The sequence below is a fragment of the Sceloporus occidentalis genome, unplaced genomic scaffold, assembly GCF_023333645.1.
Source record: "Sceloporus occidentalis isolate IW3139 unplaced genomic scaffold, rSceOcc1.0.p SCAF_7, whole genome shotgun sequence".
NCBI classification, from domain to species: domain Eukaryota; kingdom Metazoa; phylum Chordata; class Lepidosauria; order Squamata; family Phrynosomatidae; genus Sceloporus; species Sceloporus occidentalis.
In genome coordinates, this window is record NW_028316987.1 from 29,435,736 (window position 1) to 29,724,093 (window position 288,358).

Here is a 288,358-nt window from a genome sequence, read left to right on the forward strand (position 1 = left end):
GTATTACCACACCAGAGCATACTTTGAGAGGTCAACGATTCGAATCGGCTCCCTTGCACATGCTCAGTGGGACTCTGGCCGCTGTCCTCCTTCCCTGCCCCCTCCTTAGCTGTCATCCTTCATCGAGGTGAAGGAGGAGGCAGGGAATGATGGGATCGGTGGCAGGTTGAAGGAGAGGAGCTGATTGGGGTCTAGGAACAGTCAGGGGATGATGGGATAGGTCGCTAGGGGTCCCTGGGCCCAGGATCGGGATGCAGGAGAAGGCAGGGGATGATGGGATAGGTCGCTGGGGGTCGCTGGGGCCAGGATCAGGATGCAGGAGAAGGCAGGGGATGATGGGATATGTTGCTGGGGGTCCTTGGGGCCAGGATCAGGATGCAGGAGAAGGCAGGGGATGATGGGATAGGTCGCTGGGGGACCCTGGGGCCAGGATCAAGATGCAGGAGAAGGCAGGGGATGATGGGATTGGTGGACGGAAGGGAGCAGATGGGGGTCTAGGAGAAGGCAAGGATGATGGGATTGGTGGGAGGCTGAAGGAGGGGAGCAGATCGGGGTCTAGGAGGATGGAGGGGATGATGGGATCGGCTGGTTGGAAGAGAGGAGGAGATGACATGAAGGAGGAGGAAGGGAATGACAGAGCAGGACGCAGGGGCCAAGGGGGGGTGGCATCGGAGTGCTTTTCCACATCAGACCAAACCGCAGTGCAATCGAAGGCAGCCTGGAAGCGAATTCTCTCGAGTCACTTTTTCCCCGTTTTTACCAAAATGAGGGGCGACTTCAGAAACACTGCTGAAGCAATTCATAAGGGGCTCCCATAGAAATCAATGGCGTCTGATAAAACAGCCAGTTTATGACATGAAACCGCATCACTGGAAGTGCAATCACTTCGGAAGTGAGCTGGAACTGAGCCACAACACCACCAAAAAGCTCCATGTGATATACTCCACAGTTTTGAATCTGGATAGAGCTACATAGAGTCAGTCAGAGTGTTCAGAGTTTATAGCTGGAGTTAGCCCAATTGGAAACAGGCCTAGGGGCCGTGGAAGTTCCATGTTGTCGATATTCACATGATTTGATGCAGTTTGTATGTTTTAGTTTTGTATCTGTACAGAAACAAAAATAAAAACACAGTATTACATTTAAAACATCATTAAAGTCCAGTCTCTTCTGACAGGCTTATCCAGGTGATTTTTAAATTGTGAATTTTAAATGATGCTGCTTTAAAGATGTCTAATAATTGTATGTAACTTTTCATTTGTTTTCTGTTGTGCAACCCATATGGCACAGGGCCTTTTCTCCTCTATATTAACTAATCCAGTTCTGTTCCATTTTTCTTTGCAAATCATGGGTCCCTCAGGAAAACGTGGGTATGATTTAACTTGTGCTCTTCACTCTGATCTAGTATTTAAATATACTGTGATCCACCTTAAGATATTATTCATGGCCTTGTTACATGTTGGTCCTATTTTAAATAATAGAAGCAACACTGTAGCAATTGTCATAGGATGAACTGAATGAAATACATCTAAGAATTATTGTGAAAATGTAATATTTCCAGATACATAGATGAATCGCACAAGGACGTTTACTAAATATTACTAAATCTTGTATAATCTTACTTAATGTGGACCAAGAGGATATTTTCACTTAGAAATGGCATGGGGATATGTATGTGTTTATGTATGGCCTGTTACAGACAGCCAAAATAAAGCTGCTTCGAGTCACAGTGGAGGTATGGTGTTTCAATGATGCATGTGTCCTAAGAGTCCAAAAGCCACACCAAAGCCACACTGAAGGGCTGGAGCATGGCTTTGGCTGACTTCTGGACTCTTAGGACGCATGCATCATTGAAACACCATTACCTCCACTGTGACTCGAAGCAGCTTTATTTTGGCTGTCTGTAACAGGCCTATATATGTGAAAATTCAGTAAGGAGGAATAAGAAAACAACTCATGGGAACATAATCATCTGCTTTCATTCATCACTTATGTGCCACTCATTTTGCACCTGAGAATGGACATCACAAAATTAGCTTTGAAAGCTGCCTTCTTGGGGTCAGCCTGCAATTTGTAAGAACACCTTTATATTGATAAGCATTCTTTTCACAACAGCCAATATGATGTGTTTGGTTAGAAGGTTGGATTATTTGAGAATTTCCAAATTAAAATCTCTACTCAGATATGAAGGCCACTGAGCCAGTATTATTATTATTATTATTATTATTATTATTATTAACCTTTAATTATGAAGCGCTGTAAATTTACACAGCTCTGTACACACAATCTTTTTAGTTAGACGGTTCCCTGCCCTCGGGCTTACAATCTAAAAAGACATGACACAGAAGGAGAAGGGAGTGGTGGAGGGAAAGGGTAAGAGGTCCAGCAGTTCCTCTCTACCTCCAAGGCCTGGACCAAGGGAGATGGACTGGAGGGAGGGCTTGGCTTCATAATGGATGGTTAATCTTCTTCCAGGGAAAATACATACTGTCTTGGCCCACCGCCGTATTTCATCTGAACTCACCTCAACAGGTCTGTTGTGAGAGTACATGGCTGTGGGCAGGAGAGAAAAAGAAGAATTATGTATGCTACTCTGAGCTTTTTAGAAGAAGACAGAAATGAAATGTAATAAATAAATGCAACTTAATAATATAGTCATTGTATAATTTCAGACGTTTTCTCTCAATATTTTGACAGCTCCCATTGATTTAAAAATATCATATAATGGCTGGATAATTTGTGAATCACTCCAAATTCAGTGACTAGCCACATACAGCTGTCATGGGGAAAATTACAGAGATAATTTCCAAACATCATATTTACACCATGGGGCTAGTCTCCACAGCCTGCAACCCATAGAACTAGTTATTGTTAATTATCAGGTGCTTCTTTCTTCTACTACTCATTTTCTAGTTTTGACATACAAATGAGATTTTACAGATGTACATGAATGAAGCATTTTCCACATCAAATCACACCTTCTGGTAGCTCATGCACTTAATGAAGTGGGGTCTGGTCTAGAGAAAATTGACTGCAAATATATAACAATACATATTTAAAGCTCAAGTATGTGTGTAAGTGAATCATCAAGACTATTTACAATTTGGCAGTGTTTCTCAAAGTGAAAAACAAACAAACTTTAAACCATAAGGTCACAGCTGGAATTATCTCCCCTAAATCAAAGAAATTTACACTAGAGCTCAAACCCCTGTGCTACATTGATGTTCTTGTAAGTTAACATCCTCCCCAAGTAAATACCAAAACAATCCTGTTACCCACTCCATTAGCTGTCACAGCACTTATCTGTGTGGAAGATTTGGAATGAAACAATGGCTCTGATATTTTAACATCTATGAACAGCAGAATTTCAGTGCAGTCCTATGGGTAGTTAGACCATCTTTACTAGTTTAGTCCACCTGATGCATATTTTCAGGAATGGAGACCAATTATGCTTAATAAGGGCTTGGTCCTAGATAGAATAGGATGAGTGACTCCTGTGTTATCCCAAGATTCAGCCCTCAGTCACCCCTCTGTGAGCCTTGATAACAAACTAATATCAAAAAGAGAAGTTGCCAGCAGGTAGCCATCAGAGGTCTCCCCAGTGCAGAAAACCAGCCATATCATATTGGGACATCTGGGTGGCTCTGCATGAGAGAAGCCAAAGGCACTCAGCTGAGATTGCTCAAGATTGAAATCAGCATAATCCCTTCACTAAGGTGGTGAACTGGACTTGGAGATTGTTTGCATACAGAAGACAAAGACTTTCCTTCTGGGAATAAAGCTTTTTTTTTGTCTGAGGACATTCACACCAATTGTCCAGATGTTATTGTATATTGCACCCCATTCTTCTCCCCAGGATAGTTGGTTAACCCTTTCAACTTCTGAAATACTACCCTCAGGACATGATCCTTGCTATTAATCTATGTGCCTAGACACTGGCAAATCTGTCTGCTTTGAAGCTGGACAGAATCTCTGTTTGATTTCAGCTGGACACCTCAGTAGCCGGCCACTCCCCATATTGCAGGTGGCTACCGAGCAATCCTAATTCCAGTAATCCCACAATTGGAGCTATGCATCAGACTAGAAGATCTTACATACTTTGCAACTCACTATTCTCATTAGTTCTTTTGTGTGTTTGTGTGAAAAGAGTGTGCTTGTGTGTGTAAACACCCCCTTTTTAAAATAAACAAAATTACTTTGAAAAACCACCTCTGGAATTCTCTATGTCTGGAACCATTATACAAAGGTTGAGACCCAGGCAAAATCAATATCACCATTGAGTACAATTTGTGGATGCCATATCAGGACCTCTGCAATTTAGGTAACACCAGACTTGACAACAAGACATGTGAAAGGGATCTAGGAGTCTTAGTAGACCACAAGCTGACCATAAGAGTCTTTTTAGCATTATGAGTCTACAATCTGTTTTCTGTCTTCCAGAAGGAAGGATGGGAAGAAGCAATTGCAGCTGCCAACTGTCTCCTGAAACTGGTTGCTTTCTGAATGTGCACACAGCATCTGGCTTTAGGAGGCAGCTAGCAGCCTACCCTGCTCCTGAAATGCAAGGCTGCTGTGTGCACATTCACACAGCAGCTCTGCACAAGCAATTGCTGCTACTCTCAAAGCCAGCAGCTGTGTGAATGTGTACTCAGCAGCTGGCTTTGGGAAGATGTTAATGGCCACAATCACTGGGAGGGGGGAGGAGCAAGAGGGATATAGGAGCAGAATTGTGCCTCAGCCCATAACTGCCTGAGAAGCAAGACTGCAGTGGAAGGGACCTAACCTATTGCACAAAGGCAGTAATGGGATAGCAGTGAGATTGAGAGCCTATTGATGGGTTTTACCTCTCACTGAAAAGGTGCACTACAGTAACAAATGGAATACAAGGCAGCAGCAGCAGCAGGATGGACACAACATCATGAGATAAATACTGGCCAAGGACACGTTTATCCTGTTAAAAATCCACTTTTTAGCCTCATATAATAAAGTCCACATTGTCTTGACTCTCACTAGTAACAGTCCACAGTATCATGGGGTACACTCCTTGTCTTTGCTTGAAATTCAAGTGGAGGAACGGACTAAGAAGGCACTCATATTGAGATTTTATTTGTGGAAGGTGAATGTTTCTGCTTTTGGGCTTCTTGTGCCCACAACTTTGACTCTGGACCGGTACACACAGCTCTAAAGGGGTGGCTTGATGTCTCCCCTTTGAGCGCCGGATCAGTGCTGTAGCAACCGCATGCTGTGGCTCAATCTGGCATTTTTCTGGCCCAAAAAGAAGTGGCAAAATGCCATTCCTTTTTGGAGCGGGAAAAAGCTGTCCTTTCAGCCAGCTTTGCTCCTGAGGCATCTGAACACCATGCCGCTGAAGCGCTGCAATGCTGCCTGCCATCTGGTTGGGCAGGCAGCATGGCATCAGCTTGGGGATGGTATCAGGGTGTGCATCATCTAAACACCATGCTCCCATGATGCCCCTAAGTAAGCGCTTACTTGTTCCGGTCCTCTGTCTTTCAACCAGGGGCTGTGTCTCTTTAGGACAGAAGTGGGCTACTACTGGGTTTAGGGGGCTGCACTGGCTTTCCTGGGGATCTTGAAGAGCCAACCCCCCTTGTGCATACTATGAGAAAGATGTGATTTTTACCCCCAATGCCCCAACATCTCTCAGAGGGCATGGGGGCAATTTCCCCCCATTTTTGGGCCAGGGGGGGAGTGTTTCAGGTCCAGGAGTTCCAAGTCAAAAAGTGCTTTTTAGTATAAACATCTATTAATTATTCCTGTATTGACCTATTTGTTTATGTTAACTATACTTCACAAAAAAGATTTAAAAAGTAATGTATTATTAATGTGTCACCAAAACATCACTACTTAAATAATGAATAGCAAATAATGCAGATATGTCATCAATAAAATGAGGTGGGTCGATTTATTTTAAAAGGGGGGAAAGCCCAAACTGCTTCAAGGTGCACACAATCAGTCATCATAATTTCTCTTTTATACTTGATATTTTGAAACTTATGCAGCCATTGTATTGTAGATTAAATTAATCAGTTAGAGTCTAAGTATGCCGGTTGTTTCATGTTCTTGATCGTGTGCATCCCATCACTAAGGATATTTAATGAGAAGTCATTTTATGTAAATATGCTTGGAATTGTAGTCTTGGCTATAATTTAGTTCCGTGGTATAGATACTTTGATGGTGGTGCTGTGGCTCAAATATTGGTTTTTGATTGGAGAAATTGAATTAATTGAATTAATTTAGCCATGATGCCAATTGGTCAAGCTAATGTACTATGCAGTGTGAGTGAGAAAATAGAATGATATATGAATGCTACTCTTAGCTACTTAGATTAAGACCTAGTTACAAAAATGATACATAATAATTTGTCCCAAAATCTCTGAAGGTGATGAGAGGACCACACAAGTGTATGATGCTTTGAATAAATGACTTAGTCATTCATTCATGCATAAAAATGATCACAGAAACCCATAACAACAAGTATCTTATTTACATAATTAGCCACTGATTCATTCACTCCATTGAATTAGTCTTCTGTACTTGCTGGGCTTGATTCTGAGCTCTCAAGAGAAACTGGGAGTAATGCCAGATCAATCAATAGAGTTACAAATGTGCAAAGAGCCAGGAGTGAGGCCTTGTTTCCAAACACTGAGATATGAAAAATAAATAACTAAAATATCATGGAGCTATTTTCAAAAATTAAGTGGGTTTTAAGTGCAGTGTAGGCACTGTTTGACACACAGGGAGCGCATGGTGGATTTCACTTCTAGCATGAGGTATGTTAGGAGAGAGCAACAATTTTCAAATGTGAATTCATTCAGAAGGAAATATACTGCTAACTCATAATTAGCATGATAGCTTGCAACTATCCCTTTGCAGTATGCATCTGGACAGAATAAATGTCCTCCAAAAACATTTCTGCTTCAGCTGAATTCAAACAGCAACTCAGGGATAGTGGATGGGTAGTCTTCCATATACTGGACTCTAATGCAACTTCACAATTAGCTATGCTGGCTAGAGCTAATGCAAGTTGTAATGCAACATCTGAAGACCAGGGTTTCCTGCTCCTGAGGTAATCCTATGCAAACATTGCTCAGAATAATCTCTCTTGAACCTAGTGGGATGTACCTCTCAGTAAATATTAATAGGAATGGATTCAATAGAAATATTATTTGAACCACGGAGCTACTATAGGAATGCAATCATCACTGCCTGTAGAAATGATATTTCCTTGTCTAAAGCCAAATTCAAGGAAACCTAGTTTCACTAGTTTGCAGTAGAAACTATGGCATTTCTCCCTCTAGGCCATTTTTGCAATTTGAAACAAGACACTTCTTTAAAAAAAAGATGACAAATGAATGTTTAATCATGTACATGCAGCACTTAAAAAAAAACCCAGCCTAAACACATGTGGGAAGGAACAGGATTGGTGAGTGAATTTGTCAGTTGTACTGCAAGAGCAGAAGGGTTCCATGAAAGAACCTGTTAAGGTTGTGGTAGTTAACATTTTTGCAGAATGTGCCACCATATTATTTTCCTAACATTGCTTTTACTACAGAACACTTTTATGTAATCCTGCTTTTAAATATTTACACACTTGCAGAAAATTATTACTGATTTCAAAAAGCAACATTTTTTTGGGTAAAAGCAACAGTAATTCCCAAAAGGCAGGCTAAGACTTCCTTATTTTGTGACTGTCATTAAGAGGTTGGCAGCTGAAGTCAACCTAATAGCAATGTATTAACAGTTAGCAATTGGCAACTGAACAGAATATTAAGAATGTCTAATACTCAAAGTGCTGAACTACTGCTAACTCCATTGTATTCAAATGGGTTTATACAGAGAATATATAACATATCACCATTTTAAGCAACAATGCCCCAACTACATTTTAATAAGATAAACAGACTAGTTTTTGTGCTAAAGAATACATGGACTACAAATCTAACAACAAAAAATGTTCAAAGCCCAATGGAGTAGCATCACAGTCTCCCAATATACTCCATTCCTGACCTCAAGGCCATCCTTGAGCAAAAGAACATCAAAGACAGAGAGTCTGATGGGGAACAACTGAACAAGAATTCTTCAAGAGGATCAACTCTGTCTTAAGTGGTGTAAACACAGAAGGCAGCTTTATCTCACTAATCAGCTCATCTCTGTTGGGATGTTTATATTACCCCACAACTTCTGCTTCTTTAGTGAATATTGTTTAGGCTATTTTCAAAGTCCATATTTTTTATAGTTCTAATCCCATACCTAAAAGAGATAATTTTACAGATAATCCCTTATATTAACTTTGGACAGACTGCTGATCACTGTGTGTTCATTTGCTAATATATGCATATGCCTTGCAGTGTCTATTTGTCAAGAGACCTCTGTTAATTATAACCTGTGGCTGCATCTCTCTTCCCTAAAAGTTAGTACTTGGACAGGAGACTGCCAACAAATACCAGGACTGTAGACTGTATTTCAGAGGAAGGAACAGACAAAAGACCTGAGTATTCCTTGCATTAAAAAAAAAATCCCATGAAGTTCATGGGATTGCTAGAACTTGCCAGGCGACTTGAAAGAACATAGACATACTTGTTTGATGCATGCATTGATAAAATATGCTTAAGCCTATGGAAGCTCATGCCAAACAAATCTTTTAAGATGTCTCTAGATTCTTTGTTGCTTTTGCTGTGACAGAATAACATACTTTTTTTTTGCCACTTAGGTGTTTATCACACTGAGGTTTTTGGGGATTTTTGGAGCTCAGATCCGGTGTGACTGCAGCTCCAGAATGTGAATTCACGTCATAACATGAATGTGTTATCAGATGAGCTTCCTTTCTATGGGCGCTCTTTCCATGGCGCTTCTGCAGTGATTCCAAAGTGACTCCTCATTTTGGTAAAATCGGAAAAAAAAACGAATTCACAGAATTCGCTTTCAAACTCACTTCAATTTCACTTTGAATTGGTCTGGTGTGGAAGATCACTCTGATGTCGCCCCCTCCCTTGGCCCCTATGTCCTGCTCCTTCATCCCCCTCCTCCTCCTTCATGCCATCTTGTCCTCTCTGCCACCCTGCTACCCATCCCATCATCCGCTGCCTGCTCCTGCATCCAAATCCTGGCCCCAGTGACCCCCTGCGACCTATCCCATCATCCCCTGACTGCTCCTTCAGTCCGATCCTGGCTCCAGTGACCCCCTGTGACCTATCCCACCATCCCCTGACTGCCCCTGCATCCTCATCCTGGCTCCAGAGACCCCCTGCGACCTATCCCATCATCCTCTGACTGCTCCTTCAGTCCAATCCTGGTTTGTGACCCCCTGCGACCTATCCCATCACCCCCTGCCTGTCCCTGCATCCGAATCCTGGCTCTAGTGACCCCCTGCGACCTATCCCATCATCCCGACTGCTCCTTCAGTCCAATCCTGGCTCCAGTGACCTCCTGCAACCTATCCCATCATCCGCTGATTGCACTTGCATCTGAATCCTGGCTCCAGTGACCCAGGTGTGATAAAACATTCACGTTACGACGTGAATTCGCATAGCTGAACCCCAGATCTGACCTGCAAAAAGCCCCATGTGATATACTCCTTAGCCTAGTGTCATAGACAACATTCGATTAACAGTCTACAGGTACTGTATTTAGCATAGCAGCACTCCCTGCTACTGTTCCTCCTTTAACAAAAAACGCAATTGAATTTGAGACAGCCTGCTCATGCTTGGGAGGCAAGATGATTACATTCTGCAAGGTAATGTTTAGGTTTACATGCTGTGTGTGTATTTGTGCCTCCAATGTGCTTATCAACTGAACAGTTTACCCTCTCCCTTCTCATCCTCATCTAAGTGCAATGGGATTGTAGCAGGCTGGATGTACAAATCTTGCATGTGGGGGCCATCAACAACCAGCCTTAAGTATACAAGTGCTATATTTCCTCTTTTCTACAGTTCTGCATCTGTTGAAGAAACTGTGGGAAATGTGTCACTATCAAGGTATCTGTGGAATGTTTGCTTATTACTACCTATCAACAGCCGGTTATACAACCCCCAGCCCCATGTATACATTCTGTGCAGTTACATATTTTTGTATGCAGTTGTTTGTAAGCATCTGCCAGATGTAAAACACTGTTTTGCATATTTTAGCTTGTGTTGAGTCTATTTAGGTGTGTGGTATATACTTCGATATTAAGGAAATTGTGAGTATATTTATACATTATTTTATGATCTTGGGTTTATAATAAAGCAGGTGTCTATGGACTTATTATTGAGGCTATTTCATACCTTAACCTGTGAAGCGCATAAACTGTTTATTTGGCATTCATATTTATATATTATTATCTTAATATCATACTTTGGCATCACAGTGGCAAAAATTCGTCACAAAATGCTTCAGTTTCTGGAGACAAATGTCTGATTTGTTGATGGTTTCAGGGTAATCTTTGTAAAATCATTAGATCAACTTTAACTTTGTTCTATGAAAAAGTTCTCCTATTTTCCATTTTCCCTCCTTTCCTTTCTTAAATGAGAGGGCTAAACACACAGTTAGGACCACAATCCTACGTACTTTCTTGTGTGAAAGTTTAGTTGGCCTAGCACATATACTCTTCCATTAGAATCAATTACCATACTTCAGTTTATCTAAATACCTTTCCATGGTGGTAGGAGTGTATGTTTCTATGATGCAAGGCAAGAGGCTATGATGCTGGTAGTAGTGCTGCTAGTAGGATCTCCTATATCAGACAGGTTTTTGCTGAGAAGCCAGAGTAAATGTGCCAAATCACTACTGGCCAGCAGCAGTGTGTATGTGGGGGTGACACTGGTGGAGGGTTTTTTGGGCTGTGCCAAAACCCAGCTTACAGTCGGAGCTTCCAGACCCATGTGGAGGACGAGCTCTTCACACAACCAGCACACACAATGGATCAATAACAGCAACACTGTCCACATATTCCCCTCTCCCATCCTGGCCCCAGTTCCATTAAAATGGAGTATGCGCCAGAGGCACTGTGCAAACTTGAAAGTGATAGTGCAGGAGTTGGAATTGCCAGGTGGGAAGAGGGCAGCAGCAAGGAGGAGGAAATGGTAAACAGTCCAAAATGAAACTTGTATACATGGACATCACCTGATGGCCAATGCAGAAATCAGATAAGACTACATAATTAATAATAATATTAATATTTATTTGTACCCCACCTCTCTGTGCAACACAACCGGGGCGGCTTACATGTTAAAAATACAATCAATCCCAACAACCCGCCCCTCTAAAATACAATTAAACAATTAATAGATTAAAACATACTTTAAAATAACAGATAAATCACACAATGGTTATAGCAGAAGTCAAGGAATAATAGACTGAGCTATTTTTGGTGGTTGGTTATCTATTCGGGAAAGGCCTGCCGGAAGAGATCTGTCTTAACAGCTTTTATAAAGCTGTTCAAGGTGGTAATGTGATGGATCTCATCCAGCAGGCCATTCCATAATCTGGGAGCGGCTGCCGAAAAGGTCCCCTGGGCGATTTCAGACAATCTAGTTTTTATAGGTTGCAACAAATCCCTCCCAGAGGACCTGAGTGCGTGGGGTGGATTGTATGGAATGGAGACAGTCCCAAAGATAAGTTGGACCCAAGCCATTTAGGCCTTAAAGGTGATAATCAACACCTTGTACTGTGCCCAGAAACTAATGGGCAGCCAATGGAGCGATCTTAGGATCGGTGTTATATGGTCTCTTCTAGTTTTTCCTGAGACCAGCCTGGCTGCCATGTTCTGTACTAATGGCGGCCAGGCTGGTCTCAGGAACAACTAGAAGAGACCATATAACTGGAAAGAAAAGATGGAGAAGCTCCATTTTCTCTGCAAAAACAACAGCAGGAACAGACTGTGACACAGACCATAAACTACTAAGAGCAAAAGTTAGAGTAAAGCTAAATAAATAAATAATAATAAATAATAAAACTTTTATTTCTATCCCGCTTACAATATTAAAATACACCCGATATACAAAATATCTACCCCACTGTGTCAAACGATAACCTGAAGAACATCCCCGTAGAATATAAAATTAATATTAAAATGGTTTGCATTATTAACCCTACAAAGAATGAGCCAGAGGTGGAGCCTTGAGAGGCAGGCCCAGTACCAACGGTCCTTCCCAGCAGCTACAGAGGAGCCAGGCAGAGTCTTCATAGCCAAGCCCCGGACCATCTTCCCTTGAGGGAGAGCTTTGGGTGCAATTGTAAAGTCAAGCCCCAGACCATCTTCCCCTGAGCGCCGTGGTTCAGATTGTATTCCTCCAAGAGGGACTGAAATCAACGGCCACTTCTCTCCAGAGACGCCTCCCTGTCCAGCAACATCTTACTATATTAGATCCCTAGTCCCTTGTGGTAACAGAGGGAGAGAAGGGGACAACATCTGGGAAAAGACAGAGGCCCACAAGTTCTGTCTGGAGGCTGCAGGGAGGAAGAGGCTTGTGTTCTCGCTGCCTGGACCTCTACTTCCCTCACTGGACTGAGCCCTTGCAGGACTAGGCCTTGACTCAGCAGGCACTGTTTCATCCAGCACAGCTACCTTGCCTGCCTGAGGTATAAGGCTGGGACTTCTTCAGGAGACTCACCAAACGACATCCAGCTTTATTATAGGGTTGCCATAATTGTCCACTAAAACCAGGGACAAAATGTGGAACAAAATCTAGACCAAACTGTAGGGCAACTGCAGGACAAAACTCAGCCCAAAATGTAGGACATTTAAGAAAAATGGAGGACATAAATGTCCTACATTTTGGGATGAGTTTTGTCCTGCAGTTGTCCTACAGTTTGGGCTAGAATTTGTCCTACATTTTGTCCCTGGTTTTAGTAGACAATTATGGCAACCCTCCCCCCTATTCTTGTCAATTTAATAGGAAGGATGTATTTTCCTCAGAAAGAAGGGGATATACAGTCATGGAGAACCCATTGGAGTCATTCAAGGCAGATATGGAGGGAGGAGACAATTAAAACACCAAGGAAGAGTGGAGCTCAACAGGGTACTTGTGGTCCCCAAGCTGTCTCCCCATCCAAATAATATGAATAGCCTTGGTAACAGTCTCCCTGGGTTGAAGCTTCTGTTGCTGAATGCCAGATCAGTGAATGGTAAAACAGCTGCCATTCAGGACCTGATCCAACCAAAACCTGGTTGGATGAGACTGGAGGAGTTAATCTCTCTCAACTCTGCCCACCAGGTTTCTCTGTGCAGCAGCAGGCGAGGCCTGGGGGGCGGGGAGGTGGAGTAGCAGTAGTCTATCGTGATTCCATACCCCTGACCAGATGCCCCCTCACACAATCTACAGATTTTGAGTGTGTTTATTTGAAGGCGGGTGGCCAGAACAGAATAGGGATTCTGTTGGTGTACCGTCCACGCCACTGCACAACATTCTCCCTTCCTGAGCTAAGCGGGATGGTCTCGGGGTTGGTGTTGGAGTCTCCACGCCTATTAGTACTGGGGGACTTCAACATCCATGCTGAGACTGCCCTTTCAGGAGTGGCTCAGGACTTCATGGCCTCCATGACAACCATGGGTCTCTCCCAAGTGGTATCTGAGCCTACTCATGCTGCTGGACACACTCTGGACCTTGTTTTCTGTACTGGGTGGGATGATGATGATCTTGGTGTAAAAGAACTCTCCACAGTTCCATTGTCATGGACAGATCATTATCTGGTCAGATTTAGATTCACTGGGACTCAACCTCTGCAGGGGTGGGGGACCGATTAGGATGGTCCACCCCAGGAGGCTGATGGATCCAGATGGATCCCTGAGGGCTCTTGGGGAGTTTCCTGTCACCTTGGCAGGCGATTCTGTTAAAGCCCTGGCCAACCTTTGGAATGGGGAAGTGGCCAGGGCGGTGGACACAATCGCTCTTGAGCGTCCCCTCTCACGGAATGGAGCCAAACCAGCCCCCTGGTTCTCCAGGGAGTTGATGGTGATGAAGCGAATGAGGCGGAAACTAGAGTGACGTTGGCGGAAGACTCGGAGTGAATGTGAGTGAACATGGGCTAGAGCCTATTTGAAAACCTACTCTGTGGCAATGCAGGCAGCAAAGAAATCATTTTTTGCTGCCAGCATTGCATGTGCAAGGAGCCAGCCAGCAAAGCTGTTCTGAGTGGTCAGGGGCCTTTTACACACTCACCTTCAGGTAGAGGATACAGACCACTCGGAGGCTCGCTGTGAAGAATTTGCACGGCATTTTGCAGATAAAGTCACTCAGATACGCTCCGACTTGGATGCTACAGTTGATACAGTGTCAGTGGATGTAACCTCGGCTCCTATCAGTCCAGTGTTAATGGATACTTTTCAACTTGTGCAGCCTGATGATGTACAGGATCCTTGGAGAGGTAAAAGCCACCACATGTATCTTGGACCCTTGTCCTTCTTGGCTTGTTAACAGGCCAGAGGAGGACTGGCTGAATGGGTAAAGGAGGTAATCAATGCCTCCTTACAAGGCAGATTTCCATCCTGACTAAAGAAGGCTGTTGTGAGGCCTGTTAAAAAAAAGTCATCCTTGGATCCCACAATAATGAAAAACTATCAGCCAGTGTCTAACCTACCATTTCTGGGTAAGGTTTTGGAACGTGTGATGGCTTCCCAACTCCAGGGATTTCTGGATGAAATGGATTATCTAGATCCATTTCAATCTGGTTTCAGACCTGGCTATGAAACAGACAGCCTTGATTGCCTTGGTGGATGACCTATGCAGGGAACTGGACAGGGGGAATGTGTCCCTGTTGGTTCTCCTGGACCTCTAAGCAGCTTCTGATACATCGATCATGGTATCCTTCTAGACCGCCTCTCTGGGATGGGGCTTGGAGGTACTGTTCTAGTGGCTCCGTTCCTTCCTGGAGGGGCAAACTCAGAAGGTGGTACTGGGGGACTCCTGTTCGATCCCCCTGGCCATTGACCTGTGGGGTCCCTCAAGGTTCTGTGTTGTCCCCTATGCTGTTTAACATATACATGAAACTGCTGTGACCAGGAGTGCTTTCGCACATTTAAAACTTGTGCATCAGCTGCGCCCGTTCCTTGAGAAGCCAGATTTGGCCACGTTAGTACATGCCTTGGTTACATCCCGTTTGGACTACTGTAATGGGCTCTACATGGAGCTGCCTTTGAAAAGTGTTCGGAAAATTCGGCTGGTTCAAAGAGCTGCTGCCAGGTTATTAACAGGGGCAGATTACAGAAACCATACAACTCCCCTGTTGAAACAGCTTCATTGGCTGCCAGTTTGTTTCCGGGCACAATTCAAGGTCCTGGTTATTACCTACAAAGCCCTACATGGCTCAGGTCCACACTATTTGGCAGAACATTTCTCCTGGTATGTACCGGCCCGGACTCTTAAGATCTTCTGGGGAAGTCCTTCTCTTTGTCCCAACATCATCACAAACACGGTTGGTGGGACATGTGAGAGGGCCTTCTCAGTGGCTGCCCCTAGACTCTAGGACTCCCTGCCCAGGGTGATCAGAACGGCTCCCTCCTTGATGGCCTTCCGCCGGCAGGTGAAGACCTACCTGTTCATTTAGGGATTTACTATAAGGACAGGCTGGGATGTTCAATGTTGGACCAGTTTAAAAAGTCTTTTCGATGTAATTTTTATTTTATTGTACTATTTTTTTTTAAATATTGTGAAGCCGCTCTGAGTCTCAGTCCTGGGAAAAGAGCGGGATACAAACAAACAAACAAACAAATAAATAAAATTGTCCAGGAGCAAGAAAAACTCTGGACTAAAGTCATGGACATTGTGAGGGGAGAATGTAAAAAGATATTTTCTGCAGTCAAAAAAGAGAAACACCTCACTGGATAACAGTTGAAACTCTTCAAGCAGTTATGGCTAATCAAGAAGCAATGGGAGAGAGAAACTGTCAGAATCTTGAATGCAACTGTTCAACAACGTGTGCAGAGGGACAAAGAGAAGAAACATAATAATCAATGCAGAGAAAAAGAAGATGACAACAAAGAAGGTGGAGCAAGAGAGCTCTTCCACATGATCTAAGAAATCAAAGGAAAATTTAAACCAAGAGTGGGGATGGACTAGTCAATAGGGGAACACACTGCATGATCAAGAAAACATAAAAAGATGATTGAAGAAAGACACTGAAAAAAAAATATATAAAAGAATTGAAAGGATGAAATTAATTCATGGACTAACCATTTTAAAATGAACCCACAATTTTAGAAAGTGAAGTGGAAGCTGCATTCAAAGCATTTGGGAGAATAAATCACCAAGTACTGATGGCATGCCAACAGAGTTGTTTCTCACAACAGGGGCAAAATCCACTGAAATCCTAATTAAAACCTGTCAACAAATATAAAACTCAAAAGAATGGTCCATAGTTGGGAAAAGCTCAATAGACACCAAGGACTGCCACAAAGTTTCTCAGAATTCTACAGCAATGACTTTTACCACATAAGGGAGCAAGAAATGGCAAATGTTCAAGCTGGGTTCAGAAAAGTTGGGCCTCACCACACAAAACCTGGTCTATGAGAGAACTTTCATAACAAGATAAATGGTTGGAATATGAAGATCTTTTAAGATATGACAAGGGTCAGATTTCTTTAACTCCGAAGAAGAACTGGGATTACAAGGTATAAATATCAATCCATTTTTAAATAGACAATACAAAGAAAGATTTAAAGTGGATATGGAGGTAGCTGGCTTTGAGAATTCAAACTCAGTTTGGGTAATGTTTGTGTTCGAACGATAAGCTGATATCTAAAATGTATAAGATGTTACTGAAAAAGGACACCAAGGAGGAACAGGTAGATTAAATGGGCACAAAATGTAGATCAAAATATGCATTTAGATTTGGAAAAAAGGATTGAAATTTACTTTGAGTTATGGTCTTAAATGATTTTTAAATAAAATGATGTACCATTGGTATTTTCCCCCAGAAAAGATTTCTAAGGTCCAGAACATACTGCAGCAATAATCCAGTTTGAGATGGCTTTAACTGTCCTGGCTCAGTGCTGGGGAATCCTGGGAATTGTAGTTTATTATGACTTTCTAACAGAGAAAGCTAAATGTCTCACAAAACTAGTTCTCAGAATTTTCTAGCACTGAGCCGACAGTTAAAGCGGTCTCAAACTGGATTATTTCTGAAGTGTGTTTTGGGCCTAAGATATATAAAGATTCCTTGAATTTGTGTTGGAAATGTCATAAAAGAAGAAGGAACTTTTCAAGTGGTGGACTAGTGACCCAAATCCATAATTTGATGGAAGACGTTTTGAAAATTAAACTTCAGTTGGATCCTGAATTATTCTTATTAGGAATTTTAGACGATCATTTAGAGAAGATCCATGGAAGAATATATTTCAAGTGCGGCTAGAATGATCTATTCACAAAGATTGAAATAGTTGACCATCCCTTTATGAGACTGGCTGTTAAAATTATATGATTTAGTGGAAATGGACAAGCTGACTATTGCCCAAAACAGATGGGCCTAAAACAACAGCTTCAAGCCAATCTGGGGGCGTTGCATTCAGATGATACACATCCTCAGATTGGGCTGGAGTTGTGCTGCTAAGGCAGCCAAACGCAGCGGCCAAAGGAGCTCCTTCTTGGCAGGTGGCGGTGCAGACTGGCGCATGTGGCTGCCATCATGGCCCCAGCAGTCAGGGCAGGAGGCTGAGAAAACGGATGCGGATGGAATATATGAAATACAAAGCAGTCTTTGTTATGGTTTTAAGTTTTTAGAAGAGTTTTAAAAAGTAGGAGACTTGTTTTGAAATATTTTATATGGCGAGGGCTTTTATCTGGAGCATGACAGCATGTCTGAAAGATTATGATGACCATCATGTTAGGAAATGCTGAGTGAGCATTTGGGGATCAGTGGGATCACCCCAATGTCCCCTGAGTGGTGAGTCTCAGCTGGCAGACAAAGGGGGCGCTTGCTCAGTTGTCACAAGGGATGACACCGGCCTCAGAGACACCACTGGACCTGTGGAAACCCTGGACTGACCAAAACAGGGATGTAGCCAAGGGGGGGGGGGTTCTTGGGGTCCAGACCCCCTCTTCCATTAGAAAAATGAATGGTGCATGCTGCTGCGCCGCGCCCAAGCCCCATTATAATGGTGGCACTTAGTCTGGACCCCCCTTCCTAAAATCCTGGCTACCTCCCTGCCCAAAAGAGAAAGGAATGGGTCCTAGCCTCAACCCTTCCTAGAAGCCTAGATGACAAAACTGAGGCTGTCCTATTCTGGAGAGATCATGAGAAGACGTGACTCAAGGCTGGATTTCAGGTAGATAGATAGATACTCCATCAAGGAGGCTATGGCCCTGAGTTTGCAAGACCTATCTCCAGAGGTCAATGTGAGGGCAGTCATCAAGTGTCAGCTCTATAGTTCCTTGTGGGTTTTGGGGGCTCTGTGGCCTCCTTCTAGAAGAGGTTCCGCCAGCCTCGGTGGCCATGGGCTTCTTCACAGAAGGCTCCGCTCCACTCCCAGAGTTCCATAGGCTTCAGCCAGACAACAAGCGAAAGCGATGCCAAACCGGATTATTTCTGCAGTGTAGATGCAGCCTAGGTATTCCTTTGTCTGGCGCTTTGATTCGATATATCGTTAGCAGCGCTGCTCTTCCTATAATCACAAATGGTGAGGAGGGGCGGCCAAGGTGGGTCCTAGCAGCGCCGGGGCACCCAGAGCCCCTGCGAATGGCGAGGCCACCCTACAGCGGGGGCGGGGGCTGGGGGGGAGCTCCTTCTCAGGGCTGGAGGCCAGGAAGCGGCGCTCCTCCGCGTTAAGCAACGGGCGCCTCTGGCTGCTGGCGCGCGCGCGCGCGCAAAGGCGGCACGCAGCTGTTGGTGACCGTTAACGGCCGCCCGCTTTGAAAGTGAGCGTAGCCGCGCGGCCCTCCCCCTCCGAGGGGCCCAAGGGAGCCTCTCCCGGAGCAGCGAGACAATGAGGAGGAAGGCGTTTAAAAGGCGCCGCCGCGAGAGGAAGCCCCTCCGCCCCTCAGCGCCGCGGCGCCAGAACAAAGAACTTCCTTCCCCTCCTGGCTTTCCCGCCCCACGCGTGGGGGCGCCCCTCGGACCCCTGGCCACGCCCCCCGACGACGCCCATTGGCCGGAATGAGGACCCGGGGGGCGGGGACAAGGCGGCTCGTCCAATCCGGACGAAGGCAGGTTCTCTCCAATGAGAGCGGTGGCCATTGGGCCGCCGCCGGGTTTGGCGCTCTGTTGTCCGGAGCCGAAGAGGAGCCAGGAAGAGAAAGGAAGGAAGGAAGGGAGCCAAGTGGGGAAGAAGCCGTGCGGCGGTGCCGCCACCGAGGTGAGCGCCCAGGGGCCGGGAGCGGAAGGGCAGAAGGGACGCAGGCACGCCCGCCTGAGTCCCTTTGTGGCGCTGCGGGCGGGGGATGGGGCGCCTGCGAGGGAGAGAGAGAGAGAGAGAGAGAGAGAGAGAGGGAGGGGAGGGGAGGGGGCGGGGCTTCCTCGGAGGGGCGGGGCTTGGGAGCTGGAGGGAAGAAGGGTCACCGGGGCAGAGAGCGAGCGAGCGAGCGAGGGAGGCACCTTTGTCTTCTCTGCGGATCATGCTCTGAGAGGCAGGGAAGAGGAACAAGTTCCTAGCCTTCAACCAGGTTGATAATTAAGAGAGGCTCAGCTTCAAGGGCTGTAGGCGCCCCTAAGAGTGTCTCCAGACGCCTAGGGAGGAGGACGTTCTATGGACGACCCTTTCTTTGAACCGATGCTCCCGCTCTCAACTCCCAGGATTCCATAGCCTTCAGCCAGGGCAGTTAAAGCGGCGCCAAACCGGGTTATTTCCCCACTGTGGATGCAGCCATGGTATTTTGATTCCCAAACTCTGTTCTTCCAGGTATTTTTGGACTACATTTCCCAGAAGCCTCAGCCATCTTGACCAGTGGTCAGGGATTCTGGGACCCCCAAAGGCCAAAACACCTGGAAGGCCAGAGTTTGGGGCTCAGTGTTGTACACAGACCCTCTGCTGTGGAAGGATGCTTAAAACCCAGGTGCTCAGGAGCGGAAGGTTAATAGTGCTGGAAATGAATTAAGAGCAAAGGTTGTTATTCCAGGTCATGTCAACAACTCTGAATGGCTCCAGATTTTAAGTTTCTGGCCCAAATAAAAGGAAGCACTGCATAAACATTTTGAGAACAATGAAACAAAACGTAGATCACGCTTTGAATGATGGGCACCGTGAGGGATAGACACGTATCTTAGGTGTAATACTGGAACATCCAATGAATATACAGGGGTGTCAATGTTTAACTCAAGGTAACCAATGGAAGGTGATTTCTAGTTTTCTTTGTTCAACATCCTGTAAAAACTTGGTTCATTTTAGAACCGTGGTCCCAGTAATTTGGATGGATTTCCTACTGGGAACAGCTGCACCTAAGAATAAAAATGTTTCCTTTCCAGTCGAGCTCCTGGTCTCCCTGCTGATTTCTGGTTAAAATTCTGGTTTTAATAATCTATAATCAATAATCTATAACAACAGAGTCATTGCATTGCAGGGGTGGGGTGGGGTGGGGGGGTTGGAATCCCACCTCAGAAGAAAAGGGGAGAAGAGGTTGTATTGTTGGAGATGGGATGGTTGCTGTGCAATACTAACAAAACAGTCTTCAGGGATTCACCTCCAGGATGTGAAGAAAGCGGGGATGCTTCACCTATTACTGGGAACTGTTGCTAGGAAGATAGAACACAAAGGCCCCATACAGACTGCCAAAATAAAGCTGCTTCAGGTCACTTTGGAGGTATGCTGTTTAAAGGATGCATGTATCCTACGAGTCTGGAAGCTGCACCAAAGCTGCGCTCCAATCCTTAGGACTGGATCGTGGCTTTGGCATGGCTTCCAGACTCTGAAGATGCATGCATCATTTAAAGAGCATACCTCCAAAGTGACCTGAAGCAGCTTTATTTTGGCCTGTCTGTGTGGGGCCAAATTTCCTTTGTAGGTAACAAGGAGGGGGGGGGGCAGGGATGTTTTTAGATGAGAGCAATTTAAACCTTCTGAATCTGTCCTATGTTTCTAGTTGCGCAGGGTGTGATGCGAGATGAACTGTGAATTAGAACGCTTTGATTTTCTTCACAAGCAAAACTAGCATCTTAGTTCTTGTTGTGAAAAGCCAGGAAAATAACACCTACAATTGTATACACACAAGTAATTTCAATAGAACTCAGTGAAGGCTCACTTCAAAACTAACTTGTGTAATGTGCCCCAAATGACTTGTGAGGTAATATTGGTGGCAAACATTAATAGAAAATGTTCTGAGTATTTTTCAGCTCATTCACAAACCTTGAAGCATGAATTTAAGTCCAGCTCCCATTGGCCTGAGGTTTGGATCTAAATAGGCTTGAACTGAAATACTTAACTTTTGTTGTCATATTGATGTCTAACTAGCAGTTACAGGTTGCCGTAAATGCTGTTATACAGTCCGTCCTCGCCTTACGCGGGGAATCCGTTCCGGATCCCGCCGCGTAAGGCGAATTCCGCCTATGCTCAAGCCCCATTGGAAACAATGGGGCTTGTGTGTGGCGGCACGGGAGCGCGTGGGTTGCAACGGGCGCACGCGCCCATTCCGCCTCACGCGCGCCCCGCGGCTCGAGCGCGTATGCTCAAGGCCGTGTATGGCGCGCCCGCGTATGGCGCGGGCGCGCTGTACTTGATTTCCACTACATTTTTATCAGTGGACATATTTTTAGATAATATGTACCGTCAGTTATCGCAAACTACAGTTATTGCACTGTACTTTCCTGTCCTTTTGTCCCAAGCTAGGTGCGGGATGTAAATTTTAATACACTGATGTTATCCCACCCCTCCATGCCCAGGCAGGAGGCATCCTGTACCCGATCCAGACTTCTCCCACACTTTTTGAAAGAACATTCTTTGCAAGGTGGGGGAGAAGTCTGGATCGGGTAAAGGATTCAATCCACACATTAAAGTTTGCATCCCGTGCCAAGGTCGGGACGGAAGGATGGGAAAGGGCAGTGTAGTAATCTCCTTAGTAAAGACATATCTTGTTCTCTGAAAAAGAAAGATTATGGGTTTTATGCATATTGATTCAACAAGCGTAATCACTTATTGCATTATTTGATGTAATGTTTATAGTAATTTTATATTTAGTCCTGTAACTGTGTGTGCTTTGTGTTAATGAATTGGCGAAATGCAGCTCTGGGCGTGGGGAGAAGGTAGCTCATCCAATCCGGATGCAAACATTACTACTTTGCAAAAAGATTCCAAAGCTTCCATTGTAGTACAGCCACTTTGCAACCCCTTCTATACTATCTATTGACCCAGTCTTTACCCGTGCTCTTTTATTAGGCTTTATTTTAAATGAGATATTTTATTTGTTTTAAAGATGTACATTACCATGCAAGATTCTAGAGTCAATCATTAAAGAGAAAGTCTGCAAGCATTTAGAAAGGAATGCCATAATCACAAAAAGTCAACATGGGTTTCTCAAAAATAATTAATGCCAGACTAAACTGATCTTTTTTAAAAAAATAAAATTACCAGATAGGTAGGTGAAGGGAATGCTGTGGATGTAGCATGTCTTGATTTCAGTAGGCCTTCGATAAGGTCCCCCGTGATATTCTGGCAAACAAGCTAGTAAAAGGTGGGCTAGACAATGCTACTGTTAGGTGCATGTGTAATTAGTTAACCAGCGAAACCCAAAGAATACTCAGTAATAGTCCCTCTTCATCCTGGAGGGAAGGGACCAGTGGGGTGCCACAGGATCTGTCCAGGACCCAGTGTTATTCAACATCTTGATCAGTGACTTGGATGATGGAATACAGGGCATGCTTATCAAATTTTTAGATGCCGCCAAATTAGGAGAGGTAGCATGGCAGGGGGTTAGACTTGCTGGTCCTTGAGGTTTCTTTCAGCTCTGATTCTATGATTCAGAGTTACTATCTTCAGTAACAAAATAAAATTAGACTAAAATTGGTGTTTCTAAAACAGTTCTCAAAGATTCTTGCACACCCACAATTTAACAGGACAGGACCCCCATGAATGTGGGAAAACTGCAAATAACAAAAGCACTATGTTTATTATTATTATTATTATTTACATTTATTTATAGAGCGCTGTAAAGTTTGTACTTAGCTTTACATAGTAAGGGTCAAATAAAATTAAAAATGAATAGAATCATAGAGTTGGAAGAGACCGCAAGGGCCATCCAGTCCACAACCCCTGCCATGCAGGAAATCTCCATCAAAGCATCCCTGACAGATGCCATTCAGCCCCTGTTTAAAAACCTCTAAGGAAGGAGATTCCACTACACTCGGAGGAAGGAGTATGTTCCACTGTCGAACAGCCCCTTACTGTCAGGAAGTTCCTCCTAATGCTGAGGTGGAATCTCTTTTCCTGTAGCTTGCATCCATTGCTCTGGGTCCTAGTCTCTGGAGCACAGAAACAAGCTAGCTCCCTCCTCAATATGGCATCCCTTCAAGTATTTAAACAGGGCTATCATATCACGTCTTAACCTTCTCTTCTCCAGGCTAAACATCCCAAACTCCCTAAGTCATTCCTTATATTATAGGGCATGGTTTCCAGACCCTTCACCATTTTAGTCGCCCTCCTTTGGACACACTCCAGTTTCTCAACATCCTTTTTGAATTGTGGTGCCCAGAACTGGACACAGTATTCCAGGTGGGGCCTGACCAAAGCAGAATAGAGTGGTACTATTACTTCCCTTGATCTAGACACTATACTTCTATTGAAGCAGCCTAAAATCGCATTGGCCTTGTTATCTGCCACATCGCACTGTTGACTCATGTTCACCTTGTGGTCTACTTGGACTCCTAGATCCCTTTCACACATAATCTCGTTCAGCCAGATGTCACCCATCCTATATCTGTGCATTTCATTTTTCCTCCCTAACTGCATTACTTTACATTAAAAACCTGCCACGTGGTGTACAATCTAAAACAACAACATTACATGATTAAAATATCTCAAAAATAATACTAACTAGTATACAAAAAAGTCAAAGTAATTGATCTCCACCAATGAGAGGCGCCCACAGCGTTTGTTCTCCACCTTCAACACTTTGCTTAAAGCTCCCTTTCCTCCTGTCTCTTAATCATTCTCTCCTAATGACTTTGCTAACTATTTCATCTCTAAGATTACCACTATTCGCTCTGAGATAGTCCCTCCCGATTCTTCTTCTGCTCATAATCTTCTATCACCCTCGCCTAACAAATTTTCTGCGTTTCCTCCTGCTTCTTTGGATGAACTCTCTACACTTCTGAACTCTTGCAAACCTGCAACTTGTTCTCTTGACCCAATTCCTACTCGTCTTCTAATCTCTATAGCTCCTTCTTTTCTGCCCTCTCTTCTCCATATCTTCAATCTCTCTCTCTCTACAGGCTCCTTCCCTTCGGACTTCAAACATGCTCTCATTTCCCCAATTCTGGAAAAACCTTCTCTTGACCCCCCCTCTTTGTCTAGCTATCGTCTGATTTCTCTTCTTCCCTTTCTTTCTAAGGTTTTGGAACGGGTTGTTTATTCTTGCTGTCTTGAGTTTCTTGAAGCCAACTCCATCCTCGATCCCTTTCAGTCTGGTTTCCGCCCAAGGCATTCTACAGAGACAGCTCTCACTAAGATCTCCAATGACCTTTTACTGGCCAAGGCTGATGGCCTTTACTCTGTTCTCATCCTTCTTGATCTGTCTGCAGCCTTTGACACCGTTGATCACTGTCTTCTAGCTGATATACTCTCTGACCTTGGGTTCTCAGACTCTGTTCTCGACTGGTTTAGATCTTATTTGTCAGATCTTTTGCAGTGGTTGAAGGTGGTCAGACTTCATCTTCTGTTCCCTTATCTGTCGGAGTTCCCCAGGGCTCTGTTCTGGGTCCCCTTCTGTTTTCTCTCTGCACACTGTCCTTAGGTAAACTCATTAGCTCTTTTGGTTTTTCCTACCATCTGTATGCCGATGACACCCAGTTGTATCTTTCCACCCCTGACCTTTCTCCAAGGCTTGAACAGCAAGTCTCGTCTTGTCTCACAGCTGTCTCGCAGTGGATGCGCCATCGGCGTTTGAAGCTCAACATGTCCAAGACGGAGCTTCTTGTCTTTCCTCCTAAGCCCACCCTTCAACACTCCTTTTCTGTCTCTGTGGACAACTTTTCTATTCAACCAGTCCAGCAAGTCCACAGTCTTGGTTTTATCTTTGACTCTTCTCTGTCGTGTATCCCTCAGATCCAGACCACAGCCAAGGCTTGTAGATTCTTTTTATACAACATTGCCAAAATCCGACCATATCTCTCCGCCTCTACTGCCAGGATTCTGGTCCATGCCCTAGTGGTCTCACGACTTGATTATTGTAACATCCTCCTGGCTGGGCTTCCTCTTTCTCACCTCCGTCCTTTAATTTCTGTCCATCATTCAGCTGCACGCATTATCACATCCGCCCACCGCTCTGACCATATCTCTCCTGTCTTAGCATCCCTTCACTGGCTCCCCCTCCCTTTCTGCATTCAGTATAAGCTCCTGCTGTCCACGTTTAAAGCCCTCCATGGACTGGCCCCTCCTTACTTATCAGACGTTCTTTCTCCTCACCTTCCCACCAGGGCCCTCTGTTCTGGTAGTCAAGGTCTGCTGTCCCAGCCCAGGATTTCCTCTGCCCCATCTCGGATTCGCCCCTTTTCACTTGCTGCCCCTCACTCCTGGAACCTTCTTCCCCCGCGAGCAAGAGCCATCACTTCTTTAACCAGCTTCAAAACGGAGTTGAAGACCATCCTATTCAGGGAAGCGTTCCCAGGCATTGCATAATTGTCACTTGCTATTTGATGTTCTTTTGTTGCCTGTTTTATTGAATCATTTCCTGTATTCCCATGTACTTTATATGTATTATGCTACTAGAGAGGTTCCTTCCCCACCCCCACTCCCTTCTCCTTTTGTGTTGTGTCTTGTTAGATTGTAGGCCTGAGGGCAGGGAACCGTTCAATTAAAAAGATTGTATGTACAGCGCTGTGTAAATTTACAGCGCTTTATAAATAAAGGTTAATAATAATAATAATAATAATAATAGTAAGCAGCAGACTAACAACCAGTAATTTGGAATGCCTCCCTAAACAAGTGTGTCTTCAATTCAGCCTTAAAATTAGCCAAAGAAGTAATAGTTCTTAAGTGTGTGGGGAGGAGATTCCAGGCATGAGAAGCAGTACAGGAGAAGGGGCAGATTCAAGTAGGTGAGGAGGAGCCCCTTGGCTAGGTCAGGAGACCAGTGTCATAAGATCTCAATGCGTGTGGAGGGCAGTAAGGAGAGATGAGCGCTAACAAATAAGAGGGAACCAAGCCATGAAGGACTTTAAAGGTCAGGATAAGAATTTTATATCAGATTCTGAAAGGAATGGGGAGCCAATGGAGGGTTAACAAGAAGGGGATAACATGATCAAAGCGGCAGGCAGAAAAGATTATCCTGGCTGCCAAGTGAAGAGTTGCAATAATCCAGGCATGATAACACCAATGGTTTTTACCTGAGAGAAGCACTTCTCTAGGAATCTTTAGGTCCTCCAGTCCAACTCAGTGGTCAACATCTGCCAGACGTTGACCATAGAATTTGCTCTAGAGGAGTGTTCTGTCTAGGAATCTCTAGGTCCTTCAGTGTGACTTTTGGTTGAAGTTGATCATAGAGTTGCATTGGAGGACCTAGGTATTCTTAGAGAGAACATATTAATAAAATCTGAATAATCAAAGCTGCAAAAGTCAAAGCCGCAAATGTGGAGGGTCGAGTGTGTATGAATATGGTGCACATCTGGCATTATGTAAGTGTTTATGATTGAAAAAGAAAAAATAGTTTCCCCATAAAGAAGTAGTTACTACAAGAGAAGATTGTCTGCAGTGTATTTGTTATTGCAAAAAACAATACCCCAAAACAGTTCACAAGTTGTGTTTGACCATTAGAATAAGTACTTTCATTATAGGACATCCTACAGGTTGCATCTCCCTTATCCAAAATGCTTGGGACCAGAAGTGTTTCGGGTTTGGGGATATTTGTCAGCCACCCACTTCTGCCTTGCAAACAAACAACCAGGAGCAGTGGCACTGTCTCAAAGGTGGATGTGGGTGGCTGGAGGGCTCTCTGCCAGTGTCTACAGTAATCTGGTCCCTTATGTAAAATAAAATGGTATGGTATTTGCTGGTTGTAGAGAGACACAACACTGCAGACAGCTGCAGCTGGAGAGAGACATGAAGAGGTTCCAAAAACCTGTTTTTTGAAAAAATGCATGAAAAGATAGAGTGAAATTTTTGATGACTGTGGTGGGAGTGGCAGCAAGGGAATGTGGGGGAAAGCAGGCTAGGAGGCGGCAAGTGGCATCAGAAGATGGGTTCACCTGCTCCTGCCTACAAGGTAGTAGTGCTCCTGGTTGTTCATTTAGGCAGCTGGCAAATATTCAGAACTAAGATCCCATATATGAAATGAAATGGTGGAGTATTTGTGGGATACAGAGAGATATAGCTGGAGAGAGCAACTTGGATTTTGTGCTGGCCATCAGTGTATAGGCCAAAGATTGTTCTTCCTGTTACTGTCCACCAGCTTCTGGTGCCACCTGCCTCCCCCCAGCCTGTCTCCTACTGCCTTCTCTTGCTGCCACTGCCCCATTCATCAAAACGTTTACTCTACATTTCATACATTTTTTAAAAAGTAGTTTTTTGAAATCTCATATCTCTAGTCATATATTTCTCCTCCCCATCTTCCGCTTCCCTCTTTACTCTCACTGTCTCCCTTGGATGTTTCTACTGCCCCCAGGGCAGGCATACTACCCAATTTGGGAATTACTAATTAAGTGGATCTATAATGGTCGAATATTTTTGTTGTTCCTATTTATTTTTATTTTCATTACAATCAGGATGGCTGTGTGTGTTAAGAGTCCTACTGGTGTATTCCTTGTATATCTTTTCCCTTCATTCTTATTTTTTTCTCTTTCTCCTCTCCCCCCATTCTTCTGGTTTCTTTATTTTTTATTGCAAATTCAATTCTGTTACAAATAATTAAAATTAATCTAAAAAAACCAAAAGTATAGGTCATCATTGTGTTTTAAACTGTAGAGAAAGCGGAGTTTTGCATGCTGGTGTTCATGAATGAATTAGTAATAGTATTTCTGTAAACAGTTGTTCTCTTGCTTTTCTTTTCTTCCAGCCTACTGTTTACTCATCCTCTTTCCAAGTCCTGAAACACTACATTGCCTTCACCACAAAAGTTTTTGGAGCATTATTGATAATTATTCTTCTGGCTTTGTAAAAGAGGCTTGCACAACTTATGATCCTCCAGGCAGAGTTCAGCGCACAAGCCATGTTTGTGGCCTATTAGGTGCTAAATGTTCATGCTTTATTTTGATAGAGGACTCATAATAATAATAATAATAATAATAATTGTATTTCTATTTCCCGCCTCTCCCTGCGGATCGAGACAGGAGTACAGCAGTCAGCAAATTTCAACAGTAAAAATATATCAAATACATCAAGGTTTATTGAGACCCTAAAGATTTGAGGATTGCTGTCTTTACCATATCTACTACAATTTTGGCTTGGGGGTCACAAGCTGAGTATTTCTTTTGTAAAGTTAAGAATGGGCAGCTGCCATAATTGAGGGGACATGCAAGTCCGTCAAGTTTGATTATCAATATTCTTGTATTTCTAGTGGACTTGGGTTCATGTTAGCTTGGTAGCTTTTTTTCTCTGCATGAAAATTTGTATACATTTATCAAACATCCATTTGAATATTTTGAAATGCTTTGTGAGTGTGTGTATGTGAATCACATCACAAAATCAAGCAGGTTCAAATTTTCAGCTGCCGAAAACATTTCCATATAATTTTAGGTGGCATGGATTGATTATGTTAACCACCTTTACTTACACTCTATGACTGAGAGAGTTTGACAACATTAGTTTATTTTGTTGCAGTGGAAAGACTCATGCATGGTGGCATCTTTTGATGTTAGATCCATAGTGCTTACAGTGTTCATTATGCAAGTTTGTAAATGAATTCCAGAATGCAGCTTTCAGTTAAATATTTCATACCTTGTTGGTGTAATATTAATGGAAATTCCTTTTTCTCAGTCATAAAAAAACTATGTTTTGGGGTTACTGAAAACAAATGTAGATGGGGTATGTGTGTATATGTCTTCAAGTCACCTGTTGACTTATGATGACCCAATGAATTTTATAGGGTTTTCTCAGTCACGGAGTTCCTTCCTCTGAATTATAGCCAATAACACGTGGTATTTTGGGTGGTTTCCCTTCCAAGTACTAACGAGAGCTGACCCTGCTTAGCTTCCAAGATCACAACTATGAACCACCAAAAAAATCTTAATATGTGAAGACTACTGATCAATAGCAGATAGGTTTACAACATACAGAGTACAGTGCGCCCGCGCCATATGCGGGCGCGCCATACGTGGACTTGAACGTACGCGCTCAAGCCATGGTGCGCGCGCAGGGCGGAAGGGGCGGCGCGTCCCATTCAATTGAATGGGCGCGTGCGCCCGTTGAGCCCCCCGCGCACCCGCGCATGAGCCCCATTGTTTCCAATGGGGCTCGAGCATAGGTGGAATTCGCCTTACGCGGAGGGATCCGGAACGGATCCCCCGCGTAAGGCGAGGATGCACTGTAGAAATTACAGGTGTAAAAAAGAACAGAAAAACATTATGATAAATCGGTTAAGTGAATTTAATGAATTCTTCAAGAAATATATCATTAAAAGTTCATAGCCTAGTTTTTAATTCTCAGTGTTCTGAAGTAATTGTAGTGAAATAATTATACTGAAATTCACCAAAAGTCCTTTTCTTTATCAACAGCAGTGGTGTAAGTCTATGGCCTAAATGGATGGGCAGTATACCATGTGCCAACTTTGTGATATCCTGCCCTGGCTTCTGTCGGGTCAGTAGAATAGACCACCCTGGGAACTTACTGGCTCTGTTTCATCTTTATGACTCCCTCAGCTACCTTGAAATGAAAATAATAAGCCTAAAGGTGTGAAAAGCTGTTTTCATTACAACAAACATGAATAATACAGAAGTAAATCCTACTGAAGGTTACACTCTATGACTGAGAGAGTTTGACAACATTAATTAGTTTAATGTTATAGCCTACACACACATACTGTACAGTCAAGTACAGATAGGATGCCTACACCAAGATAACAGCATGCTCACAGCATTTGGAATAACATAACAACCCGCAACAAGGAGCTGTATAAATATACTACTTAACTGATGATGATAACCACCTGTCACAGCAGGGGAAAGGACAATAGGAAAGGAATGCTTGTAAGAAAAGTAAAAGGTAGCATAAAGATGACTCATACTTTCACCTTAAGGAAAACAGACGTAATCCTGTTTTTCATTCAAAGCCCATGGGGTAATATTATGAAGCTTATATAGTCAATAACATGTATGTTTTGCCAACAATATTGAAACATCCTGAAATTGTTTAGAAATATTTGCATCACTAGAAATTTAAATGAATCGTATTTGCAACTGGCCTGATAAAAGTGTTCATGTAGAGATTGATCATAATATTTTCCTGCTCTTTTTTATACATGTCGTTTTCCCAGTAGATAAGACCCCCACATCCTATAGTTTGGGTTATGCTCCGCCCACTCACTCCAATAGGCAGGAAGGGTCTGGGCCTTGCTCATGAGGGATCGGGATCTCGTCCCCCCTTGATGATTGACATGAGCCTTGGCAATGATGTTGTCCATCCTTATCAGGACAGGCTTGTGGAGAACCAGCTCTTTGAAGGACAGCAGGGCTTGGCGAATCGCCCTGAGCTCCAGCCAGTCTAGAGAGAAGGAGGACGAGGCTTCCCACTCTGACTCCAAAAAATCATACCACTCCCTGCCAAGTGGGCCAGATACGCCAGGGAGTCCAACAAGCATAAGCGACCTGGTCAGGTCAACCTACTGTCTAAACTCCAAGGCAGATTGGCTAAGTCGAACCAACCCAGCAACATCAGGGACAGCCTGAAGGAAGAGGCCCCTCCCTCCTCAACTGTCACCTCGGCCTCAGAGGGAGTCATCAGGCAGACCCAGCAACATCAGGGACAGCCTGAAGGAAGAGGCCCCTCCCTCCTCAACTGTCATCTTGGCCTCAGAGGGAGTCATCAGGCAGACCCAGCAACATCAGGGACTGCCTGAAGGAAGAGGCCCCTCCCTCCTCAACTGTCATCTTGGCCTCAGAGGGAGTCATCAGGCAGACCCAGCAACATCAGGGACTGCCTGAAGGAAGAGGCCCCTCCCTCCTCAACTGTCATCTCGGCCTCAGAGGGAGCCATCAGGCAGACCAGCAACATCTTGGACTGCCTGAAGGACGAGACTTCTCCCTCCTTTAACTGTATTTTGTATTGTATTACGATTTTACTGTACACCGCTATGATCATCGCGGAATAGCGGTCTATAAATAAAACATATTATTATTATTATTATTATTAATCACGGAGAATGGAGTCTTCACCCAGAGGTGTTTCAACTGATCATGACAACATTCGGTCTCCCAATAGTAGACTTGTTTGCCTCCCTGATAAATGCCAAGACTCCCAGATTCTTCTCGAGGTTCCAGACCGAGGGGTCAGAAGACCTCGACACTCTCAACTGTCATTGGCTGCTGGGCCTTCTCTACGCCTTTCCTCCAGTTCTGCTGCTGACAAGGCTGCTGTCAAAGATTCAGAGAACCAGGTCAGAAGTGATCCTAGTGGCCCCAGCATGGCCAAGACGTCCTTGGTTCTCAGAAATCATCCTATCATCTCAGAGTCTGCCTCTTCCGATCAGACCGGATCTGCTGTCCCAAGACCAGATTCACCACCCAGACCCAGCCTGGCTTCAACTTCACGCTTGGAGATTGAGCGTCGCATGCTAACCGGTTATGGCTACTCTACAGAAGTGATTGATTCCATCCAGGCGTTCAGGCAGCCGTCGACTGTCAAGATTTACAAATACATGTCCAGGGCTTTTCATAGATGGTGTAAACGGAAGAAGAGGGACTTCGTTCGGGTCATGGTCCCCACCCTCCTACAATTTCTCCAAGACGGTTTTGACCAGGGCCTCCGCCCTAACACAGTCAAGAGACAAGTGGTGGCAATCATGTCTATCCTGCCACACGAAGAGGCTGCCAAGATGTCCAGTCATCCCCACATTCGCAGGCTATTCAAGGGAGTTTCCAACAGGGCGCCTCCAACAAGACACCGATTCCCGTCTTGGGACCTTCATAAGATCTTGAAGGCGCTGACGATACATCTGTTCGAGCCACTGAGAGAGGCATCTCTCAAATTCCTGACTTTCAAAACTCTGATTTTAACAGCGGTGACGTCAGCTTGATGCGTCTCAAAGATCAGCACCCTGTCGGTCAGAAAAGAGCTCTGTCTCATCAGACCAGACTCTGTCCTGCTTCGGCCGGATCTGACCTTCATTCTGAAAGTGAATTTGGTTTTCCATACGTCTCAGGACATTGTTTTGCCATCCTTCTGCCCTTGTCCAGTCAAAGATTTAGAAAAGATATGACACACCCTAGATGTGCACAGAGCTATCAAAATCTACCTCAAGAGAACAGCGGCCTTCAGGAAATCCGAAGCCCTGTTCGTCTAATTTCAACCGAGATCCAAGGGTAAAAAGGTCTCAGTCTCTACCCTTGCCAGATGGATCAGAGAGCGCATTGCCTCATGTTATAGGCCCCTAGGCCTCAGCCCCCCCGAGGGCATCACTGCCCACTCCACTAGGAGCGTGGCTACCTCCGCAGCGCTGTCTACCAATGCACCTCTGGCAGAGATATGTAGGGTGGCCACGTGGAAGTCACCCTCTACCTTAGTCAAGCACTATAAGCTGGACACTTTTCAGTCAGCTGAGGCGGCTTTTGGCTGTAGGGTGTTACAACAGATTGTCGCTGACTTGCCCTCCATGCCAGCAGGCCCTCCCTAGTTGGGGGTGGCTTTTGTAAAACTCAATGTTAAGGAGGCTCGGCTCCTTCTCTGCTGAAAAATGGAATGTTGGTACTTGCCTGATATACGTCCCTTTCCAGCAGAGAAGGTCCGAGCATCCTCCCCACCCTGTTCTCCTGCTGGCGTTAGCGGACAATAATTTTGTCTAAAAATTTGAGACTCTGTTTATGTTTAATAGACCACAGTTTAACGGGTGTTCCTGTCATCCTGTAAAAACATAGAAACAAATAGGTTAATGATAGTTGATTCTGGTGGGGCCCTAGCAGTTTGGCTGGTCATTGACTGGGGTTCCTCGGGGTCGCTCTGCCTATAGAGGTGGGGTCAGCCCCCTGGTTTTTGTGCTTTGTCTCTCCCTGCCTACCAGGTGCCAGTGGGCGGGGCTACCCAATGTTAAGGATGCTCGGACCTTCTCTGTTGGAAAGGGATGTAGATCAGGTAAGTACCAACGTTCCATTTTTTTTATTCCACAGTAGAATACAGGGTACTTTACCTAAAGACTTGAAAAGGATAATTGCTTGCCTAACAGACTAAAATATTAAAGATAGAATTAGATTCTTCTAGAGAACTTATAACTTTTCAAATCTAGAGTTTAATTACAGCCCAAATTCTTTAAATATGTTTAGTTTAGAATGAAATTTTTCACTCTTACCTTATGTGCTGCGAACCCATTCAGACTGCACTCCTAACCAAATCTTTAATCCAGTAAGAGAGAGAGTTAGAAGATTGAATATGTTTGATAAAAACATTTAAATGGAACATACAAAGGATCTGAAGTTGGGAGAAAAGGTTATTAGAGTGTTAACACCTAACAGGTGATATGGGTTATGGTTATAATATGCTAAACTTATAAGAAAAGTATGGTAAGTTGTTATAACAGGTAGAATTGATACTAGACATATGTCTAAAAAGGAAACATAGAAAAATCCCATAGACACTTAAGTTGGTAATGGTTATTGATAAAACAAGTATATAAAATATATTATATGTATAACCTGGTGTTTATATGATGTCATAGATAATATTGATAAATGGGTAATTATAATTTATAACTGGGAATTCATTGACCAACATAACCGGTTGGTTATGTGTGTCAATCAATCTATTAAAGGGGGAAGGTGTGTGGTGCACAGAACACCCAGCTGACCAATCAGAAGGCAGCTGAAGACCAGCCAATAGGATGTGGGCTGGGACTTTTGAAAATTTCGGGCTAATAGAGGAGAGAGTCCATTAGGAGACAGTTGGGTGACAGTTGGGATTTGACAGTTGAGGGAACAGTTGAGTCCAAGAGAGGACTGGATTCCATGAGTTCCTGAGGGAATAGTCAGTTGGGGCTTGGAATCCTGAGAGTGTGGGTTCCAGGGATAGAGAAGGACGGTTAGGGGTAGAGTCAGAGTGGTAAAGGGCTCCCTACCGTTTCACTTCCAGGACTCTAGGAAAGGGAGTGGCTGGAGTGTTATATCCTGTGGGATAGTGTTAGCTTTGGTGACTGTTAGGTCTAATTTTAAAAGAGGAACTTAATAGAAGGATTGAGTGACTCTTAGTTATAAGAAACTGGTGATTTAGCTAAAGATTTATAAAACCAACGATAACTGTAACAAAGTAGAAAGTAACAATTACATAAGATATTATATTAAAACCAACACTGTTAAACCTTCTTGTAAATAAAGTTTATTTGTTTGATTCAAGGAGGACACGCCTGGACTTGAGTTAATACCACGCTACTCATATTACAAAACACGGGTGGCAGCAGAGGGATAAAAAATAGTCCCAAGCACCTGCCACAATAGAAAGGTTGTGCGTCACATAAATTGGTGGCAGCGTTAGAATGAAGGTTGACTAGATGGGGCCTTTACATAATTGGGTGGCACAATAGAAAGGCTGTTCGTTAACACCCATTCAGACTACACGCCTAACCAAATTTATCGAGAGGAAAGCTTTCTTAGGTTTCAACTTTGAGGTTGCTTTATTAACACACTTTTGCTATGTGTGCATGGACTTGGAAGTAAGCACTATTGATTGAAATGGTACAGTAAATTGGCAGCCTCAACACTGTAACTTAATTGGAAAATAAGTTTCCTCAAATTTATAAGTAAATGTGGTTAAGATCAGGCTATAAAAGTGATTGAATGGCAGGTTGCCTAAGTAAACTTTTAGGGAAGCTGAATCCAAATATTGGACTGTTCCATATAAAATTATTTACAATTGAAAAATTAATAATTACATGTGTGAAAAGTTAACATTTTTATAAAACACAATTTAACTTCATTTTATATTCTGAAACTTTTATTTGGTATATGAAGGTAAAAGAGATTTGTTGCTGTTAACTGACCTTGGGTCCACCCAACTCATGACAACTCTGTGGATGAGACATCTCCAAACCTCCACTGCTGTTTAGGTCCTGAAGATCCAGGCCTGTAACCTCCCTGATTGAGTCAAGTCATCTGGTGTGCAGTCTTCCTCTCTTTCAACCACTCTCTATCTTTACTAGTATTGTCTTTTCTAATGGGTTGTGCCTTCTCATGATGCGGTCAAAGTAGTACAGTCCCAGTTTGGTCATCTCGGCCTCCAGGGAGAGGTCAGGTTTGATTTGTTCTGGGACCAATTTGGTTGCCCTTTTGGCTGTCCACAGTATCTTCAGCACTCTTCTCTCACACCACATCTCAAATTAATTCATTTTCCTCCAATCTGCCTTCTTTATTGTCCAGCTTTCATAGATGTGCATGGTGATGGGGAATAAATGTAATGGCTTGGACTATTCTAACTTTAGTGCTCAGTTGTATATTTTTACTCTTTATGATCTTGTCTAGTTCTTTCATAGAGAGGTAGTGGTTTGTAAAAGATGGCCTTTGGAAGAAACAACTGGATTTTATAGCATAACTACCATATTTTAAAGAGTTAACGTTTGGCTGTGAATAGCTGTAGCATTTTCCAGAGAGACAAGCTGTATTAGGCTGTTACAGAAAAAGCAATAATCTATGACACTATAAGAACTAACAAATTTATTACAATCTGTTACCCATTTTATCAGATGCAGCCTAGCATACCTTCTGTGTTTTAACACTTAGGATTGTCATTTAGCAGTACTCCTTTCTTCATTAGAATTTATTTTCAAGCAAGTATGCGATATAAAAGTAGCTGGGTAAAAATATGGAAGAAATGTTTTCAGTAGTTAATGTACTAACCACCTTTGCTCTTGTATGAATAGATTTTAAAGTAATGCAAATGTAAAAGTGGTTTTCAATGAAACGTAGTCTGCATCCACACTTCAGAAATAATCCAGTTTGGCACCATTTTAACTGCCATGGCTCAGGGCTATGGAATTCTGGGAACTATAGTTTATTGTGGCACCAGAGCACTCTGACAGAGAAGTTTAAAGGTGTAAAAATTAAAAAAATGTGAGTATAAAGTAAAAGCCTATGCCAATGATTTGATTGTAAATTTAGAGAACCCCATAGATAGTGCAGGAAATCTAATGACTACATTGGAAGATTTTGGAAGGATTAGCGGTTGCAAAATCAATCTGAAAAAATCTGCAATCATCACAAAAAATATGAATTCACAGAAAAAATCTAACTGATATAAAAGTACAAATGAGATACAGAAACAAGTGAGATACTTGGGGATAGTAATATCGGGTAAATCAAACGAATTATTTGAGAACAATTATACTAAGAGTTGGTGGGAAAAATCAAAGAAGATTTCTTAAATTGGTGTAAATTACACCTCTCTCTCTTATAATAAATAATAATAAATAATAAAATATTTATTTATATCCAGCCTCTTCCATTTTGGGGATCGAGGCAGGTAACAACAAAGTTTGTACAATACACAACAATAAAAACAACAAGCCCCACAAGACTGGGAATCCGGGTGGCTTACAACAGAGGGGATAATAGACAGTTATAAATTTGTTTTATCCAATTGGTATAATTCAACCCTAAATTTAATTTGTCTAAAATTTTATACAGAAGTTGCCAATTAACCGCATCGAAAGCTTTTTCAAAATCAATTAATACCAATCCAAGTTTGTTGTTAATATGACTTTCATAATATTCTAATATAGTCAATATATACCTAACATGTCCTTCATTTGCCTTTTGGGGATGAGACCTCTTTGGTCTTCTCCAATCCAATCTTTCAGATAATTTTGTATTCTGTTCACCAAAACTGTTGTGAATATTTTGTAATCTTGATTTAGGAGGGAGATGGATCTGAAATTTGTCGGGTCTTCCCTATCTTTACTGCTTTTGGCGATAACTGCTATATTCACGTCTTTCCATGATTCCGATATTCCATTTTTCAGTATATCATTCATTGTTTTCTGTAAGGGTGTGATCAATTCTTCTTGAAATGTTTTATAAAATAAAGCCGTAAATCCATCTGGTCCTGGAGATTTGCGTACTGTAGCATTGCATTTATTATTTCTGTTTTTGTAATCATATTGTTCAAATTTACAAACTGCTCTTCGGTTACTTTTGCTTCTTGGAGATCCTCTATATATTGTTCAATTTTGTCTGTTTCAATTTCCTGTTCTTCATACAATTTTGTGTAAAAATTCTGAAAACATTCCTTGATTTTTTCTTGTTGTGGATGGATTACTCCTTCCTCTCTAATCCTGTTTATTGTGCATCTTTCTTCTTCTTTTCTGAGTTTCATAAATAGCCATTTCCCTTGTTTGTTTGCGGATTCCAAGTTATTTAATTTGGCCTTTATCTCCAGTTTCTTGAATTAATACTGAGTCTAATTGTTTTTGTAATAATTGAATTTTCTTTTTTATTTCTTTATTACCCAAATCAAGTTTTAATTTCTCCTCTTCCTCTTTCAATAATACATTAATTTTAGTGATCTTTTCTGTTTGTTTTCTCCTCCCTACTATTTTGTTGAATAAAAACACCTCTAAATACTGCTTTTGCTGCATCCCAAACTATCTCCATACTTACCCTCTTATCCATATTTTCTTTGAAAAAATCTTTAATCATTTTTTTGTTCTTTTAACAACTTCTGGTTCTGATAATAAATATTCAGGTAATCTCCAATCTGTTCTTTGAATTTTCTTTTTCAAATTTAACTTTATCACTAGCATTCTGAGTGGATTTGCAATTGGCTCTGAATGTAGGTCTGCAAATGGCTCATGACTGGTTATATCAAGGGCAGTTCCTGCAGAAAGGAGCTCATTTGTTGAAGCAGCTGAAATAGAGAAGCCTTGTAATCAACTATGTCTTGATAGGTAACATGATAGTGTCCAGAAGAATCTCTAAGCCAGGGGTTCTTTCTCGTGGTTTCTGTGACTCGCTCATATGGGTTTTCTCTGCCTGCGCAGAGTTTGTTCAGAAACTATAGAGCTACAGAAAGCAAGAGTACGTTGTGTCCTCGGAATAATACTACTGATCAACTTTATATTTTGAGTCCAAAATTCCAAAATCTGAAATACTCCAAATATCAAAACTATTTTTATGGGTGGCTGGGATAGTGACACCTTTACCTTTTCATAGTTCAGTGCACACAAACTTTGTTTCATGTACAAAATTATTAAAAATACTGTCTAAAATTACATCCAGGATATGTCTACAAGATGTATATGGAATTTTGTGTTTAGACTTGGTTCCCATCTCCAAGTTATCTTATTATGTACACATATACCAATATAAGTATTCCAAAACCCAGAAAAATCTGAAATCGAAAGCACTTCTAGCCTCAAGCATTTTGGATAGAGGAGATGCAGCCTGCAATTTGTTTTGGATGTTCCAGGGCCAGCCATATAACACCAGTCCTAAAAGATCTCCATTGGCTGCCTATTCGCTTCCGGGCCAAATACAAGGTGTTGGTTATCACCTATAAAGCCCTAAATGGCTTGGGCCCAGGGTACTTGGAGGACCGCTTCTCCCCATACAATCCGCCCCGCACTCTCAGGTCGGGTGAAAGACATCTTTTAAGAGTTCCAGACGCTCGATATGTATCAGCTCAGAGGGCTTTCTCTATTTCAGCCCCAGCTCTGGAACTCCCTCCCCAATGAGCTCCGTACTTCTACCTCCCTCGATGCTTTCAAGAAGAACTTGAAGACTTTTTTGTTCCGCCAGGCTTTCCCCCCGTGAGCCTTGTGGTCATTCTCTTCCCCGTGGCAATGTTTTTGTGTATTCCATTCTACACAGCCACTTGTATAGGGTGTTGTTAGTTTTTACTGTTCTTAATTATTAACTTTGTATTATTTCATGCTAATGTTTCAATTGTCTTACTCTTTGATGTACACCGCTGTGATCGCTGGAATAGCGGTATAGAAATAAAATTTTATTATTATTATTATTATTATTATTATACTGCTTGTAAGTTTTGCAACCCACATCTACAACTTTTTTGTGGCTTGTTTATAGGATTTTATTCCTACACTTGGTATGTCACTAAAAAGGCAGTCTCTTTGTGCTTGTAATAGTCCTTTCCCGTTTTCATTTTCATTATTGTACAATATAAATCCTTGTCTTTACCGTTCTTTATTTTATCAGGACTTTAACTTGTGTTTAAAAATTGCATTGCATCCATGTTCACCTGTCATGAAAGGCTATTTATAATTTGGATTCTTATTTTAAATCTGTGTGCATCTATCATAGGAGTTGAAATGGGTAATTTATGGTCATTTACCTCTTCCCCGCTATCAAAAATGATCATATAAATTTAATAGGAATGTTGAGGGATGAACGCTTAATAAGTTATTATCCTCAATATGCTTTGGATTCTTGCATATAGAGAGTTTTTGACAATATATTGCTATAATATATTGTTTATACAAATTTCTCATCCCATTTCTCAGGACAGTATTGTCAGAGCTCCCTCATTCACGTTTTTAAATTTCAGAGGGTCCTGTTTAAAGAATTTTTTTTGTTTTGTTTAGTTGACTGTTAAGATAGCTCCAAGTGCAGAATATTTGGGGCATTAAGTGTGCCATTTCAGTTTATCCATTTGATCCATCAAAAAGCATATAACAGCAGCAATTTGGGATAGTACCTGTGGCAACATGGCTATTATAGTTCTAACCAGACATTGCTGTGCAACTTTGTATGTTGTCTTTTCCTTAAAGACAAGTGCTACTAGATCTGAAATGTATCCAGTAACATAAGACAAGCAGAGGCCAAAGTTTAAGATGCAGTATTAAAGTCAGAATGGATCTATATGATTTTGTTTGTAAAGTGTCTTGCAAATTCTTTACAGCAGGTGGTGTAGTAGTTTGCATTCTGTTCTTGGTGGCCAGAGTGTAATAGGCCCTTGATCAAGATAGCTTTTCTGGACAACTCTGTACAGAGAGTGAGAAGTGACTGAGAAGAAAGATTTCTTTGTTGGCATCCTGTGTTTGATCAGATTTTCATACCAGCTTTGTCCTACTAATTAAGAATTCAAAGACATAGCCATGTTAGTCTGGAGAATCATTATGCAGAGGATTCTTGTATCACTTTTGAGACTGACTGAAAGAGAGAACTTGGTAGCATGAGCTTTTGTAGACCACTCCATGCATCTGAACAAGTAAACCCTACTAAAGCTCATGCTACCAACTTTTCTATTTCAGTTAGTCTCAAAAGTGATACAAGAATCTTTTGCATAATGATTCTCCAGACTAACATGGCTATATCTGTGAATGACACAGTGGTGTCACCTGGTGCGGGGAGGCAGTGCTTCCTCATGCACGCTTCACTCACCTGCGCCAACCCTGTGCCTGCTCCCTCTGTGCCATCCCAGATGGTGCAGCACGGGGTAGGAGTGATCACTGCGCCATGCCAATGTCATTTCACAAGGACTGTCCTGTCTTCCACAACTTTTCTACACAATGTGCCACTACAGCCCGCCTTATCCACGGATTCGAGCATCCATGGCTTGAATTTTTTTTTAAAAAAAGTATAAATTCCAATAGCAAAAAACTGGAACGTCGATTCCAAGTCAAAACACAACCTGGCTTTCACACCCTTCCTGGGAACGAAGCTGTCTGGGGAGTCACTTGATGAGGTCCTTGTCAAAGATAGGGATAAAAAGAAGTCCCTGCCGGGGGGTCGCAGAAGTGACAATAAGATGAAATCTAGGGCTCTATTCTGGCCTCCAGGCGCGCGGCTACCAGCTGGATTTACGAGGCCACGTTTAAGTCCCTCAAGAGATGGTGTAGGCTGAAGCGCATCAACTGCCTCAGGTTTTCAGTGGGTGACCTGCTATAGCTTCTACAAAATGGCATAAAGAAGGGCCTCAGGCCCAACACGGTGAGGAGCCAGGTGTCTGCCATCACGTCAATCTTGCCCCATAAGAGAGCGATCAGGATAGCATCTCATTCTCTAATTAAGAGACTGTTGAGGGGAGTTTACAACAGGGCCCAGCCCACCAGACATCATTTTTCCAACTTGAGACTTATATATGGTCCTAAAGGGTTTGACAGTTGGACGATTCGAACCCCTTCGAGAGGCTTCCCTCAAACACCTTATCTAAAGGTCATCTTCCTCACGGCCATTGCTTGGAGCCCTGTCGATGTGTAAAGACTTATGCATTTTTAGGCCGGACTTGGTGTGCCTCCACCCGGACCCCACCTTTGTGCCAAAGGTCAGTTCAGCTTTTCATGTGTCCCAGGACATTCTCCTACCTTCCTTCTGTCCAAACCCCAAGAAGGACTTGGAAAAAATCTGGCACACGTTGGATGTGCGCAGACCTACATCAAGAGAACTGCAGCCTTCAGATCATCCGAGGCCTTGTTTATCTCCTTTCGCCCGGGTTCCTTGGGGCGTAAGGTGTCAGTTTCTACTCTGAACAAGTGAATTGGGACATGTATTGAGGAGGCCTACCGGACTCTAAACCTCCCTCCCCCTGAGGGGGTTATGGCACACTCAACCAGGAGTGCGTGAACCTCAGCGGCCTTGATCACGAGTGCCTCTCTGTCAGAAATTTGCAGGGTGGCCACATGGAAGTCGCCGTCTACCTTCATAAGGCACTACAAGCTAGACCTATTTCAATCCACCGAGGCGGCATTTGGAAGGAAGGTCCTCCAGCAGGTTGTGTCGGGGACCTCAGCTTCATAGCAGCACCTTCCCTCCCTGATTGAGAGGGCTTTTGTAAATCCCAGTGTACAGGATGTTACGGCCCTGTCTGCTGGGAAAACGAACGTTGGTACTTATCCGTGATACGTTCATTTCCAGCAGACAAGGATCCTAACACCCTTCCCGTAGGTTCCTTCCTTGCGGCCTCCGACTGTACCTGTAGGCAGACCTGCCTTGTCTTGACTGTTGGTTTGAATTAGGTGAGTTTTTGTTTGATGAGTTCTGATGACAATCCTAAACGGTTTTAGCTTATGTTAATAAGTTTCAGTTCCTTGGTTTTACCTTACTACTCGCTTGGCTTGTCATTGACTGAGGCCCAAGGGGCTAGCTCCTCCCTGTATAAGGGCCGGTTCTTTGTTTCTTAGTCCCTGCCTACAGGAGCAAATTGGGAGGAGCTAACCCCAGTATACAGGATGTTAGGACCCTTGTTTGCTGGAAATTAACATATCATGGATAAGTACCAACGTTCATTTTCATGTTAGAGATAGCATTTTCCTTTTCCATCATATTTAATAGGACTTGAGCATCCACGGATTTTGTTATCCTCGGGGGCGGGGGGCTGGAACCAAACCCCAGTGGATAACAAGGGCCCACTGTACATGCAAAGGAGCTACCTAGTTACAATCTTGTACATTGATCCACTACTACAGGTGGGATGTGGGAGCTCATACTGCAGCAAGCTTTGGCTAGGCTGTTTTGTCTTCTGTCTTTCCATGATTTATCAGACACTATCTTAAGTTGACAGTCACACATTTATGTGAATCACAGATACTACAAAGAAGAACAAGTTGCTTACCTGTAACTCATTCTTGGAGTGGTAATCTGTTAACTCACCCTTCATTCTGCTTTGAGCGGTTTACTTTGCTGACGTAGTCATTTCCTTTCCTTTGTACAATGCATTGTACAGGAACTGAGACAGAGAATGGAAATGCAGATGCATGCACAATTTAGGGTGGGTGGGAGTATGGCTATTGCCAGAATTGATCTCCTGTAGTTATAGGAGTTATCTGAGTTACTCTGTGCAGGTGCACATCAGATTCATGTGTCTGAGGTCTTGGATGATCACCCAAAGAACAGTTACAGTTAAGCAACCTGTTCTTTCATTGCCACCAGCTAGCAAATAATCCTCAGGAATGGTTGTATCTACTATCCTCATTCTAGAGGTCAGCTTCAGCACAGTTCCCTGCCAAAGTGACAAGAAACTCCCAAGAGCCATCAGGAAACTATTCTGATCCATCACTCTCCTATGGCAAAATACCTCAACTTGGTCCCTGCCCCCATCCATCTCTGCTAAAATTCCCAAACTCCAGTGAGCGTAAACCAGACCAGTTTGTAATCTGTCTATATCAATAGAACTGTTGAAAGTTCATCCACACCTGGATTGCTGTCTTTTCATTGAGCATAGAAAACTAGGTTTAGCGTGTGTCCTGCAGCATGTGTGGGGTGGGAAACCACCTGGAACAGTCCCATGGTTGTCATAGAGAATGTGAAAGCTTGAGCTGCTCCTGACTAATGATGTGAAGGCTTGGAAACCCCCCCACACACACATTTTTGTGGAAAAATCCAACAAATTAGTTGTTTTAAAATGATTAATAATAATATTTAAGACAAGGTATAGATGTATTTATCGCCTCCAAATGATTTTTTTAAAAAGATGAAAGGGGAAGACATGTCTGTGCACAGTATCAGATCATAACAATTGCTGGTCTTAATTTCATTTTCTCTTTTATCTTTATATAAATGAATGTGTTTAACTAAAGTTTATGGAGGGTTTGAATTTTATTTTTTGCATTTTTGCCTTCTTTAATGACTAGCAAAACCAGAGAGGCTAGTTATAGTTCAGGTGTTCCTTATAGTTGAGGACCTTTAGCTCCGTTTGTAGCATAAAATAAATTTGTAAAAAATGTTAATTTCCAATTATATTCTGAATGCAGTGTACTTTTAATATCTCAAACATGGCATTTTTCTGCCAAAGATGTATATAATGAATGACAAGAAAGTAACAAGATGATTTTCAATCTAAAAAGGGGGAGGGGGGGTTGACATTGCATTTGTCCAATTCTTTTGAAAATCTTTCTGAAAAAAAATTCTTTCTGAAAGTTTTCGAAAAAACCGAGGGGGGGGGGGCAATTTCCCCTCCATCGCTTTCCAAAATGTTTATGGCTTTACTCCTGATACAGCAACCTCAGTATGGATTTCAATGTCTTCTACCTCAATAAGCCTAGGGGACTCCAGTACCACTGTTAAGAACAGCTCAGGAAGGAAGACAGTTTGGCAGTTAGGTGGTGGTACAACAGCAGGTTGTCTTCCCTGTTCCAGGCACCCAGTGTTAATATACACACACTTAACTCCCCTCCTCCATCTGAGACAGAACATCTGACAAAGGAAGTTGGATTTCCAGTGCTCCATTACATTCTCACCTCCCTTCCTCCCAGGTCTCATCTGCTGCTGTACAAAGCTGGGAAAGATTACCCCGCCCTCAGGTGCAGTAATCCTATTCTCTATGTTACAAGCCAGGTAAGTACAATCAAGTACTGTATTAAATGTTGGGTTTTCCTTTCCTTGGCCTGATACTCACTAGCATCATTTTAAACCTGGGGGCCTGTCACCATAACTGACCAGGCTATATAAACTGAGGGTTTGTGTAGAGATAACCAACACCATATGGCTCTTCTGTCTCTCATGGTGATACAGCTGTCTCCCTACTTGTTATCTCCCTCTGACTATTACAGTTTCATTGGCTGCTTCCCAGCTTGAAACACATCCTTATTGTCAGCAGATAAAGTCCATAAAAGATAATGCTTTGGAAAATGGAAGGATGTCTAGCCAGACTCCCCACCCTCCTGTCCCAAGCAAGGAGACTGGACCTTGCACCAGGATCTCCCACAGGGGTAACCCTAGCAGCAGCAGACCAACACTAGAAGCTGCCCAAAAGTCAAGGAGAAGGACATTTGGAACATGTTGATTTGACTGACTCACAGAGAATTAAGATTATGAAGCATGAAGATACTTGAGGCAAGGGTCTTTGGGGAGAGGGAGGCAGCAGCAGACAGTTAAGTATATTTCTAGATTATGTTACCACTTAGATTTTATAGAAAGTGGCCAGACTTTGTATGTATTCTTGCTTTGCACATTATCTTTCTTAAGAAGGTCTGTGGTGTTATCAAGTGCAACTGTTTAGGACTTTAAACCTGCTGTTAGTGTATAGTAGCTGTAGTTCTTTATTTCTGTATCATTTCCCAACAGGGTCATAACCTCCTGTATTCTGGGTTAGCTCCTCCCAATTTGCTCCTGTAGGCAGGAACAATAGAACAAAGACTGGCCCCCTATATAGGGTGGAGCTAGTCCCTCTGGGCCTCAGTCTTGTTCCTGCCTACGCTCCTAGCAAGACATGTCTCTTTGTGCCAGCGAAGTTTTTCCTTTCACCGAAGCGGTTTGAGAGTTTTCTTGGCCTTCCCTTCTTCTTCTCTCTCCTGCCTTCCCCCCCTTCCTTGGTGGTGGCTATGGCAGAGGACCCTAAGAGCACAGGTGAAGGGTCATCCTTAGCTCAGGCTTCCCTAGCTCAGGGTCTGCCGGATCAACAGAGGGAGCGGCTTCAGAGGGAGACCCAGAAGGATGTGTTTGCTGTTTCTCTGCAACTTCTTCACTACAGCCACTCCAGTCCTTTTATTCTCTTCATTTTCTCTTGCTGCCTTGGAAGCATGAAGAAAGACTTAATATGGCAAGGGCTCCCAGGATTGGAAAAAGGTCTTGGCTTTGCCATGACTCTTCCTTTCCTCCAAAGCTGCCCCCTTTCATCATGGGAGCACAGAAGATTTCTGTAAACAGCTTTGCAGCACATGGGAGCCGTGGGAACAGATGGTGAGGGGTGTCCCCTCCATGTTTCTGTTTCTCCACATCACCTCTGCCCAGCCCGTTTAGGGCCAGGGATCAGTGAGGAAACTGGCCAGAAGTTGTGGAAACTTCCCTTCTCAGCATCTCTGCCCAGCCTGTTTAGGGCCGGGGTTCAGAGGACAGGCCAGCCAAAAGCCATGGCAAAGAGTTTCTCTGCAGCACCTCTGCCCAGCCTGAAGCAGGGCCAAGGTCAGATAGGCAAGTCAACCAGAAGACACAGGATCAGGGGTGAGTACCAGGAGCCCTTTCTCTCCAGCCACCAAGGAACCTTTGCCAGATCTAATGCCCTTGACTGGGTTTTTTCATGGCAACATCTGGTCCAAACAACACCATTGTCTATTGCCTTCAGAGGCTGGTAAAATCGACTTCCTAGTGCCTATGCCTTGTGTTCTGCTAGCATATGTGCTCAGATTTAATATACCCTATTGCTCCATATAGGGACTTACACTAACCATATATGCCCACAGCTTGTGTGTGTGTGTGTGTGTGTGTGTGTGTGTGTATCTATATCTATAGATATATATATTAAAAAAACCAAACTGTGATTTTACTATTTTATATAAGAGACTTCATTTTACTATGCCATTATATTTTATGTGACTTGAGCTTCCATGGATTTGGTATCCATGCAAAGTCCTGAAACCAACTCCAGTGCATATCGAGGGCCCACTGTACTATATAAAATTTAGGTTTGTTTTTCTTTGACAGATCTTTTTTGTGGAGAAAATTCTCTCAAAATTAGATACCAGAGGGTTATCCTTGCCAAGCCCTCTGTTACCGTTTCATGATTCCTTAATCAACAGTTCATTCAGCCAGGAGACCCCTCAGCCTTCCTATAAGTCAGTGATGGTGAACCTTTTACAGACCGAGTGCCCAAACTGCAACCCAGACCCCACTTATTTATTGCAAAGTTCCACATCCCTCTTGCTTTCTAGTAAGAAACTCTGGCAAACTCTGTGCTAGGGCGACAGCATGTGTGCCCACAGAGAGGGCTCTGAGTGCCACCTCTGGCATGTCTGCCATAGGTTCGCCATCACTGATAGGTTGATGATAGTCTGCTACATGGAGTTGGGCAATTTTTTAAGCCTCTAGACAAGTTCATCCTCAGATGAAATCACATTTAATTCTGACAACAGACCCTGTTAACACAGAGTGCATCCACGCTTCTGCATGGACTCACCAATGTCTGTGAGATAAAGGTTAATCCAGTGTCTCCCTCGCCTAATCATGGAATTAGTCTTATTTTACACAGGTGCACAGATGTTCCAGTGAAGAACTGCACATTGTTCTGTAATATTAGTTGGTGGTCAGGCATTAACATTCCTCTTTCAGCGTGGTAAGTCTTCATTGTTACAAGTAAAATCGCTTTAATATCACCTTCATTGCTATAACCAATGGGTGGAAGCTGGCATAGGTCCAGATTGGATCAGGTTCTAGTCTGACTGATCATATAATCCACCATAAGACAAGTTTTAGACAAGTTCACATTGACTGCTTCAGGTTCAGTGGCTGGCCTGCTACAGTTCCTGAAAGATGGCATTAAAAAGGGACTCAGACCCAACACGGTTAGGAGGCAGGTGTCTGCCATCACATCGGTTCTGCTTCATAAGAGAGCGGCTAGAATGGCGGCCCATCCTCACGTTAAGAGACTGTTGAAGGGAGTTTCCAACAGGGCCCAGCCCATCAGACATCGTTATCCAACTTGGGACTTGTACACGGTCTTAAAGGCACTGACGGTTGGGCCGTTCGAGCCCCTTTGGGAGGCCTCCCTAAGACACCTCTCCTTCAAGGTCATCTTCCTTATGGCCATTACCTCCGCCAGATGGGTGTCAGAGCTGGGGCCCTGTCGATACGTAAAGACTTGTGTATTTTTAGGCCAGACTCAGTGTGCCTTCATCCAGACCCTACCTGCATGCCTAAGGTCAACTCAGCCTTTCATGTATCACAGGACATTCTCCTGCCTTCATTCTGCCCCAATCCTAAGAAGGACTTGGAAAAGACCTGGCACACATTGGATGTGCGCAGAGCCCTCAAAATCTACATCAAGAGGACTTCAAGCTTCAGGTCATCCGAGGCGTTGTTCATTTCGTTTCAACTGGGCTCTTTGGGGCGCAAGGTATCGGTCTCGACTCTGAGTAGGTGGATCGGTCTCGACTCTGAGTAGGTGGTATTAATGAGAGCTACCGAGCTCTTGATCTCACTCCACCTGAGGGGGTTATGGCACACTCAACCAGGAGTGCATTGACCTCTGCGGCCCTGACCACTAGCTCCTCCCTGTCACAGATTTGCAGGGCGGCCACTGGAAGTCGCCTTTGACCTTCATAAGACATTACAAACTGGATGTATCTCAGTCCGCTGAGGCGTCATTTGGAAGGAGGGTCCTCCAACAGATTGTGTCGGGGGCCACAGTCTCCTAGCAGCACTTCCCTCTCAGTTCGAGAGGGCTTTTGTAAATCTCAGAATACAGGAGGATATGACCCTGTCTGCTAGGAAAAAGAATGTTGGTTCTTACCCGTGATACGTTTATTTCCAGCAGACGAGGGTCCTAACGTCCTGCCCACCTGGGTGCTGCCTGTGGCCTCCGACTGCCTGTTGGTGGACCTGCCTTGTTCTTCTTATTGCTGGCTTGGTTTTTCTGAGTTCTTGTTTGTTCTTTGACTAGTTTTTCTGAGGTGTTCTAGTTAACCCTTAGCTGATGTTAATAAAGTTCAGTTCCTTGATTTTACCTTACTACTCGCTTGGCTGGTTATTGACTGAGGCCCAGGGGGGCAAGCTCCTCCCTATATAGGGGGCTGGTCTTTGTTCTATTGTCCCTGCCTACAGGAGCAATTTGGGAGGAGCTAACCCAGAATACAGGATGTTAGGACCCTTGTCTGCTGGAAATGAACATATCACGGGTAAGTACCAACGTTCGTTTTTGTCTGGAAACCACAAAATGATATCCTAAGTGGTAGAAAAGAGAGAGACTAAAGAGAAGGACCCCGTTTTATGTTTACTGTCTAGTGATGAGTAGATGTTACCTTTCTAGTTTTTAACTCTTCCAAGATCATTTATTCTATCTTCCAAATATTTTTCAGTACAGGTTTGCTTTATTTACTTTCAGAACTGGTGAGTGTCCAGTTAGCTCTATTTTGCAGTGTTTGTTAACGCCCTGGTGGAGCGGAGCTTCCTCTTCATTTATTTGTTGTGACATTGTATTCTTTAAAAATAGGTAATGTGTGGTAACAAATCAGTTTGTTGAAAGTTTATACAGGGCTTTTATTTTTATAAACCTGCAGTGATAGTTACAGGTTTTTTTTTTATAAAAAGCCATCACACCAATTTTGACTCATGACAACCCTATGAATGAGACACCTTTAAGTCGCCCTGTCACCAACAACCCTGCTCAGGTCTTGCAAACTGAGGGCTGTGGCTTCCTTGACTGAGTCTATCCATCTGCAGTGCAGTCTTCCACTTTTCCTGCTGCCTTCCACCTGGCCAAGGATTATTGTCTTTTCTAGTGAGCCCTGGTTTTTCATGATAGAAGCATAGTATTCAAACTGAGGAAAGTAATTTGTTGTCTGTTGTTAACTGTTATTGTATCTTCTAATCTTGTGCTTTTTCATGACGTGGCCAAATTATGACAGCCTCAAATTGATCATCTTGGCTTCCAAGGAGATTTCAGGCTTGATCTGCTCAAGGACCCATTTGTTTGTCTTTTCAGCTGTCCGTGGTGTTCTCAACACTCTTCTCCAGCACCACATCTCAAATGATTAGGGTATTCTAACTTGTTTTCTTCATTGTCTAACATTCACATCTGTACATGGTGATGGGGAATACAGTGACTTGTATGATGCTAAATTTAGTGTTCGGTTGTATATCTTTACTCTTTAGGTTCTTGTCTAGTTCTTTCATAGCTGCCCTTCCCATTCATACTATATTCTGCATTGATCAGGTCTCATCTGGAATACTATTTTTAATCCTGAGCATCTCATTTTGAGAAGGATATAGACAAGTTGGGCCGAGTTCAGAGAAGGGCAACATGAATGATAAGAGCTCTGGAGAATAAAACATATGGGGAGATGTTGAAGGTGCTGGGCATGTTCACGTTGGGGAAGAGAAGATTGAGAGGTGACAAGATTGCACTCTTTAAGGGTTGCCAGAAAGAAGAGGGTGCAAGCCTAGTCTGATTTTCTTCTGACATTTTTTGGGTTTGCTCTGTTAGCCAACATATGTTTGCAATATGATCCTTCATGCTGTACCAAGCAAAATGAAAATTAGGTACATGTTTCCTCATTTTACATTATCCCATCTGATATTTGAAGATAAGCAGAGTCAGCCCTGGTTAGTACTTGGAAGGGAGACAGCCAATGAATACATAATGCTGTAGGCTGTATTTTAGAGGAAGGGATTGGCAAACCACCTCTGAGTATTCATTGCCTAGTAGAACTGTGAAATTAATGAGGGTTGCAACAAGTCAAACAGCACATACTAGAATGTATATTTGGGACAGCCTTTGGATTTTTGCTGCTTTTCTTTCTTAATGGGATGTATTTAAAAGCCCTAACCATATCCATGACATTTAGCTCAGCTGGTGACAACATTTGTCCTGCTCTGTAGGCACAAATGGGACTTTTAATTTGTTTTCTAGGAATAGAATGACTGGATACATAATGGCAGAGGGAGTGTCTTTCTAAACTATTCTGTCATTTGAAATTCCAAAGTGGGAAAATGGGACTGTAATCATAGGGTAGATGCAGGCATGCATAGAACTAGATACAGTTCAGATTCCAACTACAAGGGGGTACTGAAAAGTTTTCGGCCCAACCCACTTCCCCAAAATCTGACTGAAATTTTGTCACTGTAGTTTGAGAGTACTCTTTTGTGTTGCAAATTGCCAATTTGCAGGATTGTTACTGTAGTTTCTGGACTTTTTTAGATTATTGATAGAATCATTTCAATGAAAAGTTTGGAATTTTCAAGTGTTGAACTCAGCTGTCATGAAATTCTTGTTCTTGCAGGGGAAAAGTCCAAAGGAAATCCATGAGTGTATGATGCAAACATTGAGAGAGATGTGCTTGTCATATTCAGCTGTGAAGAAGTAGTGTGCTGCCTTTCAGTGCAATTTTGAGACCGAAGGTGCAGCAAAGTCTGGGAGGTCTTCAACAGTGTTAACCTGTAATGTTCATTAACTGATTTTGGCAGATTGGTGAATCTCAGATAAAACAAATTCTTAGACACTAGAGATATCAGAACACATTTATAATTTGTTAGCAGTTATGCAGAAGCTGCCAGCCAAGTGGGTGTTGAAATACTGATTGGAAACAAAATGGCATCTGAGTGGTTATCTCCATGTTAATTATGTAGCATTTTCAGTGAGTGAGTGATGGTTTTTTGGAATGACTCATCACTGTTGATGAAAGATGGTTACATCACTTTGATCCAGACACCAAACAACAGCCCTTGCAAGGGGGCACATGGGTTCTCCATGACCAAAAGATATTCAAGATTTAAAGGTCAGCAGGAAAAGGTCAAGGCCAGAGTTTTTCAGGATAAGGAAGGTATTTTGATTATTATCTTCAGGAGGGCCAAGCATTTAATGCAAAATACTACTCTAATTTGCTGTGCTAATTAAAGGAGGCATTCTAATTCTGCTCACCAGATCTTCACTGAATCTATTTCCTGTTTCCAAAGCTTAAAAAGAGTGTGAAAGGAAGGAAATTTTCAAATGATTCAGATATCAGAATTTTTTTAGAACAGTTAAAGAAGCTTGAGAAACAATGTGCTGAGTGTGTCAAACTTCTGGGACTAACATTTAAGTTTCATGGCTGTAGATAATGCCCTTCTTGGTCAGGCTGAGAACTTTTCAGCATCTCCTCACTGAGTAGACCCACTGAGTAAGTTGTTGAATAATAATTCAACACCTAATATAAACCCCAATGATTTAAATATAATTTAGACAATTAGCTTCTTTTGTGATGGTGAATATCAGTCAGATTGGACTCACTGTGTTTGATATTATATCCAGGTTCTTTTACTTCTAGGATAATCATGGGTCAAACCGGAAAGAGATCTGAGAAGGGACCAATTTGCTGGAGGAAACGTGTAAAATCAGAATATATGAGACTGAGGCAGCTCAAGAGGTTCAGACGAGCAGATGAAGTAAAGGTAACTAAAACAGCTGAACCCAATAATAAGGCATTAAGATCATTCTTATTGATTAAGAATTTCTTTTTGATTGATGTTTAAGTTAAATTTATGTTCTGGTTTTGTAATTCACCCTACAAACATACTGTTTAAAGCCAACATGATAAACTTTCACCAAAAGGCTAAGACGTGTTTTTGGCTGAATTTCAACAGTTGCTCATTTTGTTGTCTGCTTAGTTGTTTGCCATTCAGTATTGTCTTCTGTTTTGGAAAGAGAAATTTTTCTCATTGGAAAAGATTTTTTTTCATAATATTTGAGAGGTATGCATGTCCTTTGACATTTCTACCTTTTGTTTTGTTACAACCTTGAATAGAACTGAATTTAACTGGCATTATTAGTTCTTGATACACACAAAATACTCAATGTTACTGAGCACATTTGGTGAGGATACAGGACAAATCCTTGGTGGGATACCTGGCTGTACGAGATTATGTGTGAAAAGGATCTAGGAATCCAAGTAGAGCACAAGTTGAACATGAGTCAACAGTGCGATGCAGCAGCTAAAAAGGCCATTGTGATTTTAGGCTGCCTCAATAGACGTATAGTGCTATCAATAGAAGTATAGTATTCAGGGGTAGGCAACCTGCGGCCCGCGGGCCGGATGCGGCCTGGCATGGCCTTGGGACCGGCCCCAGCCCGGTCCTGCTGCCGATTGCCGCCGGAGCCTTTGGCCTATCAGGAGGAGGCGGGCAAGGAGGGTCAAGCGGCAGGCAAGGGGAGCAAGTGGCGGGCAAGGGGGGCAATTGTTTATAGAAGCCTCCAAAACATGCATTTATATTAACATTTTTTTAAAAAATCAGCAAATTTTTTAGCGTGTCCTCCACATTTTTTAAAAGTGTCCTCCATTTGAAATTTTTGTCCTACATTTGTCCCGGTTTATTTATTTAATTTCTTTTAAAACATTTATTTAATTATTTATTTATTTTTTTGCTTCGGCCCCCCAGTTGTCTGAGGGACAGCAACCCGGCCCCCGGCTCAAAAAGGTTGCCTACCCCTGGCCTAGATCAAGGGAAGTACTGTATATAGTCACGTATAAGTCGACCTCATGTATAAGTGAAGGGCAGTTTTTTGATCCAAAATCATGGATTTTGATATGACCCATGGATAAGTCGAGGGTCAAACACCAGAGGATGTTACAAAAGATTTAAAGGGGGAAACAAAGCACTGCTTTCCTCCCTATATCTCTCTTTCTGGACCTCTCGCAAGCATCGGTCTCGGCATGGAAAAGGGGAAACAAACCTTGGCGCTCACACACGCTCTTCCTCTTACCAGAAGCATTTCCAAGGCTCATAGCTTGCAAAAAAGAGGACAGACCTTTCTACCTTTCACCTCCCAGGACTCCCAAGGATCAGGGCTTGCCAAAAAGAGGACAGACTTCTCTCTCTCTCTGCCTTTCACCCCCAGGACTCCCAAGGCTCATAGCTTGCAAAAAGAGGACAGGCCTTTCTCTCTCTCTGCCTTTCACCCCCCAGGACTCCCAAGGATCAGGGCTTGCAAAAAAGAGGACAGACCTTTCTCTCTCTCTGCCTATCACCCCCCAGGACTCCCAAGGATCAGGGCCTGCAAAAAAGAGGACAAACCTTTTTCTCTCTCTGCCTTTCACTCCCCCAGGACTCCCAAGGATCAGGGCCTGCAAAAAAGAGGACAGACCTTTATCTCTCTCTGCCTTTCACCCCCAGGATTTCCAGGCAAAACGGGGTACAAGCCAGGGCATACTTTCTGTGTGTTTGTGTCCCTTTCATCAGCAGCAGCTTGTTAGGTCTGGCTGCATGGGAAGGCTGAGAGGGAAAACAAAGACACACACACACACAAGGAGGGAGAGAGGAGAGCGCGCCGGGGCTTCAAACAGGGAACCATTACAAGGCTACAGAGGAAGGTGGGCACTTCTTCTTTCAGGAAATTTATAAGCGTTAACTCATTGCCCCGTCTATAAGTCTACCCATGATTTTGGAGTCCATTTTGGGGCATAAATTTTTTGACTTATAGTTGAGTATATACAGTAATAAGTGCCACTGTATTCTGCTTTGGTCAGGCCCCACCTGGAATATTGTGTCCAGTTCTGGGCACCACAATTCAAAAAGGATGTTGAGAAACTGGAGTGTTTCCAAAGGAGGTTAACTAAAATGGTGAAGGGTCTGGAAACCATGCCCTATGAGGAACGACTTAGGGAGCTGGGGATGTTTAGCCTAGAGAAGAGAAGCTTAAGAGGTGATATGAAAGCCCTGTTTAAATATTTGAAGGGATGTCCTATTGAGAAGGGAACAAGCTTATTTTCTGCTGCTCCAAAAAACAAGAACTGGAACAATGGATGCAAGCTCCAGGAAAAGAGATTCCACCTCAGCATTAGGAGGAACGTCCTGACAGTAAGGGCTGTCTTCCTCGGAGAGTGGTGGAGTCTCCTAGGCTGGGTGGCCATCTGTCGTGTATGCTTTGATTGAGAGTTCCTGCATGGCATGGGGGGTTGGACTGGATGGCCCTTGTGGTCTCTTCCATCTCTAGGATTCTGTGATTCTATGAGAACAAGGGTGCTAACTGGAGCTCTTGTGGAAAAGAGTCCCTTAGCCTGGGAGGGGCCACTGTGAAGACTCCCTTCTGTGTCCTCCCCAAACTTGCCTGTGATTGTGGTGGGCCTTAGAGGAAGCCTCTTCCCAAAGTGCAGCTGCACACACAGTGTGTGTTAAAGTAATCCAAAGGGGATGTAACCAGCAATATGTCATTGTAGCACTGACCATGTAAAACTACAAATCCCAAGTGTGAAAGGCAAGGACACTCCCTTATTCCTGTTAGACTGGCTCTCAGTCTCACTTTAATGAAAGCCCTGCTCCTGTCATTTTCTCAGTCTTTATCTGTTACCTACCTTCATCAGATATTTTGTGTCATAGATCTAGAAACCCCAGTGCTTATGCCAGGGTCCAAATAGGTTGGTATAGTTGGTAGACTGTTTCTGAATTACATATCACACAGACAGTTTTAATGAATGTATAAGAACAAACTGTAACTTTTATTGTAGTATCAAGTTTAAGATTTCTTAATGAAGTACCAGCTAAAAATCTTTTAATTATATCAGGTGTCAGCTCACTGGCTGATTATATAACAAATATACAAAGGTACTACTTCCTCTGAATCTTATCTCAACACAATGCACAACCCCAGCCCCTCCTTTCTCAAGGTGTTGGCTCAGACCTCCCTTAAATCTCTCTCTGACATCCTTCTCTGCTAACTCTCCTTCCTCTTTGAATTGACCATTGTTTTTCTCCTCCTTGCAGTTCTTACCCTTCCCATACAATTCCACTGTGCTAGATTGGGTGCTTTGTCTGCCCAGCCACTCAGTTTATGTTTGGTTACAGCTGGCTAGGCATATGTCACACCAGGATCACATAGGATGGAGCAACAGCACTTAAAGTGGTGTCAGATTGCATTATTGCTACAGTGTAAATGCACACGTAGGCAAAAACTCACAATGATATTCTTTTATCCAGTCCTGGAGTACTATCTTTAACCTCTGAAAAAATTGTGAAAATAAACTGTTTAGCAGAGAACTAGGTCTATCATTTTTTGGATCTTTCAAATCCTGATCTTCTTTGGGGATTAAAGAAATGCTCACATAGTTCCAAGACTCAGGAATCTTTCTATGGCCCCATACAGACAGGCCAAAAAAAAAAGTACAATTCTGTGCTAGGACCCAGGCTTTGTACAAATCTTACATATCTAAAAGTTTTAATTACTTCTACAATATTGCCTTTCACTGTTGCTGTTGATTGTTGTTTCAGTATATCTGCTAACAGGACAAAGACAAGGACTTTTTGTAAATTTCAATAAAGTTGTTTCATTACGGTTACTTCAGTAAATTGGGCCCTAAGAACTATTCTTTGGATTTTTAATTTTTCTTTAGGATTTTAAATTTTTCTTTAGGAATTCACTAAATTCAATTAATTGGTTGTCCATAATGTTTTTCTGTTCCTTCTCATATATGTAGCTTCTACTTTGCATGTTGTGTACCTGGCTGCTGCTAATCAGTATCAAGTGAGACATCGAGAGCATTGGCAGCATTGACAGCTTTTTTTGAGAGGGGTTCCTTTATACAACAGCTGTAGAGCTGCTACATGGTTTCAGCCTTCATTTCTCATTATTTCTCATGGACATGAGGTCATAGGCAGAGACTGCGTTTGAGAAGGTTGTGCTTTCCTTTTGTGTTGCATGACACTCTCTCCTCCTATGGTTAGTTGCTTGCTAGTCTCCCATTTATGTGAGTTCACTCAGAGAACCACAATTACAGGTAAGCAACCTGTTCATGCCTCATGTGGACTTATTTGCAACCATGGCCAGCAAGGAATATTCTTGGTATCGTTTGAGAGCAGGAATAGGAGACAATTCCTTAAGTGATGCTTTTCTTCAGAAGTGGACTGGGTAACTAATGTACATGTTTCCTGTATTTCCCCTGTTATTGAAAGCTGTGGCAAAACTTAGCAGGAACAGGACCAATGCTATTTTAATAACACCATATTAGCCCAGGCAACCATGGTTTGTAATGCTTCTCAGTCTATCATGGAATTGTCACATCTGGCTTCATCCTTTTCTGGATCTGCTGTCACACTCCCAACGGAAAGGTTCTGCATCCAGAACCCAAGCTGTTGAAATTAATGGCATGGAAGATAATCCTGTGACCTCAGTGCTCATTGTGATTGGTGTCAGTTTTGGCACCAAACTCTGTTCAACAGTGGAACACACTCCCTTGGAGTGTGGTGGAGTCTCCTTCTTTGGAGGTTTTTTAAATAGAGGCTGGATGTGTTGAGGTATGGTGCAGCATTGAAAATGTTCAGATGTGGCAGAGAAGCTAATGGACACTCACTGCCCTTAACCAGGAATTGGTTGCAGCTGTGGCTCCAGACAGCAGGTGATTGTCCAAGGTCGCAGAGTGTGCCAGAGAGCAGCACGTAGCACTTATGTAAATATGCTGTGTCATTTGGAATGGTGGAGAGTAATCCAAGTAACACAGGAAATTGTACAAGAAGGGGTTGAACTAGATTGCCACATGGCAAAAGTGTATATAAGCTCAAATCATCTTTGTACAGTGTGAGTTTGTAGTAGGAAGAGTTTGTCTATGTAGCTTTGTTCTCGTGTGTGTGTTTGCAACAAGAATAAACAGTGCCTCTTTGGAGAAAAGCCAGCCTACGGTGCTTTAATCTAGCAGCTGTTTTTCCTGTCAAAGCTCCAGTCTTCCAGTTTGTCTATCTACTCACAAGCTTCCAAGATTACTCTGCATTTATCTCTGCATATTTTCCCAACCAGGGCTGTAGCTAGGGGAGGGCAAGAGGGGCACTGCCCCAGGGCCCCCAGCTAAAGGGGGCCCCAAGGTAGGGTTGCCTAAAAAAACATGCAGCAGCAGGGCCGTCAGCGCGCATGCGCACCATCGCAGCCGCCAGGAGGAAGCTGGAGGGAGCTGCTGCTGGCTGCTGCTCGTGGCTGGCCTGGGCTGGGGGAAAAATATGGCTGAGGCGCTGGTGCTGCCACCCTTCTGGCCTCGCTGCAGCCCGAGGAGGATGTGCCCTTGAAGGAGGAAGAAAGGAAGAGGAAAGGAAGAGGAGGAGAGGCCCTTGGGGAGAGAGGGAGGGAGGGAGATGGCGTCTCTTGAAGCCAAGCTCCAGCAACTCCTTCCATTGTTGTTGTTGTTGTTGTTGTTGTTGTGTGCCTTCAAGCCGTTTTGGACCAAGGCAACCCTATCCTGGGGTTTTCTTGGTCCTCCTCCTCTCCTTCTTCTCCTCTTTTCTTCTTCTTTTCCTTCTCCTTTCTCTTTCGCCTTCCTCCTCCTGATGCTCTCCTTCTCCTTTCTCCTCCTTTCCCCCTTTCTCCTTCTTTTCCCCCTTCTCTTCTTCTTCCTCCTCCTCCTCCTACCTCTCCTCCCAGGTGTGTGTGTGTATGTGTGTGTGTGTGCTGGATTGTGGAGGGCTTTCTGTGGCTTGCCTTGGGTGGATGCCATCGGGCCCTGGCTAGAGGAGGCTCAGAGCCCTCCCTTCTGTTGGGGCCCAGCTCTTCTCTCCCCCCCCCCACTTTACCCCAAGGTGGCTCCCTCCAACAAGACCCCTGGGGAGGCTCTTCCCAAGGGTCGGGCACCTCCTGTGTTGTCGTTTCATCATCAGGTGGTGTTAGTGGCAAGCTTTGCCATTGCCTTCCTCTGAGGCTGAGACAGTGTGACTTGGGTGTGTGCAAGAGTGTGCATGTGTGTGTATGTGCGTGCGCCTTCAAGGGGTTTTCTTGGGAGGTTTGTTCAGAGAGGGTTTACCTTTGCCTTCTTCTGAGGCTGAGAGTGTGTGACTGTCTCAAAGGTTTTCTTGGAATATTTGTTCAGAGGGGGTTTGCCTTCACCTTCCCTTAAGGCTGAGAGAGTGTGACTAGCCCAGTGGGGTTTTTTAATGCCCAAGCAAGGGATTGAACCCTGGGCCTCCTCCACCACTGCCTCCTGCTGCGCTTCCTGAGAGGATTTAACCTCAGAGGTGATCCAAAATCTCCATGTCTTTGAATTCAGTTTTATTATTATTTGAAAGAAAGAAGTTGGCAGCATGAGCTTTCCAAAAGCTTCTTTCCTCAGATGCATTTAGTCTCGTGGTGATCCAAAATCTCCATGTCTTTGAATTCAGTTTTATTATTATTTGAAAGAAAGGACTTGGTAGTATGAGCTTTCCTAAACCCTACTTCCTCAGATGCATTTAGTCTCACAGGTGATCCAAAATCTCTGTCATTTAAAAAGAGGCTTATAACCTTTCTTTTTTGTCAAGCCTTCCCCCCCAGGAATGAAGTTGAGTGTTCTTGATGTCATCGATTCTCTGCCTTACCCTGTGAATGATTGTGTTTTGTATAATTGTATTACTGGATTTTATCTATTTTTTTATCAAGATGGTCTGTAACAGTTTTAGTAGTCTGTAAACCGTTTTGATCTTTGGAAAAACGGTATACAAATAAAATTTATTATTATTATTATTATTATTATTATTATTATTATTATATAAAGCTTCTTTCAGTGCCTTTTCTGCTTCTGGAGCATCAGCAAGATTCTCAGTAGTGGTGCCTTCCTCATTAATTGCTTTATATCCTCTGCAGACCTCATTTCCCATCACTGCTTCTGTTACATAGGTGCTGGCTATTCTGAAAGACCATATACCTCTCAGTCTCTTGGAATAATGTAAAATGTTAAAGAAATCTTCTTGGATCTCAGAAGCTATCAGTCCTGCTCCAAATCCTGCTTCACTTACTCATATCATCTGTGTTGTCTGTATCACTGTAGATGACATGTCAGCCAAAGTAATTCTTCATTCATGTAGCACATGGGGTAAGCAACTTTATGAGGCAAGGGAGCCACATTAGCTCCCAGGAGACACTGAAGGACCACATCCTCCTGCCCCCTCAATATTTTTTTTTGCCCCAAATACTCCCAAATGCCATGTAAAGCGGTGTGTGTGGCATTTTCACTGTATTTCTTTGGCCCCTCCTGCCATTTTTGGACCCACAAGAAACTTTTTTCTAAAATACCAACTGAAATGAGAAGCGACCAGAAGTCACATTGATTGCCATTATATCAGCCTCCAGCACTTCCTAGTAATGATCTCTGTTCCATTCCTTTGCAAGGACCTGGGAGGTGGTCATCAGAAATTCCTGGGTTTTCATCATCATGATTTTGTAGGTATGCTGAATGTTTTCCTCATTTCCACCATACAGGATAATTGGTTCCACCAAGCCATTTCTCCCACTGCAACAAAAGACCTGTTGTCTTGTTGGAAAAATACCATTTAATGTGTACCTTCTGGGAATGAAATAAATATTGCTGTCCCTATGATTTTATGTTCTAGTTTTGTATAGTTCCTTCATAGCTGCCCTTCCAAGTCCTGATTGGATTTCTTGGCTATAGTCTCAATTCTGATTCATGGCTGAAGAGAGTATGGAAAATCTTCAACTATTTTAATGTCTTCAGCATCTAATGTTATGTAATTCATCTGTGGTCATTATTTTTGTGTTCTTGATGTTCAGTTGTAAATCGGCCTTTGCACTTTCTTCCTTGACTTTCTTCAGTAATGATTCCAAGTCTTTGCTATTTTCTAGTAGTAATAATTAATTAATAATTTGTTTTATTTATATACTGCTATTCCAAAGATCATAGCGGTGAACAGCAAGTAAGCTAATTAGCAAGTAAGTAGTATGATATCATTTACATAGCTTAAATTGCTGATGTTCCTTCCTCCAATTTTCATGGCTTCCTCTTCTGAATCTAATCCTGCTTTACATAACGATATATTCAGCATACAAGTTAAACAGATAGGATGATGGAATGCAGCCTTCCCTGATCCCCTTGCCAATTGGAAATCATTCTGTTTCTCTCTATTCCAGGCCTGCACAGCTTAGCAGTAGGTAGGGCCAAAATTAAAATAGGCTAAATGTCTTCGCACCGTAGATAGGTTTTAATTAAATATTAATTAATTATATAAATTAATATAAATTATTAATTTATTAATATTTATTAACAATATTAATTCTTTCTTCCTCTGCCTGGCCTTCTCCTTTCTTGTCCTTCTCCTCCTCTATCCGGACTTTTCCTCAGCAGAAGGCTGAGCAACAGAGGAGCCTTGAGGGGCATATAATTTGCCCCTCTTCTTCCTCTGCCACCTGGCCTTCTCAGGAAAAAGCTGAGCAGCAGAGAAGCCTTGCAGGGCGAGCATTTGCCCAGCTTCTTCCTCCACCCCCTGGCCTTCTCCTTGGGAGAAAGCCAGGCAGTGGAGAAGCCTTGCAGGGTGAGTGTTCACCTGTCTTCGTCTTCTTGCATCGCCTGGCCTTCTCCTCAAGAGAAAGCCAGGTGGTGGAGGAGCTTTGCTGTGTGAACATTTGCCCTTCCTCCTCCTCCCCTGTATGGAGAAGGAGGCCAAGTGGCGGAGGTGCCTTGAAGTCCTTCCACATACCTGCCGGCCATCCAAAATCCTTTGACGGGCTGCATGTTGTGCAGGCCTGCTCTATTCTGTCCTAATAGTTACCTCTTGTCTTGAGTACAGGTTCTGCACCAGGGACAATCATATGTTGTGGAACAACCATAAAGAGTGATCCATAGATTTTTATGACCTATACAATCAGCTAGCATAGTATAGTGGTTTGAGTGTTAGATTACAATTTTAGAGAACAGGGATTGATTCTCCACTCTGCCATGGAAATCCACTGGGTGACCTTGGACAAGTCAACACTCAGGCCTCAGAGGAAGGCAATGGCAAACCACCTCTGAACAAATCTTGCCAAGAAAATCAGATGATGGATTTGCCTTAGGGTCACCATAACTCAGGAAGGACTTGTCCAAAACATTTTCGCTTTTTTACATAGCCACCAGCAATGATAGTATGTGCCCATTTCTCTTTCACACTTCCAACATAAATTTTTACATTTTCCATCTATTTTTGCTAAAATTTGTGGTGTTAAATGCCATCTGTATTGCATTTTAAGCAAGTTCTCTCTTAAACCATAATTAGGGGTATACTTCATCCGTTTTTTCCAATTTTTCCCCCATTGTGACAAAGAAATATTCTGGCCCATATCTTTCGCCCAATCTATCATACATTTCTTTACCACCTCTTGTTCTAGATCACGCTGAAGCAATATTTTGTACAAACGGGAAATTTCGTGTATACGTTCTCTAATTATTTTCTCAATTTCCAAGTCATTTCCCCCTATTCTTTGTGTTTTTTGGTACATCAAAAATCTTTCCTTCATTTGTCTGTATAAAAAGCAACTGCACTTATATCCTTCATTAAGTAATTCTACTTCTGTTTTTAATTTCCTTTGTCCATCATCAATCTTTGTGATGTCTTCATAAGTTGGCTATTTTTTGCATGACATTTTTTCATTTTTAAAAAGTGCCTCATTGATAGAAGTCCATAGTGGTAAGTGTCTTTTACTTTCTGCCATACATTTAAAAGTGATTTTCTTATATAATGATTTTAACTTCTCAGTTAGCTTTGATTTTCTCATACAATAAATACCCATTTTGTATTTTATTGATTTTGTTGTGCTTTTGTAAAATTGTTTTAATTATTTAACTATTTATTGTAATTGAGTGTTATTATTATACAATACTGGGGGATGTAAGAGGACAGTATTATATTGTTATTGTTTGTATTATGTATGTCACTATGGAGCTGCCTTTGATATTGATGTCTCGAGGCTCGGCAGATTGAAGCCACACTAGGCTACTTAGTGTCAATTGCATCAGTAGCTCCAAACCTCAGTCTTTGGATGTAGCCAGTCCAAGCTTGGTTTATTGCTGCATTCAACCCTCTTTGAGATTCTCTAGGAAAATGACTCATAGAACCAGCCTTGGCACAGAGATTTCTGCATTGGTGGCTGGATCCATCCAATGTGTTGGTCAGCATGTCCATAGTACAAGGTCATTGGTCACTGGAGAAGAGGAGTCTTCACATCAGTATTCTAGAATTGCTAGCCATGGAGAAAGTGTTTCTCTCCTTTGAAACCTTGTTGAAAAGCAAGATGGTGCAAATACTGTCTGACAACATCACGGCCATGTATTAGCTGAACTAGCAGTGTAGTACCTGATCCTGCACCCTCCTTCACCTCATGATTAGTCTCTGGTACTGGTGTATACAGAGAAGCATCTCAGTCTTCGCCATTCACCTTCTCAGAGAAGAGAACGTCCTTGCAGATGCTCAGCCAAACACTGGATTTGAGTGGAGACTCCTTCCCAATATGCTAAAACCTGCTAAAATCTGTTGTTGGGGTGCTTCTAAACTAGACCTTTTCCCTTCTGCTCCAAATACCTAGTGCACTGAATATAGCTCAGAATACATCAAGGGAGGTCGAAAAGAGATGCAGGAGGGTCTTACTCTGTACACCTTTTCTTTATTTCTACTTCTGATCAGAGTCATTGCCAAGTTCCATCCAGACTGAACAAGCTGCATCTGATTGCCCTGTGGTAGCCCAAGCAGCTTTGGTTTGCTTCCCTCTTATATCTGTTCCTAGGAGAATATGTTTGGCTTCCACAGACAGGATCTCCTCATCCTGTACAGCTGCCATGTCAGACATCCCAATCTCGACATTCTCCATCTGTTCATGTGGACGATCCTGTCCTAGCCACTTTACCAGAGGAAGTTGGAGAGGTTACTGAGGCTGTCCATCGTCCATCAACTAGATGGTTATATGATTACAGGTGGGAAAAATTCATTGATTTCATGCACCCACTGTCCATTGATGTTGCTGACATGACTGTTTGTCATGTTTTGGACTTCCAGCTCAAGTATGTCTCTATCCTCAATTTGTTGTAACTTGGCTGCCACTTCAGTACGTTTTTAGTTACTTGGCAAGCCCTCTTGCTTTTCAAATCCTTTAGTTAAGACGTTTTTGCAGGCCTACAAGCACCTTCATCCCCTGATATCAGGCCAAACACCTAAATGGGGCCTGAAATCATTGCTTGGCCAGCTCTGCAGGAGACGTTTCAAGTTGATAGTGACCTGTGATCTCCAGCTGCTGTCATGATAGACCATTTTTCAGCTTTCCATTGTGACTGCTAATAGAACTGGTGAGCTTTGTGCCCTGTGCGTGGATGGCTTCTATCTTTGGTTTCATTGAGACAGGGTTGGCTTAAGGCCTGACAGTACCTTCTGGTTGAAGGTAGTGTCTTACTTTCATTTGAATGAGTACATTGTACTGCATGCCCTGTTTCAAAGCTTTATTTCAGATTGTGAGAGGTCATGTCACTGCCTCAATGTACAGAGGGCATTCGTCTTTTATATAGACAGAACTGTAGCCTTCCTTACCTCTTCCAGACTGTTTGTTTGCTAGCTGGCATCAAGGAAGGGACTACTTATCTTCTTACAATGCTTCTTGAAATAGGTGGCATCGACTATCCATTTGTCACATGAACTGGCTTGAAAAGAGCCTCCAGGTCAGGTTTGAGCGCATTTCACAAGGGTAGTTGCTGCCTCTCTTGCTTTCGTGGCTAGTGTTTTGATCAAGGATCTTTGCAGTGCAGCTACTTGGTCCCAACTGTATTGTTGAATTCTACCACTGTACTGTGTTGCTGGATGTTTTGAATCCATGTTTGAAGCAGTTTGATGTTGTTATTAGCTGTGCTCTTGTTTTTGTTGTTAGCAAGTGCTAGAAGAGGCATAGTTGTGAGGAAGGAGGTTATAGATACATGCAGGTAACAGGAGGCTCTAAGGTCTCTCGGCCTGGGAATGGAATGTGAACAGCTGGGAGACGTTAATGCTTGTGAGAGGTTATAATAAACCAATGCTTGTAATTCAGTTCTGGTAAAAAATGTATTTTTATAGTGTTTTGTGGGTTTTTGGGGCTATGTGGCCATGTTCTAGAAGAGTTTCTTCCTGACGTTTCACTAGCATCTGTGGCTGGCATCTTCAGATCTGAAACGTCAGGAAGAAACTCTTCTAGAATATAGCCATATAGCCCGAAAAACCCACAAAAAACTATGGATGCCGGCCATGAAAGCCTTTGACTTCAAAATGTATTTCTGTTCTGATCTGCTGCAATAAACTAGTTCATCCATGAAGACTAGTTATTGAGTTAGAGACAGGACATTATATGCATCTTCATTTTGCATCAGTGTGTTATACCATTCTGTGCTATCATACAGCTGTATTCCATTACATGGATTAGGTTTCAGGCTTTTGCTAAGGAATGAGGCCTAGGTCCACTGCCTTGTTTGTTCCCAGTAGTCCTGTAGTTTCTTCTGTTCCTTGAACAACATGAGCTACTTCTGTTCTTCTTGAGGTTTTTTTTTAAATCAGTTATAAATGCTTTTCATTTACTATTGGGACATTGTTCAGTATTATTGCACTGTTGGAATGTTTTTTGAAGGATTTGTCTCCATTTCTGCCTCAAAGCCAGCATAGAGCCTGTAATGACCCTTCTCGGCCTCTGGGACCAGGTTATAGGAAGGGTTAACTTGGGAGATAATTAAGGCTCATGATTCCTGTTAAGTAATTAGAGGTGTGAAAGTGGAGAGACCCGATTGCCTCTGACATTCACATGGTTCTGTTAACTAGCCAATGGAAGGTGAAAAAGTGGAGAGACCCGACTAGTCCTAACTCCCACTTTGATTCATTTTCCCAGTGGAAGGGGAGAGAGGGAAAAGAGAAGAGGTTTCTGTGGGGTTAGAAGGAGAGAAAGACCAGTAGGATAAACAGGGACTAACTCTCAGGTCTGAATGAAGGAAAGAATCCAAGATAAAGATTGTAGAAAATGAGGGACCATCTACCTAGATGGGTTAAGCTTTCAGTTCTTTTGAAAGGAATTGTAAGACAGGGATGGCAACCTGTGGAGTTGGAGAGTACACACACACACACATATGTGCGCGTGCGCACACACACACCTGTTAAACCTGTGTTTTCCTTTTTTCAACTAGCGAGAAAGATACTTGGAATGCTTGTGCTTTAAACCAGTAGAGTTTTCTTGGTATAACTTTAGTTACCTCTTACTATAAAATTCTCCTACTTTTTTGTTATTAAAGAGCTCACTTTTAGGAGGCCTGATTTATTTCTTAAGGGAGTGAGAAAGGGAAGCTCTGGACACTCATTTCCATGACCAGGACTACCAGGGACCCTATACTTATCATTTGGTGTTCCCAGTAGCCATAAGATAGAAGGGGGAGGGTGTTGAGTACTTACAATCTCAGGAACCTGAGGAAGATTAAATCTTTACTGAAAGGCTAGGTGGCAGCACTACTATACCACTGCACTGGGAAGAGGAGGCAAGTCTGGGTGGATTCCAGCCACATCCCAGTCCCCCAGTCAGTGGTTCTCTGAAAAAACAAACCCTTTTGGGCATTGGCTACTTGTGGTATGCACATGCTCACCTTAAAAGTGGTATTTCTAAGATGGCCAGGAAATATTGGGGGGGGGGGGGGATTCATATGGCAACAAAGGAAATTTTGGAAAAAATATTTTATATGAAACTGGAGTTATATTTGTTAAATATGACACATGCATTGGATAAGGAGGTAGAAAGAGAAAAACCCTAAAAATTGGTATTGTATATTGTGACAGTAGCTATGTTATTGTATGCACGATGTGTGTATGTGTTATATGTTGTATGTGGTATGTATATGCTGTATATGTGGCATGTTACGTGAATGATTTTAGTGGAAATTAATTCAAAAAGTGGTATTTCTGATTACAGTAACTTCAGCTTTTTAATGCAGTTAACTATATGCCTTGTATATGGACACAGCTTACTTGCAATTCTCTTGACAAAAGGTTGTCTTATGCTGTGTTGGACAAAGATAGTCCACCAATCTCCTCCTCCTGCTGCCACATATCCCAAAGAAATTCAGCATAAAAGTAACAATTCATAATTGGAAATAGCCTTTAAATAGCCAGTTTTTCCCTAGTGAAGGTTCAGGGAATGTGATTAGCCATTTTTATGCTGAATATGTTTTTTTGCAGGGACAGGGAGAGGGATTTTAAAAAAGGCTAGGTATGGCCCACCAAATTCCGTGAGAAGGTAAATATAGACTTCCACACCTGCCAAAGATACCCACTCTGTCTTGTGCTGAGGCAGCCTTTCTGACAAAGGTGATCACCGGTTTTATTACTTATTTCTATGCCGCTTTTCTCTCAGGAAGGGACCCAAGGCAGTTTACAAGATAAAAACATCTCCAACTTCACAGTAATTTCTTTTAAAAAACCAATTAAAACCATCTATTTAAAACAATATAAGTTAACATAATAGCATACAAAAGTTAAAAACCTGTAAGCCTTCCTCCAATAAGTCACCCTGTTATGATTTTTAAAAAGCTTGCCTAAATAAAAACATTTTTACTTGTTGGCGAAAGTTAAGAAGGGAGGGAATCAGCCTAGCTTCTCATAGAAGGGCGTTCCAGAGGTTGGGAGCACCCGTTGAGAAGGCTCTCATGTCCTCACCAGGCAAGCCTATGATGGTGTCGGGACCCAGAGAAAGCCTTCTCCTGCAGATCTTAGGGCTCTGGTAGGTTCATATGGGGAGATACTGTCTTTCAAATAGTCTGGACCTAAGCCGAGTAGAGCTTTATAGGTCATGACAAGCACTTGGAATTGTGCCTGAAAACAAACCGCTAGCCAGTGAAGATGGTACAACAAGAGAGTTATATGCTCCCCATAACTGACCTCAGTCTGCATTTTAGCTGCAACGTTTTGAACCTGCTGAAGTTTCTGAACAGTTTCCAAAGGCAGCCTCACGTAGAGTGCATTACAGTAGTCCAAATGGGATGTAATCAAGGCATGTTTCACTGTAGCCAGATCTGACATCTCAAGAAGCAGGCACAACTAGCACACTAGTTTTAACTGTTCAAATGCACTCTTGGCTACTGCTGAAACCTGGGCCTCCAGGCTCAGAGTAGAGTCCAGAAGAAACACTCAAGCTGCAAGCCTGAGATTTCAGGGGGAGTGTAACCGCATCCAGCACAGGCAAAGTCCCTGTTCTCTGATCTGCCTTACGACTGACCAGGAGCATCTCAGTCTTGTCTGGATTAAGTTTCAGTTTGTTTGCCCTCATCCAGTCCATTGCTGACAGCAGACAGTGGATCAGTACAAAAACAGTGTCCTTGGAATGAGATGGAAAGAAGAGATAGAGCTGAGTGTCATCCACATACTGGTGGCACAGGACTCCAGCATTCTGGATAACCTCTCTCAGTGGTTTCATATAGATGTTAAATACAGTGCATCCTCGCCTTACGCGGGGGATCCGTTCCGGATCCCTCAGCATAAGGCGAATTCCGCCTATGCTCGAGCCCCATTGGAAACAATGGGGCTCGTGCACGGGTGCGTGTGGGGCGCAATGGGCGTGCGCGCCGCGGCTTGAGCGCGTATGCTCAAGGCCGCGTATGGCGCACCCGCGTATGGTGCGGGCGCACTGTAACATGGGGGACAGAACAGAACCCAGAGGGACCCACAGGCCAATGGCCAGGGGTCGAACAGATGTCCCTCAACACCACTTTCTGAGTCTGCTCCTCCAGGAGAGACCAGAACCACTGCATAACAGTGTAACCATATCCCATCTCAGAGAGGTGGCTGAGAAGGATACCATGGTGGATGGTACTGAAAGCCACTGAGAGGTCTAGCAGGACCAACAGGGATACACTTCCCAGTCCAGTTCCCTGCGTAGGTCATCTGCCAAGGTAACCAAAGCTGTCTCCATCCCATAGCCAAGTCTGAAGCCAGATTGAAATGGAACTAGATAATCTGTCTCATCCAGAAACCCCTGGAGCTGGGAGGCCACCAGTTGCTCCAGAACCTTGCCCAAGAATGGAATATTAGAGACTGACTGATAATTATCCAGATAGTTTTCTCATAACAAGACTGTTTTGCATGATTTTTTTTTATTACTCCCACTGCACCAGTAGAAATGACCTTATGTAGCCTGCATGTGGCAAAGGACTAATCAGTTCAGCCCATCAAAGACATTTTCTTCTGTTATATGAGAGACCCTGGAAAGGTTTCCTGGTACAGTGACAGAGACTGTTGATCTGTGTTTCTATGTGTTCCAATTGCTGTGAACATTATGAGTCCATGAGCATTCCTACCATCTCTGCTTTCCTTTGGGTCCTCTACAGGATTTATGCAAGGCAATAACAGGATTCCAATCAACTGTATTCGTCAGACACTATAGACTAGATACATGAATCAGTAATGATATTTCTTTTGCAGGGGTGGTACTTGGTAGAGCACCTGTCCCACCTATGCTATGCCACACAACTCCCTATTCAGTTATATTTGTGACAAAAGGTTGCTTGCCTGCAACTATGGTTTTTCAAGTGACTGCCTGTGCATTTGTGCAATTGGTTGTCTGTTCCTGCTAGAAGTGCTTAGTTTGTTCTGCTGTGATGTTTGAAGGAATAGATTTCAAAGGTTAGACTCATTCCTTTTGTGTGCTATAGTGTTAGGGGCAGGTTTCCTGCCAAAATACTGAGCTCTAAAAGCTCCCAAAGAAGTTCTGAATAGGCACAGAACCTGTATGTCTTAATATACATTAGAAGAATTACACACAGATAAACAACTAGTTCTGATTATAATTTGAAGAGCCTCCTTACAGTGTAAAAACAGTAAAGGCATATTAGAAAATATCCTTGACTAATTATATCTAAATGCTCATGAAATCTTCAGGGGTGTGTGTGTGTGTGTGTGGTCAGATGGGCATTGTTTGATGATAGCCAAATAACTCCATAAATGTGTGTTGATTCTTATCTAAATTCTGGTTTTAAAACTTATTTTATTTTCAGAGTATGTTTAATTCTAACCGTCAGAAGATACAAGAAAGAACAGAAATCTTAAATCAAGAGTGGAAACAACGCCGGATACAACCTGTACACATCATGACTTCTGTGAGCTCATTGCGTGGGACCAGGGAGGTTGGTTAACATGATGTGCTGTAGAAATCCAGCTGCAAATAGATATTTTTTAAAAAACTTTAAGCTTCAATATTTGACCTATGCAAATTTTATTGGATGGGGTTTCCTCTCATCATAGCTCCTCAATCCAAGACTAATCCTCTTTAATGTGTACCATGGCAATTTTTATTGTGGAAATTGCAGTGACAGCCACAGACTTCTTAACTCAATAATAATAACAAGAACAAACAACATTTTTATCCACTACTTCCTCCAGCATGAACTGTGACAAAAACTATGGCAAAGTCTTATTCTTGTTATAAACCTGGCTGACTTGTTATGCAAGTTAGTAAATAGACAAATGTGTGTGTGTGCATTGAAGTGAATGGGTTGAATGGAAAGACTTCTGAAGGAGCCTTCATTTACAGTAGTGAGGAACAGATTAGTCTTTTGCAAGTGTCCTGGTTCACATAGGTGTGAGTCAGCTGACAAAGGCGGGTTACAGACCGCCATTTCGGACGTCTTCAGGACGTCCCAGTTTGAAAAAGGGGCGTCTCTTCTAGACGCCCCTACTCCTATTACGGACAGAGTCCGTAACAAATGGCGGCGGCTGTTCCACACGGCCGCCGCCATTTTGACGTAGCGGACGCTGTGCGTCCGCACATTGCACAGAAGAAGTGACGCCGTGAGTGAGTGACTAGCGCCTTGCGGTGTCTCTTCCGGGCTGCAAAAAGGATTGCGATTTTCGCAAGAAGGAGCGTGATTTTCGCGCTCCTTCTTGGCAGCGTCCGAGAACTGCGCCGTTTGGCTGCTGCGGTTCCCGGACGCTGCAACCGGCGGCGGCAGCAGACCGCCACTTCTCGGTGGTCTGTAACGCACCAAAGTCAGCATTACTAATACTTCAGAATTTCCTCATCTCAAAATATAAGTTCCTCATCTCAACTGACTGTCTGGGGTGTGGTCTTTATCTCAATGGGAAAATTGTGTTCTCTGTTTTGGACTGGTTTTCCCTGGCTGTTATCAGAGAGAGACAGAAAAGCAACTTTCTGACTTACGAACAACTGTTATTATGTTCTTCACAAAGAGCTAGGTAGTAATTCCATTTTGGGGAGGGGAATGTGGAGCATGGCAGACTTACTGGCCTCGCTTCTTAGAGTAGCAGAGCAAGTAAGTTTTGTAAGCTCCTTGGCAGGAGTTCTTGCTTGCACTATGGCATCTCTTTCCTCCCACATAAAACAAATTATCCAGGGTACTACTTAGCTAAATTGTATTATACACATTTCTATAATCTTAGTTTGCTTGTACGATTACTAGAATTCGCTATCTGATGTTATTAAGAAGTAGCTATATATACTGTGTGTGTGCTTTGGTGGCAGCCCCTCCCCAATATGCATGCCTAGGAGCAGTTCCCGCCTTATTCTTGAGTTCCCTGGCTGCTAAGGCAGCAACCGAAAGAGACTGAGTGTCCATGCTCAGGGGAACAGGGCTGGTTGTGTGGGTTCACAAATGACTCAGAGAACCACAGCTACAGGTATTTATTTATTTATTTATTTAGGTATTTATACCCCGCCCTTCAGCCCTAATGGCTCTCAGGGCAGCTTACAATTATTATTTTTAATCAGACAGTTCCCTGCCCTCAGGCTTACAATCTAAAAGACACGAAACAAAAGGAGAAGGGAATTGTGGAGGGAAAGGGGATGAGGTCCAGTGGTTCTTCTCTCCCTCTGAGGCCTGGACCAAGGTAGATGGATTGGAGGGAGGGCTCTTCCTTCTTCCAGGCTAGTCCTGATGGAGCTGGACTTGCCTGGTGAAAAGTAAGCATCCTCTTCTTGGTTTCTGTGACTCACACATATGGGAGACCAGCAAACTGATGGGTGTTGTGCTGTTGAAGAGTAAAATTGGCCTCCTGAAGGCTGCATATGCCTTAAGTCTGTAGTCACGTTTGTAGTGGTGAATTAACATGGAAGACTGGAACCATGTAGCAGCAGTGCAAATATCAGGTAATAGTATTCTTTTCAATAAAGGCTATAGAGGTGGCCACTACTCTCATAGAATGAATTCTAGTAAGTGTGGGATAGATTACAGACGGGGTTGAGATATGTGGCTTTCCCAGTAGATAAGGGACATCCTATAGTTTGAGTTATGCTCTTCGCACTTGGTGCAAATAGGCAGGAAAAAGAAAGATCTTCTGATGTCCCCATGTAGGTGGAGCTAACCCCAGAAGGCCAGTCATTTCTTTCCTACTGCTCCAATAGGACGTTCCTGTTGTTGCTCTGGTTCATTCTTGCTGCAGGCACAGCAGCTCTTTGTGTTCGGCTTTCTTTTCTTTTCTTTCTTTTCCTTTTCTTATTACTCCCCTTTAGAAAAAGCTTACTGTTTTTCTGAACTCTGTGTTTAACTTCTGAACTCCCAGTTTCCATCCCCTCTCCTTCTCCTCTCTCTCTTTCTCTAGCTCCCTTGAAGAAGATTTAATATGGCAAGGAGAGAGGTTTACAGGTCTTGCCAACAACTCTTCTTCCTCTCTGAACCTATCCCCCCACAACATGGCAGGAGCACAGGTGATGACTTCGGAGGGCTTTAAGAGCAGCTGCTCCCACAGGATTGGACAGGTGAAGGGAAACCTCTTTATGGTTGGCATGGCAGGGGGTTGGACTGGATGGTCCTTGCGGTCTCTTCCAACTCTATGATTCTATGATTTAAATAAATAAATAAATTCAGGAAACACCTAGCTCCCCCTCCCTTGCTTTTGAGGAGAGCTGTTTGTCTAGGGCTCGAGGTTAAGAAAACTTTCTGCTATGGAAGCTTTTCATCCGAAATAGAAATGGTTATGCAATTTCTAATCAGATACAAAAGAATCCACTGCTTCTGGGGAGGACCCCATATCCCTTTACCATCTTTTTGAGCTCATTTAAACATAAAGAGCAGCTTATTCTGCTAAGTGGTTATTTCCATCCCCACACATTCTGAGGAGCCTTGCAGGTGATTGGTCAAAGAGAAGAGCAGATGTACCTGTTAACTAGTCTAAATAATTACATTTTTGAATCAGAATTCCCTCAGATGGGCTTACTATTCAATGGGCTGCTGGTTTGCTGGCTTCAGTGCTCTGGGTAAATTCAGCCCTAGTTTAAGTCTCCCACTAACACACCAGTACTTGCTTTTTAGCACAATAGCTAAATCATTACCTCTATTGTTATAAGATTAACTTGTGTGTGTGTGTGCGCATGCGCGCGCGTGCGCGCATGCCCTCAAGTCATTTTTGTGACTAGGGTTTCTTGCAAAGACGGTCCAGAGGGCCTCCATTCTATTGCCTCCCTCTGGGGTTGGAAGAGTGTGACTTACTGGGGCCACCAGTGCTCTTCGCTTGCACACATGCCCAGATTTAATGTACAACCTTCATATAGGAAGCTGCTGTTTAAAACTGGGTTGTAGGTTTGTTTTTCTTTGACAGATACTTCTTGGGGGAATTTCTCCCTATTCTGTCCTCTAGCAGAAGGTTAACCCCACCAAGTCATCTATTAGTTTTTAATAACTCCTTAATAAACAGTTTGTTTTGCATGGAGTACTTTTAGTACTTTTCCAATAGGATGATAACAGCCTGTTGGCATGAAGTTTGCAGGCCCATAGCAAGGCCTTTAAGGGCCCTGGGGCAGAAAGTACATTTTTAATTTTATTGTATTCTCACTGGGGTTCCCGGGCAGTGCCCCGGTTGCCCCAGCCTAGCCACGGGCCTGGAAATTTGAGGGTCTTAAGCAGCTGAGTAAGTTTTTCCTCAGATGAAATCAAATATAAATTTAGAAACAAGCCTGTTTTAACATAGGGCGCATCCATGCATTCATACAGATTCACCAGCGTCCACTGGGATTAGAGGTTAACCCCCCCCCCCCCCATACCTAACCATGGCAATAGTCTTTTTTCTCATATGGGTATACAGATAATCTAGTAAAGAGCTGTGCACCATTCCAAGTAAAATACTAAAAAAGGTTAGATGTCAGGCATTAACATTCCTCTTCCAAAAAGGTAAGTCCTCATTGCTACAAGATGGAGCGCCTGCAGTTAGTGCAGACAACTGATAAGGCGGGAGCTGGTCTAGCTCTAGATTGGATCATGTTCCATTCTGATTCTGATCCACCAGAACTCATTTTGGGTAGGTTAAAACTGCAGAGGCTTAGCTGTAATCTCCCCATTGGGATTGCTAGCCTCTGGAGTCCCTAGACTGAAAGGAAAGGGATGAAATCAGATTGGGAGCATGAAAGAAAATACACCCATGGCCTGCTGTGCCTCCCACTCCCAGGATGCCATGAGACCCAATACTGTATAATTCTCAGTTTGGTGAGCCAGATACTCCTCTAATTCTCCATACCTGTGCTAGTTGAAGTGGCAGTCCCTAGGCTATGCCTGCCATACCCTGGTGAGTTCCCAGGACACAAGGAGAGCAATCGCCTGGGACGCACTGCTCTATAGCACATTAGATAGAATGGATGACTCCTTGAAACTGTCAGTCTTCTCCTTATTGGAATTCTTCCAGGAAAGCATTAGCTGCAGCTTTAGACCAACACAGTCATGGGCAATTTGCTGCTATCACCTCACTGTTGCCACATGTGCAGTGGGCCAGAAAGACATCCCATCCATACATGTGGAAATTCCTCAAGCAACTATTCTTGCTTGTTCCACCCAGTAGTGGGAGGTGCAGGCCCCATGAGCGCATCCCCCCAAGGCGCGGGGCAGGGAGCTGGAGGACCCGGCATCTCCAGTCTCTGACCTTTGAGGCTGGATTTCCAAGCCTCACAGGGCAGCGAGGGAAATGGCCTGGTGTCCATGCCCTGTGCAACTTTATTTTGGAGTAAAGCCGGTGGAGCAGGGACAGGGAGAGTGCTGGACCCTCTGTCTCCCTCCCTGTACGCGGCAAGGAGCTCCACCCCAAAGCCCACCACCACAAACCAGGTGACACCCCATTGCAGAATGCTGCTGGTTCCACCTACAGTAAACTATTCCCTTCCTGGGACCTACAGTGCATACAGTCTTGATGGTGCTGACTGTCCCAGCTGTGAGTGCCTACAGGAGGCCTCTCTGAAGCACCTGCCCTGGAAGGGGCCCCTCTTCACCACTGTTACCTTGACCCACAGGATGCCAGAGCCAGGGGCTCTATCAGCACACAAACACTGACTCCATGGTGATTTGGCTGGACCAACCATTCTCTCCTATTCTCTCAGTGCAGGATACGATCCTCCTGTCTTTCTCCTTCATCTTTCCAAGGAGTTGGAAACAATGTTTAAGCATGCACTGTGCCTGGAAAGCCACCCACATCTACCCAAAAAGGATAAGCAGATTTCCTTCCTCTGCCACCTTATTTGTTTCCTTTTATCCATTCCAAGGGCAAGAGGTCATTGGGCTCTACTCTCAGCAAGGTGGATGGGGTCCTGTATTACTATCTGCCATGAAATCTTCTGGTGTCACCACCAGAAACGTAGTTACTCACACCAAGGAGTGCAGCCACTTCAGCACCTTTAGCCAGCAACAATCCTCTACCAGACATCAGCAGAGTGTCCATATGGAAGTCACCATATGCATTTGTTAGGCATTACAACATTACAGCTTGACTCAGCTGAAGTTGCATTTGACAGAAAGGTCTTCTAACAGGTGGTCAAACCTAGATCTTTGAGATGACTGCTCTGCCCACTCTAATCAGGATAGCTCTGACAAATTCCAGTCTTCAGCCCTTATCTACTGGGAAAGAATCATGGAATCGTAGAGTTGGAAGAGACCACAAGGGCCATCCAGTCCAACCCTCCGCCATGCAGGGAATCTCAATCAAAGCATCCCCGACAGATGGCAATCAAGCCTCTGTTTAAAGACCTCCAGGGAAGGAGACTGCACTACACTCCAAGGGATTGTGTTCCACTGTTGGAACAGCCTTACTGTCACAAAGTTCCTCCTAATGTTGAGGTGGAAACGCTTTTGCTGTAGCTTGCATCCATTGTTCCGGTTCCTGTTCTTTGGAGCAGCAGAAAACAAGCTTGCTCCCTCCTCAATATGACATCCCTTCAATTATTTAAACAGGGCTATCATATCACCTCTTAACCTTCTCTTCTCCAGGCTAAACATACGTTGCCCTCCTTTGGACACGCTCCAGTTTCTCAATGTTCTTTTTGAATTGTGGTCTCCAGAACTGGACACAGTATTCCAGGTGGGGCCTGACCAAAGCAAAATAGAGTGGTACTATTACTTTCTTTGATCTAGACACTATACTTTTATTGATGCAGCCTAAAATTGCATTGACCTTTTTAGCTGCCACATCGCACTGTTGACTCATGTTCAGCTTGTGGTCTACTTGGACTCCCAGATCCCTTTCACACATAGTTTCATTCAGCCAGGTGTGCCCCATTCTATATGTGTGCATTTCATTTTTCCGCCTAAGTGCAGTACCTTACATTATTCCGTGTTGAAATTCAAATTGTTAGCTTTGGCCCAGCTTTCTAGTCTATTCAGGTCATTTTGAATTTTGATCATGTCCTCTGGGGTATTTGCTACACCTCCTAGTTTGGTGTCATCTGCAAATTTGATAAGTATACCCCCAATTCTGTCATCCAAGTCATTGATAAAGATGTTGAATAGCACTGGGCCCAGGACAGAACCCTGTGGGACCCCATTGGTCACTTCTCTCCAAGATGAAAAGGAGTCATTGTTGAGCACCCTTTGGGTTTGGCCAGTCAACCAATTACAAATCCATGTAACAGTTACCTTGTCTAGCCCACATTTTACTGGCTTGTTTGCAAGAATGTCATGGGGAACCTTGTCAAAGCCCTTACTGAAATCAAGATATACTATGTCCATCATATTCCCTTCATGTACCAAACTGGTAATTTTATAAAAAATGAGATTAGATTTGTCTGACATGACTTGTTTCTCTGAAACCCATGTTGACTTTTGTGATTATGGAGTTGCCTTCTAGATGTTCACAGACTCTTGTTTAATAATCTGCTCCATAATCTTTCCTGTTATTGATGTCAGACTAACTGGACGATAATGGTTGGGATCCTCTTTTCTACCCTTTTTGAAGATGGGGACAATGTTTGCCCCTCTCTCATCTGCTGGGAATTCTCCTGTTCTCCAGGAGTTCTCAAAGATTATTGCCAATGGCTCCGATATTACATTTGCCAGTTCTTTTAATACTCTTGGATGTAGTTCATCAGGTCCTGGAGACTTATATTCATTTAGATTAAACAGGTATTCCTGTACTATTTCTTTACTTATTCTGTGCTGAATTTCCCCTATTCTAGTGATGGCAAACTTTTTAGAGACCGAGTGCCCAAACCGCAACCCCAAACCCACTTAGTTATCAGAAAGTGCCACACCCCTCTAGCTTTCTAGTAATGAACTCTGGCAAACTCTGTGCTGGGTTGATGGTGCACGTATCCACAAAGAGGGCTTTGAGTGCCACCTCTGGGACGTGTGCCATAGGTTCGCCACCACTGCCTTATTCTGTCATCTGCTCCATTTTCCTCAGGTTGAGCACCCTTTGCCTTTTCTAAGAACATTGATGCAAAGAAGGTATTGAGTAATTTTGCCTTTTCTCTGTCTCCTGTTAGCATTCTGTCCTCTTCTCTATGCAGTGGCCCTACCATTTCCTTCTTTTTCCTTTTGCTGCGGACATATCCAAAAAAGCCCTTTTTATTGTTCTTAACCTCTCTAGCAAGCCTGAGTTCATTCTGCACTTTAGCTTTTCTTACTTTACCGCTACACATGCTAGCTATTTGTTTGAATTCCCCTTTGGAAAAGGTACATTGTTTCTTACCTGTGATATTATTATTATATGTGCATTTCCAGTAAATAAGGAATGAACATCCTGGCCCACCGTAAGGAGTGCTAGTGTAAGGATTGGTTATGATGTAGTTCTACCCTTTGGGGAGAAAGTTAGATTGCTTGGTTATCTCTGGCTAGTTCTGTATGTTCTGAAATGCTTATAAATTGTTTACATTTTTCTGGAGTATTAGTCTCTATGACTGTTGTAGTGACTGGCCTTCTGGGGTTAGTTCCACCCATGGTGGAAATATTGAAAGGTCTTTCTTTTTTTCTCCCTATTTTGTACCCAGCTTGTTAGAGGCAATTGGCTTACACATTGTAAACTGCTTAGGGAATACTAGTTCACTGATAAGCAGTATAGAAATGTACTTGCTATTGTTATTGCTATCTGGAGCAAATAGGGGGAGTGTAACCCAAACAACAGGATGTACATTCCTTATGTACTGGAAATGAACATATAAGTATGAACCAATGTTCTTTTGTTTCAGAAACTATTTGCTGGAATGAATACAGAACCATGCTTTATGCAGGTAGAAGTTGAAGCTGCTCCCTTTGCAGCTGGTCACACTGGGAGCAGCAATTGAGCAACTGGGTGAGCAGTGACTGAGAAGCCTGTTGCCCGCACTGTCCTTTGTTGGAGGGATGGTATGGATGAGAGGATTCTCGGTTGCTGGTCAGCCAGATGCTTGGTTGTTACTCCCAGGATGACCAGGTGCAAAGGAAGCACTTGATGGGTTGTTCTAAATTTGCAGTAGAACAGTAGACCTAATTTCAAGAAATACACATTGGGCTGGAGGTGCTGGGGTTGTCATCCAAAAGGAAGGTGGGCAGTAGCTGGAAAAAGTTTTGGGACCACTGGATTAGAAGAAAAATGTGTACAGTGCACCTGCGTTTTGCGTGGGTGCGCCATATACGGCTTTCAGCACACGCTGAAAGCCACGCTGGAAGAGCCCGTCATGCACCCCAGAAGAACTAATGTGCGCCACTGCGTGCTATGGGCATGAGCCCCATTGCTTCCTATGGGATTTCAGCATATGCTGATTTCCCCTTATGTGGATGGATCCGGAATGGATCCGCAAAGTTTTGTATTTATTTCTTGTATTTTTGATATTTGTTATCCATGACTTAGATGAAGGGGTAGACAGATTCCTTAAGTTTTCAGATGATACAAAACTCGGAGGGGTGGCTAACACATTAAAAGATAGGAATAGAATTCATAAGGACCTAGATAAACTAGAAAATTGGGCAGAAATTACTAAAATAAAATTCAACAGAGGCAGAGGCAAAATTCTACATTCAGGCTCTCAAAAGCAAATACACAAGTATGAGATGGGAATGCTGTATTGCCTAGCAACTCAAAAATTGAGGAGGGTACCTTTTGACAGAAGGTGATGTGATGCTTGTGATGTTAATAAGGCACACAGAGTTCAGGAACTCTATACAACCCTGGAAAGCCTCTAAGCTGTGCCAGGCACCATCCGTTCCAGGTGCCACTTTATCTACCATGTTTGTATTAGGCCTCATCACTCACTTATTACATTCCATTTCTTTGCCCCTCTCTCTTAAAGATGTAACAAGGAACAGACAGAGACATGTATACATTTTTAAATTCTATTTTATTGGCATAATCATTCCATACTTGTTCTTCTTACTGGTTTTTAATACTGGTTTATCATTTTTCCCATTATCATTTTCTCCCTTGGGTCAAAAGATGAGTAATTAATTAATTAATTATAAGTATCATGTGTCCCATGTTTCCCTGGTTTTGCAAATGATGTGGAAAAACTCAACATCCTCTCTTCTTCTTTGATTTCCCACTCCTATTTAAACTACCATGATCTTGTTGTTGTCAACACATATTTTACAAGATGAGGCACACAGAGGCATACACTGCATGAATGCATAAACCAGTATACCTATTAAGATTATTAGGTTTATACCAACAAAAAGTTGCCTGAATAAAGCCAGGACAGATTAATTCCATTGCTCTCCTTCAGTTGTGACATCACATCCTGGAGTTGCTTCACATTGGTCTCCACCATCTGTGAATTGTCAGACAAATTGAAGCAACACATACCTTGGAAATCCTGACACCTTCTGATGGGCCTAACTGTTCTTTCATTTCCAAATTGAGAGCAACTATTGCTTGAGAAGTATCATTTAGCAAGAACACAGACGGATTTATTTATTTATTAGAGTACTTATACCCTGCCTTTCACCCCTAAATGCTATCAGAGCGGTTTACCATTATTATTTTTAATTAGATGGTTCCCTGCTCTCAGGCTTACAATCTAAAAAGATGACACAAAAGGATAAGGGAATGGTGGTGGGGAAGGGGATCAGGTCCAGCAGTTCTTCTCTCCCTCTGAGGCCTGGACCATGGCAGATGGATTGGAGGGAGGGCTCTTCTTCTTAGTTCAGGCCAGGCCCGATGGATCTGGCAGGCCTCACTCTCCCTTTGATGATTTGGATGGCAAAGGGAGGGCTCATCCGCTCACTTTAGACCAGGCAAGATTACAGTTGGCCCTCCTTATACACAGATTTTTTATACACGCATTCAAGCATCCACGGCTTGAAAATATATTTTTTTTAAAGTATAAATTTCAAGTATCAAACCTTGATTTTTCCATTTTATATAAGGGACACCATTTTGCTATGCCACTGTATTTAATGGGACTTGAGCATACACAGATTTTGTTATTCATAGAGGTTCCTGGAACCAAACCCCAACAAGGGTCCACTTTATTTTATTAGTGGAATGTATTGTTAAATGCTGGGATGCCTGTAAACGACCTGGCGAGAGCAGCAACTTCACCCACGTTGAGTGGTCTTACATTATCATTCAAGTCTATATGTAAATCTATAGCGCTATATAAATAAAGAATAATAATAATAATAATAATAATAATAATAATAATAATAAGTCTCATCAGATATTTTGAGGCTTCTTTCACTATGGATTTTATGCATTTCAGCTGGCCCTGGCAGATAGAAAGCTAATCTACCAAGTTTACAGGGCCCTCCTATAGCATTTGCTGGTACATATGTGTATACATTCCTAGCACACAACAGAAAACTTCCTGGGGGCAAAATGACATGGCTCCCATAAAATGATGCTTTTTCTGTTGTACAACAGTTAATGGGGTGACCCTGCCCTTCCTCAGTTCAAGGTTACATTTCTATGCAACTTTGCACAATTAAAATTTTGTACACAGAGGGCACCAAGTGAGTTAGCCACTGCCTGTAACTTCTAAAACAAATGTGTTTACAGTTTTCTCTGTTACTATAGGGCCCCGAGATGCCATGCTCTGATATGCCATGGTGATGTTAAAGTTTTGGAATTGACGGGGTAGGCCAAATAAGGGTATAATGTCTTTTAACAGTACAGTCACCCCTCCTTTTTTGTGGGGGATCCCTTTCGGGGGCCCTCACAAATATGGAGTTTCACTTGTATTCAAGCCCCATTGACTTGAATATAGGCACGAGGTTGTTGTTCTTCTAGGCTGAAAGCTCAACTTTGGGAGAAAGTTCTTCAAGTCACTGACTGCGCCACTAAAAGCAAACCATGCTACTCATTTCTGGGAGACAAAGAGTTGTAAAATCCAGCAAGTAAAATTCAAACTCCATTAGCAAAACAAATATACAGTACTTCCTAACCCTAATACGCCCCTTTGGCGCATCTGTAACCCACCTTAGACAAAAGGAGAAATGTATGAAGAAAGAACCTGGAAGAGTGTACTCCTCTTGCTGCTCCAGTGGATGAAAAGGAACTAAGGAATAAGGCGGGAACCACTCCTAGACATGTTGCTTGGGGAGGAGAGTGGCTTCCACCAAATGATCAGTTCTAGTAAGTTCTGAACAATACACTAAACAGCTAGGTACTCATATATAGGAGTCATGGACCACAAAGAAAAAGTGATAATGGAAACAATGCCTGGTTAACCATTCTTACGTCTCTTGGTGTTTGGTATTTAATAAAAATGTTACCCCTTGGAAATCTATAACTTTATTTTTTAATTGTGTTTTTGCTGATGATTTCTCAAGTTTAAAAACAATTTACTACCAGTTGTATAATGTTATCTTTTCTCTCAGTGTTCGGTCACCAGTGACTTAGATTTTCCAAAGCAAGTAATCCCACTCAAGACACTAAATGCTGTTGCTTCTGTACCCATAATGTATTCCTGGTCTCCTCTTCAGCAGAATTTTATGGTAAGAGAAATGTGAACACTAAACCTAATGAACATGCTTTTCAGGACACTGTAGCTAAATAATATGATTCTGTATTTCCACTGTGTTGTAACATTGACACTATCCGCCATGTTGCTAAAGGGCAGTATTCGTTCTATATTAATATAGAATATTAGGAGCCCAGGTGGTGCAGTGGTTAAATGTCTGTAGCGCAGCCACTCACTCATAAACCACAAGGTTGTGAGTTCAATCCCAGCCAGGGGCTCAGGGTCGACTCAGCCTGGAATCCTTCCAAGGTTCCTAAAATGAGTACCCGGCTTGTTGGGGGCCATTAGCTTACACATTGTAAACCACTAAGGGAGTGCTTAAGTACACTAATAAGCAGTATAGAAATGTACTTGCTATTGTTTATTGTGGGTTTTTCGGACTATGTTCTAGAAGAGTTTCTATGGATGCCGGTCATGAAAGCCTTTGACTTTGTACTTGCTATTGCTATTAATATCTGATAAAATTAATTAACCCTGCATCATGATTAAAGTTGTCTGAAAAAATAGTAAAAATATTTTTGACATGACAATGTATATACAACAATTACTTGCTAATTAGCTTACTTGCTGTTCACCGCTATGATCTTTGGAATAGCAGTATATAAATAAAACAAATTATAAATTAATATGAAATGAAACAGTTTTCAGTATACAATTGGCTGTCTGCATTCATGGCCTTGACACTTATGGTTTTGATTATTCGCTGCTAGTGCGAGCATTCCTTCTCCTCCTCCCTCCTGGGCTTTTCCCCTTTGGAGAAAAAGCCCAGGCGCCAACTCTGACCCATTCCCAGCCAGCCAGGCAACGATCCTTTCCCAGATGGATTGCTGCCTGGGCCCAGGCAACAATCTAGTTGCGAAAGGGTTGTGGGGTGGGGGCTCCTCTCCCCTTTCCTGGCCAGATCGCTGCCTGGAGAAGCCAGTGATCCGGCTGGGAAAGGGGCGAGGAGGCAATTAAAGGGGAGGGGGTGGGGAAAAACAGAGTGTGCGCTCCTGCTCCTCTTCCCCACCCACCCCCCCTTTAACTGGCTTCTGCATGGGGGGGAGTTTTTCCACATTTGAGGAGGGTCTCTGTATCTGTAGACTTGCCACCCGCGGATTTCAGCAGAGTGAAGGAAGAGGTGGTGGCCGTGGAGGGGGGAGATAAATAGGAGGAGGAGGAGAAAGAGGTAGCACCGACAATTTGAATCCGTCCAACTCCATTGCCCCCCAGTCCCATCACTCGGCAGATGGCATTCTTGAAAAACGGAGGAGGAACAAGGAGAGCCCCCGACGGGACCAGAGTGGAGTGTTCTCAGATGGCTTCTATCGAGGGGATGGATCGGCCAGAAGGGAACCCCAGAGGTGGAGGTGGAGGTGGAGGACCAGGACTGCCCTATCCCGGCTCTTCCATCCTTCCCTTTTTCCTTCCTTCATTCCTTTGCTGCCTGGAGGGGAGGGAGGAGGGGGCTTATGGAGTTGGGGTCTTCTCACCGCTCCTGGCTCTGGCCCCAACTCCCTTCCCTCCAAGGGGAAGGGTCTCCTCCTCCTCCTCCTCCTTTTCTCCCCCCAAAAAGCACAGGCCCCCACAGCCCATGAGGTCTTCTTCACCCCACCCCAGAAGGTTTTCTTGGGGGGGATTCAAACTCAGGCCTCCGGAACCAGCTCTGGTCCAGCAGCTGGATCTATCCCAGTGGAGGTGGAGGGGACAGGAGGAGGAGGCGGCAGCCACGAGTTGGACTTTGGGGGGACGGAGTGGCAAAATCCCATTGTCCCAATGGTGGTGCGGCCCTATGGCTGTGCCACCATTAAGGAGAATGGGATTTGAGCATCTGCAGATTTTGGTATCTGCAGGGGTATCCAGAATGGATCCCCCGCGTATACCTAGGGCCCCCACTGTACTAACATTCCAGAAGCAGATCCAAAAGAGAACGGTTTCAGCTTTTGTATTAATGGAGGTGAGAGAGTTTCTGAGGTTCATCAGAACTCTTTCACCAGTAAAAAAAATTGCTAAATGGATAAGTAAATCATTTGAGGTATTTGTTTCTAAAATGTAGTTAAGGTGTGATTTTTTAGATGACTTTGTTAGTAGTAGCAATAGGGTCAAAGCACATTTTTAAGGTGCTGAGGAAAACAGCTGCATTTGGTTTGTGAAAGTCTCTCTGCTAATTGGCTTTGTAATGCCAGGACAAGATGACAGAATGTGCTCTAAAGATCTGTAAAACAAACCTTTATGTTTCTTGTACACAAACTGTGGGTATGGGTGTGTTTTTTGTTTTTTATTTGTTTTTAAAAAATATTTCTTACTTTTTTGTTAGGTAGAGGATGAGACTGTTTTACATAACATTCCCTACATGGGAGATGAAGTACTTGACCAGGATGGGACATTTATTGAAGAACTTATCAAAAACTATGATGGAAAGGTGCATGGTGATAGAGGTGAGTTATTCAGTGTATATTTGCAATCAGTATCATCACTGTTTCTGAAAACATAACATAATCATTGTATTAAATTACATGTATTTTCTCATTCTGCATGAAACAAAATGATGCTATTTTCTGACTGGCTTTTCAGATAGCTTCACTAGCAGAATACAGGGGGAAATTGCTGTGCGTTTTCTTATTAAAATTCATTTTCTTTATTTTCTTTTATTTGTTTTAAAGTGCAAAAACAGAGAAAATCCCATTGAGTTCAGTGGCACTTATTCCATGCTAAGTAGAGATAGAATTGTAATGTAAAGGTTTTATTTATAAGCGGCTTTGAATTATCTATGATAGTAAGAAGAGAAGGATTAAATAAATTCAGCTATCATTTACAAGAAACATGTCCTAATGAAGCTCTAATATGGCAGGCCAGTTCGTTTCAGGGAATGATATGTTTACTGTGTAATTATTGCATATAACAAGCCTTAATAGCAAGCAAGTGCTGTTAAGGAAAAAGTGAGTAAAATACTCTTTACTCACTCTGTCCTTAGACTATCCAGAATGTAACATGCTTTTAAAAACTGAAAACTAGACTCATAAAGGGAATAGCTAAAAAAATGACAGTTTGCTCACAATGGTTATGTTTCCTTCATTAATTTACTGAAAAGTCCAGTTTTGCCTTTTCTAGATGGTAGATTATACACAGTCTTTTTTTGGGGAACTTGCCTCTTGAATTTTGTACTGTGCTCAATTTCAGAATGTGGGTTCATCAATGATGAAATATTTGTGGAGCTTGTCAATGCTCTTGGTCAGTACAGTGATGATGATGAAGATGACGAAGATGATGACGAAGATGACGAAGATGATGAAGATGATGATGACCTTGATGAAAAGCAGAAAAATCGGGAGAGCAACCGAATAGGTATGTAAATGGAGTTCAAATCTCTTTGAAGTATGCATTGTATCCCATTTTATCCTCCTTGAGGAAGCAGCTGAGAAAGTTCCAATCAACACAGCTCTGATCTCCCCTCAGGTGAGGAATCGGGGCTAGGCTGTGTGGCAAGCATGCCCTCTGGGCACCAAAAGAAAGCAGACTACAGGGACCTCTGGAGTCTCTAGGATGTCTGAGGAGCGTGATAGGGTCTCATTGCCTGAGATGAACCATGCAGAAGTGATTACAGCTCTGTCTGGTGCAGCTTTGGCCATATGGGGTTGGGGTGGGGTGGGGATGGAACAAACCCCTGTCTCCCCATTATTGACGTTAAAAGACCTTTATCCCTAACTGTGTGGCTGGATTTCACTGATACTAGACAGGCCTGTACTGGCGGTGGGGACTGTGGGAGGAGGGAGGAGAGGTGGAAAACTCTTTTTTTAGAAGCTCTGAGTCCAAGAAGAAAGGCACAAAAAGGCCTTGAAACAAAGGAAGCTTGAGGAAGCTGTTGTGCGCTTGCCCTCTAGTGGTAAAAAAAGAGAAAGAACACACTAGGAAGTGTCATGCAAGAGGGGAAGGGAAGAGGAGGAGGAGGAGAAAGCCTTGGGGGCAGTTTCCCTCATAAAGTCTGAAAGCATAAGTCTGCTTCTACATCAGTGGAAGATGCAGGGTGCTCTATATTTCTGGAATCATCTAACAGGGAGGAAGGAGAATTGTCTTTGGAGCAGGGGGATTCCTGCTCTGAGCAGGCTTTCTCCTCAGTTATTCAAAGTTGATTAAATTTCTCTTTATTACATAAGATGTAAAAGCCAAGGCTCCTGGATGGAGCAGGAGGGAGACCCAGAATTTAGAGCTAAGGCCAAGCATGAACATTAAGTGGTTCTTTTATTTGAGGTGTTTTGCAGAGGTCATGGAAAGGGAATGGGATCATTCCCAGAGTAGCATGAATAGCCCTAGCTTTGGCTAAATGTCCGTATTCACTAACCACAATGGTGGTGGACAAATTAAGACACGCACACCCCATGCCACATTCATGCCTCATTGATGGGATTGGTTTTGGTCTCCCTTTTCCCGAGATGTAGAGATGATACTCTTGAGGAGCTGGGAGGGCAAGGGAAGGGCACATGAGGCATCAGCTCTGACCTTTAGAGCTTCCTTGGTGACCTTACTGTTTACAAGGGCCTCTGTATTCGTCTATGGACGTCATCTGGCTGGACCCCAAGGAAGAGATCAGACTATGTCAGGGATTCAATAAGTTGTCTAAGGTGGCAGGGTTTTTTTTTTTTTGCTAGTCTGAATTCTGTGCAGTTTGCAAAAGATGATTGCTGAGGTTGCTGCCAGCCATCAGCTTTGGCTTAGGAACTGGAACACAAGAATAAGTCCAAAACAAATTTGGCTGGCTGCCCTTTTAAGGGATCCATGTTATCAGGGGATGCCTGGAAGAGGTATGGTTTAGCCCAAAGACGGTTTACTCTTTTCATGGGTACAAGTCTGAATTTTGTCCAAGGTTCCTTCCCCTTTTATTCTTGTTGTTAACCAACCCTGAGTCAATCTCGACCCATAGCAATCCTGTGGATTCGACATCTCCTAGACTCACTGGCTTCCACTGCAGTGCAAACATATTCTGGTAACCCCCTTAATAGAGTCCAGCCATCTAGCATGTGGTCTTCCTGTATTTCTACTTCCTTCCACCTTTCCTAGCATTATTGCTTTTTCCAGTGAGTTGTGCCTTTTCATGGCATGTCCGACGTATGACAGCTTCAGTTTTGTCGTTTTGGCTTCTATGGAGATTTCTTGCTTGATCTGTTTGTTTGTCGTCTTGGGTGTCCACAGAATCCTCAGCACTCTTCTTCAGCACCGCATCTCAGATGAATTTATCCCCCCCCCCCCCATCTTCTTTCTTAACTGTGCAGCTCTCACTTCCATATATGGTAATATGGAGTACAATGAGTGAAGTATCATCAAGTTAACATTTATTGTACTAGCCAAAGGCCTTGACAAAACGAGCTTATCAAAAAGCGTAAAACACTTGAAACAAAAGGCACAGAGAGTATATTCTGACTTTTTTGCTCAGTTGTATGTCTTTGTATTTAAAGATCTTTTCTAGTTCTTTCATACCCACTCTCCCCATTCTTAATCTTATGATTTCCTGGCTGCAGTCCCCATTTCTATCAATGTTTGATCCCAGGTATGAGAATTATTTTACTATTTTTTTCCCTCATTGCCTAGGCTGAATTTGTGTAGATTCTCCATGGTTATTATTTTTTATTTCTTTATATTCAACAGTAAGCCCGCCTTTGCACTTTCTTCCTTGAACTTTCTTAGTAGTTGCTCCAGGTCTTTGAGGTTTTCATCTAGTACTATGGGGTTGTCTGTTTATCTTAGATTGTTGATATTCCTTCCTCCTGTTTTTACTCCTCCTTCTTCTGTGTCCAATCCTGCTTTACTTACAATATGTTTTGCATATAAGTTGAACAGGTAGGGTGATAAGATGCCGATCCCTTGGCCAATTGGGAACCATTCTGTTTCTCCGTGTTCTGTTCTGACAGTAGCCTCTTGTCTTGAGTACAGATTCCTCATCAAGACTATCAGATGTGTTGGCACACCCATGTCTTTAAAGGCATTCCATAGCCTTTCATGATCTATGCAGTCAAAGGATTTACTATAGTCTATAAAGCACATGCTGATTTTCTTTTGGAATTCCCTGGTGTGCGCCATTGTCTGTGGTATGTTTGCAGTATAGCCACTAGTGCCTCTTCCTTTCCTGAACCCCACTTGGACCTCTGGGATTTCTCTCCCCATGGTTGAAGTCTATGTTGTAGAACTTTGAGCATGATTTTGCTTGCATGTGAGATTAATGTTATGGTCCTATAGTTGTTGCAGTCTTTTGTGTCTCCTTTTTTGTGGATGGTGACGTATATTGATCATTTCCAATCTTTCGGCCATCATTTTGTTTTCCATATCTGTTGACATATGTTGGTTACCTTACCAGGACAAAATTGCTCAGAAGCATCAGGTAAATGTGAAGCTTCCCACAAAATGAGGCAGTTATATGGTTGACAGCTTTCTGAAGGAAGGTATACCGATTAGGGATCTGAGAAGATTTGGAGTCACAACTGACACCAGTTTACAGGGATGAGGGCACACTGCAATGGTCAGATGGCACAACGCCTGTGGTTGCTGGGCCAGAGGATACACAGTATCAAATGTCTGGAGCTATCGGTTGTTCTCTTGGCGATTGTCAGACTGATAGTTCAGGGCAAGCAGGTGTTGATATGGATGGACAACATGACTACCAGAGCCACAAAACAGGCAAGGAGGAACATGGTGCCTTCCACTGTTGTATGAGGCAGCTTGCCTGATGTGTTGGGGGTGGTGGTGGTGGTGGTGGTGGATGTTAACCTGTTATCTATAAAGGGAGAGTATCTGAAAGTTCAGTTAAATTCTCAGGCCATTTAGGTAAGCAGACAAAATCTGGATCAGAGTTGCTGTTGTCATGTGACTTCAAATCGTTTTGACTTATGGTAACCCTGAGGTGAACCTGTCAGAGTGTTTTCTTGGCAGGTTTCTTCAGAGGTGGGTTGCCATTTCCATTCTTTGAGGCTGAGAACATTTCACTTGTATGGGTTTGCTCAGTGGGTTTACATGGTAAAGCTAGGATTTGAACCCTAGTCTCCAGAGTTGTTGTCCAGTGCTCAGACCACTACACCAAGTTGGAGAGAGTGGGCTCTAAATTCACTAATTTTTAAATGATAATAGAGGGACTTGGTACTCCATGGGTGGATCTGTTTGCCTCCCAGGAGAATCACAAACTACCTCGGTTTGCGTTAAGGTTTTGAATGTAGGTGGCATTAGCATCTGGGGCCCTTGTGATAGATTGGTTCAAGGCATTATGTCTTTTCTCTGATGGTGTTGCTATTCAAGGTCTTTGGGAAGGAATAGAGAAGGTAGAGGTAATCCTGAGAATCACCATGGCCTTGATGACCTTGGTTTTCCGAACAGTCAGTATGCAGAGATGGGAGGGCTGGCTACTCCTTCCTCAGCCAGACTTGCTCCTCAATTCGAGCTGGTACAAGTTATACTCTTAGACACTAAGCAGGAAAGACTGAGGAGGGAAAGTTGGGATGAAGAGGTCATTTAAAGCACTTGTATGAGTCAAGGTGAAAGGCCTTTTGCAGATTGTCAGCCTAAGAGAATATGCCTGCAAAAGGCATCAGTGAGGTCGTTGGCCTTTTTTGCAGATGGCTCTAAATAGGGATCCAGCACGATTATTCTCAAGAGACATTATATGTTTTGGGTTTCATCTTGAAAAGCAGGTGAGGTATGTCTCTTGCTTTCCATTCTCATGGGCAGAGTTTTCTGAAGGGGGTGGCTCAATTCAACCTTAGTACGATCCATCGTTTTCTTTTCTGGAGCCTAAAGGTGGTGGTACAGGCACAGTTAAGGCCTCCTTTTGAGACTTTTAGATAGGTGGATTTGAAATTCTTTAACTTTAAGGTGTTGTTCTTGGCAGCTTATACTTAAGATTGCAGAATATCTGTTAAGGGCTTTGTCTGTCAGGGAAGAGTTATACATTTTCCATCAGGATTCCATGGTGCTCACTTGAACCCCTCATTTTCTTCATAATTCCATTGCTTGTAGGAGATTGTTCTGCCTTTGTTTTGTCCACATCCCAAAAGCCCCAAAGAAGAAAGAGTGGCACAGATTGAATGTGCATAGGGCTTTGAAAATTTACTTAGGAATAATTAAGGTGTTCCATAAATCTGATTGTTTATTTTCTTGTGTCTGGAAATAACAAAGGGTTACCATGTGTTGTCCTCTACTTAGTCATGCTGCATAGAGTTAGCTTATATTCACAGCTGTATACCAGTGCCAAAAGGGGATTCAGGCGCACTCCACATGTCGTGTTGTCACTTTGGATGCTCTTTCCAGGTCAGCTTCCCTACTGAAGATTTGTAGAGCAGCCACTTTGACTTCTTCAACCACTTTTGTCAGACATAAGATTAACAAGTTTGCTTCAACAGATGTGTCTTTTGGGAGACATGTCCTGCAGCAGGTGGTGGGTTCAAATTAGGTTTGGCATGCCCTAGAGTGTGGAGACCTCTTGGATAGGTCCCAGTTAGGAAGCCCTTACTACACTGGAAAATGGAACATTGGTACTTATCGTGAAGGTTCCTTTTCAGTAGTGATGGGGAAGGAATAATTCCTTCTGTAGTTGATGATTTCAGGCAGTTCTGTGCTGTGGGTAGCAGATTGTTTGTTGTCCAGAGCTTTGTCATTTCATCACTGGGGAGGTGGGATTGGCTCCCGTCCTTGGAGTGGTGGATTTTGATTGACAGGTAATTTGCCCTGCCTGTAAGGAGCTAGGGAGGAACCAGATCCAGCTTGAAGGAATCCCTCCCCATCACTGCTGAAAAGGAACCTTCATGGTAAGAACCAATGTTCTTTGTGCCTTCAGGGGGTTATTTCAATTTGAGAAGATTTTTTGGGGGGGGGTCACATTCGAGAAGTGTGTGGGACAAGGTGCACAGAACAGGGCCAATGAGAAAGCACGTAGGGCTAAAGCAAAATAGGAAGGGCCAAATGTAATTATAATTTTGGTTATTTTCATATCAGGCATACAAAGTATAGGTAACTTGCTCTTAGGCCCAAAGCAGACTACAAAAGGACTGCACCGGGACTGTGCTGATCCCAGTCGCACTGGAACCATGGTGACTGCACAGGCCTGGTTTTGATCTGGGCCGCTACCACAGTCCTGAACCGGGCCGCTGGGAGGAGCAGATTATATCTGCTCCGTTTTGGCCTGGTTCTTCTTGCTTGGCGCAATGTTGGTGCGGCTTCCGGCTGCTTTTGGGGCATGCATCATTTAAATGCCACGCTCCCAATGTGGTTCAGAGCTGACACTTTTTGCCCATATGTTTCGGGCCTTAGCTGTGCAAAGCAGAATTCAGTTCATGGAACCCTTGTTTAAAAGATAATGTTAATGGAGAGTTTACAACTGAGAGACTTATGAATTATACAAAATAACAATGTGTTTTGTGTGTTTTGGTTTTCATTTAATGAGTAGCCAGTATAAGCAGAAAATGTAACCATCTACCACTGTCTCATTATAATTTAATTATTTGAATGTCTGAAAAAATGCATTCTTTACAGAGCCCTGGTGGTGCATTGGTTAAATGCCTGTCCTGCAGCCACTCACTCACAAATCATAAGGCTGTCAGTTCAGTACCAACCAGGGGCTCAAGCTTGACTCAGGCTTGCATCCTTCAGAGGTTGCTAAAATGAGTACCCAGAATGTTGGGGGCAATTAGTTTACACTTTGTAAACTGCTTAAGGAGTGCTTAAGTGCACTGATAAGCGGTATAGAAATGTACTTGCTATTCCCTTTAGTAGCTGTACATGTTGTGACATTCTGTGTTGGTTTGAATAATTTTTTTTAAAAAAGCTGGCTATTGGCAGTATAATGTCAAGAGCAGCTCCCAACAGTCCTTAGCTATTGAACTTCCATATTTGTTATTGTGTGCTTTCAACTTGTTTCTGACTTATTGCAACCCTAAAATGATCATGGGGGTTTCTTGACAAGATTTGTTCAGAGTAGGTTTGTCATTGCCTTCTCCTGAGGCTGAGAGTGTGTGATTTGCCCAAGGTCGCCTAGTGGCTTTCATGGCTGAGTAGGGAATCAAACCCCACTTCACCACACTGGCTCTCTGAACATCCTCATCAGTCAACACATGAAAACAGATGATTATCTATCAGTTTGTTGATATTTATGTTCCATTCTGTCCAGTGAGGCCAGGAAAGGTTAACTGGTTTTTATCCATATACCCATTCCTAAAATATAAATAAACACCTGTTAACTTTTCCTGACCTCACTAGATAGAATGGGATGTAAATTTCAACAAATTGATAGGTAATTATCTGCTTTCATGTGTTGATTGATGAGCAATTATCAGTCACCAAACAACTATGAAGTCAGATTTTTCCTGATACTTACATTCATTCTGTCTACATGAAACAGTAAAATAACACAATATTTTGGAATAGTTCCAAAATTTTTGCTATAAACATCCTTACTAAGATGTCACATGTACAAAGACCTTCTCAACTTTACAGTGCTCTATAAATAAATGTTAATAATAACTTTGCTCAAAGTAGCATCTTTCCAAAATGTAAGTTCATTTTGAGAATTGTTTTGTAACTATAAGAAAAATCAAATTTTTTGACTGGATTTACTTAAGGCCTTTTTCTCAGATAACAGGTTAAAGGAAAATGTAAAGAGGCAAGGTCATACATTCCAAAACACTGCTCTTCAAGTTTCTAGGGCGATAAAAGTTAGTGCCTTACAGATTTCTGACATCAGAAGAAGTTAGTTGAGCATCTGGAAAAGATGAATAGTCTGTGGAACATTGTCCTTGACATTGTGTTTGACACATTGCCATAATCTGCCAGCAAGTGTCAAAAATCTTAAGAGATTTCTTAGAAAAAATGTCTTTGGTATCTGCGTTTGCTTTTTGATGTAGACAAAGAGAGCCACCCTCCTCGGAAATTTCCTTCTGACAAGATATTTGAAGCCATTTCCTCAATGTTTCCAGATAAGGGTACAGCAGAGGAACTGAAAGAAAAGTAAGTTGCTGTTTCTAAAATGAATGTCTGTTTTTGGAGAAACACTTTAGCAGTGTCAAAAACTGTGATACAGCCAGCCAGGTAGTGTGCTGGTAGTTTGATAAAACGTAGTCTTAAGTAGGCTTTGTTAAGTACCTGGCTGTCACAACATGACTGATAGCTGCATTTAGATAGTTAGTCCACAAGTTGTGCAGACCTGTATTATTGACATACATTTGATGTTTGAAGTATATATGTTTATTTTTGGAATTACATCCAGACATTGCAGAGATGGCTTCAGCAGGATACACAGGTAGAATAACACTGAAGAGATTAGTTAGCTTGAATATTCAAAATAGAATGGTATAATGTGAGGATGCAGTGGTGAAGGGACCTTCCCTTTGATGACTCTCAATTTGTTCCCTGTGTATCTTCTTCCATTGTTATTTTGTTACTGAGGAGAACAACTGTTGCTGCATGTAGAAATCCACAGATGATTTCTGTGTAAAGTTATTATGTAGCAATGTTTGTATAGAATTCATGTTCCAGTCACATGTCAAATTAATGATTTTTGTATATCTGTTTACTTTAGTGTGGATAGTGGACTCAGTACACACTAAAACTAATATTTTTTTCGTGTAAAAGAGCTAAAGTTTTTACTTTTCCTGCAGATACAAAGAACTTACAGAACAGCAGCTTCCAGGAGCTCTTCCTCCTGAGTGCACACCAAACATTGATGGACCAAATGCCAAATCTGTTCAGAGAGAGCAGAGTCTGCACTCATTTCATACTCTCTTCTGCAGACGATGTTTCAAATATGATTGCTTCTTACACCGTAAGTGCAAAAATAGTTTTTAACTCTAGCCAGGAGCATAGGATATTATAATCCACCAGTCAACTCTTGCAGAATTCACACACTGCTACTTTATAGTATTGTTGTCTTAAGAGTTATAAATAATGTCTCTGGGTTTCAACACCTGCCATATAAACACTTTTTCTGAGCAGACAAAAATACTAGCATTTTTAAAACACAGTATTGTATTATTTACATTTTTTCCCTTTAAAAACATGACAGCTACTCAGAGGAGACATTCCACGTCATATAAACATGTTGTATTGGATCCTGCATAGACAGAATGGTGGAATATAAATCAAATCAATTAATTAATTAATGCCCACCCATATTTTCCATCATCCCGCCTTTAGTATGAGCACAAACAATTATGCCTGCTGGAATTTTGTTAAGTTCTTTGCAATTGTTTTCCTTTGCTTCATCTTTTAGATCCTTGTTACATGCCCCTAAGCTTTACCCTCAGTTTATCCACAGATCATATCAAAATCCATAATTTTGGTCCCCAGACCTGCCTTCAGCTTATACATGTGTATCCACTGGCGTTTGGTTCCAGAACTTCCCATGGATACCAAATTCTGTGGATGTTCAAGTCCATTAAATACAATGAGTAATAAAATGGTGTCCCTTATATTTTGGGGAATATTTTCAAGCTGTGGATGTTTCAATCCATGGATAAAGAATCTGTGGATACAAAGGGCTGACTGTAGTTGAGTATACAGTCTGCCCTCTGTATCCATGGGATACTCCCTTGTGGATACCAAAATCTGCAGATGCTTAAGTCCCATTGACCCCAATGGCAGTATGGCCATATAACCGCGCCACCACTGGGGACAATTGGACTGAATTCCTCCCTCCCCTCCTTCCTTCCTTTCCCCTCTCCCCTCCTCCAAGGCTTCTGCCCTGGGCTTGGATTCAGGGGCAGAGTGTGGGAGCCCATCAGCCGGAGGGAGCCGGGGCTTGGGACTTGGTGCCTGGACGTTTCATCCTAGGTGTTCGGCCTGGGGGGGCAAGGTGCTCTGAGACCCAAGCCCCCCAGCCCCAGCATTCTTCAGCTGATGGGGCTCCAGCCTCTGCCTCTGAACCCTCTTCCAAAGCCAAACCTGGAGGGAAGGAGAGAGGGCTTCAGTCCCATTATCCCCAGTGATGGCATGGCTGTGTGCACGCATGACCATTGGGTACAGTGCCGGCTTGCTGTCTGCAGATGCTCAAATCCGCAGATGGGAAGTCCACAGATACTGAGGTCCCACTCCATACGGCAGTCAGATTATGGTAATCTGTAGTTTCTAACATTTTTAAAGATTGTTTCTTGTGCCTTAAGGAGAGAACCTTCATCTAAATCCGGGCTGGACAACAGCTGGGGCTTAGTGGATGGGACCCCCCACCCACCCATATTTTTGATCCCACCCCATTCCTCCAGCACCCCCTAGACGACATGAGAGACAATTTACCAGGAAAAGGCTTTTTTTCAATAGGAAGAGAAACATCTTGTAGGCCATTGCTTGTTGGAAAAATGCTCTCTCCAAGTGTAAATGCCAGCAAGATCAAAAACATGAGGAAAGTACTGCCAGGCACTCGAGAAAGTGTTGGATTGGGGAAAAATGAAAAAAGGGTGGCATTTGAGGCCACAGAAACAGCCTTTGTGGCTCCATACAGCCTTCAGGCCACATTTTCCCCACCCTTATTTTGAATGAAGAGTCATTAACCATTCAGTATTGTGGGTATCATTTTATAAAACTTTAGCAGATCAGGTTTGTTTTGTAAATATTACTTGGAATCAGGCTTATTTTGCTTGTAAAAATTTTTTTCCATAGCATTTCATGCAACACCTAATACTTACAAAAGGAAAAATACTGAAACTGCAATAGATAATAAACCTTGTGGACCACACTGTTATCAGCATCTGGTAAGACTTTTTTCCTTGATTTCAGAGTTCTGGCCTTAAAAAAAAGATTAAAGGAAAGGCACAGCTATAGATAAAATTTATTTTATTTAGCTGTCCCAGGAAAGAAACAAAATTTGTGATTTACTAAATGCTAATGTGTATTATACAAGATGAAGAAAAACTAAGGGCCCGAACAGACGTTGGGCAAATGTTGGAAGAGGGCAAACGTTGTCCCCATCTTCAAAAAGGGAAAAAAGACAATCCAAACAATTATCGTCCGGTTAGTCTGACATCAATACCAGGAAAGATTCTAGAGCAGATCATTAAACAGAGAGTCTGTGAACATCTAGAGGGCAATTCCATAATCACAAAAACTCAACATGGGTTTCAGAGAAACAGGTCATGCCAGACAAATCTAATCTCTTTCTTTGATAAAATTACCAGTTTGGTACATGAAGGGAATATGATGGACATAGTATATCTTGATTTCAGTAAGGGCTTTGACAAGGTTCCCCATGACATTCTTGCAAACAAGCCAGTAAAATGTGGGCTAGACAAGGTAACTGTTACATGGATTTGTAATTGGTTGACTGGCCAAACCCAAAGGGTGCTCAACAATGACTCCTTTTCATCTTGGAGAGAAGTGACCAATGGGGTCCCACAGGGCTCTGTCCTGGGCCCAGTGTTATTCAACATCTTTATCAATGACCTGGAAGACAGAATTGGGAGCATACTTATCAAATTTGCAGATGACACCAAATTAGGAGGAATAGCTAATACCCCAGAGGACAGGACCAAGATTCAAAATGACCTGAATAGACTAGAAAGCTGGGCCACAGCTAACAAAATGAAATTTAACACGGAGAAATGTAAGGTATTGCACTTAGGGCAGAAAAATAAAATGCACAAGTATAGGATGGGGGACACCTGGCTGAATGAAACTACGTGTGAAAGGAATCTAGGAGTCCAAGTAGACCACAAGTTGAACATGAGTCAACAGTGTGATGCGGCAGCTAAAAAGGCCAGTGCAATTTTAGGCTGCATCAATAAAAGTATAGTGTCTAGATCAAGAGAAGTAATAGTGCCACTGTATTCTGCTTTGGTCAGGCCCCATCTGGAATATTGTGTCCAGTTCTGGGCGCCACAATTCAAAAAGGACATTGAGAAACTGGAGCGTGTCCAAAGGAGGGCAACAAAAATGGTGAAGAGTCTGGAAACCATGTCCTATGAGGAACGACTTAGGGAGCTGGGGATGTTTAGCCTGGAGAAAAGAAGGTTAAGAGGTGATATGATAGCCCTGTTTAAATATTTGAAAGGATGTCATATTGAGGAGGGAGCAAGCTTGTTTTCTGCTGCTCCAGAGAACAGGACCCAGAACAATGGATGCAAGCTCCAGGAAAAGAGATTCCACCTCAACATTAGGAGGAACTTCCTGACAGTAAGGGCTGTTCGACAGTGGAATGCACTCCCTCGGAGGGTGATAGAGTCTCCTTCCTTGGAGGACTTTAAACAGAGGCTGGATGGCCATCTGTTGGGGATGCTTTGATTTGGATTTCCTGCATGGCAGGGGGTTGGACTGGATGGCCCTGGTGGTCTCTTCCAACTCTATGATTCTATGATTCTATGATTCTAGACAGGTCAAAATAAAGCTTCTACAGGCCACTTTGGAAGTGTGGTGTTTAAATGACACATGTGTCTTAAGAAGCCGGAAGCCACACCAAAGCCATGCTCCATTCCTAAGGCCTGAAGCACAGCTTTGGCGCAGCTTCTGGCCTTTTAAGATGTGTGTGTCATTTAAACAGCATACCTCCAAAGTGACTCAAAGCAGCTTTATTTTGGCCTGTCTGTTCAGGCCGCGATATTCTTTGCCATTCACCCAATGTACTTTTCTCTGCCACTTCTTTGGATGGTTTAGATCAATCACTAGGGATGAAAATAATTTTGGGATAGTTGATTCAGAGAAATTCCTAATTGTGACAAGATGTTTACAGCTGGCTTTGAACAGGTATCTTGGATTATTCTGTTGGAGCATTGGCTCTTTTGTCTGCTTCATTTGACTGGAAATGACTGAAACAGACTGGCACTATTGTTCCTGATCATTACATGCTGCTGTTGCTACTGCTCTTGCCAAACTAATTTTAATGAATTCTGCAAAAAATATGCATAGTGATTTTAAAATTTAAACTCAGCATATATAACTAGTTCTGATAATATGTTTTATGGATTTTATGGAAGCATTTTCCCAAGGAGCAGACTATTTTTTCAAGGAAACTAAAAATATAGTAAGTACATCTGCAAGGAAAATGTACTCTAATACACCAGAGCATTAGAGATATTGAAAAGGAGTGAAATCACAAGTGAGAAAGACTGGTTTCCATAATTTTGGCATACTATTTTCTTGGAGCAGCATTCGAGAGTCATAGAATCAGAGTTGGAAGAGACCTCAAGGGCCATATAGTCCAACCTCCTGCCATGCAGGAAATTGCAATCAAAGCATCCCTGACAGTTGACCATCCAGTCTCTGTTTAAAAGCTTCTAAAGAAGGAGACTCCACCACAATCTGAGGGAGTGTGTTCCACTGTCAAGCAGCTCTTACAGTCAGGATGTTCTCTTTTCCTGAAGTTTGAATCCATTATTTTGGGTCCTGGAGCAGCAGAAAACAAGCTTGCTTCAGCCTCAATATTACATCCCTTCAAATATTTAAACAAGGCTATCATATCACCTTTTAACCATCCCTTCTTCAGGCTAAACATACCCAACTCCTTAAGTCATGGTTTCCAGACCCTGCACACTTTGGTCACTCAAGCTTGCCAACATCCTTTTTGAATTGTGGTGCCCAGAACTGGACACAGTATTCCAGGTGAGGCCTGGCCAAAGCAGAAACAGCACCCTTGAAGTTCAGAATCATCGGATTTTATGAGTTGGAAGGGATCACAAGGGCTTTCTAATCCAAGCCAATGCATGCAGGAAAACACAACTAAAGCCTAAAAATGCCCATTCAGCCACTGGTTACAGACCTCGAAAGATGGAGTCCATCACTCTCCAAGGCAATCTATTCCATTATTGAACAGCTGTTACATTTTAAAAAGTTCTTCCTAATGTATAGGTTCTTCTTGTAATATGAATCTATTGCTTTGTGTTCTAGTCTCAGGACCAGCAGAAATCAAGTTTTCGACATCTTCTATATGATAGCCCACGAAATGACTATCATGTCACCTCTCAGTCTTACATTCTCTAAATTAAAAATACTGTCACACCCTGCTTCCAAAACATGGACATAGACTCTGACTCAGAGATTGAAACAGTGGACCTGTTGGGACCTGTTGCTGAACTAGAACAGGAGGAGAACATTTCAGAGTTGCTGATCTATAAATCCCCCGACATGCCCTCCAGGAGCTCTAGAAGATTATTCTGTCCCAAAGGCTGATTGCTACATATCTAATACTAATGAACAAAGTAATAGAGCAGTTTACAGTTCATCACTTTAGTAACTATAGTTATACTTTAGTAATTACAAGCCTTAAGTCCCAAACTGAGTTTAGCAATATCCAAAATGACATCCAGAGTCAAGAAACACAGTCCAGGACAAGCACAGAGTTTAGGAACACAACAGGGCACCATGTAGGTTAGATAGTCTCTGAAAACTTCTGGAGGGCAGGGCTGGGAACTTCATAGAATCAAAGAGTTGGAAGAGATCATAAGGGCCATCCAGTCCAACCCTCTGCTATGCAGGAAATCACAATCAAAGCATCCTTGACAGATGACCATCCAACCTCTGTTTGAAGACTTCCAAAGGAGATTCCACGACACTCCAAGAGTGTGTTCTACTGTTGAACAGCTCTTTCTGTCAAGACGTTCCTCCTAATGTTGAGGTGGAATCTCTTTTCCTGTAGCTTGCATCCACTGTTCCATGTTCTAGTTTCTGGAGCAGCAGAAAACAAGTTTGTTCCATCTTCAGTGTGACACCCCTTCAATTTATAGATCAGCAACTCAATGCAACCTCTGCTTAATTAGTTAATGCTTCCTATAAGTCAGGGGTAGGCAACCTTTTTGAGCCGGGGGTCGGGTTGCTGTCCCTCAGACAACTGAGGGGGTGGAGCTGGGGGTGGAGCTTCCACCCTCCGGGGGTGGAGCCACATGCCAGGGGCGGAGCTTCCACCAAAGCCCCACGGGGAGGAGGAGGCGTGTGCCCGCCCTCTCCTCCTCGGTCCCTTCCTTTGGCCGAACGGGCTCCAGGGGGCCCTTTCGGCCGAAGGGGAGGAAAGCCGAAGGGAAGGGCTTGGGCACCTGTCCCAGGCCCTTCTCTTCGGCCGAAAGGGAATCCAAGGGGCCCTTTCAGCTGAAGGGGAGGGAGGCCGAAGGGAAGGGCTTGGGCACCCAGCTCTTCCCTTCGGCCGAAAGGGCTCCAAGGGCCGTGGAGGAGCCCAGGAGGCGGCAGGCCGCTTCCACGGGCCGCTTCTCGGCCCGTGCGGCCTCAGGCCTCCCTCCGGAGGGAGAGGGCTGGGGCCGCAAGGGTCCAGGGTGGAGCCTGCAGAGGTGGCAGGCCGCTTCCACGGGCCCCTTCTCGGCCTGTGTGGCCCCAGGCCTCTCCCTCCGGAGGGAGTGGCCTGGGGCCACAAGGGCCCTGGGGGGAGCCTGCGGAGGCGGCAGGCCATTTCTGCAGGCCCCTTCGTGCGGCCCAGGAGGAGGTGGAAGAGGAGGCGGCGGCCTTGGTGTCGGCAGTGTCGGCAGGACCAGGCTGGGGCCGGTCCTGCTGCCTCCGCAGGCCGCATTTGGCCCACGGGCCGGGGTTTGCCAATCCCTGCTATAAGTCCTCTGAGACTTCTTCTAGCCCTCTCTTTGTTGATTTCATTTGGCAAAGGTAGGTAAGGATAAATGGTCTTCGATGAAAGGGCAGGGCTCTGCCAGTGCTGGTATTGCACTGGTTATCTCTGAGATGTGTGGCTCTGGAACCTCTTCCTCCTTTTCTAGTTCAGCAGCAGATCCCAGCAGGTCCTCTGCTTCAGTCTTTGAGTCAGAGTCCATGTCCATGCCCTGAAAACAGGCCATGACCATGTCCATGCCAACCCCCAGCTTGGAGTAGGATTCATGACAACAGTATCTTCCTATCTTGGTAGCTAGACAGCTCAAGAGGTCAAACTTACCATCCTCCCCTGCAGTAGAATCATAGAATCATAGAGTTGGAAGAAACCACAAGGGCCATCCAGTCCACCCCCTGCCATGCAGGAACTCTCAGTCAAAGCATCCCCAACAGATGGCCACCCAGCCTCTGTTTAAAGACTTCCAAGGAGGGAAGACTCCCCAAGATCGATGAAAAGATCCGGAGTCCAATACAGTGTCTGTGCACCTCCTCCATCCCTTGATGAAGGAACATCACAACATACTTCTGCCACTAGAAGCATATCATAGGCGCATTACAGGCCGCCTCTTTGGGGCAGCCTGTACCCGCCCCTTTCCCTTATGGATAGGGGCCTCAGCTGCCACAGCGGCAGCCCTGAGGCCCCAATATGCTGCTTTTCCAGGCCGCAGGAAGCGGCAAAAGGCCGCTTCCTGCAGCCTGGAAAGGGGTGTCCTTGGGGACACCCCAACAGCATCAGGGAAAAAGAGAAAGGGGCCACTTGGCCCCTTTCTCTTTTGTGTTGCTGGCGCAGCCGTGTGCCAGCAACACAAATGAAGGAAGGAGCTCCGTTTTGGAGCTCCTTCCTGCGCCGTGGAAAGGGCACCACAGGCGCCCTTCTGTGGCGCCAGGATGTCATGTCTGCGCTGCTCCGTTTGAAGGTGGCACGGTCGTGACGTCCTAATGGCGGCGCCCATGTAGAATGGGCGCCGCCATTTTGTAGACATGGACTTCCATAAGGCTCCCTTGGATGATGCTCCTATATGATCCCTCCTTGCAGGGGCCACCAAACCACAGCAGGGAGTTTCTTCCCTAAAAAATGATGTTGAGCCAAAATAAACGGGCCAAAGCACCGGCTTTGGCCTGATCTGGGGCCGTGTCATTCAGATGATGCACGCCCCTGGATCAGGCAGAAGTCATGCTGCGGCTACCTAAGGCAGCCGAAACTTGACTGCAAAGGGAGCGCAAAGAAAGTGCTCTTTGCTATCAGTCTGTTATGGACTGTATCAGTGTCCGGCCTCAGAACTGAGGCATCGATTGCTGCAGTCCCACGCTGAACAGGGAGTGATTGGGGCAGAAGTGGCCACAGACTTCTCCTTTTGCCCCATCTGCTTGACCCTGTTGTTCTTCAGGACTTTCTCTGGGTAATTGTCACCACACATGCCAGACCCGTGGGGTGTGGAGCCCAGTGCAAAGGACTCTCAGCCCAAAGGGCTTGGAGCCCACAGGAATTATCTCACAGTATCAGTTGCCTGGAGCTGTGGCTGATAAGGCTAGTCCTCCTACACTCCCCCCCCCCGCCAAAACACTCAAGGAAACCCACATTCTAGTCAAACTTTCTCAAACCAGGGGGAATCTCATTCTTGCTCACTTGTGGGTAGAGAAGAATCTCCTGTCCATCACTGTCCAATGTATCCAGGGCACATTAATGAACAGGTGGACTTTTTTAGCCATCTCAGACTTGGGAGAATGGAGCCTAGATGCAACTGTTTTTCAGCAGCTTTAAGTTCACTTCAGCAATCTCCTGGTTGACCAGTTTGTCTCAGATCCAAGAGGCACTTATTTCCTTAGTCTCTAGTTCTTTATTATTTTCTAACCTGAAAATTCCACCAGGCACTCAGATCGCTGACAAAATCTCCTTTTGAACTCTTGAGATCTGTGACCTCATGTATTCTTTTCATCAAGGTTCTTTTCCTTGTCGTTTTCAACTCAGTGAGGTGACTGTCAGCACTAGCCATTCTATCGTTGGCCCTGCTTCACTACACATTTAATGCAAATTTTGTCTCTCCTTGGTACTCCCTAGCTTCTTATCCAATATAAACTTACTGTTCCGCTGTTCACAACTTCTGCCATTACTCTGCCCATATCCTGTTCATCCACTTGTAAAACAGTGGCACAAGCTAGATATTAGAAGGGCACTCAAGATACATATCAGATGTATAAATAAATTCACTCCAGTCTGGGCCTCTTCAGCTACAGAGTTCAATAGCAGGTCCTTAAGATACAACTTTCTTACTTGCCACCTACTCACCTGATCCATGTTTCTTTGCGAGAGTAATACCCACATGTGGGTACTCCATCAGTTGATAATGGCACATTTTGGAGAACTTACCATGAAGATCCATTGTAGCCAAGGAGAAGGAGCCCTTTAGACACACCCACCATAAGGTGGTAATACTTTTATTTCTCTATTATATCTCTGAGAACTCCTTTTCCCAGCAGACAGGGTCATAACCTCCTGTATTCTGGGTTAGCTCCTCCCAATTTGCTCCTGTAGGCAGGGACAATAGAACAAAGACTGGCCCCCTATATAGGGAGGAGCTAGCCCCCCCCGGGCCCCAGTCTTGTTCCTGCCTATGCTCCTGCAGGACGTGTCTCTTTGAGCCAGTGAAGTTTTTCCTTTCGCCAAAAGCGGTTTGAGAGTTTTCTTGGCCTTCCCTTCTTCTCCTGCCTTTTCCCCCCTTCCTTGGTGGTGGCTATGGCAGAGGACCCCAAGAGCACGGGTGAAGGGTCATTCTTAGCTCAGGCTTTCCTAGCTCAGGGTCTGCTGGCTCAACAGAGGGAGCTGGCTTTAGAGGGAGACCCAGTAGGATGTGTTTGCTGTTGTTCTGCAACTTCTTCACTACAGCCACTCCAGTCCTTTTCTTCTCTTTGTTTCTCTTGCTACCTTGGAAGCATGATGAAAGACTTAATATGGCAAGGACTCCCAGGATTGGAAAAAGGTCTTGGCTTGCCAATGACTCTCCCTCTCCTCCAAAGCTGCCCCATTTCATGGTTCTTGGCTGGGGAGCATTCCTGTTCTTGGCTGGGGAGCAAATTGAAAGTGGAGCCAGGGATCCAACAGAAAAGCTCTTGTCTAAAAAACACATGATCCCTTTCCTTGCTTGGGTGGCAACAGGCGCTAAGGCATACTTGGATGGCTCTTTCTCCTTGATTGGAATGAACCTTCATAGTAAATCTGCCAATGCAGATGAGCTGTAGTGACCATGATTTCTTTAAAAACTGTTGTCCATGTGTGAAAATGAAGATATAGAAAGCAGATATGGAAAGCTGTTATTTTACATCACAATGAGTACAAGGGTTGTATATTGTGTAAATGGAAATTATTAAGAATGTCCAATGGTAGAAGACTGGCTTAATAAGTTAATGGACTTGGTTCAAATGAATAAGCTTACCTGTCTTAGACTGGGAAAAACATAGTGAAATGTGGGAACCCTTATAACACTATTTAAGTGTGAAAGGAGGTAAAGGCGAGTAAGAAAACATGGAAAACGTAGAATGCCATCAGGTTCAGGTTATATTTGTATTATTTAATACGTAAATTGAGAAAGTGCCTGTAACCTGAAGTAAGGTTGGATAGGCTGATACTATTTACAAATTAGACTTTGCTGGAATTTAGAAAGTCACTGTTTTGTCGGTATGAATGTAGTATGTGTTTGTTTGTTTGTTTGTGGGGTCTGTTTGTGTCAAACAAAATTGTTGTCCTGCAAATGTTTTTCTTCATAATTAGGAAGGAGCCAAAGAATTTGCAGCTGCTTTAACAGCTGAGCGCATAAAAACACCACCAAAACGCCCAGGGGGTCGTCGAAGAGGAAGACTCCCAAATAACACTAGCAGACCCAGCACTCCAACTATAAACGTGCTGGAATCCAAGGATACAGACAGTGACAGAGAAGCTGGAACTGAAACTGGAGGTGAAAATAATGACAAAGAAGAGGAGGAGAAGAAAGATGAGACTTCAAGCTCCTCCGGTGAGACTAATGTGGAATGTTGGTTTTTACTAAAAATAATGTACTTTGGGACTATAATTTACTAAATATTTTACTATTTACTGTGGAGGCTGGATATATTTAATATCCTTACCCAGTCATACAATTTATATGTAATGACATTTCCTATTTTAAATTTTTTTTAAAAAAATCAAGAGTCCAAACTGAGGATCTATTTGTGAAAACTCACTTGAATTTCCACAACTTTTATTTCCTGAATTATCGTGCAGTAGAGTATATGATTGGCAGGTGACAGTTATGAAGCAATCCTGACTTCTCACAAATGAACAAAATACGCATGCGCTCTGCTCAGCAGCAGCTAAATAAATACAAGTCTACACTGTTGAGGAGCAGTAGGAATAGCTAAACAAATTGTGATGCTCTTCACTCCATGCTTGGTTGTCTGGCAGCCTGCAGCTTTCCTTCTCTGGCTTGTTTCTTTTCAACAAACCAAAGAAAGAAGGCAAGTACAAAGTCGATTCTTTCTCTGGTTTGCAGAAGGCAACAAGACTGTGAAGAGAAGATAACATATTAAACCAACTATAATATGAAGTTCCAAGATTGGTTCAGCCCAGTATGGGCATCTGTGGAAGGTCTGGGGCTAGTTTTCTGCTTCTGGAACTCTAGAAGGAAAGAGCTACACAGGTTGGCTTAAATAACAAAAAAGTATCTAGAAGTTCACTTCTGATTTTGAAAAACTGGTATTAAAAAAAAGAAAAGAGTGAGGTGGGGCTGCAAACTGTCTAAAAATGAATGGTTACTTCTGGATCTTTCCAGGAGAGGCCATTCACCCTCCTGGAAAAAGGATGATCTAGAACAGGGGTGGGGAACTACGGCCCTCCAGGTTCTGACAAACTGTTATTCCCATCATGCCTCACTACCAGCTAAACTGAAGGCAGTTTTAGCCAGGCTCATGAGGACTTTGTTGTAGTTCCTGCCCTTTTGGTGACACAACATGTAGCATCACCATAAGAGCTACACCCAAGCCCCCATGAGCCTGGCTAAAACTTCCTTCAGCCTTGCTGGTGGTAGAGCATGATGGAAATGGTAGTTGGTCAGAACCTGGAAAGCTGTAGGTCCTCGCCTCTGATCTAGAGAGACTGAAGGGGCTAAGGGCTTTAAAAACACCCTTGTGGGTTACATGCAACTCTTAAGTCCACATTTTCCCTCTCCCTGGTTTGCTGCTTCTGCTGCAAGTGGGAACAACCTAAGGGTGTGCACGAGCACACTGGTAATTTATCAAAAGCTCGGGTTCTTGCAAATGCTTAGCTCGTTGTGTAGCGTGAATGCACCCGATGTTTCTATCAAATAGGCATGGGCAAGTCCAGAGGTCACAGGGGCCAAATTTTACCCAGGCTGTCTCTGTCTTCAAGTCAGCTTCCATGCTGTGTTCTGCAAAGGAAAACTAAAAGAAGAATATCTGCTTTGGGTTTTCAACTGCTTTTATATGAAAGAAGCAATAGGATTTGAGGAGTTCTTGTGTGCAGGGCAAATTTTCTTTTTTCAGGGAGATTTTTGGACTCCTTTTTCCCCCAAGAGGCCTTGAGTCTGATATCTGTCACGGGGCTGCAGTTTTCCCACCCTGCTATAGCAAGTAAGAGCTAGATTGTTGGTGCCAGCATAAACTGGCATATGTCCAGATTGGATCAGGTTCTATTCTGATTCATCATATAACCCACCATAATCCACATTTTAGACAATTAAAATCCTGGAGGTTTAACTGGCAATCCTTCTTCTCCCCATTGGGATCACTAGCTTCTGTTTTCCCTAGACTGACTAGTAAGGAAAAAAATAGGATTGGGCCATGAAACAAAGGGCACCCATGCCTGACATTCCTGCCAGTCTCAGGGTGAGCCTGGTCTCTCTCCATCTCTCTATACCAATACTAGTTGAACTGACAGTCCCTTGGCCAGATCTGCTACTCCTGTTAAACTCCCATAAAACAATATAAACAACTGCTGTTTCCTCAGACTAGATAGCCTGGGAAACACTGTTCTGTAACACATTAGTTAGCATGGAGGTGCTTCAGGACTCCCTGAAACCCTCGGTCTTCTCCTTATTGAAATTCTTCCAGAAAGACATGGGCGGGGGCCTAAGGCCACCACAGCCATAAACAAACTACACTTTTAACCTCACTGTTGTGACACAGGCAAGAGGTCAGGATGGGATAGCATCCCATCTCCATGGTCAGAGACTCCTCAGGTGACTTGTTGATGCCTTGCCCACACATCACCATTTCTGCTCTGGGATTTATACATGGTCCTGAGAATGCTGACTGTCTTAGTTCCTAAGGAAGATCTCTCTAAAGTATTTGCCTGGTTGGGGCTCCTCCTGATTGCTGCCTCTTTGACACATTGGGGGTCTGAGCCTGGGGTCCTACTATCACACTAGCAGCTAAACGTGATTAGAACTGACTCCATGGCAATTCAGCCAGACACAGATCCCACCCTTAGGGTGAGCTCTAACCTCCTCAGAGATCAGAATCAGATACCGCCAGCCTTCTCTTTCATTCTCCCAGACATTAGAAAGACTTTAAAACATACACCATGCTGGAGACCAAGCCACCCATAGAGGAGAAATAGCTTTCATTCCTCTGACACCCCACTTTGTTTCCTTTTAGCCCTGTTCCATGGGCAAGAAGGCATCAGTCTCCATGCCTAGCAGGTAGGCCAGGCCCGGCATTACTACCTGCCATGAATCTTTGAGAGGTTACCACCAGAAACCAAGTCACCTATGCCAAAGACTACAGGTGCTTGAGCACCTCCAGCCATCATAGGTCCTATGGCAAAGACCATCAGGGTGGCCACTTACAAGCCACCATACACACTTGTTAGACATCACTAGCTTGACAGCTTGACTCAGCTGAGGCTGCTGTTGACAGCAGGGTCTTGCAGCAGGTGCTCAAACCTATGTCTCTGAAGGGCCAGCACTGCCCACCCTGTTAGATAGGCTTTGGTAAATCCCAAACTACAGGATGTGGGGGTCTTATATACTGGGAAAAGGGACATTGGCTCTTACCTGTGATATGTCCATTTCCAGTAGATAAGAGCCCCACATCCTGGCCCACCCTCAAGGGTGCTGGTGTAGGGATGGTTCATATCCACATAGTTCTTCCCTATGGGGAGCAAGCTAGATTGCTCACTGACTGTCTCGGTTGCCATCCAATTCTCTATAGTTTGATATCCAAATAAATAGTTTATGTTTTTTCTGGAGCATTCGGCTGTTGTACGACTGGCCTTCTAGGGTTAGCTCCACCCACATGGGGTCACCAGAAGGTCTCTCTTACTTCTTGCCTATTGGAGTGAGTGGGAGGAGCATAACCCAAACTAAACTACAGGATGTGGGGCTCTTATCTACTGGAAACGGGCATATCATAGGTAAGAGCCAATGTCCCTTTTTAATATATTTTTCAGGTTTTCTTACTGTTTACAATTAGTTAATGGTGCCAGCATAAGCTCTTGCTGACAAGAAGTATTGCACTTCTTGTGAGCAGTCAGTTTATTGTACTCCAGAATCATGTTTGAAATCAATGTTTTCAAAATACCTTACTAGCATTTATTGGTTAGAGTTGATCATTACTTGATCATGACACCAATTATCTTGATCCATTTCAATCTGGCTTCAGGTCAGGATATGGAGTGGAGACTGCCATGGTCGCCTTGGTTGATGATCTCTGTCTGTGCATCGACGGGGGAAGTGTGACCCTGTTGGTGCTCTTGGACCTCTCAGCAGCCTTCAATACCATAGACCAGGGGTAGGCAACCTGCGGCCCGCGGGCCGGATGCGGCCCGGCGAGGCCTTGGGACCGGCCCCAGCCTGGGCCTGCCGCCGATTGCCGCCGGGGCCTTTGGGAGGCAATTGTCCATAGAAGCCTCAGAAACATGCATTTATATTAACATTTTTTTAAAAATCAGCAAGTTTTTTCACGTGTCCTCCATTTTTTTAAAAAAGGTGTCTTCCATTTGAAAATTTTGTCCTACATTTGTCCTGGTTTATTTATATATTTAATTTTTTAAAAAAATTATTTAATTATTTATTTTTTGGCTTTGGCCCCCCAGTTGTCTGAGGGACAGCAACCCGGCCCCCGGCTCAAAAAGATTGCCTACCCCTGCCATAGACCATGGTATCTTTTTGGAGCGCCTGAGGGAATTGGGAATCAGAGGCACTGCTCTGCAGTGGTTCTGGTCCTATCTCTCGGGCAGGTTCCAGATGGTGTCGCTTGGCGACAGTTGTTCGGCCAAGAGGGAGCTCAAATCGTGCGTCCCTCAAGGCATGATACTGTTGCCAATGCTATTCAATATTTACATGAAGCTGCTGGGCGAGATCATCCGGAGACATGGAGCGGGGTGTTATCACTATGCTGATGACACCCAAATTTGTTTCTCCATATCTCAGACTGCTTCAGTGACCAAGGAAGGCATCTCCTCTCTGAATGACTGCCTGAAGACAGTAATGGATTGGATGAGGGAAAATAGACTTAAATTGAATCCAAATAAAACACAGGCACTCGCTACAGACAATCCCAATCCAGGTATGGTAATAAGCTCTCCAGTTCTGGACGGGTTCACGCTTCCCCTAAAGGACTGTGTCTGTAGCTTGGGGGTGCTCCTGGACTCGTTGCTTCAGCTGTCATCCCAGGTGTATGCGACAGCCAGGAGCGCCCATTATCAGCTTCGGCTGATTCACCAGCTATGACCCTTCCTGGAATGGGAAAACCTAGAAACGGTTGTACATTCACTGGTAACCTCTCATTTCGATTTCTGCAATGCGCTCTACATGGGGCAACCCTCATGCCACGTTTGGAAGCTGCAATTGGTCCAAAATATGGCAGCCAGATTGGTGACAGGGAGTTCCAAATTTGATTCTATTACACCTATCTTAAAATCCCTACACTGGCTGCCCATTAGCTTCCGGGCACAGTATAAGGTGTTGATTATTACCTATAAAGCCCTGCATGGCTTGGGCCCAGCTTACCTGAGGGAACGCCTCCTCCCATACAATCCTTCCCGCACTCTCAGGCCTTCTGGGAAGACCCTACTGCAGTTAGAGAGAACTAGACTAAAGACGACTTCCCAGAGGACGTTCTCTGTTACCGCTCCAAAAATCTGGAATGAGATCTGCCATCTAACATCTTTGGAGGCCTTTAAGAAGGCAATAAAAATGGATCTCTTCCAACAGGCCTTCCCAAACTCATCTCCTCAGAATTTTCACTCTCCATTTTCTTAGCTGTACCTGCCGGACTTTGATCTCGATTTATTTTATTAACCATTTTATTGGGAATTATTTTTAATGGTATTTTAGGGTGGAAGGGAGATTGGGGAACTAGGATCTAATATGTCCTGTTATGCTTTTATCTACTGATAGTCATGTTTGATTTTATTGTTTTTGTTTGTTGTTACCCGCCTCAATCCAATACATTAAACTTTCCTTTGTCCAACCTCTTGTAGAAGTCTTGAAGGCTAGTTTCTCTATGTTTGGAGGTTCTAGCAGGGGAGTGCAGCTATCGTATACCATTGACCGAATAATGGTACACTCCTATCTGGGATGGTCATCCTCTTCCACTGAGCACGCAGCTTCGGGAGGGACGCACATGGAGTGGTGAGGGAGGAAGGGGACACCCGCCTAGCCAGCCAGATCAGCCGAATCAACCCTGGCGATTAATGGGGTGACAGATGTCGCAGCCAGATCACCCTCACATCCTACTTTCTCTGTGTTTATTTCGATAAACTGTTGAACACTGAAGTTCAATAACCTCTAGCTGTAAATGTGTGGGGTGTTCCTGTGGATCTAATATGTCCTGTTATGCTTTTATCTACTGATAGTCATGTTTGATTTTATAACACCTTATTTATAAATTCAACTTATTTTTAATTTGGGGCATAAATACAAGCAAACGTAACTTTTATCTTCTTTATATTTCCTTTAACAAAAATATATTTCCCCTCATTGTCTTTTTTAATCTTATCTACTTGAAAATTCATTCCATCTTTCATTAATATTGCCACCCCTCTTGTTTTGTTTGTTCCCCTTGACTCAAACTGCAAATCCCATCCACCATAGTTAAAGTGTTTGGCTCTGTTTCTTCTTGAAATATGCAGCTCGTTACCCATGTCAGATCCCTTCCCTTTGGAGATGCGTTCTTCACTTATCCCCCTCTCTCCTTAATATTATAACCTTTATTACTCCATGTTTAATGTTACTCAGGTCTATTATAACTTTCCTATTCCAGTATTACATCCATTACATTATATAGTCCTTCTTGTAACTTTCCCAAAGTACATCACATTGTGCTTCCTCAATCTTTCCTGGTTCTCAGCTGTCTGTCGCGTTTCTCTCTTCTAAAATCTTTCCTTCTGATATGTTTCGCTTGCCTGGCCAGCTTAATTCTGTCTTCTTCTTCTTCTTCCTCCTCACCACTGACAGTTCCTCCTTGACCTTCTCCTCCAAGTCCCAGCTGTTGCAGCAGTTGCTGACCCTCCTCCACGTTAGAGACTTTCAGCAATGTTCCATCTTTGAACACCAAAAGAGCTGTAGGGAAACCCCAGGTGTACTTAATTTTTGCTTCTCGGAGCCATCTTGTTATATCTCAGAGCAAGTTTCTTTGTTAATAGTCTCCGATGCCAAGTCTTGATAGATCTGAATTTTTTGTCCATTATATTCCAAATTTTGTATTGATCTGAGTTTTTTAAAAAGCATGTCCTTCATATTTTCTCTTCCAAACGCAATAATTATGTCCTTCCTTCTGCTGTTTCCTTGTGCCCCCAAACTCCAGTGGGCTCTCTCTAAATCATTTGGAGAGATTTTTAAATCATAACTTTTCCACCAAGTTGTCAATATAGTGATTAAATCACTAGATTTGGCTTGTTCTGGAAAGTTCCTTATTATTAAATGTCTCCTTCTTTGTCTGTTCTCAGCATCTATGAGTCTGTTTCGAAGTCTACAGACTTCATTTTCCAACATTACTAATTGTTCATTATTTTCAGCTTTTCCCTTTGCCTCCTCGGCTGTTTTTTGTATTCCACTTATCTGTTCTGTAAGAACTGTAATTGTGCTTTGGACACTTTGGAAAGCATCAAAAAGCTTGTCTAATTCATGATCAAGGAATTAAAGCAAAACTTTCATGGGAGGACTCACTGTTGCCGTTGTTGCTGCCTCCATTTTGTACATCAATCACTCTGCAGCTGTCTTTCCTCTCCTACTTGTCCCTTCTTACTCAGAGTTCTTGCTTGTCCATGATCGTAATTCTAATGTCCAAATTAAGTGCCTTGCACTTTTTATCAGCTTTAAGCTTTAAATGGAGCAGTAACAAATCTATTTTATAATCTCTTCGAAGGGAGAGGATACGAAGGCATCTATCCTCTTTTCCTGTGCATGCGCACCCCATTTCCTCATTCTTGGAAACGGTTTGAAGCAACCACTGAAGACTGGATCATTAAAGTTGCTGAATTAGCACAAATAGCCAAATTAACATGAAAGGATAAACTAATTAAAGACTTTTTTGAAAGATTGAAAACTGTTTATGGAGTTTTGGATCAATAAGACAATTGGCTTTGCCTTAAGGCAAGTAGTTCTTAATTAATTAAATCACAAGCTGTCTTTGCATATTTCACTGCTGTAAGCATATTATAAATTTAAATTAAATTTATGTATAATTTATATATAAATATATAAATTAAATTTAAATTAAATTTAAAATATTTTAATATATTTCATCTGTTAGCTGTGTGAAGAACTTTGATCTGGATTACTTTTAGGATCTCATGGGATCAAATCAAGAGAAATAAATTAATGTAATGTTATATAGTAAGTAGTGCCCTTTTGACAGAAAAAAAGTCTTTAAACAGTCTCTTTTTAGCAATAGGAAGTACATTTCTATACCACTTACCGATGTACTAAGCGGCTTAAAAGTGTAAGTTAATTGCCCCCAACAAGCTGGGTACTCATTTTAGCGACCTAAAATCCAGAGTTCCTGGCTGGTATTGACTTCATAACCTTGTGGTTTGTGAGTGAGTGGCTGCAGTACAGGCATTTAACCACTGTGCCACCAGGGCTCCCTATTTGCAAACTGATGGGTATTTCAACAGTCTTGGAAAATTGCTTCAATGTTCTCTTTTGATATTTTGCAGAAGCAAATTCTAGATGCCAGACACCAATCAAGATGAAACCAAATACTGAGCCTCCTGAGAATGTTGAGTGGAGTGGTGCGGAAGCATCCATGTTCAGAGTTCTTATTGGTACCTACTATGACAATTTCTGTGCAATTGCCAGATTAATTGGGACCAAAACATGTAGGCAGGTAAGAACAACTGATTCATGTTTTTAAAAATAGTGTAGCAATAATAAAAACACCTTTTTAGAAACTGCCAAGTTCTCAGTGTTCATAGAGTGTTCAAACACAGTTGTTTTATAAAATATGCCTCTTTGCATTGCCATTAACATAGCTTTGTCTCATTTAGAGACATGGACGTCTGAAGGAAAATAGTGGAAAATTGGGGAGAGAAATCTAGTTTTTTTTTCCTCATAGCCTTTTTTTCTGGAAAAATTGATAATTAAAAAAAAGGGGAAAAAAGAAAACATAGTTTGTGGAATATTTTATTTTAAAATGAATAAGAAAATGTTTGTTACGAGATGTTCTAATAATTACTCATATTTTTACTTCTCCCAAATTATTTCTAAAAGCTATGTAACAGGTGGACTTACCAGATCAATTCTTTGTCTTGGTTTGTCTTTTTTTAAATTTGTTTTTATTTGTTATAAAATTATATATAAAAAACCGCTTCAACATAGTCTACAGAAAAAGGGTTATTGTACAAGCAATAATCCTTACCAGACAAGTAAAAATTTATCACTTCCAAATGTACGCTCTATAGCTGGATCTGATTTGTTGTGTTATTTCATGTTCTTATTTTAACATCTTGGCTTTTCGGTCATCTTTCATAGTTATATACTACATCATATCTCTGTGTTAGTTACTGTAAGCATACTGGATTATATAAATAGTTAATTGTTTTAACAAAAGTTCATCTGTATCTTGTCCATGTATTTATTGTTTTCTACACTTCTTTCCTTTACTTCCACTTTTGTAAGCAAAATGTCACTAGAGGAAACCATCCCTCCTATACCTGCTTTATATCTTTATTATTTAGAAGAGCAATGAGTTTGGGAGTCCCAAACCTCCTCCTTCTTATGGATGCATCAAAATTTCCATTTAATTTGAGGTTTTTTCCTGTTCCAAACAAAATTCAAAATGTCTTTTTGCCATTCTTTTAGGGGGGAATCGCTCATCAGTATTGGAATGTTCTGGAATAAGAAATTCATTTTGGGCATCTTGGTTTGTCTTTGAATCAGAATGTTTTATGTCTGTGTGAGATGGAGAACTGGAGAAGAAAAAAAATCTATGTCTGAATGATGTGCATTGTTTCTTCTTCTGATTCTGTAATTCTGTTTTTATAAGTTTATAAGAAAAATAGATTTCAAGGCCTCCAAATTTCTGGAACTTCTACATCTCTAATCTGGGTACTAGATACTGGATTTAAAATAAAAATAAATTAATTGCATTAATAGCAGACATGTTGCTTTACATATACAGTCAGCCCTTCTTATCTACATATTTTTTTATCCATGGATTCAAGCATCCACGGCTTGAAAATATTTTAAAAATATATAAATTCTAAAAGACAAACCTTTTATATATTTTACTATGCCATTATATTTCATGGGACTGGAGTGTCCACGGCTTTTGGTATCCACAATGAATTCCGGAACCAAGCCCCAGAGGATACCAAAGGCCCACTGTATATACAGACTTAACCATACTTGAAAAAAAATCCCTATATGCTACTGGAAAATGACTGGATTTTACAAGTGATGAAGTAGTTACATGGATTTCTTTTTTCTACAGGTGTATGAGTTTAGAGTAAAGGAATCCAGTATTATTGCTCCTGTACCTGCTGAAGATGTTGATACTCCTCCAAGAAAGAAGAAAAGAAAACACAGGTAAACCAGTTGAATAGCAGTCATCTGGCATAAAATCATAGAATTGGAAGGGCCTTATAGGTCATCAAGTTCAACCCTTGCTCAGTGCAGGATCTCCCATCTAAAGCATCCCCAACAGGTAGCTCTCCTGCATCTTTGAAGATATCCAGAGAATTAGACCCTACTGCCTCTCCAGGCAGTTGGTTCCATTGCTGAACTGCTCTTACTGTCAAGAAATTCCTTTTAATGTTCATTTGTTCTTCTGTAATTTAAAACCATTAGACCTCTGAAGCAGCAGAGAACAGATCTGCCCCCTTTTCTCTGTGACAACTCTTGAGGGTTGTCAAAGAGTACAATCATGTCACTGTTCAGTCTTCTCTTCACAAAGCTGAACAAGCCCTGCTCTTTCAACTTTTCCTCCTTTGTTTTGTTCTCCGTACATATTATCATTTGTTGACAAATTGGAGTGTGTCCAGAGGAGGGCGACTAAAATGGTGAAAGGTTTGGAAACCATGCCTTATGAGGAAAGACTTAGGGAGCTGGGTATATTAGCCTGGAGAGGAAAGCGGTTAATGGGTGATATGATAGCCCTCTTTAAGTATTTGAAGGGGTGTCATATTGAGGATGGAGCAAGCTTGTTTTCTGCTGCTCCAGAGACTAGAACACAGAACACTGGATACAAGATCCAGGAACAGAGATTCCACCTCAACATTAGGAGGAACTTTCTGACAGTAAGAACTGTTCAACAGTGGAACACACTTCCTTGGAGTGTGGTAGGATCTACTTCTTTTTAGGTTTTTAAACAGAGGCCGATTGGCCATCTGTTGGGGATGCTTTGATTGTGATTTCTTGCATTGCAGGGGGTTGGACTGGTTGGTCCTTGTGGTCTCTTCCAACTCTACAGTTCTGTGATTCTATGATCTCTGTTGCTCTTCTCTGAGCCTGCTTCAGTCTGTCTAGATTCTTCTTAAAACAAGATGCCCAGAATTGAGCGCAGAATATAGTGGATCTGTTACTTCTCTGTGTGTGGAAAACAAGTATTTATCTTTTTAAAGGGAAAAAATAGCAGAAGCTGGAAATATTACATTTTGGACTACAGTTACTGGCTGTATTAACTGAATTACAGTCTAAAACATTTTCAAACTATATAGGATAAAATATAGGATAAAAGTATACTTAAAAAGGAGTGTCACAGGTAAAGGAACTAGGGAATGACTAAACAATTGTGAATTTTCGCCGTAAAAAGCATTTTGATGTTTGTTTGTTTTTTGGTATGCTTGTGGTCTGAATATAAGACTTTTTTCAGTACCTGATTATCGGGCCCTACATGGCCATAAATCTCCAGTTAAATTACAAATGTAGTTTTATGCAACCATTGCAAGTTACAGGAAGAGATCTGAACACAACTCTATTCATCCCCTTACTCCCTGGTAATTCAGAAATGGCTAGTCTGTTGGGGTTGCACTGCTGAAAATGTAGGTTTTGGGAGAGACATAACTATGACTGCCAGTGCTCTTGACGCAGGATCATTGCCACCTGTAACCAGTGTACATAAATATGCTACTGGTCCATGGCACATTGAGGGGAAAATTATCAGCCCCCACATCAGTTAAATTGAAATATCTTGTAGATAGACAGTTGATATCTTTATATGAATTTCTTCTATTCCAGCCCTTGATTCTACCACGTAAATAGAAAGTAGTGATTCATAGCAATGACACTGGAAGGAGGAAGGACACTGATTCTAATGTCAATAATTTTGTATACCCTTTTATCTTTAGAAACCATTGAAAATTATGGACAAGCATATGAATTGATAAGACTCAAAATCATTTTGATAAATGTAAAAAACATTATGGTCCTTAACTGAGATGTGCACTAAAGTGAATTGGGAATTCTACAGACATAGAATTTCTTAATATTGAATAGAGCTAGTGAATATTCAATAAAGCAAAGGGGATTACTGCTTAATACCTCAGTGGCCATCCTGTTCAAACATTTATTTTTGTCCTCACAAGCCAGGAGAAGCCAGGCATAGTCAGACAAGCATTCTAGACTTTAGGAGAGCTGATCTCAGAAAACTTAGAGAAATACTGGCGGCAATCCCATGGTCAGGAATACTAAAAGAGAAGGGAGTTCAGGATGGATGGGAGTTTCTCAAAAGGGAGATACTGAAGGCACAATTTCAAACAGTTCCATTGAGGAAGAAAAATGGGAGGTGTCTCAAGAATCCAGGATGGATGACTAAGGAACGTTCAACTGAGCTAACTTTTAAACGGATGCATAAGAAATGGAAAAATGGGGAAATCACCAAAGGGGAATTCAAACAAATAGCTAAAGCTAAAGTGCAGAATGAACTCACGCTTGCTAGAGAGGTTAAGAACAATAGAAAGGGCTTTTTTTGGATATGTCCGCAGCAAAAGGAAGAAAAAAGAAATGGTAGGGCCACTGTGTTGAGAAGATGTCAAAATTCTAACAGAAGATAGAGAAAAGGCAGAATTACTCAACACCTTCTTTGCTTCTGTGTTCTGAGAAAAGGCAAAGGGTGCTCAACCTGAGGATAATGGAGCAGAGGACAGAATAGGGGAATTTCAGCACAGAATAAGCAAAGAGATAGAACGGGAATACCTTGTTAATCTAAATGAATATAAGTCTCCAGGACCAGATGAACTACATCCAAGAGTATTAAATGAACTGGCAAATGTAATATCGGAGCCATTGGCAATAATCTTTGAGAACTCCTGGAGAGCAGGAGAAGTCTCAGTAGACTGGAGGAGGGCAAACGTTCCCATCTTCAAAAAGGGGAAGAAAGAGGATCCAAACAATTATCATCCAGTTAGTCTGACATCGATACCAGGAAAGATTCTAGAGCAGGTCATTAAAAAGAGAGTCTGTGAACATTTAGAAGGCAATTCCATAATCACAAAGAGTCAACATGGGTTTCAGAGAAACAAGTCATGCCAGACAAATCTTATCTCTTTCTTTGATAAAATTACCAGCTTGGTAGATGAAAGGAATGCTGTGGATATAGTATATCTTGATTACAGTAAGGCCTTTGACAAAGTTTCCCATGACATTCTTGCAAACAAGCTTGTAAAATATGGGCTAGACAACATAAGCCCTCCCTCCAGTCCATCTGCCTTGGTCCAGGCCTCAGAGGGAGAGAATAACCACTGGACCTCATCCCCTTTCCCACCACCATTCCCTTCTCCTTTTGTGTTGTGTCTTTTAGATTGTAAACCAGAGGACAGGGAACCGTCTAATTAAAAATAATAATAGTAAGTTGCTCTGATAGCCTTTATGGCTGAAGGGCGGGGTATAAATACCATAAATAAATAAATAAACAAATAACTGTTACATAGATTTGCAATTGTTTGACCAGCCGAACAAAGGGTGCTCAACAATGGCTCCTTTTCATCCTGGAGAGAAGTGATCAGTGGGGTCCCACAAGGCTCTGTCCTGAGCCCATTGTTATTCAACATCTTTATCAATGACTTGGATGACAGAATTGGGGGCATACTTATTAAATTTGCAGATGACACCAAATTAGGAGGAATAGTTAATACTCCAGAGGACAGGATCAAAATTCAAAATGACCTGAATAGATTAGAAAGCTGGGCCAAAGCTAACAAAATGAAATTCAACATGGAAAAATGTAAGGTACTGCACTTAGGGCGGAAAAATGAAATGCACAGATATAGGATGGGGGACACCTGGCTGAATGAGACTACACGTGAAAGGGATCTAGTAGTCCAAGTAGACCACAAGTTGAACATGAGTCAACAGTGTGATGTGGCAACTAAAAAGGCCAATGCAATTTTAGGCTGCATCAATAAAAGTACAGTGTCTAGATCAAGAGAAGTAATAGTGCCACTGTATTCTGTAGCATGTTTTATGTTAATTTTATAGTTTGGGAGGGAGGGTTAGCTCAGGGTTTTGTGAGTTTTATTGTTTTTATATTGTATCATAAACTCTGTTGTTACCCGTCTCGATCCCCAAACGGAAGAGGCGGGATATAAATATATTATTATTATTATTATTATTATTATTATTGTTATTATTATGCCTTGGTCAGGCCCCACCTGGAATATTGTGTCCAGTTCTGGGCACCACAATTCAAAAAGGACATTGAAAAACTGGAGTGTGTCCAAAGGAGGGCGATGTCATATTGAGGAAGGAACAAACTTGTTTTCTGCTGTTCCAGAGAACAGGACCTGGAACAATGGATGCAAGCTCCAGGAAAAGAGATTCCACCTCAACATTAGGAGGAACTTCCTGACAGTAAGGGCTGTTCGACAGTGGAACTCACTCCCTCAGAGAGTGGTGGAGTCTCCTTTCTTGGAGATCTTTAAGCAGAGGCTGGATGGCCATCTGTTGGGGATGCTTTGATTGAGAGTTCCTGCATGGCAGGGTGTTGGACTGGATGGCCCTTGTGGTCTCTTCCAACTCTACGATTCTATGATTCTATGGACTGAGCTCCCATGACTAGTCCCAGCTTCTGCCAACCTAGCAGTTTGAAAACATGTAAAAGTGCAAGTAGATCAATAGGTACCACTTCATTGGGAAGGTAACATTGTTCTGTGCTGTCATGCTAGCCACATGATCACAGTCATCCTTGACAACACTGGCTCCATTGGCTTACTAACGGAGATTAGCACCACTGCCTACAGTTGGACATGACTAGACAAACTTGTCAAAGGGTGATACCTTTCCTTTGTCTTCAAGTATTATATCCAAAAATGTGTCTCTTTAATAAGTAAAATAAGTATTGTGTGGAATGGCTCCATAGTGAATAAAAATAAAATAATTATGTACAAAAAGGAAATGAAAGAGGTTTTCCTGTTCATTAAAACATTTCTTGTTGGTTCATTAATTTAAGCATTTGTGCTTTGAGGGTGTTTCATTTGCTTTGGGGGGAAATACAGTCACATTCCTTAAACATTTGAAATGCTTCTGAAAATTTGTTTTATTTGGTCTAGCAAAAATTAACTTTTTGGAAATATACCCGCTACAAGATTTTGAAAGAGACTGGTGAAGTATTTGTTATCAACAGACACTTGACCTTTGAAATCCTGTCACATAACTTTAATATGATTAAATGTTGTAGGACAGGATAGTGAAAGTATTTGTTCAGGCCAGTTTCAAAGCAAAGTTAAGATTTCTAGTATAATTAATAACGTTGTTACAGGATGTTTTACAATGTACAGTGGACCTTTGGTATCCACTGGGAATGCCCATGGATACCAAAATGCATGGATGCTCAAGTCCCATTATATACAGTGGCACAGTAAAATAGTGTTCCTCATATAAAATGGCAAAATCAAGGTTTGCTTTTGGGAATTGATATATATTTTTGAATATTTCAAGCTGTGGATGCTTGAATCCCTGGATAAAGAATCCATGGATGCAGAAGGTCGACTGTAATTGTGGGAAAGTTGTTTTTTTTTTAGATTTTTGGGATTTAAAAATGATATCAAAATAGTCTCATTCAGTACAGCCTGTCAGCTTTAATGTATGTTTCGGTTTTTACAGGTTGTGGGCTGCTCATTGCAGGAAGATACAGCTAAAGAAGGGTTAGTATCTTACCTTTAGCTTTGTGACCTGAAAAAACTTGTTTTTTTTTCCAAATAATGAAGGATAATCCTGAACTACATGGGGATCAAGAATCAATAAATTATCCAGCCCAGTAAATCTTTGTGGCCAGGTGGACTCCATTATATAGAGAGATTCCTTGTCCCTCAGGACTTCCCTGCTCACTTCCATTAAAGTGACCATAACACCCATACAATGCAGCATGGGCACAGAACAGCTCCTTGAATGAACAGGGAGGTCCTGGTGATCTTGGAGACTACTTTTATGTTTATGTTGCTACTTTTAGGTTTATAGCACAGGTTGGGAGGTAGGATAAGGCAAGATAAAGTTGTGAACATACTATGTTTATGCAGCAGTGAGTAGATATTCTGTGTTACTATAACTATAGAAAAATGTAAACTGTTTGATAGAACATTGAATGTAGATCTTTAATGCTGATAGGGCATAAAGTTTCATGAGCAGGATAAAGCAGCAGAAACATTCCAGTGGGCATTCTGAATCTAGTGGATGTGGTTGTTCACTGACTGGCATTCAGTCTGCTATGTTGTCTTGTGGGCAAATGGAGAGATGCATTGTGTGGTGTAGTAGTTTGAGGGTTGGACTGAGATTCTGGAGACCAGGGTTGAAACCCATGCTCCACCATGGAAACCCACTGGCTGACCTTGAACAAATCACTTTCTCAGCCTTAGATGAAGGCAAAGGCAAACTCCCTCTGAACAAATCTTTTCAAGAAAACCCTATGATAGGTTCACTTTGGGGTCCCCATAGGTCAGAAATGACTTGAAGGCACACAACTACAATTGGAATGTCTTATGCAACCACCTAAAAACACCGTCAGCAGAACTAGCAGTTAACCCTGGCATGCTGTGCCAATCTTATTCTAGCCTATATGCTACTTTAAAAATAAAATAAAATCCAAAGCCTGATAGGTAGAGTACACAAACTATATTTATTTCTCTGTTATTCAATTTCTGTATTGCTCTTCATTTTAAAAAAAGAAAAACCTCACAAAGCAACTTGCAAAGAAAGTAAAGATACAAAACACAGCCACTTGTTAAAAAAAAAACCCTAAAAGGTAGTCAAACTTAACTGTGGAAGCAAGATCTAATACAGCGTAAAAATAACCTAGAGGTCTGTGTGAAGTAGCTAAAGAAATCAGCTAAAATGAGTTACTAAAGATGCTTGATGAACTGTGGAAGGCAGGATATTCCATAATAAAGGGCAACAAATGAGAAGGTCCTTGCTTGGGTCACTGCTTCGTGGGTGTTGCCTACAGGCAGGATAATGAGAAAAGCCTTTTTTCAAAGATCTGAAGTGCTAGCATCTACTGAGAGCTGGCACTGAGAGAGGTGCTGCAACAAGTATTTGGGACCCAAATTATTATCTGGGTAGTGAAGGGGAGCAATCCACATAACCAGGGTTATCTCCTCGTATGTAAGCTCAGCTTGCAGGAACCCATTAGATTTTCTTCTTTCCACTGTCAACTCCCTCTTTTCTCTCTCTGAGTTTTTATTTTCCCTGTCTTGTGAGCCAGAACTTTATACCTACATATGTCTTTTTAAAATAAGTGTGGCAGCATTCCTTTCCTCCCTTGGCAATGACCAAAGCCTGTCTGGATTTACCATGCTTCTGCAGCCTTTTCCCCACCATTCTATACCTGGTGGAGAGTGAGAGAATCACAGAAGCACCTGGCTTCGTTCCTGTAGCCAGGTGCAAAATGATTACTTCATTCACTTTCGGAGGCCTCTGACAGGCTGCAGTAGATGATTTGATCATTTTACATCTGGCTAGACACTTCTCCAGTCTTTCCATTGCTCTCCATCAGGCATAGGATGGCTGTGGGGGCAAGGAGAGGGCTGCAGCAGCTCTATGGTAAGTCCAGGGCTTAGTGAATGGCTACATGTATGCAGCTGTATGCAAAAATATTATGCTGTACTGAGCCATCCAAGATACCAGCCACAGCAATAACATTCAGAGACCACAGTGAAGGAAAAGTTGGTTACTGTTAACTGTTTTTGTTGGAGTGGTCATCTACATTTACACAAACCATCATCCCTTCAGCAACAGAAGATGGGTGCTTTCTTTTCATCCTGCCATGTCAGATGGTTTTTTGATCTGAACTGATGGCAGCATGAGCATGCATGTAAAGGAGAAAGATTCGCATTAGTGTCAAAATCTCAAAATGTTCCTTATTGCCTTTGTGCATGTACAAACATGAGCACTCAGGAAATCACGGATGTTGGTGATCTTTAGGCACCACACAGAGCAAGCTTTATAGCTAGAGAAGGAAATTTGTCCAATGGCCCCTTTGGCACCCTGTCAGGGACCTTCAGATGGTATCCTTAAAGAGCTAAATATTGCTGGGAAAAGTCAGGAATAGAACAATTAATGCTATTAAAATGCTCTATATTTAGTTTTTGTTGGAAGATTTTTGCATTCTCTTTCCCCCTCCTGAGATAGATAGGAAATTCTTGCATGCAACCCCCCCCCCCCAACACATTCTTGTTTTTTAAGTAAGAATGATCTTATTATGTATAGGTTTATAGATTTATTGTTAAAACTAATTTTAAAATATGATGGCTAGGTTAAGATTTGAAAGGATATATTCAGTATAATAGAACTACAGACATGCAAGTTGGAAACCATAGTTCCCCTATCTTGCCTGTTTATCCTTTTATTTTTATTTTTAGTAGATTTATATTTTAGTGTGATTTGTTTCCCCTATATGTTTGTTTTAGGTATGTAGAAATGTATTATTCTGATGTATTACTGTTAGTGTTAGCATTATGGTTATTGCTGTTTGCAATTTTAAAAATTTAAAAAAGAAAAAGAAAATATGCTACAGTGTTTGGTGGCAGGTAGTTCGGAGAGGAAAGCATTCTAATTTTTAAATTGTTCAAAGGTACAGTATCAAGTTTCCTCTTCCTAAAGTCTTCTAAATAATATTTTTTTCAGATGGGTCATCCAATCATGTTTACAATTACCAGCCATGTGATCATCCACGTCAGCCTTGTGACAGCTCGTGTCCTTGCGTCATTGCTCAGAACTTTTGTGAGAAATTTTGTCAGTGCAGTTCAGAATGTAAGTGATTTGAGAAAATGATGGGTTTTTTCTTAATTTCTATTTTGGAGAAATCAAGTACACAGGATTTAAGTTTTGTGGAAAGTTTCATATTTTCTGTGGGTTTTTTGAGCTATGTGGCCATGTTCTAGAAGAGTTTCTTCCTGACATTTCGCCAGCATCTGTGGCTGACATCTTCATTCTCTGAAGTTGCCAGCCACAGATGCTGGCGAAATGTCAGGAAGAAACTCTTCTAGAACATGGCCACATAGCCCAAAAAACCCACAAAAAACTATGGATGCCAGCCATGAAAGCCTTCAATTTCGAACTTCCTATTACTACTATTGATGTTATGTGCTCCCCTGCCAGTTGTGAATAGAGGACATATGTGGGAAGTTCTTTTTGACTGAAAACAGGAAGAAGGCATAAGAGTTTTTCTTCCCTGAGTGCTCTTTTCTTCCCTTCTCATGTCATTGTCACTTATCCATGCCAATTATTTAAAAAATAGCTGTGTAGTGTCAAACCACAAGACAACTATGACATCTAGTTAGGCCTTGTAAAGAAAGAATCACCTCTAAGATTGGAAAGCCAATGCTTATATATTCAGAGGTAAGTCATTTTGGATCCACTGTGTTAAGGAACTGCAAAAGTAAGAAAAGGCTGTGTGTGTACTTAGTATGCCTATGTTCTTAGTTGATTTTTGTCAGTATCTTTGCTAATGATATGTTGGAAGAAAATAGGCACTAACAGTATACAGTTTGCCCTCTGTTTTGGCAGGGGATCCGTTCTGGACCACCACCATCACCCCCGCAAAAACGGAGGTTCACACATATTCAAACCCCATAGGCTTGAATGGGGCGTGCTCCCATGCGCACACCCTGTGTGTGTGTGCTGGGCATGTGTGTCATTAGAAGCAGAGGAGGTTGCCCCTCCGCAGATATTCAAGATCACGGACCTCAGATCTGCTAGTTAGGAGGATTGACTCAAGGAGTTCACTCAAGGAGTTCATATTATTCTTATTATAGTGGACCTTTGTTATACACTGGGGTTTGGTTCCAAAATCTCCCGTGGATAACAAAATCCATGGATGCTCAAGCCCCATTAAATATAATGACAGCAAAATGGTGTCCCTTAAGAAAAATGGGGAAAAATGATATTTGAAATTTATTCTTTTTTTGAACATTTTCAAAAAAATCCGTGTATAAGAAGGACTGACTGTATTTTAATTATATCACATTCTTATTATTTTAATTACTCTTCTTCCAGTAAGAGGTGAAACTGAATTTTTTTAAAGCAGCATATATTTTGAAGTTGAAGAATTGAAGCATGAAAAATAAAGATAATTTAATACATTGCCTTTGTGATATATTTGCCAGCCCAGTGCTTGGAAGCTCCTTTGAACCACTGGTCTGTTATTTGAAGACATTGTTGTAAAAAAGGGGAAAAAAATCCTTATGAAATTACTAAAACCCTGTGGTTGTTTTGTTCAGTGATATGTAAATAAAGTCACAATCTGTTGAGCGGATCTGTTGTGAGAGAAGCTGAGATTTATAATTTTTAAGTTGTGTATTTCATTTTGATGTTTTTGCATAAGCAACTGGAGTTCAGCACCTCAGGTGTTTGTCTCAGGCATCAAAATAAAGGCTTGTATAGGAAACTAGCAGTTATGGCAAACTAGCAGTAAGCAGTTGTCTATTTATTTCTCAGGCCTGTTCCACTGAAAACATAAAGATGGTTCATTTTTCATATTTTGATTTTTCCCCTCCTTCTAGGCCAAAACAGGTTTCCTGGATGCCGATGCAAAGCACAATGCAACACAAAGCAGTGCCCTTGTTACTTGGCTGTACGAGAATGTGATCCAGATCTCTGTTTAACTTGTGGAGCAGCTGACCACTGGGATAGCAAAAATGTGTCTTGCAAGAATTGCAGCATTCAGCGAGGATCAAAAAAGGTGATAAATCTTTTTAAGCATAGCAAACATTCATTATCTCTGTTAGTACCCCAAAATTTAGTGAAATGTTTCTGTTTTATAGAACAGGGATGTGCTAGAGCAGGCCTGCACAACATAAGGCTCGCAGGCCACTTGTGGATCTCCAAAGGAATTTTAGGTGTCTCGTGAGGATGTCAAGGCTCCACTGCCTCCTGGCTTTCTCCCGGAAAAGAGCTGGGCTGCAGAGGAGGATGAAGAGCAAATGTGTGCCCCCACCCCCACCCCGATGAGCCTCCTCCACAGCCAGGCTTTTTACAGAGAAGGCCAGGTGGCAGAGTAGAGGAAGGGTGAATGCTTGCCCCTGAGCCTCCTCTGGAGCTGGGTTTCTCCAGTGGAGAAGGCCAGGCTGCAGAAGAGGAGGAAAAGCAAATTTGCATCTCTCAAGTCTCCTCCGCCACTGGGCTTTCTTCTGAGGAGAGGAGGATGGAATTAATATTAATATTTATGTTGTTGTTATTATTGATTAAAATAGTTTATTCATTAATTATACCTTTACTTGGAAAGTGAGCCACTAAAAACCTATCTGCAGCCTGGAGAAGTTTAGTGTATTTTAATTTTGGCCCCTACCTACTGCCAAGTTGTGCAAGTCTGTGCTAGAGTTCTCTGTGTCAAGAAAGTGGAAATCAATTTCTACTTAACATGACACTTTGCATTACACCATTTTATTTGGAAACTCCAACTCTTATGATTCTATGAATCTTTGTGGTGACAGGTCCTGTTTCCTCTCTCAAATGGAGGGTAATTTACACTTCCATTATTAACTACTTAGTTAATGCAGCAACAGGTGTACAGTGTGCCCTCCCCTTATGTGGGGATCCGTTCTGGACCCCTCTGTGTAAGGAGAAATCAGCGTATGCTGAAGCCCCATAGGAACTAATGGGGCTCGTGCCCGTCGCGTGTAGTGGCACAGAAGTGCACATGCGCCATGGGTGCGCACCCCATTACTTCTTCAAGGGCGCACAATGGGCTCTTCTGGCACAGCTTATACACTGAAAGCTGCGTTTGGCGTAAAACATGGGCATGCTGTATATGTAGTGATATTGCATGTCATTCTAAATGCAATATTTTTCAATAGATAATTTACGCAGATCATTGTAATTGGAGTGATTATTCATGTTTGTAGGACTATCATGTTACCATGTTACACTTGTGTCTAACAAGTTTAATATTTTAAAAACAGAGTTGTTAGCATTGCTTTCAAATTAGGATTGAATGAATTAGAGTTGTCATGGTTCACTGACTATATTATTCATTGGAAGATTTACAGTGTTATAGTTTCATGTAGAAAATGAAATGAGTGTCAACAACAGTAATAAACTGACATTTTATTGCATGTAAATACTTGGTAAAATGAAGTGGATTTTGAACAAACAAATATGACAAGTGGACTAGTTTTAATAAAATAAATGGTATAGTGGATGTACAGGCTGTATGTCCTTTGTTCTTTGCAAGTGGTTAGAGTAGTGTATTTCCATGAGTCCATGTCTCTTGCATGTCTTTGTGGACCTCACAATTCAATGTTGATTTTCCTTCATAACAAACATTAAAAAATGAACTAGTTTTCTCATTTAAAACTTATATACTAATACTTACTGAGGTATGTGATCTGTGTTGCTGCATTTGTAGCTGTGATTAGGAATGCCTAATTTGATACTCTGCTGAAATAGTTCTTAAATAGATTGTTGTGTGTAGATTGTGGCATGTATTTGAGAGTTGTAGGAGCTGGTACATAAATACTGTTCTGGAGAGAGTGGAGCAAATTTTTAAAGGACTGATTGTAATGTGAAAGCTTAAGTGAGGAAGATTGTTGTAGCAATTTATTTCATTTAAAATGTGTTTGCTTCAGTCAACATGGTTAAACCACAGAATTAAAGAAGAACTCTGACAGTATGGATAAGCAGTAAAGCCATGGAGCCCTTTAGGAACTTCCCTTCTCTGGTTTGTCTTCCAGTGAAGGAAACCAAGAACAAACTATGGATTCTTTTTCTGGTTTGTTGGGGTATGTAGCATTGGGTGGGTGCACTTCGGCTCTGTGGGTGATATCTGTTTATTGAGAACATGATAAATTGGCTTATGTTTTGTGACTTTGCCTGGTATTTTCTAAATATACTCTGTGTTCTTGCATGTCAGCTGTGATACACTTTATATTGCTACATGAACAGACAGTTCCTGGGAGTGCTGGGCAATATCTTGTTAGTGACATATGTATGCATAGGTGTGGCTTTTGCATATGTATATCTGTTTGTAGATGGGCTGCAGAGGGCAATTCTCTAGCCTGTGGTTCAAAACCATTCTCCACTAGCAGCTGCCAAGCTCCAGAAGATCCTGTTGCTGTGGTTTTTTTTTGGGAGGGGGGGAGTTCACACCACCAGCTAGGCTGGTTTCCAAAGGGAGGGAAAAGGAGGGTGCACTACAACTGTGAGTGTACCCTTTTTTCTACCACTTTTGAATCCCCCCCCCCATCTCCCAGTAGGTAGCAGCAGCAATAGCGTTTTCCAGGGCTTGAAAGAGGGTATAGAGCTGGGCGGACTATATTCAACATACTTGATACAGGATTTTGGTCATTACTTGCAGAGGTAAACCTGCTTTGACTCATAGAATCATAGAGTTGGAAGAGACCACAAGGGCCATCCAGTCCAACTCCTGCCATGCAGGAACTCACAATCAAAGCACCCCCGACAGATGGCCATCCAGCCTCTGTTTAAATACCTCTAAGGAAGGAGACTCCACTACACTCTGAGGAAGGAGTGTGTTCCACTGTTGAACAGCCCTTACTGTCAGGAAGTTCCTCATAATGTTGGGGTGGAATCTCTTTTCCCGTAGCTTGCATATCCATTGTTCTTCGTGGTCTCTGTGAATCATACAAATGGATTGTACTGGGCCTGCGTAGTGCTGTTCGGAAACTTCTGGAATCACTGGGCAAAGTTAACTTTGCAACTTTTAGCAACTTTTTGGCGGTAGCTCTGCCCATCCCTTATAAAGCCCCTGGTTTCCCTCTCTTTCCCCAGTTCCTTTTTTCTGCCGCGTTAGCTGCTTGAGGGAACTTTGCTTGTGCTTCTTTTGACTTATCACTGGTAATTTGACTCAGACCGTTTTTGACCATCGATTGATCTTGACCCCCTGTGTACCGTTGACTATTTCGACTGGTTTGACCTCACTCTTTGGTTTTTGACTCGGCTTCGTCGTTTCTCCACGATGTCTCCCGCGCCCTTCAAGAAATGCAATGTTTGTGGCGGAAAAGTTTCGGTGCAAGATCCTCATTCCTCCTGTCTGCTGTGCCTTAGTGAGGCTCATAACACCAAGGCTTGTCTTCTATGCAAGTCGTTGATCCCGCAGGCTCGGAAAAACCATGAGTCCCGTCTCACGACGGCCATCTATCATGGGGTCCTTAAGCCCCAGGAGGTCACCCGGTCCGTCTCAGCCCCTGCCTCTGTCTTGGCCCCTGCGACCTTATCCGCTCCGGCAACCGTGTCCGTGGCCAAGAGCCCCTCCGCTCCGCCAACCATGACCTCTTCGTTGGCTGCCCCTGCAGCCCGTGGTTCTGTTGAATTCAGTGCCACCGCCGATGTGGCCCGTGACCCAGAAGAGCCCAGTGCCACCGACATACCCTCCAAGCATCCCCCCAAGACCACTGGGACCAAGGGTTCTAGCTCCCAGCCATCCTCCTCTGGCAAGAAGAAGGATAGGGCCAAGAAGAAGGAGTCGGAATCGAGATCGACATCGGCACCGGAGGACCCTGAACCAGGCTCTAAGTCCTCCAGGAAAAGGGGCCATGACACCGAGACCGTGCCTGACGGCTCTCCCGTCCACTCCAAGAAGGCCAAATCCGTGGATGCCCCAGATCACGGCCATAAGAAGGCTCATGCTAAGTCTTCGGAGGGTTCTCATAAGTCTTCAGATGGCTCTCATAAGAAGCCCCGTTGCAACGACTCCGGCACACTTGCTTCTCCAAGGCCTTTGGCCTCGCCTCTGCCTTCCTCTCAGTCAGCGCCTCTTTCCGCCAGTTTGCCCAAGTTGACGTCGGCACCGACCTCTACTTTGGCCACCTTTCCCATTCTTGCTTCCGGAGATGACGATTCTCGGTCCTCTCGACACCAGTCTCCGACTCCCATTCCGCAGGTGACGGTCCATGAGGCTCAGGTCCATCACCAAAAGGATTCGGACCTATTTTATGATAGCGAGACAGACCGTTATTTCATTGCTGTCTCAAAGGACACTGCCTAGGACCATATGTCGTCAAGGGCTGGCACTCGACCACATTCTGCCAAGACCTTGCCACCTTCACAACCGGTCTGCAGACTGAAAGCGTCGGCCTCTGCATCTTGCCGCTGTCTCTGGTATTGATGACTCCTCGACGCCCACCGACACAACAAATTGTCGAGCTGGACCCGGTACCAACAACGCCTCGCCATTTACCGGCGCAACAGATCGTTGAACTGGACTCAGATTCGGATGGGGATGACCTGCAGGCCTACCGAGCAGACGAACCTTCTTCGGATGAGGCCTCTCCTCCAGGGTCGCCCCAGCAGTTGCACCATCCTGGCTCTTCCTCCCCCTTTGATGTTGTGCAAACGTTCAACGAGCACATCATCAAGATGGCCAACGCCCTTGACATCGAGCTATCCTACCCGGAAGAGCAAGCTAAAGACCCGGTTGAGTGGCGCATCCACAGCAAGGTCCCCACACCTCCCTCCATTCCTCTCCTGCCATCGTTGGAGGACATTGTCAAGTGCTCGTGGGAGGCCCCTGCCTCATTAGTCGGGTCCACTAAGAAGATAGAGTCTCTCTATAAGATCTCCCCGATCCACTGCTCCTGGTTGTCAACACACCCGAAGCAGAATTCAGCGATTGTGGAGGGATCACAGCAAGCTTTCACTCCGAAGATGGCCACTTCGCTGGCAGACCGGGAGGCCAAGAAAATAGACGGGCTGGCCAAGGAGGCCTACTCTGCCTCTGCCCTGGCCGTGAAGGCTTTTAATTACAACGCCTGCATGGGTGCATACGTGCAGACCCTCATGGAAAAGATCTCGCCGCTGATTCCCGAGGTACCTGATGATTGCCAACGCAAGCTCGTGGAGATTGGAGACGAGGCCCACTCCATCGGGAGTTGGCTCATCACCCTCTCCCCCAATGTGGCCGACTGCTCTTGGAGGGCAGTGGCGGCATTGGTGGCCCTTCGACTCCATGCTTGACTCCATGGTTCGGACCTGAACCCTAACGCAAGGGCTGCCATAGAGGACATGCCATTCGATGATTCCGGCTTGTTTCATGCTGAGACTGACCACCGTCTCTACAGCAAGTACCGGATGAAGGTGGCTGCCAAAAAACACGGTATGTCCTCAACCTCCCCGGCTCCGTTTAGGAAGCGACAGCAGCAGTGGCAGGGCCAGGGTCAGAGGTCCTTCCAACAGGACCATCCCTACCAGCACCAAGAGCCACAGAGGCAGTGCTACCCTTCTCAATCTTCCTCCTCCTCTAGTCAGCGTAATGCTCCTGCCCAGTACCGAAAGAATCGCCTGCAGGATACCGACCAGGGCAAGAAGAGGTCATGAAGGGTTCCTGCATGCTTTGTCCCGTCTCCCTCCTCTTTCCTGGACAGGCTTAGGCTCTTTCCCAACATCTGCCAATCACCTCCGACTCATGGGTTTTGGACATAGTCTGCAGGGGTTATGCCCTTGAGTTCAAAGAGCTCCCACCAACTGGAGCTATTGTTTCCACCACCCCCTCAGACACCCTTCTCGATGAAGTACGCACCTTGTTATCAAAGGGGGTTATCTCCCTATAGACTCCGACCAGGCCCCTAGATGTTTCTTTTCAAGATACTTTACGGTGCCCAAATCTGATGGTGGCATAAGGCCAATCTTAGACTTACGAAACCTTAATGACTTTTTGTTCTACCGTCGGTTCTGCATGGTAACCCTTGCTTCCATCCTTCCCTTATTGCACCAGGGCCTCTGGTTCGCTACCATCAACCTGAAGGACGCTTATTTCCATGTGGGAATAAGGGACAACCATCAGAGATTTCTCACCTTCACCATCGGGCACGACATGTACATTACAATGTCCTTCCCTTCAGCCTCTCCACAGCTCTGAGGGTCATCACCAAGTGCATGGCTCTGGTAGTGGCCTATCTCCACCAACACGGCTCCAGAGTCTTCCCCTACTTGAACGATTGGCTTCTCGCGGCTCCCTCTGTGGAAGAGCTCCAAGGAGATGTCAAGTTTACACTGGAACTCCTGTCCACCCTGGGGCTTGTGGTCAACCTGGAAAAGTCCCACCTCACCCCGTCCAGGCAGATCAGGTTCATAGGCACCATCCTCGACTCCGAAGATTGCGTCACCTATCTCCCTCCGGACCGTTTACTGTCCCTCTGCTCCTCTGTCAGGACTTGCTTGGCGCACAGACAGGTGAGGGTCAGAGTTGTCCAGGTAGCCCTAGGACACATGGCTTCGACAACGTTCATCACCCCGTGGGCGAGACTTCGGTCCTGACCACTCCAGTCATGGTTCCTGTCGGTCTTCGATGCTATGGAGGACCAGCCGTCCAAGTGGCTCACCATTCCAAGGCCTGTCGCCCGCTCCCTTCACTGGTGGCTCGACTCCCGCAACGTCTGCATTGGCATGCCTTTTTTGCCTCCTCAGCACGAGGTAACCCTGACCACAGATGCTTCCCTAGAGGGTTGGGGCACTCACATGCCCGGCCTTCTAGTAAAGGACAAGTAGTCCCCGAGCGAGCAGTCTCTCCACATCAGCGCCCTCGAGATGCTCACCATGGAAAAGGCCTTGAGGTCATTCGAATCCAGCCTCTGCAACAGGGTAGTCCAGCTGTTGACGGACAATACCATGGTCATGTACTACCTCAACAAGCAGGGCGGTACCAGATCCCGAACCTTGCTGGACATTACCCTCAGGATCTGGGACTGGTGCATTGAGAGACAGACCCTCCTCCAGGCAATTCACCTACCAGGAGAGGAGAACGAATTGGCCGACCAGCTCAGCAGATCTTCCACTGTCTGCCACGAGTGGAGGCTCCATCCCAAGACGGTCAGTGACCTATTCCGTCGGTGGGGAACCCCCCAGTTCGACCTCTTTGCGACCGCTCGCAACAGCCACTGTCCCCAGTTCTGCTCCCGGGCGCACAGTGAGAACTCCCTCGGAGACATGTTCGGCTTCGCTTGGTCAGGAGAGATGCTCTACGCCTTCCCTCCATTCCCATTGATCACCAAGGTGGTCTCCAAGATTACAGCGGACCGCTCAGATGCCATCCTGATCACTCCTTGATGGTCGAGACAGCCGTGGTTCCCGTCCCTGCTTCACCTCTCCAGGAGAGACCTTCTCCGCCTCGAGCTCCGTCCCGACCTCCTCACGATCCAGAACGGCCAGGTTCGACATCCGGACATCGAGAGCTTGCTATTGGTGGCTTGGAGGCTCCGTCCTTAGCCTCACTACCTCTTTTGGTATGGACAGTGATCTTGGCTGCCCACAGACCAGCTACCCAAAGGTCCTATGCTTCCAAATGGAAGAAGTTTCTTTTGTTCCTCTCTGACAGAGACCACTCTCTAGCTTAGGTGTCGACTCCTGTGGTGCTGGAGTTCTTGATGGCACTAATGGATGCGGGGCTGTGCCTCACTTCCGTGAAGTGCTACCTTTCAGCCATCTGTTCCCACTTCCAGTTTGATGGCAAACCTTCTTTTTTCAGGGACCCTCTTATGAAGAGTTTCCTGAAAGGTTGCTGCAACCTTCACCATCCGGTCTCGATACCGGCACCGGCTTGGAGCTTGGATGCTGTGCTGTCTGCCTTACAATCCAAGCCCTTTGAACCTATGGCCACAACAGACTTGAGACTATTGACTTGGAAAACTGCCTTCCTTGTGGCCATCACTTCTGCCCGCCGTGCGGGTGAACTCTGTGCCTTGCAGAGGGACCAGCCTTTCCTTAGGTTCCATAAGGACAAGGTAGTCCTCCGTACTGACATCATTTTCTTGCCTAAGGTGGTGTCTGCCTTTCACATGTGCCAAGACATTGTTTTGCCCACCCTGGCTTCGAACCCGACCACTGAGGTCGAACGCAGTCTACACATTTTGGACATTCGGAGGGCTTTGGCCTTCTACTTGGACAGAACTGCGGGTTTGAGCCATTCCGAGAGACTCTTCCAGTGCTACTCGGAACCGAAGAAAGGACTGCCTGTGACAGCGCAGAGGTTTTCTAAATGGGTGGCTGGTACCATCCACCTCTGCTATAAACTGTTAGGCAGACCCCTCCCGGCCAGGGTTCGGTCCCATGCAACTAGGGCGGTAGCAGCATCCTCTGCATTCTTGATTGGGGTCCCCTTGGAGGATGTTTGTAAAGCTGTTGTTTGGTCCCAGCCTTTGACTTTCATAAAACATTACAGGCTGGATACCAGAGCCAAACGGGATGCATCCTTTGGAAGGGCAGTGTTGGTCTCAGGGTTGCATTGATTGCACTGCATTTTCATGTGTTTTTGTTAAATGTGTACATTTCCAATGGTTTACATGTTCTGAAGGGAATGTTTTTTTGCCAGTGGCTTGTTTAAAACTTTCTGATGGATTACATAGGTCTTGCATGACCTAATGTGTTATTTATGTGCCTTATGCCTTGCACAGGTTAAGTGCTATCTTTATATGACTAACACAGGTTTCTTGGTTCAACATATTTATTGTGGAAAATAAACACACTTTGTTTGAACCTTACTCGGGTCTCATGACACTCCCTCCACCGCTGACCTAAGCTTGTCAGTCTCAACCCATTTGTATGATTCGCAGAGACCACGAAGAAGAAGGACAGGTTACTTACCTGTAACGGTATTTCTTTGAGTGGTCATCTGCAAATACATGCAAATCCATCCCATCCTCCCCTCAGTGTCCTGCTCTTAATTGACTCATTCTCATGTCGCTTACGCGGCATCAATTTCAGAACTGGGGAAAGAGCAGGATACCAGGGGCTTTATAAGGGATGGGCGGAGCTACCGCCAAAAAGTTGCTAAAAGTTGCAAAGTTAACTTTGCCCAGTGATTCCAGAAGTTTCCGAGCAGCACTGCGCGGGCACAGTACAACCCATTTGTATGTATTCACAGATGACCATTCGAAATACCGTTACAGGTAAGTAACCTGTCCTTCCGAGTCCTAGTCTCTGGAACAGCAGAAAACAAGCTTGCTCCATCCTCAATATGACATCCCTTCAAATATTTAAACAGACTCTACTTCACATGGTGTGTATTTGATTAGAGTTAGTAATTGCCAACATCCATATTTTGTTTAAAGCACTTGCTTTTTCATTCCTTTAGCATTTGCTACTAGCGCCTTCTGATGTGGCAGGCTGGGGGATTTTCATTAAGGATCCAGTGCAGAAAAATGAATTCATCTCTGAATATTGTGGTGAGGTAAGAAACAAAACTTTGCTTGCACTGAGCATTTTCAGAAAGCAATTTGTAGTAACTTCTTTAGTAAAGTAAAATAAATCTCATTTTCCTTTTCAAATAAGTCAAAGATTACACATGGTATACACTGATGAACAATGCAGAGGTACAATAAAATACATCCAACTGTATGCTAAAATCTTCACTTGTTCAGAGAATTATCATTTTATGTCATCATTTTGAAGTATTGATCTACCAAGTTTCTATCATGAACCTGAATCCTGTTAGTACTGACTAAAGTAGATCCTGGGTGTAGCAAAATAATTTTCACTGTAGTCTGTGAATGTGTAGAGATGTTGAGGCATCAATCACTATAAAAGAGGCTTCTGTGGAAAAAATATTTTAATAGCTAATGACAAAATAACTTTCAATTAATGCATTTCAATTTGAGAATATGTTTTGATAAATGTGTAAATGAAATAACTGTGAATAGAAAGTAAATGAATATTGTGCAAGGTGTCCTACTATAATAATTTGAATTGTTAATAAAATCTTATCTGTGATTTCTCTGTTAAACTGTGCATAAACTGTTCATTTCAAATCCCTTCAAATATGTTACTTTCAAGATTACTAAATTTATTTTCTTTAATGAAGCACTGAATGCTTGTATGGTGTCAGTGCATGTGTCAGTGCTGAAAAGTCTAGTTTTACCTGGCACAGTACGTAAGGTACTTAAGACAACCATGAAGGCAAGCCAACCCTGCTGAAGATGCCTTGGGACCACGGCAAACATGCCACGGTCCAGAAGGTGCCCTCAGCCATTGGCACTGAAACAAGTAATGAATCAATATGGAAAAGAATTTTTATGTCATTGGGTATGAGTGACTAAGAGGTTAGTAAAACAAAAGGAAGTAGGGGAAAAAAAAGAAGATTCTGTGATTCTGTGAAAAGGCAGAATAGAATGCAGATGCATTTTTGAAAAAGGAAAAGAAATATAAATCTGTGGATAAAAATAATAGGCCAGAGTGACTTCCTTAGTTAGGGCAAGGTTATTGAAGGCACAACAGTAGCAAACATTTGCAGTGTCACTTCAAACTGCCATTTTCGAAATGGAGGTCTCAAGACAGGAGGTGGAGCAGAAATTCATAGTAATTCAAAGCAAACAGATCTGCTTAAAGCGACTCCTACATAGAAGCTGGAGGTGATTGGCAGGCTAAATATAAACAATGAAGCAACTCAGTGTTGAAAGTGGAGCTTCCTATTGCTCCAGGGAAGTAGCCTTAATTGTTAGCACATTGAAAGGCTATGTTAGAAAACACACTGGTAGCTGGGCAGCTGTGGTCCAACAACAGACCATAACTGCAGCACACGAGCAGCAACACAAAGTTGACTAACATACTGAGCAAGGAAGTTATCTCCATTTTTAGCCAACAAAATGGGGCATAATTAAATGGTTTAGCAGCAGGTACTATAAATAGAATGTATGAAACTGATTTTAACTTAATGAATTAGTTTACAAGAATGAATTTAAAGAATACAATTCAGTGTAATGATCAACAGAATTTATGTTTCAATGATTTGTAGAACCTGGAAAAATTCAAGAGGAAATGTGATTGGAGAAAGAGTACACAACACATCAAAAGAGACAAAAACTGTAGAACATCCAGTGGAATCCACAAGACAAACTGAAAGCACATCTTGAAGCACTCAATAAATGGGTGATTTATTATAGAGAAAGCCCAATGTATTTAGGCAGATACAGTATAAGGAGTAAAGTTCCTTTGTCAAACAAATAGAATGAGATTCATTGCTCATTACTCAAGAATTTTCTGCAGTTAGACATCCCATCACCTTTGAAGAGAACACACACACACAGGCGCACACACAAAATGGCTGAAACGTGTTGGGTTCATGATGGCCTTTCTCTTTAATATACAGTAGGCTCTTCTCTGTGGGCTTGCCATCTGCAGATTTGAGCTTCCACAGACAGCAAGCCTGCTGTTTTAAATAGATGTGTATGCATGTGGCTGTGCAGTCATAGGAAAGAATAGGACTTGAGGTCCCATATTTTTTGTTATCCATGGGAATGGTGGTGGTCCAGAACTGATCCCCCGCTAATAAGAAGGGATGACTGTAGATAAATGTCCTTCAGATCACCACTGACATATATAAGTTGAAATTACTTGAGCTTTCTCTGTAATAGAGATAAATGAAATTCAGGGATAATTTGAAATCTAACTGTGGAAATTTCTGAAGCAGAGAATCTCATTCATTTGTTGGAGAAAAGGAAACCTTACCTGTGAAGAAGATCATAAAAATGTATGCAGGCTGAAACACCTTGAGCTTTAAAGCATGTGAGAAAGTAGACCAAGGGGCTAAACAGACCAGCTTGAGGTACCAGCATGAGAGTGTGGCGTTTGGACGACATACAATCCCATGCTGGCATCACTCCACCCGTCTGACTGCACAGCGGGTGGGTCACAGTGCTCCTTTGGTGCGGCGTTCATACGCTGCATACTGAAAGGAGCACTGAAAAGTGCCGCCGTGACAGCAAAGGTGCCTTTTTGCCAACTCTAAAAGGAGCTGCATTTTGCTGCCTCTTTTTGAGGTGGCAAAGTGCTGGATCGGGGTTGCGGCATGTGGTTGCTGTGGCCCTGATCCGACGCTGAAAGGGGTGGCAAGATGTCTGTTTTGCCCCCAAGTCTATGAAAGCTTATGGTACAACCTCTTCCTCACAGTTAATTTCAAAGGTGGTACAAGATCCCCATGCATACTGATACGCAAGACTAACATGCCTGTGTCTCTGAATTCTAAAGACAAGGAAAAATATCAAACAGATTATTTGAAGGAGATGGCTTCAAGAGTCTGGCCCAACACAGTCACATTTTTCATCAAAACCCAGAGCTATTGAAGCTGATGATGTGGGCACTGAAAGGCAGTACATGAGTCAACAATATTATTCAGTCAGTAATGAATACCATCCTGGCATCAAGAAGGTAATCCACACAAAGAATATACAGTATGACCTGGAAAGCATTTAAAGCTGGGATCACACTTACTCAATACAGATAGAAGAGATACAAGTTAGTCATATATTATGGTTTTTGCAGGAAAGTGTTTCTAAGGGGCTAAGGCCAAATATATTGAAAAGGTAAGTGGTGGCATTGACTGTGGTTCTGAGACCAGAAGGTACTGGTCTCATTCACATGTATAGAGATTTGTGGCAGGCAGACTCACTCTAATGACTCAGGTCTTGGATAAATCCCATGAGCATGTGAATTGCTCCTCTGTGTCATCCAGAGAATGAGGTTACAGTGAATATTCATTCTTAAGATGGCCAGAAAAGCAATCCATCCTTCCCAGATATATGGCTGAAAAGAACAGGAAGGGAGAATGTAGGAAATGGTGTATGTATAGTTGTATAGGATGTTTATTAGTAGGCAAAGCTTTGCAACTGTTGAAGAGAGAAGAGTCAATAGACATAATTGAAAAGATCTTTGACTCTTGCCTCATCAGATGGCACATGGCAAATAACCATGAGTGGGTGAATTACTGCTCTGGCCATCCAAGAATGAAATTCAATGTAAGTATCTGTGTCATACACGGCTTTCAGCATGCCAGTAGTGGCAATGGCGTGTATGCCCATGAGATGCACGCACCACGCCGCACTGCATGCATGAGCCCCATTGTTTTCAATGCTTGAGCATTCATGGTATCTCCCTTACGTGTGTGGGGGGGGATATCCGGAACGGATCCCTCGCGTAAGGGAAGGGCTCACTGTAATAGCTCCTTATTCAGTCAATAGGTTTTGCCTATATGTTGCCTCGCCATTCAAAAATAGATAGAATAAGTCTACACTGTTTGGAATCTTGTAGCACCTTTGTGACAAATGTTAATCCAGGTAGACAAAGGACAAGAAAGAAAATTGGACCGGGAAGGCATAAAAGACTATAAAAAGGAGTTTGTTTGGATACATTGTTTTTCTTTTCTTTTTTATTAAATCATTTCATATACATAATAACATACAACAAAATACACCAACATTTTAACCCCTAATAGTTTCCCTTGTCCCCTCTATTTACAAACTGTTTTATTAATTTCATTCATAAGATGACTACTTACTACTTCCTTTTCCTCCAACTCCTAGAGATCATAAAAAGTCTTGTTTTTGTAATCTTCTCGTGACCCTAAAATTATTCGACAATATTATTTTCTCTTACCTCTCATGCATTATTCTCAAATCCAAACAATTGTAATATTCATTTTTCTACCTCTGATCTAAGTTAAATCAACCTTTATCTATATAAAATAAAATATAAGTATGGGTATATTTATAATTTAATATAATCATGAATTAATATGATTCCAGTCTTGAGGAAATCTCCCTCCATTATCTCAGATAATCCTCCTTGTATCTTATATCTCTATTTTCCTTACATTCCCTTTAATCACTCTAAGAGTCTATAAACTCTCGTTGTTTATATCCAGTTGCCACATTTCTTAACAAATTCTAGATCTATCACGTCATATAATTTCATCACCCTTTGTCGCAAAGTTTGCCACTTTCCCCCATTTTCTTTCCAAATATACTAGAACCTTTTCCCAGTTTTCACTGTTGGGTCCTTGCACTTTTTTTCATGTTTCCTCTATGTCAGTTTGACAATTTTCTCCAGCCCTTTCGCTTTCCTTAATATTGTCTCCCTTCCCCACGGAACTCAGTTTAAGGCCCTCCTGATCAAGTTCTTAAGACTGTTGGCAAAAACATTTCTTCCGACTGGCGTGAGATGCAACCCGTCCGTTTGCAAGAAGTCCCTCCTCATGGAACCGCAGCCCATGATCGAAGAATCCAAATCATTCTCGGCGGCACCATCTGCGAAGCCAGTTGTTCACATCAGCTATTTTCCTCTCCCTTCCTGGACTGTGCCCTTCAACTGGCAGAAGAGACGAGATGACAACCTGTGCATCCATTCCTTCCAGCTTCCTTCCAAGCGCCTCGTAATCCCTTTTGATGTTCTGAAGGCTGTTTCTTGCAATATCATTGGTTCCCACGTGGACCAAAAGGAAGGGGTATTGGTCAGTAGGCTTGACCAGTCTTGTCAGCCTCTTTGTCACATCACGGATCTTTGCCCCAGGGAGACAACACACCTCTCGAGAAATCTTGTCAGGCCTACAAATCACTGCTTCTGTACCCCTCAGCAAGGAGTCTGCCACTACGACCACACGCCTCCTCCAAGGCTTAGCAGCGACTGTTCCCTTGGGTGGGATTCTCAGGCTTGCCTGCTCGTCCTCCTTAATAAGCCCTCCCTTCAGCCACCATCTTGGGGGGAGAGAGGCAGGCTGGCTCCAACTGCCTGCCTGAAGATGACAAGCCCTCCCTTCAGCCACCATCTTGGGGGGAGAGAGGCAGGCTGGCTCCAACTGTCTGCCTGAAGATGACAAGCCCTCCCTTCAGCCACCATCTTGGGGGGAGAGAGGCAGGCTGGCTCCAACTGCCTGCCTGAAGATGACAAGCCCTCCCTTCAGCCACCATCTTGGGGGGAGAGAGGCAGGCTGGCTCCAACTGTCTGCCTGAAGATGACAAGCCCTCCCTTCAGCCACCATCTTGGGGGGAGAGAGGCAGGCTGGCTCCAACTGTCTGCCTGAAGATGACAAGCCCTCCCTTCAGCCACCATCTTGAGGGGGAGAGAGGCCTGTTATGTTTTATTTTGACTTTGTATTGTACTTCCTGTTGTACACCACTTTGATCTAATTTGGAAAAGCGGTATATAAATAAACATTATTATTATTATTATTAATAAGGGAAAGAGCGTCGAATCGATTCTCTAGCTGCAAGCTCCCAGAACAATCCTTTCTTGGCCTACTTCTCTGTGTGACATTCCTCCAGCTGACTGCCTCCTGTGTATGTGAAGTGACTTCCTCCGCCCCAGCAACTTCCTCTGTGTGGTACTCGTCCAGGACTGTTAGTTCTGTTGTGTCAGGAAATCCTCCTGCTCCCTAATATGCTGAAGTGTAGCTACTCTGGACTCCAACTGCTGCACTTTCTCCTCCAAGAGGGCTACCAACTTGCACTTGGGGCGTGTGAAGTTCTCCACTTCTGTAGGCAAGAAGACAAACATCCCACAAGTGTTGCAGGTGACTGCCGTGGTTCCGTCAGTGTCCATACTGAAAAGTCTTAGGAAATTACTGGAACAGGACTGTGGGCTTCCTCCTAAAAAAAAGATCCTCCAGAAAACACCAACATAAAAGCCCCTGATGTTTCAACAATTTGTGGCAGGGTGCTCAATCAACTCTGCCTGTGCTGTAGATCTCCTTGGATGAAAAAAAATTATTTCCACCCCCTCTGCAACAAGCACACTCTCCCTAGAGTTTAAAAAAAATTAAACAGTCACCACTCAAAATGGCTGCCCAGCTACCTCTCTCCTCCTCCTCTCTGTAGCAGGAGGTGTAAGGAGATAATGCAGTCAGAGTGTCCTGTAGGCAAGGTTTTGAGTTTGGAGACAATGGAGTTTTTGATCATAAAGCCTACACCTGAAAGATGTTTTTCAGTTTTGGGTTTGCCAGACCAATAGAGTGTGTTGCCAGCACTGTGTTCTTTAAGGCTGCCTTCCTCATGAAGATGGATTTCACTAAGAGCAGCAATGTCTATGTTAAGTCGTGACAGTTCATCGGCTATTAGAGCAGAATGACGCTCAGGACGTCCACTATCTGCAGAATCTTGAATGGTTCTGATGTTCCAGCATGCAAGCGTTAGTCTGTTTGCACCTTTGGAGGCTGGTGTGTGCCTTTGTTTCTTTGTCTTTGTTTGACTGCATCAGAAGATGCGCGTTGGCCGCGGCTAGCCAACCGAGTAGATGGGGAAGAGCTTTCATTAGGCCACCTTTTCTAGGCCTCTTTCCATATGGAGCAAGCAGTGCTCTCCTTAAAAAAGGCTGCTTGTTCATTCAGGATGCTGCCGAACAAGACTGTCATCCCCTGGGTCAGTCTCAAGCGACCAAAGTCCTGAACCGCCTGCATGCAGGGTTGGGTCTGTGGCTTCCAGTGCATCTTTACACCTGCCATTTTGTCCCTCGCCTATCGCTACAGGGCTTTTTCGGAGGTTGGATGTATCCTTCAAGCCTGTGCAATAAATTTTTCTGGTGGAGCGCAGCATGAACAGAACTGGCCTCACCCTTTAAACCAGAAGTTCGTCTGCTGAGGCCTTGACAAGCATGGACAGTGGCAGCGGATGACCTCAGGTCATAGGTTTGATTAGAGTTTCCTTCTCTTAGATAGTTGACCTTACAGGGTTAGACGAGCACCATCTGCCCAGGTTTGGGATTAGAGTTTTCCTTCTCCTAGGATGGTTGCCATATTATTATTATTATTATTATTATTATTATTATTATTATTATTATTAACCTTTATTTATAAAGCGCTGTAAATTTACACATTTTAAATTTACATATGGCTAGAGAGCCCATCCTGTCCTTTGGCGCTCTTGGTCAGACCCTTCGGTTGTGACCTGTCTGGCATGGGAGGCTATTATACCACCGCCAGCATAGCTCACAATTTCATTAGGGTACGCAAGCCTCTCTCCCACAAGGGGGCGTCAATGGAGAGGAAGGGGATAGATAAAGAGTACATAAATGGATATGACTGATATGACAAAGAGGATATATATAGATATAACTGATGAAAAGTTGAGAAGTGGCTTTCCATATCTTTTTCTTACTGCTATTCTTTTACTATCATTCAGTCTTTCCTTTTTTCTTTTCTTTTTCTTATTGTTTATTGGGTATTATTCTTTATTTTATGTATCTGTAAAATCATAAATATATATCTTTAAGAAGACATAAAACGAAGAGTGAGACAGATGCATCCTGTGTGGTTACCACCGATACATCTCTTGAGAGGTTGGGGTGTGCACAATGCGAATATGACAGTTCAAGGTCATTCATCACTTCAAGTGTCTCGTCTGTATATCAGTGTCCTGGCAGTTATCCAGGCCTTTTGTGCCTGTGAGCAACAGTTGCAAGGGATGATAGTGCATCTTGACCCACAAGTCATGGCTCCAGCCCTGATATGCCATATTGCTGGTTTTATCACTATTGATGAGCAAGCCTTTTGAACCTCTAGCATCTGTCGATGAGTGGTTCCACACTCTTAAAGTAGTATTTTTTGTTGCGATTGCTTCTTCCAGATGGTCAGGTGAACACAACACATTTGATGTGACAAACCTTTCCTTTCCTTTCATCATAATAAGGTCATTCTTCATCCAGATGTTAACTTATTATCCAAGGTTGCCTCTCAATTCCATCTAAATCAGGACATTATACTATGGTACAGTGGACTCTTGCTTTCCGCAGGGGAAATGTTCTGGACCACCACCACCACCACATAAAGCGAATTCCGCACGTGCTCAAGCCCCATTTAGATTAATAGGGCATGCTCCTGTATGTGGTGTGGTACACACACCATGGGCACATGCACCATTCATCTAAATGGGGCTTCTGGTCCATGTGACCTCAAGTCTGTGTACGGGAAGCCCGTGTATGGGACTGTACTTATCTCCTATTTTCAACTATCATCACCATTAGAGAAGGCACTCTTTGGATGTAAGTAGGCCTTAGCCTTCTATGTACAGTATACATCTGTCCTGTAATACAAGTAGGCTGTTTATTGGTTATGCCAGTCCCAAACAGAGACATCACATGTCTTCTCAGTGACTGTCAAAGGGGGTAGTGGAGACTATATGGTGCTCCTATGAACTTACAACTTGGCCTATTCCTACCAGATGTAAAGCTCACTGTACCAGAGTTATGGCTTTTTTCTGCAGTTCCTCTGCAGGGCCTTTGTAAGGTTGCCATGTAGTCACAGCCATTCATATTTAAACAACATTAAAAAGCTTGAATGCGGTGCCAGGGCTAATGCTCAATTTGGATGTGCTGTTCTCTCCATTCTTCAGTGACCTGACCCACCATCCTTTGGTAAACTTCAATCACCCATATGTGAGGGACACATACCATAATAAAAGATAACAGGTTGCTTACTTGTAACTTTAGTCCTTTAGGTGGTCATCTGTGTCCTCACACAACCCACACTACCTCCCTCTTTTCAAGTCCCTCTATGTTTCGTGACTGACTTTGAAACTGAGGGAAACATGCATGGTAGATGGAAGGTGGGGTTTTCACCAAGCTACTCAGCTGTAGAAAATTTTTGGAATCATAGAGTTGGAAGAGACCACAAGGGCCATTCAGTCCAGCCCCCTGCCATGCAGGAAATCTCAAGCATCCCTGACAGATGGCCATCCAGCCTCTGTTTAAACACCTCTGAGGAAGGAGACTCCACTACACTCAGAGGGAGTGTGTTCCACTGTCGAACAGCCCTTACTGTCAGGAAGTTGTTCCTAATGTTGAGGTGGAATCTCTTTTCCTTCAGCTTGCATCCGTAGTTCCGGGTCCTGTTCTCTGGAGCAGCAGAAAACAAGCTAGCTCCCTCCTCAATATGACATCCCTTCAATTATTTAAACAGGGCTATCATATCACCTCTTAACCTTCTCTTCTCCAGGCTAAAAATCTCCAGCTCCCTAAGTTGTTCCTTATAGGGCATGGGTTCCAGACCCTTCATCATTTTAGTCGCCCTCCTTTGGGCATGCTCCAGTTTCTCAATATCCTTTTAAAATTTTTAATGGAGGCTCTGAGCCGGTATGAAAACCTATTTGTGTGAGGGCACAGGTGACCACTTGAAGAAGCACAGTTACAAGTAAGCAACCTGTCCTTCCATGTAGGACATCTTTTACGCGCAGGAAGTCAAAGAAGACTTCAGTCTCTGCCATCCAGGCTGACAGGTTCCCTGTAGGCTCCAGTGAATAAGGGGAAGCATGGAAAACCCTTGCTCTAATACTGTATATTCTGATTAAGGGAACAGATTATATGATTGCAATGCCGAAACTAGAAAGTTAACCTTTGAGAATGTTAACAGTTTCTTCCTCCCTCAATGGGTCTGGAACTCATAACTCGAAAAATTGTACGGGCTCCTCTCTGTAAGTCTTTGGCAGGGGGAACTATGTGTCTGCTGGCTGTAACACTGCCAATATCAATAAATTACCTTAGAGTTTCTCTTGGGTGCAATCAAGAAAGCATCTGAGTATTTCTTTATGAGAATTTATGGAATCCCTAACTGGAATGTAGAGTTGAATGCCTATCTAACTGTCCATGAGGTACAACTAAAACATCTTATTGTTAATTGGGTAGGTAGAAACCCTTTAATCAGATATCTGAAATCTTCTGTACCCCTACCAAATTGATAGGATAGTCCTACAATCTCTTCACTTAAACTGCTTCTTAAGTCTCATAAAGAACCAAGAAAAGGCTTGAAGGTTCTTTATTTTTTATCAGATAGCCTGAGGAGCACTGTACTAAAATAAACAAACCCCTGTATACCTGTCATTTATTTTAGAATTGTAGCAATCTGAAGGAGCTAATAGTTCTCCTGTTACTGCCATTGACAATGCTAGGGAGATTATTGCATTAGCTTTGCTGCTGGGATCGACTCAGGATGTAACTTTCTTGTTGTTTGCTGTCTTGAGTCCCTATATTGGGAGAAAGATGGAATATAAATGATGATGATGATGATAAGGCTGCTCTTACTGCATTTGCACATCGCCCGGCAGTATGCAACCCATATGCAACCCAGGCTTCTCTGGGCTTCTGCACCTTTTCAAGGATGGAAAAATCCCATTCTTGAAAAGCTGCAAGTGAAGCCTGGGTTGCATATGGGCTGCATAGTGGCTGGCGATGGGTGAATATGGTAAGATCCGCCTTAAGAAAGTTACTGTCTTTGCTGTCTATCTTGGCAGCAAAGCTAAAGATTGGGGGCTACAACAGAGGAAAATAATTGCTCTAAAATGGTGGGTGGCTGAGCTAACCAAGCCTACCACCCTTGTCCAACCCTTGGTGGGCTCCTTGATCACAGACCTATCCAGACACTCAAGTGCTGGCATCAGAATATCATCTCCTTTGCTACCATTTCCCAGGTTCTAGAAGCTGAGGGGGGCACTTCCCCCAAGTGACTATTTGTCGTGCAACTAGGATGGCTACATGGGTGCTCAAAGCAGCTGTTTGAGTGACTAGATGTGCTCTTACATGGCCAAGGCAGCCATCTGAGCCAGTCAACCAGCAATATTTCACACTGTGAGCGGGCCATTTAGCAGCAAGTGTCATTGCCACTGTAAATTCTGTGGTCAATTTGCTACACTAAGGGCAGCTTCTTTACACCATCTTCCCTATGAGTTCAGTTAGAGGGAACAAGGAACCAAAAAGAGAATTTTTTTTTAAAAGCTATTATGAAGAAAAGGAAGTTCATATCATAAAAGACTGAACAGAAGAATAATAAGGTAACAGACACAAAGAGCTAGCTAGAAGATGCTCTCTTCTAGGTGACATAAAGGAAACAAAGGAAGACCAGAGAAAAGAATTTTTAGAAATTTGCCTGTCAGGTTAGTGATGGACTTAATACAAACGGTGTGACTTCCTCCTTGCACCAACCAGAAGATGGCCTAGGCATGTACCAAAAAAATGCATAAATTAATCTAATTGTAAACCATGTGAGATTTTGGATTTCCCCCCCAAAAAAACTCTTTCTGTGGCATAATACTAATCACTTAGATGTTTTCTGTTTATCTGTAAAATCAGTTATTTGAACGTATATGGGGCAGACGAGAGCAGGAGTTTGTATTTGCAAGTTATCAAAGCCATCATATAAGTACGTTTTATTTTCAGATTATTTCTCAGGATGAAGCAGATAGAAGAGGAAAAGTTTATGACAAATACATGTGCAGCTTTCTGTTTAATTTGAATAATGGTATGTACTCATTCATTAATCCTTCCATATTGCATTTCCATTTAATATATAGCATGCATTAGTGCTACATGGTTTCTAGCCAAGACTTGAGTCACCATAACAGATCAGTAGGGGATTGAGTCTGTTTTGTTTTTAATTATCTGCCTTGATAGGATGGTGGTAGTGGAACAGCAGCTTTATTCTAACAGTTTTGAGCAAGAGTTGAGGAAGCCATATATAACGTTTAAGCAAACCTTGGTAGAGTTTACAGTTAATTAGCAAGCAAAACAGGATACGTTTATTGATGACTAGGGAATATCAAAATGTTTTAAAGAAAGTAGCAAGAAAAGCTTCAATAGAAATTTATGATGGTGTAGAAGGAAACATTTTATGTTGTGAAAAGAGCAGGACTTTCTTGCTAATCAACACTATCTACAAATCAAACCAGTGACTAAAGCATAAGTGTAGTAACACACTTGAAAAGCTTGTCCTGCTAAGCAAACTACTCCAGTAAATATTCTAACAGCTTTTTTTTTTTTTTAATTTAGATTTTGTGGTTGATGCAACACGGAAAGGTAACAAAATAAGATTTGCAAACCATTCAGTCAATCCCAACTGCTATGCAAAAGGTGAACATTTACACATTTTACAGCAGTTCAGCAAAATGTGTAATTCAAGCAGATTTTAAAATAAAACTCTCCTTTTTTGCAGTCATGATGGTTAATGGAGATCACAGAATAGGCATATTTGCTAAGAGAGCCATTCAGACTGGTGAAGAACTGTTTTTTGATTACAGGTAGGTTACAACATATTTACTCTTAACTTCATTTTAAAAAGACAGCGTTTCTTATTCAGATGTGTTTCATGTTTAGATTGTGAGAGTTCTAACTTGTTAATCCTACAGACAGAAATTGAATCCGATAATCTTAAGAACTGGAAGGCATCACAAAGGCCATATAGTCCAACATCCTGCCATGCAGGTATATACAACGAAAGCACTCTTGAAAGATGGTCATTGAACCTATTTAAAGACCACCAAAAACAGTCTACCACTCTCCAAGGGTTATGAGTTTAACTGTCTGCCACAGTGCAGAGTAGCATGATGGGTAGGTTATAGAATTGTGGGATGCAAGAGGAATTAAGTGTTTATTTCTGTATTGTTTTTGTGTCTAAAAGGATACACTAGGCAGTTTATTTTGAAAATCCAAATTCAAATGCTTTTGTTTGGTTTCAGATACAGTCAGGCTGATGCCCTCAAGTATGTAGGCATTGAAAGAGAAATGGAAATCCCTTGATACCAGCTACCTCTTACAAAACAGCTGCCTTATCTTCAGGAGCTTCAAGTACTGTGGGCAATTTTTTTTTGAAGACTGATTTGATGCAATTTGGAATGCAGAAATTGCAATGTACTGTAACTGTAATTTATAGTGAGAAATTTTTAACAAATTTATTGCCTTCTCACCAGCTGCAATACTTTTTGTACCATTGAAGTTTTGCAATAATGCAGTGTGGTACATTTTTGAATCTTGAATAATAAAGGATACTTGAACTTTGAATTCAGAAGGTCTACCCCTATTTTTAAACAAGGCTGGCATAAATGTTTAAAATATTTCCACAATGTGGAATTGAACATGTATTCTTTGTGAAAGCTCATTGCTTGAGTAGAGTATACAACCATGACAGATCAAAACTTTTCTTTATTAAAGAAAGCTATGGCCATTCCATCCTGCAACTGTCTCCTGAACCTGTAATGAATCTGAGGAAGTTGACTTAACTTCTTTCTTTCAGTTGGTCTCAAAGGTACTACAAGATCTGTCTACAAACTGATTCCACAAACTAGCACAGCTATATATTTCAATTAGTCTACTTGAACTGTCTTACCTCTTACAAGCAATGACTACTTAGAGTAACAGCTAGGTAGTTTTGAAGTTAATGTACCTTCCTTAGCCTGTGTGCTGTTGTGAAAGCTGGGTTCAAACCTATGTTTATGCAGGTCATCCAGTCACTGTCTCTCAGTTTAATCCTAAAGCTCTTCAACATGGCATACTCTTTCTTTTCCCAATATCCTGCTATATTGCTATAGTTGCCATATTGATTTTCCTAGAGTGTTTTTTAATGGACTGTCCACTATGAGGAAATGTGGTGCTTGGCTTGGAAATGCACTCACATGCCTGTTTAACAAAAAAATTAATGTAGCTGGTTTTTGTCAAAGAGTGTGTGTGTGTGTCCCTCAGACATGAAAATGGCTAAATCAGAATTCAATTAACTTGCTAATAGGTGTAGTGGAGAGATAATGTGTTTCGGTGATATGGATTCAATCTTATATGGAAAATATTCAACCAATGTAAGCATAATAAGCTTACATTTCCTCTAACTGCAGAGAGTAGTGATGGGCAAACCTTTAAAGATCTGCATTGTGTTTTGCTTTGAAGTCACTCTGTAATTTTGAAAGCAAAACAATACCCAGTTCATCTGGCTTTCATAATCATTATATCTTTTATTTACATTTAAGAAAGATAACTCATGGAACTTAACAATAAAACCAATGCAACTTGTACAGAAATTTTTAATTTTTTTTATTTATCACACATTAAAAAATGAAACACACTATACAAATGATTTTTCATAGCACATAACACATGGGCCCAAATCAAATTCTTTTGAAGTGCTGCCAACATGTGTAAGTGCTGCCTGGAGCAACAGCTTTTTGTTGTATAGCCAATGTATTGATTTAAATGCAGTAGCATGCAACCTCCAGTGGAGAAGGTTTCAGATTCCATTCTGTTCTTAAATTAGGTTAAATGGCATTGGTGTCCATATTTACATATTTGAAATGTATCAATCCTGAGCAGGTCTGATGTAATTCCAAGACTGGTGGACAGAAGTCCTGGTCTCAGTTGTAAAAATGGAGGTCCAGACAGCAGCAGGCCACCAAGTTCTGTTTTCACTCTTTCAATCGCATAACTATCTGACTGTCACACAGCTGTTTAAAACCGTTAAGCCAAGTAACTGTAGGTGTCCTTCTCACCATCCACACGCTCCAAGTACTCCTTCTCTATTAGAATGTCAATACATTTCTGAAAATGCAAAGAAAGATAATGGAAGAGCTGCTATGTACACTTTTTCCACAATAATTTCTGCAGATAGATAAGCATTCCAGATCTAAAACCTTAAGATAAGATCCTACATGGTTGAGCATAGCATAAGGGTTCTACATGTGGAATTTTGTTTCAGCTCCCATCACCACCCCCAAAGCTCACTGTTGTGCTGCAATAGCTCAGTGTAGTGCTTCATGTGTCCAGGATAGCAGAGAAAATGTATTCAAAGAAAAGGTGAATCACAGAGAACTGGAGAAAAAGAACAGCTGTTTTTGTGGCCATAGGACACGCACAAAAAATTTTTTGCCCCCAAAATCATGTGAGGGCATGGGGCAAATCTCCACATTATGTGCCCCACTGGGTGATGTAGGCTCAGAACAGCCCTCCCTTTTTTTTAACCAAGTGTTGTTAAGAAAGGCCTCGCGCCTTGGTCTAAAACGGCCCAGGAGGACTCCAAAATTTGGTGAAAGGCTCCCTAAAGGGTGTTTGGGGACAAAAATGTTTTGATATTTTTTTCAGTGAGAGCAGTAGAGCACAGAGCTATGGCCCCCCATGGTCTCAGTCACACCACTCCTGCTTTAAAATGTCAATGAATGTTTTATGCCAAAACTATAATGAAATTTCTTAAAACTACTCCTGGCTCTGCAGATAAACACTGCATTTACAGTAATACAGTACAGTGTTCTGTTTACTCATACTTTCTTTACAAATGTGCACTTCAGGATTTGCATAACTGAGAACAAGAGTTTGCTCTTTCCCACCATTGTTGCACTGTATTTCACACAAACCTTTATTACTGGTACTCGTGGCTTGAATCGTGAGGACAGCTGTGTAAGCACTTCTCCAAGCAATTGCTGGTGTTTAAGGACCTTTCTCATCTTCATAATCCTTACAATTGCAGCCTAAGAAGCAAAGGAAAAATTCCTGATTTTTAGGAATATAGTGACATTTTACATTACCGGTAATGGATTTTTACCACAAATACCTGACCACATGCAGAAAATGTACAGAATTGATCTTTCTTCACTGGAATATTGGTGCTTATAGTGAAACACAAACCAGCTACTTTCCCCAAACATGATGGAAACATCATTTATCCAAGCTCTGATCACAGGCAGAATAGACCTCCTCCCAAAGCAGCTTGGGAGGATGGTCAGTAAAGTAGATTAGGGGGGAATTATGATCATGGCAATAGTGTCACAATTGTGACTAAATAGTAACTGTGAATATGCAATAGTTACCTATCTAATCCTTAATTATTCCATATGCATGATCATTACTTACAACTGACACAACTGTAACCCCCCCCCCCCCCCCCAATCCACTTTACTGAGTATAAGCTCATGGGAAAAGGAAGTCCATTCTTTTAATAACTGGAGCATGGATAAATGCTGTTTCTGTCAGGTTTAGAGGAGTCAGGCAAGGAGAAGTTACTATGTTGTATACAGTAGCCTCTCCCAATTCACAGGGGATCCGTTGCAGCCCCCCCCCCCCCCCGGCAAAAATGGCAACTCGCAATATTCAAGCCCCACTGAAAATAATGGTTTGAGAGCCCAAAGCACATGCTGCCATTTTATCCCTCCCTGCTTGTCCCTCCTGTGAAGAGCAAAATCGCAGACTCCAAGTCTGTGAAAAAGGAAGGACAAGTGCACTTACCTAAGAAGTGTACTTACCTAAGAAGCTGATGCAAAATACTCGCCATTTACATTACATATAAATTCTCAACAAAATAACTCACCATTTACATGCAATCTTACAGAGATCTGAATCAGATTATAAAAACCTGGTTCCTTTAGACAGCCATGACATATAAAATATTTCAATGTTCAGTGTCTGAATTCAAGTTAAGAAATCTGGCAACAGCCTTCCCTCAAATCTATAAGGAGGGTAGGACGCCCCTTCAGACCTCTGCAGCAGAGAGCTGGTCGAAAGGTTAAAACGATAAAAAAGAGTTTATACCAGAAAGCCTGCCTCTCCCCCTACAAGTTACTAATTTGCTCCCTTAAGAAAAAGGGACATTGGCTCTTACTTGTGATATGTCCGTTTCCAGTAGATAAGAGCCCCACTTCCTGTAGTTTGGGTTACGCTCTGCCCACTCGCTCCAATAGGCAGGAAGTAAAGAGAGAGCTTCTGGTGACCCCACGTGGGTGGAGCTAACCCTAGAAGGCCAGTCGTACAACAGCCGAATGCGCCAGAAAAAAAAGTAACAATTTATTTGAATATCAAACTATAGAGAATTGGACGGCAACAGCCAGCCAGTGAGCAATCTAGCTTCTTCCCCATAGGGAAGCACTATGTGGAGATGAACCATCATTATGCCAGCACCCCTGTGGATGTGGGGCTATTACCTACGGGAAACGGACATATCACAGGTAAGAGCCAATGTCCCTTTTCCCAGGAGATAAGACCCCTACATCCTGTAGTTTGGGATTTACCAAAGCCGATTTAACAGGGTGGGCGGTGCTGGCCCTTCAGAGACAAGGTTTGACCACCCGCTGTAAGAACCTGCTGTCAACAGCAGCCTCAGCCAAGCCAAGCTGTCAAGCTAGTGATGCCTAACAAGTTTGTATGGTGGCTGCCATGTGGCCACCCTGATGGTTTTTGCTATAGGACCTATGATGGCTAGAGGTGCTCATGCACCTGAACTCTTTGGCATGGGTGACTTGGTTTATGGTAGTAACCTCTCAAGGATTCAAGGCAGGTAGTAATGTAGGGCCTGATCCACATGCTAGGTGTGGAGGCTGATGCCTTCTTGCCCATGGAATAGGAAAGAAAGCTGTTTCTCCTCTATGGGTGGCTGGTTCAGCAACATGGTGTATGTTTTATATTCTGTCCAATGACTGGGAGAATAAAGTAGAAGGCTGGGGGGATATGATTGTGAACTCTGAGGAGGCTAGAGCTCACCCTAAGGGTGGGGTCTGGGTTTGGCTGAATTGCCATGGAATCAGTTGTAATAACATTTAGCTGCTAGTGTGATAGCAGGACCCCAGGCTCAGTCCCCCAGTGTGTCAAAGGGGCAGCAATCAGGAGGGGCCCCAACCAGGCAAATACTTTAGAGAGATCTTCCTTAGGAACTAAGGCAGTCAGCATCCTCAGGACCATGTATAAATCCCAAAAGAGAAATGGGCAAGGCAATCAACACGTCACCTGAGGAGTCTCTGACGAGGGAGATGGGATGCTATTCCATCCTGACCTCTTGCCTGTGTCACAACAGTGAGGTTAAAAGTGTAGTTTGTTTATGGCTGTGGTGGCCTTAGGCCTCCGCCCATGTCTTTCTGGAAGAATTTCAATAAGGAGAAGACCGAGGGTTTCAGGGAGTCACCTCATATGAGATGATTTTTTTAAAAAGATCTTCAATGGTGATTACAGATCCACTGAGTGTCCAGATAAGGGAAGTATTTTTCTCCTTTCTTGAGTCCCCCTGATCATTAGACTTTAAACAAATCTGTATTGTTAAAGCCCTATTGTGCAGACTCCAAGCTTATGGACTAACCGTAATAAAATGAACACCAGAAAAGTTAATCAGTATCTCTTGTAAATCTGAGCCCCCAGACCTGTTGCTGTGGGGGTACTCACCTCCTTTATTTGCCCTATCAAGGGAGGCTACCTGGGCAGCAGCTTCTTCCAGGCAGTGAGGAACCTGCTCTTAAGTTAGCAGTGACTGAAGACCATTGCTAATCATGGGTAGATAGCTGCATATGGCCTGTAGTGTAGCCCTGATATTCACAGGGCATTTTGTTTTATTTATGTTTGAAACAGCCCCAACTTCAAGCAGGGGTTCAGAAGCTTAGCCCTTTCAATTTCAAGCAGGCTTTATAGTAACCTGGCTGCATTATAGAAGCTGGCTTGTTCCTCAACTCCCTTCCCACTTGCAAAGGTAGCTGGGAAGGACAGAGGGGGCTGCTATGGGACATGGCTCCTCATTTAACTGATATATGTCTGGATCCTAAGACAGGATCAACTCTGATGGAGAGGAGAGGCCAAGGACCCCAACTGCTCTCCTCAAGAGCTCCACAGTTTGGGGCAGCCTAACACAATTGGGGATGTAGGAAACTCTCTCCCCATCCTTCCCACAAGTGTCCACCCCCCCCTTTTTTTTTTTGAGGAGGGAATGCAGGATTTGTATCCATGTGCTCTCTCAGAAAATCACAGAGTTGGAAGATACCTCAAGGGCCATCCAGTCCAACCCCATTCTGCCATGCAGGAACTCTCAATCAAAGCATATCTAACAGATGGCCCTCCAGCCTCTGTTTAGAAGTGGGTGGCAGAGGCCATGCTCCCTCTGGTGAGGACATGAAGCCATTTTTGCTTTTTGTGGGATGCTCTGTGGCAGCCAAAAAAGACCATTTTAGTGTTGGAAGCTTAAGCCCCTGCTGGGCCCTGTATAGCTTCTTTTAAAGCCATGCAGCCAAGATGTCCACTGTGTATGCCAGAGGAGAAGTCATCTTCCTCTTTTCACACCATCTCATTATAAGAATCAAAAGGGAATGTGCAGGAGCCCTAGCAACACTACCATATGTTTCTCAGGCTGCAATAGGATCTCCCAAAACTGTTGGGGTCCTGGGTGCCACTGGGGACAGAGATGGGAAGGAAGGGGAGACCAAGAGCTTATCCCCCCATCTGCCCTCCTGGCAGAGTCCCAAACCTTATGCTAGGCATAGTTTTTTTTTATTATTATTATTTATTTATATACCGCTATTCCAAAGATCATAGCGGTGAACAGCAAGTAAGCTAATTAGCAAGTAAGCTAATTTGCCCCCAACAATCTAGGTACTCATTTTAGCGACCTTGGAAGGATGCAAGCCTGAGTCAAGCTTGGGCCCTTTTGCTGGTCTTGAACTCGCAACCTTGTGGTTTTGAGTGAATGGCTGCAGTACAGGCATTTAACCACTGCGCCACCAGGGCTCCATAGTGGCTGCAGTGGCCATGGCAGAGGCCTCCTGGCAATGCCTGCCCTGAGCGAGGGCATTAGATCTAGCAAAGGTTCCTTGGAGGCTAGAGAGAAAGGGCCCCTGGTACTCACCGCTTCTCCTGTGTCTTCTGGCTGGCTTGTCTCTCTGACCTTGGCCCTGCTTCAGGCTGGGCAGAGGTGCTGCAGAGAAACTCTTTGCCATGGCTTTTGGCTGGCCTGTCCTCTGAACCCCGGCCCTAAACGGGCTGGGCAGAGATGCTGAGAAGGGAAGTTTCCATAACTTCTGGCCAGTTTCCTCACTGATCCCTGGCCCTAAACAGGCTGGGCAAAGGTGATGTGGAGAAACAGAGACATGGAGGGGACACCCCTCACCATCTGTTCCCATGGCTCCCATGTGCTGCAAAGCTGTTTGCAGAAATCTCCTGTGCTCCCATGAAAGGAGGGCAGCTTTGGAGGAGAAAGAGAGTCATAGGCAAAGCCAAGACCTTTCTCCAATTCTGGGAGCCCTTGCCATATTAAGTCTTTCTTCATGCTTCCAAGGCAGCAAGAGAAACGAAAAGAAGGACTGGAGTGGCTGTAGCGAAGAAATTGCTGAGCAACAGTAAACATCCTACTGAAGTGACAGGCAGGACAAGACTGGCCTTCTAGGGTTAGCTCCACCAACATGGGGTCACCAGAAGGTCTCTCTCTTTACTTCCTGCCTATTGGAGTGAGTGGGCGGAGCATAACCCAAACTACAGGTCTTATCTACTTGGAAAATCAATGGCAGAAGACATACTTTGCACACAGGATCCATGTTCAAGTCCTGGCACATTTAGGACATTTCCAGCTCTCAGGACTTCACAATTGGCTACATAATAATGGTTCAACTAGCATTTTCATTCTTAAGTCTATGTCAACAGCCATTCCATTTTTAACATCAACCCATCTACCATTACAATGCTATGTATACAGCAGCTTAAATTGTTGATAATCCTCTGCTATTAAGAGTTGCCTGTCACATCAACAGTGAGGGCAAGGAATTTTATGGAATTTCAAGTCATAAAATTCCTTGCCACCTCCCTAATATCCACAACAAGAAGTCTGCTAATCAGTAATACACACTGCAGAGAAGTACCAAGATTCTCTATTAAAAGCAAAATTTTTACTGAATTCTGCCAGCCACACGGAAACAATAATAAGACCTTCAGCTCACGGACTGAGTTTCTATCACCTACTACAGTTACCTGGATCAGTAGTTTCCTGTCTTCCTCTATATTTTTGTGTGTAGTTTCCTGTTCCTGTTTCTGCTCAGTTTTCATTGGCACATTTATGTTCACTCGCAGTTTTTTGCTGTGAAGAAGTGAGGCAAATAATCAATTTTACTCTAAGGGGTAGGGAACTGAAGTGTGGCTGGGGTTGCATTCAGGCATCTGGAACTACTCAAGGGACCACACTATATTTTAAAAACACATTTTTAAATTTATTTAAAAAAATTAATCCAGTCATTTTTAGAGTGATTAATTTTAAAGCAGGACAGGAGTGAGGGGGAAAGGAGAGAATGGGAGTGTTTGCAACCAAGGGATGAGATTTTAAACTGGACTAGAGTGGGTGAGAGTTAGAAAAAGGAGGTGGCAATGTTTGCAAGGGACAAGATTTTAAGGTAAAGCTAGTGTGAGTAAGGGGATGGAGGCAGGAGGTAGCAGCATTTGCAAGTGAAGAATGAGGTTTTAAGCAGGGATTGGAGGGAGTGAGGGAATGGAAGGAAGGACAAGGAGCATTTGCTAGCAGGGAACCAAATTTTAAACTTGGATAGGAGGAGGTGGAAGTGTTTGCAAGGAATGGACAAGATTTTAAGCTGGGACTGGAATGAGTGGGGAGATGGAAAGGAGCAGTTGAGAGATTTTAAATCAGGACTGAAGGGAAGTGAATGAAGGTGCCTATTAGTTTTTGCAAGGGATGAGATTTTAAGGTGAGACTGGAATGGGTGAAGGGCATGGATGAGGGGGAGTGGGCAGTTGCATAGCATTTCATCGCCACAGCAAGAGAAGGCTTGTCTACACAAAGGCACAACAAGCATTTTTAGTTGTTTAAAGTATTGAAGTTTCTCCACTTTGCAAAGGGGGCTCCAGAGGGGTGTGTGTGCGTGTGTGGACTTTTGGTCTGCTGGCCCTGGACCACATCTTGCACATCTCTGCTCTAAAGGCATAAATAAAAGCTATAGAAATTCTTAAAAAGTTTTATATTGACAATAAATATTTCGGTAACTAGTGCTAGGTTTCATACTACTAACTACAAAAAGGTCATTTACAACCATAATAGTCACCTACTAACCTACAAAATTTGACTGAAAATAGAGACAACTAATACTTTGAAGGCTTATGGTTGTCAAAATTAACAATTACAAGTGATATTAATCCACCTGAAATTACCATTTATAAGAATTTAAATACATTTTTAATGCTTTATAGTCTTGTAGCCAGCTCCCATTCTGCTTACTGAGTTTTTTTTTCTTTCCATTCAGCCTAGAAAGACTACACTTTTAAACCTATCTTTTATGTCTTGGAGATAAGATATTGCATGATTATAAAATAGACCCTAAAACATGTGTCCTTTTTCCTTTCGCAGTACAATGTTAGTAAGGAAGACATGTTAAAATGTGCTTGTTGTGTTCTTTCTTGCAAAGAATGCTAAGAAAACAGATTTAAAATATGCTTTTTAAAAAGTTTGTTTTTAGAACAAAACTATTCAGTATTTTGTACACCATCATAATCTTTCATAAACCTTAAATTCTGAAACTACACAATTTACCTGAACCCACATCAAAGCAGGTCCAGCATGGCTTTGCAAATGCATGTTTCTAGCATACAGTTGGTATGGTATATTTGTGCATACAGTAAATCTGATGTACTGTATATACTCATGCATACATCTAGAAATTTTAGTCAAAAATTGACTCCAAAAACCTGGGTTGACTTATCTATGGACCAATGTAAGTACTGCACTTTAACTCTTATTTTTTTTAAAAAAGACCCACCTCATGGTGAAAAGCAGGACCATAATCTGCCCTGGAAGCACTGAGCACAAACAATTATACCTGCTGGAATTTTTAGAAGTTCTTTGACATTGTTTTCCTTAGCTTCATCCTTTAGATCCTTTGCTACATGCTCCTAAGTTTTACCCTCAACTTATCCTCGAGTTATATCAAAACCCATAATTTTGGCCCCCAAACTTGCTTTCGACTTATACATGAGGTTGATTTATAGTCGAATATATATGTTACATACTGACCTCTATACAATCTGGAGCTTTTCTATTTCTTTTCTGGAACTACTGATAATTCAGAAACCACTGGAAGAAATGGGAAGATCAGGGAGATCCTGCAGACCTCAAGCTTTCCTTCCTTTCCTCTTACAAAACTATGACATAATACTTCACATTCTAAAAATACTGCAACAAGATGTTTGTGCACAATTTATAACTTATTCACAAAATGTAACTGGCCTGCTGCAGAAACATGACTTAAGTACCAGCCCTTACTATGGTCAAAAAAGCAATTTGTGATTGCAGCTAGTGTTTGCCAAATAAATATATCTGATCTAGGTTTACTTCCAGTGAAGCGTTTATTTACTTGCAGTGGTAATAATACTGGAAAAGAACTGAGCATGCTAAACTAAACATAGATATTCTGAATGGATATTCCATGAGCAAGCTCATAATGTGAACTTGGAATTTCATCCATTAAACTGTCAATATGTCTACCCCATAATCTCAAGACTAGGAGCTCCGGAAACTAGTCATGGTTCTGAAAGTTGGTTTATAACTACTTTATTTTCCTTACTTTTTGTAACCAAGAAACAGTTTTATTAAGGTGTCTGGCTTCAACTCCACCTCATCAACATTTGCATTTTCATCCTCTAAAACCTAGGAACAAAAAAGATATCCAATGTAAGAAAAGGTTAACAAATCTTTTCTTAAGCCTGATTTGCAAATAAAGAGAGCACTTACCAGCAACTTTGACTTTAGCAAGATCTGCAGAACTTGTGCCAAAATATCCTAAAATTGGACGGCAAAAAGATAATTAATTCTTTGTGCTTTTTATAATAAGTAGTTTACATACTATGGCCTGAATTTTACTGATAGTCCAAATCAGAACAGACTCATTAAATCACTTGCTAAATAGTGAACCAAGCCTATGTAAATCCCACTGATTCAAAGGGGCTACTCTAGTTGAGACTAATAATAACATTCAGTCCTATATGCTTTGTAGCTGATGGGAAAGAAAGGAGAAATTTCATTGCACTTAGTTTAATGACTCTGGAAATGTATACAGCTATAGATACACTACACATAAGAAAAGCAAAAATTCTAAATCAAACTCAGTTTCAAGAAAAATGATGTTATACAGTATGTAATATTTTACTTTACTACTGGATAGATACCAAAAAAGTCAAAAGAGCTGACATTAAAGGCACTCGTGCACCAGCCTGAAAATCAGAGCCCTTTAATTTTGGAGATTTCATTGCATTAATAATGTCTTTCAATTGTCTATCTGGTTATAAAGGCTACAAAAATACCCTGTTTTAAAAATTAAAGCCAAGATTTTCAGAGATGCTATATTTTGCCCTCCACACAACACTATACAGGAAAAAAGACTCCAGGAGGGTAAGAGAAGCAAGACTACCTGAATTTTCTTATGGCCTATAGCAAAAAATAACACTCCTGTCTAACCAAAGCTACAGCTAACACAACAAAAGCTTACCATCTTTATCTGAGTGCTATCTGTCAGCTGCTGAACAGTGTAGGCATCTTCTGTGTTATATTGCAATAGGATTGCCATTTGAAATGTAGATGCCTTAAAAGAAAAGGGGGGACAATGATTATAGTTTAATGAAAATGTAAAGAAAAGCAAGACTTTAAAGCAATTTATCCACGTTCTACACATCCAACGCAAATAAAAGCAGAACAAAGCCTGTAAGTCTGGATGAAGACATTTTTGTTTTCTGTGTGTGTTGAAAAAAAGTCTCCTTCCTCAGAAATATCTGGGTTATGAGTCAAAGTAAAATGGTGCAACTTGCCAAACCCCAGTAGAGTGCTTTAAGGCCCCTAGGGCACACAACCAATAACTCTTCATATGAGTATCTTTTATGAAGAAGGCCAATTCTCAAATGCTTTTAACAAAAACTGATTTTCTGGATACAAGAAGACCTCCTGCAATCATGCATGTTTTTTAATGTGTATGCTCAAGGAATCCCATACACACACACAACTTGATAAACCAGGTCCAAGCAAGAACATGAAAGAAGAGCAAACAATAGATAGGGAGGGAAGAGGAAGTGGAAACTTAAACATTGTATGTACAGAATACTAGATACGATAGGCTATATTTCAGAGGAAGTAGCTGGCAAAAACCACCTCTGAACAATACACATGCAAATCACTCCTGCATTTACAGTATACAGTGGAACCTCGCCATACGCGGCCTTGAGCATACGCGCTTAAGCCGTGGCGCGTGCACGGGGCGGAGCGTCCTATTCAACTGAATGGGCGTGCGCGCCCGTTGCGCCCCCCACGCGCCACACACGAGCCCCATTGTTTACAATGGGGCTCGAGCATAGGCGGAAATCGCCATACGCGGCGGGAGCTGGAACGGATCCCCTGCGTATGGCGAGGTTCCACTGTATATACAACCAACGTTTTCCAGGCAAAGCATTCTCTGAAGATGCCAGCCACAGATGCTGGCGAAACATCAGAAAGAAACTCTGCTAGAACATGGCCACATAGCCCGAAAAACCCACAAAAAAACCACCTCTGAGTATTCCTCACCTAAGAAAACCCTATAGAATTCATGGGGTTGCTTTAAGTTGACAGGTGGCTTGAAGACACACATACACATAAACCTAAAGTGGACAAGATCTCCAGCCCTTTCAGTGATGCTTACTGGTCTTTATTCACATGCTTCCCCAATATTTCTTCAATTGTTCTGTGAGGGACAGAAACTTAAAAAGCATGAACCTGTTATGTGGAAAATATGCAGTGGGTCCTTGTTACCCGCTGGGGTTTGGTTCCAGGGCCCCCAGTGGATAACAAAATCCGTGGATGTTCAAGTCCCATTAAATACAATAGCACAGTAAAATGGTGTCCCTTATATGAAGTGGCAAAATACAAATTTGCTATTTGGAATTTATACTTTTTTAGATATTTTCAAGCCGTGGATGCTTGAATCTGTGGATAAAAAATCCGTGGATAAGGAGGGCTGACCAGAGAATAGCAATAGATGCAAGCTCCAGGAAAAGAGATTCCACCTCAACATTAGGAGGAACTTCCTGACAGTAAGGGCTGTTCGACAGTGGAACAAACTCCCTCGGAGTGTAATGGAGTCTCCTTCCTTAGAGGTCTTTAAACAGAGGCTAGATGGCCATCTGTTGGGGATGCTTTGATTTAGATTTCCTGCATGGCAGAATGGGGTTGGACTGGATGGCCCTTGCGGTCTCTTCCAACTCTATGATTCTATGAATTCCACAGACAGGACAGGTACCTTAACATTATATCTGTAAAATCTTTCTGCTGACACTAGGTGCACCTTACCTGTAACGTATATCTGTTTTTGAAGCAATTGGTTACCAGTTCTCCTTTGGATAGCTGATACAGCCAGGTCAATTTTCTTCCACTATGGCGACTAGCATAGAAAGCAGTAAATCTCTGGTAGCTGCGTTCCAGCTAAGAAATTCAGGCAGAGAAAAAAATACCATCACACATGTTAGAAATCTCACATTTGAAATCTACCAATCTGGTTGTAAAATTAATTAAAGTAAGTGCTTCCATAGGAAAAACCTATACCACCCCAACAGAAAGGATCTTCTTTGGTTTGTACGGATGAAAGAAGATGAAAAACAACTTTATCCCTGGTTATTTAGAAGGAATTCCTATTTTGTATATTCAGTAATTAATCCTATTGCGTGAAATACTTTAAGACCACTGTTGATCCTAATAGCAATTTAAAAAAAAGTATTCTATATAATAAAAACTAAAGTATTCTATAGAAACTAAATTTTCTATACAATAAAATCATAAAATAATAATGAATATAAAAATCAATTATAATTCAAGGGCACAGAAACAGCAAATACCATATACTGTATACTCAAATACTATATATACTAGACCATAAGTCTACCAGTTCCTGCTGCAGACAGGAGGAGGAGAGAGGTAGCTGAGCAGACATTTTGAGTGGTGACTGTTTAAAATTTTTTAAAACTCTAGGGAGAGTGTGCTTTTTGCAGAGGGGGTGGAGCTTCAGTGAGTCACATCTGTGACTCACTAGAGGGCGGAGCTAGCAGACTAGCTCTATATCACTCCTCCCAGAGCCAATTCTTTTTCATCCAAGGCGATCTACTGCAGAGACGGAGTTGATTGAGCTCACTGCCAGAAATTGGCGAAACATCAGGGGCTTTTATGTTGGTGTTTTCTGGAGGATCTTTTTTTTAGGAGGAAGCCCACAGTCCTGTTCCAGTAATTTCCTAAGACTTTTCAGTATGGACACTGACGGAACCATGGCAGTCACCTGCAACACTTGTGGGATGTTTGTCTTCTTGCCTACAGAAGTGGAGAACTTCACATGCCCCAAGTGCAAGTTGGTAGCACTCTTGGAGGAGAAAGTACAGCAGTTGGAGTCCAGAGTAGCTACACTTCAGCATATTAGGGAGCAGGAGGATTTCCTGGACACAACAGAACTAACAATCCTGGACGAGTACCACGCAGAGGAAGTTGCTGGAGCGGAGGAAATCACTTCACATACACAAGAGGCAGACAGCTGGAGGAATGTCACACAGAGAAGTAGGCCAAGAAGGGATTGTTCTGGGAGCTTGCAGCTAGAGAATCGATTCGAAGCTCTTTCCCTTATCAAGGAGGATGAAGAAGAGCAGCATGGACAGACTTCAGGGACAGAGCAGGGGATCCTGAGAGTCTCACCCGAGGGAAAAGTCACTGCTAAGTCTCGGAGGAGGCATGTGGTCGTAGTGGCCACAGCCTTCAGAACATCAGAAGGGATTACAAGGTGCTTAGTAGGAAGCTGAAAGGAATGGATGCACAGGTTGTCATCTCGTCTCTTCTGCCAGTTGAAGGGCACAGTCCAGGAATGGAGAGGAAAATAGCGGATGTGAACAACTGGCTCTGCAGTTGGTGTCACAGATAACCATTTGGATTCTTTGATCATGGGCTGCAGTTCCATGAGGAGGGACTTCTTGCAACGGATGGGTTGCATCTCACGCCAGTTGGAAGAAATATTTTTGCCAACAGTCTCAAGAACTTGATCAGGAGGGGTTTAAACTGAGTTTCGTGGGGGAGGGAGACAATATTATGGAAGGCGAAAGGGCTGGAGAAAATTGTCAAACTGACACAGAGGAAACCAGAAAAAAAGTGCAAGGACCCAACAGTGGGAGGCAAAAAAACTTGCACAGGCAGCAAGTAAAGGGGACCCATGGTCTTCGATGTCTCTACACTAATGCACAGAGCAAGATGAACTTGAACTCCTATTACAACAAAGCAAATATGATATAATAGGCATCACTGAAACCTGGTGGGATGAGTCTCATAACTGGAATGTGGAAATAGAGGGGTATAACTTTTTTAAGAGAAATAGGCCAAACAGGAAAGGAGGAGGAATAGCACTATATGTCAGAGATATTTTTTGGATATGTCCGCAGCAAAAGGAAGAAGAAGGAAATGGTAGGGCCACTGCGTCGAAAAGATGGCAAAATGCTAACAGGGGACAGAGAAAAGGCAGAATTACTCAACACCGTCTTTGCCTCAGTCTTCTCAGAAAAGGAAAAGGGTGCTCAACCTGAGGATAATGGAGCAGAGGACAGATTAGGGGAATTTCAGTACAGAATAAGTAAAGCGATAGTAGAGGAATACCTTGTTAATCTAAATGAATTTAAGTCTCCAGGACCAGATGAACTACATTCAAGGGTATTAAAAGAACTGTCAAATGTAATATCAGAGCCATTGGCAATAATCTTTGAAAACTCCTGGAGAACAGGAGAAATCCCAGCAGACCGGAGGAGGGCAAACGTCCCTGTCTTCAAACAGGGGGAAAAAGAGGATCCCAACAATTCTCATCCAGTTAGTCTGACATCAATACCAGGAAAGATTCTAGAGTAGATCATTAAAGAGAGATTCTGTGAACATTTAGAAGGCAATTCCATAATCACAAAAAGTCAACATGGGTTTCTGTGAGATCCAGCAACTTCCACCAGAAATCCACAACAACAACTTGCTCAAAAGAAGTGAACTTTATTGGAAGTACAGGCAGATGTGACCAGACAAACGTTTAAGCAGAATCTAACCAGGAAAATCCCAAGCACCTAATTTAAAACGCACATATCCCCCCCCCACCTTTTTTCCTGTGGGCACTACACCCCCTCTAAGCATGAGAAACAAGCTGTCTGGCCTTGAAGGCCTCTGCAGATGTCTCCTCCTTATCACAGCATTCCATTCCCAAGCAGCTAACTACCTACAAACGATCCCAACCCCCTCCCAGACTCTAAACCCAGGCAGAACTAAACCTAAGGCAATTAACAAGGAAATTGATCAGTGATTATAGAACTGTGAATATTGATTGGAAATTGGCTTTGGAGTTCTGACAGTTTCAGAGAAACAAGTTATGCCAGACAAATCTAATCTCTTTCTTTGATAAAATTACTAGCTTGGTAGATGAAGGGAATGCTGTGGATATAGTATATCTTGATTCAAGTAAGGCCTTTGACAAGGTTTCCCATGACATTCTTGCAAACAAGCTTGTAAAATGTGGACTAGACAAAGTAACTGTTACGTGGATTTGTAACTGGTTGACCGGCCGTACCCAAAGGTTGCTCAACAATGGGTCCTTTTCATCCTGGAGAGAAGTGACCAGTGGGGTCCCACAGGGCTCTGTCCTGGGGCCAGTGTTATTCAACATCTTTATCAATGACCTGAATGACAGAGTTGGGAGCATACGTATCAAATTTGCAGATGACACCAAATTAGGAGGAATAGCTAATACTCCAGAGGACAGGATTAAAATTCAAAAAGACCTGAATAGACTTGAAAGCTGGGCCAAAGCTAACAAAATGAAATTCAACACAGAGAAATGTACAGTACTGCACTTAGGGCAGAAAAATGAAATGCACAGAAATAGGATGGGGGACACCTGGCTGAATGAGACTACATGTGAAAAAGATCTGGGAGTCCAAGTAGACCACAAGTTGAACATGAGTGAACAGTGCGATGCGGCACCTAAAAAGGCCAATGCAATTTTAGGTTGCATCAATAAAAGTATAGTGTCTAGGTCAAGAGAAGTAATAGTGCCACTCTATTCTGCTTTGGTCAGGCCCCACCTGGAATATTGTGTCCAGTTCTGGGCACCACAATTCAAAAAGGACATTGAGAAATTGGAGCATGTCCAAAGGAGGGCGACTAAAACTGTGAAGGGTCTGGAAACTATGCCCTATGAGGAACGACTTAGGGAGCTGGGGATGTTTAGCCTGGAGAAAAGAAGATTAAGAGGTGATATGATAGCCCTGTTTAAATATTTGAAGGGGTGTCACATTGAGGAGGGAACAAGCTTGTTTTCTGCTGCTCCAGAGAACAGGACCCGGAACAATGGATCCAAGCTTCAGGAAAAGAATTTCCACCTCAACATTAGGAGGAACCTCCTGACAGTAAGGGCTGTTTGACAGTGGAACAAACTCCCTCAGAGTGTAGTAGAGTCTCCTTCTTTGGAGGTCTTTAAGCAGAGGCTGGATGGCCATCTGTCGGGGATGCTTTGATTTGGATTTCCTGCATGGCAGGGGGTTGGACTGGATGGCCCTTGCGGTCTCTTCCAACTCTATGATTCTATGATTCTAGGATCCCTGAAGGCACCTTTTGTTTATAATTTTCAGGGCATTATTTGGGTTATTGTTTAATTTCTGTTCTTTCGGGGGGAAAACCACATTTGAGGATTTTATTGTTTCTGACATTTTCATTCACTGCTGTTTTCAAGTACCATTTGTTGTCATGTTTTGTTTAGAATGTATTCTTAAATTCATAAATTAAAAAAAATGAATAAAATAAGATACCCAAAGTGGCTTCACAGGGTTGCTATCCTCAGTTCTTCTCCCACTTGACTTAACAACCACGCCTATCAAAGTTTTTTTCAATGCCAAAGCCAGCTGTTCAGATAATTAGCTTCATCCAAAACCACCAGGGGTTGAACTGCCATCAACACCTCAACAACCTCGCCCCACAAAGGGCTATTCATAATGGAGCAATAGTTATTACAATTTTCCTGCTCTACAGAGCACTTAAAGACACACCCTTCAAGGAAGCTTGCACACTGCACTCTTACAAAGAAGCACTGGCCATCTACTAGGGCCTACTAGATGGCTATGTGACTGTTTAATGTACTACGAGTACTTCACTGGGATTGAAGAAGCACAAAGATGTGTTTTCCATTTTGTTTTGTCAGAGTGGCAACATTACTTGCTCTAGCACAGCCTTGCCCTTTCACAGCTTGCAGCTCAACAGTAAAATAAGGATCTAACAGACCCTCTATTGTAGCAATCACAAACAAAATGACTAAATCCACTTGTTCAAGCATTTAAAGAGCAAAGCAGAGACTAAATGCTAAATCTGACAAGACTGCACTCTTTAAAGTTCAAAATGTAAATTTAAAATATAAAGTTTAAAATATAAAGGGCTGTCATAGAGAAGAAAGTGCAGATTTGTTCTCTGTTGCCTTGGAGGGGAGGGCCAGGTCAAATGGCTTTAAGTTACAGGACAGATTTTGATTGAACATTAGGAGGAGCAGTTCAGCAATGGAACTAATTACCAACAGAATTTGTGAGGTCTCTTTCTCTGGGCATCTCCAAAAAGAGGCTGGTTAGTTACCTACTAGGGATGCTTAGCTGCAGTTCTTGCATTGAGCAGGAAAGGGTTGGACTTGATGATGGTATTAATATGGTATGATACAACTCAGTGAAATACAAGTAACCAGACAACTGTACAATATTCTAATAATTGGGAAGGGGAATAGGAATATACTACAGAAACCAAATACATCTCTGCTTTTTAAAATACTTTGTCAGTAATACCTTGCCTTAACGAGACTTCACTTTTGCCACAGCCTTCCACAATGTTACAGCATCACTATAAACTGAAACATAAGTTTAAAGATTAAAGTAGCCTCACCTCTGAGGGGAGAGCAAATGCACAAGACATTTGGAAGGGCCAGGATCCAGAACTCAGAACCTGTATGCTAAAGTCCACTGGAAACAAAACAAAACAAAACAACAACAAAAGAATTATTTAGCTACATATAAGCTACAGCATAAACATGCCTGGAAAAGTTATTTTAAAAACAAAACTGCTTCTGTGCTTTGATCGAAGAAAAAAAAATCTTGGAAAAGATCAAGTAAGTATGTGTTTTGAACTCAGCACATAACAGATTGTTTTTGGAATCACAGTTGTTCTTCAATGAAACCAACTAATAATAAATGATCCAAGTGCACCATTAGTGTGTCTAATATGTATTTAGAAAGTGTGGCACCTTCCTTCACACAGCTCTCCACCTGCTAACCAAAAACACAAACTCTTGTATAATACAAAAAGCAAGCCATTCATTTCCCCCTATCAACTGTTCCACTTGTTATACAGTGTTATGTTATCTCACCTATTCAACAATTCAAGTTTGAAATAAATAGTTATATGTAGTTTACTTACAATCTAATGGCTCTGAATTGGACAAGTGCTTTTTGAACTGCTCATTCAGGTCTTTGCTTACGCCAATATCTTGAAACATTCTCTGAAGCTTTGAGGTGTATTCAAAGCCACAAGCTTGCTGTAATCAATCACAGAACATTATTGTAAGGTTGTACATTTTTCTACTGCAGGATCTAGTTTCCAAATTCTCCAACAACAGACTTGTGGTGTTACCAAAATGCTAAAACAAGCCCAACCAACTCATTACCTATGAGGTCAGTGGAACAAAAAAGCCTATTTAAAAAATACCTAAGACCAGGAGTCTTCTAGTTACTACTGTTAGTCAGAATACAGTCCAGTAAGATGTACTCATCGTTCCCTTGTGGTTTTAAAAAAATTATTACTGATATTTAATTTTTCATAGTCTGCTGCAAGTTTTTAATGAAGCATTTTTGGTTGTAATGTTTTGTATTACTCTGTGTATGAAATGAACTGAGTATTGTCTTTCAAACTAAAAAAGTAGGGCAAAATATTTTGAAATAAACAATACATTTAAATAAAATCCTGGAACAGATCTGAAATCAATTCACTGCTTGTCAAATAAATTTGATCACATTTTTGAATTAAAAACAAAAATCAGATTACACTTGCAGTCATAATGCTTAACAGCATTTTTGTTAGACTAAAAGGGATTTGTGCTTAACAGAATTGTTCCAGTAGAAGCACTGTGAAGTTAATTTTTGAACAGGAACTACCGTATATAGTCGTGTATAAGTCAACGCCATGTGTAAGTCAAGGGCAGGTTTTGGGGCCAAAATCAGAGATTTTGATATGACCCCGATACGTTGAGGGTATAATTTGGATCTCAGTACCCTTCCTTCCCCTCCGCAGCCTGGTTCTCCCTTTGGGAGAAAGCCAAGCTAGGGAGGAAACTACAGAGCTTAGTGGTCGCTCTTCCTCCTCCTCTGCAACTCAGTTGTCCCTTCGGAGAACACGGGGACTGGGGAAAAGCAGGGAGCAAGCGTTTGTTCCCAGAATTCCCCCCGATCCCAATGTCCTCCAGCTTTTGCAAGACACTGGGACCGGGGAACAGCAGGCAGCAAGCGTTTGCTCCCAGGATTCCCCCCGATCCCAGTGTCCTCCATCCTCTGCAGGACACAGGGACTGAGGAAAAGCAGGGAGCAAGCATTTGCTCCCAGGATTCCCCCCGATCCCAGTGTCCTCCAACCTCTGCAGGACACAGGGACTGAGGAAAAGCAGGGAGCAAGCGTTTGCACACTGGACTTTCCCCAGCCCAGCTGTCCCTTCGGGAAGAAGCTTGCTGGGCAATTCTATTACCATATTGCCCCATATATAAGTCAACCGGGGGGGGGGTTGGGTCACTTTCTGGGCAAATATTTCTCGACTTATAGTCGAGTATTTACGTTATATGTTTAACCTTCAGGAACTCCAAGTCATTTTCTAGAAGGAAAGCAACTGACACACTGAAAGGTTAGGATGGATGTCTCCGAAGTGACGGATCTTCTTTTAATACATAAGAAAGCCACTGAACAAAATTTTTAGGTTTTAGCTTTGTAAGTTTATCAGAGAGAATATTAGTTCAGAGGGTATACACTTTTTATGCAGGTGGGTTCCAGGTTCATTACTTGTCAGATCCAATTAAAATATATAAAGTGGCAAAGATTTCTTCTTGGTATTTGGAAAATATCAGTAAGAGTTGACATCCTGAGCTACTCAAGTCAGTCCACATAGAGCCATCTCATAGCTACAAGGCTAGAACTATGCAAGGCTAGAACTATGCTATCTCGGGCACCATTGCAACACTTTAAAGAAGTGCAAAAAAAAAAAAAATCATTTCCTTGTGTGATAGCTAATGTGCACTAATAGATCACCAGGAGCTGCTGCATGACAAAATTGTTAGAGGCTGACACACATCAGGGCAGTTAAGTTGTTTGGTGTTTAATATATTATCTTTGGTGATTCACATCCATTTATTTTATAGAAAACTGGTAAGAAAAACCATTTTAACAAGTCCTTCCTTAGGTCTGGGTGCTGATCACACACAAAAAACTGTTCTATAGTCATTGGATTCTGGTAATAAGAAACTAAAACTGTAAGAAACCCCGCACTAATTTTATTTTTACTGAACAAAGTAGACATGTTTATGGAGACATTTTTGTCAGCTCACAATATATTTATGCATTAACCAGCATTATCTCACACGCTCCTAGAAAAGATGAATAAGGAAAGAAAGGAAAAGGAAAGACAGCTCACTTTCAGTTTGGAGATCATGCTTGCTTCAGCATCATCACTAGCACTGTTCTGGTGTACAAGTCGCTTTGCCAACATTTTTGCATAGAATTTCTGGAACACATCTTTGTCTTCAATGTATTTGAAGACAACCATCTGGAAAGAGCATGTATTTTTAGTATTATTTTAAAAAACCAACTACACATATGCAATCTCAACTTTTATTGAAAAACCAGGGATCTTAGAACCATAGCACTTTTAAAATGTAAGGGACAATTGGCTACATAAATAATATGATATGTATGATAACTATTTTGTTATCTTGGAAATAACTGAATCAACCTAAAAATGATTAGAAAGAGATAATATTGTGGAAAAGGATTATCAAGTAGTTTAAAAAAGATGAGAAAAAAATCCCCAAAGTTAATCATTGATATAAGTGTTGCATATGAGTTTCAATGTTTTCTTTCACTTAGCTACATTTATTCGTTGGCTTACTATCAATGGAAAATTGCCACTCTGCTGTTCTGGGTGACTGTAACTTTTTTTGTATATAATGATGTGCCTTGTAAGAAGTCTTAGTTAAGGAGAAATGAACAAAAAAAATCTGGAAGTTAATAATCAATCATTTTGTATAGAGGTAAAGATTAATATTACTGAAACTGAAAGAAAAGACAGTACAGTCCGCCCGTGCCATACACAGGCTTCAGCTCACGCAGACGACAAGCACAGGGGAACAAAATGGCACGCATTCGTGCACTGCACATGCTGGAGCGCGCCACATTAGAATCAACAGGACTTGAGGCCCCATGTTTTTTTGCATATGGGGGGGGGGGGGGGGCTAGAATGAATCCCTCATGCATACAAAGGGACCACTGTATTAAAATAGATAAGAAGGACCAACACTGACGAAAAAAGAAACTTTTAATTGCCATTATCATTGGTGTTATTTTTTTCCTGTAATGTCACTTTTGTGGATTGTTGTTTTTTATGTTATGTCAATGTTACTGTTATGCTATATCATTTTTACTGTTATTGTGAATACTGTGGTATGTATTTTTCAATTATGCTAAATAAAACTATTAAAAAAATAAAATGTAAGAGTGTGTGTGGCTTTTCAAGTAATTTCGAATGTATAGCAATTTAGATTTATACAATTATGAGCATCTATGAACCAAAAAAAAAAAAATTGTGGCAAAATATTTCTTATTGTAGTGCACTTTCAAGTCACTTCTGACATATAGTGACCATAAGGCAAACCTGTTATGAGGTTTTCTTAGAAAAATTTGTTCAGAGGGGATTTTTCATTGCATTTCCTTGAGGCTAAGAGAATTTGACTTGTTCAAGGTCACTCAGGCCCTGTACAGGCCAACCTCAAAGGCCGGCTGGGGGTGGAGTCGCGGCGTAGTGCCTACATGATGCATGTCCCAGCTCCGTCCCCAGGGCGGTGTGACACCATGTGCCACACCACACAGTGTCACGGTGCTCCCCTGGTGTTGTCTCCACACAACACAGGACCAAAGGAGCGCTGTGAAGCCGTGGTGTTGCAGCTATGGCGCTCATTCTAAGGCACAAAAAGGAACCGCTTTCTGTGGTTCCATTTCTCACCCTGGAAAGGCCAGATCGGGGCCATGGCATGCAGTTGCCATGGCCCTGATCTGACTGTCAAAGGGGTGGCTGGAGGCCGCCCCTTCAGGACTTTGTGCACAGCCCCACAGTGGGTTTTCATGGCTGAGGAAGAACTTCAACCCTGATTCTCCAGATTTTTGCTCTGACACTGGTTCTCATGACAAAATATAAGCACCCCAATGTACAAGTTTTCCTCATTATTCTAGTTTCTATTCTAGCTTCAATTTTCACTTTCAAGCAGTCGGCAAAAATTAAAGAATTACTTGAATTCAGAAAACATTACAGCATGAATGAACCTTACCACTTGATTCAGTGTATCTTCAAGCTCAGCTTCCTCTGGATTCTTCGAGCTGCAGTCAAAAGTACATTATTGTTGTTATAACTGATCATTTTTACCATCTACGATTCACCTTCCTTTATTTTTAGTGCAACAGTAATGGCTTTATTACCTTTAGCTCAGCTTATAGGACAACCAAACACTTTCCTTTAGGCTGGGGCTGTTAAGCAGCATACAATAATTCCTTAGAAACTGAATTATTATTCGTTTCCCTGGGTAGAAGCTTGACATCCTCTGCCTTGCACTTACTTACCCCTCTCTGCTATGACACATAACTGTCTAAGCTGGGGGACAACACAGGATGGGTCCTACTGAGCTCTAATAAGGAGAGCTTGCATACATCAACTGTATTTCTTTGAGTGATCATCTCTGAAATCACATAACTGGTTATTCTTGCAACAGTGTAGCGCATGTTCAGAACGTTCTAGAATAGAAGCTAGGCAGATTTTTGACAGTAGCTCTGCTCACCCTCAGCTCTATCTCCACTCTTCCTGCTCATCTACCTCAATTCCACACCACCAAACAAAGAATTTCTAGGTTTGGATATCGAACCAGACCTCTGTGAGTCATCAGCAAGTTGGGTCAGACGGGCAGGCAGATGAAGGTCTTGTGGGCCAGATGGAGATGTGATGAAAACCACAGTTGTCTCGGTCACCATGGAGTGCTTAAGATGATGTTGCCCAGACTGTTCATAAATTCACAACTAGGCCTATAATCAATGGAAAGGGTAGAAGGTGTATAATATCTGACCACTCCAGTGGACAAGGAAAGCCTCACCATGCAATCCATTCTACGGTTTGCTGGACCAAATTTGGCAGCACTGTCCATTCAGATGGCTTGCAAAGAGGTCAACCAATACAGAGTCCCACTGTTGAAAAACCTGCTGAAGAGTGTCAGGATGGAGCATCCATTCATGGACACAAGTTTGACAATCAACTGAGTTGATCTGAAGTCGCACTGTCTTCCCTGGGAAGATGAATCACCAGGAGGGCAATTTTCCGTGTGGTGCACAAATCACAAATGCATATTGTCAGGCTAAGCAGGGTTTCAGATCTCATCCTATCTTGTTTGTTGAGCTAATACATTACTGTTGTGTTGCCAGTAATGATCTGAATGGTTCTGCCTCAAAAAAAGCATTCAAAAACCTGATAGCCTTCTCTCCAAACAGCATTTTGACTGTATTGATATGGAGAGATGACTCCTTAGCCAACCACTTGCCTTTGATAGCGAGGCAATTCGAATGTGCACCTCAACCTTCTAGTGATGCATCTGTGGTCACTGAGACATGACACTGAGGTGAGAGGAAGGGCATACCTGCACAAACATTTGCAGCACTGACCCATAACTCCAGAGACATGCGAATGTAGTGAGGCATGGTAAATCATTTGTAAGGTGTGTCCTCCAAAGGATACAAGATAGCACAGTCCACTATTTCAGGTGTTGAAACCAAAGGTGGGCCATAGGGCTGACCAAGGTAGTGGGTGCCATATGTCTGAGAAGAACTTGTATCAACTTGGCAGATGTCCATCTGGAATGTCAGCACCTGAGAATGGCTTTGATTAGTGTCTGAAACCTGTCTTCTGAAAGGTAACAAATTCAACAGTTCTAGAATGAAATCAATGTGTCTATTCAATTAATGTCTGGACTTTACTACCAACAGCTAGTCATATCTATACATGGGAAAACTAATACTCTAGTCAGAGCCAAGCAGCAAGGCATGCAGTTTGTAAAAACACGAGGAGCTGCAGACAGAATGAAAGGGAGGAAATGGAACTGGAATGCTCTTCTCCCCACAGCAAAAGATAGGAAATGCCCATGTGATAGTCGAATCCCAATGTGGAAGTATGCATCCTTGAGATCGAGTGTGGTGAACCAGTCCTCCTTCTGCAACAATGGAAGGATGGGTTACTATGCTAAAGCGCCTATGTGAAATGTAGGCATTGACCAGCCTGAGATCCAAAATGTGACAAAGTCTTCATTCTTCCTTGTGGACTATGAAATATCAAGAGAAGAATCCCTGATCGACAGATAATGCAGGGATGGATTCCACAGCCCTCTTGTCAAGCAAGACAGCAACTTGGTTGAGGACAATGTTGGAAAGGGGAGTTACATGGACTATCCCTGTTGGGAGATACTCCTTGAACTCAATGGCATACTCCCTCTGGATGATGTTGAAGACCCAGGTGTCAGTAGTGATTGCAGGCCAGGCAAATTGGAAAGGGGCCACTCTGTTTCCAAAAGTTGCTGAGGGTACGAAGATGAGGGTGAGAAAAGCCAAAGGCGCCTGTTGACCTGGTCCTGGCCTTTAAACGATGAGTGATAGTATGATTAAGAAGCCTGCCTCTTTCCTGAAGATGCTGAAGACTGGGAACGGTATTTAGATTTCCTCATAAATGATGAACTAAAGGTACACCACTGTCCAGAGGTGGATTTATGCCTTCTGTACTGAGGTTTGGAGTAGCTCTGATAGCTTGACAGCATACCGTAGTTTTTTAGCAGTAGATCTCATTTTTTGTGTAAAAGGAATGTTGGTACTTACCTGTGATACATTAATTTCCAGCAGGCAGGGTCCTAACATCATTCTCATCCTTGGGTGCTGTCTGTGGCTTTCGGACCCACCTGTGGTGATGGATGTGGTGAGTCAAACCAGATTTTTCTTGGTTCTAGCTGATGATGGTTGTTCTGTTTCAATAAATGTTGGTTGGTTTTTAACTTACTTACTTCTATTCGCTTAGTTGGCTAATGACTGGCTTCCAAGGGGGCTAGCTCCTTCCCATAAGGGTGCCGGTCTGTTGTTTGTTTGTTGTCCCTGCCTACTAGGAGCAAATCGAAGGAGCTACCCAAGTTTCAGGATGTTACAACCCTGCCTGCTGGGAAATGCCAACTTCTCATCTTTACCCTTTTTTAAAAGGCCAGATTCATTGAAGAACATGTCCTCTATAGTTGCTCTCACCAAGCCATGCCTTCGGAGAGCCAAAATCTTAGCTGCACAGTCAGCCACATGGCATGTGGAATAAATTTGTTGACTTGCCAAGGAGTACACTTCATTCTGCAGAGTGTTAGCCAGACCCAACATACCAACACATTCAGTCAAAAGTTCAGACTCCAGCATCTATCTCATTCTTGCCATCACTTCTGAAAATTTCTCACATTTGTTTTGAGAACACCCTGTAATCAGCCGGCAATGATGATTTATGCTCCGCTAGTATACAGGATGGAGATCTGTCCAACAGTTCATCAGATGAAAGCATGGAGAGAGATGTGGTGGTTCAGGCAGCAGTTTTTGCTGGAGAGAATGTTGCTAAGATGGTATCAGCAGTAGGCACAGGCTATACTGGAGATGGCTGAGGTTGTGAAGCAGCAGCCCAAGTCATGGATACCGCACAGATGTGCAACACAGGTGCAAAATGCATGACGATCAATCTCATAGCTGAAGCAAGTGACTGATGAGAATGATCGCAAACATGATGATAAGTGACTTCATAGCTACAGTTGGCCCTTCCCTTACGCAGGGGATCCATTCTGGAGGGCCCGCCCCACGTAACTGAAATACTGCGTATGCTTGAGGCCCATTGAAAATGATGAGGCTCGTGCACATGGCATGGTGCACATGCCATTGCCTCTTCCAAAGTGTGGCTTCAGCGTAAACTAAAAGTAACGTATCATACGGGTGCACTGTATAACAGTACAAGGTGCTGTCCCTAGTCCTTCTCATAATACCTCACCACATGTTCGTGATGATGATTCAGAGAGCAACAGGTTGAATGTGTCATATGACTAACGTGGTGTTGATGGTCCTGAGAACCATCCTGAACTCTCCTGTCCAACCTCAAACCATGTCTCAGTTATGATCTACCACACTACTGAGGAGTGTCCTAGAGAAGGAGGCAGAGTATCCATCCACAATCCAACACCGAGGAGTCAGAAGAATGCCAGGTGAATCACTCCAAATGGATGGGAACTTGAGCAGGAGGCGTTGTCGTGGAGTTACTAATTGTCTCCGCAGGGAATCAACAATCTCACTCTCAGAGGCTGATCTTACTTGAACCTTGAAAACATGGAGGGATTCAGCAGGAGAGGTGGGTAGAGCAGTCAATGTAGGGACATTCACAGGTTCAGACTCTGCTGGGCCTGAACCAGCATAGATTGACTTAGAAAAAGCATCTTTCTCAAATGAACACTTGAATCCTTCTTTTTTCCCCCCCCTCTCCTGAGCGATGAGGAGAGAAGGGTTCTGGGATAGAAAGTATCCTGGATTTACTGGGATGTGCCAATGGGGTAAGGTTATGAATTGCCTTCTTGGTACTGAGACCCAATACCGAGGCCTTTCACTTGGGCTATTTTGAGGAAAGCTCAGATTAAAGGTGGCACCCTGCTAGTTTAAAGGAAGTAGCCAGTTCGGAAAAAGATTTGGGTGTAGCAGAACCAGTTACAGCCAAGAAGATTTGCCCTCAGTCGGCACACCTCTTAAAAGAGGAAGATGATGACATTACTAAGCAGTTCCATTGCCAATAAAGAGTCCGAGGTTGAAGCCAAGAATGGAAGACCAAAAAACAAAACAAAACAAAACAAAACAAAACAACTACAACCCTGTAACCAGAATTGGAAAAACAAACCAAGGCATGGGAGAAAGGAAAAGCTGTGAACATGCTGGGTCAAACACTAGTGAGATTCCTTAGATGTTGCTTATGTGGCAGACAAAAAGGAACTGTAGTAAATGGGTGAGAATTGTGGAGATAGAGCTGAGGGTGGGCAGAGCTACCACCAAAAACTCTGCCTAGCTTTTCTAGAAGGTTCTACATATGTACTGCTCAGGAATACACAGTTGTTTGAGTCACAGAGACCACCAAGAAAAACCTGTGTACCAATCAGTGGTGTCACTAGGGCTGGCGTCACCTGGTGTGGTAACTTATTTACCTTCTCCCATACTTCACCATAGAGAATCCTTAGTAATATTTTTTGTACCAATGTAACTCATAAATTGTAATTCCCATACATCACTGAATAGTAATGGTAATACTTGTGATATAAACAACTAGCACAAATAAAATTGTACTTTTAAATTACAGCATCATACACGCAGGCAAAATATATTTACATGTTCATAGTTTCGTGTGCTTAAAGTAAAAAATGTGATGTTTTTTAAAGATTTTTTTTTAAATTAAAAATTAATTTTTGATTTGTTTTTTAAAAATGGGCCTCTCCTTTCTCCTCCCACTGAGCCTCACCCCACTCACACCATCTCTTCTGGATTTTAATGAGACACAGGTGAATGCCACAGCCTGTTTCTATCAAAAGGCAGATGTTTGGGGAGCAGTGGTGTCCCCAAATCCACACACCCCTTGTGATGCAACTGGTTCCAGTGTTGGATGCTGACTGTTAAATTATATCAGCAGTATCAGCATCAATTTATGTAGCAATACACAGCGCTTTGAATACACCACATCCTCCATTTGTACTGATATTTCCCTTAATTGTTATGAAGGCTGGTGGCCCTTCTGTTTTGCCATTTTTTGCATCACCAATATTTTTTAATATACTTCTGCATATTTTTAGAAGTGAAAGTCACAACACTGCCTCTGTTCTTAAAAATCTGTCACCAAACAGCAAATAATCCCATTCCATTTTCATGTTTCTTTTCTAGCTCATAAGTCAAACAGAAAATATCACTTCATGTCCCCAATATCTTTACAAGTCTACTAATCAGTATTATATAGAATCACAACTGTTTCAAAACCACACATATTTACAAGATAGCAATTTTGCCTGCTATAAAAAGATAGGAGAAGTATGGACAAGATCAAGAGTTGGAATACAGTTTAATTTTACCCTGACATGAAGATTAACCTCTAGGAAATTTAAGGATGCAAAACTACTCCCTAATGCATACCTTTTCTTAAGGAGAGAGTCACAATATCGTGCCAACAGCTCTGGGGATTTACTGGATGACTGGGCCATTTTTGTCACTGCATTGTTATTTATAAATCGACCACAAGCCTATGTAGTACACAAGAAAATGAAATTTTCAGATGTCTTCAAAATCATTAACTGTCAATGGTGACTACAGAGTTTAAATCTATTTACCTTGTCTAGTGCAGCTACAAAGCCAGCATCATTGTTGAAAGCAGACATCACCAGTGCATTGTATTTCTTGTGGACATCCAATACTGTTTGTACATACATTTTTGGATCCTATAATTTTTTTTTAAAAAAAATGACAAATTCAGTGAATTTCCTAAAATCTCCCAACTACATAGTTCAGAGTAACCTTTGCAGTGCTCAACTATAAAAAAAAGTCTTTGGAAAAACACAGCTTGACTATGTTTAAGTGTGTGTGAGTGTGATAGTATGGTTGAACACCTCATTTTTCCAACACAATGTGGTTACACTTCTTTCAGTAGAAATTGTATTACGTTACTCGCAACACAATCTTAACTTTACTAGGAGAAAAGTTGCCTAAATCCCATAGTCTCAAGTTTTCGTGTACCAAAATATCACAAAAAGAAACCATTTTCTTCATATATATGCAATGCATATTGCTTGAATAAATCTGAAGCATTAACATATTTCCTTTTTTTAAACAACCATCTGCAATTACCATACTTAAGTGAGGAATTATGACCAGATGATCCAATTTTACTCAAGTCTTTCACACAGCTAAAGGAACAGAGAAGACCTTTAAAGGAAACATACAAATGAAGAAATAATTTCTTCAATTATTTATTTCCAAGAGCATATAATTCTGAACATTTTCCCAATACCTGAAGATTATACCTATTGTTATACAGTTGGCCCTTCTTATACGCGGATTTGCCATCCGCAGATTTGAGCATCCGTGGATGTCAAACCTGGAAGTTGTCCCCAATGGCGTGCACATGCGCCGCCATTGGGGACAAATGGGACTTGAGCATACGCGGATTTTGGTATATGCGGGTGGGGGGGCGGAACGGATCCCCCGCGTATACCAAGGGCCCACTGTATAAAGGGCCTTCCATTACTATTTACACAAACACATGTAGCTTTTCAGCTTTTTGTTGTGTTACAATCTGTAACTGAAACAGGCTGAAATGGTATTGTTACCACTTAATGTGCACAAGATACTCATTGTTGTGGAGAGGCAAAATATTAAGTGGCTTTTTGTACATGCTAATATAGGCAAAGAATCTAGTTTTTCTTTTGATGTTAATCCCCAGTATCCTTTTCTTTTATTCTTGGTAAGAGTTATACCTATTGGCAAGTTCATGAGCACTCTCACCAGTTTGGTAACTGCTTAACATTATTATTAGCAACTGAAATTTCTACCTCTACACTTAAATTCTAGGCTAAACACATTCCTCCCTATCATTATGACATCTGCAGCACCTACTGTGTACACCATATTTTAATAACAAGCATGACAAGATTATATCCCTAACAGCCTGCTTAGGTCCTGCAGAATGATGACTAAGTCCATCCATCTTGCATGTGATCTTCCTCTCTTTCTACTGCCTTCCACCTCTCCTAGGCATTAACACCTTTTCTAAGTAGTTGCACTTTCTCATGATATGGCCAAAGTATGACAGCGTTAGTTTCGTCATCTTGGCTTCTAAAGAGAGTTCAGATTTAATCTGTTCAAGGACCCATTTATGTAGCTTTTTGGCTTTCCACAGTATCCTTGGCACTCTTTTCCAGCATCACATCTCAAAAGAGTTGATTTTCTTTCTGTCAGATTTCTTCACTGTCCAGCTCTCACATTCTTACATAGTGATGGTGAATATAATGGCTTGGGCAATTCTAATTTCAATTTTGTGCTCAGTTGTACATCTTTACACTTTAATCTTGTCTAGTTCTTTCATGGCTGCCCTTTCCTAGCCTTCTTCTGATTTTTGACTGTCATCTTCATTCTGATCAGTTTAATCCAAGGTATGGGAACTCATTCAGTATTTCAATTTCCTCATTGTCTAGGTTAAATTTACCTAGAACCTCCATGGTCATTATTTCTGTTTTCTTTATGTTCAGCAGTAAGCCTGCCTTTGCACTTTCTTCTTTGACCTTAATAATTATCCCAAATCTGTGATGTTTCCCGCTGGCAGCAGGATGGTGTCATCCACATATCTTAGACCAGGGGTAGGCAACCTTTTTGAGCTGGGGGCCGGGTTGCTGCCCCTCAGACAACTGGGGGGCCGAAGCCGGGGGTGGAGCTTCCACTCCCGGGGGCGGGGCCGTGTGCCGGGGCTTCCACCCCAGGGGCGGGGCTTCCACCCCCAGGGGCCAGGCCACCTCCTCTTTGCCGGCCCCTGACGGGGCCCCAGGCCCCAGCAAAGGCAACGGGCCTCCCAGGGGCCTGCTGCCGCCGTCGGAGCCCTCCTGGAGGACCCCAGCGAAGGCAACAGGCCTCCCAGGGGCCCGCTGCCACCGCCGGAGCCCTCCTGGAGGACCCCAGCGAAGGCAACGGGCCTCCCAGGGGCCCGCTGCCGCCGCCGGAGCCCTCCTGGAGGACCCCAGCGAAGGCAACGGGCCTCCCAGGGGCCCGCTGCCGCCGTCGGAGCCCTCCTGGAGGGCCCCAGCGATGGCAACGGGCCTCCCAGAGGCCCGGTGCAGCCCCTGGAGCCCCGTTCCAGTGCCCCAGCGATGGCAACGGGCCTCCCAGAGGCCCGGTGCGGCCCCTGAAGCCCTTTTTGGTCACGCGAGACTTCGCCGCCATTTTGAAGGACAAAATGGCGGCCGAAGCAGCTGAAATCGGCGGCGATTTCGGCGGCAGGAGGGACTGGCGGAAAGGCACCCGCGGACCGGATCCGGCCCGCAGGCCGGAGGTTGCCGACCCCTGTCTTAGACTGTTGATGTTCCTTCCCCTATCTTTACTCCTCCTACTTCTCAGTTCAGATCTGCTCATTGTATGATATTTTCTGCATACAAATTGATCAGGTGGGGTAATAGGATGCAGCCTTGTCTGACCCCCTTTTCTAATTGGGAGCCATTCTGTCTCCCCATATTCTGTTCTAACCATAGCCTCTTGTCCTAAGCACAGATTTTCCATCAGTACTATCAGATGGAGTGGCACTTCCATGTCTTTCAGACCACTTTACATGATCTATGCAGTCAAAGGATTTGCTGTAGTCTACCATTTGTCTTTCTTATCGTTACTGCAATGATTCTTTTTCAGTTCCTCAGCTCACTTGGAAACTAACAAAACTGAGAGTTCCTTTAGGGCCGTTCAAAACAGATGCCCTGAATCACACAAGGAGTAACATTAGATCATTTTTTGAGTATTCTGAAAATCCTGGTTTCAAATATACTTTTAAATAGGAAGTCACAGAAGATGTGAAAGCAAACTGCAAATCAAAAGGCAACATAGCATATATATACTCTTAATTCCTTGCCTCTGTATACTAGCATTAACTACTGTGGGCACAATTCTGAAATCAGCCAATTCTTGAAATTACTTTGTGGCATTCCTGATGCTCTAAGAACAGTCTACTCAATGTACTGCACCTTTTGGATATGTGATGACAGTTTTGAAGCTATTTAATAGATAACAGATTTACAATAATTTGACACAAGCCACTTTTGAAATAATACTTGCATTTAGTGCAGCCTCTCCACATTTTTCAATTGCAGCTAAACCCTGATTATGAATGTGCGTTTCCAACAGTTTTTTCAGTTCTCCAAGGCCATCTTGGATTCGAGATACAAGATTATACATGCGTCCCAAGTCTGGAAGAAAAGGAAGCAGATAGATACTTTGATCTGTATTGCCATTTAAGCTCTCATCTCCTTTGTTTATATGAGAATTGGTAAGGAAGAAAATAATACATTAGCAAATATCCATGAGCTGTGCCAAGAAAACAAAAAGACTTTAAACATTTTTGATTAAACATTAAACAACATTGTATAACCCACATAGATAAAAACATCACTGAACAAGACAAAAACTATAAAGCTACTTTTGTAATACAGAGATCTATAACACACTACAGAAATAATTCAGTTTGATACTACTTTAACTGCCTTGGTTCAAGGCTAGGACATTCTGGGAACTGTAGTTTTGTGAGACATTCAGCCTTCTCTGTCAGAGAGCTCTACTGCCACAACAAATTACAGTTCCCAGGATTCCATAGCACTGAGCTAGGGCAATTAAAGCTGTTTCAAACTGAATTATTTCTGCTTTATGTTTTGGACCAGAGTTTTAACTTGATGACTAATCAATTTTGGAATAGGTTTACTGAGGATAAGATTTTATCATAACTGCCTTGGAATCCTCATCAATTTAAGAATCTGTAAACTGAGCAAGCAGCAGAATTTCTGCAACAGAACCCTTCAGTGTGTCTGTTTTGAGACTGGGTTCCAAAAACTAACTCAGGTTCAAACCACTAAAGTTCCATTATTATAAAGCAAGATAGATAAAATCCAGTACACCCACAACTTTCAGTGGTTAAATTTGGTTTGCCTTAGGGTCACCATCAGTCCAAAATGACTTGAAAGCACACAACAACAACAACAACAACAACAACAACAACAACAACAACAACATATGTAAGAGCCAGTGTGGTTTGAGTATGGGACTATGACTGGAGATCAGGGTTGAAAGCCCTGTTCAGCCATGGAAACCTACTGGGTGATCTTGGGCAAATGACACTCTCTCAGCTTCAGAGGAAAGCAAAAGCAAACTCCCTCTGAACAAATCTTGCCAAGAAACTCCCAAAATAGGTTCACCTTAGAGTCACCAAAAGCCAGAAGCAACTTGTAGGCACACAAGTTTAGAGATACAAATGCATATATAGAGTTGTTGAGTGCCCTATAAATATAGGATGATATCAAGCAGTATTTCAGAGAGACCACTAAGAAGAACTTACAGTTTTAGAAAGTGAAGTGGAAACTGCACTCGTCACTTGGGAGAAATAAATCACCAGAAACAGGTGACATACCAATGAAGCTGCTTTAAGCAACTGAGAGAGAATCTAACTAGAATCTGTCAACTGATACAGAAACCGAACAATGGCCCAGAGATTGGAGATGCACAATATGCACTCCAATCCCCAAGAAAGAGGTTACCAGGGATTGCAATAACTGCATTAACGTTCCATGTAAGCAAAAAAGAGATGATTGAGGTGGTGACCAAGAATGAAAGAAGGTGGAGGTTGACAAATGGTGACACCAGGAAGGCTTAAAGGGGCATTGTTTCTGTGAGGAGAGATCAATCTTTTTAGCAGTGATGCGTGCCTTGCAGAGGTGGTCAAGGGACTTGGTAGTTCTTGAGTTAAAAAAACTGTCACCATCAAATGGAAGGTCCTCAACCCTTTTGTCATGTCTCTTCTGGGAGATTGGTGTATCAGATCCAAGGGTAATGTCTCAGGGCAACTGCACCAGATGCAACTTTAAAGGCGCAGTCTATAGTTTCTCTTGCAGAGTGGATCTGTTGTGTAGCAAGGACCTGAGCTTCCTGGTTGAAAGACATGGCTGCATTATGTCTTCGGGGAGATCAGAGATAAAAGCCACAATCTTGTCCCAAAGGAATTTCTGGTAAGCAAACATGCAGGCCTGCATGTTATTGACCTTGAAGCTGAAGAGTAAAATCTTCTCCCAAAGGCATCAAGACTTCTGTTCTCTTTATCCACTAGTGTGGAATGTTTTTTTCCTGACAACTTGGACTGTGACAACTCCACTACAATGGAATTAGGAACCAGGTGGTTGAACCAACAAGACGCACCTTCAGGCTGCTTTCTATACAAATTATCTAGTCTCTTAGAAGCTGAGGGTAAGGAAAAGGGCTTCTCCTGGAGTGCTTCATGACCTCCTACAAGGTCAGCGGTAGAAGAATTACTACTGGGGTCACAGTGTGAGAGCCCACCATCTGAAATACTGGACTGTTGACTGGTGGAGAGGTGGAGTTTTAACTTCAATACTAAGGGCCCCTGGACATTTTCAAGACAACATCTGAGAACATATCCTGTGTAGCAGGGACCATTTGAGTAGTGGGAGACTTAGATTTCTTCTCTTCTTGTCCTTCATCACCTGGAATCACCATGGGGATCAGAATGCCCTTCCAGGGAGTGCGGTCTTTTTCTACTGGACCTGGCCTTCTCAAGGTTGATGAGGTACTGGTTGATATGAAGCTCAGTACTGATGTCAGTTCTATAGCTGGAAGTGGAGGAAGAGTCAGTACCAAGGCTGGTGAAGGCTTCTTCAACTTCGAAATAGGGATTGAAGCCAGCCATGTAGACCTGCTTGAGACCACTGATTCAGAAACCTTCAATGACTGTTCCCAGCTATAAACTTTCAGGTGCTGAACCCTGTCTCTCCCCCTACAAATGAAACAACGCCCCACAATATGTCTGCCTCCAAAGCAGAAGAGACACTTAAAAGTGCGTGTCAGAGAGAGAGACTTGTTGACCACAAGAGAAGCAATGGTAAAAAAAGAGGGGTAGAGGCCACAGAAACAAAGAGAACAATGGACATGCTAGGAATGGGGAAAACTGACAAGGTTCTTTTTTTTTTAGCAAGATGGTGAGATTAGAAATGGGAGGAGGGGGAGGCAGTGGTAAAGAAAAAATAATGGAGCAAGTGATGGAAAACTACTCAGCACCAGAATGCTCAAAGGCGTCTAGCTCTGTCAGCATACAGAAAGAAACTGAGGAGACAGTAGCATGGCAGGCTGGAGCATGCATAGTAGATAGTGGGGGTCGGGTATTTCTGTCAAGCTACTCAGCTCTAGAATGTTCCGAAGGTGTTCTCTGTGCAGGTGCAAAAACCCATTTGTGTGAGGGACAGAGACAATGATGAAGAACTGGTCTTACATCAATCGTTTAGGGATACAATCAAGGATGAAATCAAACAATTTTATATAGACAATATCTTCCCTAATTGTTCAGAAACTCTCTTATGAGATACAGTGAAAGCAGTCATATGAGGTATCTTTATACAGTGCGCCCTTGCTTTATGTGGGAGATCCGTTCCAGACTCCTCCACGTAAAGCAAATTATGTGTATGCTCGAGCCCCATTTAAATGAATGGGGCTTGTGCACGTGGCAATGTGCCCCATTAGTCCCTATGGGATGCGCCACCTCTTCCTCCCTGCACGGCTTTCAGCGTATGCTGAAAGCTGCGTAAAGTGCACCCACGTATGATGGAGGCGCACTGTACAAGGAGGTTCAAAACAAAAACGAATAATCACAGAGAAAATCCTTGCTAAAGAAAATAATGCAACTAGCCCACTCACATAAATTGACTCAAGATTCAGCAGTATATAATCACAAATAAAAACAGAGATAGGGGAATAAAGCACTTTCAACAATAATGAATATATTTGATCTCCTGTTGTTCAAAAATCTCTGATTCTCAAATATCCCTTTTCAATCAGTTTATCATGACAATGAACTGCAAATTGAAGCCAGGAAAATCCTCTGGCCCAGACATATATTCAGAGGAATTCTATAAAATCTTTTATAATGACACTGCCCACATCTAATTAAGCTATTTAATTAAATCATAGATTAAAAACCCTTGTCCATGGCATAATTCGAGAATCATTCCAACCCCTCAAACAGGTGAAAATATGATTTCCACATTCAGACTGATAGCCTTTATCAAACAAGATGCCAAAATTTTAACATGAATACTTGCAATCAGAATCAACACCTTCATTATAAATTACATGAATTCAAATCAAGTTGGTTTCATGCTAAACTGAAGACTCCATGATGCCATTTAAAGGGCACTAAATGTGATGTTTCATTTATCCCCTTGAAAACTCCAACAGACTTTATGTCTCTAGACATTTTTTTTAAATGGCTTCAACAGTGACAAATGAAATTACCTCTTTGGAGTCCTAAGAAAATATGAACTTTGGTAAACATTTGTGAGAATTCCAGAAAATCTCTATCAAGGATCTAAGGGCTCATTGCCACTTGCAGTTTAAATCGATTCCTGATTCGCCCTTGCTTCTGTGGTTTACAACTATGACTATGACTTCCTGACTCTATGGTTTAGTACAAGTCTTACATATCTACAAGTTTTAATGGCCATCTCTTGGGGGTGCTTTGATTGTGAGTTCCTGCATGGTGGGGGGTTGGACTGGATGACCCTTGTTGTGTCTTCCAACTCTATGTTTCTATGGTATTCTATGGTATGGAAATTGTTTCCAAAAGGTCCCTTGTTCCCAGAATGAAGAATACGGTATCCAATTCTGGACACCACAATTCAAAAAAGATGTTGACAAATTGGAGAGTGTCCAGGGAAGGGCGATATACACATATCTTAGATATGTAGATGATATTACTATGGAAAACTTGCGCATTTGGAACAATTACTGAGGAAGTTCAAGGAAGAAAGTGCAAAGGCAGGCTTAAAGCTGAACCATATAAAGAAAACAAAAATAATGACCACAGAAGAAATACATAAATTCAACCTAGAGAATAAGAAAATCTAAATAGTTAAAGAGTTCCCATACTTAGGATCAAACACTGATCAGATTCGTGACTGCAGCCAAGAAATAAGAATAAGACTAGGAATGGGAATGGGAAAGGCAATTATGAAAGAACTAGACAAGATCCTAAAGAGTAAAGATATACAACTGAGCACAAAAGTTAGAACTGTCCAAGCCACTGTGTTTCTCAGTCCCATATATGCATGTGAGAGCTGGACAGTGAAAAAAGCAGATAAGAAGAAAATCAGCTCATTTGAAATGTGATGTTGGAGAAGAGTGCTGAGAATACCATGGACAGCCAAAACAAACAAACAAATGGGTTCTTGAACAGATCAAGCCTTAAATATCCCTAGAAGCCAAAATGATCAAATTGTCGTACTTTGGCCATATCATGAGAAGACATGATTCATTAGAAAAGACAATAACGCTAGGAAAGGTAGAAGGTAAATGAAAGAAAAGAAGGCTGAATGTCAGATAGATTCAATCAGGGAGGACAAAGGACTAAGTCTGCAGGACTTGAGAACAGCAGTGGAGGATAGGGGATCTTGGAGATGTCTCATCCACAGGGTTACTATGAGTCAAAGTCGACTGGAAGGCAGTTAACAAAAATAACAATAGGGACTATAGGAACGACAGAGTTTATAGGTAAAATCTTATTTTGTAAAATCCTAATAAGCGGTGAATGATGAGATAGTGGCAAGAATAATATCTTAGTGTGATTCAAAAGTTGATCCAAAAATGTATCTGAAACAAGCAAGTCATCAATATGTATATATTATGCTTAGCATCCTTAATAGTACAGGATATATGTTGTGTCAAGACATCATTCACAGATTTAGGATGCCTGGCTAGTACAATAAATTATTCAAAATCTAGGTGCATTAATATTAACATCCCAATACAAGATTCATATACAATTCAACAAATATTAAATTTAGATGCTTGCCTTACTAGCTTAATTTTTTTTAGGAATTATTGCTGCTAAAGACTCAAATCTTAAAAAGGTAAAGGTAATCCCTTGACATGAATGTCTAGTCATAACCAACTGTAGAGGGTGGTGCTCATCTCCGTTACTAACCTAGCTTTATCTGAGGACTGCTCTGGTGGTTGTGGGGCCAGCATGACTGCACCGAACGCTGTTACCTTCCCACTAAGAAGTGGTACCTATTTATCTACTTGCATTTGCATGCTTTTAAACTGCTAAGGCGGCAGAAGCTGGGACTAGTGACAGGAGCTCACCCCATCATGCGGCACTCCAGCCTTGAACTGCCAACCTTCCAACCATCAGAATTGGCGTCTTAACCACTAAGCCACCGCATCCCTACACAAATCTTACTAAAAGAAATTTTATGCCTTTTCAAAACATTGACTGAATACATTAAAAGAATAGAAATCACTAAATCTTTCATAGAATTGTAGAGTTGGAAGAGACCACAAGGGCCATCCAGTCCAATCCCCTGCCATGCAGGAACTCTCAATCAAAGCAGCCCCGACAGATGGCCATCCAGACTCTGCTTAAAGACCTCCAAAGAAGGAGACTCCACCACACTCCAAGGGAGTGTGTTCCACTGTTGAACAGCCCTTACTGTCAGGAAGTTCCTCCTAATGTTGAGGTGGAATCTCTTTTCCTGTAGCTTGCATCCATTGTTCCATGTTCTAGCTTTGGTTGTTTAGCAACAGTTAAAGCTCATGTCCTTTCAAAATTATTATTTCTATTTCAAGTTGTACAACTAAAGCCTTGTAAAAAGAAAACGCAAACCAGTAAAAACATTGTTAGAAAACTTTATTAGAGATAGTGAACAACTCAAGTTTCTAAGAACAGATATTTTCAAACTATAAAGAGAGGCTTAGCAACACCTAATATTGCTTTATAATATATGTCTTCCATCTAAAAGTTCTTCAAACTGGCTAGAATTAGTTGTATAGTTATGTGGGAAAATACAGAATGTAATTACAGGGATTTTCAGATAGGTTCATAATTATCATCCCTTTTAAATAGAAAATCTGTAACAACTATTCTAACATCATATCTTTAAAAAGTTACTGATATAGGAAATATATGGAGACAGGTTATATCTCCAATACCAACCTCTGTATAGTCGTTTGATTATATCCCGTTTTCGAAACTGGACAGAAAAGGCTTATGCACAGTAAAAGATTTTCTTGAAAGAGCTTTTACTTTAACTACTGAACACATACACTGCATTCTGACTGAAACTGAAAGAGTGTATTTGAGAACACTTCAAGCTCTTACTTTTGGAAAACTAATACAGTGGGTCCTTGTTATCCACTAGGGTTTGGTGCTAAGACCTTCAGTGGATACCAAAATCTATGGATGCTCAAATCCCATTATATACAAAGGTGTAATAAAATGCCATCTGCATATAATTTTATATATACATTTTCTTTCAAAGAGGTTGAACTGGTTTTAAAAGAAGCACAGGGCAAAATACTATTCCAGTCGCTATCTGGCATGGAAGTATCTAGATCTGTTTGCCAATCTGTTTAAATTTCTTTTAGAGTTTCATACTGATAATCAAAAAAGCATTGTATATATTTGATACGAAATCTCTTGTATTTGTTAAAGTAACATAACAGTCCTCAAAAGGCTACTGATCTTCATAGGACCCTCAATACGTAGTACAGTTGACCTTCCGTGTCCATGAATTCTGCCGCTTGAAGATATATATTTTTTAAAAAAGCAAAAAAGCAAACCCTGATCTTGTATTTTGATATAATGCATACCATTTTATTTGCTCTCAAGAGTGCTTAATTAATAAAAAATAAATCACCTCAAAATTAAAATAAAGTTTTGATTTTAGATATTAATTACTACAATTGAAAATGGATATTTAAACCAGTGCAGTTAAAATCCTAAATACTTTTAAAAGACTTTTTAAAAATCTCTTGCCCTCAATAATGAGTTTCACCCACAAATAAGATGTGCTTCTTAAGAAGAGATGTTCACTAAAAGCAAATTTAAGCAAGAGTCTACAAGTTGAGTTTGAGACAATGTACCTTCATTTTTATCAGCATCCAACAGGTTCTGAAATTCAGTGTGAAAGATCTCCAAATGTTTTTCAATAAGAACTTGCTCACATTTTCGTGCTAGCTCATCTTGTGTGCTCTCATGTAGATATACCTGAACTCTACGTTGTTCCTCCAGAAGACGAGCTTCTGCCTGCAAATAAACAAATTTCACTTTAAAGCAATGTCTAGAATGCTCACATAGGTGGGTTACAAACCGCCATTAGGGACGTCCTGAGGACGTCCCAGTTTGAAAAAGGGGCGTCTCTTCTAGACTCCCCTTACCCTATCACGGACTCAGTCCGTACAAAATGGCCTTCATACAGGCACTGCCATTTTGACGTAGCGGACGCTCTGCGTCTGCATGTGGCACACCGGAACTGACGCCGCGAGTGCTCCCTTTGGCACTCGCGGGGCCTCTTCCAGGGCCTGAGAAGGAGCGCGATTTCCGTGCTCCTTCTCTGCAGCATCCGGGAGCCGCGCCGTTTAAAGGCTGCGGTTCCGACGCTGCAAGCGGAGGCAGAGCCAGACCGCTGCTTCTCAGCGGTCTGTAACGGCCATAGTTCACAAAATAAAACCTACCACCAAACTGTGAGTCTTCTTATGCAGTTGTTTGCACAATATGCATTCTGTATGTACTGGTCTTAACGTATTAGCTATACTGAAATTGTTCATCCCAACCCTTTCAAGTCTTCAGAGAGATTTGGGGGGAAACGAAGGGATTCCTTTCAATAGCACTGTAACGTAAGAAATAGGAAGTCCTTACCTTCTCCAAACCATACTGCAAATGGGAATTCAAGAGAGATGATCTGAGCTGTTGGGCACTATTTTTCATCAGAGGGCCAGATAAACAGCTAAGCATGGAATCCCATAGATGCTGGGCAAAGTATGGTTTTAGTACGAATGTGACTAATGAATGTGAGGTTGACATATGCAGTGAGTGATCATTCTAGGAAGGCTGAAGGAGCACCTTATGTTATTTCCACTTGTCAGCTGATCGAATTAATTTTTCTTCTTTGATCAGCTAGTTTGAGGGAATAACCCACTAATTGTGGGTCGTTCCTTCAGCCAGCTTGAGAATTCCATATTTACTTTTAAATTACATTACATTACATAAAGCCATTAAATTCTTGTAATGATCTCCCTGCTTCCTAATTGGGAAGCATGAAAAAACTATTAGAACTTTCTGAGTATATTTCTTTCAGGGATTTTAATATTTCTTTACACATTGTAAAAATTCTCTGAAGGGCTGAGCAGGCTGACAAGATAAAGCAACTTGATCCTGGGTTTTCTGAAAGGAGGTGAAAGCCCCACTGTTCACACGGCCAGCTCTGAAAATGGACTGCCCATGGACTGTGTCCACAACATGCAGCCTCAAGGAACTACACTTGGGGGCTTTTCCTCACTCCCCACCATGCATGCACACCATCACACGAACACAAAGGCTATGACCACCAATTACCACCCTCCTCCTATCCAGCTGCCAACCCATTGGATGCTTGTAAGACCAGCCACAAATGCGATACACCACCCATACCCTGCATCCAAGTAACACATTGGCAAAGCACAATTCTAGAGGCCCCCCATACATGCCCCTTCACCTCATACCCCCTTTTTGGACTGTCTGGTTTGTGTATGTTGCAATTACATCCACTGTATTATTGGTGACCTGTCCTGTTTGTCATAATTTTTATTTTGTTGTATTGTTTGTTGTACTTATTATTAATTCCCTACTTGTGAAATATGTGCAATGTCATGTAGTCAGCAACTCTGAATGAGTTACATATCTATGAAATGAAATTAGGTAATTCTTTCATTTCTTGATAAGGAAGCTAAACCAAGCACTTTTATTTAAATTAGGCAAGAGAAAAACCAATTAGGCAGAAAACTGAACTGCAGAATTGTAAATGAAAAATGATCAACTGAGGTTGCCTAGAAAAAATACCCTGTTCAACCTCCACTATGCAAATTCCATCTTATAAAGTCATTTCTATATGCAGGAGCAGACAATATAAACACACATACCTTTTTCATGTATTCTGTAACCGGATTCTGTTGCAAAAATTCAGTGCTCTCTCTTGTATAGAATCTCTCTGTATCAGCAAGAAACTGAGATTCAAAGGATTCTTTATAAACTGTCAGTGTAGGTCCCTTAGCAAAAGTATCATCTTCATTCAGTCCCAGCTCAACTGAAAATATATGAACAAATTTAATGAGTTCTACTCCTCGAGACAAATTCTACTGAATAATATAGTTTTAATCGGATTGGAAATCTCCATCTTAAGTAAGATGCATAGTTACAGCAATCCATTCAAAATGATTTAATTAATTTTACCTAAGAAAGTGAACATGTGTAAGGTTTGTCTGAGTAACTACATACTTAACTGTTTTAAGTTATCATGTATCTATGGCTCAAACAATAAACACAATCTCATGACTGTACGCCATTTAAATTTTATTTCCATATCTTTTTCTTCTACAAGTTAAACATTCTTGTAGAGGATGATATAGGAAACTAGTATATGCCCTTCAAGGAAAGCCACAATACAAGTAGTAATTTTATTTCAATAAATACAGACCAATCCTATATATTCTTAAATCAGATTTAAGTCGTAGGGTCAAAGCACAAAGCCTGGAAGGAGCAAGTTGAGGCTGCTCCTGCCATAATCGGCTAGGACCGTGGCCACTGCATGGCCTGCTACTGAAGTGGGCTGCCGCCACAGTCCCAAGCCAGCCACCAGCAGGAGCACATTATATCTGCTCCTATTTGGGCCGGCTTTTCCCCACTTAGTGTGGCCTCAGAGCAGCTTCCAGCCACTTTGGGGGTGTGCATCATGTAAATGCCAAAGTGGCTGGAAGCTGCATTATTTGGTGCATGCATTTTGGGCCATAGTCAATGAACTTACTCACGAGTAGAAATCCCTAGTAATGCTTACACAGAAGCTTAATTAAAGAAAATTTTATTATTTATTATTATATTTATTAGAAAAAGACTCAGTAGGTTTCACTGCCATGAGTGTTTTCCTCAACTCACAGATTTCCATTTTTTTCTGGAAACATTTCTTGCCTAATAAACCACTGCCACATATCTATATAGGCATCCATTTAACAAGTGAACTTCATATGATATGGCAAGCCTATGAAGGTGATAACAGTCACCTCAACTGTTTAAGAAACAACATGTGACTTGCTTCTAGGTTACAAGAATGATCTTCCACATCGCTTAGGACATAACTCTCATCTTCAATTCTAATTTTTTCTCCAGTATTTATTTACTTATTGTTCAATTCTATTCCTGTATTCCTGAGGTCAATGACAAAACATAGCATTTTGAGTCTTCCAGACATTCCCAAAGAGTAGAGGATGTATAATGAAGTTATGGCACAATGATATTCATGCCTTAATATGTCACACACAAAAACTTGTTGAAATTGCAGGACACACTGAAGGAGTTTTAGCAGCAAATGAAAAAGAATTGTTGCGTTGTTAACTCTACTAAACACCACAAAACCTAACGGGAGAAAGAGCAAAACAAATGTAGTGACACAAATTTTTACTCACTTTCACTTCTGGTAGACTTAGGGAAGCCTTAGATGATTTCAGAAGGAATGGGAAAAAACTACAAATAAGGGTTATTTTGAATTCCATGACATTCACAAAAAGATGGAAAGTAGATTACACTAAAGTTTTAGGCAGGATTCATCTGAGGATATTAAGTAATGAAAATTAATTTTACCATAAGATTGCACAACTCCACTGATCAGTCTTGTATTGATTGTTTCACCATTTCTTTCCTTTTCAATCAGCTTCAGCACAGCATTTGTTACCTTTGAAAATATGGGAAAAGTGAAGACATGAACTAGCTAGCCATATCAGATTATACACCCATGCATACATTTGAGAGGCTAGGCCACACACCGAAAGCTGAAAATTATTATTCCACCAGCATGAATAAAGAGTGATTTGGCAATAAAATGGATTTGAGCCACGCAGTCTCAACACACACACACCTGAGAAAGGTATCCATAGCTGAGAAAACCAGTGTTGAGAAGTGTCTCTCCCTTAAAAAATGCAAAGGGTACCTAAAGTTCTTGAAGAATCCCCCCCCCCCCCCCGGGCCGCCATTTTTAGTCATAGGCAAACTGTTGTGAAGAGAAATATTCCTACAGATTATTTTAGTTTCAAGTTGTTTAGGACTTTAAAATTAAGCACCTGAATCCTGAATTGGCCTCAAAAGCAAAGAGACAGGGAGCGCCTTCAGATCTAATATGATTCTGCCTGACTATACAAGTTACAGTTTTAGTTGCCACAGACGGGACCTCCATAACCAGTGATTTCTCTCAAAAGTTATTTTTAACAACTAGACAAGAAATGGATATAGACTGACAAGAAACAAAACAAAAACAAAAACCTGTAGAGCAGAAGGAACAGAAGTATCAAAAGCTTAAGAAACCAAATAGAAACTTGTGTTGAATAGAAAGCAAATAAGAACTGGAGGTAAAGCCAAATAGTGCCAAATTTAGGGAAGGTTCTTTTCCATGTAATCCAGGTCATGGAGGGAGGTAATCAGTTCCTGAATAGGCTTGGGTCTGGGCTATTTGAAGGGTCATATCTCCCTGTACAAGCCCCCCAGAGTATTAAGATCATCGGGAGAGGCCCTTCTCTCTGTCTCACCACCCTCTTAGGCATGCTTGGTGGGAACAAGAGAGAGGGCCTTCTCAATGGCTGCTCCTAAGCTTTGGAACTCCCACTCTAAGGAGGCCAGGATGGCTCCATCCCTGCTGGCCTTCTGATGGCAGGCAAAGACATTTTTATGCCACTGGGTTTTCACATGACATAGATGCTGCTTTGTTTTTGTTTACAGAGTTTTAAATTTTAATAATGTAATGTTTTTAATTGTTTAATTGGTTTTTTTAAATTTTGTATTTGTAATGTTTTATATTGTTTTAACTTGGACTGTTTTAACTTTGTTAGCTGCCTGGAATCTCTGTACTGGGAGGAAGGGATATAAATAAACGGGATGATGATGATGATGATATCAGAAACCTGAACTGTGCTTGATTTTAACTGATTTCCTGAAGCAAAATAGCTTTGTAATTCACAATATAGAGCTACAAATTTCAAACAAGCTACATTCATACTTGATCATAATTTACTGAGTTTAGCTTAATGACAATCTATGATTACACAGAAGTGAAAGCTTCCACTCCTCCTGTCACAGCCTACATAAGTAAGGGGGCCACATACTGCAGCTTCTTCTCAGCATAATATATTATGGTTTACCATGAAGTCTGAAGCAGCTCAATCCTTAAACTATTTATAAATAAATGTAGCACAAGCTTTTGTAGATTGAGTCTTACTTTGTCAGATGCTTCTGAGAATGTGCACTCCTCCGCCTATGAAAGTTTATATTATAAATTTCTTTCCCTCAATTAGTCTCAAAGATGCCCTTTCAGTACTGATTCAGACTAACATAGCTATGTCTTTGACTATAAATATTTATATTTAAGAGTTATAATTATAAATAATAAAACTCTATCAACCCAACAACATGCACACACAATTTTTCTTAAAATGATTGTCAGGGTGCAGCGTCTACATGACACACACCCCAGCTCCCCCCCCAGTGGGCACCATGCTGCATGGCATCAAGGCTGTCCTCTGGCAATGCATCTGAAGGAGTGCCCTGAAACCGTGGCACAACAATGATTGTGCATTGTGCCCTTTCCAGGGTGCAAAAAAGATGCCGTTTTTTGATATTAGGTCTGCTGTTCTACTGCTAATTCAAAACAACCAATCTGAATCACTGCTCCCTTTGCACCCAGTCATCTTGGGAGCAGCAACTGAGCAATGACCAAGAAGCTTCTAGCTTGTGCCGGTGTTGCAGCAAAGGTCGGCACAGGTGAGAGTCTTTTTGGCTGCTTGCTCCCTTTGCACCCTGTCATCCTGGGAGCAGCAGCTGAGCAGCTGGCCAAGCAGCGACTGAAAAGCCTCTCACTCGTGCCAGACTTGTGGTGAAGACCAATGTGGACAAGAGGCCTCTTAGTTGCTGCTCAGTTGCTGCTCCCAGGATGACCAGGTGCAAGACAGAAGGTTTTCCTCAGAGAGAAGAGACTCTCAATCTTTCATCAGGGCAGAGACAGGCGCAACCAGTGTGTGTGTACAGAGGTCACATGCTCTGAACTAGAGAATGTTGTGTACTGGAAAGGGAGAGATTTTAAGTATAGGATGCACTCCAAGACAAAAGATTCTTTCCAATAATTGAGCACAGATACTCCTTTCCCAGAGACATCATCATAATCATCATTATTGCTATTGTTTTATTTATACCCCACTCTTTAGAATGCTCTCAGAGCAGAAGACATGTCTTCCCACACAGCTTCAAGTGTTCATTCCCCAACAAAAAAATGTTTCTTCTGCTACCTCTTCTCTCAGCCTATCTCATGAAAACAGGAGCAACAGTGCAACTCCAACCTGTTAGCCAAGTCCCAACAAAGCTCACAAAGCTTAAGCAGGATCCCAAATCTGAAAGCCCCTTTTTGCTGCTACTCCAATCTATCCCAAAATGGCGATGCTCCAAGCCACAGAGGCAATGCCCTATACTCAAGTCTTATGAGAACTTCCCAATTGCCACTATTAGCAAAAGACACCAGTGAGGGAGTAAGCTCACACGAGCAGGCAAAGAGCAGGAGATAGCACCACAGAAAATGATCAGCAAGGCTGTGTGGTGTTTTTTTGAGGACCCGGAAAAGAAGTTTCATGCAATCCTCATTCCCACCATAGTCCTAAAGGCTGCTAGTTCCCCTTGACTTTTTTGCACACCAATACTTTGACTGAAGGCCCCCCACCATCCCCTTTCCACCTCACCACCCCATAATAATAATAATAATTTATATCCCACCGCTCTACAAAATGCAAATGGAGTGGCTTATAAAGATTAAAAAACATACAACTCAAAACCCTCAATCCCCCCCTTAAAATACAATTTAACAATGTAAGAATTAAAACATACTTAAAAAGTAATACAGTAAACAACAGACCATGACTAAGGTGAGGTCGGAGTTCAGCAGTTAGATTTCTTCTAGTGGCCGGGGAACTACTCAGGAAAGGCCTTCCGGAAGAGATCCATCTTTATAGATTTTTTAAAGCTGTTTAGGGTGGTAATATGACAGATCTCGTCCGGCAGGCTGTTGCACAATCTATGTGTAATAGCTGAGAAAGTCCTCCGGGAGGTCGTGGACAGCCTTGTTTTATAAGGCTATAACAAATTCATCCCTGAGGATCTAAGTCTGTGGGGAGGATTATATGGAAGGAGGAGGTCCTGAAGATAGGCTGGACCCAAGCCATTTAATAATAATTAATAATAATTTGTTTTATTTATAAACCGCTATTCCAAAGATCATAGCGGTGGACAGCAAGTAAGCTAATTAGCAAGTAAGCTAATTTGCCCCCAACAGTCTGGGTACTCATTTTAGCAACCTCGGAAAGATGCAAGCCTGAGTCGAGCTTGGGCCCTTTTGCTGGTCTTGAACTCGCAACCTTGTGGTTTCGAGTGAATGGCTGCAGTACAGGCATTTAACCACTGCGCCACCAGGGCTTTAAAGGTAATAACCAACACCTTGTACTGGGCCTGGAAACTAATGGGCAGCCAGTGGAGTGAGTTTAAGATCGGTGTTATATGGTCTCTTCTGGATATACCAGAGATCAGTCTGGCTGCCATGTTCTGAACTAACTGAAGTTTCCAGACCAAGCACAAGGGTAGCCCCGTGTAGAATGTATTGCAGAAATCAAGGTGTGAGGTTACCACGCATGTACCACGGTCTCAAGGTCCCTGACTTCCAGGAAAGGGTGTGGCTGGCGTATCAGCCGAAGTTGATAACAGGTACTCCTGACTGTCACGTTCACTTGATTTGTCATGTGAAACGACAGATCTAGGAGTACCCTCAGACTGCAGACACAGTCCTTTGAGGAGAGTGGGACCCCTTCCAGGACTGGAGGTTGTATGGGTTGGGAGCTGATACCGTAAGTACCTCCGTTTTGTCTGGATTCAGCTTCAATTTGTTTTCCCTCATCCAATTCATTACTGCTTTAAGACACTCATTGAGAAGAGAGATGCCATCTGAAGGCAAAGCTGATGACCGAGACATGGAAAAATATATCTGGGTGTCATCATCGTACTGATAAGACCCCACCCCATGCCTCCAGATGATCTCTCCTAATGGCTTCATGTATACGTTGAGAAGCATCGAGGACAGGATGGTACCTTGTGGGACGCCACAATTAAGCTCCTTCCTTGCCGAGCAACTGTCCCCAAGCACCACCCTCTGGAATCTGCCTACTATTTCACGTTTCCTTCACTGCCCCTGGAACCTTCCACCACCCCCAGGGTGGGACAAAATCCTTGGAGAGGCATTTCAATCTGGTTTCAGTCCTGTTTATGGGATGGAGATTGCTTTAGTTGCCTTGGTGGATAATCTACACTAATAACTGGGTGGGAAAGTGCCCCTCTGTTGGTTCTGCTGGATCTCTTAAGACGTTTTCAAAACCATCAACAGTAGAATCTTTGTCAGCAGACCCATTACAATGGAATTTGGAGGCACTGTTTTACAGTAGCTTCAGTCCAGGAGCTCTCAGAAGGGGGTGTTGGAGGATTCCTGTTCAACTGCTTGGCCACTGGCCTGTGGAATCCCCCAGGGTTCTGTTCTGTTCCCCATGCTATTTAGCATACACATCAAACTACTGTGAGAGGTGTACAAGTGCCACCAATATGCTGATGACACTCAGCTGTTACTCCTTCCCCCTTAATTCCAAGGAAGTTGTCTGCATACTTAACTGGTCTCTGGCATCTATATTAAGACTGGATGAGGACAAATAAACTGAAATATAAATTAGAGAAGACATAGGTGCTCTTGGTTAGTCAAAAGCCAGATAAAGGAATAAGGATTCAGGCTTCTGTGGGTGGGATTGTATTGTTTTAAAGACACAGGTTCACAATTTGTATGTACTCTTTGGCTTGGAGGCTCATGTTTCAGAGGGCTAAGAGTACACCTCTGCTGTGCTCATTACTGGAGATATTTGATCTGACCATGATGACACATGCCATGGTTACATCCTGTTTGGATTACTGTAATGCACCCTAAATGGGTCTGCCCTTCAAAAGTGCTCAGAAACATCAGTTGTCCCAAAGGGCTGCAGTCAGATTGCTACCTGGGGCTGGCTACTGAAAGCAAATGACTACATTGTCTCATTACTGGGGAAAAGTTGGGCTATAAATGAATAATGCTGATGAAAATAATGATAGAAATGATGGAGACAAAATAAATAAATTTAGTTTAAAATGACAATCTAACATTAATACAGAGTAAGAGGTTGGAAGTGCAAACCTTATTCTATGCATATTTTTAGGCAAATAGTGACTGTTCTCTGGAAAGTTAAAACTTTCACTTACACTGTTGGACCTTCACATCCACTGATTTTTTTTGCCCATGGATTCAAGCATACACTGACTGAAAATATTCCTATATATATAATTTACAAAAAGCAGACCTTGATTTTGCCTTATGCAATTAAGAGACACAATTTTACTATGCCATTGTATATAATTAGACTTGAGCATCCATAAATTTTATTATCTATAGGGGATCCAGGAAACAAACCCCAGCAGATACCAAGGGTGCCTTGTAATATTTTAGATCATAGAATCATAGACATATAGATCATAGATATAAAAATCATAGATATAAAAATACTGTGTTTATATTTAATACTGTATATTATTTTAATTTTATTTTAATTTTTTCTGGTTGTTGATCAAATTGAAATTTTGTTCACTTTTATATATTTGCTATAAGCCCTATAATATTCATTTATGACATATGAATACAAACATTATAAAGTGATATAGCAATCAATGAATGACATACCTGCTTATTTAAAGGTCTGAACAAGCAGTCCCTCCAAGTCACAAGTGCAAGCTAGAGTTTAACAGAAGAACAAGCTATTAATATAAGAATATGAAATCTGCATTACTAAATGCAATGAACTTACAGAGATTTTTTACTCCAGGTACCATTTTCCAAATGTACTTGTCTTCTGAAAGAATCAGCAACTGCAGTGGAATCTCAGCAAACCTGAGGGAATGTTGCTAACAGGACCATAAGCCACAGTTACTGGCCTCATGTGGAGTGAGCAAAGTACTTTTGTGTTCTTGTTTGCTTTGTGTTCTTCTTGTTTAATTAGAAACTTTGGGGCGGAAGAGAACACCACAAAAGGGCGAATTGGGACCACCATGGAGCTAGTCGCTCCGGAGCTGCAGCAAACACACAACACAACCCCAATCTGCGCTGACACCAGTCCAAATAGGACTGATAAAGGGCCACCCTTGGGGGGCCTAGTGCAACCCCAAGGTGGCTTCTAGGCACTCCTAGGGTGTGTATGGCATGCAAATACCATGCCCCCCGAACATCTGGAAGCTGGTCATGTCTGGTCAGCCAGGGTGGCTTCTGGATTCCATGCCCCAAGCTGCCTGGAAGCCAGCTTTACAGGCCAGTCTGTACAGGCTGTTTATGTCACCTGCCAGGGCCATATACAGCATAATAGCTCCGAGTAGAGAGTAGTCTTTTGCAAGCTGATACATATTTATTACAAAGCCTTGCTAGTACTTTTAGAATTACAAGACAGAATGCCATGAAGCATATGAGGAATTTATTTTCAAGTACTACCAGAAATGAGTGCGCCATCCTTTTACAAAAAAATCTGACTGACCCCAAACAACAGTTCATTTTAGCAGTTTTTTCTTCCTTTTTATTGCTGGACAGAGCCTTTTAATTGTTGTTATTATTGATGAACCAGTTTCAGAAACACTTGGCAACTTAGAGCAAATGTATCAAGGTTTAATATAAAATCCTTTAACTATCATGCTTTATAGATGTACATCGCAGAGGAAGCTCCCTTTCAGGTAAGTTTGTCATCACCTACTATGCGTTTTTTGAGTCACCACATTACAGGAGACAAAATACAATAAGCCTCTTCATTCCTCAGTGCCAGGTCCTTTGTCCCATAAAATCCAAAGATTGACTGAGGAGAAAAGGAGAGGAATCCTCTACTATTTAGGGCAGAAGTGGCTAATTCAAATTTCTTTTACTTAAATTCAAATTAACATGATTCTACATTTTACTGAATACAGAATTAAAAATAGGTAGACGTGTGGGACCACATGTGGATGCAACACCAAACCATAATTTATTTAGTTAAACTATTGACTTATTTGCGTGACCAAATACAAAGAATCCCAAATTCATCTTAGTAATTCCCCATAATAAGAGTAACAGCATGCAGCACATTGTATACATTAAAATAAAGATGTTTGAGGTGGAATTAGGGTTATAAAAACCATGGTTTGAATGTGATATGTATATCTCACTTTATAATAACTATATTTTATAATTGCAACTGAATTCACTATATCAAGTATAATCAGGTCTGGATATATCCCACTGATATGCAAACAGAAATATACAGAAAGGTCTAGAAGACAAGGGATGCAAGTGATCCTCTCAAGTAAACAGCGCATATTATATTTTATAAAGACAGAGTAAAAGGTAAAGTTAGTCCCTTGACATGAATGTCTAGTCGTAACCGACTGTAGGGGGTGGTGCTCATCTCAGTTACTAAGCCAGCTTTGTCTGAAGACTGCTCTGGTGGTCATGTGTCCAGAACGACTGCACCGAATGCTGTTACCTCCTCACTTAAGCGGTACCTATTTATCTACTTGCATTTACATGCTTTCAAACTGCTAGATTCGCAGAAGCTGGGGCTAGTGATAGGAGCTCACCCCATCATGCAGCACTCAGGCCTTGAACTACCAACCTTCTGATCATCAGAACTGGCATCTTAACCACTAAGCCACCGCATCCCATTTAAACAGAGTACTGATTATAAAAAAAACTTCATGAACCGTGTCCAATTTCCATGTCTTACATTACACATGTGAGATCTTTCTTTCAAACAACTCTTTATGCATACTTACTGAATAAATTTCATATATTCCCTTTCGACCTTCATCACACTCACGGCGAACCCAGTGTCGATTGAGGTAGGCACAAATCCCATTTAGCACTTTGCTTGAAAACCTATAATCCTCCCACTGTTGAGTGTAGAATTTCAACACACTTTCATCCATCAAGTCTTCACCATCCTGAAAGAGAATGTAAAATAACAGGATTTTTTGTAGTCCCATTGCCTATGTCATTCACCTTACTCTGCACAGTAGTGACCCAAAGGATTACCATCTTGTCATAGCTTGAGAAAACGTTCATCTTTGTTTCCTGCAAAATTGCAAGATTGTAGATTAAAACGAGTTACATGTTTCTGCAATACAGATTAGAGCTAGAGAGGTAACATTTCTGGAAAATGTTAAGTCATGGGGGGGAAAACAGTTCTTTTCTTTCTTTCTTTTCTGGGGGCAAAACCCCCCATAATTTTCAGAAAAATTGGGGGGGAAATGCAACATTAGAAATTTTTACTGATTGAAATTTACATTAGGAACATAATATATAACTATGTACAATTCACTCTGGCATAAAATTATCACAATTAGTATACTAAAATGCAATGTATTCAAACAATTATTATGAACGGAATTTACTTTTATTTTTTTAAAAATATTATTTGTAACAAATGGAATAGTAATAGTAACTTTAGTTTTACTATAGTTTTTTGTGGGTTTTTCGGGCTATGTCGCATCTTCATTCTCTGAAGATGCCAGCCACAGATGCTGGTGAAACGTCAGGAAGAAACTCTTCTAGAACATGGCCACATAGCCTGAAAAACCCACAAAAAACTTTGGAGGCCAGTCATGAAAGCCTTCAACTTCACTTTGGTTTCGCTAGTTTATGTGGAGTAGGCAGAATTTTAAAAAAATATCTCAGACAAAATAATCTACATTTAGTAGCAAAGAAAATTATTTATATTTCATCTCCACAGTATCAAATAGGCATAAAGCACCCATTCCCATAAAAAGAACTGAGGGAAGGGGAAAGTGTGTGGAAGGGAGGAAGGACTAAGATTCAATTAATAATAATGAAATTAAGTTAGATTCATTTCCCGAGCTCTGGGCTTCATCCACACTGCAGAAATATTCCAGTTTGACACCACTTTAACTGTCATGACTCAATGCTAGGGAATTCTGGGAATTGTCAATTGTTGTGGCACCAGAACTCTGAGAAGGCTAAATGTTTCATAAAACTACAATTCCCAGAATTCCATAGCACTTAGCCATGGTAGTTAAATGGTGTCAAACTGCATTATTTCTGCAGTGAGGATGCAACCCTAGTTATCAGTATCAGTCTCCGTTTCTGCTTCATTATGTTTATCATCATCAGTTATCATGGCCTTCTAAAAACCTGGGTTTACCCAGACTGAAACAAGCTTCTCTACCCTTTCACATCTCAGTTTATTTCCTGATTTTGAGGCAAAAGAAATGGTCAAAATAAGGTTTCCTGCTGGCTTCAAGGAGGGGTCATTTAGATGACGCAAGCCTTGAAGCCGGCTGGAAACCGCTTCCAAGCCGCACTGTGGGAAGAAAAGCTGGACTAAAAAGGAGCTGGAATGTTCCACTTCTTCCTGGAAAGCACACCGCTTTTTCCTGCTCATCTGTTTCACCCCTCTGTGTAAGTGTTTCTAAACACAGACCAGATTCTGTCAGTGTCCCCTAAAGGAAGAAAGGCATCCTTGTCTTCCACTGGAGAGTTCAGTTTGTAACCTAGGACTTGCTTGTATTCTTCACTCAGTGCACAGAAATTAGAATAATCTGATACTGTACATAGTTTTTAGAAATGATTCGGAGAATATATTAACCCCTTGTCTTAAAGATTTTATTAATCATGCTAAAATAGAACATTCCAAAATAAATTTTCTTCCTTTTTTCAATTTTTCAGGAAAAAAAACAGAAAAATATGTGTGAATGTGTGTCCCAAATTTTTCTGATTTTTTCCAGGCCTCCACATCTCTAGTATCTTACATGTATCTTGATGTAAGAGTTACTTTCTGCCATTTCCCAACAACATTACTTATTTCAAGCATTTATGCAGTAGTTTTTCACTAAATATTTCCCTGTTCCTAGTGTTAATCTCAAGGGCAACCAGATAGTTTATCCAAGCTTAGCAACTGGTATTCTTGTTGTTTTGATTTTTGCTATGAGGAAAAAACAGTACCTATCTTATGTGAGTCAACAGTATCTTTACTGCATCTGTAACTGGAGAAACAGGCTCCAAAATTGTGGAATGACCTGCCAGAAAAGATTTTAAGGCTGATATGCTGTGTGAATTTAAAACAGCATTAAAGATCAGCCTCCTCTGGCAGGCTTATCCTGGTGAGTTTTAAATTGTGAATTTTAAATGTTCAGTTTTAGATGTGGATTGTTTTGATATGTGTACATTTTACATCTAGATGATGAAAGTTTGGAAATCATTGCTCTGCACTAACATCTCCAAGATCAAAATCAAATCAACAGTCAAAAACGCAGCTACATTGTACAGTGTGCCTTTGTAAAATGTGGGTGCACCATACGCTGCTTTCAGCATACACTGAAAGCCACGCCAGAAGAGCCCACTGCGCGCCCCGGAAGAAGTAATGGGGTGTGCATCCATGGCATGCATGCACCACTGTGCCGCCATGGGCGCGAGCCCCATTACTTCCAATGGGGCTCCAGCACACGCGAAATTCCCCTTACACAGAGGGATCCGGAATGGATCCCCACATAAGGGGAGGGTGCATTGTACTTAAGGGTGGTTTTGCTTGTTCTGTACCTTTCCAGTTTACTCACGTTACTAACTTCTTTTAGTTTAGCTGAGGAAAAGGTTTTACTTTATTTTAAAGTCTTGTGGACCCCTGAATAGAAAACTTTGGGTTTAAAAAAATCTGTTAGAACACAAGATGTGTGTTCTTGGAGTTTTTTAAAAAAGTTTTTTTTACCTGCTCATCAAAAACAGCCAAAAAGATGTCTCTCAATAATTCGGGACCCAACAGTAGTATTCTGAAGCCTTTTAGGTAATGTTTGTAACTGCTAGTTTTACAAGTTCCATACCATGGGAGCGCTTAAAACACAGCTCCTCTGTAACTCATAACCCTTTATAAAGTAACCTGGAATTTTATGTTCTTTGTTTAAAAGGTTTAACTTGACGGTATTCATTCCTATGTATCTTCTCCACTGACCTCACATCTGTCTTCTCCATTGTCCTCAAGCAGTTTTCAACAATTTGTTCTTTACTATTTGATTACATGTGAAAGGGATCTAGGAGACCTAGTAGACTACAAGTTGAACATGAGTCAACAGTGTGAGGCGGCAGCTAAAGGCCAATGCAATTCTAGGGTGCATCAATAGACATATAGGTGCGGTACAGACTGCCTCAAAGGGGTGGGTCTGTGGCACCCCTCTTCACTCCGGATTGGGGGCAGGGCAGTCTCTTCGGCAGCCCTGTGGTCCCAATCCATAGTTTTTCCAGACTACAGAGAAGCAGCAAAATGCTGCTTCTCTATGGCGCAGAAAAGGGGTGTCGTCCTTGGGGCTTCATTGGGGCAAGTTGTTTGGTTGCTGCAGGGTAGCGTGGAGACGTCACGCACATGCCATTTGGATGCGGCGCGTGTGTGAAATCATGGCGGCCCCCATGTGGATGGGAAGCTGCCATGATTACACTGCCGCTGCCACGTACTAGGGTTGCGGGGCATGCAGTTGCTTCACCCCCGCGTAACCCTAATACGTGGCCAGGCCAGGCACCATAGTGTCTAGGTCAAGGGAAGTAATAGTGCCACTCTATTCTATCTTGGTCAGGCCTCTCCTAGAATACTGTGTCCAGGTCTGGGCACCACAATTCAAAAAAGATGTTGACAAGCTGGAGCGTGTCTAGAGGAGAGTGACCCAAATGGTGAAGGGTCTGGAAGCCATGCCTTATGAGTAGCAACATATGGAGGTATGTTTGCTCTGAAGAAGAAACAGTTAAGAGGTGATATGACAGCCCTGTATTTGAAGAGGTGTCATACTGAGGATGGAGCACGCTTGTTTTCTGCTGTTCCAGAGAATAGGACCTGGAACAATGGATGCAAGCTACAGGAAAAAAGATTCCATCTCAACATTAGGAGAAACTTCCTGACCCTAAGAACTGTTTGACAGTGGAACACTCCCTCAGAGGATGTTGAAGCCTCCTTCTGTGGAGGTCTTTAAACAGAAGCTGGATGGCCATCTGTTAAGGGTGCTTTGATTTTGAGTTCATGCATGGCAGGAGGTTGGGCTGGATGGCCCTTGTGGTCTCCTCCAACTCTATGATTCTATGCTTACTTGTACAGTATTCTTTCAATCCCACCTGCTGACAAGAAAAAACAAGCTCAGATGTTTTTAGTGACTGTAATGCATTTCTCTGATTTACTTTCCCTCCCCCGTAAATATTATTTTAAAAAGCTCAGGCATTTTGCCTGTAAACCTCTTTAAATAGCATTCTTGATATTATATATCATTTTTATTGTATGTTACCTTGGGTTTTACAGGTCAGACTAAAATTCCTTAACACAATGCTATCAAGGAGATAGTAAAACTATAGTGAACATCTCAAACATGTTATTTCTCCTTTATAACTACACATATTTTAAAATGACAAATATTGCTAATTTTTCAATTTTTTGGGTAACAACTGAAATGCTTAGCTTTTTGCTTACCTTAAGGAGATTTGTCAAGTAATTCTTTAGAAATTCTTTAAGCCTCTTGTAGAGTTCCAAACCAACAAACTGAGCTCCCCCAGGTGCCTGGCCTTTTTTAGACTTAGATGTAGGTACACCAGCTCCTCGTGCTTGATTAGATTGATGCACACTAGTACAGTAGTTATAAACATGACTGTAGCATAGTTAAGGAACATAATAAAATGCAATCAAGTATGAAAATTCAAGTTTGACATAATACAGGGCTATCTTGAAGACCAAGTGTTTCGTATAGGTAAAGTGAAACTGGGGAATCACCTGGCTGCAGTTTTTAGTTGTCACAGCTAGCCAAATTAACTGGTTAATTACAAATACTACACAGCAAACTTAGTTTATTTAACATGGTAATCTTTGCTGTAACATTGCTGCAACAAAGCCAAAACTGAAGTTAAGGTGTTGTTTTTTTTAAAAAAATAACCTGATTGGTATTCACTATTTCCATCAAGAAAGCATAAAAAGATTCTTCATGTGCAGAAATAGTACCAAAATGTAAAACGTCAATCCACCAATCCATTTTAACTTTATAGATTTCCAAAGTAAAATTATAAACAGATACAAATCCAGAATTGTGGTATATTGTGTTACTTCTGTAATTCTATTAGAACATTGTTCCTATAAAGTTCTTTTAATACACAACTGATGTACTTGTGCAACTGATGTTTACAGTCTTCTGTCCATCCCAGCTAGTATTACAAGGACTGACTGAAAATGATACATAAAAAGCAGAGCGTGTAATCTGTAGTGTTGCAATGAAGATCTCTGCAACTAGGCCAAAAAGCACAAGGACAGTTCTATAAAAGCTGCCACTTTACAGTAAGCAACAGTATGTGCCAGGAAAACAGCACACACTGACCTCTGATGCAAGATTCAAAACATCCTAAATTTAGCATTGTCCCTTTACAAACTAGCCAAAACATGTGTTATCCATACCCAACTATAACTGCTGCAATCCTATTAGAAATATGAAAACCTTGGGAGCAGGTTGGGGTGGAGAGATTTAAAAAAGGATTTTTTGCATTTCCCTCAATAATATATTGTCAGTTTTTTAAAATGGAAATATTATAAATTTTGGTGAACACAAAAAAAGTAGAAACTTAATTTTGTTCTTTTGAAAGAGTGAAGTATTATTAACAGGTTTTATTCACTCATGTCATGAACATATTACGAAAATTTATATGAAAAAAGACTACAGAATTAAAAAATAATAATTTATGTGCATGTATTAGACATATTTAGTGTTGTTCTGTGCCTTCAAGTTATTTCCAACTTACGGCGATTCTAAGGCCAATGGAGACCTATACAACACTCAAAACCTATATGCATTTATGTACCTAATGGGTGCTACCAGCTGTACAAGAAAAGTATACATGTGCACTTTCACTGCATGTGATGTTATTATACTATTGAACAATTCAGTAGTTTCAATGTTGACTTAAACTCTGTATCCATATGAACTATTAGCCTCAATCTTTAAAATGGAGTCTAATGCAGCTGCTTGTGCTCAAATCTGCTTAATTAGAAAATTTGTGGTTTCTGTATTTTTGTTCTTTTCTGTTCTTTTCATATGACCAAAATCAAAATTGTTGCTGTGTGTTTTCAAGTCATTTCCTATCCCTGGTGGCCCAATCATGGGGTTTTCTTGGCAGGATTTGTTCAGAGGTTTGCCATTGCCTTCCTCTGAGACTGAGAGCAGAGTGGGGATTCCCAAACTCCATTAACAAAATGTGCAGCACTTTGTATCTCTTCCTTTAGTAAGTGTATATTCACTATTTTGATTATGCCAAACTGAGGACTCAATCCTACTGTTAGTCACATCTATACCAGACCCACTGAATCAATATATAAAAGCTGACTTGCCAAATTATTAAGGGGATCTATTCTTGCTAACCCTAACAATACAATTTAGGCATTGTGGTTTTTAATTTTTTTAATTTCACTGCCAAACAATACAATTGTATAAGCTAACGATCAATAATTCAAGAATAAAATACTGTATGTTGCTAAAACAGTTAAACTAATTTAGGTGTGAAATGAAATTAAATATTGCTTATATTTCTGGTTTCCACAAACTTTCCATTCCCCAAATATCTTTTTTTGAAAATGGTTGTAATATTTCCATGTAATCCTATAGAGAATAACTTTGAGCAACAGCTACTGAACGTACAAGACAGGACCAAACTACTGGAAAGCATATAGATTCTACAAATCTTAGAATAAAAAACTAATCACATATACAAATGATTTCTACCCCCCAAACTATGAAATCTGAATGAAGCAGTTCAGAATTCAAATATGAATATCTTTACAGTATTTTATAATTAAGTACAATACATATCCTTCTCTTCATTGTGCTCAATTATAATATCCTATCAATATTGACAAATGAAGTCAAAGAAAATTCTAAGTCAACTGCAGCCATAAAGAGATTTGGTATGAACTATACATGATCTATATGTACCTGATATAATCTTATATATATAAATATAAAAATATAAAATTTTAATTATAAGAATAAAAAATTCATCAAGCAGACATTTATCCTTTTTGCTTATGTCAGTCCATAAAGTACCACGTGAATTGGCAAAATGTAGAACCTTGTTGGTACAGGATTAATGTTCTCTCTTATGCGCAAAAAGAAAACAGAACAAAAAATGATTTAAATAGAAAAATACAAAAGCCAGAGGAAAAACAGTGGGCCCCTTCTCTAGACCTAAAGGTAGTTGGCTCTCATTATGAAGCACCCCTGTGTACAGAAATGGTAATCTAGAACTAGGGGGGAGGGATTATTATTTTCTGATAACTAACCCTTAGCCACATTAAAATATACTCCCGAGTTGTGAGATAACAACATAGACATCCAATAATTAAGGAAATTTCTAACAGAAATGAATATCCTGCCACTTCAACTTCAGTTTTAGAATATGAAAGAGGTGAGCAGGAAGTTTATGATATTGCTAGGGATTGCTAGGCTCTCTCATTTTAATTGTAGCTCAAACCACTATATCTGTAAACAAATCAGGAGTGGGAGACATCAAGGAAACTTGACAGACCTTATTCTCTCTATATATGCGTATCTTAGATCCTATGTCCTCACTGAAGGTAATATAATATAAAGATGCCCACTGATCTACTTATAAAAGAGTGCATGCTAGGATACGTATAGAGTTCCATGTATCTGGATTTTGCCATACTTTGCCTTGTATAAACTTGCTGAATTCCAGCTCTGAGGTCATCCCATATTTGGTCAAGACCAATTTGTTTAAGTCCATGTGGGTTTTGACTCCTATTTGATGACATTTTGTAGTTCCCACGAAAACTTCCAGTGCAGCAATAAGATATCTTGTTACTTCTCCATCAGAGGAAGAAATAAACCAACATTCTCACTTCTATCAGTCACTCAGATGATTATGTTCTATTCACATGAAAACTGATGTTGTTTCACAAGACACCCTGTTGGGGGAAGGAAAGAAGGGACTATATTTATTCAATTCCACTCATTGTTTCACTGTGAACTAAAGCAAACTGCTATGAAACTATAACAGATTTTATTTAGCATCCAATAGTAAACTGTCATGCAACATTTCCTAATGTGTCTTAAAAACAAGTTTCCTGACCAGTGATGGTCAGGTATTCTCACTGCACATATCACCAATTACCAGCTTCAAAGGTGGTAGATGTGTTAGTGTATTGCAGCAAAAACAAAACAAAACAGCTTTTGTGGCACATTAAAAACTACAGTAGGTAATTTACTACAGCTAAAATACACTGCATATTCTGTGTGTTTAGCAGGAAATAAAAGATTGTCAGTTACAGCAAAGTTTAAACTAATCCAAACCTTAAACAGTATAAAATCATGACAGTGATCATTTAGCTTAACAATGAAGCTATGCAAAGAGATCTTGTAGCACATTTGAGACTTTCTGATAGAAAGAAGTTGGTAGCATGGGCTTTTACTAGACTTGATTCTACTTTCTCAAATGGATGTATGGATCTGAGTATACTCAAATATACTCAAGTCTACAAAAGCTCATGCTACCAGCCTTTTTCTTTCAATGAGTCTCCAATGTACTACAAAATACCTCTGCATACTGATTTTCCAGACTAACATGTCTATGTCTTTGAACTCTGTAGTTAGTGGACCACAGAGCCCCTAAGATATAGAATCATAGACTCGTAGAGTTGGAAGAGACCACATGAGCCATCCAGTCCAACCCCCTGCCATGCAGGAAATCCAAAAGAACACAAAGCACTCAGCATCCCAAATGCCTCCTAGAGCATGTGATGGTTAACAATATCTCTTCTATAAATAACATGAAGATACTTAACACATAGTACTTAAGCAAGGTATAGGTTGTTGACAGTCATTTAAGAATAATAGTTCAAATGCAGTACTAAAACCACAATACAGGGGAATAAAAAGAAAGCTTATCAGGCACCAAAGAAGGCAGTTAAATAAATTCATGCATGTGTATGAATTTGAATAGCCTTAGTTACAACAGTATTAACTCACAATCACATATATTCAGATATAAATTGCTAAATTCCACAACTCACTTCACAAAATTTCTGGAAGAGCTACAGTTAAGAATAACAATTTGTACATTGTTTTTTGTGGGTTTTTTGGGCTATGTGGCCATGTTCTAGAAGCTTGAAAAACCAACAAAAAACTATGGATGCCGGCCAACTTCAAATTTGTACATTACTTAGTTGTAGTGAAAATTCTTTTAAAAATCATGAAAATGTAAAATTTAAACAACTTTTAAAAACATGTATAAAATTACAGACTAAATCTGTACAGCCAAGGAGTCACATGATAAATATATCTGTATATTTTTGGAGAATTTAAAATGTAGATTTGATTATTTGTCAGATATTGACCATAGAGGCATGCAGGAGAACCCAGAGATTTCCAAAAAGAACACTTTCTAGGCATTTTTAGGTCCTCTAGCATGATTCTATGGTCAACATCTGCCAGAGGACCTAGGGAATCCTAGATGATATTCCCTCAGGTTTAAAAAAAAGTGGTTAGTTATTTGCATTTTTTCTACTTTCATGAGGGTCCTGTGTCCCTAATCCCAGTGAATGTAGAGGGCCCATTGTATTTTAAAGAAATAAAGGAAGAGGCCCCTCCCTCCTCAACTGTCATCTCGGCCTCAGAGGGAGCCATCAGGCAGACCCAGCAACATCAGGGACTGCCTGAAGGAAGAGGCCCCTCCCTCCTCAACTGTCATCTCGGCCTCAGAGGGAACCATCAGGCAGACCCAGCTCCATCAAGGACTGCCTGAAGGAAGAGGCCCCTCCCTCCTTAACTGTCATCTTGGCCTCAGAGGGAGCGATCAGGCAGACCAGCAACATCAGGGACTGCCTGAAGGACGAGACTTCTCCCTCCTTCAATTGTCACCTTGTATTTGTATCCTATTCAATTTTTACTGTACACCGCTATGATCATTGCGGAATAGCGGTCTATAAATAAAACGTATTATTATTATTATTTAAAATAGAAGGGATTCAAATGACTGTGGAGGCTAATACACACAGTGGGGCCCCTGGTATCCACTGGGATTTGGTGCCAGGGCTCTCTGTGGATACCAAACTCTGAGGCTGCTCAAAGTCTCATTAAATACAATGGCAAAGTAAAATGGTGTTCCTTATATAAAATAACAAAATCAAGGTTTGCTTCTTGGAACATGTGGAACATGTGTTTGAATCTGTGGTTAAAGAATCTGTGGATAGGAAGGGCTGACTGTACAAACAGATTTCAGAGAAGAAGCTTGAAAGCTTACTTTGTAGACAAATTTGATAGCTAGTTTTAAAACCACTAGCTTGTTTTAAAACCACTAAGATTACTATCTGTTTAGCTCTTACTTGGCTCTGCCTACCGTAACTAATATGACCAAGGGGCTCAACAGACTGCCCCAAAAGGGTGGGCTGGAGCCACCTGTTTTTGCTCCTGAGGGAGCCCGCAGCAGCCAAACTGTGTGGGCTCCCTCTGCACCAAAAACAACCCGCTGAAACTGGATTTTTTTGGTGTGCGGGGGTGCTGCCATCAGTGTGCCATTAGCTCATTGTGACATATCAATGACGCAAACGTGGCACCCTGACGTACGGACGCAGCACCACGCTTGTGTCATCATGGCTGCCCCCTTGGGTACGGGAGGTCACCATCAACCTTACGGACTAGGGTTTGGGAGTGTGTGGTTGGTGTGCGTTCTCAAACCCCAGAATCGGCGTCGGTACGCCACTTCCCACCCAAGTACCTTTGATAACATCATCATCCTTCATCATCAATGTTAAGGCTTCTTTTCTTACATCTGTGTTTTTGGAAGATTTCACTCTCCCTGCCCTGCCAGTGAACTCCAAAAAAGCCACTGCCTCCCTGCTGCTCCCCTAGATTCTTGGTGCTCACCAATGCCAGAGCCACCACCGCCTCCCTGCTGCTCCCATCACCTCTCCTTGAGGGAAAGTACCAAAGAGCTGACACCACATCCACAGTTTCCCCCTTACCCCTTGGTATTCCCTTCGAGAGATAGCATCAGAGCCACGACTGCTGGCACAGCCTCCTTGCTGTTCCCCTCTTAGCACTCCATGAGGGCAAGCACAAAAGTGATACTACTGCTGCATTTCTGCTACTCCCTCTCCCTTCCCATTCTCCCATCCTCTTCCCTCTTAGTTTGGGTGTTCCAGCTCAAGGAGTAAATTACATTTCTGCCATTTTAAAAACAGAACAGGTAAATAGAACCTTCTTCTCCCCTGAGATATCATCTTGTTCCTGCCGGCCACTCAGGTAGTGACTCAGGTAAGTGAGCTTGATCGATTTCGCCTACATGAACAAGAAGATTTCTTAGGGAAAGAGGATCTGTTTATCTGCTCTGCTTTTAAGGTATCAGAAACCTAACATTTGCTCTTTGAGCTGGAGAGCCCAAACTGGGAGGGAAGGGGACAGGAGAAATACAGCAGCAGCTCTTTGGCATTTGGACTCCGAAGTACCAAGACATGATGAGGGGAGCAGCAAGGACACTGTGGGTGTAGCTCTGGCCCTTCCCCTCAAAGAAGCACCAAGAGGCAAGGGAAGCAGTGGTAATATGGCAGCAGCACCCTTGACTTATCCAAGGGTCATAACAAAATCCATAATTTTGACCCCAAAATCTATCCTTGACTTGTATGTGAGATCGACTTATACACAAGCATATACAGTAAGACATTTTGGTATTTTAGGAAGAAAATGTGAGTAAAACTCCAAGGTTCAACTGCACAGTACGTAACTATGAATTAACAAACTGATGCCTCAGAATTAGCCACTTATCTAATCTAATAGCTACTAAATCTTATAAACTAAACATTCCAGTGCAGAAGCACATCTACCTGACCTATTGTATTCACTTAACATACACACATTTTATCAAATATAGGTTGAATATCCCTTATTGGGAATTCTGAAATCCAAAATACTCCAAAATCCAAAACTTCATCTGCTACGTACTTATTGTATTTTCAGGGATGGAGAGAGATGTGGCTGCAGAGAGACATACGATTCTTTAAAACAGCAGGAGGCATGGATTCATGCTTGCATTCTTGCCATTATTCCAAAATCCAAAAAAAAAAACCCTCACAAAATACAGAACACTTCTGGTTGCAAGCATTTCAGATAAGAGATATTCAACCTGTATAAACATGTTAGGAAGCCAGACTAATTGAAGATTTCCAGATTATGACAAGCTACTTATATATAAATTGCACACCATTTGTATAAAATGTTTTTCATGCCAGAATTTTGTAATGTATGGAATGGAACCTTAATTGTTGAAAAATACTTTGTTGTTGTTAAATGCCCTTAAGTCGACCTCAACTCATGGCAACCAGACCTCTCCAAGAACTCCTGTCCTCCTCTACTCTGCTCATGGCCTCGCTCTTTCTGCTGACTTCTACCTTTCCTAGCATTATAGTCTTTCTCAATGATCATGATAGTCAGTTAAGTCATCCTGGCTTCCAGGAAGAATTCAGGCTTAATGAAGATTAGAGATCTTGGCTGTGCACCACGTTCCCCTTCTGATTGTAGAGAATCCCCACTCTTCATGGGGATATCACTTTTATTGCCCGAATCTTGTGGAATAGATCTTTTGTTCTCCTTTTTTGTTTTCAGCTTCTATTTCTCTGCATTGATTATTGTAATTTTCCTTGTCTTTGCACGCCAGTCATTGGACAGTAGCATTCATATAGTTTTCATTTTGTTCCTGTCTCTCTTTGCTTTTGCTTATCATCTTTGATTGCTTGAAGTGTTTCATCTGTCATCCAGTTTCTTCTCCTCCTTCTTGGCCAGTTATTATTTTTTTGCACACTCTGGTTGTGTCCCTGACTTCTGTTCATAGTTCTTCTGATTCCTAATCATCTAAACTTAATAGTGCAAATCTGTTTTTCACACTTTCTTTGAATTCTGTTGGAATGTTATCCAGATTATATTTTGACATGGTTACTGATTTGGTGTTCTTCATTTTTATTCTCATTTTGGATAATACAGTATTAATCCATTCCGCACCCCCCCACACATACCAAAATCCATGTATGCTCAATTCCCATTGTCCCCAATGACGGCGCGTGTGCATGCTTGCCGCCATTGGAGGCAAAAGTCCCTCTCCTCTCCTCACCTCCCCTCCCCCTCTTTCCCTCCCTTCTTCCTTCCTTCCTTCCTTCCTTCCTTCCCTCCCTCCCTGCTTACCTTTCCCGTGGGGGTAGCGGCGAGGAGGCCGAGACAGCAAGGTGGCCGGGAGGTGGTGCTGGAGGCCTTGAATGCCTCTAGGCTGGTGCTGCTGCTCCGCCTCCTTGCCACCACTGCAGAAGGGCTGGGGGGTGGTATTGGTGGCCAAGACGCCTTCCTTGATGGTGAGGATGCAGATCAGCAGTGCCAGAGGCCTTCAAGGCCTCCAGGACCGCCACCCAGCCTCCCTCGCTGCCACCAAGAGGCCTCCAGCACTGCCACCCAGCCCTTCCATGGCGGCAAGGAGGCTGGGTGGCGGTGGAGGCCAACCTTTGGTCTCCTCGCCGCCGCCACTGTGGGATAGCCTCCAGCACCACCACACAGCCTTTACATGGCGGTGGAGGTGGCTGCAACGAGGTAGAGCAGCAGCACCAGAGGCCTCCAAGGCCTCCACCATCACCTCCCGGCCTCCTTGCCACCACCACCGCAGAAGGGCCAGGTGGTGGCCTGGAGGCCTCTTGGCCTCCAACACCACCACCTGGCCTTTCCCATGGCGGCGAGGACAAGGTAAGCAGGGAGGGAAGGAACAAGGGAGGGAGGCGGGGGGGAGGAAGAAAGGAAGAAGGGAGGGAAAGAGGAGTGTGGTTATTGATTTGGGGGATTGTTGTTTGTTTTTTCTTTTGTAATATCACTGGTATGTTACGTTTGACGTGAAATAAAAAACCTGGCTGTTCATTGTGGAGCGGCCTCACCTGTCCCTTATATGTTGCCACTATTGTGTCCATCCCAAAGGCCCCTGCTGCATCCTCTGACATCAGAAGGGGGTGTCTAGCCACATGGGCGCAGCGAGGCACCTAGTTTCTGTCCTTATGAGCAGTGCAGGGTGCCTTTGGGATGAACATGACAGCAACAGAAGATCAATTGTGCAGCAGCAAGTGGCTGTATGAAGAATCAGCTGGCACCATGCCAGCCTATGGACTGACCCAGGTTTGGCCAGTGGTATCTTGCTCATCTGCTCAGGCACAAAGAGTGCCAGTGCCTCAAAAAACTACAAATCCTGGGATTCTGTAGGATGGTGCCATGGAAGTTAAAGAGGCATCAAACTGCATATTTCTCCAGTGTACATACACCCACAAAGAGAACCAGACAGGCTCTTTTATAAGTACCAGCAAGTAAGAGTGGTCAAGTAAGTAAAGGTGACCTTTATTAGTAGTGATACCTAAGCTGTAGAATTACTTTTTCTGGCATCATTTGTACCTATTATTATTTTAACAGGCAAAAAATATTTTCTTGGCTATTTTAATGCATCTCAGCTTTACAGTGTTGTTTCTCTGCAGTCCCCTCCTCACATGCCTGTACTGGATTTCAATCTTATTATTTTTGCAAGGGTTTTATTTCTTGGTATTACCTGCCCTGAGAAAGTTATTAAAGAGCACCCTATAAATGGTGTTTGTACATAAGAATCAACCAATTAAATGTTTGGAAAATTGTGTAGTTTTAATTTTTCTAACAAAATTGCTTAACAGGTTTTATTTTCAATTCTTTCCACTGAATAACCAGGGAGGATAACATTTGTTGTGACATCTTGATTCAGCTATAACAAAGACCCCTGAATACCACTCACATTTATAATACATCAAGAAACCAGCATGTGAAAATATGACTTGTTGACAGCATGTTGAATTATGTAAAAAGTGGTATTAAGAAGCAGAAAAAATGAATTTGTGCACACACCTTCAGTCCTTGTGTAATTCTTTTGACCAACTATTTGCCATGATGGACAACCACCCCATTGTTTAGCAATTTATTTCAGCCCTAAGTGCTCTGTGGCTACTTTCAGCACTCACCAAGAAAAAGAAAGTTTACACAGTTGGCTTTGCAAGAATAGCTCCAATGCTGATTTATTTTCAAGCTGCCTTGAAACCCATTTTGGGAGAAATGCAGAATATCAATCTAATAAATAATATTTCTTATTCATTTCCCCCATAGATCAAGGTAAAGAACAACAACAAATCAATAATGCACACTATCAGTTAAAACACATTAATTATAACCTGTAGCAGTGTAAAAGGACAAAAAATACATATACATTTTAAAATAATCAACATCATCTAAATTCACAATTTAAAAATCATCTGGATAAGCCTGCCGGAAGAGACTGGTCTTCAATGCTGTTTTAAATTCAGACAGCGTATTCAGCTGTCAAATCTCCTGTGTGGTAAAGTACTGGTTATGATCTATAAAGACATGTGCAGCTCAGGTCCAGGCTATTTGAAGGACCATATATATGACTACCAAGATTTCTAAAATCTTAAGGGGAAGACTTCCCTCAGGCCCGCCACCTTCCAAAACACATTTTTTGGGGGAAGTAGAGGGCTTCTCAGTAGCAACTCCCAGGTTGAGGAACTCCCTCACTGTCCAACTGCCAGCTAGTGAAAACTCTTCTATTTCAACAGGCTTTTAGGGACTGATTGCAGTGGGCTCTCAGTGGAACGCTATTATTGATTTTTATCTTCTTTTAATGACTTTTTAAAGGATTTTAATACTATACATTGTTTAACTGCATTTTCAATATAGCTTTTACATGTTTTTCCTGATGCTTCATATGTATTTTAATCTGCATTTGTTTTAAGTTTTGTATGCCACCTTGAATCGCATTACTGGGGAAAGGGTGAGATATAACTAAATAAATAACAACATTGATTATGATGACAATGATGGGCTTACAGTGTATGCTCCTGTAGATCTACCTATACCTTAACGATTTACTGTTCTAGCTTCTCTTTCCCATGTAATTTAACTAATCATAAAAAACAGAGCTCTTCAGACCTCACCAGTGCAGCTTGGGAGTTCATGTTTGCCTTGACTAACATGGGTCTATCCCAGATAGTCTCTGGGCTGACACACTGTGCAGGTCACACCCTCAATACCATCTTTTGCACGGATCAGGAATATCCGTGGGCGGAAATGATTTCTACTTCCGCTCTGTCATGGACGGATCATTTCCTGGTCAAGATTGGACTGAAGGCAACTATGCCCAATCTCCTCTGGGGTGGTGGGCCTATTAGAATGGTCCGCCCTTAAAGGCTGATGGAACCCTAAAGGTTCCAAGAAGCCCTAGAGGGTTTAATGGATGGCAACATCGGCGACTCTGTCGAAACCTTGGTCACTACTTGGAATAAAGATCTTTCCAAGGCTATCGACACAATCGCTCCCAAGCGTCCTTTCCAGCCCGCTCCGAATCGAAATTCTTGGTATACTGAAGATCTTAGAAGGATGAAGTGGGCTGGACAATGACTAGAGCATCGCTGGAGGAAGACTCGACGTTTATCTGACAAGACACATCATAGTACTTTTCTTAAAGCCTATCGAGTGGCAATAGCTGCAGCAAAGAAGTCTTTCTACTCTGCATCTATTGTGTCTGTGAAGTCTCGTCCAGCAGAGCTTTTCAAGGTGGTTAAGAAGTTGACTCAAACTCCTTCCATCTTGAATCCTCTTTTTCAATCCACGAGAGCCTGCTGTGACGCTTTTAATGACTACTTTGCAGATAAAATCTCTCAGATAAGGGCTGACTTAAGACGCTGGCATTAGCACAGAGTCAACGAGAGGTGTCTAGTGACTCCGCTAATGAGGTTATCTTGGATCAATTTCAGTCTATGAGTACTGATGACATAGACAAGCTGCTAGGTAAGGTAAAAAAAGACCACCTGCCTCCTCGAACCCTGTCCATCGTGGCTGGCCATCCAGGGAGGTGAGGCAACTCTGAAGCTGTTACAATCTATAATCAATGCCTCCTTCAGGGAAGGTTGTTTTCCATCTAGTCTAAAACCCATCCTAAAGAAACCTTCCCTTGATTCCCTGGACAAAAACAATTATAGACCAGTATCTCTACTCCCCTTTCTGGGTAAGGTGATTGAGAGGGCAGTTGCAAACCAGCTCCAAGCAGTCCTTGGATGACACCAATTATCTTGATCCATTTCAAACTGGCTTCAGGTCGGGATACAGAGTTGAGACTGCCCTGGTCACCTTGGTCGATGATCTCTGTCTGTGCATCGACAGGGGAAGTGTGGCCCTGTTGGTGCTCTTGGACCTCTCAGAGGCTTTCAATACCATAGACCGAAAGAACTAGGAATTGGAGGCACTGCTTTGCAGTGGTTCCGGTCCTATCTCTCGGGCAGCTTCCAGATGGTGTTGCTTGGCGACAGTTGTTCAGCCAAGAGGAAGCTCAGTTTGGGTGTCCCTCAAGGTGCGTTACTGTCGCCAATGCTATCCAACATTTACATGAAGCCTCTGGGTGAGATCATCTGGAGACATGGGGTGGGGTGCTATCAGTACGCTGATGACACCTAAATCTATTTCTCTATGTCTCGGACTGTTTCAGTGATCAAGGAGGGCATCTCTCCTCTGAATGACTGCCTGAAGTTGGTAATGGATTGAATAAGGGAAAATAGACTTAAGTTGAATCCAAACAAAATGGAGGTACTCATGATAGGTAACCCCAACCTGGGTATGGAGATAAGTTCACCAGTCCTAGATGGGGTCACACTTCCCCTTAAGGACTGTGTCCGCAGCTTGGGGGTGCTCCTGGATTCGTCGCTTCATCTGTCCTCTCAGACTGATGCAACAGCCAGGAGCACCTGTTATCAGCTTCGGATGATACGCCAGTTGCTCCCCTACCTGGAGCAGAGGGACCTAGAAACAGTTGTACATGCCCTGTTAACCTCTCGTCTTGATTTCTGTAATGCGCTCTACATGGGGCAACCCTTGTGACATGTCCGGAAGCTTCAATTGATACAAAACATGGCAGCCAGACTGGTCACCAGAAAATCTAGGTTTGATCGAATTACACCTATTCTAACACTGTTAGAATTACACTATTCTTACACTGGCTGCCTATTAGCTTCCAGGCTCAGTACAAGGTGTTGGTTATTACCTACAAAGCCCTACATGGCCTGGTTCCAGTTTACTTGAAGGAATGCCTCCACCCATATATTCCTTCCCGTACACTCCGTTCCTCCAGGAAAAAAAATTTACATCCAAAAAAGACCAGATTGTCTGTGACCTCCCAGAGGTTTTTTTTCTGCTACGGCTCCCAAAGCTTGGAATGACCTGCCGGAAGAGATTCGCCAATTATCCTCATTGGAGGCTTTTAAAAAAGCGACAAAAACCTTTCTATTCCAGCAGGCCTTCCCTCAGTGATAACTGCCCAGAACTGATGCCATCTGTCCTTCCTACTATATCTCCTCATCATTCATGGATTGTAGAATAATCTTGTAGTGTTGTATTGTTATTATTATTATTAACCTTTATTTATGAAGCGCTGTAAATTTACACAGCGCTGTACATACAATCTTTTAGTTAGACGATTCCCTGCCCTCGGGCTTACAATCTAAAAAGACAACACACAGAAGGAGAAGGGAGTGGTGGAGGGAAAGGGCAAGAGGTCCAGCAGTTCCTCTCTACCTCCAAGGCCTGGACCAAGGGAGATGGACTGGAGGGAGGGCGAGGCTTCATAATGAATGGTTAATCATTTTCCAGGGAAAATACATACTCTCAAGTAGGATAAAACATATACAGTACATAGCAATACAGGAAATGGTTCAATAAACAGGCACCACAAGAACATCAAATAGTAAGCGACAATTATGCAATGCCTGGGAACGCTTCTCTGAACAGGATGGTTTTCAACTCCGTTTTGAAGCTGGTTAAAGAAGTGATGGCTCTTGCTTGTGGGGGAAGAAGGTTCCAGGAGTGAGGGGCAGCGAGTGAAAAGGGGCGAATCCGGGATGGGGCAGAGGAAATCCTGGGCTGAGACAGCAGACCTTGACTACCAGAACGGAGGGCCCGAGTGGGAAGGTGAGGAGAAAGAAGGTCTGATAAGTAAGGAGGGGCCAGACCATGGAGGGCTTTAAATGCCGACAGCAGGAGCTTATACTGAATACGGAAAGGGAGGGGGAGCCAGTGAAGGGATGCCAACACAGGAGAGATGTGGTCAGAGCGGTGGGTGGAAGTGATAATGCGTGCAGCTGAATGCTGAACAGAGATTAAAGGACGGAGGTGAGAAAGAGGAAGCCCAGCCAGGAGGACGTTACAGTAATCAAGTCATGAGATCACTAGGGCATGGACCAGGATCTTGGCAGCAGAGGCGGAGAGATATGGTCGGATTTTGGCAATATTGTACAAAAAGAATCTACAAGCCTTGGCTGTGGTCTGGATCTGAGGGATACATGACAGAGAAGAGTCAAAGATAAAACCAAGACTGCGGGCTTGCTGGACTGGTTGAATAGAAATGTTGTCCACAGAGACAGAAAAGGAGTGTTGAAGGGTGGGCTTAGGAGGAAAGACAAGAAGCTCAGTCTTGGACATGTTGAGCTTCAAACGCTGATGGCACATCCACTGCGAGACAGCTGTGAGGCAGGACGAAACTTGCTGTTCAAGCCTTGGAGAAAGGTCAGGGGCAGAAAGATACAACTGGGTGTCATCGGCATACAGATGGTAGGAAAAACCAAAAGAGCTAATGAGTTTTCCTAAGGACAGTGTGTAGAGAGAAAACATAAGGGGACCCAGAACAGAGCCCTGGGGAACTCCGACAGATAAGGGAACAGGAGATGAAGTCTGACCTCCTGCAACCACTGCAAAGGATCTGCCAGACAAGTAAGATCTAAACCAGTCGAGAACAGAGTCTGAGAACCCAAGGTCAGAGAGTATATCAGCTAGAAGACAGTGATCAACGGTGTCAAAGGCTGCAGACAGATCAAGAAGGATGAGAACAGAGTAAAGGCCATTAGCCTTGGCCTGTAAAAGGTCATTCGAGATCTTGGTGAGAGCTGTCTCTGTAGAATGCCTTGGGCGGAAGCCAGACTGAAAGGGATCGAGGATGGAATTGGCTTCAAGAAATTCAAGACAGCGTGAATAGACAACCCGTTCCAAAACCTTAGCAAGAAAGGGAAGAAGAGAAATCGGACGATAGCTAGACAAAGAGGGGGGGTCAAGAGAAGGTTTTTTCAGAATTGGGGAAATGAGAGCATGTTTGAAGTCCGAAGGGAAGGAGCCTGTAGAGAGAGAAAGATTGAAGATATGGAGAAGCGAGGGCAGAAAGGAGGGAGCTATAGAGATTAGAAGACGAGTAGGAATTGGATCAAGGGAGCAAGTTGCAGGTTTGGAAGAGTTCAGAAGTGAAGAGAGTTCATCCAAAGAGGCAGGAGGAAACACAGAAAATTTGTCAGGCGAGGGTGATAGAAGATTAAGAGCAGAAGAAGAATCGGGGGGGACTATCTCAGAGCGAATAATGGAAATCTTAGAGATGAAATAATTAGCGAAGTCATTAGGAGAGAATGATGAAGAGACAGGAGGAGAGGGAGGTTTAAGCAAAGTGTTGAAGGTGGAGAACAAACGCTGTGGGCACCTCTCATTGGCGGAGATCAATGATTTGTAATAATTCTGTTTTGCCATAGAGAGGGCGCGTGAGAAGGAAGAAAGAACAAATTTGAAATGGATAAAATCAGCCCACTCTTTGGACTTTCTCCAAAGACGTTCGGCCGCTCTAGAGCAGGACCGGAGAAACTTAATGTTGGGGGTAAGCCAGGGCTGAGGTCTAGTCTTAGAGGAAGAAGTGCGTAGAGAGACAGGGGCAAAATGGTCAAGAGTTGAGGAAAGAGTGGAGTTAAATAAAGACATAGCTGAATCAGCAGAATCCCCAAGATTTAGGGAAGAGAGAGAAGAATCCAGGGTCAGACCAAGATGGTTAGAGTCAACAGATTGAAGATCACGAAAATGGCGTTTTATATATATATGTTATATATTTATAACATATATAATATATATTATATATGTTATATATTTTAATCATGTTTTATGTTAATTTTTATAGTTTGGGAGAGATGGTGGGGTCAGGGTTTTGTGGGTTTTATTGTTTTTATATTGTGTATCATAAACTCTGTTGTTACCTGCCTCGATCCCCAAACGGAAGAGGTGGGATATAAATAAATATTTTATTATTATTATTATTATTATTATTATTATATAGCTAGGACTTTTAAAAAGCAAATACACAAGGCAAGTTATGCAAATAATACCATATTACTGAAACCTAACATTTTGCAATTTAAAGGTGTAACATGCTTTTAAAACAGGTGTACACGCTACATCAAAAAACTCACAATGGAACACTTTCAGCAGAAAAGTGAAGCTAAGCTCTAAAATCTCCACTCAGATATCCAGCTTTTGAAATGTGTGTTCAATTCTATATAAAACCTCATCTGGTTGGTTACTATCCTGTCACAATTGTTTTTGTTGGAACACTTGTGGTCCAGTCAATCAGAATACATGAAATGAATATGATGAAACAAACTCACATACTGACAAGCACATTTGGCTATGTGACAACGTCAAAGTACAACAGGAGTTGGAAAAATGTATTGCTCAAAAGAAATGTGAGTGCACTTAAGACTCACCAGTTTCAAAAGCTACCAGTTTCAAAAGCTACCAAGTTAGCCATAGCAAACTTTTCATATTAATCTCAATGGGGGTGAAATACAATTAACTTGCTCAGGATCTAACCTTATGGTTATGTTCACATGGAATGAAAACTGGAAAATCTGAAGAGTTCTGGCTTACAATAAAATATCTGTATGTGGGTATATATAGTCCATCTGTGCCCTCTTTGCTTTAGAGTTTAAGATTAAAAGTCCCTTAGGATCTCTAGCATGGTAAATTATCAGGAATTGGGGAAGCTGCAATTCAACATGTAGAGGTCCTAGACTGCCTATCCATACCTCAGGCCCTATTTTGTTCCTCTGATTGAAGCCAGGAATTAGAAACCAAGCATAATCCCTAGTGAGTGATTCAAGTTTGTGAAGTAAGCAATAAAACAGGAGCCCTGGTAGGGATGACCATTTCTAATTTGTTTAGCAATTACACTAGCAAGGGAAGCAAATATATTCATTCACAATAAGCCAGAGTTCTTCCAAATTGTGGCTTATCATTCCATGTGAACATAATAGATGGGGGTTGACTTTGCTCTAAATGGGCACTGTAGAAGTGCTTCAAATACATTAAAACTTTGCTGCAGCTTTCCCCCCATGAGATTTGAAATTTTGGTCATCTGACCAAAAAAAGATGACATTTTGCAGGAGACAAGATATCTACAAGCAAGAAATAAAGTGTACATGTTAATTACATATCTATAGTAGCATCTTAAAATTCTATTAGCATTATTTATTGTGCTACACTACAACAAAGGAACCCCATAGACTCTAAGACCAAATTTTAGATATTCTGCTATAACAATTGAGTTGCCTTAATGCATTTAAAAAGATTTTAATCAACATAAAATATGGCCACAATTAATGTTAGACAATTACTATATAAATATTAGCGAGCATTTTTATAGTACTTACAAAAACTCCAGGTACTATCTCAGAAGGGCAAATATATCTTCTGTCTCCTAAAGGGGGGAATGCTACCTCTAAGATAGTGATTGAAGCAATATGTTCATATTTCATCTAATGTCACAGTATTTTTCCTACTTTATTATAATGAAATGTATGCAGATTTCATCAATTCATAGATCACATGTGATTTATCAACTCATATTTATAAGCAACAGCCCCAATTATTAAAGAACAGAGGTTGCAAACCAGAAACATGTATTTTTTCTGCCCCTCCCTCAAAGATATGTCTCTCCATTTTAGGAGCAAAGAAACCAAGAGGGAGAAAAATGTGCAACACCTGGCAGGACCAAAAGAAGTCACAGTAGGCTACATTTCATTGCTATAGACAGGAAAACAAAAGTACCTGTACCTCAAGATTTATAATATTCCTTGTACATACTTTGCCTCAAAAATTACCATCTGAAGACTGAGAACACAGGTAATAGTACCTCAAAGTTTTTGGCTACAATTTTATCGAACTAATTTGTGAAATCTCGCCCTGAAATAAATTTGGTGACTCAAACTCATGCTTTTTCATTACTCGACAGTATATTTTGAGAGTACTGAATTACATTTAAAGACTCTACCAGTTTCCCAGATCACATTAACCCCTGCTAGTATCTTCTTTTATTACATACTAAAAATTTATCCAGCTTCAACCAAACTCAAAAAAGAGAAATGCTGAGTTCATTAATCAAAGCAGTGGAAAGTTGTCAAAAGTCAGGGTTCCTCAAAATGAGATGCAAAATAAAAATCAAGAAGAGGATATTATGCAGCACTTTAAGAACGAAAGCCAATATAGCAGAAGAAGCAAGTAAATAGAAAATAGTATGAATTTCATCATAAATATATCTGCTTTTAATTGAGGACCATGTTTTGATTAATAGATTAACTTTAATGTCAAACATTAAAGTGTCAAACACTTATTAAAAACAAAATTACAGTCACATCTCTAATGATAAAACAATTTTGGACAAAAAGTATATACACAGTGAGCTTCAAGGAAGATTTGCAAGTGCCAAATAACAGCCTCTACTGGCTAAAGCATGCTGGATTCAAGGTTTTGGTTGTGGAGGTGGTACCCTGATATCAACTTTGCAACCTTTCCCACACTATCTAATTACTTAAGGAAATACATGCCATATTAACGAGTTAAATTTATTTCCTCACTGCATATTCTATTTTAGGATCATGTACTATCACAGCCAGAAGACACAGGAGCATGTAAAACACTTTAAAAGATCAGAGCACACAGCTTATCAGCCCAGCTCTCGATTAATGCAAAGACATAGCCATGTTAATCTCAAAAGTGCTACAAGTTCCTTTGCTGTCGATTCGTCTCATGGAATCACTGAATATTTAAAAAATTATTAATTACTTGCTAATTAGCTTACTTGCTGTTCACCGCTATGATCTTTGGAATAGTGGTATATAAATAAAACAAATTATTATTATTAAAAACGTATCTGATGAAGCAGAATGCAATCAATAAAAGCATATACTATCTATGTGTTGTTTGCCTTCAAGTCGTTTTCAGTTTATGGCGACCCTATCACAGGGTTTTTTCTTGGCAAGATTTCTTCATAAGGGATTTGCCATTGATTGCCATCCTCTGAGGCTGAGAGACTGTGACTTGCCCAAGGTCATCTAATAGGTTTTTCACAACCGAACAGCGATACGTACACTCATCCCTCCATATTTCACAGAATCATAGTTGGAAGAGGCCGCAAGGGCCATCCAGTCCAACCCTCTGCCATGCAGGAACTCTCAGTCAACGCATCCCCTGGCCATGACTTTTGCAGCTTCGATGATTGGTGGATGGTATTAGTACGTTCTCTCTGGGGATCTCTAGGTCCTCCGCTGCAACTCTATGGCCAACTTTAACCAAAGGTTGCTCTGAAAGACCCAGAGATCCCTGGAGGGGACACTCTGCCAGGCCTCTGCAGCTCCTCCAGAGCACTTCTATGGTCGATGTCTGGCAGATGGAGGACCCAGAGAGTCCTAGAGGTGTTCTTCTCTCAGGTAAAGGACATTTTTGTTACTTGCGGCTTTTCCATTTCCATGGGGTCCTGTGCCCAGCCCCTGCGAAGGTGGAGGACGAGGGCGAACGTGTGTCTAGTACTTAACGTGCCACAAGAGTTCATCATTTCCGGTTTAACAAACTGACCTGGCTGTATGGAAAGAGCCTGAACTGGTTCTTAAAAGTTACATTGAAATCAATTTAAATATTTGAAGGGATGTCATATTGAGGAGGGAGCAAGCTTGTTTTCTGCTGCTCCAGAGAACAGAACCTGGAACAATGGATGGAAGCTACAGGAAAAGAGATTCCACCTGAACATTAGGAGGAACTTCCTGACAGTAAGGGCTGTTCGACAGTGGAATGCACTTCCTCGGAAGGTGATAGAGTCTCCTTCCTTAGAGGTCTTTAAACAGAGGCTGGATGGCCATCTGTCGGGGATGCTTTGATTGGGATTTCCTGCATGGCAGAATGGGGTTGGACTGGATGGCCCTTAAGGTCTCTTCCAGCTCTATGATTCTATGAATCAGATTAAGAAAGCGGAGTAACGGGGTTAATCAAGGGGGGGGGCATATAAGAGACAAAACTTAGTTGATCGCACTCGGGAGATGCCAAAGTAAAACGGGCTCCGCTCTGGGCCCCACAACAAACTCCAGCTCCCAGAATTCCATAGCCCTGAGCCGCACAAAGAGTGAAAGCGGTTTCAAAGCGGATTATTTGTGCAGCGCGCGGCGGAGAGGAGAGAAGGGAGCGCTGCTGGGCTTCAGCTCGGACCTGGCTTCCTCCTCGTCCTCCTCGTCGTCCTCCTGCTGGGCCTGCGCGCGAGACTGGGGCCTACAATGGAAGGAGCCTTGGCTGGAAGCGAGGAGGGCGAGGGCAGCGGTGGCAATGGCCGCCTCCCTCCCTCGGCCCCCCTTTTCCTCCGCCTGGTCCACCGTCCGCCCACCGCGCCCTGAGCCCCTCCTGAGGCGGCCTGGCCTCGCTGCGCCACAACCAAGGCCCGGGCCTGGCGCGTCCCTCCGACCGGCCTCCCTCCCTCCCTCTCTCTCGCCTCCCTTCTGCCGCTCCCTGGGCCTTTTTCCCGGGCGAGAGGGGCCCCTCACTCACTCGCTCGCTCGCTCGCTCGCCCAGAGGCCTCCTCGGCGCCCGTCCCCGCAGAGCCAGCCCCTCGCTCAGTCAGGCCCCGGTAGCCTCGTCCCTCCGCACCCAGAAGCCCTCCCCTTCCGGATCCGCCAGGGCTCTGGGCCTCGCGAGCTTCGTCGCCGCCCCCGGCCTCCTTCGGCGGAAGAGGATGGAGCTCGGCGGCTGAGCAGGCCTCAAGGAAACAACCCCAGTTTGAGTCTGCTTTAACTGCCCTGGTTCAGTGCTAGGGAATCATGGGAACTGTAGTCTTGGAAGGCATTGGGCCTTCTCTCTCAGAGAAAGCTCTGGGGCCACAATAAACTACCGCTCCCAGGATTCCCTAGCACTGAATTAAGGCAGTTCAAGGAGTTCCCTGTGTCCCTGTTCTTGGTTGTAGTTTACTTCCGCATCACAACCCACCCGCTTCATCATCACAGTTATTGCACATTGCTTACCAGGAGATAGATATAAACACACACACACACACACATATATATATATATTATTGCTTCCTGAAGCTCCATGAAGGCAAAGAAGCACCGGCTGACTATTTAATTATAATAATATAACAGTAGTTATATATATATATATATATATATATATATATACACACACACACACACACAGAGTATGTGTATATATATATATATATAAACTACTGTTATATACACACACACACAGTATGTGTATATATATATATATACACATATATACATATATATATAAACTACTGTTATATATATACACACACACACACACACACAGAGTATGTGTATATATATATATAAACTACTGTTATATTATAATTAAATAGTCAGCCGGTGCTTCTTTGCCTTCATGGAGCTTCAGGAAGCAATGATACTAATAATAATAATAACAAATTATTCTAGCAATAAAAACATATCAAATGCATTCAATAACAACAATAGCATATTACCGATACAATAAGGTTAATAAAATACAATTAACTTTCAAAAAGCATACAGTACTAATGGAGCAATGAAATACTGTGAAAATGGTATAGACTGCAGGTAACTATTTGGCTGAAGAAGGAAAGAGAGACTTCTAGAGGCCTCACAAAATCCTCTCAGGTCCAAAACACACAGTTTGAGACCGCTTTAACTGCCCTGGCTCAGCGCTAGGGAATCTTGGGAAGTATAGTTTATTGTGGCCGCCGAGCTCTCTCTGACAGAGAAGGCCAAATGTCTCACAAGACTACAGTTCCCAGGATTCCCTAGCACTGAGCCAGGGCAGTTAAAGCAGACTCAAACTGGATTATTTCTGCAGTGTGTTTTGGACCTCCAGCCACTAAACTCCATCCTCTATATAATATATTATAATATGATATATTATAGTATTATATATTATTACTGTTACCAAATGTCCTTTTGGGAACTGGAAACGCAGGAAGCTGGGGGAAGGAAAGAGAGATGTCACACTGCAGAAATAACCCAGTTTGATGCCGCATTTAACTGCCAGGGCTCAGCGCTATGGAATTCTGGGTATTCTGGTACTTATGGCGCCAGAGCTTTAGGCATAAGGAAAGAAGGAAGAACAAGGGAAATTAAAAGCTAGGAAATGATAATTTAAACTCAGGCCTTTTGCAGATGAGTTGGTTATAACAGCAGAGGACCTCAACCGGTGGGTCGTGACCAGTGTTGCCAACAAGCCTCAAAGATATTCCCCGGAATGTTTTACCAAAATCCCAAATCCCTGTAATTCCCCAATATTTACCAGAATATTCTTGAGCAGATTATTATTATTATTATTATTATTATTTGTATTCCGGTTTTTCACAAAGGGACAGGGGTCATGGTATCAATCAATTTTGGTATCGGTATCAATGGAGGTGTCAATAGAGGGGGGAGGCAAGATAATTAAACAAAGTCTGTGAACATCTAAAAAGCATTGCCATAATCACAAAAAGTCAACATGGGTTTCAGAGAAAGACATCATGCCAGACAAACCTGATCTCTTTCTTTGATAAAATTACCAGCTTGATGAAGGGAATGCTGTGGATATAGTATATCTTGATTTCAGTAAGGCCTTTGACAAAGTTTCCCATGACATTCTTGCAAGCAAGCTTGTAAAATGTGGGTTAGACAAGGTAACTGTTACATGGATTTGTAACTGGTTAACTGGCCGAACCCAAAAGGTGCTCAACAATGGCTCCTTTTCATCCTGGAGAGAAGTGACCGGTGGGGTCCCAAAGGGCTCTGTCCTGGGCCCAGTGCTATTCAACATCTTTATCAATGACTTGGAGGAAAAAATTGGGGGTATACTTATCGAATTTGCAGATGACACCAAATTAGGAGTAGCAGCTAATACCCCAGAGAACAGGATCAAAATTCAAAATGACCTGAATAGACTAGAAAGCTGGGCCAAAGTTAACAAAATGAACTTCAACATGGAAAAATGTAAGGTACTGCACATAGGTTAAAAAAATGAAATGAACAGATATAGGATGGGTGACACCTGGCTGAACGGGACTACATGTGAAAGGGATCTAGGAGTCCAAGTAGACCACAAATTGAACATGAGTCAACAGTGCAATACGGCAGCTTAAAAAGGCCAATGCAATTTTAGGTTGCATCAATAAAAGTATAGTGTCTAGATCAAGAGAAGTAATAGTGCCACTGTATCCTGCTTTGGTCAGGCCCCACCTGGAATATTGTGTCCCGTTCTGGACACCACAATTCAAAAAGGACATTGAGAAACTGGAGAGTGTCCAAAGCAGGGTGACTAAAATGGTGAAGGACCTGGAAACCATGTCCTATGAGGAATGACTTAGGGACCTGGGTATGTTTAGCCTGGAGAAGAGAAGGTTAAGAGGTGATATGATAGCCGTTTAAATATTTAAAGGGATGTCATATTGAGGAGGGAGCAAGCTTGTTTTCTGCTGCTCCAGAGAACAGGACCCAGAACAATGGATGCAAGCTCCAGGAAAAGAGAGTCCACCTCAACATTAGCAGGAACTTCCTGACAGCAAGAGCTGTCTAACAGTGGCATATGCTGCCTGGGAGAGTGGTGGAGTCTCCTTCCTTGGAGGTCTTTAAACAGAGACTGGATGGCCATCTGTCAGGGATGCTTTGACTGAGAGTTCCTGCATGGCAGGGGGTTGGACTGGATGGACCTTGCAGTCTCTTCCAACTCTACAATTCTATGATTCAGTCAAAATTCCTGGAAAGAAATTAATTAAATTCTCCGGATTCCAGGGAATTCCCTCCAAATTGGCAACGCTGGTTGCGATCCCCTTTGTGGGTTGAACATGTTGATGCAAACGTGAGCGCACAGAGTAAGCTTGGAAGCCTTGTGTGAAGATAATCAACCGGAAAGCTGTTGGAGCATGCCAGGAAAACAGCTGCCAGATAAAAGGCACATTGACGCCTGGCTTAACTCTGAAGAGGCACTTTGTTTATTTGTTGCAAAGACACACGAAAGAACAATCACCAACACCATCCAGCAGCTACAAACCCCAACACTGTACAAAGATTATTTGAGCTTATATACACTTTTGCCATATGGCAATCTAGCTCAACCCCTTCCTGTACAATTTCCTGTGTTACCTAGATTACTGTCCACCATTCCAAATGACACAGCATGTTTACATAAGTGCTACGTGCTGCTCTCTGGCACACTCTGCGACCTTGGACAACCACCTTCTGTCTGGAGCCACAGCTGCAACCAATTCCTGGTTAGGAGCAGTGAGTGTCCATTAGCTTCTCTGCCACATCTGAACATTTTCCATGCTGCTCCATACCTCAACAGAACAACCCTTTCACAGGAGTTGGCTAGGACCATTGTCAAACTCATATTTCCGATGGTCTTAGGAAGTGAGGCAAAAATAATTTTATGGTTGGGGGTCACCTCAATATGCAGAACTGTATTAAAGGGTCGTGGCATTAGGTAGGTTGAGAAACAGTGTTCTAAATGGGATTGTTGCTGCAAAAAATAAAAGAATAGGGTACATTTTAAAGTTTTTAAACGTAACTGTGACAAACCAAGGTACTAATGATAACTATGAATGTATTAGGAGAATTATCCAAGAGAACAGGCTTCAAAATTCTTCAGAAGGTGAAATATCAGGGGGTGATTGTTTTCCCCCTCAAAAATTATTTATGTTATTTATTTACTGTATTTATACCCCACTCTTCAGCCCTAAAGGCTCTCAGAGCGGCTTACAGATAGTTATTCAGACAGTTCCCTGCCCTCAGGTTTACATTCTAAAAAGACATGACACAAAAGGAGAAGGGAATGGTGGTGGAGAAGGTGGGAGGAAATCAAATATTATTTGAAAACAATTACATAAAAAATACTCCAAGAGAAAATTCCACTTTGTCCAGAATTGTATCCCTTAAATATATCCAATGTGATAAATACCGACACTGAGAAGAACTACAGAAGACTGGTACGCTATACATTGCCAGGATATTCTGTGCAAAATACTGGAAGAAAGAGAAGATACCTTCATCAGAAGAGTGGCTAGTCAATTTAGAGGAAATGATGTACCTAGACACTTTTATGGCCTTGATGAGAGATAATGCATTAAAATAAGCAGTGAAAGATTGGAAACCAATAAAAAAAATAATTGGAGTAAGAAATGGCCAAGTCTATTATGCATTGTAGTTGGAAAGCTAACTCTTGAAGAAAGCTAACCAAAGAATAAAAGTCATGAACAATTCCATAAGAATAGAAGATACAAATGTTTACTAATGAAAGAGAAGTCACAGATAAACTCTCAACAAGAAAGTTCAATACAGTGCGCCCGCATTATACGCAGGTGCACTTTACGCGGTCTTGAGCGTACGTGCTTAAGCTGTGGTGTGCGCGCATGATGCAAGGGGCGGCGCGTCCCATTCAAATGAATGGGCATGTGCACCTGTGGTGCGCCGCTGCGCACGAGCTCCATTGTTTCCAATGGGGCTTGAGCATAGGCAGAATTCGCCTTACACAGCGGGGTCCAAAACGGATCTCCTGCATAAGGCAAGGGCGGACTGTACAAGCTGAAAGGAAGTGAACCAAAAGTAATTGCTTCACACATATATTTGGTTTTATTGATATTTATATGCAGGGGGATCCGTTACAGACAACCCCCCCACGTAAAAAAACCCCTGCGTATGCTCGAGCCCATTGAAAGTAATGGGGCACATGCATAGTGCAGCGGCACGTGCACGCCATGGGAGCATGCCCCATTAAGCTTAATGGGATGCACCACCACTTGTGCCCTGCACACTCCCGCAGGCTCCCTCGCAGCTTTCAGCGTATGCTGAAAGCCGTGTATAGTGCACCCGTGTATGGCGCGGGCACACTGTATATACATTGTTTTTCTTTTATAATGAGGCCATCCCACTTCAGAAATAATCCAGCTTGACACCACTTTAACTGCCATGCCTCAATGCTATAGAATCTTAGGAATTGTAGTTTATTGTCGTACCCGACAGAAGGTTAAATCTTTCACAAAACCACAATTCCCAGCATTCCTATTGTTATTATTATTATTTGTTTCCTACAGAAACGTTGAATTTTTTTGTAGTAAGATAAGATGGTAAGAAAGAATAGTGGAGAAGCTTGGAAATATATCTAGATCACAGAGAGTAACTAAAAGTATTTTTTTAAAAGGGGGGACTGAGATTGTCCATGTGTGTTTATGTTTGTGTAACTGTGTGTATACGTTATTTTTGGATATTGCATAAAGTAATTTTAATTTTAAAATGTATTATGCAGTTTGCTGAATATTTCCATGTTTTTCAGTGCCATTCTATGGATGTTTGTTTCAAGGTAAGTCTGCTGTATTAAATGGGGCTTCTCCAAAGACGCAGATAGGGTTGCACCCTTAGTCTGAGGGACAAACCACGCTGCAGAAATAATCCCGTCTGAGACCACTTTAACTGCCATGACTCAATGCTAGGCAATTCTGGCAACAATAGTTTTGTGAAACATTTTGTCAGAGAGCCCTGGTGCCCCAACAAACTATAGTTTCCAGAATTCCCTATCACTGAGCCAGGACAGTTAAAGCGGTCTCAAACTGGATGATTTCTGCAGTGTTTTGGCCCTTAGTATTATAGCCCCTTCTCTTCCATGTGTTCCTAGGGTTAAATGGGCCTTAAATGATTCACTGAATTATTAAAACCCTTTGATGTCAATGCATTTTAGGCTTGACTAATTTTATGAAGATTGCGTTGAAAATACAGATTTTTATGTTGGCAAGTAAATCACACCTAAAGATAGATGAATATAGCGCATTGAAGCATTTGGAATGTATATGTGTGTGAGTGAGGGCTTGTCTACACAGGTGGATGATAGCTTCACAACTATTTCCAAGGAGTATAGTTATTTCCAAGGAGGATCTGTGGTTTTTGGCCTTTAACCCAATTTTGCTCCAGAGTAAGCACAGTCAAGGAAAATCTCAGGTTTTCCAGGAAACCGCAGCGTGTGTCTGGTTATTTTGTCCATGTAGATAGTTAGATCGGGTTCAATTTGGCTGATCCAGTTGCCCACACACTAAGAGCCACACCATTCCCTTACCCTATACTGTGTGGCACAGGGAAGAGCTCCCACTGCTTCCTCACCAGCCGAGCAGCCCTATGCAAGCTCTTTGCCAGCACACTACAGCTTCTGAAGAGGTCAGAATAGGACACCCATGTGATTGATGAGGAGAGGGTAGTGACCCCATCTCCTAGAGCACATAGCTGGAGGCCTCCTAGAGCTGGATGTCAAGGCATTATGTCAAACCCCCCTTGATGACCTTCCTTATTATTCTTTAACATTAAACCAGACTTAACGTAACCATTGAAGTGGGGGGAAAGTTTAAAATGAAATCCTGACCTTTATAAAGTAGGACATACAGCCATCTTGCTAACTGTTTGGCCAGGCACATCATCAGTACTGTACATCTATACCAAACAGATGTTAGAATGCTTTTGTTCTCTGTTATTTCATTTGGCAGTTCAGGAAGAGTTTATGTTTAATGGTGTGCCATGATATAACCACTTAGAATTGTTTGGAAAACATTTTGTTTTATATAGTGTGCTACACCTGCCATCCTCGTCCTAAGCTTAGTTTTCTTCACCAGTGCTTAACCTATGAAGGAAATGATTGGCAATTCTCTGCTGACAATAAACCGTGTCCTGTTGTCATGGCAATATTAATAGATTTATTTCTATATTTATACCATTTCAATTAAGCAGATCAAAAATGTGATTTGATCATTTTATGATAAGCAGTTGCTAAAGAACCAGTACCTTTTCCTGCAAATTAAAGTCATCCAATAATTACATAATAAAGTAGGCCAATAATTACATTTCTATTTGTTGTTGTGTGCCTTCAAGTCATTTCTGACTTATGATGACTTTATCACAGGATTTTCATAGCAGAATTTGTTCAGAGGGTTGTGTTTACTCTCCTCTGAGACTGAGAGAGCATGACTTGCCCAAGGTCACCCAGTGGGTCTCCATGGCCAAGTGGGGACTTGAATACTGGTCTCCCAGGCTGTATCTACATGAGGGCTATATCCCATCTCCAAAGTGCAAGATCTTGCACTGGTTTTACCCCATTAACATCATACCCAGACATTTTAATCTGAACTCAAATTGGCCTTGAAAGCCACACATTTCTCCCACCTGAAGTCACATCAGTACAAAAGGGTATTTCTACCATCTTCATGTGTTCATTGCATTGGATTATGTTTGGTTACATGATCACAGTGGCTGTGGGGGTTTTTTCTCCTCAGCATGCATACAAATATGCGTATATCTTCATATTCATATCAACCAATAGCCTTTCTTATTTTCCTGTCAATTACTTTCTACCTGCACTCTTATTGGATGGCAGATATATGGCTACTTCCCAGGGTTGCTTCCATCCATATCCCAATTCAGGGAGCAGGACGCATATTGCAAAAATTAATTTTAAAAAATTCCTGGAAACTAGAGTGAAAAGGTTTTTTTGTTTGTTTTAAAAAAAAACATTTAAAAGCCCTTAGGTGTCTAAAATAATGGTTTCCCTTCAAATATTTGACTTTTTTCACAATCTGGAAACCCAATTTTTCATAAGAGGACTTTTCCATCTTTGTCATACTTTAAAGGTCACCCACACTGACCAAATAAAGTGGCTTCTAACCCCTTTGAAGGCTGGTTGTTTAGACGATACATAAAGCAAAACTGGGTGGGAAGTGAAGCAAAGCTGTGCTCTGGGGCTCAAAGCCAGAACAAAAAGGAGCTGTGATATTCTGATGCAAGGTGGAAAATGTGCATCATCACACTGGCATGTAAAGAGCCCAGTGCCAGTGTGGGAAGGCCAAGTTGGCATATCAAGGCAGTCTGGAGCATGCGCCCTGCGTCTCACAAGTCACTGACACTTTTCCTGCCAGATGTTCCACTCAAATAGAAAATTCTCTTTCAACTTTCACTTTCTGACCCCCCCCCCAGCTGCCATTGTCTTTGGCTTCCAGAAAACAAGTGCACATGTGCACTGTTCTGCACTTTCAGTGCCCATCACCCATGCACAGTACAATGAGTCCACGAGTCAGGAGAAAAGAGGGAGAGGGGCCTCTTGGTCCTTTCAAGAGACAGCTGACCACATAGCCATATGGGGAGAGACCACCTTGCATCAGGAACTCGGGAGATCCCATCAGAATATTGAGACGTCCAAAAAGGTTGCAGAAGCAACAAGGGCCAAGGACCATCAATGCATAGCTCATGAATGCAGGACAAAGTGAAAATCCCTCAGAGGGCAGTACCAAAGGGTAATCAACCACAATGTGTACTATGGCTGAGGCGTGGCCACCATGCCCTTTTACAAGGAGCTCCACGCCTTTAGGGTTGCCATTTCCCCGGTCCCGCTCCGCCCCTGCCCCCATTCCCGGGTGGCTGCCCAACTCTGGGCTCCCAGGGCTGCTGCCTGCCTTCTATAGAGTGCTGCCTATGCAGCTTGTCTGGAGCAGCAGCAGCTGCACGACTGAAACCAGCAGGGGCGGGGTCTGCTGCACTGCCCTGCCTCTATTGGCCAGCCCTCTGCTTCCTTATTTGGGCAACATCCAAGCAGGGAGGAATTTACACTCAGGCAAACTGCTTCCCCCTTTTTCTCTTTCCCCTCCTTCTCTTCTTCTTGTTATTCCGTTTTTTTTCTCCTCCTCCTCTTCCCCTCATCTTCCTCCTCTCCTTTTTCTTCCTTTCTTCCCCCTCCTCGTCTTCTTTTTCTCTTTCTTCCTCTCTCTAAGCCCCCCTCCTCTTCTTCTCAGGGGTCCAGGGCTTCTCAAGGCTTTGCCCCCATTAGAAAAGAAAAAAGGCTTTGGATCTGTCCCATAAATCCCTCCTAAGTTGAGACATACCTGGGAAAAAGAGGGGGTGAGGGGTTGGGGGGGGTTGGGGGGGACAAGGAAAAGGAGGAAGGGGGGAATTGCTAAGAAGGCTTGGGAGTGAGAAATGTAGTTTTCAATGGCACAAGGGACTGCCTGTGATCTTGCAAATGCTAGCTTGGAAGTGGGAAATGTTCTTGTAGAATTGGGGGGGGGGGTGTTTGGCCAGAAAGAGAAGTACATTTCAGCCTTCTGTCTAGGAATAATGCCAAAATGTCCTCCATTTTGAGCATGCCTAAGAAACATGCATTTATATTCACATTTTAAAAAAATTATCAATTTTTTCATGTGTCCTCCATTTTTAAAAAAACATGTCCTACATTTGAAAATGTGGCCCTACATTTGTCCTACATTTGTCCCGGTTTGGCGGTCCTGCCTTATGGCAACCCTACATGCCTTCCTTCATGGGGATGCTACCATATGCCCCAAGCGAGTGGCCAGCAGCAATGAAATCACCCTGGTCTCACTCAGCCAGGCATCCAGAGCCAAAGGATGGGATGCCTCCCCCTGAGGCAGAAAGCTCCCAGGAGCTATTCAATACCACCCCAAGTATCAAGCACTGAGAGCCCGGGGAAGGGATGGAGGAACAACCATGTAATTACATGGTGCCTCCCTGGGTACTTCTGCATGGCAGAGGGTTGGACTGGATGGCCCTTGCAGTCTCTTCCAACTCTATGATTCTATGATTCTGCTGACATGGAGGCCATGGTGGGCACAGGGGAGCCATGACCCCACCCCCCATTACACAGGTGACCAGGAAGACCTGCATCAGTCAAATGGGCATGGAAACATCTTCGGTAACAACTTCCCAATGAGGAAAGTGACCGCCACCTCCTTTGCACATAGGGCCCGCCATGACCCCTGCAATGGGCAACTGCAGCACTCAGCAATGACAGCCAGGGTGAAGAGGCAGCAAGTGATGTCAGCTACAAGAAGCTGTGGAAGGCAGCAGCAGCTGAGCAGAGTACACTTTCTTAAAAAAAAAAGGGGGGGGAGGGGAAGACAAGTAGTGCACAAGTATGTGTGTATGAAAGCTAGAATTCACTAGACATGCAATAGGGCATCACTGTTGCACACTTCCTGCTACCAACCTCATACTGCCATTCCAACCAGGCATGTTCAGGGGGCTACATTCACCACTCTAAATAAGTTAATTTAATCATAGAATCATAGAATCGTAGAGTTGGAAGAGACTACAAGGGCCATCCAGTCCAACCTCCTGCCATGCAGGAAATCTCAATCAAAGCATCCCCGGCAGATGGCCATCCAGCCTCTGCTTAAAGACCTCCAAGGAGGGAGACTCCACCACTCTCCGAGGGAGTGTGTTCCACTGTCGAAGAGCCCTTACTGTCAGGAAGTTCCTCCTAATGTTGAGGTAGAATCTCTTTTCCTGTAGCTTGCATCCATTGTTCCGGGTCCTGTTCTCTGGAGCAGCAGAAAACAAGCTCTTTCCCGCCTCAATATGACATCCCTTTAAATATTTAAACAGGGCTATCATATCACCTCTTAGCCTTCTCTTCTCTAGGCTAAACATCCCCAGCTCCCTATGTCATTGCTCATAGGGCATGTTTCCAGACCCTTCATCATTTTAGTCACCCTCCTTTGGAAACGCTTTAGTTTCTCAATGTCCTTTTTGAATTGTGGTGCCAGAACTGGACACAGTATTCCAGGTGGGGCCTGACCAAAGCAGTGGTACTATTACTTCTCTTGATCTAGACACTATACTTTTATTGATGCAGCCTAAAATTGCATTGGCCTTTTTAGTTGCTGCATCACACTCTTGATTCATGTTCAACTTGTGGTCTACTTGGACTCCTAGATCCCTTTCACACATAGTCTCGCTCAGATAGATGTGCATAGGATTGAACTCTGAAAGTATTATCATATTATTGAAGCTCTTTCCTTTATCAAGGAAGACAAGGAAGAGCAGCATGGAAAGACTTCAGGAACAGAGCAGGGGAGCCTGAGAGTTCCACCAGAGGGAACAGTCGTTGTTATGCCTTGGAGCAGGTGTGTTTTGGTAGTGGGGGACTCACAATTGGACTGACTTGTAACTAGAGATGCATAAAATTTCATTATGAAATTGAAAGAGTACTATTGCTAGGAAGTAGACTCCATCTAGTGGATGATTTCTGAAGTTTAATAGACTAAAATGGATTTAGTATCTACCAGGTCCTAAATACCCTAAATTTAAGGCACCAGACCCTGTCTGATTTTGGAAGCTCAGCAGGGTCAGCTCCACTGAATGCTAAGATGGGAGACTGCCAATAAATACTAGGTGCTGTAGTCTATATGTCAGAGGAAAGAACTGGCAAAGCCACCTCTTGAATATTCCTTGCCTATGAAAACCCTATGAAATTAATGGAGTCATCTTAAATTGACAGGCAATTCGAAGGCACACATATTATACACCACTGAAAGAGCACCACCACCATATGTCTTTCTGCTCACTCCTGCATGATGTTTACTACATTTCTGACAATGATTGCTAATGAAGTAAAACAGTGTCAGGGAATCTTACAATGACAACTCGTGCATGTTACAGATTTTAGTTGGGTCAATAAAGGTGTCACTGTTTTGTGGATTTTGGATTTTGTTTCATTTTCCTGCATGGCGAACATGGCTACCCCTGAATATGTTTCCTGGATTTGACAATATCGAGTTTAGTAGCAATAGGGGAACCTTTAACAAGAGGAAAGTAATGGCTTAGGACTTAACTCTTTGGGGTTTCTACTCTAATGAAGGTAAAACTCTTTCATTTGATGATTTGACAAAAATTGACGATGTTATAGGCCTGCATTTTGTCAAAATACTGTTGTTGGTGTTCTGAGTATGGAAGGATATCTACACAAGCAGGCCACTGAATCTCATTATGCTGTTAGATAAAACATTCCATTTGCAGTCCCAATTGGCTCCCTCTTTTTTGCAGCTGAAATGTGGTAACTTCACATTCAGGAAACATATCTAGGAGCAGCCGTGTTGGTCATAAAGCAAAGTACAATAACATTCAAAATTCAGTATTCTCTGTCTAATAAAGGGGTTTGTGGCCTCACAAAGGACTGAAGCATCGTGGATCTTATGGGAAGTAACATTTTGTTACTGACCCCCATCTCTGGTGTAGCCCTGGCCCCGGAAGGGCCTCTGTAGCATGGTAGCTCACATGGTGCACTCAGCCATCACAGCTGTTTGCTTGGGCCTTCCCACCCCACCCCTGCAACATCCTGTGCAGCTGTGGCCTTGCTAGGTTCTCCACAGTGCAGTAGCCCATGTAATGTGCTCCACTTCCACTGCCATCCAATTCGTCCTTCTGCCCCCTGCCAACTTCCAGCATCGCCATTCAGGTCTATTTCTCCTAGTCCCCACTGCAGAGCAGGGTTTTGTCAGTGGCTGCTTGGTTTCCCAGCACGGCAGCTCCAGGCAGCACCTCCAGATTCCATGCCCACACACTTGGGTATCTTGGATTCCTCCTCCTAGAGGCCATAGCAGTGGACCACCCCCTCCCTTCCAAGCAGCTTGGGTTTCTTGCACACCTGATCCTGCTGCAGGCCAGGTGGCCTTGGAGAGGGATCAGCTTCTGTAGCTAGTTGCCTGAAGCACTCCATCTGCTGTTTGGAATAGAACAGAGTAGAATTTTCAGATTTCCACAAAGGGAACCCTTGCCTAAATCCATTCTGCTACTACAATTGGGAAAAAATCATGGAAGATCAGATGGTCTCTTCCAACTCTATGATTCTATTATTCTAAGTTGTCATCTTGGAGCTCAGCTGGAGCTGAGTGGCCATGGTGAAATGCCTTGGTAGAATTAGGGTTGCAATAAGTCAGGACCCTCAAACCGGGACAAATGTAGGGCAAATGTAGGACAAAATTTTCAAATGTAGGGCACATTTTTTAAAATGGAGGACACGTGAAAAAAATTGATGATTTAAATTTTTTTTTCATATAAATGCATGTTTCTTAGGCATGATCAAAATGGAAGACATTTGGCATTATTCCTAGACAGATGGCAGAAATGTGCTTCCCTTTCTGGCCAAAAACCAGAAGAGGAGGAAGACTGGAAGAAGCAGAGGAGGAGGAAGAGAAGAAGAAAAGGAGGAAGAAGAGGAGGAAGAAGAGGGGAAAAGGAGGAGGAGGAAGAAGAAGAAGTAGAGAGGAAGAAAAAGGGGAGGAAGAGGGGAAGGATGAGGTGGAGAAGAAGAGGTGGAGAAGAAGAGGAGGAGGAAGAAGATGAAGAAGAAGGGGAGGAAGAGGAGGAGGAGGAGAGGAGGAAGAAGAAGAAGAATAGGAGGAAGAAGAAGAGGAGGAGGAGGAGAGTAAGAAGAAGAGGAGGAAGAAGATGAAGAAGAAGAGGAGGAGGAGAGGAGGCAGAAGAAGAGGAGGAGGAGAAAGAAGAGGAAAGGCTCTTTCCCCTCCCTGGCCTCCTCCGTGGCCGGTGGAGGAGGCTGCAAGGCAGGGGAAAGGGGCCCCGCTGAGGTGAGGCCCTTTTCCCCTCCCTGGCCTCCTCCGTGGCCGGTGGAGAAGGCTGCAAGGCAGGGGAAAGGGGCCCCGCCGAGGCGACATCCTTTTCCCCTCCCTGGCCTCCTCCCTGGCCGGCAGAGGAGGCTGCAAGGCAGGGGAAAGGGGCTCCGCCGAGGCGAGACCCTTTCCTGCTGCCTGGCCGCCTCCCTGGCCGGCGGAGGAGGCTGCAAGGCAGGGGGAAAGGGCCCTGCCGAGGCGAGACCCTTTCCTGCTACCAGGCCGCCTCCCTTGCTGGCGGAGGAGGCGACAAGGCAGCGGAAAAGGGCCTTGCTGAGGTGAGACCCTTTCCCTGCCTGGCATCCGTGGGGGGGATCCTGGGGGTGGGGCCAAACGGGGGTGGGACCGTCTGGACCCACCCCAAACCGGGAAAGTCCCGCCCCCCAGCGGGATATGGCAACCCTAGGTAGAATAGGGCTGAGGTGGAATGGTCTGCTGAAGATGTTGTTCAAGGAGAATGCAGGGCCTCCTCCTGATATGATGGTAAGCCATTTGGGTGGGAATTACTTGGGCTTACTGATAGGCAAGGCCCTCATTGTGCAGACTCTGCATGACCTTTTCATCATACAGTCTAGGTGGCCAGGTGTGGTGCTGGCATGGTTGGCAATTTTGCTGTGCCAAACCTGGCATAGCAATGGGAACCACCATGCTTGGAGAATGCATGACATGGAGAAAGATAAACAAGATAAAGTGTAAGGCCATGAATGAAAGGTTGGACCACTTCTTTTCACATGCAGGCATTGTATTTCACCGTATAGCAGGTAGCAGGACAGAATGTAAGAATTTCAGTACACCTTGGCACCCTTTCAGTGTAGAGCTCTGGAATCATCTTGCTATTCTTCTGTGACCCAGGGTTGGAGAAGGACTCTGCCCTGAGGCAGATCTGGGGGTTTTGCTCCTACTTGTAAGGTTATACGGCTTGGGGGAGTGCCTGGGTTTGCCTTATAGCAGACTACCAGCTAGGAAGCAACCCAGCCCAATCAACTGCCACTGGGGTTAGGTGTTTTGCCCAAGGAAAGGCTGGGGAGGTAATCAAGGGATGACACCTGGCCTCAGTTGAGCCTACATCAGATTTCTCTCCATCTTGTGGTCTTCCAGGATTGTAAATATTAATTCGGTTAATAAAGTGGCTCTTGTTTAACCCAGTTTCTCATATCTAGTCTCATTATTCCATAGTAAATCACCAGTTGCATAACATAGAATAAATTTAATGTCTTTAAACCAAATGCTTAAGAGTAGAGCAATCACAGATGTCTTGAATATGGTTTTATAGGTAGTAGCCATTTTGTTCCATTAAGGGGCCATGACATGAAGTACTTAGCACAACCTGAACTTGTAACCTTAAGGAAAGGGTAGAGAGGTACAATCAACTTCACCTACCAAGCAATGACATTGTTCCACATTCTAATCTAGCTTGCATGCCCACCAAATGAATAGTTTATATAAAATGAAAGTTATGTTTTCTATCAACCCAAAATGTTCTGTATGTAAACCTTATACTCTAAAGCCACAAGTGAAATCAAAATAGTCACAAACTGTATAAAGCTACTGATTTTAAAACAAGAGTTTTGTGATAGTGATAGTGGAACATCAGTGAAAGTATTTCATCATACTCATTGGATTTTGTATGTACTGTATACTGAAATCTGTTCTAATGAGTTGTAGGAGTAAATCTTCACAATCAAATAGGAATGCCAGAATTCAAAGACTGTTTGTGAATTTCCAATATCAGGCTTTAACACTTAGCAAAATCCGATGTTTACCACACAAATGTATCTCAAAACAGCTCAGATGGAACTTCAAAACAGTCTCCTCCAGACACTGACCAGCCTCACTTAGCTTTAACAACTTACAGTGAAAACTTGGTCTCTGCTGGGGTTTGGTTCCAGGATCTGAGGATGCTCAAGTCCCATTAAATACAATGGCATAGAAAAATGGTATCCCTTATATAAAATGGCAAATTCAAGGTTTCCTTTTTGAAGTTGGTATGTATTTTTAAATATTTTCAAGCTGTGGATGGTTGAATCTGTCAATAAAAACATCTGTAGATATGGAAGGCCAACTGTATTTTCTTTGCATGTTTCAGACTGCCCTTTGGATTTTACTTTCTATCATATGCTGAAATGTGTATCTGCTGGTATCTATAGAACCAGCTTTTCAGTGGGACATCAGCAGGAAGGTTTGGATATGTTATCATGATACCCCTGGCCATTTTTCTGTGTTCAAGTATAGAGTTTTATGTTTGGCAGTCTGTACTGTGGCTCCAAGCCATCTTCCCATGTGATACAGAACATTGTACATCAGCAGTATCTACTGCTAGTCCCATTGCAGCATTATATCTTGGGCAAATTCTGGGTATCCAAGTGCCAGAATCCAACCAAAAAAGGTTTCTTTGTGCCTATTTTATTGAATATTACTAAAAATGTGGCTTTCACATTATGTCAAATGTTAATCTTAATATTCCATTAAATCCTTCCCCAACGTTTCACTGCAGTAGTTCCTAAACTGTTTGCCTGGGAGAACAATTGTGGCACACCTCTCTGGGAATTCATTGAGAAACATTTAAATGTGCTTCTAATTTTAATTCAGAAAAACTAGCTTTCTTCAGGCACCAAAACTAATGGAAGAACATTGCTCTAACAAGTTGCTCCTGTACTTTTCTAATGTCACATCAAATTTCTGGTTTCCACTAAAATTCAGTAATTTTAAGAGCAGGCACTAATTAAAAAGCAAAAGTACTCAGAGAAAGGAAATTCCAAACATGCAAACTTTTTGTTATAGGCCAAAATCTGTTATTCCTAAACCCATAGCGGTAGACCCTGAAAGACTGTAACAGCTGAAGCTATTCTATAGCATCTGAATAAACTGGAGACTGCCATGCTACAACAGACTAATACAAAGGTCAATTCTAGACATCTCCATAAAGACATTTATACACTTATTTGCACTGAAGATAGCAGACTAAAGCATCTCCCGTTTCTATATGTACCTCCATCTCAGATTTTTGTTGCAAAAACACTTGGAAAATCCATCTATAGTTCTGAATGAGATGGTGGAACAAATGATCTTGGGGCTCATTCTTACTGGAAGTATAACCCGTGTTCTGCTCTGGCTCCACTCTGCTAGGTCAAGCGATTCCAAAAGGTCCCTCGTTCTCACTATGAAAAGGGCTCCCTTGTGGAATTGCTTTTTTTGGTTGGCACGCTTATCGTTCCCATTGGAGCCGGGGTAGGTGGAGCAGCCTTTCATCTGGTCCCCCCCCCCCCCCCCGGAAACCCTTCGGAAGGCTGCGGCCCTGACTGGACTGTTCACCTCTGGCAACCCCAAGGTGCCTTGTATCCTCCAAAGTCCCACTCTTCTTGCCTGCTTTTGGAGGGAGGCAAAAAACACCGCCACGAACTGCCAATGCCTGGCTGGGGCTTGGGAGCTGCTGATCTGCTGTGCCTGGTGTCTGCAGCTGGGGACCGCAGCTGCTCCGAGCCATGCCACAGGTATGGGAACTCCCTCCCTCCCCACTTTGAGTCCTCCCTCCCTTTCCACCTCTCACCGGTCTACCTGGGGGCTCATGGGAAGTGTCGGCAGGATGAGTGTGAGTGTGTGAGTGGCTACCTGGGGTCTTGGGGGTGATGGCAGAATGGGCAAGGAGGAGGAGGGAGCACAAATTACAGAAAGATTCCAACTCAATATTAGGAAAAACTTCCTGAAAGTAAGAGCTGATCGACAGTGGAATATGCTGCCTTGGAGTGTGGTAGAATCTCCATCTTGGGAGGTTTTAAAACAGAGGTTGAATGGCCATCTGTCAGGAATGCTTTGATTGTATATTTCTGCATGGCAGGTGGATGGACTTGATGGCTCTTGAGATTTCTCTATGATTTTATGTCTGGGAGCAATTTGTTTGGAAAAAGACTAAAGCAAACAGAATTCCTCAGCCAGCATGGCCAATTATCATAGTGGCTGAGGATTGCTGAGAGGTGTAGATCAAGGTGCAGTTTATTCAATAGTAATGTTTATTTATAATGCCCTTTCCCACCAAAGGGCGGAATATTAAACAAATATAATCAAAAATGCGCTCATCCCATGCACCATCTCCATGCATTGCTCCTTCCCCCATGCACTCTCTCCCTGTGCATGTCCTATCCTTTTCTTCATCAGAAAAAGAATGGGGCGGCACGGGGGAAGGGAGCATGTGCATGTCCAAGGGTATTAAAAGAACTGGCAAATGTAATATGGGAGCCATTGGCAATAATCTTTGAGAATTCCTGGAGAACAGGAGAAGTCCCAGCAGACTGGAGTAGGGCAAATGTCCCCATCTTCAAAAAGGGGGGAGGGGAGAGAATCCCAACAATTATCGTCCAGTTAGTCTGACATCAATACCAGGAAAGATTCTGGAGCAGATAATTAAACAAAGAGTCTATGAAAATCTAGAAGGCAATGCCATAATCACAAAAAGTTAACATGGGTTTTAGAGAAACAAGTCATGTCAGACAAATCTGATCTCTTTCCTTGATAAAATTACCAGCTTGGTAGATGAAGGGAATGCTGTGGATATAGCATATCTTGATTCAGTAAGTCCTTTAACAAGGTTCCCCATGAAATTCTTGCAAACAAGCTTATAAAATCTGGGCTAGACTAGGTAACTGTCACATGGCTTACACAGCTGAACCCAAAGGGTGGTCAACAAAGCTCCTGGTGCTTCTTTTCATCCTGGAGAGAACTGACCAGTGCGGTGCCACAGGGTTCTGTCCTGGATCCAGTTGTCAGAACATATACATTTATTAAATTTTGGAGGGTGTGTGGACTGACCTCAAACTGACTTCCTAGGGCAGTGATGGTGAACATTTTAGAGACCGAGTGCCCAAACTGCAACCCAAAACCCACTTATTTATCACAAAGTGCCACATCCCTCTGGCTTTCCAGTAACAAACTCTGTCAAACTCTGTGCTGGGGTGATGAGAGTGCTCTGAATGCTACCTCTGGCACTCGTGCCATAGGTTCGTCACCACTGTCTTAGGGGCACCGCCATTTCTCCAAAGCGAGGAGATCAGGTAGACAGCTTGCGAAGAAGGGGCCGGACCCCTAGAGATAATAAACTGGAAAATCCACACAGAAAGTTTGGGAGTTGCTAAATGGGAAAGCCATCACCTCCAAAACAAACACAATGTTGACTGTTTGTTTTCAGCCTCACACTTGATGGGCCAGTGATCAAATCAATGACCCACCTATATGTCTGTCTTCCCCGATTGTGTCAAGACCCAGGTCCTTACACCCTTTGTCTCGGCTTCGGCCAAACCATCTGTCATAATTTGATTTTAGCTCCGTCGGCCGTTTCCCCCCACGTTCCAGTGGCTGTGTCTCTTCCATCATCCATATCTGCAATGGACTCCTGGAGAAGCCTTCGGAAGTATAACCCATAATTCTGCCTCTCTCAACTCTTTCCCGAAATTCCCTCCTTTACCTTAATTTAGCATTGAGTGTGTGTGTGTGTGTGTCCTTTGCTTCTTTCCCTTTTAAAAAAATATTTGGACTTTAATTGGAGCAGTCGGTCTCCATGTCATCTTTTATGGGATCATTTGGCCCTCTGGCAAACACTAAGGGACAAAACCTTGTGAGGGCATTGTAGAAATTTCTTAACAGTGCTATTCAACATCTTTATCAATGACTTGGATGACAGAATTGGAGATATACAGTGGACCCTTGTTATACACTGAGGTTTGGTTCCAAGATCCCCGGTGGATAACAAAATTTGTAGAACTGTCTAACTAAAAGGTTGTATGTACAGCGCTGTGTAAATTTACAGTGCTTTATAAATAAAGGTTAATAATAATAATGATAATAATAATAATAGATGCTCAGGTCCCATTAAATATGACATAGCAAAATGGTGTCCCTTTTAAAAAATGGAAAATCAAGGTTTGATATTTGAAATTTATACTTGAACATTTTCAAACCATTGTTGCTTGAATCCATTTATAAAAAATCTGTGTATAAGAAGGGCTGACTGTACTTAACAAATTTGCACATGACACCAAATTAGGAGGAGTAGCTAATATGTCAGAAGAGAGGATCAAAATTCAAAAGGACCTTAATAGACTAGAAAGCTAACACAATAAAATGCAGGACAGAGAAATGTATGGTACTGCACTTAGGGCAGAAAAATGAAATGCATAGACAGAGACTGAATGTACACCCCTCAAATGTGACCAGGGGCAGATATCTGCAGATCCCATTTTTGAATCGTGTATGTCACTGTGATTAAGCTCCAGATGTTCTCCATAATATTGTATTGCTTTGTCCATTGTATATAATTCTGAGGGGAAAATTGTTCAGAAGGTTATTGGAAATGAATATCTCTTTGAATGAGTTATCAGTGGAATACCTATTGGAAGATCGGAACCCACATATTACCAGGTTAATGGCCAATTTTCTGGTGGAGGCAACAAGATTATGGTTTAAATTTTAATAATGATTCTGAAGTTTTATTGTAAATGCATGTTGTTGTTTTTATGCCTAATAAAAGTTGACTGGCTGACTGGCATAGATATAGGATGGGGGACACCTGGCTTAATCAGACTACGTGTGAAAGGGAATTAGGAGTCTAAGTAGACCACAAGTTGAACATGAGTCATCAGTGTGAAGCAACAGCTAAAAAGGCCAATGTGATTTTAGGTATCAATAGAAGTAGAGTGTCTAGAGCAAAGGAAGTAGTAGTGCCAGTGTATTCTGCTTTGCTCAGGCCCCACCTGGAATACTGTGCCCAATACTGTGTCTGGATACCACAACTCAAAAAAGAAGTTGAAATACTGGAGGTCCAAAGGAGGGTGACTAAAATGGTGAAAGGTCTGGAAACCATGCTCTATGAAAAATGGCTTAGGGAGCTGGGGATGTTTCGCCTGAAGAAGAGAAGGTTAAGAGGTGATATGATAGCCCTGTTTAAATATTTGAAGGGATGTCACATTGAGGAGAGAGCAAGCTTGTTTTCTGCTGCTCCAGAGCTAGGACACGGAACAATGGATGCAAGCTATAAGAAAAGATATTCCACCTAAAATTAGGAGGAACGTCCCGACAGTAAGAGCTGTTTGATAGTGGAACACACTCACTCGGAGAGTGGTGGAGTCTCCCTCCTTGGAGGCTTTAAACAGAGGCTGATTGCCATCTGTCAGGGGTGTTTTGTGTTCCTGCATAGCAGGCGGTTAGACTGGATGCAGGGACGTAGCCAAGGGGGGGGGGTTCTTGGGGTCCGGGGCCCCCCTTCCATTAGAAAAATGAATGGTGTGTGCTGCTGCGCCGCCGCGCCCAAGCCCCATTATAATGGTGGCACTTAGTCTGGACCCCCCCCCCCCCCTTTCCTAAAATCCTGGCTATGTCCCTGCTGGATGGCCCTTGATCTCTTCCAACTCTTTGATTCTGTGATTCTATGCTGCCCTGGAAGTCCCACCCCTGGCAGTCTTGACCCCTCACCGGGTGATACCTAGTGCAAGGACACCACTGTTGGTATCTTAACTTCACAGGATACCATAAAATGATCTGACATCCCTGCATCTATAATCTTATCCAGCTCAGTAGCTAGGTGCCTAAACAGGAACAGATTCAAAATTCCTCCAGCTGCCTGAGTGGGAGATGCTTCCACAATTTCCAGGTTAGAAACCTTCAAAAGGGAGAAAAAAGTCTGAGAAAATGAAGAAATATCTCTATGGATATTAAAATACCCACACAAATATGGTGTGTATTGGAACTGCAATATTGAGATATATGCACGCTTTCCTGTGAGTAAGCCACACTGAACAAAATAAATAACAAGCTCTGTGGAACACAGTGAAGCTTACTTCCAAGTTGTCATGCATATTTACATACAGTCTTTAGAAATGAACATTCCTCTGCATAATTACTCAGAAGTCATAATTACTCTGAACTTAGACTTAGTGCTAAGTAGAGGTGCAGAGGAATGGAGACTTCAATAGTCTTGGAATCTGAACAGGCTTACTTGGAGATGAAATCATACACACACATAAAAACATACACAACCATTAGGGGTTGAGTGCAGTCCTGTGCAGTGGCGTCACAAAGAGGGTGCGGGTTGTGCAGAATGCACTGGGTTACAGCGCCTGGTGAGAATGGCATGGCTGTTGGGCAAGAGAGAAAGGGAATTGTATCCCTTTGTCGCTTGCCCAGTAGCCATGCTAGACTCCAAACAGCCTTCCAGAGGCTGTAGCGCCATTCTCTCAACTGGCAGCTACTACTATGGGCAGGTACTGCCTTCTGTTTAGGCTCCAGCGTGGCCCTTTGCCCCAGTGCTGCCCAGACAAGCAGAATGGCTTTAAATAAGAAAACTCTATCTATCCCTCCTTGGAATAGCATGGGGAAGGGGAATGGGAAGGAGGGGATAGTGACACAATGTGTCTGGTGACTGCATAACTGCCCCAGGAGTGACATTTCACACCTGGGAATTTGTGTGATTGCTGGACATTCATGGATTTCCCCCGTCAGTGAAAAGGGACAAGTCAGGATCCTGTCAATGCAATGAGTATAGTTAAAGTCACTTCTTTGCTGGTGAAATTGTGGTTTAAAAGCCACCTATAAATGTCCAGAGTTCCTTCTCTTTCTCCAGTTTACAAGGATTTTGCAATATCTAAACCAACACAAAAAAACACAGCCCAAAAAAGTGAGGACTCGACTAAAAGAGAATAGTAGTCTTTAGTACACTGAACTACAGTTATTTTGGATTTCCAGTCAACCTTTCTGAGAATTGATAATAGAAATGTTTCAAAGCTGTGCATACCAAAATTGTGAGCAGATGGGTTACATGGATCCACAGCCATCATAGGCATAAAACCATTTCACAAGAAATAATTCAATTTGTAAAACACATGATAAGCAAGAGACCATAAAATTGATATATCATCAGTAAGTTGCACTATACAACTTTCCATAAGGCTTTGTTAGTGGAGGATATTCTTAATCAGCAGTTGAAATTCTTGAAAAGAAAAAAAAACCCTGACCATCAAAGAACATCACTGTGTGATCTTGTATTTACTGTAAGGGAGGGCCTTTTTTCCAAGATCAAGTGAAAGTGGTTGTTATGAAGGGATATGAATCTTCTACACAATTAACATTTAAACCAGATTCAACAGGATTCATACATGTTTAACTGCCACAGATCTCAATCAAGTAACACAAAAAGTTTCAATTGAGTGAAAGGCCCAGAAATGGACAACTAAGAATTCACATTCATAGAGCTACAATTTTGCAGGATTCTTTGGGAAAATTTTGGTGGTTCAACCAGTTTAAAACCATTTCAGATTTTGCAGTGCAGAGCAATGGCTCTGTCATAATTTGTTAAGCACAACGCCACTGCTTGGGACTGCATTCACAATACAAGAAAGCTCAAGCCACAGTATGTATTCTAAGACAGCCCTTTCACACAACCATGGCTTTCAATTGGTCCCAGATCTCCACTTTAGTGATGTGCACATATAAAGTAATCTAATGTGACTCTTATCCCTGAAGCATTTGTTATTGCCTTATCTGCCCTCTAATTGGCTTTAACAGAGATTTTGATAAAAATTGGCAAATCTGTGTATTAAAAAACAGCCATGCTTTGGGTCTGTATAGTTCTGCAGCTTTCTCTACACATAGGACTAACCAATTTCTTTGTTTCTGCCTTTCATCTTGAAAGAAAATGGCTTCACAATAATCCTTCACAAGATTTCAGTGAGAGATTAAAAAGAGAACAAAATAGTTATGTATTACATGAAATCTCATGGATCAAACATGGTTGCTAAAAAGTGTAGTAATATTTCTGCAACAGCCTATATATAAGAAACAGAAGCAAATAGACTTGTAAAATCTGTTTCTAATTCCATATTATATGTCTACATACATACAGCATATGCCATTATGTTACAGGTAGAACTGATGTGCCATGAAGTGCTCAGCAGAGTTATAAAAGAACTAAATGGAATCCTCTGATTTGAGCAAGAAAAGAAGTAAGGCTTATGTTTTAATATACCTCTCTCTGACAATGACAGAAATGATAATACATTTTTTACATTATTTATAACTACTATACTGTACACATGTGCCCACATCAGAAACATTTCAAAATGCTGGCACAGGTTGATGGTTTTTTGAAAACAGGTGAATGTGATTTTTTCTCTCCTACAGTCCAGTTTTCTTGTTCTATAGGGCAATTCTATGTTACATCAGCTTTAAGCTAGTTAATAGTTATGGCTTCCTCCAAAGAATCCTGGAAATTATACTTTGATGAGAATTCTTTGTTAGGGCTTTCCCAATATTACTTTTAATGGTGTGGCAGTTTAGCCATCTTGGTTTTTTCCACCTTCATAATTTAATAAAGTTGGAAAATCCCAATCACATGGGAGGAGCACACACCTTAAAATGCCAGATTCAGGGAGATAAACAGGTGTGTTTTCTTCCCATGTTGCCTCCAAGATCAGAGGTGATCAGGTCATGATGCAGCTATTCTCACACCACTAAAAGGTGACATCAGAGGTTCTCTGTCATAGAACAAACGTTGGCACAATTTGCTGGGATGACTGAATGACTGTTATGCCATTTTAAGTCTGTTGTGCAGTCAGATAAGCCTAAGTTTGACCCTTTTAAATCATGCATTAAGATGAGTAGCACTGAAACATTAAGTGAGCACAACCTAGCTGTTACTGTTTCCTCTCTATGAAATGATCTATGTAAGAATGTTAGAGAAGAATGGTTCCAGGCTTCAGAGATTGATTTGCTGTTCTTGGGAGAGAAATATTTACATCTTAAGAGGCTTCTAAAAATATATAGAAAAGTGGGTCCTGTTATAACAGGTAGCTTTGAACATCTCTAGCCACAGACAAAGAAGACAAGTGGTTATTGACAGGCATGAACCAATTTTGAACCTCTTAAATTAAGCTCTTGGTTAAGATGGATACAAGAAAGGGCAATTCACCGTAAATCAATATTAAAAAGTATTTTTTTGAAATGCTGTTGTGTTTCCAGTCTCAGTGTCTGTCATTTGCTCCTCCAGTTGTGCTGATCACCTTGTTTTAAAAGTAGATGTGCTCAAGAGTCCATAAGAGAGCTCTCTTTTTCTTGCTGAAAAAGTCTTCCCAGTCCCACCCCATCCCTACTTCCAAACCAGCTTCTCCCACCCCATTTTAGATAAGCCACTCTTTTTTGCTTTCATCAATGGTTTCTGTAAAATTAGGGTCATTATTCATGATGGCGGCATCAGCACTTTCAGCAGATTCAGCTCCTTTGGCTTCATTGGTGTGGTAGGTCCCCTTGTGGCGGAACATGTAGCGAATTAGAAAAACCAAAGTACAGAGAATGGTGAAGATCACAACAGCAATCACACCTGGGAGACATTGAAAGAGAAAGAGAGGTTTTAGCACATTGATCAGAGAGAGAAATCTTTCTTGTATTGATCTTGAAATTAACCAAGGACGAAGAGTTCTTTTTAAAATATTACTGCCAGAATTTAAGTAGCTAAAATGTTCACTTAAATGTTCACCAGGCTTTCTCTCTAATCATTTTTATTGTAATGGGAAAACCCTATGGCTACTGTTCTGTTTTTACATATATAAGGTAACTAGCAACTATAGTTTTTTGTGGTTTTTTTGGGCTATGTAGCCATGTTCTAGAAAAGTTCCTTCCTGACGTTTCGCCAGCATCTGTGGCTGGCATCTTCAGAGAATTTTCTCTGAAGATGCCAGCCACAGATGCTGGCAAAACATCAGGATGAAACTCTTCTAGAATATGGCCACATAGCCCCAAAAACCCACAAAAAACTATGGATGCCAGCCATGAAAGCCTTTGACTAATTAGCAACTCATATGATTGCATTTGTGCAAATAATACTGCAGAAGATTTTATTCTACTCTACAGCCTAATTAGGTTAGTGACTTTATAGAATCATAGAATAACTGAGTTGGAAGAGACCGCAAGGGCCATCCAGTCCAACCCCCTGCCATGCAGTAAATCCAAATCAAACCATCCCTGACAGATGGCCATCCAGCTTCTGTTTAAAGACCTCCAAGGAGGGAGATTCCACTACACTCCGAGGGAGTGTGTGCCACTGTCGGACAGCCCTTACTGTCAGGAAGTTCTTCCTAATGTTGAGGTGGAATCTCTTTTGCTGTAGCTTGCATCCATTGTTCCGGGTCCTGTTCTCTGGAGCAGCAGAAAACAATCTTGCTCCCTCCTCAATATGACATCCCTTCAAATATTTAAACAGGACTATCATATCACCTCTTAACCTTCTCTTCTCCAGGCTAAACATCCCCAGCTCCCTAACTCATTCCTTGTAGGGCATGGCTTCCAGACCCTTCACCATTTTAGTCGCTCTCCTTTGGGCATGCTCCAATTTCTCCACATCCTTTTTAAAATGTGGTGCCCAGAACTGGACACAATATTCCAGGTGGGGCCTGACCAGAATATAGTGGGTCTATTACTTCCCTTGATCTAGACACTATACTTTTATTGATGCAGCCTAAAGTTGCATTGGCCTTTTTTGCTGCTGCGTCACACTGTTAACTCATGTTCAACTTGTGGTCTACTTGGACTCCCAAATCCCTTTCACATGTAGTTTCATTCAGCCACGTGTTCCCCATCCTATCTATGCATTTCATTTTTCCACCCTAAGTGCAGTACCTTACATTTCTCCGTGTTGAAATTCATTTTGTTAGCTTTGGCCCAGCTTTCTACTCTATTTAGGTCATCTTGAATCTTGATCTGTCCTCAGGGGTATTAGCTACTCCCCCTAGTTTGGTGTCATCTGCAAATTTGATAAGTATGCTCCCAATTTTTTCCTCCAAGTCACTGATAAAGATGTTTAATAGCACTGGGCCCAGGACAGAGCCCTGTGGGACCCCACTGGTCACTTCTCTCCAGGATGAAAAAGAGCCATTGTTGAGCACCCTTTGGCTTCGGTCAGTCAACCAATTACAAATCCATGTAACAGTTGCCTTGTCTAGCCCACATTTTACAAGCTTGTTTGCAAGAATGTCATGGGAAATTTTGTCAAAAGCCTTACTGAAATCAAGATATACTATATCCACAGCATTCCCTTCATCTAACAAGCTGGTAATTTTATCAAAAAAAGAGATCAGGTTTGTCTGGCATGATGTCTTTCTCTGAAACCTATGTTGACTCTTTGTGATTATGGCACTGCTTTCTAGATGTTCACAGACTCTCTGTTTAATGATCTACTCTAGAATCTTTCCTGGTATTGATGTCAGACTAACTGGATTATAATTGTTGGGATCCCCTTTTTTCTCCTTTTTGAAGATGGGGACAACGTTTGCCCTCCTCCAGTCTGCTGGGATTTCTCCTGTTCTCCAGGAGTTCTCAAAGATTATTGTCAATGGCTCTGATATTATATTTGCCAGCTCTTTTAATACCCTTGAATGTAGTTCATCTGGTCCTGGAGACTTAAATTTATTTAGATTAACAAGGTATTCCTCTACTATCTCTTTACTTATTCTGTGCTGAAATTCCCCTATTCTGTCTTCTGCTCCATTATCCTCAGGTTGATCACTCTTTTCCTTTTCTGAGAACACTGAAGCAAAGAAAGTGTTGAGTAATTCTGCCTTTTCTCTGTCTTCTGTTAGCATTTTGCCATCTTCTCTACGGAGCGGCCCTACCGTTTCCTTCTGTTATTGTGTATTTGTATTTACAATGTTCAGATGTGACAATAGTTTGCTAAAGTAAAAATTGGTTACAGACTGAAGGCCAAAAGATTAGGCCCCAGACAAAGTGTTCAAGGACAGTGGACGAGACAAAATGTAAGCAAGACATGTTTTTGTTTGTACTGTGATTGGTTCCTATGTTGCATGGCAACTTGTGAGAAGAGGCTGGACTTATGTGATTACTTCGTGGGAATGTTTATTCTTATGAGAGAACAAAAACTGATGTTATGTTCTAGTTTTTTCTGTGAGTATGGACTCTGAAAGAGAAAGATGTGTTGTACAGTTATTAGCTTATTAGCTCGTTTATAGAGCAACTAATACAATAAAAGTCCTCATTGAGTGAAGCCTGCTATAGTGTTTGTTTCTTTAAGAAGCAGCTGTTTCACTAGGCATTGTTCCAGCAAGCTGAAGTCTGCGTTGGAGTTTGGCTTGATCCTGAGTTCCAGAAGAGGCTGCATCTGCATCCAGTTGGTACCAGTTTTGGAACCACGGGGCAAGAGACATCACCCAAACAAATTTTTCTAACACCTTCTTCTTCCTTTTGCTGCAGACATATCCAAAAAGCCCTTTTTATTGTTTTTAACCTCTCTAGCAAGCCTGAGTTCATTCTGCGCTTTAGCTTTTCTGACTTTACCCCTACATGTGCTTGCTATTTGTTTGCATTCCTCTGGTGATTTCCATTCTTATACATGTCCCATTTAAAACTTAGCTCAGTTGAAAGTTCCTTAGTCGTCCATCCTGGTTTCTTGAGACACCTCTCGTTTGTCTTCCTCATTGGAACTGTTTGAAATTGTGCCTTCAGTATCTCCCTTTTGAGAAAGTCCCATCCGTCTTGAACTCCCTTATCTTTTAGTATTCCTGACCGTGGGATCACGCCTTAGAGTATTTCTCTAAGTTTACCAAAATCCACTCTCCTAAAATCTAGAAGGTGTGTCTGACTATGCCTGGCTTCTCCTTTCCATTGTATAACAAACTCCAGGAGAACATGGTCATTTCCACCTAAGGATCCCACCACTTCCACTCCATTAACTAGGTCATCCCTGTTGGTTAGGATCAGATCCAAAATAGCTGGCCCCCTTGTTGCCTCTTCCACCTTTTGGACAATGAAACTGTCTTATGATGTTCTTAATTCTAATTATGTTGCTAACATGTCACTTAAGAAATAGAAAGAGCAATTAAAGTCCTGAATTTGTAATATGGGCTTTTAAAAATGGGAATACTTTCTCTCTGTTCATTGCTCTTTTTTCACATATGAGTTTATCTCATGAAGGAGACTCACATTATTGATTCTTGGCCTAAGATTATATCCACCTTAGACTTCACTAAAGAAACGTACAAAAATTATGTGGATCATAAAAGGGGCACCTGAATGGAAATTCAAAGTGAATGACTTGGTTTCCTTGTCAGGTAAAATGTTAAAATGTCTGCAATCTTCCAAGAAATCATGACCAAAATACATGGGACCTTTCCCCATAAAAAGGATTATCAATGTTGTAGCCGTTTGAGTTAGACTTGCCCAAAACTTGTCATAAGCATCCTGTGTTTCATTCTAGCCTATTGAAGTGTGCAAGCATGTCAAATGTGTGGCATCAAGTTCCTCTTGTTTCTCTGATTCCTGTTCCTATGATGTTAGATGATCAAGAGCAGCATTGCAAGGTCAAGCAAATTTCAAATTCCAGGCAGTACAAGGTCTGTCTCAAATACTCTGTGCAGTGGAAACATTTTCCTGTGGGACATTTTGAGTGGTTGTCATACATGTAATGTGCTCCTAAGTTGGTTGAAGACTTTCATAAGACGTATCCTGAGCTGGGTCCTGGCTAATGTGATTCTGTTAATAAACAATGATTCTCTATTTTTTTAAACCTTTTTTGTATGATATTATCTTCTTCATAATGCTGATGTCTCTGCTTTGCATTAGGAGGGGATATTTAGCTGTGGGGGGCAAATGTCAGAGAGGACACATACTCAGGCCTCTCTGATCTTCAAGACTGCACAGCCACTTTGGAGCCATGTTGGAGTGGGTCTGAGGATGTTTGGTGTGACTTGATTCTATGAGTCTATGAGAGGCCTGAAACAGATGTACAAAATAAAGTGTCATCCAGGCATTTTGGGGTGTGTGGCATGCAAATGATGCATGCTCCTAAACTGTACACCAAGGCCGCCTAAGGCGGCCCAAACCTCCCACAAAAGAAGTGACAAAAAGCAGCTATTTGCTGGCAGTGTGTTCAGGACCATGGTAGCAACTGGCCTTGGGACCACGGCATCTGGCCACCAATGATCAGGGCAGGAGAGGCCTCTGGCTACTCCTTTTACTCCAGCTGCATGACTTCAAATTCACTCAGTTGCTTGGGGATGTGTGGGAAAGTGTGCAGGCCTCTAGGAGTGAGTGAGAGAGATGTGGAGAATTCTTAAAATTAAGCCTCAGATCTGGCAAGGAACTTGTTGCTGTGCTGAACATAATTTTCAATAAAACTTTCCTGGATTCATGCATGAAGTCTGTTCTTTGACTGAAAACATTCTATTCCTGTCTTCAGCCCACTTACACTAAGTATTGCCATGTTTATATGTTCCAAATTTGTTATTTTACAATGCTTAATTTTCTCTGATTCATGCATCTCCCATTCCATGTTTCTATTATATGTATTGTACAGCTTTGGATTTTCCTTTCACATCTGAACATGTCACCAACCGAGGGTCCTTCTGGACTGAATTTTTAGCACTACATTAAGCACTGCAAGACTAGAAATAAAGCATGAGAAACATTAGAAAATCTCACCATACAAGCATGGTTAAATAGGATATGGTCTTTAACTTTTTCAAAAAAATTAAAAAACTAAATAAGAATAGCAAGAGGGGACATAAAAGAAGATTCATTTAAAATTATTTGGAAGCCATTTATTGTTTATATTAATCAAAGCAATACTGCACTTAGTGGCATCACTGGGTGTGTGTGTGTGTGTGTGCGGACCGCACTGGGTGACACCCCAGAAGAGGGGTGACACTCAGCTGAGCGCACCCCCTCCCTGCCCCATGCCGGTTTACACTGGAGTAAACTGGCACATGGCAGGGAGGGAGGGTGCTCTTTACACTTTCCCTCCCTCCTATGTGCCATTTTACTCTAGTAAACTGGCATACAGCAGGGAGGGAGGGTACCTTTCCTCCTTCTCACATGCCATTTTACTCCAGAGTAAACCAAGCACCCTCCCTGCCATGTGCCAATTTATTCATGAGTAAAATGGTGTGTGGAAGGGAGGGAAGGGGTGTCTCCTCTGGCTCCAGCCCTCGCAAGGTGACATCCAGTGGAGGAATGCCACTGACAAACTTCTTTTGGCTCAAGAGAGACTTTGGAAAAAATGATTTTCAAAGGTTATGATTAATATGTAAGCAACATGCAATTATTTGGAAGACAATCTATATTTAGGTGATTGGCAAGGATAAGGCTTATGACTCTATGATCTGAGAAAGGGCGTAAAGAAGGGAGGAATAGAAGGAGATTAAAAAAATCTGTATAAGAAGAACAAAATATTGTATATATGATGATTATACTTGTTAAATAAATAACATTAAAAATCAGAAAAGAAGACAAAAGATTTATATTAAACAAAGGTAAAGGAATATATTGTAATTTCTCAGTACGCAAATCTATACCAAACCTATAAAGGTGCATGCAACTTCCTTACCTCCAATAATTGCTGAATTCCTGTTAACGCCACCTCCTATCACTTGCCCATTATAAGGGATATCGGCACCTGTTGTACAAAGAAAGGCATAGGACTCTAGTTATAACATAAACTTCTCAATATTTAGTCCCTTATTTGGCATCCTTAAAAATATCAACACTTTTATTTTTAATTCATTTTATATTCATTGTAAGTACAGATATCTTCTTACTTAGCATCATGCATCAAGACTAAAGTAAACAGACAGTCCAGAGGCACAATTAAATAGCAGTTACTGGAAATTTGGAGCCATAATTTGGTAGGATACATGCTCACATATATATGTCTTTAAAGGAGTTAGGCAGTAAGTCCTCCTCACAATCTTGTTAAGTTACCTATATCTCTTTAGCAAGATATCACAGAGGTCCCAACTTCACCTATCCCAGTGGTTCCCAACCTGTGCTACGTGGAGCCCTTAGGGCTCCACGTGCACTTCCCAGGTGCTCTGTGGCTGCTCCACGAAAATGAAAGAAATAAAAATTGAATGAAATTGAAGAATAAGAAACAAAAAGAAAAAAGTCTGTAAGACATAGGGTAGGCCTCTTAGGAGCTCTGCCATAGAAACTCATTTTAAAATGGGCTCCATGAGTCAAAAAGATTGGAACCCCTGATATATGCACAAGAAATACACTGATTACTTGTAGCAATATCCTGCTTGTGACAGCAAAGGGGCTCGGTTTCTTACACTGCCACAAGTTTTTAACTCCAAAAAAGTATGCAGATATTTGAAGTAGTTGGTGTAACAGAAAATATACCATGCCACAAAGGCAAGTATTTTTGAGAAGATCTGCTTACCATATATATTCTCTTTCTCACTGTATGAACTACACCCAGTGACACATCAATAACACTGCACATATTTTTTTTTAAATCTCCTTGAGTTTTGGAAGTATTGAAAAGTATGTAGAGGGAGGAAAGAACTTCAGAAATGAATATCAAGAAGTGAGGCACATGTTTATGGGATGGAGTCTGGTTTTGAACAGAACCCATTAAATCAAGACAGTTTAAGTCTGTCGACTTTAAGTATAGCTACTTTGCATCCAATTCAATCCCAACCTTCCATCTAAAAGTGGATAATGTGAACAGCTGAGAAATATGTTAGTTAACAATAACATGGTGACAACACATGAAAATTAACATTCCTGTTTAATGAGGTATAGGATTGCTAAACCGAATAAAGGACAAGGCTCATGCATGTTTCATGCTTAACAGATTTTGAAGCAGGAAGACATAGGGGTCATTCACACTCACATTTTTGTACTGAGGAGATCTGGGAGTTTTGATGATGCGATACCGAATCAAAGTTTCTACTACATTTACCACAACTGAATCTCTCTGTGGCATTTTAATCCTATGGATGTTCATCTTACCGTAGTGTTGATTTAAAATGGAGCCTCCATTTTGAACACATTTGATCATTTTCTTTTTTTTTTTTTTAAAGAGTCAGTCAAATGATGTGCATCATCGTCATACCACTTACACAAGTATTTAAAGGTACTTTCATATAGCTAGAGAACAGAAGCCACGCAAAAGCAAAGCTGCGCATAAGCTATCAAATTTTATTTTAAAAAATGTTCCCAAGACACCCCCCCTCAGCTTTTGTGAGCTATGGGAATCTGCCATTGGTGCAGATAAGGGAACAAATTCAAATGCTGGGCAGTGCTTTAAAGGGACCACTTTCCAAAGCGTGGGAAGTTGAATCCACCGCATTTATGGAGCTGGTTTCTTCACCCTTGTAACCGAGTGCTGAGAGGGAAAAACAATGGTGTTTTGCTGGCAGGGCAAGACCAGTGGGATGTGCAAGTTCTGCCCCTCTGCACATAGCACCTCCCTTCCTGAGTGCTTTGAATGGAATCAACAGCGTGTTCTCATTTGCGGCTCTTTAAAAAAAAATCCAGTTCTTTTTAAAAGACATGGTAAAAGCCCTGGATTCAAAAGTACTGGGTAAGTGGCTTTTATGCCAGCCCCCCTTCCTGAAAACTGTACCGAGTGCACTGGGTGCGAATATGAACGACCCAGAAATAACCGGGTAATTTCCACACTGGAAATTCAACACCAGATTATTTCGTAGTGTGAATGAGCCTGTAATTCTTCAGTGCTGTGCATCCATCTATAGGAAAACAGTTGGACTACAGGAGGCTATGGCTGCCTCCTGTGGAATTCTGGGATTTGTAGCTTAGTGATGCCCAAGAGTAGTCTGGGAAAACATTCTAAATGCCCCCCTAAATTGCAAATCCCAGGATTCCACAGGAGGCAGCTATAGCAGTTAAAGTGGAATAATTATGCTTTAACAATATAGTGTGGTCAGGGTGACCAGATGTCATAATTGCAAAAGAGGACAAGTCTTGAAATAAAGAGAAGAGGAGAAAAGAAGAGGGGAAAAAGGGAGAAAATGATCCTTTGTTGCTCTGTATGTGAACTCAGTAACAGCCTAATCAAGTGCATGACACCTAGGACTTTTTCAAACGGGGACTATGTGCTTCCATCCTGAAAATGGTTAAAGTGGTGACATCCCAGAAAGGTAAGCCCATTTGCTAATGGTTATCATACACAAGAACACAACTAGGAGTGAAAGGCACATTACTTAGGGTCTAATGCGAATTTGGGTATCAAAAGGAGACAAACAAATCCCCATTGCTAGTGTTAGGAAGAATCTAATTAGGGGAATTTCTGAATTTAGTTCAAATTGCTGAGATGGAGGGTCCTAAGAACACCCTTGTAAGACAGGGTCCTGTGGTGTCTACAAGAGGTTCAAAAGAATCCTTTGAGAGATGACGCTGAGACAGACTGCTCCAATTAAGTTCAAATATTTATTAAAAAGGGAAAAACAAAGACACAGCACACGCATTCACACACACACACACAATTCTCAATGAAAGTGAAGGAGGGAAATCAGGAGAGAGTTGAGAGAGGCAAATCTACGGGAGATACTTACTTCCGAAGGCTTCTCTGGGAACTAGATGTGGATGTAGATGGTGAGATGACATGGCGCCGAAATGTGGGGGGAAATGGCAAAGGGAACTAAAATTAGAGTTTGGTCTGACATGAAGCCAGGCTGTACTCTGAATGTAAAACACTGGTGTGTGTTTAGACTGAGGCTGATATAGACAATTTGTAGCCCTTGGCTATGAACCTGATGGCCTAACTGCAGCCAAGACAAACGGTATGAAGCCCTGGGCTTTTGTTAAACCAAGGTGAAGAATAGACTGAGCCAATGCACTTGGATCTAAACACAATCAAGGAAGGCAAACAGATGAATAGATGGCCACTGACTTAATCACTGGGCCATCAGGTGTGAGGCTGAAAACAAACAGCCTGTATTGTACTGGCTTTTGGAGGAGATGATTTTTCCTGTCTAGCAACTCCCAAACTTCCTGTAGGGAATTTCCAGTCTTATCTCTAGGCCTCCCACCCCCTTCCTTTTTTGCAAGCTGCCTAAATGACATCTCTGCTTTGGAGAAATGGTGGTGCGCCAAGGAAGTCAGCTTAGGGTAGGGCTGCCATAATTGTCCACTTTTACCAGGGACAAAATGTAGGACAAATTCAAGACCAAACTGTAGGGCAACTGCAGGACAAAACTCAGCTCAAAATGTAGGACATTTAAGGTCCACCATTTTTCTTCAATGTCCTACATTTTGGGCTGAGTTTTGTCCTGCAGTTGTCCTACAGTTTGGTCTTGAATTTGTTCCACATTTTGTCCCTGGTAAAAGTGGACAATTATGGCAACCCTAGCTTAGGGTCAAAGTGAATTGCACACACACTCCAAATGTTAATATAAATCAATATACTCTAACACTAGCATAGAAATACATTTTCTGTGCATGATCCAAACTTACACACACACACACACACACACACACACACACACACACACCCCTATGTTCCAGAGAGGGAGGGGAAACTGGGGGGATCCTCTTTGCCCCAGAAGCCGTGTCAGAGGAAGGCAGAATGAGGCTTCCCTTTGCAAACTTTGTAAAACCACACACAAACACACACACACACACACACACACACACCAGAAAAAGAGGAGGGGACTGGATCCATTAGCCTGCCTGATTCCACAGAGGGCTGATACTCCCAGATGCCCTCCTTTTCCAGGACATGTCCTCCATTTTGCCCTACTGTCCGGGAGGAATGACAAATGTCCTCTCCCTCTGCCTTCTCTCACCAGCTGTGCCCTTAATTAGAGGCTGCCAAGAGGAGGAGAATGCGGGGAGAAAGAGAGAAGTGGGTTTGTGTATACCTTTAAGAAGAAAAAATTCTCCTCACGTTGGCCTCAGAGGGAGCGATCAGGCAGACCCAGCAACATCAGGGACTGCCTGAAGGATGAGAATTCTCCCTCCTTGAACTGTATTTTGTATTGTATTACAATTTTTACTGTACACCGCTATGATCGCGGAATAGTGGTCTATAAATAAAACTTATTATTATTATTATTATTATTATTATTATTATTATTAGGCACCCTGGGAAATCTGGGAACAGAAGGCATCTGGAGGCTTGGTTTTCAGACAGCTGCCATTATGTGAAGGGAGTGAATTCGCAAACAAAATGGACATGCAAATAAGGTAGTTTTGCGAATTTGCTTATTTCTTGATTCTTGATTCACATTCTCCCTGGATTCTGTCCTGATTGCATGTTGCGTCATGTGGAAAGCAGCTGCAAACTTGTCCCTAATGCCCTGGATGACCCTGCATTGGTCCCACTTTAATCTTCCAATTTTCCCCGTGTGAAAAAGTTCCTAGGGTTGCCAGATCTGGCACATCCCAGGCCCTGAGAGGAGAACAACTTGAAACCTAGGAATGACCTCTGGTGATGACATTAAGCATCACACATCAAATATCAGCCACAGTTGCTGAAAGCATGTCATTCAAATAAAAACTATTATTACTATTTTATCATCACCACCACCACCACCACCATCACTACTACTACTACTTCTATCCCACCTTTTTCCCAGATGGTGACTTAAAGTAGGTTACAAACATCTTAAAAATTGTTAAATATCCACATACAAAAGTAATATACAATTAAACAACTGTAAAAGTTAAAATGTATAATTAACACACACCAGCACAACAATTAGCAAGATGGACCTTAAATAATCACTCATCAAATGTCTGTTGGAATAGAAATGTCTTTGCTTGTTTGCAGAAAGAAGTAGAGAGGGTGTCAGTCTAATGTTTTTGAGAAGAGAGTACCAGAGCTTGGAGCAGCCCATGTGAAGGCCCTCTCCTATGTTCCCACCAGATATATCTGTAAAGGGAAGAGGGACAGAGAGAAAGGCCCCTCCAGGAGATCTCAGAGCAAGTGCTGCTTCATAAGGCCCTTCCAGGAGATCTCAGAGCGAGTGCTTCTTCAGACATTCAAATAACCTGGATCTGAGCCATGTGGGGCTTTAAAAGTCATAACCAGCATTTTGAATTGTGCCCAGAAACAGACAGGCAGGCAGTGGAGCTGTTGCAACAGTGGAGTTAAGGTAACATGTAAGAGAAATGAGTGAGTTATGACTTAAACCCAGAGCTGAAGAACCAAACAAGATGGCTCTGCGCAGAGGGAGGGAGTTGGCAGCCGAGATGAGGAAAGGCTGAGGAATGTGGAAGCTGAAGCTGGATGCTATTCAGGTGTGATGGACGACAGCCGGGAGGGTGAGTTCTCCTGAGTCGCAATGAAGAGGAAGTGGCAGGACAATGGATTGCTTTGAACAGAATGAGCTGCTTTGAACATGGACTGATTAGAACAGCTTGTCTCCTCCCAAAAGGGGAAATTGAGTAATCAGCTGTAATATTGCAAGACTTCAGCAACCAAAAGCCAGAGAGAAGAAAAGTATAAAGACCCTTGGCTTTCATCTCCAATTCATTGGCATCAACCGCAGCACCGATGTCATCTCCTACCTTCGAGGGCAACTGATCACAGTGTGTGTGTGAGTATTGTATGAATGTGTGAGTGAATGAAAGAGCTCTTGATACTCAATGTTTGTATTACTTTTATGATTTAATAAATGTTACATGCATAGTGTTTAAAACCAAATTTGGTGTCTCACTATGCTGTGGGAGTCTACTCAAGGGGGCATTTCCACTACACGTTCTCAGCTTAAACAGGTTGCCCTTATAAACTTGGGCATAGCATCAATGGTCCAAAACACAATGCAGAAATCATCCATCTTGAAACCACTTTAACTGCTGTGGCTCAGTGCTAGGGGATCCTGGGAATTGTAGTTTGTTGTGGTACCAGAGCTTTCTGACAGAGGTGGTTAAATGTCTCAAAACAATAGTTACCAGAATTCCCTAGCATTGAGCTGGGACAGTTAAGGCTGTCTCAAAGTGGATTATTTCTGCATTGTGTTTTGGACAAAGGTCCAACAGATTAATCCAAAAGATTAAACATTTCTCTTATTGAAAATTAAGTTTTCTAAATTTTGCACTGAACAAATAAACTACCCCAGCTCTTCTTAAATCTGTTTCTAACAAGTTTGCAAGCACTGCTTTTAACAGCATAAAGAGTAATAATCCAAGCAAAGAAAGTCTTCCAAACAATACTTTGGGGGGAGGGGGGCGGGGGCGGAATCTCAACTGTCAGTTTAACTCTTCTGCAAGTACACATTTTAACACATGGGAATTTTTGTTTAAAGAGACAACAGAGATGAAGACAGGAGACAAGGAGGAATGAGAGAGATTATGAGTGCAAAGAGGAATAGTTGGGGGGAGAGATAGAAGAAAGTGGATGAGAGCGGGAAGGAAGGAAGGAAGGAAGGAAAGGAAGGAAGGAAGGAAAATATTACACCTGAAGTTCCACAGGAGGAGGAGAAAGAGGATGAAAAAGAGGGAAACATGGATTAAGAATTAACAGAGAAGGGAATCAGCTGAAGAAGAAAGACATCCATGCCAGAGGTTTTTGCTCAGAACAGTGCAGCCCACATGCACCTCAAATCAAAAAAGGAAACTATACTGTGACTTCAACTATTAGGGTGAAGAAGGTGGAAACAGAATTGGGAAAGTTTAACAATCAGACAAGAAAAAGCCACAAGGCAGCAGTCCTGTAGTACACCGGACCCTTCCCACCAAACCACCTCTGGAGAGCATTTCAGCCATCTGTTAATGGTGAACATGTTAAAACTATGTATTTTAGGCCCAGGAGAGGCCTTTTTTAACCACAGGAAGAGCAGAATTGTGCTTTACTTCCTGTTTTTAAAAAAAGGTCTCTCCTGGGGCCTTAATTAACTGGAAGGGGCAAGAACATGGTAACAATACCCCACATGCCCTCGGGAAGACCTTTGGGGGGATTTGAGAGAATAAAATGTCTTTTGGGGAGGGAGTTGTAAACAAATGTTAACCCCTAATGTTAACATTTCTTTCTTTCATAAAATTACCAACTTGGTAGATGAAGGGAATGCTGTGGATATAGTATATCTTGATTTCAGTAAGGCCTTTGACAAAGTTTCCCATGACATTCTTGCAAACAAGCTTGTAAAAAGTGGACTAGACAAAGTAACTGTTACATGGATTTGTAATTGGTTGACCAGCCGAAGCCAAAGGGTGCACAACAATGGCTCTTTTTCATCCTGGAGAGAAGTGACTAGTGGGGTCCCACAGGGCTCTGTCCTGGGGCCAGTGTTATTCAACATCTTTATCAATGACTTGGATGACAGAATTGGGAGCATACTCATCAAATTTGCAGATGACACCAAATTAGGAGGAATAGCTAATGGTCCCTGAAGTACTGGAGATTGGCAGTTCCTGAATTGCCAACGATCCATTTTGAAGCGGACCTTGACATTGCTCCCTTTATTCAAAGTGGTCCACTGGCAGAACTAGCTGCTAGTCAGGATGGTAACCTGTACCAAGAATTTATTACTGAGAGTCACTTGTAACACCAAATTAGGAGGAATAACTAATACTCCAGAGGACAGGATCAAAATTCAAAACGACCTGAATAGACAAGAAAGCTAGGCTAACAAAATGAAATTCAACACGGAGAAATGTTAGGGCAGAAAAATGAAATGTACAGATATAGGATGGGGGACACCTGGCTGAATGAAACTACATGTGAAAGGAATCTAGGAGTCCAAGTACACCACAAGTTGAACATGAGTCAACAGTGTGATGCAGCAGCTAAAAAGGCCAATGCGATTTTAGGCTGCATCAATAAAAGTATAGTGTCTAGATCAAAAGAAGTAATAGTGCCACTATATTCTGCTTTGGTCAGGCTCCACCTGGAATATTGTGTCCAGTTCTGGGCGCCACAATTCAAAAAGGACATTGAGAAACTGGAGCGTGTCCAAAGGAAGGCGACTAAAACGGTGAAGGGTCTGGAAACCATGTCCTATGAGGAACGACTTAGGGAGCTGGGAATGTTTAGCCTGGAGAAAAGGTTGAGAGGTGATAAGATAGCCCTGTTTAAATATTTGAAGGGATGTCATATTGAGGAGGGAGCAAGATTGTTTTCTGCTGCTGCAGAGACTAAGACTCAAAGCAATGGATGTAAGTTACAAGAATACAGAGTCCACCTCAACATTAGGAGGAAATTCCTGACAGTAAGGGCTGTTCGACAGTGGAACAAACTCCCTTGGAGTGTAGTGGAGTCTCCTTCCTTAGAGGTCTTTAAACAGAGGCTAGATGGCCATCTGTCGGGGATGCTTGAGATTTCCTGCATGGCAGGGGGTTGGGCTGGATGGCCCTTGTGGTCTCTTCCAGTCCTGTGGGCCACACTTTGCTAAACCCTGAGGTAGGCACTGACATGGGAAATCTAATGAGTGCAGTTTCTAATCTAGACCGTATCCTCTTCCTTTCCTTTACAACTAACTCTCTTCTTCTAAAATTTGTAACTGTTTTACTTGAATCGTTAAAAAACCCTCTTTTCATTAACCATCTTTTAATAATTAATATTTTATTAAATATTTATTAAATATTTATTATTTTTATTTATTTTTAAAATTAAGTTTTGCCTTTTTTTATTAATACATTTATATTCTTTTCTTCTTTTGCTTTTCTTCCAAGGAGCTTGGGGTGGCATTGTGGCAAGCTGACCTATCTGACACAAAACAGTTTTCTATTTGAAGGGTTCCCAGTGAAAGCTAAACAAATGTAAGGAGTGGCTTTGAAGTTGTCCATCAACAATAAGTACCTGGAAAGCAGCCCACACAGCCCCATGGGTCATTTAGTCACAGCCTATCACACTATGATAAAATGTGTTGGATTTCTAATTTAATTATCTATGGCTGCTATTCTATAATCAGTTAGCAAGGAGTAACCCATACTGGCCTCAGTGGGACTCACTTTAGGACTGCAATGTGAAACAAAAATTAGCATGTATAATTGCATTCTTATTTTCTGTCCTCCCTTTTTTGGGATAAAATATTACCCATTTTTGCAGCAATTAACATAATTCATATTTCCCATGGGGAAGGTAATCATATTTTATCCACATTTGCTTCCTCCCACTCTCTTTGTGTTGGCAGGCAAATATCATTTACCCAAGCTGTTCACTGTCCATTGCAGAAGATCTTTTAATTTGGGTGCACTACATTTTTCTTGTTATAGGGGGCCTTTGGTATCCACTGGGGTTTGGTTCCATGACTGGATATGGATCCTAAAATCCATGGATGTTCAAGTCCCATTAAATACAATGGATACAATGGCTAGTAAAATGATGACCCTCATATAAAATGGCAAAATCAAGGTTTACTTTTTGGAATTTATATATTTTTTGAATATTTTCAGGGCATGGATTTCTGAATCAGTGGTTAAGAATCTGTGGATACAGAGGGCGGACTATATTATTATGTTTTACTGCTATTTGAAATTATTTTATATTTGTGTTTTTATATGATTGTTTAATTGTTTTAACTTCTGTATTAACCATTATTTTAGCTGTATTTTGTTTCCCCATATTGTGAGCTGCCTTGGGTCCCATATTGGGAGAAAGCTAAGATATATAAAAATACATTCTCAAAGCTACCTTGGGAAACAGGTTAGGTAAAAAGACATGGGGGGGTCATACAGCTCACTTTGAGAACTACTGATCTAAAGGAGAAAGCAAAGGAAAACAATGCTGAGCAAGTTACAAAATTGCAGTAGGCTTAACTGTTTGTGCTCACGCTAAAGGCTGGGTGGATGAGAGAGCAGAGGGGGATCAATGTTTCCAGGACAGATTATACCAGGGGTAGGCAACCTCTGGCCCATCGAGGCCTTGGGACTGGCCCCAGCCCGGTCCTGCCACCGATTGCCACCGGGGGCTTTGGCCTATTAGGAGGAGGCGGGCAAGGGGGGCAATTGCCTATAGAAGCCTCAGAAACATGCATTTATATTAACATTTTTTTAAAAATCACCAAATTTTTCAGCATGTCCTCCATTTTTTTAAAAGTGCCCTCCATTTGAAAATTTTGTCCTACATTTGTCCCGGTTTATTTATTTATTTGTATAATTTTTTTAAAATTATTTAATTATTTATTTTTTTGGCTTCGCCCCCCTAGTTGTCTGAGGGACAGCAACACAGCCCCCGGGTCAAAAAAGTTGCCTACCCCTGGATTATACTATTGCCTCTCACCAAGGGATGGTTCCTTTTTTAAAATAAGAAGTAAAGTACAGTACTTACATTGACCAGTGGGTAATGTGACTCTGTTTTCCCTCCCTAGACTTTTACATAAGTGTATATACAGTGATATTCCAAGCTCTGTAAATTGCCACACAGAAAGTCATCAAAAAATTTGATAAATGAGGTGAGGAAATTAATCTCCCACAATAATGTCATACCCTCCAGCATTTCACAGATGACAATTGGGATAAGGAAAATTAGAGTGTGATGAGGCCTAGCTGGTAAGGTTTTTTAAACAAACAAACAAACAAACAAACAAACAAACAAACAAACAAAGGTTATATTTCACAGCCTTTTCAGCACAATTAGAAATGCATTAACTCTTAAAGAAACAACTCAAGGTTTATACAGGTCTATCTAAATATAAACTATAAATCCCAACTCAAACTCCAATTCCAATTCTAACGCAAATCAAATTTCTGGCAGACAGCATCACACAAATGTGATTCCTGACATCTTGGCTTCCAGGGGGAGTTCCGGTTTGATCTCTTCGAAAACCTATTCATTTGCCTTTTTGCCTGTCCACGGTATCTTTACCACTCTTCCCCAGCATCAGATCTCAAATGGATTTTTTTCCTATCTTCTTTACTGTCCAGTGCTCACATCTGTACATGTGCTGGGGAATGCAATGGATTGGGTAATTCTGACTTCAGTGTTCAGTTGAATACTATTTAGGATCTTGTCTAGTTCTTCACAGCTACCCTTTCCATTCCTAGACTTCTTCTTACTTCTTGGCTGTAGTCTCCATTCTGATCAATGTTTGATCCAAGGTATGGAAAATCTTTTACTTTTTCAATTTCCTCATTGTCTAGATTGACTTAATGTAGATTCTACATGATCATTACTTTTGTCTTCTTTATGTTCAGCAGTAAGCAATTTGTACTTTCTTTTTTGACCTTCTTTAGTAACTGTTCCAAGTCTATGATTTCCGATAGTAGTATGGTGTCATCCACATATCTTACATTATTGAGGTTTCTTCCTCCCATCTTCACTCCTCCTAAGACTAAACCTGCTATTTGTATGATGTTTTCTGAATTCAAGTTGAACAAGCAGGGTGATAAAATGCAGCCTTGCCTGACCCCTTTGCAACTGAGTACCATTCTGTTTCTCTGTGTTCTGTTATAACTGTGGCCTCTTGTCTTAAGTATGTAGTACATGTGGGTGAATTTGTGTGTGTGTGCATGAGAAAGATATAGTTGGAAAAGGCATGATTGTCATAAAGAAACCCATGCATTCCAATGGAATTTTAGAATATCTCACTTAGGCTGCATCCACACTGCAGAAATAATCCAATTTGACACCATTTTAACTACCATGGCTCCATGCTATGGGATTCTGGGAATTGTAGTTTTTTGTAGCACCAGAGTTCTCTGACAGAGAAAGCAAAATATCTCATAAAACTACAATGCCTAGAATTCCACAGCATTGAACCATAGCTGTTAAAGTGATATTGAACTGGATTATTTCTGCTGTCCGCAGCCTCAGGCTAAAGACATTATCTATGTCTTAATATTTGCAATAAATGTGTAATGCAACACCAGAAAGTTATCTTTGTTCTTTACAATATGTTCTCTCTACCTGATCATTCTGAAACAAAAATAACTCATTGGGGTTTTTTGCTGCATGTTTGATTGCAAAAAAACTTTCACAGGCAGCAAATAAAGGGGACCCATGGTCTAAGGTGTCTCTACACTAATGCACAGAGCATGCGAAATAAGCAAGATGAACTTGAACTCCTACTACAACAAAGCAAATATAATAGGCATCACTGAAACCTGGTGGGGTGAGTCTCATAAGTGGAATGTAGAAATAGATGGGTATAACCTTTTTAAGAGAAATAGGCCAAACAGGAAAGGAGGAGGAATCGCACTATATGTCAGAGATATTTACACCAGTGAAGAGATCCAGGGCATTAATACTGCCAGCCAGGTGGAGAGCATCAGGATAAAAATTAAAGGGGAGGGAAACAACAAGGATGTTATGGTGGGAGTCTACTACAGACCCCCAGTCAGATGGAGGAATTGGATGATGCCTTTCTAGAACAGATGACTATACACTCAGAAAGGAGAGATGTAGTAGTGATGGGTGACTTCAAATATCCTGATATTTGCTGGAAGTCAAACTCAGAAAAATCCTCAAGGTCTAGCAAATTCCTCACTTGCCTGGAAGACAATTTCATTGTCCAAAAGGTGGAAGAGGCAACAAGGGGGCCAGCTATTTTAGATCTGATCCTAACCAACAAAGATGACTTGGTTAATGGGGTGCAAGTGGTGGGATCATTAGGTGGAAGTGATAATGTTCTCCTGGAGTTTGTTATACAGTGGAAAGGATAAGCCAGGCATAGTCAGACACGCATTCTAGACTTTAGGAGAGCAGATTTCAGTAAACTTAAAGAAGTATTGAGGGTGATCCCGTGGTCAGAAATACTAAAAGGGAAGGGAGTTCAGGACGGATGGGAGTTTCTCAAAAGGGAAATACTGAAGGCACAATTTCAAACAGTTCCAGTGAGAAAAAAAAATGGGAGATGTCTCAAGAATCCAGGATGGATGACTAAAGAACTTTCAACTGAACTAAGTTTTAAACAGAACATGTATAAGAACTGGAAAAAGGGGGAAATCACGAAAAAGGAACTCAAAGAAATAGCAAGCATGTGTAGAGGTAAATTCAGAAAAGCTAAAGCGCAGAATGAACTCAGGCTAGCTAGAGAGGTTAAAAATAATAAAAAGGGCTTTTTTGGATATGTCCGCAACAAAAGGAAGAAGAAGTAGAAAATGGTAGGGCCTTACGGGGAGAAGATGGCAAAATGCTAATAGGGTACAGACAAAAGGCAGAAGTAGACTACAGGTTGAACATGAGTCAACAGAGCGATTTGGCAGCTAAAAAGGCCAATGCAATTTTAGGTTGCATCAATAAAAGTATAGTGTCTAGATCAAGAGAAGTAATAGTGCCACTATATTCTGCTTTGGTCAGGCCCCACCTGGAATATTGTGTCCAGTTCTGGGCACCACAATTCAAAAAGGACATTGAGAAACTGGAGCGTGTCCAAAAGAGGGCGACTAAAATGGCGAAGGGTCTGGAAACCATGTTCTATGAGGAAGGATTTAGAGAACTGGGGATGTTTAGCCTGGAGAAAAGAAGGTTAAGAGGTGATATGATAGCCCTGTTTAAATATTTGAAAGGATGTAATATTGAGGAGGGAGCAAGATTGTTTTCTGTTGATCCAGAGAACAGGCCCCGGAACAATGGATGCAAGCTACAGGAAAAGAGATTCCACCTCAACATTAGGAGGAACTTCCTGATAGTAAGGGCTCTTCAAAAGTGAAACACACTCCCTTGGAGTATGGTGGAGTCTCCTTTGGAGGTCTTTAAGCAGAGGCTGGATGGCCATCTGTCAGGGATGCTTTGATTGAGATTTCCTGCATGGCAGGGGGTTGGACTGGATGGCCCTTGTGGTCTCTTCCAACTCTACAGTTCTCTGATTCTATGAGTGCTTTGCAGAAAGTCTCTGAGTTGCCAATACATTTTTCCTACTGCTGGACCTGTACAAGTTACATTTTCTTTCCCTTGGAACTGCATATCCTTGATACATGCACATGGATGCATGCTTACTCTCTCTCTCGCACACTCACACACAAAGGAGAGTTGAGAGAAGAAAATCAGTAAATCTAAGCTTGAAATAAGATTTATACAAATCTCAAAAATAAACAAAAATGAGAATGAATGGAGGAGGAAAACAAATCAAATCAGGAATCCTTCTCTGTAATATTAATCCTAGTTTAAGGAAGTTAGAGGTGGAGGAGGAATTGAAAACCAATTAAAGGAGGCAAATCATGAGAGAGAGAAAGGAGCTTATCGCACACACAATTTTAAACGTTCTGGGGACCGAAGGAGGATGCTCGTGTGCGCGCGTGTGCTGCAGAAAACAGAGTTTATCGCACACGAATACGTCCTGCAAGAGGCCCTGTTCCGTCCCCTGGCAGGCACCCGTTCGCGTCCAGTCCTGACGGGTGTGACGGAAGGTCCGTCAGGCAAAAATCACACCCGTCAGGACTGGACGTGAATGGGTGCGCGCCAGGGGATGGAACAGGGCCTCTTGGAGGACGTATTCGTGTGCGATAAACTCCATTTTCTGCAGCACGCGTGTGCACATGAGCGTCCTCCTTCGGTCCCCAGAATGTGTGTGCGATAAGGTCAAAAGAGAGAAAGAATAAAAGTTTGTCAAATATTTCTCAGCAGAACAAAGAACTAATTTTAATTTAAAACAGCACGTAATTGAGCAGCAACGAGGCACTGTCATGTTGTTTGATATCCATCAGTTTACATAAACAACAAAGGCAGAGTATATACATCCAAATTTTAATATTATTTGTTGAGATGCTAGGGAGTATATTCCCAGTTACAATCCTCTTTTCCAATGGATTAAAGAACAAGGATGCAAATTATTCAAGCATTATATTGCAGCATACAGCAACACTCCTCTCCTCATTCAAAACTAATCTACATTCTACTGCAGTGCTTTTTCAGTTGTTATTCCCAAAAGGGTTTACAATGTTTTAGCATGTGAAGTGCACAACATAAAAAGAAAACTCATATATGTTCTAACCCACTGAATGCTCAGTTCCACTTAAATATGCTGCCAAAGAGGTATATGTGAATTTTGATCACCAAGCCAGCAGTAGCCCACACTCTGAAATTTATGGGCCAAAGCCTCAAGACCAGTGGGCAGGTCTTGCACTGTTACAGAGATAAGGAAGGCAAGAGTTATGGGTGTCTATGCAACTGCCTTTGGGCCCCTGATTGTGAAAATGGGCATAGTCCTTGTAAATGGGCCTAACCCAAATGTCTGAATGACCTCTCTCAGCAATTTTACGTTAAACAGAACTGCCTCACAGATCAATGACCAGGGAGTTTAAAACGGGTCCCCCAGCAATACCCTCTGAGTTTATCCATCCAAAAAGACCAGAACCACTGCTATAACAATGCCCCCAAGTCCTATTCCAGAGAAATAGCTCAGAAGGATACATTAGCTGCTGGTATCAAAATTGTTAGCCCAGCAGAACCAACAGGGACATACACCCTCTGTCCAGTTCTAGTCAGACTTGAGCAAACACAGAACCTCTGTTCATCACAGAATCCATTGTATTGAAACAGCAGAGAACTTTATTGAATACACAGTCAGAAATTCACCAGTCAGCATTTAAGCCAGAACTGCCTCCCAACAGCCAAGCAATACATTAAAAGAAATAGTAACACCACCTCCCTGGTCTCAGCTGCTGCTGTACAAAGAGCACAAGTTGACTAAGCTAAGAGATTGATCCCTCACAGATTCATTCAGCCATGTGTCTGTAATACAAGCCAGGTTGGCATGCTCATCCAGGATCGATTACTGGATAAGGGATGCTTTTCCATTCATCATCCTGGCATTGAGCAGCAGCATTTTCACCCCAGGAGGTTTGTTGCCAAGGCTATCCAGACTATTTGAAATTGGGGACACCTTGCTGGATAACCAACACCATGTAGCTCTCCCTTCTACCATGATAATAGGACTGTCTCCTCATACCAGATCTCCCTCCTCATTACTGTCATAATGGCTGCTTCCTGGGCTTCCCCTCTGATGCCTTCCTTGTAACACATTTTAATTGCCAGATGGGCAGGTTATTATAAAAATTATGGAACCTATGCACTCTTACCTCTCCCAGTCGAAGGGACCAGCTCTCACCCTCACTGAACCCTTGGATGAGTTGAATCCTTAAATGGTTTTCAACTGTCAATTCATGTTCAAATGATTGACTAGGAATTGGAGACATTTCATCTTGCTATGTGGATGAAGTGAATGGAAAAATAGAAGTCTCTTCTGAATTTGTATCAACTTGTATCAATGTACTGGTCAATAACATGTGAACAGAGACCGTCTGTGTAGTGAACAATTCCAGAGATGGAGGAAGCCTTGAGCAGATGCCAACTGAAGTTGTTTGCAAGGGTCATTTTTCAGCAGCCAAACCCAGAGCTTGATTTAGCCTATCTCACAGGAGGACTCAAAGAAACATTCCTGGAAATCTGAGGATCACTGAGCTTGACAACGCTGACAATTTTTGTGTTCTTTCCCAAGACACAAAAACAATGGGAATGACAGTTTTATAATATATCTTTCTGTCAACCAGTATATTAAATTGGGGTGAAGGCCAACTTCCGGAACTGTCTGGGTAAAAATCACCCAGCTACAGCCAAAAGAATGTACACAGCAGAGTATAACATCCCCCCAGCTATTGGTATTGGCAATGCATTGACAACTTTTCACACTTAAAAGAAGCAATCACAGACAGTTGATTCCCCCTAAGTCTTGGAGGTTTTTAGCTTTAATTATAATACATATAATATAAAACAGTGTATGTGTATACACGCACACACACATACATATACACACACACATTCCTCTCTGACTTTCAATCAACTTTGAAGTCTGCTTCACAGCTACAAACTAAGGACTTTACTACATTGCCCCTGCGGATGTGATGGGGGCGTTATGAAAGGGAGCAGGATGAGAACAGAATAAGTGGTATCACCCATTCTACTACACAGCAGAATGCCACTGCTGCTGCTGGAAGTTTCCATTGCTTTCTGGATCTGTCCCAGGGGAGGTGATTTTCAGGAATGCTTCTAAATAGTTTATGAAAATCACCTCCTGTGGGATGGATGTGGAACGCAATGGGAACTTCCAGGGGCGACATTCTGCTGTGCAGTAGAATGGGTGATAGCACCCATTCTGTTCTCATCCTGCTTCCTTTCATCAAGCCCCCATCATGTCCCTGGGGGCAATACAGTAAGGTCCTAAAATACAGTAGCTCACAACAATAGCTCACAACCAAGCGAACATTCCAACTGTCATCTGACATGTGACCAGTCTCCTGGTCCACTAATATAGAATATTGGCTATAAGTCATCATTCAGTCAATCGAAATATTTTCCTGTTGTTTAAACAACAATTTCCTCAGGAATTTAGACATCCCTTAAAATTCTCTTTTGTTTCCCTTTGAGCCAATAGGTTCTTGGAAGGGCTGACCAAAATCAAGAGCAACAATTCTAAATGTAATATAAAGAAAGCCTGAAAATGTCTCAAAAGATAATCAATAAAAAGGAAAAACTCAGAGGAGCAAGTTTCTGTTGCTGCTGCTGCTACAATATAAAGGAACTGAAGGAGTGGGCAGGTCCCATACAGCAATACTAAGAGGGAGCATGGCTACCATCAGAATGATCACTCAGCTCTAGAAGGTTCTGAATGATGTTATGTCCCATATATGAGAGTTACAGATACCACAAATAAGAATAATTATTCTGACTCTCTTATTGTTCCAAATGGCTTCCTCTGTTCCTTTCTCTCCCCGCTGCCCCGATCCTGCAATTATCTCCCCATCCAGAGATATCAGCTGGCCATTATAGATAATTAAGAAATATTAATATTTTATATTCTAATTAAGGTTTGGTGAAACTATAGTGACTGTACATAGAGTACTAAGAGGGCAAACTCACAACATTTCAATTTGAACAGTGGTGTGACTATGTTACAACTATTAGGAGTATCTTTAATAACATTTAAATTTACAGAATAATATGAGTGACTACAAATATGGAGATAAAAACTTGGTGAATTAATATTTTCCTTAAAATTTAAATTGCAAAGAGAAACACATTTTTGCATAACAGTTAGCATTTATCTTTCACATGCAATTGGCAAATAGTGCCACAGAAATATTGAACTGACATACATGTAGATTTGATCATTTTATTGGACAGCTATAATCCTGGGTAGTTTTTAATACAAAATATCCTATTTTAGTATATATGTTTATACTAAACATAGTCATTTTTAGAGGAATAATGGAGATCAAAATGAGTTTTAAAAAGAAGAAAGGGCTTGAATCTGTAGAACTAGGGGAAATGTTTTTCACTGTTTGCTGTTTTTAATTTTTGAGGAGAAAAAAGGTGGAGGGAGGAAGATATAAAGGGAGTAAAATTATACTTATTAAACTGGAATTGCATGCCTCTTCTGATATGGCTGATAATTCCATGAATGCAGGATTTCTAGCAATGTTCTTTTGTGAAAAGAGATTTTTCTCATTGTAGAGAAGCATCTTTCTCTGTGTTGGAATCTGGTTTATCTTTCTACAGCATTGAAATTCTACTCAGCTTGAAATGCAGAGTCTTTTCAGGCAGTGCCATGAGTATTTATGACTTTGTCAGGGAGCACATCAGCTGTCTGTAGCTTCTTATGAAATGTCAGGGGTGGAGGATGGATTGTAATTAAGTTGGGTGGGAGGAGCAAAGATGTGCAGAGGCATGTCAAGAATCAAGCAAGACAAAAGGTCTTTTAAAAAATCCTTGAGTTCCATTACAAAAGATTTATGAGAAATTCAGGCACCATCATTAAGTCATTTGGGAACAAAATAATGGAACTGCCAGACCTCAGCCAGAAATAAGACTTGCGCTCATTTTTTATAGGAGCAAGAAAATTAGGGTCATCAACTAATTCAATAACTTTTACAGATTCATTTTTGGCATATAAAATAATTAATAACATTTCACCTAGCACCAGAATTTCAGTAGATGTGCCCTTTTGCTACTTTGAATGAAGAGTGAGAAGGGAATACAGGAAAATGCATGAGTAAGCCAGACCCATTGTTCTATATTGATGGGCAGTACCTATCGTTTTTTGACTGAACTGGAACATTGTTGTTGGATTACAACTCAAAGAACAGCTTGCGGAATTTTGAGCTTGTAGTCAAAAAGTAACTTTTCTAAATTCTGGCTTTCCCATCCTTAACCAGAACTGCCAGAGATTATGGATCTTCGGCATGTAAAGCATGTGATCAACCACTGATAAATTGTACAATACTTTATTTTTCTTTACAGAATAATTTATATTCTGGCATTCCCACATTATGGGTAGATAACCAAAGAACAATAGAACACTTCCAAAAATAACAGTGGCTAAACCAGACGTGATACTCCCACAAAGAAAAGTGGGGTTTTTAACTTCTCAAAAGGGAAATATAGGGTATTTACCCTTACATACTGAAGTCTCTAAACCAAGTAACAAGAAAGAGTAACAAGGAAAGTTTCCTACTTATAAAAACGTATTTAATAATAATGCAAAACATTTACTAACCTCATAAACTGCATGTTTACTTCAATAATACAACTGAATAATAATATAGTGGAATAATAAAACCATGTAAGCCATCATATATAAAAATACCAGTATGGCATAGCGGTTTGAGTGTTGGACAATGGCTCTGGGAGACTAGGGTTGAAATTCTGGTTGAGGCCACTGGGTAATCTTGGGCAAGACACACTCTCTCAGCCTCAGAGAATGGCATGGCATTCTCCCTCTGAAGAACTATGCCAAGAAAGTCCCATGATAGGTCCCCATTAGGGTCGCCATAAGTCAGAAACCCACCATAACCCATTTAGAAAATAACCATACAGCAAAAATATTTTAACGTGACCATAATGGAAGGTTAGATTATTTTCTAGATGGATTATGTGGTTTTACTATTCCACTGGTTGGTTTAAATTGTATAACTGGAGTAAACATGCAATTTATGAGTTTAGTAAATTTGTACTTTATTGTTAAATAAGTGTTTATAAGTACCAGACTTTCCTTGTTGGTCTTTTTTAAACTTTCCCCCTTCATAAGTTTTTTGTTGTTGCTGAAAACACATCTTGCATCATTGCTTTTAAAAAAATAACTCCCTTTGTTATTTGAGGTCACGGGGATATTGTTACCATTACCTGCTTTGCAAAAGTAGCTTGCATTGTGTGTTAATATCACGTTTCTGTGGTGTGTTAATATCGTGTTACTGTAAGGCTGCTGGAAGTACTAATGATATAATTTCTGCTAACACATTGAGACAGAACTCTGTAGAGTTATATTTCTACAACATTGTACATTTATAGGATTAAAGCAGAGATGGGCAACCTCAGTGGGTCTGGGGGTCTTCCCCCCCCCCCATAGAATTATAGAATTCGAAGAGACCCCAAGGGCCATCCAGTCCAACCTGCTGCCTTGAAGGAATATACAATCAAAGCACTCCCAACATATGGCCATTTAGCCTCTGTTTGAAAACCTCCAAAGAAGGAGACTCCATCACACTCCAAGGCAGTATATTCCACTGTTGAACAGCTCTTACCATCAGAAAGTTCTTCCTAATGTTTAGGTAGACTCTTTTTTCCTGTAGTGTGTATCCATTGCTCTATGTCCTAAAGGCAAAGCAGAGTCAGGGACCACGGTGACCAGACAGCCCACTCTGAAAGTGGGCCACCACCTCAATGCCAAATGAGCAGCCGGCAGGAGCGGTTTTTTTACCACTCCTCTTGTGGGTGGTTTCAGGCTGCCTTAGGAGTTCTTGCAGTAGCTTCCGGACAATCCAGGGGCATGTGTCATATGTATGCCACACCTCTGAAGTGGTCAGAAGTCACAGTTTTTGGCCAGTGTGTTTTGGGCCCAAGTGTCTGGAGCAGCAGCAAAAAAGCTTGTTTCTTCTTCAATATGACACCCTTTCAAATATTTAAATATGGCTATCATGTTACCTCTTAACCTTCTCTTCTCCAGGCTAAATATTTCCACTTCTCTAAGCACTCATAAGGCATGGTGTCCAGACCTTTCATCATTTTGGTTGCCCTTTTCTGCACACATTCCAGCTTGTCAATATCCTTTGTGAATTGTGGTGCCCAGAACTGGATACAGTATTCCAGGTGAGGTCTGACCAAAGCAGAATACAGTGATACTATTATATAAATGTATATAATATGTAATATAATATAATAATGTAATATATTATATGATAATAATATAACAATATATTATATTATATTATATTATATTATATTATGGAGTGGTACGTGGTGGCTTAGCAGTTAAGATGCTGTCGACTGCAAGATAGGTAGTTTGAGATCCAAGCATCACATGACGGATTGAGCTCCTGTCACTAGTCCCAGCTTCTGCCAACATAGCAGTTTCAAATCATGTAAAAGTGCAAGCAGATAAATAGGTACCATTTGGGAAGGTAACAGTATTCCATGCAGCAATGTCTGCCACAAGACCACCAACGCTGGCTCCCTCGGTTCAGTAATGGAGATGGGCACTGCCTCCTACAGTTGGACATGATTAGACAAACTTGTCTAAGAGGAAACCTTTACCTTTTTTATTGCTTCCCTTGATCTACCCACTATGCTTGTATTGAAGCAGGCTAGAATCATATTGGCTTTTTTAGCTGCTGCATCAAACAGTTGGCTCAAGTTCAGTTCATGGTCTACTAAAACTCTTAGATCCCTTTCACACGTACTGTTGTCAAGCCAGGTGTCCTCATCCTATAACTGTGCATTTCATCCCCGCCCCCCAAGTATAGTATCTTACATTTTTCTCTGTTGAAACTCATTTTGTTAGTTTTGGCCCAGCTCGCCAATCTGTTAAGGTCATTTTGATTTCTGATCCTGTCCTACCAACCACTATCTGGCATACCATTTATTCCATCACCCTAGTTTAAAACATAAAGCTTTTAAAAAACAACCTGCAGGGGATGTGTTGTTTTAATGTGAATGGTTTTTGAGTGCTTTTATCTTTTTAACTGTATTCTGTTTTTAAACAAATGATCTGTTTTAATATTGCAATAGTTTAATTCCATTTTAATTGTCACTTTTGTAAATTTTTAATTGTAAGTTTTTAGACTGTAAGCTGCTTTGGGTCCTAATTTTGGGAGAAAAGCAGGATAGAAAATGATATAAAAATAAATAAATAATTGTGGGAAAGGCAATTCACACTGCATTTTTTATGGAAAAGGGCAGTCCAAGGGATTATGGGTGTGTCAGGGACTGAAAAAGTAGCACATACATCCCCCAGGGCTACTTTTTGCACACTGCTCCTACAGAGCAATAAGGTCTCTCTCTGAAACCTCTAAGAGCTACCCACAGAACAACTAGACTAGATGGGTAATTAGTCTTCCCCTGTGAAAGGTTATTTTGCTAACCAAAAAGTGATAACACGAGGGGGAAAAAAGCAGAGACATTAGTCTGAAAGCACTTTCCTTCACTCTGTTCAGTACTTATTTTTAACTCCAAGGCTGATCTTTGAGTAAAATGGTTCTTACATCTGAAAGAGAATGTAGTCAGGGATGATATTGACTGTTCCCCACTCCAGCACCAAGCTCCTTCAACCAAATATCTGGAGTAATTGTGTACTTCAGAAATAACCTTAAAACATAAGGTGGTTAATAAAGACATGCATGAACATTTATGTGGTATTTTAAAAAACAGGACAGCTTAACAGAAATATGAGTGTATGTGTGTAGTGGTGGGCAGGGCAAGATTGGTAACTGGGCAAGTACTGGATTCACTGATGTTCACATCTGTCGTTTATGGTGTGACTTGCTTTTATATTATGCCTGCCTTCACCCTAACTCTTCTGCTGAACAGACTTAATTTTTTATTTATATGATACAATACTTTTTAAAAGTGAAGTACAAATGGTACTTAAACCCAGATAAATTGGCTAAAATATATAAATATGCATTGGGTATATGCAAGAAATAAAAGAGCAAATAGGAACATCCATTCATGTAAGGTGGAAGTGTAGGAAATCAATAAATAAACAAATAAATAATGGTATAAGAGTAATAAACGAATAGGAAAAAATTAGGGTTTGGAACTAATTATGAGACCAAAATTGGATTTATTGAATATGATAAATTTATATAATAAAAGAGGACAAGAACATAGAATCTTGATGTTTTTTAGTAATTATGGCAAGATTGTTTTTTGCGAGAAAATGGAAAACTAATAAAATCCCAATATGCATGGAATGGTTGGAGAAAATAATGGAAATGGCTCGATCTCATAAATTAAGAAATATAACGAGGAGAAAACCAATAGAGATATATATGAAAACACAGAAAACATTTATAGAATATGTTAAACAAATAAGAAGGCATACCAGTGCGTCAGGGTTCAACAGTAAGAAAATGGGCTTTTTTTTAAAAAAATATTTACCTTTATTTGTAGATTGGTAATAAAAGGAATGGAAATTATTATTATTGAGTATAGGTATAGCAGTTACATAGAAGCCAAAAAGCATGAACCTGGAAAGGTCATGATGATCTTTAAGTGAACTTCTCATGAGTGGTCAGATAAAACCAGAGAGCATGTGGAATGGACCTATGTAACTTAATGGCTGTGAGCACTGCTGCTTCTCAACTCCTTGCCATGTGCATTTCTTCTTGAAGGTCAAAGACAAAGAAGCCTGTCAGCTTAAAGCAATAAGCCAATCTCTTGGCTAGCCTCCACTATATTTCCCAACACCAACTCCCTGGGATTGTTCTGCTTTTATCACTGCTTGATTAAATCAATGTCACCACCATCAACCAAAAATATCCCTTTTGTAACTCTGAAGTTAAAACCATCAACCAGTTGGGAATCCCATTGTTTTTTGGATTTCTGGAAAATCAACTCCAATAATTTCAAGACATAGTGCAGCCCGTAAATATACCAATTTTGGACACACCTGTTTTGGTCTAGTTTGGAATAAGGCAGAAAGCCTGTCAGATGCAAGCTAGCTACCTCAGTACTTCTGTCTGTTCTTCTGTACTTCTGGCTGTTTGTTTTCTTGCCTATGAATATAGGTAACTTCACCTGCATCAAATGCAAGTGAATAACCCTCTTGGAATAGAAGGTCCAGCTGCTGGGGGCCAGGGTATTTACACTTCAGCATATTACAGAAAGCAAGAAGTCTTCCTGGAAAGAATGCAACAGACGGTCCTGGATGGAAACACATACAGGAAGTTTCTATGGAGGATGTCTCTTCACATAACAGCAGATAGACAGTTGAAGGAATGTGACACAAAGAAGTAGGGAAACCAGGGATCATTCTGGGAGCTTGCAGCTACAGAATTTATTTGAAGCTCTCTCCCTTGTCAGGGATGACGATCAAGGGCAGCAGGGATAGTCCTCAGGGACAGTGCGGGGGACCCTAGGAGTACCACCACAGGGAATAGTAGCTGCTAAGCCTCAGAAGAGGTGTGTGGTGGTGGTGAGGGACTCCTTGCTGAGGGGTACAGAATCAGTGGTTTGTGGGTCTGATAAGATGTCTCGGGAGGTGTGTTGTCCCCCTGGGGCAAAGATCCATGATGTGGCAGACAGGCTGACAAGACTTGTCAAGCCTACTGACCATTAGCCCTTCCTTTTGGTCAATGTGGGAACCAATGATACTGCAAGGCACAGCCTTCAGAATATCGTAAGAGATTATGAGTCTCTGGGTAGGAAGCTGGCAGAGCTGGATGCACAGATTGTCATCTCATCTCTTCTCCCAGTAGAAGGGCATGGTCCAGGAAGGGAAAGGAATATAGCAGCTGGCTTCACAGTTGGTGCCGCTGAGAACAATTTGGATTCTTGAATCATGGGCTGCATGTTTGGGAAGGGATGGGTTCCACCTCATGTCAGCTGGCAGAAATGTTTTTGCCAATAGTCTCAAAAATTTGAACAGGAGGGCTTTAAACTTTGTTACGTTACCATGTAATTCAGTTCCTGATTCAAACTGATGAATTGGATCAGCCAAGACTTTCGTTCCCACTATTTGTGCCAATTTCCTTAATTCAGATCAGGCACCTGGGTCCCTTCAGTGCAGCCCCGTTCCAAGGGGCCCAGGGGAAGGCCGTCCATGGCTTCATCATGCATTTCTCCTCCTTCTGGGCCACTTGCCCTGTGGGGTTCTTCCAGAGGCATTGCGGGCTGCCTGGACTGCCTCTCCCATCATCCCCTGTTGCTGGCATCTGGCGTGGCAGTGCGTGGTGGCACAGGGTCCATGGGCCTTGGTGCTGGTGGCGGGGCGGCCCTGGCCCTGGCCGGAGCCCTCTTCGCTACCTGAGGAGGAGGAGGAGGAGGAGGAGGAGTGGGGGCGGTCTTCTCGTGCGGCTGGAGGTAGGAGACGGCGGAAGGAGGTCAGCAGCAGAGAAAGCAGAGTGGCTGTGCGGAGAGGCAAGAGGCTGGGTGGAGAGGCCAGGGCAGATCTGAATCTGCCTGGTTCCCATTGGACTGAATCAATTTATTTAAAAATATATTGATTCAGCACAAAAGGAATGGAAAAACCCAGTGTCTTTTTGACACAGGTTAAATGGGGGAAAACCATGGGCCCCCCTTGCTGAATTGGTACTAAACCGATTCCCAAGTGGGGACAATGGTGGTTTAAACCATAGTGGAAATGACTCCTTAGTGGCATGAGTCCCATGACTGGAATGTAGCAATAGAGGGGAATAACATTTTCAAGTGAAATAGGCCAAACAGGAAAGGAGGAGGAAGAGTATTATACGCCAGACATGTCTACACCAGAACTCAAATCCTGGAAGCCAGGTGGAGAGCATCTGGATGAAAATTAAAGGGAAACAGCAGGGATGTTATTGTGGGAGTCTACTACAGAGCTTGAAGTCTGACTGAGGAATTGGATCATACCTTTCTAGAACAGATGACGACACACTCAGAAAGAACAGATATAGTAGTGATGGATGATTTCAATTATTCTGATATATTTTTTTAGTTTTTTGTGGGTTTTTTGGGCTATGTGGCCATGTTCTAGAAGAGTTTCTTCCTGATGTTTCATCAGCATCTGTGGCTGCCATCTTCAGAGAATGCTTGCCTATTGGAACTCAAACTCAGCCAAGACATTAAGGTCTAGCAAATTCCTTACTTTCCTGGAAGACAAATTCATTGTCCAAAAGGTGGAAGAGGCAACAAAGGGATCAGCAATTTTAGATCTCATCCCACCCAACAGTGATGACCTGGTTAATGAGGTGCAAGTGGTGGGATGCTAAGGTGGGAGTGATCATGTTCTCCTGGAGTTTGTTATACAGTGGAAAGGAGAAGCCAGGTATATTCAGACATGCATTCTAGACTTTAGGAAAGCTGAAGTCAGTAAACTCAGGGAAATACTGGGGGTGATCCCATGGTCAGGAAGAGTAAAAGAGAAGGGAGTTCAGGACAGATGGGAGTTTCTCAAAGGGGAGATATTGAAGGCACAATTTCAAACAGTTCCAATGAGGAAGGACAATGGGAGGTGTCTCAACACTAAGGAAATTTCAACTGAGATATGTTTTAAATGGGACATGCATAAGAAATGGAAAAAGGGGGAAATCACCAAAAAGGAATTCAACCAAATAGCTAGCATATGTAGGGGTAAAGTCAGAAAAGCTAAAGCACAGAATGAACTCAGGCTTGGTAGAGAGGTTAAGAACAATAAAAAGGGCTTTTTTGGGTATCTCCGCACCAAAATGAAGAAGAAAGAAATGGTAGGGCCACTGCGTGGAGAAGATGGCAAAATGCTATCAGGGGACAGAGAAAAGGCAGAATTACTGAACACCTTCTTTGCCTCAATGTTCTCAGAAAAGGAAAAGGGTGCTTAGCCTGAGGAAAATGGAGCAGAGGACACAGTAAGGGAAATGCAGCACAGAATAAGTAAAGAGGAAGTAACAGGAATACCTTGTTAATCTAAACAAATGTAAGTTTCCAGGACCAGATGACATACATCCAAGGGTATTAAAAGGGTAATCTCAGAGCCATAGGCAACAATTTTAGAGAACTCTTTCAGAACAGGAGTAGTCCCAGCAGGCTGGAGGAGGGCAAACATTGTCTCCATCTTCAAAAAGGAAAAAATAAGAGGATCCTAACAATTATTGACCAGTTAGTCTGACATTAATAACAGGAATAATTCTAGAGCAGACAGAGAGTCTAGAGCGGACAGAGACTTTGTAAACATTTAGAAGGCAATGCTGTATTAACAAAATATCAACATGGGTTTCAGAGAAACAAGTCATGTCAGACTAATCTGTTCTCTTTTTTGATAAAATTACCAGCTTGGTAGACAAAGGGAATGCTGTAGATATAGCACATCTTGATTTCACTAAGGCCTTTTACGAGGTCCCCATGATATTCTTGCAAACAAGCTAGTAAAATGTGGTCTAGACAATGTAACTGTTAGGTGGATTTATAACTGGTTGACTGATTGACCAAAGGGTGCTCAATGATGGCTCCTCTTCCTCATTAGGAGGAACTGACAGTAAGAGTTGTTCAACAGTGGAACACACTCCCTTAGAGTGTGGTGGAGTCTCCTTCTTTGGAGATCTTTAAACAGAGGCTGGATGGCCATCTGTCAGGGGTTCTTATATTGTGAGTTCCTGCATAGCAGGGGTTTGGACTGTATGGCCCTTGTGGTCTTTTCTAGCTCTATGATTCTATGAAAGCAGATGAGTCCCATTCAACCCCTAGCTTTCCCTAAGACTGGAGCCTGGCTCCTGGAACTCGTAAGTATTGCCCATTGCCATCCTTTAATTTGCTATCCACAAGTGGTAGCCTTTTATATCTTACTGTGTGGGTGTGGGTGTGTAAGTGCTTTGTGTAAATGTTGTCAGCTCTTGTTTAAGTAACAAAACTGAATTGTATTTAGCGCTCAGGAGTTCTAATTTTTTGGAACTGGTAAATATAGGCTTGTGCCCCAGCAGGAGTTACTCTGGCCTTCTCAATGCTCCTTACTGAGCTAAAATAATTTCCCCATTGAATTCAATTTGTGGGCGGCTCACTTCCACTCCCAGGCCCTAGGCTTTTGGGTAACACACAGGGCAAAGCCTATTAATATAGCTATTTATCTCACAATGGAGGTGTAGACCAGTCTCAGCCAGTTCAGCAGCGTCTCCACACAGAAGGTGGACAAGACATTTACGCACTGATTGCTCGCTATCAATGAATCATTTCCTTGCCAGCAAATTGGGGGGGAGGAGATGAGGGGATTTTATAGTTTAAAATGAGGGTTGCCCGCAACTTCACCGGCACCAATTATACCAGGCCTGTCCTGGATTGTGCGGCACAGGCACAGTTTCCTGCTGCATTCAGGACATGCGCCATCTCAATGCTAAGCCTCAAACGTGGCTGGAATCTGTGTTATTTGACCCATGTGTTTCAGGCCAAAGATGTACAAAGGGCAACAACCGAATCCTTTCCATTATGATTTTTTGAAGACCCAGGTAACAGACAGGTTTCCTGTCTTATGTATCAAAGTCTAAAATTTATATTTACTGAGCATACTTCATTACAATCCCTATTAAAGTTTTCCCCTATTTATATGCAACCTTTCCCTTAACTCTGTGCAATCATTTCCCTATCAGCTTTCCGTCACAGACAAGCCTCTGGTTTGTATCCTTTCTCCCCAGTAGTCCCCCCCCCCCCTCTTTACAGCATTTTGTGAGCTGTGGTTGGCTGGCTCCTATCAGGCTTGCCCAGCTCCTCTCTTCACAATCATATATTAAAAAATTAAAACAAGGAAAAATACACACAAGATGATCAGCAGATATAACTATGATTGCTTAGAATCTAACATTAGTGCCTGATGGGAAAATGTAGCTACAATAACATTTTAGGAGAACGAAAATGATAAATGTAAAACATATATAAGCCATCAGAAATACACACATAACAAAAGTTGTCAGTCTTACCTTACTGTCTTTCAGAGTTCTATTGTAACCATAATTTCTGTAACCAACCTTAGTTTCCAGAATTCCTATTTATATTTAAAGATAAATAAAAGTAACAAATGCTGTTGCTAGAAATTAAGGCCAACATTACCTGAATCTGAATGCCAAGGATCTGTTGCTGAAGACATTGGCTGAATGGTTTGTGGATTTGCTCCACAGTTGGATTCCACAAGTTCTCCTTCTGTGTGGATATGAGAGGAGATATTCGTTGATCTCAAAGCTGCCTTTAGTGGGGCAATCTGGTTGAACTGCACTCGGGACAGGCAGCCAGAAAATCCTGGTGTATTATATTTACGGATCTCTTGATCAATCTTTCCAAGTTCTAAAAGTAGAAGGGAAAAAACAAACTCTTTAACAGAATTGAATGAAGGGTGTGTTTGTGCGGGAGCAACAATGAAGCAGGGGGAAAAGCATCAATCTATTGAGTTTTTAACTTTCCTTTTCACGTAACTGAAGTTATTAAAGTAACAGCAACTATTGCTGTTGTTATGTACTTTCAAGTTGTTTCCAGCTTATGGCAACCCTACAGTGAACTTATGAGGTTTTCTTGGCAAGTTTCTTCAGAGGGGGGTTGCCATTGCCATCCTCTGAAGCTGAGAGAGTGTAATGTGCCCATGGTCACCCACGGGGTTTACATGGCTGAGCAGAGATTCAAACTCTGGTCTCCAGTCATAATCAAATGTTCAAACCACTACACCACACTGGAAAATACACATTAAATTTGGGAAGTGTCTTTAAATAAGAATGAATATAATGACATGCTGGAGTTGTCTATAAGAGACCTTAGCAGAATGATACTCTTGGATCCTGAGCATCATATTATCTCCTCAGCATTATGTACAGCTGCAGTGTGTTATATTCTTTCTTTAAAGCAACTATTTGATGTTTCCCCACCACCATTCCAAAATCTGGGAACTTCAGTTTTGTTTTGCTGTTGCAATGAGAAGAAATAGACATAATATTCCTGATATTGGTCAAAATACATCATTTATTTTCACTTTGAACCCAGTGTTTAATTATTAATTATTATTATTATTAATGTTTTCCCACCTCACCCAGTGGATCAAAGCGGGGTTACAGACTAATTAACCTGCCTTATGCCAAAGTAAAGTACTCAATCACTGCTTAATCTTGCCCTTTCTTGTCAGTCAGGTGGTCTGCTTTTGCTTTTTAAAGAGTGATACATACATACTGATATTTACATTTATCTTTTCCAAAATGAAAAATATATATAACATTTTAAAAATATTTCCTAGCGTCTTTGAGCCTTAATCCAATTACTAGTGTCAGCTAGAGGAAACCTAATGAATCCATGGGATTTACAGATGTGGTCAGCAAGAAGTTCATTCAGTCTACTCCAACTGAAGAACAACAATTCAATTTAGGTACAACGTTTTACCATCTATTTTTAACATGTTTAAGAATTTAATTTCAGTTGACACATAGTAAAGTATAATGTGTAGTATAAAGTATAGTACACATTTGCAAAATCCGATGATTTGCCTGAACAGAAAGGAGAAGACTGAGACAAGATTCAGGGAAGCAATAATGTGATAAACACCCACCAGACACCAAAAATCTAGCTTCGCCATGACAGTTTAGACAAATAGAGGGGTCATCCTTTAAGTTATTTTTTTTTAATTCCAAATTATTTTTTACCCCAAACTGCCCCAAAGAACAAAAGAGTTATTTCTTCCTCCCCCTGGAGCCCAACCTACACCTTTAAATTCCTCTCTCCCAAGTCTGAAAATGTCACATCACTT

At 42.2% G+C, this 288,358-nt stretch overlaps 3 protein-coding genes across 11 annotated transcripts in view; 1 reads left to right on the forward strand and 2 right to left on the reverse strand.

Moving 5' to 3' along the window:
* The first annotated feature begins 18,946 nt into the window (after window positions 1-18,946).
* Window positions 18,947-223,434, forward strand: LOC149309467 (histone-lysine N-methyltransferase EZH2). Of its 8 annotated transcripts, XM_089532510.1 has the most exons (22): window positions 44,397-44,481; window positions 49,485-49,615; window positions 50,859-50,976; window positions 51,882-52,005; window positions 69,297-69,425; window positions 81,297-81,413; window positions 83,736-83,856; window positions 84,599-84,763; window positions 92,293-92,395; window positions 93,046-93,209; window positions 95,039-95,130; window positions 103,737-103,977; window positions 112,122-112,291; window positions 113,897-113,991; window positions 119,503-119,543; window positions 122,518-122,643; window positions 124,395-124,573; window positions 133,916-134,011; window positions 145,747-145,828; window positions 146,356-146,436; window positions 146,519-146,603; window positions 147,042-147,375. In XM_089532510.1, the coding sequence occupies exons 4-22, from the start codon at window positions 51,889-51,891 to the stop codon at window positions 147,100-147,102; spliced, it is 2,265 nt and encodes a 754-aa protein (XP_089388636.1). In that variant the 5' UTR covers window positions 44,397-44,481; window positions 49,485-49,615; window positions 50,859-50,976; window positions 51,882-51,888; the 3' UTR covers window positions 147,103-147,375. The 8 variants fall into 8 exon arrangements, with proteins under 8 accessions (XP_089388633.1, XP_089388634.1, XP_089388635.1 ...); XM_089532507.1 differs by lacking the exons at window positions 49,485-49,615; window positions 50,859-50,976 and adding an exon at window positions 18,947-19,282 and having other exon boundaries at window positions 44,400-44,481; window positions 147,042-147,374; XM_089532508.1 differs by lacking the exons at window positions 49,485-49,615; window positions 50,859-50,976 and adding an exon at window positions 18,947-19,282 and having other exon boundaries at window positions 44,400-44,481; window positions 69,297-69,398; window positions 147,042-147,374.
* Window positions 148,367-226,276, reverse strand: LOC149309468 (cullin-1). Its single transcript, XM_089532515.1, has 22 exons — window positions 226,154-226,276; window positions 208,064-208,356; window positions 204,868-205,042; window positions 200,189-200,356; window positions 198,084-198,134; window positions 191,897-191,987; window positions 190,186-190,349; window positions 188,152-188,314; window positions 180,295-180,425; window positions 176,817-176,924; window positions 176,623-176,729; window positions 170,697-170,745; window positions 168,791-168,922; window positions 166,538-166,655; window positions 166,007-166,083; window positions 160,385-160,516; window positions 158,559-158,651; window positions 157,805-157,852; window positions 157,638-157,720; window positions 155,044-155,149; window positions 149,694-149,807; window positions 148,367-148,884 (listed from the first exon to the last, which is right to left on the reverse strand). The coding sequence occupies exons 2-22, from the start codon at window positions 208,201-208,203 to the stop codon at window positions 148,804-148,806; spliced, it is 2,331 nt and encodes a 776-aa protein (XP_089388641.1). The 5' UTR covers window positions 208,204-208,356; window positions 226,154-226,276; the 3' UTR covers window positions 148,367-148,803.
* Window positions 226,277-248,722: 22,446 nt separating this feature from the next.
* LOC149309469 (contactin-associated protein-like 2) overlaps window positions 248,723-288,358 on the reverse strand; it is a 1,389,887-nt gene continuing 1,350,251 nt past the window's right edge. For both annotated transcript variants that reach the window (XM_089532517.1, XM_089532516.1), the window contains 3 exons: window positions 286,687-286,917; window positions 257,404-257,472; window positions 248,723-251,391 (listed from right to left, as the gene is read on the reverse strand). In XM_089532517.1, the coding sequence (XP_089388643.1) occupies window positions 251,192-251,391; window positions 257,404-257,472; window positions 286,687-286,917 (500 nt within the window). In that variant the 3' untranslated portion in view covers window positions 248,723-251,191. The remainder of the gene's footprint in view (window positions 251,392-257,403; window positions 257,473-286,686; window positions 286,918-288,358) is intronic.

Bases quoted from the DNA above. Each gene is read 5' to 3' on its own strand.
- LOC149309468 (XM_089532515.1), bottom strand. From the start codon at position 208,203: ATGTCATCAAATAGGAGTCAAAACCCACATGGACTTAAACAAATTGGT. The intron at 198,135-200,188 runs GTAAGTATGCAT...GTTAAACTCTAG, and splicing joins GAATATATGAAATTTATTCA to CTTGCACTTGTGACTTGGAG. The intron at 180,426-188,151 runs GTACATTGTCTC...CTTTTCTTCCAG, and splicing joins GGATGCTGATAAAAATGAAG to ACTTGGGACGCATGTATAAT.
- LOC149309467 (XM_089532507.1), top strand. From the start codon at position 19,084: ATGAGGACCCGGGGGGCGGGGACAAGGCGGCTCGTCCAATCCGGACGA. The intron at 52,006-69,296 runs GTAACTAAAACA...TTTTATTTTCAG, and splicing joins GACGAGCAGATGAAGTAAAG to AGTATGTTTAATTCTAACCG. The intron at 146,604-147,041 runs GTAGGTTACAAC...GTTTGGTTTCAG, and splicing joins GAACTGTTTTTTGATTACAG to ATACAGTCAGGCTGATGCCC.